The sequence below is a fragment of the Argiope bruennichi genome, chromosome 4 (genome assembly GCF_947563725.1).
Source record: "Argiope bruennichi chromosome 4, qqArgBrue1.1, whole genome shotgun sequence".
Taxonomy (NCBI): Eukaryota; Metazoa; Arthropoda; class Arachnida; order Araneae; family Araneidae; genus Argiope; species Argiope bruennichi.
The window spans coordinates 92,928,519-93,216,876 of NC_079154.1; the positions used below are offsets into that span (position 1 = coordinate 92,928,519).

The window sequence follows — 288,358 nt, forward strand, 5'->3', positions numbered from 1 at the left end:
TTATACCTTTCAGAATCCTTTTTCTTATGATTTATCGATGCATAAATTATATGCTTATCGACAATCTTGACGACTAGACTACATCCTGATGTTGTTGTCGGCTTGTGTTCTTGAGTTATAATGCTTATATGCATATGAATAGATAGATAAGCAGCCAATCTTTTGTTGAATTTCATCTAAAAACTGGACACATATCTCTGATTCTGGTGATAAAATCATATCGAATTTCAGGTAGGCATTTGAATTTCTGCATTTACATAATAGACAGGCCAAAATTCGATAGAAGTGGGCAGCTTTCAATTATTATGAGCAGAGACCGACACACTAATATTATTCTAAAAATCTGAGTCAGAAATTTCTAAAAACCATCGCCATAATCTCATCAGGGGATTCATGAGAATCTCGGGTTTAGTTTTTGAGATGATTAAAGATTGATATTCTGTTTACAAATAGGGCCACGCGACATGAATGATGAATACCAGAGGAAGAGATTCCCCGAATCTTTTCTTGAAAGATTTTTAATAAAGGTGTTATCTCCCTCTGCTCCTCATAAAATTGTAGATTTTAAGCAGTGCCATTTTTGCCAAGGATGCCCAGATATTCATTTTCAGCATATCGGATATGTGATATTTGCTCTTCGTTGTAAAGAAAGCTGCATAAAAATTTCGAACGCCTTTTTGAGCGATTGAAACCACAACTTGGAACGGAATACAATTGTAGTCACAAGACATCAAATTTCAGTTAGTTAAATTATTGCATCTTTGAATCATCGCATTTATATACATGCCGAAGTTCAGAACAAGAATGGCTCAACTCTACTTATCCATTTGATAGAAATCTACTCTTTAGTTGGTAAAACTGGGCACCAAATTTCACTCATCTAGGTCTTTACATTTTATAGTTATCACGTTTATACGCATATAAAGTACATACAAGGGAATAGTCAACCCACTGACAAATTTCGTTCAAAATTTAATAGATCTAGATTTTAAATGTTAAATCTATGTACCAAATTTCATCCATCTAGCTCTTAATATTTTATAGCATTTCACTTGTACTTGAATAAACAGTTAGACAGTAACATTTACTACGAATGAATTTCGTTCAAAATTTGTAAACTTCTGAAATTTTATGTTGTTGTGACTTATGGCACTTTACAAGCCCGCTGACAGTTATCTGTCAGCGATTTAAGCCGAGTGAGTGTCTCTTGTTTTTTTCAGTAGCGCCAAATAGGACCAAGAGTCCGACTTAGCTACTTCATGTGTCACATTCGCTTGCACAACCCCTTTTTACAAAGGGGGGCGCATTCACACACTTCAAAGACAGAACACAGAAGAACAACCATGCCCTAACTGGGACTCGAACCTGGGGCCCAGATCACGAAGAAGACGGAATTCAGTGTAAAGATCCCATATGAAATTTCATCTCTCAAGCTTGTGTTTACAGCCAGAGCGACAAGTAGACATAAGTAATTCCAAAAATGTGCTTAGATGTTCTAAACCTGGAGAAGTGTCCAACTCTCCAGTTCGAATTTTTGGACGATTGTAATGCTTTCTTTTGCTTACTTCATAAAAAAATCATTCACTCCACTCCACAGAGTAGACTATTAGACTTAAGGACACCACACTTTGTTAGTGGTTGCTTTTTGTGTAGTGATTACTTTATAAGTAAATTCCTCTCAAAATAGAAATTGCTTGTTTGTTTGTTTCTTATGGCACTTGCCACTGCCAAGCCCACTGTTACGAAGACAGCGATTTAAGCCTGAGGGGGAACGTCTCTTATTTTTTATAGCAGCGCCAACTAGGGCCAAGAGTATGACTTTGCCACTCACGCATCACTCATTCGCTTGCACAACCCCTTTTTACAGGAGGGCACATTCACACATCTCACAGATAGAACAACAACCATGCCCAAACCGGGACTCGAACCCGGGAAGCCCGGATCACGGGGAAGACGCGCTACCCCTATGCCAGGACGCCGGCAGAAATTGCAAAATAGAAATTAATTAATTATATAAGAATAATTTTTCTTATTATTTTAAAATTCAAAAGAACGCAAAAAAATTTACAAATTACAATCGTTATTTTAAAGTTTAAAAAATACGATTTTAAAAGACATAAATTTTATGTCCCTTTAATTTTTCTCTAATTTCAATACATTTTTAATTATATTTTAATCATAATTTTAAAATCTACTTTTTTAAAAATATTTTAGCTACTGATTAGCATTGTTATTAAATACATGTTTCGTGTGCGCGCTATTCTTTTATATGATACAATATTTCAAACTATTCGATTTTTTTAAATTTATTTATTTATCTGTTTTTTTATTTTTTTATTTTTGACAGGTGCATTACTTTTGCTTTGTATATTAAACTATCGGGAATGGTCATCCCAAAACTTTCTCGCATATACTGTAATAAATTTTCCATGTCATTAGCGAATAATAGTTGCGAAAGATTAATCTTTGGCGTGATTTTAGCATTTTTAATGAACCAATCGTGTTATCCTTGGCGAGTTATTTGGCGATTAATCCCTGACATGCATTAATAGTATCCAAAAATTCAATTTGTGTTTTAAATATGTTTTTCTCATCAAATTGAAAAAAAAATTTCACACAAAACTGCACAAGTAATTAAGTTATTGAGTTTTTAAATTATTAAGTTTTATATTTCTAAGAGTTTATATATTACTAAGAGTACAGAACGATGGACAGTCAACCCGTTGGATTTGGTTCAAAATTTGACATATATCTACACTACAGAAGTTTAATCTGTGTACCGAAATTTATCTATCTACTTTATCTTCAATTTGTAATTATCGTGTTGATTTATATCCGTACAGCCGGACAGATGGACTTCTTATGAACAGATTTTATTCAAAATCTGGTAGAAATCAGCAAATTTGGTGTAAATGCCGTATACGAAATTTCATCCGCCTAGATGAAAGAGTTTTTGAATAATCTTTGTCCCAGACAGATAGACAGATGGACATTTTCTAAAAATATGATTTTCGAACCCAGGTTCGTCAAAATCTCGAGTTCGAATTTTGTGACAATTACTATACTTTCTCTATACTACATATACGAGAAAGTAAAAAGTAGTTGAATATTAGAAATCATTTCTCGCAACTAAGTCTTTCTTTTGTTAAATAACTTATTGTGAAGGTTCTGTTTATTTAACCTGTATTCTCGCTGCATACGAAAGTACAGAATTATTTTCAAAGCACTTCACCTCTAAATTTCTCCGCACTATTAATCAGAATAAATTCGCATTCATTCTTGGATCATAATAAGGAAGTTTGCAAGGTCGCATGTCAGATGTTAGTAATCAAGTGAACGCAACTACCATTCATAAGATATCCAAAAAGAAATTGCATCTTGATTTTTTTTTTGGAACTTACGTTTTAATTAAGTTTATCTGCTGTGTATTTATTTGTTCTTTCTTTTAAAACATAGCCAAACGATAAATAAAATCGTGGTTGTGCATTCTTTAGAAAGTTCATATGGAAAGCAAATATAATCTCTTCGCTTGCGATTGTTGAAAAGTTTACAAATAAAGGCTTCTAAAAGTGCAAACGTTAAATAAACGCATAAGAGTTGCATAAAGAAAAATATACCGGGAAAACACTTTATTAGTTTAAAGTTTTGAGTTCAGTGGTCACATTTGTTTCGAAAGCTTTAACAAATTTTTAAATACGCTATTAATTTGGAATTTGATTGGTGAAATTGTTTGCTGTTTGAATTCTTAATTATTTTTACTATCACCTTATAAGATTTTAAATATAAGAAAATATTATGAAATCTACTAGGTGAAATCAGAATTATTTTCATGAATTCAAGAAATCATTTTTGAATTCTTGATTATACTTGCAGTTGTTTTACGAAATTTTACATACACAATGGCTCAAACAATTGAGAGTACACCTTACTTTTACTTGATAAATTCAACTTTCATTATAAATAACACATAACCACATTACAAATGCAAACATCTTTTTATTTTTGCACATAACAAATTGTTTAACTTAAAGTAAAAATAAAGAACAATCAACGAAATATTTCTAAACTGAAATGTTTCAAAAGCACTTTAAATAAACTTACGCAGATTTTTGCCTCAAAAAACTGAGAATACCCAATGAAATTTTGTAATATCTCGCATAGAAAGAAAGTGTCAATATAGAGTTGCCTGTCTTTTGACTTTTATAATGGCCTCTAAACTTCGTGGCACCGATTCGACCAATTTTCGGTGGTATCTGAGGATATTTTACCCTATTCTTCTTGCAACACTTGTTTTAAAATGGGATTTGTTTCTAATTTTGTGTTTTTGAACGACTGTTTCAAGTGTGGCCCACAGATATTCAATAGCATTGATGTCAGCGTACTGTGATGATGTGTGTAACTGCTGTTTACTATGAAAAAGACACTACGTTTTGACGTTAAGTGCATTCTGTTTGAGTCGTTGTTCTGCAGGAAAATAAAATTTCCATTTAAACCCTAATTTTTAGCACTTTCCTTTAGATTGCTACGATCATATGGTTCATTCAACTAGCTGCAGAAATTTCTCCAATCATAGACAGAAGTGTAAATGCCGAAACTGTGCGAAATGTAATTAGACAAGCTGGATTTAAAACTCGTATTGTTAGAGATAAACCGTTCATCAGCTTTCAAACTCAGAAAAAGCATTTTAAGTTTGCGAAAACTGATCAGTTGAAGACCAATAACCTTTGGAAAAAAGCTATATTTAGTAATGAAAGAAAACTCAACATTTTTGGCAGTGACAGCCACCGCATCGTATGGAGAAAGCCTAATACTGCTTTGGATCTAAATAATTTACGTCCTACAATTAAACATGGTGGTGACTCCGTCATGATTTGGGGTTGTATGACTTCATCCGATGTAGGAAATTAAGTTCTTATAGATGGCATTATAAACCATATGGCATACTTGGATATATTTCGCAGCAATCTAAAGGAAATTGCTAAAAATTTGGGTTTAAATAGAAATTTCATTTTCCTGCAGGACAACGACCCCAAACAAAATGAACGTCAAACTGTGATGTCTTTTTCATAGTAAACAGCAGTTACACACATCACCGCAGTACCACGACATCAATATCTGTGGGTCACACTCAAAATAGAGGTTCAAAAACACAAAATTAGAAGAAAAAAAAATCCCATTTAAAACAAGTGTTGCAAGAAAAATGGTGTAAAATACCTTCAGATACCACCGAAAATTGGTCGAATCGGTGCTACGACTTTTAGAGACTATTCTAAAAGACGAAGGACTTGCAATTAAATATTGAAACTTTCTTTGTATGCGTGATATTTCCAAAATTGCATTGGTGTATTTTCAATTTTTAGAGGCAAAAATATGCATATTTTTATTTAAAATGCTTCTGAAACTTTTCAGTTTAAAAATATTTCGTTGATTGATCTTTTTTTTTTTACTTTAAATTAAACCATTTGTTATGGGTAAAAATAAAAACATGTTTGCACTTTTCGGTAACGTGTTATTTATATTGGAAGTCGGATTTCTCAAGTAAAAGTAAAGTGTGCTCTCCATTGTTTGAGCCAATATATACACAAATATTTTGGAACCTGACAGGTAGAATCTTTGTTTCTTGAACTATATTTATTATTACTTTCTATTAAACTACATATAAACATTAACTGAGAATCTGGTGTTGAATCTAAAGAACATATTTAACAAAATGACAAAATTCTCGTAATTAAAAATAAATGTCAAATGAATTTAATGTTTTATTTGAAAAATTCCTTTTGAAATTGAAATTTTATTTTGTTATCAATAAATGCAGAATTTCGTATTGTTATGAGCAGTTCCATGAGAAAGAAAATAAATACTAATAAAGAATATTTTAATTGAAATCGATTTATAGCACCTTTTAATTCGATTTTATAGTAATGAAGTCTAATTCATTACGCCAAAATGAGGCGAATAATAAATACAGAATAGTAAATGAAAGAAATTTTTCAAGCATTGTTATTAATAAATTGACACAATTGTATGGAAATTAGAATATCACTGAATAGTTTTTGTTAAAATTTTTAAGTTGATTTGCAAAGTATAATCGAATCTAAGACATTGTTTCAATAAATTTTGTAGAATTCCATGGTTCTAAGAAGATAAAATTAACTAATTTTTCAAGACATTAATCCTTCGTAAGTTAAATAAACTACTGAATTATGTAAATATTTTGTAGATATAATTAAATGTTTCTTACACCAACAACTGTGCAAATGAAAAAATAACCTTTTTATTGATATCTTTAGATCCATTAAAAATTCTGTGTTTATCGAGCCAAGAACCATTAGCTTTACTAAATTTTTATTAATAAAGCTAATACAATCAAAAAATTATTAGCTTGATATAGAATTTACTTTATTTTTGATTAATAAATTTAACAAGGGTTTGTTCATTCTACTATTTAGTAATATAAAAACCATTATTCAGCAATTTATTGCTGAAAATATACATCAAAATTAATAGATATTCCACTGTCAACATAGTTTCACACAGCGTCTTGTGTTCATAAATTATCAGAAAGAACAGTTGAAATTTGTTACTTTCAAGATTAAATGTCCCTTTTAAATTTATGCATTAGTGACAAATCAAATCTAAGATACATATAAGAAAAGTTACTGATAACTCAAAATGTCAATATAGCCATAAGAAGCTCAATCATTGCTTACACAGTTTATTGCCTATTTTAAAGGTTTTTAATTATTAGAATTATTTACTTTACCTTTATTTATGTAAAAATTGATTACTAATGTTCTTTATGAATTAAACTTTTAAAAAAAAAGTTAAACTTTGAAATAATGTTCTCAAAATCACAATGAATATAAAATAGAACGATACGTCTAAGTCATATATTATGAAAAATGAGTGAGAAAAATCTTATAAAGCTATTTAATAACGTAATAAATGTTGGAATCCAATATCCAATGAATAATTCATTGCGCCGTAAAATATTTCCTATACTAATTAGAAAGTTTCAATGTTACCACTATTTTTAATTCGAATTTTGAAAAAGGGAAAAAATGAGTACTCTTTGTTAAATTTTGAAACTATTAAGTCACACTCAAATTCATAGTTATTGATAAATACTTCCTTCAGCAAACCAATAATCTTTTCATGAGATTTCCACCATTATAAACTTTAATTTTCATCATAAAATTTCTCTTTGGCTCTATATGCTCTTTTCCCTACTATGAAACAAAAAATGTATTTCCATTGATATTACAAGCGATTAATATCGTGATCCTTTCTTTCTTTTATAAAAACATTTTTACTTTTCAGATTCTTTAGAGAAAAAAGATAATCTCTGAAGAGCATATAATTTTTGCCATTCCGCCAACTACTTTTATTTAAAATTTAAATAAAAATTCTTTGGTATGGAAGGAGTAATAGGATAATACGAAACGTTTCTCATGGTATATTGTTATTACAAGAATGAAAATGTACACCAATTATATAGTATCCCAATCCGTCAGCTTATAAAAACCTATTATAAATGTAGTTCTCAAAAACCGAAATATACATAATCCTTTATCAATAACTAAGGAAACTAAAAACCAAGGTACTGAAAATATTATAATGCTTGAATAAAATATTTGTTTAACTTACACCATTGGGTTTAATGAGCATGCTAAACACTTTCATTCATCTAAATGTAATTCAAAATGCATGGCTTCTGTATGATAGAGAACGGCACTGCAGAGAATTTTCATATGGAAAATCAAAGCATTAGCAGCATGGACGTCTCTAATTTTTAAGTTTGTATATAGTTCTATAACAGCACAGTTCCTTGCTAAATAGAAAGTTTGCACATATATAATATAAAGAAAAGATGGGAAATGATCTTCAACTGCATCTTTAAATGATTATTTTATTTTGACATTACCAAATTCTCAACTATTTCCCATCACGAAAGGTTTAGTTAAAAAGACAATAGTCTGGTTGCGGCAAGATTGCAAAGGTGGAATACACGCATGGTCGGAATGCAGTATTGAATCTTATTCGCTGATTTACCATTCCAGAGAAGCTCGTGATAAATTCTGACCCTGAAGAGAGCTATGGGGTCAAGCCAAAACAAAATAATCAACGTGCGTTAAAGTGAAATCTTTTACAGCTCAACGAGGACAGGATTTATTGCATACACGTCTTGCTTTGGAAATGAACCGTGCTATTCTTATCACCGCCTGATCATTTAAATTTTCTAAAACAATTTATGATGCATATAGTAAATAAAGGAAAGATACTTTCCCAGTTTTGATAGACCTGAAAAACGGAAATACGTGATCCGTTCGAAAATCATGGGTGGGGGAGACTTATCAAATTTCATAAAATCATCAAAATAACCCAGAAATATGAAGACCAGCTCTAAAATTAAGCTTTTACATACATTACTTCAACACATTTAGGCCGAATCGCTTTGGAAAGAAGAATATAATCAGTATTTCGAGATCATCTTTATATTATGGCTAAACAAAATCTTATGGTTATTATTAAGAATGGAACCTTGAAACGTGATTTTTTTTTTACTTCCTTGTATACAAAGTATAAAGTATGTAATTGTCAAAAAATTCAAACTAGTGATTTTGACGAGTCTCCACAATTCAGACTGTCTTGAGATCGGCAATTTCTCCCTGCCTATCTCTGAATACAAAAAGTCAAAAACGCTTTAAGCTAGAAGGGTGAAATTTGGTATATAAACTAGCGTGCAAATTTGTAGATTTCTATCAAGTGCTGAGTGAAATCCATTGATAGGTAGTCTATCTGTCTAGTTGTTCGAATATGAATGACTCAAAACAACGAAACAGCTAGATAGAAAAAATCTATTATATATGCTTCGCATTTAAAATTTAGATTCGTGTCAAATTTTAAATCAAATGACTGGCAAGTCTGTACTTTTGCATATATTTAACCACAATTAAGTGGAAGCGCAATGACTTAAATCAATGAAGTCCGATAATGATCTTGTGTCTACAACTGTAGTTCCATGCCAATTTATGGTTTCAATCTGTTGAAAAAAGGGCATTCAAAATACACATTTGCATGATAGATACAGTAAAAATGCTGAATTCATGCAAAAGAACTCTTAAGAAAATAACATTTAAGCCAATCATATGTTCACTCAGTCTACGAATTTATACATGAAAAGTATATGAGATAGTTACAAGGATAACATTGCCGTTAGTTTTCCTAGTTTTTATAAACAGAATCTACGATCGTTTTTGCTGTCTTCATAGAAAAGCATTATATTTCATATATTTGGAAGAAATCTATGAATCGTTATGCTGTGATGCGTTAGAGTGGCTATCTGCAGTAGTTATATAATTATAACTATCTGCTATTATAGTTATTTCACTGAATAGAAAATGAAATGTTAATCAGTATTCCCCTTTTTATTGTTTCCGAGAGAAGCAAAATTGCTGCAATATTTCTCTTCTTCTTATTACTTCTGGTGAATAGAAAAAAAGAAGACATAACAAGTATTCGTTACAAAATATCATACTTTAAATTTTACTAATGCATGAAATAATAAAGATTATTGTCCGAATTAACCAGGTGTAGACATATTTGAACTATCCTGACAGGCCTGAAAGCATACGGTTAAGCTGAACATCATGAGGCTCCAACAGCAAGAGCTATGTTCGAATTCTAATGGTCACTACCGATCATGGTACAATTCCTCCCGTAAGAGATACGACCCCCCCCCATTTGCAGGAGGTAATTCGAGACGTCACCCTTACTTTACTCATCATGATGGCAAGGACCCGCAACCATATCGTAAGTTACTCATCCTCATATCCGAAATACAACCCAGTAAAAATTAGCCAGAAGTACACACAAAACTAATCCCACCATTATAGCTAGGTTCAGAGGTAATATGAATACCGATCCATCGCGATAACATAGTCGGGCACTGAGATGAACACAGAATGCTCCCCATTATAGTGCAGTCCATAAGCCGACTACCCAAAAAGGGGTTACATCTGACATTGGTATGGAGACACCTCCACTACATGCCAATGCTATGCTCACAAGGAAATCAAAGAATTTGCTTACTTATATGGCATTTTCTCTGTCTGTATCTCAGGTGCATCCAGTAAGATTATTTAAAATCAGGGAATAATCAAACTCATTAATTCCTGATTTTAAATAATTTTATAGATTCTAATGCTAAAAAAATAAAATTTGTTTGAGTAACCATAGATCAATAATGATAAACGTAATCTGCTTAATCAATATATAGTTATTTATTTCACTAACAGTTTTTATCTATTCATTTAATGCCTGTTATTTCACACATTCCACCTGAGCTTTGTTATTTCACACATGTTATTTACACATTGTAACAATACATGCAAGATTAAATATATTACTTTGACTTTTGGGTATTTCTAAAATAAATATATTTTAAGATTCAAAAAGACATTTAAATCCGAACTTTATTCACTTCTTCATGTGGAATGTATTCAGTTTCACACATATATGATTAATATTCATATATTCCTAGTATTATTAAATTTAAAGTTTCTTTAAATCCTGCTTATATTGCCATGGTCTGAAAAACATTTATCATCTTTTTTTTAAAAAAAAAATATTCTTTTATACTTAGCTGGAAATATACTGGAAGACATAGGAATCAAAATATTTGCTTTATCGCAATTTGTAAGCTAAGTAAGGAATACAGGAAGTACAAATAATTGTTTTTCTGTATTAAGCTCATTTAGGAAATAATTTTAATTTAGGAATGTTCGATATATTTCAATCAAATACTTTAATTAACTATTACTTTTAAGCGTTACAAACAGCATAGTTGGTCTTGAAAATGACATAGAAAATCATGAAAGTTTCATGTTGTCATGATTTGATATTATAAATACTTATATCTTGGTTTATATTAAAAATCATAAAGAATACAAAACTTATAAAGAAGGATCAAAGACGCGTAATTGTCACATGTTTTGATTCTTCATTAAATACTTCCTAGTTTGTAATTAATTTTATTTTATTTGTTTTATGATAATAAAGATGAAATTATATAAATAATCGATTTTTCATTATTATCTTGCTTTGCTAAAGATTTCATATTATTCATATTTGTGATTGTTGGTGGCAACACATTATTTTTAATTCTTCGGTGATTAAGTATCTATTAATTGATTCGTTTAATTCAATATTGGCTCTGTGTCAATGGCATTGATTAAACATGATTTTTAATGAAAACTGAGTTCAAAATTCCTAAATACTATTAAGAAGCCTATTTTGGCTATCAAACATTTTGCTGGAAATATTTACTATGTTTTATTTCAAATATATAAATTATGCATGCCTTGATGTGAATAATTCCCTAAACAAACTACTTTTAAGGATCAAATTGTAATAAATATTAAAGCCGTGTTATTTCAATACATTTTTGTTTGTTCTGTTTATTATATAAATTAACCTTCCAAATGGAATCATGTCCTATGACATCATAGCGCCTTTTAAGTTAGAACAATTGGATCTATTTTAAACATTGTCCTCCAAAGTATTATAATTGCACTTTCCTATTCCCCACATAAACTGTTCAAATCATAAATATTTATCGAAGCGTATTTCTTCGTTAACCTCTAAAGTAATATGATTACTCTTTCTTATTCCATACATAAACTGCCCCAATATAAATATTCATTGTTAACCTTTAACAATGGCTGAAAACTTTTAGCTTTTAAATAGTTGACGTAGCAATAAAAACAATTTGATTTTCTTTTATAATAATGAAATGTATTCGTGAAAATTATACAAAAATATCAAAAAAAAGTGACAAAAATTAAAACAAATGCATTATTAAGTTGATAATTAGATATTTTTTAAATTTTAATTAATTTTTGTTCAGTAATATTTTCGGTAATTATCAAGGAATAACGTTAAAATTTCTCTTAATTAAAAATTAATTAAGTTAATCATGGTGCACATTTTTCCATCCTTGAAAGAATATTTACACCAAATTTGGTAGTTACAAATCAAATAATCTGTTCTGTTGAACATCAACACACATACATACAAACTTTCTTTTTTTATTAATAGTAAATATAACCAGTTGTAGTGGTTTCCCCAAAACTTTCTCGCATACACTCTAATAAATTTTCCATGGCAGAGAACGCCTCACACAGAATTGGCGTATAATATTTACGAAATATTAACTTTTGCCGTGACTTTAGCATTTTTCTGAATCTATCGTGTCATCCTTGGCCAGTTTTTTGGCGATTAATCCCTGGCATGCGGTTAATAGTATCCAAAAATCAAATTTGTCTTTTAAACATTTTTTTCTTAACTGATTGAAACAAAATTTGATACAGTTGTATCACAAAATCCCACACCAAATTTGATATATTTTAGTCACTGTGGGTTTGAATTATATCTTTTACTTATTTCTCAAAATACAGATCGACAGACAGTCAACTTGTTATTGGATTTGGCTAAAAATTTGGATGTTGTCTATACTATAGATGTTAAATCTGTGTCTTAATTTTATCTATCTAACTCTCTTCATTTTGTAATTATCGTGTTAATTTATATTCAAACAATCGGACAGACATTCTTTGAACTGATATTGCTCCAAAATTGAAAGAAAACGACAAATTTGGTGTAAAAACCGTATACCGAATTACATCCATCTAGCTGAAAATTTTTATCATAAACAGAGACGGACATTTTCTAACTATATGATTTTCGAATTCAGGGAGATCTAAAACATGGACATTCATCAAAATCTCATGTTCGAATTTTTTGACAATTACTATACTTTCTCTACACTACGTATGCGAGAAAATAAAAAATTAAAAATTTAAGTTCGAAAACTAGAGAGTAATTAAGATAAAAGTACTTTACTCATTAGTATACTAAAAAAAATATTTTCAAAATTGTTTTTACTTATTATTACAGTATAAATTTTAAACGGTTTGTACTCATCTTTTATTTATATATTTTTTATGGAAATGTATTTTAATTCACTTTTACCAAAACTACGTTTTTCGAGAAAACCCCTGCTACGCTGTTACTCAAACCAACAGCAATCGATTTCAGGTGGGGCTTTTCATCCATAATATATTACTACTTCCTAGTAAAAACGCACAACAGACCGATATGTTTATTTTTTCCTTCACGGTAGAAATTCCGTTTGGGAATACCTTGGACAGAAGTGTTTCAAATTATTTATTTATGGCATAATAAATAAATCTTATTTTGTGTAAAAAGTGATGTAAAAGCCTTTTCATCTACATCAAGGTGACATTGAAAATTTTGCTTAAAAAAGGGAAATTTCTGTTAATATGCTTAGTAAAACCAATTGAGATTCAAAATGTTTTGAAATTCATTTAAAATACTGCTTAAAATTATACATTTGCATTAATTTAATTTTATATTCAAGTACATGTTTTATTTTGAGAAATGGAATTATTTAGTTTCAGTATTATTTTAAATAACAAATAACGATAAAAGGACGTTATTTTATTTTCCAAATAAAATACTGTCACCTTGGCTAAAATTGACTTTTTGAATAAATTTTAAAACTCATTTTTAGAGACAGTTCACAGATTTTTAATGTGTCTGCGTTTTGCAGTTTCAAGGCTAAATCTCCTTTTAAACATAATCAGTTTTATTAACTGTATAATTAACTAAAAGAAACGATTATCTGGTAACAGAGCGTTAAAAAAGCGATAAAAAGATCTGAAAACTAAAAATAAATTAGATTTGAAAACTGTGTTAATTTTATCTTATTATTTTATATGTTATTTTTATATTTTTCTTAACAAAAATGCATTGGTTGCTTATTTACAGATATTGTTATTATTGACTGGATTTTTAGATCGTTTGGATTTTTTAGTTGACGACATAGAGCAAAACACTTGCAGTTTTAAGTCAAAAGAAAATTTTAATGTCTTAAAAATTTTGAAAAAATATAAAGGTTAAAAAGAAACATTATCTAACACTTTTTTTTTTCGTTGAAGCATAGAGAGCCATTCTATTTCACACAGTAACTTTTTAAATAATACTACATTGAATCTTGAATTCGGATATTAAAGCAGTAATGTGTGAATTTGTTTTAAATCTATAAAAATTGATTTCTCTACATTTGCCTTAATATTGACAGAAAGTCAATATGTGCACATACGCATCAGTTTGGATCCTTATTATTTTAAAATAGAAACACGAGTAAATTGAAACATTCAAGAAAAATTTACAAATCAAATGTTCATGCAATATGAAAATATGGTTCTACGTTAATGGAAATGAATGCAAAACACAAATTTATTACTTCAAATATATGTTCGTGCAATATGAAAATATAATTCTACAGACGGACATTTTCAAAAAATTGTGTTTCCTAACTGTGGGAGGTCTAAACGTCAAAATCTCAAACTCGAATTTTTTGAAGATTTCTATACTTTCTCTATATTTCTTATACGAGAAAGTAAAAAATCGCCCAAGACAATGTCAGCATTAAACTTTACAATTTGGGATTAGAGGTGAATTAGGATTACGAGTGCCAAATTATTAGCAATGAGTGCAATATAACCGGATGGAAAAAAGGCACTTTGCTTTTATAGTCATAGATAAAAATATATACATTATATATTACCATAAGCTCTGTTGTATCATACATTTGGTAATGAAATAAATGCCCATCTATTAATTACATATAACGTTAGTAAACTGTTATGGGTGCAGAAATTTTATTCTAGCCAGCTGATGGCTGAAAAGTTTAATTTTAAAGCTTTAAAAACATTTGATAAAGTTTTTGTCTCCTTTTAATTTATGATAACTGAAAAAATCTGTTCTTATTTCAAAAATATTTAAATGGTCTTTTTACGAAATTTAAAAAAAAAAAAAAAAAATTAGAAATTTTAAAATTAGTTATTCAGTGTTGGACTCTGTTATTGATTTCAATAAAATGTATGAAACATTTTGATTAGCAACGCTTATATTTAGCTGTTAGATCATGCAAATACAATTTAAAGTACTTGACATTGGACTGTAGGACAATTTCGGTTTGAAAACTAAAAGACGCGGTTTGTCGTACAAGAAACGCGACGTGATGTTTATAACTAGATAAGCTGAAATTAATTACTGTTGCTTCGTGCAATGTCTTGTTGAATATTCCGGTGAAGAACCGCAAGGATGGGATTTCCCTGAATTATATTAATTTTGTGTTGCTAAAACAAGTTTAGATTCTTTTTTTAGAAGGGGGGGGCATTCCTAGTGAGAGTGCTTCAGGTTAAGTTCAACTGATAACCTATCGAACTAGTTCTTTGAAAATTACCGAAAACAAAATACGCTTTGCCTGTAAATTTTAGTTACTGCTTTATGGTCTCGGTTATTACGCATTCTTTAATGTGGTTATGTCATTGAAATAATTGTAATTAAATTAAAAATCAATAAAACGAAAGTTGATTAAATATTCTACATTTGTGTTTTAATCTATACACTTATTTTGCAATTCAACTAATTGAAATGCACAAATTTAAAATTACTGAACTTCAATAAAGTTTCTAAAATATATTGTGTTATATAAAATACATTGTGCTTAGCTATAGTAATAAAAAAGAAAAAAATTAAGAGACTAAGAAACAAAAAACTAAGTAAAAAAAATTAAATAACTTCAGCTTTTGTTTGATTATTTCCAATTCTAATAGACAGATTTTAAGGAAAATAAGTTAACATAATCTTTACAACGGCTTATCTTACCAATCTTACAGAGAAATCTTTACAACGGCTAAGTTTCATTGGAATTATTATATACACGATTTTTCGATGCAAGAAAGATAAAATTAACTTTTAAAGAAGAGGAAAAAATGCGTTAATAGAAGTTTGGTCTCCTCTAACATTTACATAGCTTCTTTAGCATAGTTCAAATTGAAAAGCGAAATATTTGCTAAGTCCCTATTGTAGTCTCTCCAATACTTCAAGCAGGGCCGCGGTGGCCTGATGGTAAGGTCTCGGCTTGTGAACCGTAGGGTTTCAATATCGAGACCCGATTCCACCGAAGAACCGTCGTGTAAGGGGGTCTATTGCACGTTAAATCCGTTATGCCAACGTCCTCTCGCTGGTGTGGTGTTGAGAGGGAGGTGCCAGCTCAGGTGTCGTCCTCGTCATCTGACCACGGTTCAAAATTGCAAGGTCCGCCCCAAAATAGCCCTAGTGTTGCTCTACAACGGGACGTTAATATAAATAAACTAACTAACTAATACTTCAAGCAAACTCTTTTCGGATCCTGGATTGTACTTGCAATGGTAACGTTAGTAGCTTTTACTCTTCCAAGAGAGCCCTAAAAAGATTGGATATAATTTAGGTCCATAGATCTGACTGATATATCATACATCAAATATCTTTACTTTCCGAAAATTCATCAGCCAAATGAATCTTAAATTAACGAAACTTATTATCCATAATTTTTTTACTTTGAGAAAATTCATCAGCCATATGAGACTTAACTGAACAAAATTTGTTGTCCATAAAAATTATTTTTAATTTCCGAAAATTCATCAACAAAATGAGACTTAAATGTACGAAATGTGTTGTCCATAAAAATAATATTTACCTTCTGAATATTCATCAACCAAATGAGTATAGCATGGACAAAATTTGCTGTCCATAAAAAAAAACCATGGCAAACTACACCCTTGAAAGATCAAACAAAGAGCTCAAAAGTTTCATCCCTATACTTGAAAACAATCGTGTAGCTTCTATCTAAAAGTGAATGCCTGAAGAACAGTCCAAGAAATGCTTGTCCATTAAACTTCCGTTGCAATACTGGTCCTTTGATCGGATGTTGGGTCCACGGTTCTTGAAATAAGAAAGTGACCCGAAAATTAATACTATGTTCAATCTGCACCCATTGGTGAATAACACGGTTTCCCATTGATACTTTTCCATTATCGAAAACCTTCTCTGCATTTTGCTTAATGAGAACTCTTATTAGATGAATTGAATGGGATGTTCCATGACTGCTTTCAGATATAAGCACGAGTTCTTGAAGCCATTCTTTCTTCTTTTATAATAATGTAGGTGGCAATGACTTCATTTTTGCGCATCCCCCAAGTCTCATCTGATTAATCAATTTTTGAAAGGTGGGGAAATGCAGTATTGGCCAACCAAATCTAGAATCTTAACTCTACAGAGCCAGTCAGAAAAACTTTTGGAATTTCAGTTCGCCTTCCCCTTTCAAGAACCATATAAGAATACGAAAACAGCGTTATTGGGCAAATGGGAGAGACTGCAATACGACTCAAAATACGAAGTTTCCATTATAGATTCAAATTCTGAAAACTGTACAACAATTGAAAAAACTATATTCTTTATAAATCTTTTTTTTTCTTTGTTTTTCCATCTTCTAACGTCTTCGTCTTTTTTATACTTTTATGCATTAATTATCTGCTCAAACGATCTTGAGTACTGACCACAACAGATATAATATTTCATTTTATATCAAGTCAGAGCTTACCACAACAGCAGTGTGACCACAACGAATATGATATTTCATTTTATATTAAGTCAGAGCTTACCACAACAACAGTGTGACCACAGGGGACCACAACAGATATGATATTTCATTTTATATTAATTCAGAGCTTACTAAATGTCGTTAAATCTGTATGTCCAGTATTTAAAGAGATATTCGACTAAAAGTGAAATCACTCTTAATATTGGTATGCATAATCCCGAGTGACTGATTTTTTTTTAATGTATTTAAGTATGAATTATAAGATTTTAATATGTAAAGAATACATGGAAGTAGATCAATATGACTCATAAAATTAAAAATAATTATAATAAAATAGAGAATAATTTATTTCTCAATATATTTCTTTTTTTTTAACCCACAAGCTGTTAGTTTGATTCTTTTATATCAGGATTTGTTATTTGCATTAGTGCAAGAATTTATTCAGTGAACAGAAAAATAAGTTAAGCAATTTCTGAAAGAGTTAAACTAGCTTTTAATGACAATGCTTTATTTACTTTAAAAATTTGAACACTTATACAGTAAAGTGTGTATTATTGCAATTAAATGAGGCATTATAAAACTTATCTTAAATTTTGTAAAATATGATTGCTTTTGTTTTTTCCCTATAGTTGAGCGTTAACAGAACTTCAAAGTTGTTAAATGATAATGCTCATAAATTAATAAACACGTTAGGCTTTCCAAAATGGCATATACCCCCGGGGGGGCACCTCGAAATGAGGATGAGAGGCATCCGGCATGGTGGTTGGATCTCGCCACCCTGGAGGAGTACACTAATAGGTGGGGGAATTGACTCCTCCCATCAATGACGGGACGTACTTCCTTCGGGGAGAGTTGTACCGTGGCTGGTGACGGCCCTTAGGACTCAACCACAGTTCCCGCCAATGTTGCTGTTGCGGCGGTCCGGTCATTCAGTTTTATGGTTTAAATCCGTGTGCCTTCGTGGAGGGTCGGAGAGTTAGATGGCTGACTTTCCAAAATGGCATTTAATTCATTTATGCTTTCCGTTTTTGTCCAAAAATAGACGCAGAAAAATAGTTATAGACCCATATAATTCATTTCTGAAAAGAAATTTAAAAAATCGGTTTCAGAATTCAGATTTTTGCAGGACTGTACTCTTTTTTTTGAAGGGGGGATAACATTGAATTACACAATAATTTCAACACAGTATCCTTCCAATTTCTTTTTCAATTTCCAATTTAGCACAAAGGTAAAATACTTATCATTTGACAATATAAGATTCGGAAAACAAAAGAAATTAAAAAAGAAAAAGAACGATGAACAATTGAAGGGCACGAAACAAAGAAAATTAAGTTAAAGTTCGTATCCGATTGCGTGCTTTCTAATGATGTCTGTGCAGAGAGATCTCGAAAAGAAATAAGATATTTTAAAAGATGCTCACTCTTTATAAGGCCAAAGTTTCAGAAGAAGCAGACAGCACTTCCGATTATTTTTGTTTAATTTATTTCGATTGCTAGACAATCATGTTAAAACGCAAGACGAAGACAGCCAATGTACATCTTCGAGGAAAATTCATTGGGCAATCAAGAGTTTTAGTCAAGGCATTTATTCTTTATTTTTCATGGTATTTCTAAGTTACACATGGTACGTACTTGTATTTTTTTATTATTTTTTTGTTATTACAAGCAATTTTATGCAATATTACTTGACGAGAATTTAAATTATTATTATTTTTTCGCTAATATATCAGTAGTGACTTTACCAACAGAGATACTATGAAATAAAAAGCACCATAAAACTGTCTTTTGGGTAGATTTTATATATTAATAAAGATTAATACTAGAATTTAAATCCTAATTTATTTTCTAAATATTAGGATTTCATGGCCGGGAGGTATTTTTAGCCTTGTCAGCCAATTACATAATAATAAATCAAGGTCTTTGTCCTGCTGTTGTTTTCAACAGTTATCTCGACGAATACAAGACAACTGGCAATTCCTTTTACTGTCCATTCTTTTAAATTAGTGAATTCCGTATTTTACTTTCTAATGAAAAAATAACACAAATTAAGTTTTTTTATTATATATGAAAGATTTACATTATTCTCCTAAAAGGAAAATGTACACTTTAGAAATCTTTTCTTAAACTTGTTCTTTCAACTAAAACATTTCAGAATATTTTATTACGTTTGCAATTATCAGCAAAATAAAAGATAAATGATATGCAGTAATTTAAGCTGAATAATAACAGCAATAACTTTATAGAATTATTTTTATAAAATGAAAGTAATACTTATTAATCAAATAATTACTATAAAACAAATTTAAAAAAAAATTCCTCTCAATAAGCTGGAAGGCAAAGGCAAATTTCTTTACATCTGAGTTACTATCTAGCAACATAAAATGTTGATGTAAGAAGCAGTCAACATTAGGGTTTGAAAATCACTTCTTAGCCTAAAATATTACAGTTATAGAAAAATCGTTGTTAAAAAAAAGGATCTCCACATAGAATCCTGTTGGTATCAAATCCTACATGTCTACATCTAATGTTTTGGTGAAGTAAAAATTAAATGAAGAGAGCAAAAATACCAAAAAACAAATGGTGACAATGAGTTAAACTTGCAGAGAAATGTTGATTTTTGCAGACGCAACCTCTTTACATCTTTGAGGTTGTTAGTTGTGGGTAAACTATATAGAGATTACTAATTAAAGATAAAAATTTGTTTAGGTTGATACATTTTTATCCCTTCATGTGGAATGTGGAATTGCCGATTTCAGCAGTTTTATAGAGCTCGTGTTGAATTAATTAAATAAATATAAAGTTGAATTGGATTAGGAACTAAGAGAACATTTTAGAATTAAGTTAATATGAGTTAAATTAAGATAAAAATTAGAAAATTAATTAAATTTAGATTAGATTTTAAAATATCATTACATATATATATATATATATATATATATATATATATATATAGAATGCAAACACATATTTTTATGCAACTTGTGGCCGAAAAGAAAAGACACTTTAAAATTTTAGAATTTCCGATTTATTCCATTCCGGGAGGCATAATTTATGTACAAGAAAGATGGGACAATGAAACTCACTTTCGTTGACATTGCCATCCAAATGCAAAAGAGAAAAAGATTAAAAAGTGACCCAAATATTTTTTCCATTGGGATTTTACTAAGAGATTCTGATAGAGATTCTTTGACACGCGTCGATTTAGTGAAAGTAAATATAGATATCTTTTTAATGAATTTGCTTGGAATGACAGATTTTTATCCCTTTATTTGGAGAGTGTAAAAGGGCTGACTAAAGCAGTTTTACAGAGCTCGCGTAGCATTAATTAAATGAAAAAGGTGGAATTGGATCAGGAAATAAGAAAACATTTCCAACATTCTAAGAATATGACCTTGTTATTTTTAAATGTATTTATTACAATAATATGAGTGTTAAGTATTTAATGTTAAAATTTGGTTAGCTTAAAAACAAAATCTTTCCTACCATACTTTTACTACCCTAATTAATTTATTGAATAGTATATACTTGTTAATCTCTGATCTTAAATTAACAATAATAACTAGTAAACAAAGTAGTTAGCAAGCGAAATTGAATAAGGGTATGTTTCTAAGTCATTCAATAAATATGGCCTTGTAAATATTTAAATACATTCTAGCATTGAAATATGACCATTTCTTAATTAACACTTCATTTATTTCCAGTTCATATCAATTACTGTCTTCATTGTTCTCGGAAGAGTAAAATCACCAACAGGTAATAGAAAAATTCGGTCAAGAGATCGGACGTTAGATATATGCTTGACTGCGCGCGCGTATCAATAAACTTGAGAGATAGATCATTTAGCTAATTATGATGTTATAACCGCGACGTACCTCGTCAGTTCACGAGACAGTGTTGCACATAACAGTAATTGGAGTTAATGAGATGTGTAAGGTTTAGCGAACGCTAAATTTGGCGCAGCAAGTGTTGCTTTTTTGCACTTCTCACGCCTTTGTGAGCACATGAAGGATATTACGCCATAGGTGATAACAGTTTCACTTTGATGAAAATACTTGCTTATTATCGAGGCAAGGGCACATATTATTTTATACTTTGCCTATCAACATGACTGAAGTTTAGGTAGAAGGTATGTAAATAACCCTGACTTTCTATGTGAAAGAGAAAATGAAATCGAAGTGTGAAAAGGGTATCCTGCATTAAGCATTCTTTTTTTTTTCTTTTTTAAGATGAAAACTTTTATTAAAATCATCTTCAAAAGAACATCCTTGAAGAATAAGTTTTCTTATCTGTACAATAAAATCTTTTTAGTTTCGGCTTCGATTTAACCGCTCGTTCTTTTGAAGATTCAATACCAACAGTCTATTTTTGTAACATATATTCCATTCTGTAAATCATTTCTTTTATACATACATAAATGTCTTGTAAAGAACATCTGCTATGTCTTTGAAAGCTTACATGAAAGTGGATGACCAGATTCTATTAAAAGAAATCTGCATTCCAAATTGAGGACATCGTTTTCTTGAAAACAGAAGGTACGAAAATATTCAGTTATGAAGCGGGTGTAATTAAATTTCTATTCTGCACAGTATAAAATTGAATAAAACTTCAAAAATGCAACACATATCAATACAAATCAAACTCATCATGTCAAAATATACCCTGTGCATAAGTAAATATTCATACTGGACATCAAGAGAATGAGGTAGAGGTGAGTCAGGTTATTCAAACAATCACGGAAGGAATCTTATTATTTCCCACAAGTTTTTTTAGAAAAGAAGCAAATTAAAATATCTCTGAATAAGATATAAATTCATGAATAAATCTGGTCTATAAATAAGCAAATCCAAGAATGTCTTCCAATATAAAGACTATCATTTAACTCGTGCCAAAGACTGGCGTCGTTAAATTCGTTTAAGTATATTTCCCAATTCATTACATTCTTCTTTGAATTAATTCTGCTCGTTTCTACTATTTTATTATCATACTTTCCTTGAATCTTAAGAATAATCTTAATCCAACAGAGATGTATAGATGAAATGATTCCGTAGATTTTTGCATTTTCCAATTGAATAAAGTCAACAACACATCTAGAGTCAATAAGAATGAGAAGAATGTTCATCAATAAAATTCCCACCCCAAAAGAAATTAGACAATTAATGGCATTCTTGACAGGTAACAAAATTCTCCACAGGATTTACTTCTCCCGATAAATGTAAATTATTAGTTATTTTCATCTCATAAAGCCACAAAATCAAAACAGAATAGGAATCTCAAATAATAGCATAATTTATAGGCATAAATTCCCTATAAAATCTTACTATAAAGCAATACACTAGAATTGATTCCGAGTTCTTCAGTGGATTATAATAGGTTTTAATCATAATAACAAGGCACAATGAAATGCTTTTGACCTTTTTTAACCATAAAATATAGAATAAATTTTTCTGTATTGGCATGCATATATTACTTTTATTTATCTTTTACATATGAATTTCTATCTTATTACCATAATTTATATCTTTTAATACCGTATATATCTAATAATTTTTGTTTAATTTCGTTTTTGACAGATTAACTATTAACTACCTACTCACGCTGATAAAAAGTAATTTCCAGTTCCAGTACCAAAGATTTCAAAAGAATGCGCAGGAATGTAAATTTTTGTATCGCCTCTTCAACAAAAGGTAGCATAATATGTTTGAATGCTTAAATGATTCTGCGAGTTTTATCAATTTTTGAAAATGCAGATTTCATACAAAAAGCAGATAGTTTTGACATTAGCAGAAGCATTTTTCTCTTCTTTCAGTTCTATCCAAATGTTTATTTTCATATTTTTATATAGTTTTTAATGCTTTTCCAAATAAGTTTAAATAGTGTTTACTAACTTTTCTCTACGAGTTTTCATACAAATTACAAAACGCAATCTAATTTTTTTTTTCAAAAAAGGGCAAAGTTGTACCCTTCACAAAACAATTTAAAATTTATAAACAATTAAAACTTAAAAAACAATTTAAAATTCAATTCAAAATAATCGAATTGTAAAAACAATTTAAAATTTAATTCAAAATAATAGAACTGTAAGAACAATTTAAAATTTACTTCAAAATAATAGAACTGTAAAAACAATTTAACAGTTCTATTAATTCAAAATAATAGAACTGTAAAAGCCAACTTAAAATTTAATTCAAAATAAAAAAACTGTAAAAAATAAAGAAATAGCAAAATTTTAAATAATATTTCTATATATGGTATTGAATAGAAATTATCTGCACTCTGCAAAAACTGTCAAGAGAAAATTAAATCATGAAAAAGTTTTTTTTTTTTTTTTCAGAATTTCTAAAATATCTGGAATATCATTATGTTTCAACTGAATTACTGAGAAAAAGAAATCTTACTATAAGAATTTCAGATTCTTTATAATCTTAATATGCAAATACAATATAAAAGCATTTATTAGCAAAGCTCATTTTATTTTAATTTTAATTTTTAAAAAGTGTTGTGGAAGTAGTGTTTTGAAAAGTATGCCTCACCTCTTTTTCTTTCACCTGTCATACTATATAATAATGTACATATTGCCTTTACATATTTATTTATTCACTTTGCATTATGTATTTCCTTTAACGCTTTATTGAATAATGATAATTCAATGACGCGTGATAAAAATTTATAATGATGCTAGATTTTAAAATATATAATATCTGACCTCGAAATATAAGACACCGAGTAAGAGGCCCAGCTGGTATCTCAGGAATTTTTTCTTGGTTTTTTTTTCCCCCTCTTGTGTCTCGTAAGAAAAACCAGTCTAGGACAAAAGATATTTTGCAATGAATTATGAGGATTGGTTGACATCAGAAGTTATTAATAATAATACTAAACCTAAATGTCTTCTTCTTCCATTACAAAGTTGTTCAGACAGTAACATCATCTATCGGCAGGGCATTTCTTTGCTCTGTGCAAGAATTATCTTGCTACATTTAGATTATCAGTACCCTTTGACACCAGGTGTAGATACCCACCCCCTACCCATCTCTGGGAAATTTCCAAACAAATTTCAGGGGCAAATTTTTGTGGTTTTATAAATAATAAAATACCACTGTAAATTGTTCAAAAAATCATAGTAATAAAAGAGGATTGGTTTTGAGAGTGAATAGCATGCTAATTGGTCTTAATGGTAATTCAGCGAGAAAATTAATAATTTCTCGTATGTGTTTCCATTGCAAAAATTAATAATTACTCGTAATAATTATGTAAATGCTTGCTGATGTAAGCAAGCATTCACATAATTGGAAATAGAAATTCTCTGGAATATTTATTAATAAATGCCAAGTATATTTTGATGTGGTATTATATAAAATATAAATTAATAAAAGAACTTTCTGTAATAAGAGAAGTTCAATTTTATTGATAGGGAACCATTTATGAATGATTTTCAAGAATGCTTAGATGAAGTAGGCGATATAATAGAAAACTGTTGTTTTCCACTAATTCGAAATTGTTACTAAAAATAATTTTTTTTAAGCAGACGATCGGTAAAAGAGGAAGCTAACTTTTATAATTATTCTTAACATTTGCAATTTTTTTTTTATATTTAAATTTATTTATGAAAAATCTCTTTTTAAATTGTTATAATTGAATGCATATATTTCTTTTAGATAGCTACTAAATAACCACAGGTTTGTTGTAGTTGATCAATGAACAGATCTGATATAAGAAAACATTAGGCTCTTGCAGACGATAATGCTTTTTAAGATCAATGAGTGTTGTAAGCAATAATCTAATTTTTGTTTTATTAGTATATCTTAAGTATGAATTTAACATATCTTATAAATGCCAATTCTTTTTATATAATTTGCATATCTTAATTTTTAAGACATTTTATCTCAAAAATTCACGGTAGCCTCTACTGAATGAGCTCAAACTTATAGCGGTAACCAACGCCGTTATAAACAAATGAAAAAGAATTTAATGCAAAACATAGTTTTTTAACAATTTAATTTTTAAACAATTATAATATGACATATTCTGTCCTAATTAGTTATTCTGAACATATTACAATGTTTACTTATAGAGAAATTCTTGTGAAACATTTTCATGAGCACATTTTATTCCAAAATCACTCTGTGAAGTTTCATTGACTCATTCATTAGGTTCTCACTATTATGTGTTTATTTCCTCTGTTGTTTTTCTCAAACAATTGCACATAAATTCTTCATATCATGGTCATTACCTAGTCATGCAAGCATTTTTGTCCTTACATAACATCTATTATTATTTATGTTACACAAGCATTCTCATCAAAGATCTTAATGAGAAAGATCATATGTCAATTTCTGCGACAGTCTATTGACAATCATAAAAGACTCTCTAAACATAATCTACCATTCACAAATATCTTTTTCTTTCAAATTAAATAAAACAATTTATTTATAAAAAGTGAGACTGATTGTTTCATGTCCGGAATTTTTTTTATGTCTATTATACTAATAAATGATTTATCTTCAACGCTGAATCAGTCCTTAGATTAGGTTTGAAACCGTAAGATATGTTGCCACCCACTGGTACAATAAAGATATCAATTTGTGCCAAGTTCGGTATAACAAAAATTTGCGATTGCGCATAATCGAAATTCGCTATAAGAAAACATAGACCATACAATAAATCATTTATACAAGAGAAGTTTATAAGTTTTATCCTCTAATTGTTCTTTTAAGCAGTGCTATTCAAACATCAGCAGACTGATGAGTGTTTTAGGATCGAATCACTCACTACGGTCGGGCAACTTGTTGAAAGTGTTCCTAGTTTTCTACCAACAGTCACTATGAACACCCTGAAAGATTTCTAAGAAGGAAATTAACCCCATATATTGAAGATAAAGTTATATAAGTTTTATCTTATACTAACTTAAACTTTTACTTAACTAACTTACACTTTTTATACTAAGTTAAACTTTTATTTAAGTACTCCGAAGTCCATTCACTAACAGAAGATGCCGTATTTCCATTCATAGGTCATCAATTCAGGGACTTCCTCAGAGATGGTAGAAAAGATGAAGTTAGGATCACCCTCAGAAGACACAAGAAAATCATGCCCAGTAAGCTTTAACAAAACCCACAAAAGTAAGAGAACTGCCAAATAAAACATTGAAGATAAGTTAAACTTTTATCTTATATAATATCTAAGTACTGTAAATTTCATTGACTAACAAAAGAGGCCATATTTCCACACCATCATGGGTCTTTAACTCATGGACTTCCTCAGAGATGTTAGACAAAGTGAAATTAGGACCACTATCAAAATACGACACACAAAGGTTATGCAGTAAACAAAAACTGCCACTAATTAAGGGTCCTCAAAGATGAAACTTGAGCTTTTAAACAAAATTTGGTCTTGCATAATATCTAAGTGCTTCAAAGGTCATTGGCTAATAGAAGAGGCCATATTTTGCCCTCAATATGAGTCTTTAACTACCGTAAATTAACATAGAAATTTTCTCACTCAATGCACTGATAAAAGGTAGCTAATATAAAAATCAAAATTTTTCCCTAAAGGTCAAAGAAGTCAAAAAAAAGTGCAAGGAAAAAGAAGATTTTTTTTTTTTTTTTTTTGCATATTAAATTTCAAAAATTGTCTTTGTTGTTGTTGTTGTTAACTGAAAAAAAATCAATTCAAAACAGTTAGGGATGGTAATATTGTGTGGAACGAATGAACTCGAAAGTTCCAAATCTTCGAAATTTTGATAAAAAAATTTATCACCGAAATGAAATTATTTTTCATCTAAATTGTTTGAAACCAAAAGTAATTTAAACCTGTGTAAAATTTGATAATATAATTATTATAAATTTATACGAGATGTTTATTCATTCGTTTTCTCATCTGGATTTCACCAGCTAAAATATATATTAAATCAGCTTCTTTTCATTAAAAAGTTTTAGTAATTGTAATTTTTATTGACCTTTTTATTCACTTGTCTGTGCGTACTAGAATCGTCTTTCCAAAGTTTCCAAACATAGTGTAAAGAAAAATTAAAGCAGAATATACTTTATCATTTTAAGGAAATAAATTCTGATTTATATAAGGTGTTTCTTATCAGTAACAGGTTGATAATTTTGAGAAACATTCGGATAAATTGGTTGTTATTAAAGGATACATAAATTTAACTGCAATTAATATATATATATATATATATATATATATATATATATATATATACCGAGATTTTTCAAGGTTGCACGATTTAATATAGATAAATTAATTGAGAATTCTATTTATTTTTAAATTCTTTTTTTTTGTTTTACTTGATTGAATTTTTGAAATTAGTAATTAAAATTTTTTTTATTATTTCGGGGGAAAAGTTTGGGAAATATACATTATCCATGATTATCCATGATAAAAAAAAATCGCTTACCATTTAAATATAAATTTTCTGAATATTAAATGTTTCTGATTGTTTTATTAGGCACTTTTATGAATTATTCATTTAGAGTTATGAAATTTTAATGCATATGTATAAAAATATAAATACTTCAAATTTCTTAAAAACTTTCTTAAATGATATATATTATCTTTTAAAAAACGGCTTTTTAAAAATATTTTTAAAACTTTATTTTTCTTTATTTCCCAATTTGAATTTATTTGGATAAAAACTGTTTATGATTTTGTAATTTCAATTAAATACTAATTTTTTGAAAATATTTTTATGCATATTAATTGAATTTCCAATAGAATTTTATGTTTTTCAGAACTAAAATTGACTTTTTATTATTTAAAAAAAATGGAAATATAAAATGTACACCCTATTTTCTTTTAATGTTTGACCGAAAACTTCGTTATTAATTCTATTCAATTTCTCAAAAATTAAGTCACCTAGAATATTTCAAAGATAATTAAATCTAATTACAATATCATTTTGAGGAAAGTTAAATGATAAACCTTTTCTTCTCTAGACTTTTCAAATTTTTATTTTATTGAAGAATGCATTCTTCTCCCTATTTTAATTGAATATAAACATAAATTGCATTTTAATCGAATATAAACATATATTTCTGTGTTGAAATGATAAAAATAAAATTCCATGTTTTCGTTCGTTTTTGCTTATTTTAAAGTCCATTGCCCTCTAAAATTGCTTGTTCATATTTTTTCTTACTTTTAAAATGTTAAAATGCAATAATATTCATGTATGCAGTAAAGTAAATAATATATTTGCATATAGAGGGTTCATCGTTAATTTAAGGTTGATATATCTCCGTGCGTAACTAAATACACTAGTATTAACGTCCCACTCATAGTCTATTTCAAATATACTCCCAGGAATTGTGCTTTTCTTTTTAAATCCTTCTCCAAAATTGGATTGCTAATATCATCCCTATCAGTGAAATATCATTCGTTTCAGATTAGTCTGAAGGTTTTCAAATTCAGAAATATATTTTAAACGCCTTTCGTTTGTAACTGATAACATCAAAGAAATAATCTCACAGGAGATTAGAAAATTATTCCTTTTATCCGTTGCATCGTTTCACAGGAATCTATAATGACTCATTGTTTTTCTTGCTGTCAATGAACATCCTTGCTTTTTTACGTTCTTTTATACTAAGTATAGAATAAATATTGTGATTGTCAAAAAATTCGAATGCGAGATTTTAACGAATTTTTATGTTTTCGAATCTTTGTGTTTTCCGTTACACAATAATTCAAAAACGCTTTGAGTAGACTGCTGAAATTTTATGTACGTATTTATAAACAATCTGTCAAATGTTGATAGAAATCCATTTACTGGAAGTCTGTCTGTCTCGCTGTTTCGAGTGCAAGCTAACTATAAAACACAAATAGAAAAGTAGATAAAATTTGGTAAACACGTTTAAAATCTAAAATGTAAAATCTATCAAATTTTGAACCCAATCCGTCAAACGGTTAACTGTCTATCGGTCTGTATTTTCGTATGCATGTACTCACAATGATTTAAATTAATAAAAACCAGTTTGTTATCTTGTGATTACAACTTTAATTTAGTGACACATTTTGATTTCAATTGCTCAGAAAAAAGGCGTCCAAAATATACATTCTCGCGATAGATTCAGTGGCTTTACTCAAAGTTCTCAATTTTAAACGAAGGAACGGGGATAAAGTTTATATTGGAGTGAATTCAAGAGTGTTTCGGGAAGACCTTTCCTGCTATTTTGGCAGTGTAATTCACAATGTTTATATAATATTTTAACAAAATAATTTACGCTATTTATATAAAATTTGGTAGAGTAATTAACACTTTTTATATAAAGAAAAGAGCATAAAGTTAGTAAAATAGAGGGAAAAGATTCTTTTATTAAGTGGCCGTCTTTTTTTTTTATTGAATAACTATATTTTCACTAAATTTTAAAGAACAAAAAATAGTTTAACTATTAAATAAATAATTATTTTATTAATTTAAAACTTATAAATGGCTTTGTCGTTCCATCCCATATTATTTTAGAATTACATTAAAAATATGACGAATTAAGTCATATTTCATTATGAAACTGTATCATGGATAAAGAGGAAGAAATTTATAATTTTATGTTAATGAAAGCCCTCGCCGAAAAATGAAATCTCATTTATTGATTTGCGTTATCAAGCTTATGTGCTGTCCAAAAGTTCTGTTTCATTTATTATAATTGAAACTTTATTCAAAAATGTTTTGATTTGACTCAGAAGGCAAAAAAATAATGTAAAACTTTTAAATGCTCTATCTACATTTAATTCTTACATTCAGTGCTTTTTTTGAATTAAAAAATACGAATCTAATTCGTAAGCATATTTAAACGAAATTATTTCAACATTTTAAAGAAAAAATTATGCAAGTATATATGCAAACTTTTTATTGCTGTGTTTTCTTAATATTTATTAAAATATTTTCTTTATTTAAATATATTTTTATTTATTTAAATATAAATTATATTTTATATTTCAGACTTCTTTTCAATTTTCTCTCTCTCCATGTGCGTATATTGTTACTCTACAGGGCCGGTCTTACATCTAGTATTGTTAAATTTGTACAAGTAAATTTTAAGGTCGAAAATGTGTATTTCTAAGCTTACAATTTTAGTTAGAATTTTATTTAATTGAAAATTGAGGGTAATTTGGAGTTTTTTTGTTTTTTGTTTTTTGTTTTTTTTGTTTAAGTAGTGATAATTTTATCGAACAAACATAAATTATACCATTTTAAAATTCAAAAAATTGTCATATCAGCGATATCAATACAATTGTTAGTAGTTAATTTTTAAAAATATTTTTTAAATTTATTTTACGACAGTATAATTCATTGCTGTAACGAAAATCAAACAGTTTTTATTGTTACGACAATATTTCATCTTGGATTTTTTTTCCATTCTTGATGATGAAAGTATAAAAATACTGCTTAATTTTCAATGATGAGTAGTTTTCATTTTAAAGAAGTTCATAATAAAAAAAAATTGATATTTTGTTGTATTTGCATTTAAAGTTTAACTTCATAAGTAAGAAATGAAAAAAAAATTTAAAAAATGTGTACATTTTTGAAAATTACTACTCGTTCCTCTAATATAATTGGATGTATGAAAATGTATTATCTTCTCTGTTTATAGCTTGAGTTTTTTCCCAAGCTCTGGCAACAAAAGAAGATAATTTTCAATTCAAAAATGTTCCAGGCAGCAAAATAAAAATTTTAATTTAGAGACAATCTGGGAGCTATCATATCCATGTTCACAGACCAATCCAATGTATTAGTTCTGATTTAAAACGAAAGACGGATGTTAGGAATTTACTTTTTTACCATTTTTTAGGCAATTTCGGAAGCTATAAACCCTTTCGTCTGAGAAAAGTATCTAAAGAATGAAAATTTTATTTGACTTTAATCATTGATTATCTTTAAACATGATGTATAGATGGCCATAAAATAAGTGTAATGATAAAAGAAACTTTTGAACTTTTCATAAAATTGTCTACGTCTGTAAATTTTTCCATTCATGTGCCGTAAATTTCAAAAAGCAAAATTCAACTAATAGCGATATTGATTATTATAATATTTATCCCTTGACAGAAAAAAACCCATAACTATGCTTAATTTTTATAACTCCCATCTCAGAAGCTTTGTTTGTTATTTTGTCTGATGCAGCAAATAAAATCCGTCCCAACACGGATGTATCGTCAGACACCAAATTTTATTTACGAACTTAAATTAAATGGTCTTAAAAATCAAAAGTGCTTATTACTAAAGGCCTTTGATCGGAAATAAATAAACTCCTCATGAGTCGTCGATCCCCAAATAATAGTTTCTAAGAGCAATGTTTTGAAATTTCCGTCTACCTCACTTACAACTGACGTCAAAAAACTGTAGCTTCAGGATATCTACTTCACATACGTCAGGAAACTAGTTTCGGACTGAAGAACGTCGGTTGCTTTTGTTTTTTGTCATAAAATGAAATAGTCCCAACTTGCGTAGGTTTCGCTTGCTGGACATGAAAATCGGCAGCAAATGATATTATTTTTTCCAGATTAGGGGAATAAAATACAGATTTAGATGGCAAGTGCGTAAGGTTTTGAAATATCACAGTTTTGTTTTATTGCACATTGAAATCCGATTAACTGTCGGTTTCCTGGGTGTTAAAATAATATATGTGCATAAAATTGTCCTTGGTATAATATTTTGTTTTCCGGTATTTACAAAAGATTTTTGGCTTTTCTTTCTTCCAAAATTAATTATAATCGGTAAAGTTGTTTATTCGAACTTGAGGCAATTTTTACAACTTAAAAAGATAAAAGGGCAGTGACCATTAAGTCAAGCATTTATTACATCTTGGTATACAAACCTTTGAAAAGCTTGATAGAGTGTATTTTCTACCCGAAAAAGTTTCGAACAAGACAAAGTATTTCTAATAGATGTTATCTAATATTAATAGAATAGTTAGCTGCAATCCAATTATGAGATTATATTATTAAACTACCTAATTTACAGAATGAAACAAATGAATACGAATGAAACGAAACGACATTTGCAATTTTTATTTTACTCGGTATGTTCATCACCAGGAACGATAGTGTAGAAAATCTCCAATATATAGATAAGGAGTTTGGGAGTGCACTTTAGATCAAGTTGCGAAAAAATAAAAATATTTGAAATTCTTCTGATTCAATGTATAGAATGCAAAAATTTCGATATCTTAACAGATGTAATATAACAAGTTCTCCTCTGTCAGACCAAAAATAATATTTGCAAGTCAAAAAAAAAATCGAACTTTTTTTTTAACCTTTACCCGACTATCAAAAATAATCATTATTCTGGCTGTTTACTTTACCAGATATTGCATTTTATATCTGAATTATTTTGTAATTATATTTTAATTTTCTTTTGGTATATTTTTAGATTAAGTATCTTAGTTCGTTTTAGTTTGCTTATTCCAGTTTTATTTCCTTTTATATTCATAATTGTTCTAGTTTATTATCTTATTACCGCACTAATTCTAATTTTATTCTCTTTTATGATCTTTTAAATACATACCTAAAATTTATGTCTTTAAAATACTGCCATGAGAAAGGCGCTCCCCTAGCCGATTGCAGAATCAAATATTTCGTGTGGAGATCGGTGGTTCTTAGCATAATGTGTTATTTTCCGTCTCGAATGTGTCTTTTCCAGTTGCCAGTTCTGTCGTGCATTGTCTGTTTGTGCTTGTCGGCTGTCCAATGTTTTATCATATGTCGTCAACCTGATTAGAATTCAAATTGTTTCTTTTAATTCCTATATTCAAACGTAATTAAAGAATCCTTAGAATAATAAACCTGAGACGATACAAAATAAATGAACATTTTATTGATATATTTAACTACCAAATATGTACATATATAAACATATGAGTTGTTAATACAAAGCATTCATTTTATGCACATTTATAAATGAGCCACCATTAGGATTTTATTAAGCTATTAAGTTATTTATAAGATATTTCAAATCATTTTGGATCATTTTAAATTGTATAAATGCATTTAAAGTTTAATTAATAATCTTTCCCTTGCAACCACAATAGTTAAAAATAAATTTTGAACTGAAATAGATAGAAATCGTTTAATGTAATATACAATGCAGATAAAATAGTTTTCGGCATAAATTCAATAATATAGTTTAAAAATAAATACAATTTTTTTAAATATTTTTTTGAATATGACGAGAAAAATATTTAGAATAAGAAGAGGCAGCGACAGAAAAATCAATGAAATTCTGTTCTAAATTTTCGGAGGACTTTTTTAGTACAGTAATCATATAGAAATCGAATATTCAAACGAATAAATGATCGTATTTTAAATACATTTTGAATTAAGGCAATAATTACAGATTTTTATCAAAAAATATTATTCAAATATTTTCAAGCATTCAAAATTATAACGGTTTATTTCTTCTTTTTTTTTTCTGTAAATTGTATTTACAACAGCTATCAATCAGTTTTTGCTCTTTAGAGCCGCTATTTTGTCTAGAAACAAGCAAGAACCTTAATTATCATTACAAATACTATAGTGTCTTTGTAAGATCACTATTAACAACACTCTTCAAAAGCTTATTTGTCTTCAAACGGCTTTAAGAGTAAGTAAAAAAATAAAGCTAGTTTTTTTATGTGCATGTGTGTTAGCAAAAAAAAAAGTATTTGAACAAGTTGTTTTTTGATTCGTATAAACCTGAAGGTCGAAACACATGAGAGCTCATTTATCAACAACATGACTAAGACGTTTTTTCCCATTCACAGTTGTAATTGTATCCTACATATACATATATTATTGCCATACAAGTATAATACCCAAATAAATAACGAATTTCTGAATTTCTCATCAACAAAGCAATTATTACAGGGAAAAAGAATCGCAAACAAAACGCAATGTTTTGTTCTTAAAAAAAGACTTTTGCCCCTTCTCGAGTCATCATATAGTTATGGGATTTTACTGTTTAAAAATTATAAGCAATGTAACAAACAAAATGAATGTAAATATTTCAAAGGATACAATAATACCATGTTAATGAACTTCCTTTTATACACAATGAAATGTTCAGGTTAATGTCCTACTTTGTTTTTAACAAACCTATCCATAATCCTTTGTTTATAGAATTTTGTTATGAATTTTTCTGAATTTTAAATAAATATGGTAATTCTGTTCGGCCTTTTTTTATTTTCTCTTATACAAAATATACAAAGAGAAAATATTTTTATTGTCAAAAAATTTGAGCTCGAGGTTTTGAAGATTCTCCACTTTTGAGACCTGTCTTGTCCGAAGTACATATTTTGGGCACCATGTCTGTCTGTCTATTTATTTGTGTATAAGGTAGCTCAAAAACGTTTTGAGCTAAATTTGATATATGAACTTTAGACAAAATTTGTAGATTTATATCAAATTTTGAATGACTTCTATTCAGAAGAAGTTTATGTATCTGGCTGTTGGAGTACAACCTCAAGATAACTACAAAACATTAAGAGATAATGCATAAAATCTGGTTTAGTTTAGTTTTATTAACGTCTCGTTTTTTCAAAGCAACGCTTGGGCTATTTTGGGATGGAACTCGTAATTTTGAACCACCATCAGAGGTCGTGGACGACACTTGAGCTGGCACACCCCTCTCCTAACTTCCGCATCACACCAGCTGGTGGACGTTTGGACCCAGCGGATTTAACGTGCACCAGCCCCGCTTACACGACGATTCTTCGGAGGAATCGGATCTCGAACCGGAAACCCTCTGGTTCCGGAGCCGGGACCTTACCACCAGGCCATCGTTGCCCGTAAAATCTTCTAATAACTACACTAAAATGTAACTTCTATCAAATTTTGAACTAAAGCTGTCGAAAGTTTGATTGTCTATCGGTCTGTTGTTCCGCATACATATAAAAGCAATAATTCATAAAATCAGTGATTTAAACCAATGAAATTCAGTATGTGATCTTGTGACTGTTCTGTAACAAATTTTGGTTTCAATTAGTTCGGAAAAAAACATCCAAAATACATGTTTCTACGATAGATTTAATGAAAAGGTTATACTTATATTTCTAGTTAAAATGCTAGATTTTTTACTTCACAATTATTATTCGCAATTGGCATGCATGTCATTCACGGCTTTACTCATGATCTATAATTTTATCCTGTGAGATTGTTATTGGAGAGCATGCGTGAAAGTTAGTATTTATGTAATCTGTTTTGATGTTATTTATGAAGTATTCAAGTATTTTTTCTTGTGACAACAATTGTGATCCAATTTTGTGTGATCCAATTTTGATTTCAATTAGCAAGGAAGAAAGCATCCAAAATACATATTCACACAATAGATTCAATAAAAATGACATATATTTATTATATTAGGAAAGGAAGATAAGATCTTTATTGGAGAGCATGCGAGAAAATTTCAGGGAGACCACCCTGATGGTTTTCTTCTATTATTTTCTTAATTACACTTCAGTAAAAAATAAACATTCCGCCGTTTATTGCTTTTTAGATTTTAATTGTGTGAGTTGATTAACAGGTTGTAAATATTCATATTTCATAAAACAATCGTATTTTTTAATTTAAGATTTCTTGTGAAACTAATGTTAGCATCAAACACAAAGTTGAATAGTTAGCTTCGAATTCTGGCAGCTTAATGTTTATCTATAACACATATTAGATTAGGTTATCATTAAATGTGTCAATGATTTTAAACCTACCTTGCACAACGATTATTTGAATCAGTAAAATTTTTCGCTCTTTCAAATTAATTTATAACAATTAAATTTTTAAAAATTATCACTTTACTGCCGTTTTTACTTAACAAGGAAAATTTCTGGTAAAATAAAACAATCAAGCAATTAAGGCTTTTAGTCATTTCATTTAATTAAAAAAATTATTTCATAAATAATTTTTAAATTACATTTCCCATACGTTTTTTTAAAATTTATTTATTGATATATTTTTGCATAATTTTTGGGGAAAAACTTTTACAGTATTAATAGAATAATCAACTTATAAAAGCAAGAACTGCTCCCCCCCCCCCCCCCGTACTTTATATCATAAAATCTGATTAGCAACCACGGATGAAATGCTAACAATGACATAAATAGAACAAATACAGAAAATCCCACATTCTTTCTATTTAAAAACTAATAATAATAAATTTCCCACAGATGCGTGTATAGTAGACGGAAAAGACATTGCAATTCAACACAACACGCTTACAAAAACAAAAACAAAAATTATCACTCCCGTAACAGTGCTTATTGCAGCTGGAAAAATTCTTTTTTTGTTTCCATCCCGAGAGCGATATACGGAAATACCCGCAACTAGCTTCACCAGAATTCTCCAAAACCGGCTCTTCGAAGTTGGTACCCTTTCAAGGACAACGTCTCTCAGGTGTTACGCTCCGATTTCATCGAAATAATTTTCCACATCCGGACCCGAGTCCCGAAATTCGGGTGTAATTGCCTCCAACCGTTGTTGATGGAAGGCCAGCGGTTCACTAAGCAAGAAGAAAAGAAACCTATTAAAAGCGCGGGCATTTTCCCCAACTCTGCGGCTTCGGGTAATGACAGATCTAGAGAAAAACAGTGACGAATGGATTTAATTTCTCAAAAATAAGTTTCTTGGACAACTGAAAGCTGCATAGAATAACAAGAGAAACGAAAACAGGTAGAACTGTGAGATTTTGTAAGGAGTATAGTTTTAAAAACAGATTAGGATTGTGTGGGTAAATTTTGGTAGAGATAAGTAGTATTGGGTTGTAAATTTTAATAATATGATCTTACAAGGATTAAAATCAGTGTTTTCCCTTGACTTTTGAATACTTTAACGACATAGAACTCTTTATGATAAGTGGATTGTTTTAAAGAATATAATCGTTTATGAAATTCGGGTCATTTCGAGGTGGCAGATTGGCTCTCAATTTGATATAAATACATAATTTGGGTATGAGGGAAACAAAAAAAATTAATTTATCAAACTTAATGACTTTCTTGGTTCTTAAATTATTTTCTTGGGTATCATGTTCACATATTCATTAATTAACAAATGAAGTAGCAATCTGTTATTTGACAATTTAGTTTAGTTTCAATTATCTTAATTCCCAATCTTGAATTAACTTTAGAGCTTTGTTAGAATGGGGCTCATAATTTCGAAATGCAAAAGACATCTGAGCTACACCCTTCTCTTCGAGCTTCCACACCCACCACACTCTATTATTTAACATATTTTGTCTAAATTAAATATTGATTTACACTTATAGTGTAACAATCATATAATAAAACAATCTAATTAGCTTGTCGCTTTTTCAAATTACTATGTTTGTATATGCGCAACAAAAGATCGAAGGAAAGTCAATTTATTCCATTTAAAGTTGAATTAGTATTCAAAATAATTCACATCTCAATAATGTGCATCGAATTCATAAGCACAGAGACAGAGAGACATATTCCCCGTTGAAGAATTTTGTCCAAAATTTGATTGAGGTGATCAACTCTGATTAAAAACTACATTCCAGATTTCAACTTTGTAGCATGTTAATCATTTTTGAGTTTTCTTGCTCATATATAAGCAGTCTAATTTAAATTTTTAAAAAATAAACAGAAAAATTCAAAATGTGTATATTCAAAAGATTTTCGAGAACGATTTTTTTTTTTTTTTTTTTTTTTTTTTTGGAGGAGGAGGATTTTAAATCTTCTGTCCGCGGTTTGCAAACTAGAAAATTACAAAATAAAATTGTTTGGAATATGAAATTTATTCTGAATAAAAGAAGAGTTTCTAAATGTTCTAATTCAAAATGCCAAGTTGAAAACATTCCATTATTTTAAGTCAGAATAGTCATCAAGTTTCTAATTTCAGAAGACAAAAATCATGACGTTTTATGCACTTCCTTTAAAAATATCAATCATCCGTTTCCCTATGGTATTCTAATGAAGAAATCAAATCCGCTCCAGAGATTTCAATTAAAAGAATACCTTTCATCCGTTTCGACCCCCAAATAGATTTTCTAAAGATAGCACTTCTTTATAATCAACACCTTCACAAGCCGCACGTGAATTGAAAAGACAATACGATCTATATGGAATAAAGAATACAAAACAAATCTCGCAATCAATTCCAAGACTATATCTTGCATGGCTGAACACTTTCTGGCACGTTTGGAGTTCTTCAAGAAAAGTCAATGATAAAAGGATTTACATAAATTTGGAGAAACTAACCTGAAAATAACTTGAGACGAATCTAAAAATCAATTAAAAATTTTTTTGCTGTAATTTAACTTATCAAAAGTTTCGGTTTTTGATTTTTCTCCGAAAAACAATATTTTTCGAACAAAAAACATTTTAATGTTGTTGTATTCTCATGTTTTGTTTCATTTTCATTTTGAGATTGCTGTTATTTAATCGGTTATATATAAATATATAATTCCAAGAATGGAGCCTTAAATTAAAGAATTTTTCTAGTCTTATCTTTATCATCTGACGGAAATAATCAAAAAAATATTTTTGTTTTTCATCATCTGACGGAAAATTGTGAAAAATATTGTTGTGTTGTTCGCGAGCATTTAAAATTTTCTCTTCTCTAAACATAAAATATTCTAAAGATATTAAGGATAATAAGTATTACATTAAGGATTATAAGTATTACTTTATTATAGTGGTTAGCTGATTTGTTTGTAAATGAAATTCATCTAAGACACTAAATAATTATGAACCATATAAGATAAAAAGTCACTATTCGAATGATTTTATCAGCAAATTTCAATTCAACGTGTCTGATACTGTGTTTCAAATGTTTTCATCACCAAATTAAAATCTACTAGCCGCCTTCAGCGACCAGCATGTTCTCCGAGAATCTTGTTTTTTAGATTGTTAAACCATAAATATAGAATACATTATTTTTTTTAATTTATCAACTTTTTAGTTGATACGACTGAAAAAAAAATGAATCTAATTGCATCAATATGAGTGCAAATTTAAAATGCATATATACTACAAAATCCTATTTTTAATATAATATTCAAAAAAAGTAATTTTTAAAATCATAATTTTAACATTGGCAAAAGCATACGAGTAAACGTTATGATGGATGAATTTCTATTTCAAAGCTACAGATTTTTTGATCGCCCTATTTAGTGTTTCATTCAAATAATGTAATTATATGCAAATAAACTGAATTCTGGATTTAATACTTTGTTAAAAAGAATCACTGTAAATCCTTGTTTTGAAAGTAGATTAAGACGGAAAATTGAACGGCATATTGTGTATCGCGTTTAAAAGTTTTATTAAAAATGGAGAAAAAAATTGTCACGTAGGTACTTTGGTATGGAACTCAATGACACACACAAGAAGTAGAGCTAAACCAATTTATTAACTCAACTCTGAACTCAGAACACCGGGACTGAGAGATCTGCTTTTATACTAGCAGGGAAAGTTCCAGAATACTTTTCTGGAGATAGTAAGAAAAGTCCAGAACACTTGCCTGGTAAACTAAAGAAAGATCCAGAATCTTCTGGAATACGAAATAAGGGAAAACATAAAATCAAGAAATTAAATATTTACACAAACTATACATCGCAATGTCGCTAGCGAGATTCGAACTCACGATCTCTGTAATATGAAACTAGTGCTATGACCATTCGGCCATGGAGAGTCGACTGGCTGTCTTTCAATGCAATATACAGAAATGAAAGTTATATCATCAAAAATGTAAGTTTTGGGGTTTTAAGATAATGTAAAAGCCATTTCTGTGAAATAATAGTTTTGAAAGATACGGTCTTCGATTTCCACCGGTAAATCGTAGCGATTACACATCCGGTGACGGTTAAGCCCATTTTCGTGTTGAATTATACTTCCGGTTTAATGTCTTCTTCTTCTTTTTTTTTTTTTTTTTTTGCATCTTTTCTATGTTTGAATGGAGTTTTTGGTGACATTGATCTCCTGAGTATTTCTAATAATATTTTGTAGCTCTATTAATTAACGAAGTGTTGAATATATGTAACTGTTATGTAAAATATATGTATGTTATGTAACTGTTATGTAAAAAAATATCTGTTTACGTTTGGCTGTTTCCATTCGACATTAAGTAATAAAAATTATTTCTGTGTTACGTACATTAGCTTTGTGTGTATGTGTGTCTTTCTCTCTCTCTCTCTGTGTGTGTGTGTGTGTTTGTATTAATTTATAATATATGTCAAATACATAAATGTTATTCAAAAATTCTTATCAACAATTTTAATCATTTTTACCAAAAATATATTTGCAATACAATTGCCTATGAGTTATTTTTCGATCAATCAATTTAGAAAAGTTTGCCACCATTTCACACAGACACAGAGATAATATTTGAATATCGTTATCAACAAATTTAAGCTCATTTAAGGCTAAAAAACATATCATATACAAATGAATTATCCGAAAAAATTTTATTAGCAAAATTAAGCTAATTTTAGAACATGAAAAATATCAGAATACATCGAATGTTTTTACCAGCAAATTTAAATTTATTTCAGGTTGTAAAATATTCAGTCACCTTTATTCGAATGTTTTTATCAGCAAATCTAAAACTTTTTTGGGTCTATGAATCATATGACACACAGAGAATGTTCAATAATATTATAGGCAATATATATAATGTTCGAAGGTTTAATAATATTATAGGCACCCTTATTAACCTTTCCTGTTCTTTACAATAAAACAAATTTTGTAATACATTTTTTTGTTTGTTAAAAAGTAAAAAATAATTCTCCTGTATATTTCTCAATCACATTTCTTCAATCAGTTTCATTTATTGCATCGAAGTTTTCCGAAACAGTTACTCAGCTAAAACATTGCAATATTCATCGAACAGAAAACGACACCAAATAAACATCTGTTTTATTTATTTTCATTTGATTACGCACAAGCAAAGAAAAAATATTATTACTATAAACGGGAACTTCTTGGAAGATACTAGTAAAAAAACGAAAGCTTAGTGATATATGAGTTTAAAAAAAAATTTCTTTATTAATTCGTCAACAAATTTCAGTATTCTTCTAAGAAAAAAAATTAAAAAATATTTATGCATTTCTTTTTTAATTGACGCAAGTCTTTCAGTGCTTTTTTGTGCAAATGATGCCGAAACATTTCATGCAAATTTAAATAAATATTTTACATTTGAATCTCCCATGGTGGATCATTATGTTTTCCTTTTTCTTCTATTACATTACATCTTAAGCATTTTAAATCCAATTCAAACAAATATTATTTTTGTTTCTTTAAAAGCTGAAGCAAATAATAAAAAGTGAACCAGTTTATTGGCGTCTCTGAAAGAGTTATGAGATTCATCTATAAATTTTTAGACCAAGTTATAAAAATATTTATATTTGGAATTATAAGAAAGGTTTGCAAATTTTTCAGACTTTTATTATTATTTCAAAATAGTAAGAATAATAACTGAATCGAAATTGGAAAATATTTATATCTATTTATGGTTTCTCATTTTTATCATAACACAATATGAGCTATAAATGCAAACAATGTTTATTTAATATTTTAAACTTCAGCTTTCAGTAATTTTGTATTGTTTTCTAAAATTGATAAAAATATTAACTCATAAATACAAAATCCCATCCACGTCTACTTTAAATTAAGATGAAAAATTAGACATAAATTACTTTGTTTTTGATTTTATCAATCTCCTGTTATTATTATCTTTAATGATTTAATTTTTTTAAATATCTTGCATTTAGATTTACTCGTCTTTTCATGACATTCACTTAACATCCCATTTTGAAGGTAACCCGAGGACTATTTTGGGACTAGTCATTGATTCTAAACCGTGGTCAAATGAAAAAAGACGGCAGTTGAATCTGCAGCTTTTCTTCAAATTTAATATCAAATCAATAAAAACAGACCTGACATTAATTATCATTTTATATAAGCGCCTTGCCTTCCTAAGAGGTTGCACTTTTATGGAACCAGGTTTCGAATTTATAAAGGCCTCGGATCATTATTCTTAGACAGGTAACTCCAGTAATGAAACAAAGGCGTCCAAATTATTAGGGCCGGCCATCTGGGAGAGGGGGGGGTGCGGTAGAGTGCAATGCACCGGGGACCAAACGATTGAGGAGCCCCCAACATGATGAAGAACTAAAATAATAATTTGAATAATAATAACGATATGGAAAGAAGAGAGGAAAAAATTTAACTAGAACAATCGACGGGTTTGGAAATATACGTTGTTTACAAATATATTACAGGCTGGTGCAAGTATACAACATATTATAAACATGAATAACTAGATTTACGGTCATTTACCTCATCTTCTAGGTTAGCTTGCATATAGTATTCTGATAATTCATACCATAAAATGCTTTATATTGATAGATTTAATCATGTCCATGTCAAGGAAATACCCCTCTGGATGTCAAAAAAAAAAAAAAAAAAAAAAAAGCAGAAAAGGAAAAAGAGTAAAAGCTAATTTTCGAGAAGTGACAAGTAGATCTGTTTTCTTGTCTATAAAGTAATTCTGGCGGTGAAATTGTTTCGACTTCAGAAATTACTATTAAAGCTCGAATTGGAAAAGAAGGTTTCACAAACTACACAATCTTGTAATGGAAACGTAGAAATTGAAACTCCTTGAAGAACTGCATGTTTATAAAAATATGATCGAATCAGAAAATAACGACTAAAGTGACAATAGCAAATATCATCAAATGAATATAAGTTATCCAGGTTTATGGCCGTGTATTATAACTAATAAGTTTAGAATGTTTTGTGTTAAATTTGACACTTGCAACGCAAAGAAATTTTTGCTAAGAATGTTGAAGGTAAATCATTTTCCTTCACCTACAACTTAAAAAAATGCCAAATGGTCAAACCCAGCATCGCAGCTGGTTAATTTATTTAAAAATGTAAGATACCTTTTTTTTTTTTTTTTGCATACTTTTTTCTAAAAAAAGAGGAGCTGAACAATCTACACGATTTATAGATCCCTATAATAGCTGGAGAAAGCTGCCAACTGTAATTCAAAATCATGAGCGCCTTATTTGTCACTTTAATTCCTTTATTGGTTGGAAAGAATTACTAAATGACTAAAGTTAGATTTGACTAGTGATAAAGCAAATCAAGTTAATATAAATAAAAAATTGGACTGGCCTAAATTACTATTTTAAAGAATTAGAGATGTGATTCTATTTTTATCATGTAATAATCTTTCATTTCGTGGATTTTTTTTAAGTTTAATCGAATTATTTATTAAATACGACTTTGTGCATATAAACAGAATTAAAAAAATTCGAAAATTAAAACTGTGCATCATTTATCACAGAGATCAGACGAATAAATTATTCATGCGTTATGAAATGAAGCCGTTAACGAAATTAAAGACGATATAAAAGTAGCCACGTACAATAGTATCCAAATAGATTCTACTTCTGATATTTATCATAAGGAATTCAACCTTTATTAGGTATAAATTGACTACTCCTACTCACCGGAAGGCATACGGAAAAAATTGAATGATCGGACCACCGCAACTGCAACAATGGCGGTACCTGTAGTTGAGTCCTGAGGGCCATCACCGGACACGGTACAACCCTTCCCTAAGGAAGTAGGTCTCGCCATCAATGGGAGGAGCCAGACCCCCACCTTTTCGTGAACCCACATGGCGAATCCTCATGCCGGAAGCTTCTCAATTACGAGGTGCCCCTCCTGCCCGTGGGATAGCTTTAATAGGTATTTAAATTTTGAAAAAAAAGTATTAAATATAAATAAGCCATTTATAATATGACTGGACCATAATTAATGTGATTGGAGAAGGACTAGCAAAAAACTTTGTTGAAAACCTTAAATGAGCTGGATTTAGATTTTATGAATTATAGAGGGCATGCATACGACAACGGTAGCAACACGATTGGAAAATATCAAGTTGTACAATCTAGAATAATTGCTCTAAACCACATGCAATTTATATGTCTTGCCTGTCATACTCTTATAATTTATTAAAGAATACGATAAGCAAGGAATAATATTATTTGTGATATGATTTCTAGCAGTATATATTGTAATAAAATGGATATTACAACTTTTCTATTGCTTACTTTTTGCATCTACAAAAAGATGGGAAATTTTACAAAAGCATTTAAATATTACTCTTAAACCATTATGCGGTTCTCTTTGAGAAGCCCAAACAAATTCAGTTAAAGCAGTGTATACACAGAATTTTTTTTAAATATCCTAGAACTTATTGATGCAAATAATGATTATACACTGGTATTCGAAGCTACAAGTCTATTGGATTCTATACAAGACGTGACATTTATTTTATATTTAATAATATGATTTGCATTATTGCCCAAAATTAACAATACAGATAAACTATTTCAAGCAAAAACAGTTGTTCTTGATTTGGCTTTTAATTGAATCAGGAAAAGTAAAACTTAAATCCAAAATTTATGAACAAAATTTAACACATTTTTAGACGAATGAAAGTGATAGGACATAATTTAAATATTTTTGAACATCCCCTCATCCCCACTCCAAAAAAACCCGAATTCGAAAAAGAAAAATATTCTATTCCGAAATAACAGAAGACGAAGTTATAGAAAACCCGATAAAGGAAGTATGTCAGTTAATCATTAATATAAGAACTTTAGAAAAACATGAATTAGAAAAATGTTGTAAAGTTTTATAACAGAAAGTAGATGAAAATTAAATCGAAGAAATTGGTTTGCTACAGGATTTAATTTTGAACGAAAGGTATGTAAATAAAGTACATGACATATTGCAATACTTACTAAATAATAATTATAATATTTATTTCTACATGTATTAACAGTGTTATAATTTTTCTAGACGTTGCCAGTTACCAGCAAATGTTAAGCACGAAATAACAGAAACTTTCAGCAAATTCAAATTAACAAAGTATTTCCTGGGTCAGCGATGTGTGCAGAACACTTAAATGAATATACTGTACTAAGTATCGAAAAGAAATTGCAGAAAATTGTAATTTTTCTGAAGTAATTAAATCAAAACCAAAATCATGTAATAAATAAACACGCAATAGTAATATATATTATGATTGTAACTTTTTTTTATTTTACAAATAATTAAGGGCCCCAATTGATTTCTTACACCCTGGCCCCTTTACAGAGAAGGCCGGCTCTGCAAATTACCATTGCAAACTCATCTTGAAAGAGAAGATTTAATATAATTATATTAACCTAATCTAACGATCTAACTTTAATGCAAATACGCAAGAAAATATACAAACCCCCCTCTTTGACTTTATCCAAATTTGAATTTTTAATGATCAGTGAAAAATTCGTAAAATAAATTATTTTGGCAAGTTTAAAAATGTAACCTTAAGACAATATAGTATATTTTTTTTCTTTTAGCTTAAAAAATTTTTAAATAATACTTGCCAAAGAAATGCCAACATAAACGAAATTTCGCCAAGGATTTTGGCTAAAATGGAGATTTGGAAATAGATATTAGGCGCTTGGAGCAGTAATTATTTTGCTCCATCACCTTTTCCTTGTTTTGAATTTATTTATGGAATGGATACAGCAAGGATTTCCCGTTCGTAAAAAAAAATATGACATCACAATTGATATGGATCTTGGAGCGTAAAACAAAAGTTTCCAAGGCTTCGAAATCCATTAGTAAATTTGGGTCACCCCATATTATTTATAAATTTGATTTCCTAACATTTTAAATTTCAAACTGAGATTTCATAGAGATGTAATCATCCATGTAAATATAATGTTCCCCTGCATTTATTTCTTAATATTTCCTTGTTTATTGCATTCTAATACATTGTGAATGAAAGGGAAGTAATATCATTCTTATCGAAAAAATTTTCCTAAATTATTTTTTGTTATTTTGTACATTTTTTTTTTCTGGCTGGAAGTGGCTGAACTGCTGAACTCGTGGCTGAACTGCTCCATGCATTTGATGTTAAAAGTTATTCTAGGGGCACAGGTAAAAAAATAATAAATTAGGAAATAATTTGAAGGTTTTTGTAGCAAGTAGATTATTTAAAAACATTTCTTCTCGGCAAATTGGAAGGTAAATTTAGATTATATTTTAAAATTCCTTTCAATTCTTAGGCAAAAAAAAAAATGAAATATTGCATATCGAAGCAATCACAATCATATTATTGATATTGTATAATTTAGCATTTATTTCAATATAACTATTTAACATGGTCGGCGGCATTTATATAAATATATAATTAAAGACAAATGTAATAAAAAAAACTAAAGCACGCGCTGCTTCTGGGCCATTTTTACGGAATGTTTCCAATAAATATTTCTTTTCCTTCAGTCTTAATTGATTAGTTTTCTTCAAGCTTTTAAACTTTAATCACCTACATTTAAACAGTTTCAACGTAAAAAAAAGGAAAAGAAGAGTACAAGTTTTTTTTTATTATTATTTATTTAAATGTGGTAATTCGGATAGTGTTAAAAATAGGCGAAATTAGAGTTTGAAAATCACTTTTCAGCCTCAGAAGAGAAAGGTTAAGCGAAAAGCGCTTGAACAAATTCATATTTAGTAATGGATGATGTCCAACCAGAGTAAGATTGTAAAATAATAAAACCACTCACCATATATTTATAATGGAAGCGTGAAAGGAATATTGCTTGAAAAACATATGCTGGAAAGGTTTGTTCACCTCTCTAAAATGTTTTGGAGAGCTCTTTTTAAGCATTCAAAGATCACCCTCACTTTTTCAGCAAATTCTAGATTCAATACATGAAAAATTCAGAATTTTAAATTAATGTTCCCATTCTATCTAAAGCAGGATAGTATACGAGTTGTTATCACACTGAACTACCAACATGTTCTTTGCATTAGAATAAAAGCATCCCATAGAAAATTTGGAAAATTCTATAAGATAAATTTTTGTTAAAAGACAAACAAATTTCTTCTAAAATTGAGATTAAAAAAAGAACATAGAAAATATTCCAAAGCGTCACACACGGTTATTCCTTTTTCTATATATATATATAAAAAATGAAGTAATTCTTACGAACAAAGGTATTTAAAATGTGGGTTTCCAAAAGGTTCGTGTTATCAAAAATGGATCACATCGCCCTCTATAGGAAATCTATTTTTGATTGTCTTCTTCAAAGGAGACTAACATTGACCATGCATTCAAGAGTCTAGCATATGCAAGTCGTCACAGCAATAGACCTATAGTAAAGATGGTCCGAAGATCTTTGCCACATTTAGCGATTGGAATCACAATAATTAAGTGCCATTGGGAAGAATACAGCTGCTGAGTCTAATTCCTATTTAATGAAAGTAACAGCTGGAGAAAGTGAAGTTATTGAAATATTAAAATAGCGATGCATAATATATATAATTCCATTTGAACTAGAACTAGTTTAATAGAAACAAGATGATTTTCGGTGTAGATATCTTGAATTCAGATTTGTACGGGAGATTTCTGTGAGCATTAATCAAAAGGGCATTTATTTCGCAAAATTCTTAAGAGTCAAAAGTCTGATTTAAAAGAATTAAGTGCCGAAAAATTTACAAATACATGCATTTCAGCACTAATGATGTACAATTGATATAAATTTTACCATTTCTAGTGCCATTCTTTTACTCGGAGAACAACCATGTTCGCGATGCAGCTGCCAAATGTCTATTTACCATATTTTATCTGAATGCTCATGTTTCAGTGTTCTGACGCTTGCGTTTTTTCCAAACGTCTAGAATTTCTTTGTCAACTTTATTTGGCAAAATCCCTCATGCTAATCTTTTTGATTTTTTTAAAATCTATAAATCTTTATTCCCTCATTTAAAATATGTTTATTTTTTTTCAAAAAATATCATTTATAACCATTCTTAGTAAAATTATATGCTCTCATATTGGTATGATTTTATTTCTTTTGTTGGCGCAGCATAGTCAACATCTTAACATTTGTGCCAAAAAACCACGCCTAATCATTTCCAGCATTCGAAATAAAAAAATAAAAAAATTTTATCAATTCTCTAAGCCGTCGTGACTTTACTCCATAAATTTTTATTGGAGGTAAAGAATGTAATAAAAGAAACAAAAATAATACAATATTCTCTCACACTACGAAGTTAAATGAGAAACATTCTTTTAATAATATAATTTTTAATCATAGGATCGATGAAATTTTCTTAAATTTAGAAATTATATTATTTATGGTATTTATAACACAGTCAATGACATATTTCACTGTTTCCGTGGCAAAATCAATTCGGCGTTGACATCAGTTGCATTAAATTAGCATAGACTGGTGCTTGAAAACATACCGCAGTAGACAATGAACTGACCCACAGCGGACAACATGAATTTATGAATAGAATATATTAAGCAAATTTATACACACCATCGATTTAAAAAGCATATGTTGTTAAAGATACTAGACTGGAATCCTTTGTCAATTAAACTGATAAAGTTCCTTAAAAGAATATTCAGAAAGCTTATAAAAGCTCCACATAATTAAGAATTTTTGATAAATTAGTACATTCCTTTCACAATCTTTATTTCCTTTACTGATATCATCTCAGCCTTTTTTCCTCGGGTAATAAAATTTTGACACCATTTTTGTTATAAATATTTTACTTGCTACTTAAGCCAGATAAACAGCAGAAATAATTTTCAATATAAATAAGATAAATTACAACAATAGTTTATCTTCTCTGGAGAAAAGACGACCGAAATATTCATCATAATACTTTTAATTCAAATTCTCAAATTTTTAAAAAAGTTTCCAAGAAGTCAAGAACCAAGCGATGTCGACCAATTAAATTGTTCACGTGTTTGTCAATTATGTATCCCTGTTGAATATTTAAAAACAAACTATGTTTTTTTTTTAAGTTCTTGTACCTTTTTTTTTTTTTTTTTTTTTTTTTGAGAAATGGAAACATATTCTAACAATAGTATTCATTCACTTAACACGAAGTTTATAAAACATACTCTAATACATTTTCAATCTTTTTCCAAATTCTCACCAAAAAATATCTGTCGTGACAGCAGAATTTGAAAAAAAAAGTAAAAGAATATTAATTAACATTGAAATGGTTATTCTTAACAGGAATTTCCAGATCATAAACTTGGAAATATTCCACAAATATATAATTTCAGAACTATTCAAATCATGAAATTTGGCAATGTCCCATACATATGTAATTTTGTATACACAATTTCAATAATGATTTATTATTTCATAGCTAATTGCTCAATTAAAGATATCCCCTAAAACCAAAATGCGCTCAAATATTTTAATTCATGTTAAATTTTTATTCACTCGTGATTTATTTCTATAAATATCTATAGGAAACTTTTATTGATTTATCGAGCAGGTATTTATCGATGCAGATAGAAAAATAATTAGATATGATTGGATATATGTTTCATGTGTATTACTAAACATCTTAATTGGAAAAGAAAAAAGTTGTATTATTTTCTTATAAATTTTATGAAGTCATAAATATAACTAGCCATTCCTTCTTGTAACTAATAGACGCATATTTTAAAATTTGGAACCAAGCTTTCAGCTTTAATATTATTAGTCTTGGATATTATGTTCCTTTTACAATAAATCAACATTTTTCCTCAAAAGAAAAATTCACAAGGACATTGTCAACAAACACCTATTAGAATTTTGTTATATAAATAAATACGAAACGAATTTTTGAATCTTGAATCATATTTCAATTTTCCTTAGCAATAATACTTTTCTGAAAAATAACAAAATATATTAATTGTTTATTTAATAAAAATCGACCAGTCTTTTGACCTTACTTTATAAGTGCAAAGTAAAGATTTTTTTTTCAAACATAAACACTTCTTAATAATCATAATAAAAAAACCACAATTCGTCATGTGTAGTTATAAAAGAGATAAATCACTAATTCCAGAACGAACGGTTTATTTATGAACTTGAAGGTAAACATGTGAAGAAAATTCTATTTCCTGATTAATATAAGCGAAATTAAGTATGTGAGTTTCAAGGTGTTCCTTCTTAATTCGCTTTCATTTTCTAAAGGACATTATAATGGCCACTAACTTTTTCCTCAAAGCAAAGTGCAAAAAAAATATTTTTTTTAAAAAAAGGTGGCATCTGTTTGGTTTTGAATTAACCCGAACATTTATCTTGCCATTTCCACTGTAGCGTGATTGTCTTACTTCTTCGAGTTGCAATTGGTGTTATTTTTACAATTAGTTAATCAGCAAGCCTACCAGAACCGAATCAAGTCGATCTTCACAAGAAGGAAACGCCCGCCAAAGCCACCTGGTGGCAGTTTTGTAACCTTGGTCAAGAAGTTAGGTAAGCGAGCATCATTAGGTGAGTTGAGAACGAAAGTTAGTTTCCTCTTAGATTTCTCCATTGTGACACGTGAGATGGGAAAGAGCGAACTGGCGCGATTTTGAAACTTGTTTGATTGCTGGAGCTACACGGCAGCATACAGGAAGATTTCTTTTGTGTAAAGAGAACTTTCATTCCGACCGCTTTTATTAGAAGAAATCGTCTGCTTTGCATTTAATCGTAAGTCCTTTTTTTTTAATTCTATTTTGAGTCGGGATTTTGAAGAATTTTATCATTATCAGCTGAATAAATAATTGCGTATGGTTTAATAGATTTTGTAATACTTTCTATATTCATACTTTCATATAATTAACATATAACCAAAATAAAAGAGACCATAACCATTATGTATGAGCAATTAGTTATTTCCGTTTCATTTTATTAATTGTCTGTTTATAAACTTTCATTTGCTTCATAAACAATAACAAAATTTAAAATGTATTCTATTGATTTGAAAATACTGGAATATTTACTTGAAATTCCAATATTATTTGACATAATATTCAAATTATTTATTCTAAAATCAAATTATTATTGATTTTAGTATAATATTCAAATTATTACATTAAAATCAAAATATTAAAATATTGTATGACGTTTTCATAATACAAAGTTATTCTCATATGCTTTTTTTTTGTTATTCATGTATTTTTGGAATCTGATTAAATAATAACATCTGCATATTTCAAATGCATTATGTCATAGATATGAAATATGTATTAGTTTATCGATAATATTTATTAAAGTTTAAATAATTTTATTTGTAATTTCAAAATTATCGCTTTACTTAATTTCTTGAGGATTTTCTATTGATTGTCATAATACTTAGGCTTAAAAAGAATAATAAATTTTATTTAGTATGTATTCATTAAAAAATAATAGCTATTTGTTTACTCGATATGCATCTAATAAAAATTATTATTTTTGATTCCAGTATTAAATTATATCAAGCATTATCATTTCACCATTTCTCTTAGAACGTGACATGCATAGATTGAGAATATAATTTGCTATTTTGAAATATTACATCAAAAACTATTTTCGTTAAAAAGGCAAAGAATAAATTCAATGCCATACTTATTTATCATTTGAAAATCATTCCTGGCAACACAAATGCATTGATCAATTATTTTCCGATATTCAAAGCATTTTAATTTGATATTTTCATAAAAAAATAAAAATAAATTTCCTTTAAAAAAATTCGGCGAATGAGCCATTGACAGTTCACTTAAGCAACCTTTCCTAACCAAGTATGCATGACAAATAAGAGCTATAATTGAGCATTAGAAAAGTATCAAGATTACTCGCTAAGTATGCCAAGGCTAGTGAACTTTCATGTAATGAGTCTATTTATCGCAAAGGATTTGTTTTTATTTTGATTCCGAATGTTGACAAACTTTTTTCTATTTTTAGTTACCGCAAATAAGAATGGAATAAATAAAAATATTTCACTTTCATTTATAACTCATTTATTTAATAATAATTCGAGATTTATTTTACTTTTTATCCTGAAATTCAATTTTTCTTCTTATCTTAAAATGAGAATAAGATTTTTTTTTTTTTTTTTTTTTTGCATACAATAAAAAATGTTATTAATAATTAATTTGTTGATATTCTTTTTTCTACCAATTTACCAAAACGAAGTTCTTGCGAACAAGTGTTACAAAAAAAAAAATTGAAAAAATAAAAGGAATGATTTCACATTGAAGATATTGTTAAGTATTCTTTAATAAATATTTAATAATCAAATGAAAATGATGTCTTAATCTTTTTTTTTCTTAACTGCATATATATTATTTTTATTGCATTCTTTAAATTTGTAAATTGTATACCGCAAGTATTTAAATTATATATGTATATTCTTGGTAACTTTATTAACTGCTAACAATAACAATAACAACTTTTACTGCATAAAAATTGAAACTTCATTAATAAGACTGTGTTTTGCATGTGAGTTTCTTTTAAATATGAATGTCTTTTAACAGAAAATTGGTTGTCTGTGTTCGTGATGTGTTAATGTTTGGAGTGCCCTAATCTCAGGAAGTTTTGTTGACAAATAAAACATATACATCAGACATTCTTCGATTTTTATCGCCAAAGAACCTCATCAAAATGAAGGGGTTTTATAATATCAAAGGTAAGCACTTCTTGTGGAGAATTCGGTGTGGTTGTAGGGCTATATAATAAATAGGTGAAGGAGCTATGTAGATAGTAGTAGTGATGCTGCATATATATGGTTGAAGCTGAAAATAATTGACGCTATTTGGATTAAGGTGCTTTAATAATTCTGAAGCTATATTGGTGATGGTTTTATGTGTGACATATATTCATGAAAGAATCATATTTTCTTCTCAATATATGAAATTTATTTGTATATTATATACAAAAGCATTTATAGAAGTTGTTATATTTTAATATTAAAAGGGTACAGCAATATATGAATAGTTATGCTTGCCAAATAGGTGCCTTCATTAATTTTGAAATGCTGATGCAACTTATAGCTCTAAGAATGGCTTTAAATATTGATGAACAATTGGATATTAGATTGTATGCGCTCATAATCTGTTCTGTGATGGTGCGTGCCCATAATGTGTATAATATCTGTTCTGCGATGGCGATTAATTCCATTGGAGACTTATTTTTCTCATTTCTAATTTTGATGACAAAGAAATCGTATGGTACATCTTATCCATTGTCAGATAATCAGATGCATTCAAATGACTTTTTTTGCAATGCTTAACAGTAACGACACTGAAAAATAAGGCACACTCTATTTTAAGCAATTTGCCGTTGTTATAAAGCTTTTATCCCTTCTTTATTTTCTCTTACATGCAGAAAGAGTCGTATATGTAGAGAAAGTAAGTCTGTCTGTGGTAAAAATCCCTCAAAAACGCTTTTAGCTTGACGGATGAAATTTGGTGTAAGGTCTTCACACAAAATCTGCAAATTTCTATCAAATTTTGTGTAAAATCTTTTCTGAGGAAGTCCATCTGCCCGGCTGTTTGAATATAATTTAATACGATAAGTTCAAAACGAAGGGATCTAGATAGATAAAATTCGGTACATAGATTTAACATCTATAGTGTAGACAGCTGTCAAATATTGAGTCAAATCCAACTACGGGTTGACTGTTTCTCGGTCTGTACTTTCAGAAACATGTAAACGCGATGATTCAATACCAAAACGACTTAAGTATATCAAATTTAATATGAGATTTTATGATGATGTCAAATTGATGAGTTTTTAGTTGTATGTCAAATTTCTGTTTCAATCGGTTCTGTTCAATCTTTTCTATACTGTTAACGCATGTCAGAATCAATCGCCAAATAACTCGCCAACGATTACACGATATATTCAATAAAAACTCTGCATTCACGCCAAAAGTGAATATTTTGCAGCCGTTGTACGCCAATGCCATATAAGGCGTTCTGTGGCATGACAGATTTATTAGATAGATGCGAGAAAATTTTGAGGAGACCACACCCCCTGGGTTATAAAATATTTATCTATTTTTTAATTTTCAAATCTATCTATTTATCTCGGCGTTATATTTTAAGCATTTCTTGCAAACTGTGTGTATAAAATAGACTTTCAAAAGATAAAATCAATAACAATTAGAAAATCTGAAAAAAAAATATTTAAATTACTGTCAATGAAATTTCATTAATATTGTTAGCAAATATTTTAAGAAAGAATCAAATTAAAACATATCTTAAATTTGAAAATTCAACTCTTTTTATATATATATTAGCTAGGAAATTTAGCATAAATGAATTAAATTTGAAACAATTGAATTTATGAAAAAGTCTCATATTGTGTTTTATCACCGGACTTATCATTACAAATTTAGATTTGCGAATATTATTACACTTCAATCTAGAAATTGTGGCAACAAAATAACCATGTCAAAGTGCAAGCACTGTTATTTTAGCATTCAAAGAATTGCTTCGCAATTAACGATATTTCCGCCATAATCAGATTATTTTAGGCAATAAATAATCCGATTAAGTCGGAAAACGTCAAACTGCGTTTTCTACTACTCTTTCAGTCAAGTCACATTGCTGATTCAAACAAAATTCTGAAAGATTTCAATCTGTGCTTGGAATAGAAATCGAGAAAAAAAATGTTTATTCATTTTGAGTTTTAAGTATTTGTGACAGAAAATTGCCTGGAGTTTTTTTTTTTTTTCGTTTAATTTTTTTTTTTTTTAATTTCATCATTTCAGATGAGCTCATTTTAATATTTTATCGGGTGTATGGATTGACACATTTCAAATAGAAACTTTTCAAAATTTGTAAAATTCGAATTTTAGACAAAAAAATGAAAAAATGAATCAATATGCTTTCAGAGCTTTCAAATCTAGCATAAGTCAACGTTTTAAAGTATTTATTCTTTATTTGGAAAAACTTTTTGTTTTATATAAAATATTTAAAAGATATCTAGATAGATAATTTATTTTCTGTAAATTTAGAAAGTCGAAGAAGAAACTTAAATTTCTTGCCTATCTAAAGTGACCAGATATACTAGATCTCAAATCTACTAAATTTGGACTCTTTGAATAACAAAAATGTCCTGAATTTTTTCTGGTTTCTGCTCACAGCCTCAGAATCGTGCACTTCGTGTCAAAATTGTTTTAAAATTTTAAAAATTTAATTTTTAAGTTTAATTTTTCTTGATTTTTAAAAATTTATTTTTTAATTTCTTTAAAATTTAATATTTTTCGTAATTAAGTTTTGGTAATTTTTTTCTTTTTTGTATACATAAACGCTTATGGCCACCGTAATTTTGTGGAAAATTCCATTTATGTACTGTTATAATTTTGAATGTTATTAAATTCTGTAAAATATAGTCTAATTTTATCATTAGTGGAAACAGTAAAGTAATATGATATGCTATGACAACAGCGACAGATCATCTCTATTTGTTACTCTTGACCTTCATCCTCTCATGTACACCTCCCCCCCCCTTCACACACATAGTTTGAATTTAAGATAACATAGATTTGTGGATTCAGTTGAAAAAGTTTTACAAAATGTATTGATTAATTAGAATTAACTTTCGCAGAGAAGCTAACATCTGCAGTGTATTAGAAAATATTTCGAATTTCATTTTCTAAAATCATCGCAAGACACATATTAGAGAATTGAATGGAAGTTCATATCAAGACATCACATGTTTATTTAAAATTTCTTTTTATTTATTTATTTTTATTTTAAACCTAGTTTTCTTCTCATCAAGTATAAAATATTAAAAGAAATAATTTAAATAAAACATATAAAATGTACTATCTTAAAACTTTAACATTCACATATAATTATAAAAAATTTTGAGCTAGATTTCAGATAATTATACCGATTGTAAAATTGTCTATGACAATGCAAAAGGTTTTCTTCATAATCTAAAAATCCATGGAACGAATGAGGGGGAATGACCCATTTGCAGATATTCTAACAACAGTTATTAAACCTGAAAACTGGCAGAACTCCTATTTAGCGTTTTCCACCTTTGTTCAACCCTTTCAAATACGTGAGCAACAAATTATTCTCTTGAGCTTCCGCAACTTTCAACTGCGTTGTAGTTTGCAAAGTTAAAAGTTGTTTTAATGAAAACATATCTAGAAAGTATAATTTATCCTCAGGTCTCTACTGTCGCTGAAATTTACTCTGGCAAAGGAAAAATGTTGCGATTAACTCTACTGAAGCATTTCCTTGTATGACACACCAATTCATTATAGTATTCTTAACAGTTTTTTTAATTCCAGTATTGCCCTGGGAGAACGTAGTGTAGATACCTTTTCCTTTTCTGTCTTTTTTGCTTTACTTTGTTTTTGATCAAGACAAGAATCGCGTCACTTTATTTCATTTAAATGTCAAGGTCAAAGATAGTTCTTGTGCATGATTTTTAGACATGAATTTAAAAAGTAAATGTTTATTTTTCAATTGAAATCGTTTTTCAACTATAATGCATGTATTTGTCTGATGAAATTTTATAATTGAGTATTTTAGATTTACTTAATTCACAATAATATTTTATATGACAAATGAAATGTAAAATTTATAAAAAAATTAACTAAAATCAGCTTTATAAGTCTCAAGAAAATAAAAATTTATTATATATGCTAATGTCTAATAACTTTCAACTCCTTCAATCTACTTTATAATTAATTTATATAACACTTTCCATCTACTTTATAATTAATTTATATAACTCCTTCAATCTACTTTATAAATCTAATAACTCCTTCAAACTATTTTATAATTAATTTATATAAAGTGTATGATTATTAATGATATTCAACTGTAAGTGACATTAAAACTTCAACAAAAACTAAATTGTATTGAAACGTTTTGCTCGAAATATCAAAATATATTCTTTATTGTATCCTAAAGATATTTCTTGGTATTCTCACATGAATTGCTTAGTGCTCCACAAACTTATCAGCATCTTATTAGAATTTCTTATCATAGCATTTCTAGAATTAATTTAGAAGATCTGAAATAATGAATACAGAATTATTATGTGATTATCATTCTTTAAAACTTAATCCGTTTATAATGATCAAATTATTTCCGAGAATCCTACATAAAATTTTATTATGGTTCTGTGCATTGCATAAAATGCTTATCAAACTAATGTAATAAATAGCCTGTTCGGTAATTCTTGCGCTCTTAATGTGTTTCTATAATCAAAGTTGCATTACTTTTCTTTATTATTATTTTTTTAATTTCAGCAAAGCATTTTTAAAACTGCGTAATGTATTACTTTTCTATTTAATCTTTTTGCAGTAAAATAAACTTATACTCACCTGATGCATTAATCTGATAAAAAAAAAATTTGGACATATCATAAAACAAAATATATCTATTTCTCAGCATTTATTATATATTATTCAAAGTATTATCTTTATACTGCTATGCATATTTGTCGACATTTTCCTAATTTTCTAAACAAGCTTTAAAGGCATTTCGTTTCACTTCTGAATTTGTAGAGAATTTTTTTAGTGCACCAATAGAATCTAGACGATGATCACCAAGAGGCAGTTACAAACGTGGAAACAAAATTAAGTTATATGGTGCCAAATCTGGTGAACAATGAACTTTCGTAATTGTATATATTGAATTGTTTGTCAAAGTTTCCTGAATAATAATAGTTCTGTTAGAAGAGGTATTATCATTCTGCAAAATTCATCTTTTTGCCAAATTTATCTTTTCTTTTTTGGGGGGGAGGAGGGGAGTTTTAGTATTCATGTCATTTTTAATTATAAAGCAAAAAACATTAAGCACCAATTATCTAATGTGGATGACATATTAATGATTAGATGAAATAGATGACTTGCTTTATTATGATTAATTTATAACAGATTCTCTGCTTTTTAAAAAAAATAATTATATTTCACAAATGCTGTTGTTTTTGATAAAGAATGGTGTTCAAATATTTTTACAAGATTTTAAGTAACTCTACAGCGGAAATTTCATTACGAGGACAAATTTTAATTTTGTTCATTGCTCAATTACGTTCATCAATTTGAAAAAATGATAAAGTTTACATTCTTATCTCATTAAAAAAAAAACATTTTTAGCCGATAATATAAAATCAGATAGTGTTGCCAGATGTTAATATAAACCTGGAAGATGTTTCATAAAAGTTTGCAAATGGTTTCTAATATATGCTGCTAGTAAATGCCTTATTTCTTGCTGTAAGTTACATTTGTCATGGGGTCTATGACACATGACAAATAACAATTTTAATCTTCACATTTCTGTTATAAGAAGCTTAACTTAGCAAGCTTTTGGAAATCACGTTTCATGCTCTAAGCATATTTTTCTCGGAAAATTAATTACCTGTTTATTAATAAAATCCCCTTGTCATTGAAAATAGCTAAATATTTTAAATGTTGTGCTTAGCAAAGTCTTTTATAATTAGTCATTTAATAATGAGAATTATGACTTTTTGAAAAGATATATTTTCAGAGCATATAATTTTAAATTCTATTTGCAATTGATTATCGGTATTTCCTTGGAAGCAGTTATTATTTGTAATTTATAATTTTAATAATTTTTAATACATTCAAAATGCCGCGTAAAATCATAGTTACAATTATTTCCCAGAGAAACAGAAAAATTAAGCGGTGATATTTCCCTACAATATGGAAAGTGGAATGTGATTTCTAACATTTTTTATTTATAATTATATATAAATGTTGAGCTCTTTTAAACATTTTATAGCATCAGAATAAAATGTTATGCAAAAATTTACAATAATATAATACAGCGATTCTCAGCATTTCATAATTTTAACACGTTGTTTCATATCAATTATGATTGCATTCCATATGCAGACTTTTTGTATCTTTTAATATCAAAATATCTTTGTATATTTAATTTTTCTTAGACTCTCTTTCTATTTCGTTATGAGTCAAAAGTAGCTTTTTTATTTCAATTTGCTCTATAGGAATAGTTAGTTCAATGCGATTTTATTTATCCATATTTCGATTAATTTATTCTATTTCCTACTAACCTAGTATAGTTTTGTCTTACAATCATACACAACAATAAATATTTTGAATCATATCTATTATATTAAAAACATTATAAAATAGATTTATCATACTAGCTTCTTTGTGATAATAGTTTTTGATTTTATTTCCAGATTTCAACCATCTTGCAAAATTTCTTACCTACTCGTAATTCTTAAAATCTAACACAATATTAAATGCCATGAATCATTTTTATCACATCAAAACCACATTTTTATTTTGTTCTAAAGAAATAGTTTAGAATGGTTTAATTTGTTCGAATTTTGGCCATTTGATCCTATTTCCTACTAACCCATAATATTTTCGCCTTACATTCAAACAAAACGGTAAATACCTGAATCATTTGTGTTATATCAAAAACTTTTAGCGCCGCGAACACCAAAAAAACCCCAGTAGCACTTGACACTTCAGCTATTATTCTTTTTTATTTTTCCTTCGAAACTGAAAGTTATTTTGTTCTTCTCCAAGAAGAGCAAAAATGAGGCTATCGATCGTAAGTGAAAGTTCTTTTTTTTCTCTCAGTCACGTCGTTCGAAATTGTTCCACCCGAAATAGGTCACCCACTCACCAAGTCTTTTTCTCTGGGCATCAAGTGGTTTTCATGCGTATGTCACCAGAGTAGGTCTTTTGGAGATGTTTAATAACATTTTCACGTTCGTCTTGGCGTGTCCATTCTGCGTCACACCCGACAAAGTCTTTTAGCTGAAAAATTAGAAATAAATCCATAAATAGCGGAAAATTAGAATTAATTGATTGCAAATCAACTGTAAGAAACCTTGGATTTGGTTGATTAGATGATACATTTCTTTTAATAGCCGAGGTAGGAGGAATTAGCGAGGATTTTTATCATTTGACCTTGCTGGAATCGAATATATTCAGTTTCTAGTGACCGGAAAAAAAAGGTTGTTTAATAGTCTTTATTCGCACATTGAGGAGGAAAATTTTAAAAGAAGTTTGATTCAAGAAGTAAAATAATAGGCGTGTTTTGACCAAAATATGATCCTAATGTTTTGGTGTGGAAATTCAATTGTTGGAGGAAAGGAAAATGCATTCTTCTTATTAGTTTGTTTATGTAGTTATAATTGATTGGACCTTGATTCTCTGATCCTTGGGGATTCTAACCATATAACAGCCTTGAATCTCAGTGCTGCAGTTTCGTTGAGTTAACATATTTTGAAATGGAAATTTACCATCAAAAGATAGAAACAATTTCATGTTTAATATACTTTCTCTTAAGCTGGTATAAACAATAAAAATTTGAAAAAAGAAAAAAAAAGTACAAATGGTAAATTACTAAATTAAATTAAATTAAATTAAAAAGTACAATTGCTAAAATTATTTTAGTGATCTTATATCTATATAAATTTCCTATTCCCTTTAAGGTAGGTTATTTTACATATTTTAACACGATTATTATAATTTGCACTAGCATGTGAGGTTATAAATATATTTGCCCAGTTAAAAATTAAATTAAAAAAAGTTTCTTATCTATTTTATTACATTTATTTAGCTATTACAATACCAGAAATACAGTATGTCTATTTAAATAATAGTAAATACAAACGTTAATTCCGCACGATCTATAACTCATAAAATTATTTAAAAAACACATGCTTATTTCACAAATAAAATAATTGGCTTGAAATAAATCATTATTAGGATGTTGTATTAAAAATGTGTTGAAATATGACACTAAATTGTCCAGTTTATTAACAGAAGGTCTTCCGATTATATTCTACATAGGACTGCAAAGTACCTAAATCTAAAAGAAAGCTAAATATACTCAATTTATTTTCATTAATCAAAAATTTTAATAAACAAATATATGACTCAACATGTCGGTGTCCTGGCATAGGGGTAGCGCGTCTTCACCGTGATCTGGGCGTCCTGGGTTCGAGTCCTGGTTGTTCTTCATCTGTTCTATCTGTGAGATGAGTGAATATGCTACTCTGTCAAAAGAGGGTGTGCAAGCGAATGTGATGCGTGAGTAGCCAAGACGTACTTTTGGTCCTAGTTGGCGCTACTAAAACGGGAGACGCTCCCTTGGCTTAAAATCGTCGACTTCCTCAGCGAGCTTGTCCATAGCAATTGCCATTATAAACAACCACAATATGACTCAAGTTAGACTCTTTTAATTTATCTTAGACTAATCATATTCAGCGATAATCAATAAATTTGTAAAAAAGGCAAATTCAAAGAATTATAAAATTTTATGATGTTATTAACCTTTTATCAAATATAAATGGTCAGGTCTTTTTCATTAAATCAGTTATTACGATATTTATAAAAGCCTAGAAATAATGTTATGATTGCACATGGATATCGCGCAGTCATGAGTCATTATAAAAATAAATAAAAATATACATTTTCACAGACTCACTAAAATACAAAAAGTAAATAAATAATTAGATATTAATTACATTAAGAATATCCAGGAATATGAAATTAACATGATTAATCTAAGTATTCATTGTTTACTATATTAAAAAATGGATTACAAAATGGGCACCGATTAGGCCGCAAAACATCTGAATCCGTCATATTAAATTATTTTGGCGAATCTAATTATTCATTGCCTTACTGAATTAAAAAAGGGATTATATTGTGGGCAATGACTGGGGACACAAGACATCTGAACTCGTCATATGAAGTTTAAATTGATGAATCTTATTATTCATTGTTTACTATATTAAACGATGAATTACATAGTGGACACTGGTTGGGGCACTAAACATCTAAATCCGTCATAGCTTATTCTGATACTTAACACATGTGATAGGCACCGAAACAAATTTGTGTAAGGCTCTACAAATGTATATTAACATATTGCTTATTGAACTTTTTGAATTAAAATAAGTTGAATAGTAGCTTGAATAAAAAAAAATCTTTAAGAATTGTCTACTGCAGTTTAAATGTAATCATAACCATGTTTTTTTTCTCTAATAATAAGCTATTACTTTTTGATGACTTCAAGCCATGATCCTCTATACAGTACACTCCCGAGTATCCGGCTTAATGTGGCGGAAGGATTGGCCGAATAACAAAAAACCCGGAGGGGCCGGAGTTCTATTAATTAATTTCTTTTCTCACCAACACCAGAAAACAAAGTTTTTATACAAAAACTCACTGTTATATTACATATTTTCTCACTTCTTATTGAGTACTAAACCCTCCATTTATCTCAATGTGAACGCATAGAAGCAATTGCAGGTAACGTGTCAAGTTAAAATAGAAGGCTCTGTACTGGTAGTTTGTTTATACATGTTTATATACTCCAAGAATTTATTAGAGAAAAGGTAAGTTAAAGAATATAAACTATTTATATTTTAACATAAATTCTGTAATGCCCACTTAAATGCAGGAAACATAAACAAAATATTAACGTAAATCGTACGCCTAATTCTTAAGAAAATTAGCTCAAACTGATTTTATTTTTCACTGATAAATGATTACTCTGATAGGAAAAGGTAACCCTAAGATAAGAGACAAAAGTTACAGTTTTTAGGTTTTGAAAAAATCCTTAATAGATGATTTAATAGATGCTTTTATCTCCCTCATTTAATTACGATAAAAGAAAACTAGGCCGGATACTACGAAAGCCGAATAACCGCGAACCGGATACTCGGGAGTGTACTATATTTATTGATGCACAAAAAAATATTCTTGTATGTCACAAAAGGTTTTTTAAAAAAACGTGTATTAACCAACAAAATCAGAGCCACTGTTTACATTTAAATCACTTTGTTTATCAATAACATTTTTTTTTAATATTAACAACAGACAGCTGAAATATCTGTTACAAAATCAAAACAAAAACATAGCGGAAAACGGCGAGTAGAAGTCCTACTAATCATCCGTTAATGCAGAAGCGCTCAAGGCTTTACACTAAAGCGGGAAGAACGTGAGCAGACTTTATATGAAAAACCCGTTGAGTAATGCCGCCCTGCCAGGGACGAAGAACAGACAGGCTTCGCAAAATTTCTTCGAAGAGGAAGGCCTAGATTACTCAGTCTATCGATTCTCGCAGTGAAGTGGAAAACACGTGTGCAGTCATTATCTAGACTCGAATCTTTAGTATTTTCTGAGGGACGATGCGAAATTCGAAATAAAAAGCCTTGGATGAGATAAAATTGGGTTGCAGGGGGTCACGGTAAGGCCTGAGAATATTCCTGGCTGTCACGCGATTTTGTTTTCCGGGAAATCTTTTCCGTTTTTGGGGAGAGTTGAGAGTTATGTTTTGGGGTGTGGTTCATAGGGCCCTCTTAAGTTGAAATGTGGGTTAATTACTAGCAATTCTTAGGATGAATTTTTGATGTTAGAAGCCGTGACCTAAAAAAGTACCTTATACTTACTTAGATCAAATTTCTCAAATGTGATAATCTGATATTTCAAAGTGATTAACAAATGCTTTCTCTGTATGCGATTGAAAATAAATTTTATCATATAAAAATTTTGGTTTTTAAAATGAACGTCTTATGTTTTCATGTCAGCGAAAAAAATTTAATGAAATACAATGAGCATTTTTGAGGTTTTATATTTTTATTTTTGATATCGAATAAAAATAATCGTGTTATCAAGGGCATCAGGAAACTGGAATCTTACTGTCTTCAACAAATAAATATTATTATATTGGAATTTCATAATAATTTAAGTTGAAAGTTGTGAAATATGCCATTTTTGAAAATTAACTATTATTTTTAATGGTTTTGATGATGACGTAAGTTAGCTTTTCAATAGTTTATTTGAGATAATATCAGAGCGAATTAAAAAATATTTTTCGACCTTTCGCGGCGCTGTTAATTGCATATTCAAGATAATACAAGATTAAACGTGATACAGGTTCCCACAATACGAATTATTTTTAATGAATATAAAAAAATCAGTTTATTTCGTCATAATATTTTATGTCATAGAAATATAGCATCAGTTTATTGAATATAATTACTATTTAAACGATGGAAAAAATATTTATAGAAGAAAGGGGTTTCTTATTATTAAATTTTTAACACGTGTATGTAAGTAATTGTTTAAATAATAGGTTCATTTTTAAATTAATGATAGTAATTTTTTATTGTTCTTGTTTCATTTTAAAAAAATCGGAAATAAATCTGTCTAGTTTAAAATTGGATGCATCCAAATAACCTGAAAACGCTTTTGTTGATATGCATTATTCGAGTTTTCATTAATGAAAGTTAAACACGTAGATTAATTTGTCTTTTTTTCCTACTTCTTAACCATGCCTTTCTGAATGAATCTCAGTTATGTTGATTTATTTAATCTACCAATAAAATCTTTTTTGTAATGAGAGTTAAAGAAAGAAGAAAAAATTCAATTTAATACTCTCAGAAGCATGACATTCGTAAAATTTTAAATATTTTTCTTTAATGGGTGTAATAAAGTGCAAATACTAGAATTACATATTTCATATTTAAGATTTACTTGAATTCTTTTTAAAAATTTGTCCACATATTATTGTTTTAAAGCCCTTATATTTATAAGTATATTAATCCCTATTAGTTTAATACTATTACTAGCAACCATAATGTTGTTCTAAACGACGAGTAATATTGTGAAGATATCGTAAAAATTGTGTTGGGCATTTTTTGAGAACAAAAAGGCTTAATACATTTTTTTTTATAAAATAGTCTATTAATTAAAAGTTATCATCACCTTCGTAACACTTTTCAATTAATAATTAGTAAAGTATTCTTCACAAATGTATTCTTTCTATACTTTTCTACCAACTTTTAATATCTAAAGCTTTAATAATCATCGCTTATTCAAAGTATTCAAAACGCTTCTTAGATTCTATTCTGTTCTGTTTCTCTTCGATTCTATTCTCTATACTGAGAATTCGTAGAAAATCAACTCGGAATAAATATCAATGATTATTTTACAAACTGATTAATGACTATTTACGAAACGTAAGCCAATTACCAATTACTTGATGAATTAGGTTAATCAGAGACATCGAAGAATGCTTCTTAATAGAAATTTCGTATGGACTAAAACTGACCTTGGTATTGTCGATTGTCTGAAATATAGGACAAGATCGAGGAGCTCTGATGTATGATTACAAAATACTTTCAAGTGTATTAAATACATCTATTTTTATTCAGAAAGTCGTCACGTGTTTAATTGAGATATTACACAGTGATTTCATAAAGGGAACTGAAAGTAAACAACAAATTGTGAAAGAGCTTTGAAGAGATGAATTGTACCACAGATGCTAGCAGATGCCTTCCATTACTTTTATATAATAGTTGATACGAATGATTTCTTAATAGCTGTATTGCAATTATCCAAAGTTTGAAAACACTTAAGTTAGACATGATATTTACGCTAACACTCTATGTCATGTTCATTTTGCACAAAGCATAATTTCATTAGAAATAAATTTAACCAATATATTTAAGGAGTGAGTTCTTTTTCTTCAAGTACTTTCATTTGCTTGTGAATATTACCTCAAGTGTATAATTTCATTAATCACTTCTTAAGGATAAAAATGCTTTTAAATGATTGTATTAATAATAATTATTATAAAAATATTTATTAAATTTCGCTAAGTAACATTAATTGTATCTAGTATCAAAATCAAATAAGAGGAAATGTTGTTTGTTGAAATAATTAATCCGTATATTTCTTTTAATTAACTTTTACTGATCAATGTATTTTCCAATAAAAAATATTCACTCTGAAGGACTTGTGTATAGATAGTGGAAACAAATTCATCAGGAATGAATAGCTTTTAATTATATAATTTTTAGGCATAATTACAATAAAATAAATACTTTACACGTATTACTGTTTTGCTGAAAACTTTGACTCACATTCTGATTAAAATATCGTCAAGCAATTTCAACCTTGTTCGCTAAACTTTACCAGAATTATTTTATTTTATATAAAACTTAAATAGATAGCTTATTTATAAATTAATTTATATGTAATTTTTAGTTTTAATTAAATTTTTCAGCTTAAATAATCCTAATAATGAAAATTTCAATATTAATTCACAATATTTTTATAAATTTCAATAAAATTAGAATTCATATATAAATATTTTATACATAGGTATAAATAAATAATCTGGTACAATTGTGCTACATAACTGAAGCGTTTATTTTAAATTACTATCGTAAACTATTTCATAATATTATACAACCCAATCTTATATAGACAAAACTAAATTATTTTTTCGAAATATTCTGGTATTCTTTATTATCGTAAAGAATATAGATTTAAAAGAAATATTAGAAAATGTTTTCGAACTTCTTTTCACATCCACGGAAAAATTGAAAAGCCAAAAATGAATTCTTTCACAAGAAAAGAATTTCTAGAATTTAAATTAAAAATTTTATTTTTATTTAACTGAATCGAACCGATATTTTTCAAAATAATATGATGAATGAAGAAAAATTCTCAGTAATGTGAGTGAGTATCAATTGAATCAAACTTGTTTCTTGGAAATAATGTCTTTATTGTTTATATTGTGAGATATGCGACCTTATACATGGGCGAGCCATTAAACAATCCTGATTTAAAAATCCATGCTTTTTTTTCGCATTTTATAACTTTACCAGTTCTGCATTTAATCCAGTTCATGGCTAAACTCTCTCCATCCGACCATATGTGCCCAATCCTCGGCAACACCCTTTCGTCTGATAAAGTGGATAAAATTACGTCGATGGACAACAGAAACCGCAGATGTCCTTAAAATAACCAACATCAACATAGGAAGTAATTAAAGTGTGTAATGGGAAGTAAAATGCGATTGATTAAAAAGGTTGCTCTTACTTGAATCGGACGCTGGATTGAGGTAACTATGCGGAAAAGCTGCAGTTGAGGATAAGGACACGACATAAGAATGGGAAATGTATAATGAAAGCCGAGGGGGAAATGAAGTCAAGGTTAATAAAATAAAGAAACTTTGTATTTGAAAATCCGTAGTGGCTCATACAAACATTGCATTCTTAGGAAATATTACAAGGCTTTTGTACAGAAAGTTGATACTCCACATTTACGAAATCGGTGTAAGGATATAATACAATTCATATTCGTCTGGACTTCGGGATTAGCAATAACTGGAGTTAAGGATTCACGCTTTTAAAAATATTCGCTTGGACTTAGTGATCAAGAACAATTAATTATTCACTGCTTTTAAAAAGATATGCAGATTTGTGTTAAGCTAGTTGATTTTTAGAATTCGTCTTAACAATATCACAGCTACATTATATGGAAATTAGCTTTGAAAATTTTTCAACCGTAGTGTGTGAATTACAAACCAAGATTTACGCAGGAGACAACTGATTTCAAGCGACGATTTTATGTAAGTGGCAAGTTATATATATATCTTTATATTGTTTCTGTTTGTTTTTAATATGTCTATAAAAAGTTTCAAAATAATGTGCTTAGGTTTAATTGTGATTAATCAATTGATAGAAGCCCATTTTTTTGATAAATAAATAAATGCTATTCATCTTTGCCAATTGCTTATACTTGATTATAACTGAATGATATCAGTTTATTTAAGAATTGTTTTATATGTAAGTGCTAATTCATGAAATTTCATAAATATCAAACTTCATAAAAATTTAAAATGTGAAAATCACCGTTTTTTTTTTTTTGTTTTTGTTCTTTTTATAAATTTAATTAATGATAAATTTTGAAATAAATTTTCTGATTTTCGATAAAGAGGGTTACAAATCCTATATGTTCACTTAAATAAGATCGAACCTTTTTTGTTGTTGTTATTTGTTGTCTAAAGCCATTTTATGAAATAATATAATATGATCATTTTATACAAATGTGATTTTTTCGTATAAATCGTTTTCTTTCTCAAAGACACGTCTATTCAAGACCAAGTAATTGATTCTTTATTATCATTTTTTATAATCTATTATGTTTATCATTATTGACCTATATTTAAACAATTTTCATCGGTATTTTTCTAAATTCAATAACTTGCTAAATAATACCTTGTGTTTTACCTTGTTTGTTGATCTACATAATGTGTTTAAAATAATGTGTTTATTCATATAATTCACTTTTAACAGAAATGCATTAAACCGATTGAAATAAATCATTGATGTATATTTGAAAGAGCAATTTATATAAATTAAATTTTTGAATTATTAAAATTATAATTATTTAAATTTAACTATTAAATTTTTAAAAATATTCATCATACGTGCAAGAATTCATCATGATTTGAGAGTATATGGAATTCATTGGATGTATATTTTAAGGAATATAGTTAATTATTGATTAGAAATTTGAGATATCTTAATACCTTAAAAGAAAGCTGTCATTTGATCAGAGGTAATTTCGTGTTTCAATTAATATATATATATATATTAGCATCTTTAATATTCCCAGACTGTTCAACTGCGATACAAAATATCTATATAAAATGTTATTAATTTCGCTTAAACTTATATATTAAAATTTTTTCGAGTGATTTTACAAATTGCATTTGTTTCCATTTCTTAATGCAAACAGCGTAAAAATTCTATTAAAAATATCACATATTCATGCGACTATAATAAATTTAATTCTTTGTTGCATAGTGTTATACATTCTTCGAAGCATGATTTCATTATATATACAATGTTAAAACAAAATAATTAGATAAAATATTAACTAACAAAAATGTAACAATTTAATTGTTTTGACTTTAACAAAATTTAAAGTTTTCATTTATTTATTTATTTTGCATCTTTTGGGTTACTTTTTATAATTCTTCTCAATGTTTGAGAAAAATTTTTAAAAACATAAAACTTCAACGACATCAATTTTAACTGATGTAAATAAATTAATTTAAATTAATAAGTTAGCATCCTTTTATGAAGATATGTTTTAGTGCTGAATATGGTACTTATCTTTAGCAAATGACGAGTCATTGTGCGAAGTGAGACATATAATATTTTACATCATATTCAACAGTTTTCCTACATTTTTACGTGTTTCTTCATGATTATTTCATATATGAATTCCTTCTTTTATGAATTTAGATATACAATGTATCTGATGACAATGTCAGATTAAAGCTTGTAAGGACCCGAAGACAGTATAAATTCCGGTAGAGTCCGTTTCCTCTCCTCAAATTCCAAAATCATATACTTTTACTGTTTTTTTTATTTAATATCGATGATTGTACAGATATTACACGGCAGTTAAAGATAATATTATGACAAACTAAAACAGCAAAAAAATATTACTGTGTTTTACTTTCAAGAGAACTTAAGTATTCAGTGTGTATAAAAAATAATTTAAATATTAAAATGATTTTTTTAAAAATGGTAACAAAATTACAAAACTTTTTTAATTAAATTAAATTTTTTTAATTTTTAAATTAAATTATTAAAATTACAAAACAGATCTAGCAAAAAAAAATTGCTAGATCTGTTATCTAACCAACTGCCAAGAAATTTGAGTTCTACTCATCTGCATGCGATGTACAAACTGGAAAATCCAAAGAATAATGTCTTGTAATTTAAAATAAACTTTATTTTTATTTGAATAAATTTGAGTATATAGCTCATGTAAATCAAAGAAATCACGAAAAATTTATGCTGAAGATATTACAAAGAACTGAGGCCTTGGAAAGAAATTGAAAGCTTTGGGCCTTCTAGGAAAAATCCAATTTTATTGCCCTTTCTGATGCAAATCAAAGCTTATTGCTTTGATCAATAATTAAATCAAAATTTAAATAAATATCAGCCAACTGTAAAACTTTCCTTTTCCATATATAAACAGCACCCAAGTAACAATTGAAAATAGTTCATTAATAAACGGACCAACACTCTAAATGCAAAAATAAAGGAAATTCAAAAAATATGTGATTCATTTCTATCAGTCTGTAACCAGTAATCATAAATCATCAAAAGTTACGACTGACAATTTTGTTTACATTCAAAGCAACACCAGTCATGTCGATCTCAATAACAAATCCAGTTTCTCAAGGTAATTATCAAACTAGTTTCTTTTTCACATGTAAATAAATCTGTCCTCAAATATCACGGGCGTTGTCAGCAAGTTATGCAGTTTTTATCTGAATCCTTGTCTATTGAAATAATCGGTGAAACTATTTTATATTTGTGAATTACCTGGGGTAGGAGTACACTCTTACGTCATGTTACGAAATCTATCTTTGTTTCATTGAGTAGTTTTCTGATTCGTAAATATTGTTGTTACTCGCTCTTGATGGGCAACTCAGAAATAGCATATTATAAGATTGATACTTAAAGGTAAATAACCATTTCAATATAATGTAAATTAAAATAGCGTTTGTAAAAAATAAATTTCATGAAAAACAATCGATGATTTTTATAATTAAAAAGAAGTTTTAACTTTCTCACATATTAATTGTAGAAAGAGAAGCACTGTAACCGCCTAGATTTTGGTGAATTTTCTCATTTTAGGCTCTCTCAGTTCAAAAGTACTTTTCTAACTTATCTTTCTGTCTGTGAAATCAATAACACAAAACAATGAAAACTCAAATGAAAATAGCAAGAGCGAATAAAATTTGATACGTTTTTGTTCGCAACAACTTCAACGTATTTCACTTCCGCCGTTGGAGAAATCTCTCTTTGCTCGTCTGGTACATGTGAACGCATTTAACACAAAAACCTGAAGAAGCACATTAATGAAATCTGATGCATGCCTTTATCATTGTCATTGTTCATCTGTTCATAGTTTTGAATCAAATCAAACATCGATTAATTGTCTGTTGCTCTCTCTGTTCTTGTGTATGTGGATGCATTCTTTAGAAGCGGAACAAGTTTGATAAAGAAAGGAGTTAAACACAGATCGAGGCATATTAAAGAAGTAAACAAATAGGTCGAGGGACGACATTTTTATTTAAAGTTTCTAAAACATATGTATACCGCAAAAAAAGGCATATCTATTATTAAAAGTTCTTATTAACAGCTTTTAAATCACAATACATTATGGTATATCAAGTACTTAAAAATAATAATGTGCTTTTAAAGATTCCTTAAAAAGTGATGCTTATAGCTAACATTTACCATTTAAGATATTAAAATAGGTACAAACTAATTTTTATTTAAACAATACAAAAGGTAGTCATTATAGTGTTTATATATCCCTTGAGTCATTTGAAGATACTTTTCCTAAATATATAATGATAAATTAAAAGTTTTCTGAAGAAATGTTTTATATAATTAGTGGCTTCCAATGTCAAAAAGTTAATTTGAATTTCTGCTGCATTCGTGTTTGTCTTAAAGCTCACGTGATTTCACAGTAATTTATTTTGAGAGGTAATTTTTCTTGTCGTCCAGAGTCAGTAAGCGTAGTCTTATGCATTGAAGAGCTTATTAAATAAATATCGTAAATTTTATTGCAGCTATTGTCATTTAAAATTATTCACCTGATATACTTCTTGTAAAGAAACTGGATTAATCTTTTTTTAAAAACCAGCCCATCATGCGTAATTCTTAGATATGAATGGATATAATATTTAAGTATGCTTTAGATTTGTTAATGACTTTACTTTTGTTGATGACTTAGATGACTAACCTTATATTGAAATCACTTCGTTAAATTTAAAAATAAATTTAAAATAAATAAATGCGCTTTTATATTATTACCAGTACGTTTTTGAAAAATATGATACATCTGATAAAGAAAATATATAAAAACATTTAAGCCAGAAATCCAGCCAAAAGGGGCTTGAAACAGGTCACTTCAAAGCGATTTTATTTTAAAGAATTTTTTTATCATCTTTATCAAAAGAAATTGGTTTTTTTGATCATCATTCTTCAGAAAGCTTATTACAAAACACTACTTAAAAAGCCTTAAAAAAGAATTGAAGATTTAGTATGTCATGAAGCCACAAAAAAATTCAAAATCCAGTTTCAGTGTAAAAAATATGTAAACAAACACATAATGAAATGGCATAGATTTATCTTCAGATTTCTATCAAATTATTCATTTTTAATGCAAAAGAAGCATTAAAATATTAATAAGCGGAAAAAGTGTTATATTTTGTTATCAAGTACTTAAAAAATGTTTGAATCACTAATAAAATTGCTTATGATAATATGACTGAAAAGATATTCATAAATTCTATGAATCTTATCTATGTTTTCGTTTGTCCTTCCAAAATATTTATTTTGAAGATTTCGTTTTCTAGTACAATTCAATCCATAGGAATAATGTTTTGAATTGGTTTTTCCGATTTCGTTTAAATATATTTCATCATTTTTTTTCGACATTCTTAAAATAAGTATTCTAACAAAAAAAGGTAAAACATATCATTTATGACTTAAAAAAATTGTATATATTCTAGAACCAAATGTCAATCTCTTTATAAATTATAAATCAATGATTTGACCTTAAACTTTTATGTCGATATTGTACTTGCTGATTTATTTGGCAGCTAACTTGTTCACCTCCTATCATAAATATAATGTACCAATATTTTCATGGTATTTGAGTAGTAACTGTAACTTTGATTGACCGATGCAATACGAAATTCTCTTAAATTCTGAGATTAATTAGTGTGTGTGAAATATTCTTAAAGAACAATCTATAACAAATTGCAATGCGCACATGATTTGACGAAGTTTTTTTAAGATAGTCAGCAAACAAAAAGTGTAACTGTTCAAGTGAAATGATTGAACTAACTATAAATTCAAGTCTCGTACTTTTTTTCAAAATCAAACTCCTGGATGTTCGTATTGTGAATCGCAGATATTTGAATTATCGCTTTACATACTTGAATAGTTATAAAAAGTTACAGTTTATTTAAAATTTATTTTTATCCTATCCTGCGTGGTAATTCATACATGAATCGCTATTATTTTTTTCTATCCTTCAACTTTCAACTCAGAATGAATTAGTAATTGGTAATGAATCATAAAAATAAATAAATCATTTGTTACAATTTAGTTTTCAAGGAGGAAAATTTTTACAAAAGAAACTTAAACTGAATAATTAATCACTTTAATTAATTATGAATCAAATTGATTCATTATGTTATTTTATTCAGTACTACATTCACTTGCATATTATTTTACTCATTACATATTAATTACGTTGAGTTACATTTATTATATATTTATTATACAGTTTTCGTCGAAAGGCAAAGAATCGTGCAGTGTAGGGTTAAAATATATAAATAAAAAAAGCAATTAGCAACAATAAAAATATTCCATTATTCTTCCAGGATAAATATTTTATTTCATTTAATTTTTTAAACCGCATTTAAGTATAAAATTTTGCAAAAATATCATCTTTTATTTTTAATTAATTTTAGAGAAATTATACGACAAACTATAAAAAAAAGCTTGATTGAAAAATTTTAATGCTGAATCCCTTTTTAATGACAAAATCCTCATTAGAAAAAAAATATGTTAGGAAATTAAAAAATAAAACTGTGTTGATTCATTCAACAAATTTAAATACATCATTATCTCATAATGTTTGCGATTTCGAGTGACAAATTATTTAACATTTTTTTGAGATTTCAAAAAATTGCGTCAATGCAATATGACTATTTAACTACTTCATCAGTTTATTGGAAACCGATTTGGATACGAATGATTAATGATAAAATATGACTATAATTATAATTATCTTGGTTAACCTTATTTTTTATTTTGCACAGAATTGCTTACTCGATTTGATCCTTTATTCCTGGATTGCTGCAATTTTTTTGTAATGTTTAGTAATAAATCTCTAAAATGATTCAGCCTAATAGTTTAATCTTAATAATAATGTAATCATAATTCTAATTATTCTGTTCATTGACTTAATTTTAACTTTTGGAATTCTAAGACTTTAAAGACGGAACCAAATTAATTTTGATTTGTCAATTACCATTAATTTTTACGTTTTAGACTTCAAAAAAATTGAGCGACATGACTCCTTAACTCATGTTTTAATACATTAAATTACAACACGGATTTTTTATCTCATGATTTTTTATCTCATTATCTCTTACTGAAAACGAATTGTACGAAAATAGGATTTTATATACTTATAAAATTCAAATTATGCCACATTATATTACAAGAATAATTGCATTGTTATTTTTTCTGCTAAAAAATTGTTTTTCTTCACCAAAGTATTGCGTGATTCTTTCTTAATAATTCTTAAAAGAGGCTTAATTGAAACAATGCAGGGACGAAGAGATAATCAAGCAACTTAAAAGCCACATGTCAGCGGACCTTGGAGCCTGCTAACAGTCTTGTTCTCTATCACTGTTCCTTGTCACATTTAGCAGATTGATACCGGTGCTTTTGTTGGACATCCAAAGAACAATGCTGCCGCGAATGTCAACCACCGGTCAGCTGAGAAAAACTGTAAACGCATCTAAAGCGAAAACAAAACTTCCTTCCTCTTAAAAACTACCTAGACGTCCTTCTAGTCCAGGAACAGCCTTTATATACCTTGTTATCACTTACACAGAATGCGCTGGAACGCTTGCCGGAGAATTTTTCTTTTGTTATGTTCTTGATAATTCCATTATCTGTCTTTTGTAATGTTGTCTTCAACTGACTGGTAACGGTAAATGAAGAGGTTGTCTGAAAGGACTTTTCCCGCTTTTAAATTTAACCTTCGATGAATATGTCGGTCAAGACATATTTCCGGTTCTCATGCGGAGTATCGGTTGTGTTTGACCGTGAAAGCCTGATATGTGTTGATACGCGAACTTAGTGAATAGATGTTTAAGTATGAAAAATTAATTTCTCGGTGAATTTTTCTTTGGTTCCATTTACGAATAATTAATTTTTTTTTCGGTGGACAAGATTTTCTGGCTTTTTACTTTTCAATAGGCGAGAAAACGAGTACTTTTGTATATAGTAAATTTATGCTTAAAGTAAACAAGTAAAAGGAAATAAAAAAAAAATGACTATTCTTTGAATGATTTCATCGTTATTAAACCTTGAGAGATATTTTTTTTATATTATTCGTTTATTTTCATGCAAATACGAATAATATAAACGTGTTGTTTAATCTTTGCAATCATATAAGTAAGCATTACGATCTATTGAAAACTTCCTTTTGTAAATTTTGTTTATGCGTAAAATACATCAACAAAGAAGGTAAATTTTCTATTCCTATCAAAAATCCCATTACTCACAGAAACATAAAAAAATATAAGCATAATAAAGTGCAAGATTTTCTACTTTCTCATGAATGGAGAAACCAGCTTCAAAAACTGCATTAAACTTTCAATTACCTGAAAGTATGATCTCTGACACAAGCTAGTTACATTCGTTGTTGTATTCACTTCTTTTTACATATTCACTTTTTTTTTACACTTCCACCTCATTTCCTCGCAGTATAATCCATTTACTCTAAAATGTTTCTGCATACTTTGATAGTATGTGAAGCAGAACTAGATTTCAGTGTGCGATAAAAATGAGAACGAAATGAAGTTTGCGCTTTCACAATTGCCATCCTGTTTTGATAAAATGTCACTAGCATAACGAAAACCATTTCTCGCCAATCCGCGAATCCATTTTTACTTTCTCGTATAAGAAGTATAGAGGAAGTATTGCAATCATCAAAACATAAAAGTGTAACTTTGTATCAAATTTTTCTTTCAATTGTGGTGAAATCTTATAAGCCAGTTAACAGCTACGCTACACGAGCAATTGCTTTTGTATCGTGGTCATGTTACTGGGCTGGCTGCGAACCACAAGGGCCCAGGTTCTATCCTTGCTCATCGCAAATTCACCACACAATAATTTTGAAAAAATGTATCTAAAACACAAATTTGATTTTCGGATACTATTAATTGCATGTCAGAGATTAATAGCGAAGGATTCAGTAAGAAGGTCAAATTCACTCCAAAAGTTCGTATTTCGTAACTATTGTGCGCCAATACCATACAAGGCATTCTCTGGGATAACACCTTTATTAGAGAGTACGCGTAAAAGTTTTGGTTATTAATCACGACTAACGCCGTTAATAGATATCTAGTGATATTTTATTTTTAAAGATGGGATTATTTCAGTTTTATCTTCCTGAGATAAATTATGGTTTAGCTAAATCATTCCTTTCACTGCAACAATCATGTTAGTAAAAATAAGCGTAAAGCTTCTTGAGAAAAAGATTGAAGATTTTTCAATTTAGAATAGGAGGTCTGTTGCACGTTAAATCCGTCATGACCAAACGTCCTTCCGCTGGTGTGGTGTGGTTTGGAAAGGGGGTGCCAGCTCAGGTGTCGTCCTCATCATCTGACAGTGGTTCAAAATTACGAGGTCCGTCCCAAAATAGCCCTAGTGTTTCTTCAAACGGTACGTTAATATAACTAAACTAAATCTAATATGAAAAGGTTTTAATGGCTTCAAACAAAGAATAAACAGTAGACTTCAAAACATTCTTGTCTTTCGACAAATCTGAAGAAAAAAAAAGATTACCGTACATCGGATTCTAAATTTTGCTTCTTTAACATCTTTATATTAAAATAGTAGCACAACTTTCTTCGTTTTTATATCTATCTCATGCTCAAGATTTTGAAAGTAAACCATTATCCCTTCTTTCATAAGACATAAAGCTGTCTACCTTTTTCTTTGTGATATTATTTGTTAGATTTGAGCGTTTAATGGATTAGTCATAGACAAGTCTCTGCTGTTTTACTGTCCGATAAGTACTCGAAGCTTTTCTAGAAAGTATAGCAAAGTGCACTAGCCGCAATTATTTGATGACGAAAATGGAATAAACCGTTTAATGTGAACTTGCTCAGATTTATTAGGTTTCACTGAATTCGAGAAAAGTAAAAAAAAAAAAAAAGTAAGAAAGAAAGAAAGGAAAAAGAAAAAGAAGAAAAAAACGATCTTTCATTTCAAAAGAAGAAGAAAAAAGAAGTAAAGAAAAAGACATTTTCATTAGTTTTGTAAATATAATATTAGGCAGGTACCATGCTCCAAAACGCTATTTTATACTTAAATCTATATATCTCGAACTCATGATTTTAGAAATAATTACTTTTTTATGAGTCATAAAAAAACCTTCAAACTTTATATAATGAAATTACTTACTTGACTTGAATATTTAAAGAATTATTCATAGCAAACCATTGCGTATGTACTGAATGATAAGCTCTTGTAATTTTTCTGAAAAATCCAAGAAACTATGGCTAACCGCAACCGTTTAATGACGAAAGTGGAATAAGCCTTTTTACGTAAGCTCGAGTTTTTTTTTTTTCTACTGCTTTTCCGAAAATCGCGAAAAGTTGAAAAAAAAATCAGTGTAACTTATTACGCAATCATTTTAGTGTGATTTCTAAAGCACTTTTCATCCTGCAGCTTGTAACAAATATAAGTATTGTACTGTGAAAATTCCAACGATTGAGAATATATCAGAAAAATGCAAATTTTGCACATTTAAATTATATTAAAATTGCATGATTCTCAAACATGATCATTTTTGAAGAATTGTTATCTGTTCTGATTTACATTAAATAGATTCTTGATTACCTATCTAGTTAAAAAAATAATTCTTAGTCATAAAATGAGGAATGATCTATTGAGTTAAAGCATTGCTAGCGGACATCTGCTTCAATCTTTCTACTTTCAAAATGTAGATTTTTCTACCTTTTCATAATCATTTTCGCCTTGGTTTATATAATTTTTATGCGAGTTAAGGCTACGTTCTACAGTAATGTTTTGCTTACTTTAAAAGTTTTACTATTCATACTAAACCTTGCATATGAATTCATATTTCCTTAACAAATTTTATAAAATTTATCTTGAAATGTAAACAAATTTTACTTCTGTGTTTTCTTCTCCAATAAAAAAAAATTAAAACCTGCATTTCGTAACAAACATTTTTAATGTGTTGACCTGTACTAAGAACTCATAAAACATCGGCAAGAGCGATTTTTGAATAATATATATATATATTTTAATATTAGAGTAAAAAGTAAGCAACTTATTCGTTTTTTGTTGTTGTTCTTGTTGTTGTTATTTGGCCTGCCTTTTCACCTTATTAGAATGGATAGTTTGCAGTTTACTGTAATTGCTTTCCATGATATAAGGTTAGCTATATTATGCATCTTATTTTAAATCTATTAGGAGAGTAATATTGATCGGCTTATAACATTACGTGTCGTAAATCCATCTTGAATGAATAGACTTTTATTAACATTTATTTATTTTGCTCTATTATTCTTGTAATAGATTTTATGTATATGTTAAAGCACAAAACAGCTTATATTTTCTTTGTAAAATATAATTTTCCAAGCAAGTGTGCAAAGCTATTTTATTCTTTAATTTATAATTATCATAAAGAGTTTATTAATCGCTTGATCTTTTCCTTTTAAATTCTTTTTAAAACTTTGTCAATGATGTTTACATTTTTTAGAAACAAAATTTCGTCATAATCATGATCTTAAATTAATAATCAATTTCATACGTGTAAAAGATTCTATTTTACGTTTGAAATACTGTTTACTGTTTAATTTTAAAATCTTTCGAAAAATATGAAATAAAAAAATCACGATCAGTTATGAATTATGGTTTTAACCTTCCAATTTTTTCAATTACTTATTTATATTAAACTTATTTTCCTAGTTTACAGAAAGGGGAAATAAGCTTTCTAAGCGAATGAATTGATTTCTTTCTGCTTTTAATCATAACTCGAAAGTGCTTCATTTATGGATGTTTAAAAAAAATATTTATACAAAAATACGAATGATCGGATTTTGAATTGAGCATAAAAAGAGATAAAAGCCAATTCTATTTCTCAGAAGTTTAATGAGAATACATTTTATTAATTCTAATGATTTGATATTTATCTTATGAAACTATCGAGTCAGGCAAAACAGTAATTCTATTTTTTTCCTCACTCTAATATATGAAAGGTTGTGGATAACATCTAAAGAAATTGATGATACTACACAATATATTGCTCTTCCAAAATCTACTTTCCTCAGTAAAAGAATCTATTACAAAGAATAAATAATTTAAATGTGTTAAGTATTTCCTTCAACTGTTCAATGATCTTCGTATTTTAAGACTACATAGTAAATGAAATGTTGCTACATTTTATCAATGGAGTCAGCGTAAAAACAAAACGTAGTGATTCATTCATAAATCAACTACTTAATAATAATTTTCTACATCATTCGTCATATGAAAGAAAAAATATTATAGATTATATCAAATTTTATTTCGATTATCATTTGTTTAAGTATGGCTGAACTATGATCTATTAAACTATAAATAAATAATTATGGCTTTGATATTTTCTACAACCTTGGCTGATTGTAAGGTTGTAAAGGCTATAATATAACATCTTACTATGATCTATCAATACGGATATACCGATAAACTGTAATTATTTTATTAGTTTTTCATTTATTTTGTTATTATAAGCAGGCTATTGATTTAAAAAATATCCATTAAATATTCATTCCGAATTTTTTCATTTAATGAATGTTTTTAAAGATAAATGTAATTAATAATCATTAGTTCAAACATCTCGAATTCTATTAGCATTAATTAAGAGTTAAAGTCTTCCCATTATAATAGATCCTCTGAGATTTATAGTGTATATTGTTATTCTTTTATAATTTTTTCCTACTTATAAAATATAATTGGTGTTGAATTTTTTTAGAAGAAAAGTGCAGACATTTAAAAAAGATATGAAATCTTTTTTTATTTTATTCTTCTTATGATATAAAATAATGAAAAATATTAAATATTTTAGTGAAAATTTAGGCGACTAAACCACATGATCATTTTGAAAATATTGCATGCTAAGTTGTGCGTATCACTGGTCAAAACATAGGAAATGAGCACCGAAGCAGTAGTTGGACTTTTTATGACTTCGAAACAGAAATATTTATAATTTAGAATATAATAGATAAGCAATTGCCAATTTTGCATTTTATATGTTCTCGAAATTTATCTGAAACATTTAATAAATGGAGTCGCTGAAATTTATAATAATTATATCAAAATAAAAGTTGACTTTAATATATAATTCAATATAAAAACATCTTATTGCATATATGTATTTGAGAAATTAAATTTGTTCGAGCTTTTAAAATTAATTCATTTTTTTCCACTTAAATTCAAAAATAAAAATGTTTTTATTTTAACATCTGAATCGCGTAGGCTTTTTATTTCTCCTACGCCTTTTAAAATCTAATTTCTGTTACTTTAGATGCCTGGTGTTGATTTGCCATATTCTGTTAACACCACATGTCTAAAAGAAATGCCGAGTCGATTGTTTTCCAAGGGCATTTCCGTTTCAAATACATAAAATACAACCGCCTCTTTGTAACAGCCTCTTTCAGTGATTTATAATCATCGAATATTTGTGCAACGTTTTCCTTAAAAATAGTCATGACTCAGATCTACTTCAAATACTTTTCAAAAGGGCGAAATTCATCTTATTTTTATTTAAAGAAATATATTTCAAGTATACAGTAAAATGTTTGTTGGATAATCAACTAATGCTAACATTTTTTATGATTCCTTTATACAACTTAAAATTGCATAGTAGATCAAATATACATGTAGACCGTCAACACTAATTGTAGCTCGAAACTACTATTAGTGACAATCTACACCAACTATCAATTTTCACTTATGGCTATCTCTAAACATGAGTGATAGACATATAATATGAGATAGACATAAATTTAATAAAAAAATAATGTTTTAAATAACGTAATGAATTATATTCTATAAGTTGCCTTCGTAAATCATCCTTTCGACACTATATCCATAGCATTAATTTACATATGTCAAATAGCTTTTATGAACTACATTATTTAGCACTAAATGTAAATATTATGTTAAATTATGCTTATACAATAAACAAGTAAAGCATTTTGATTGGTTAATTATGACCACAAAGTAGCGAAACAGACCTAGTTGTTAAGACTGGGGATTAAGAAAAACTTCTATTTTGCGATGTTTCTCAAAACTGGAGAGTGGCTGTCGAAAATAGCGGTGCTCGGGGTTTGAAAATCATAGATGGTATATCCATACTTGATTTTACCCACTGTTTTAAATATATAAATTTTGTTTAAGCCAATAAAGATATTTCTAATCAGCATTTATGCATTTCTATAATTCAAATCATCATGCTTAATAAAATACTCTTGACAAACTAACACATTTCAAATAAAAACAATTCACTCATCTGAATTTATTTACATTACTATCTTACTCCAAGCAGAAATATGAAGTTTCATGCCTCGAATACAATTGGTAGTTTATAATGCATTTGTGTTAATACGCACAGAATGTTCAACAAAATCTAAATCATCAAATCAATACAGGTAAAAAATGTTCTTCCAATCTTCCTTTACATATCTCACCATTTATAGCTGTTGACTTCATGTATGCCAAAACAGAATTCAACAAAGATTTGTACTGAATGCTTTATGTAAATTTTTATACCCCTCATTAACATTTCATTTTTCATTCTTCTGCGTTGAATGATCTTTCAAAAATCGAGCGCATCTTACCAAATTCTGCAATTCCTTCCTCTACTGCATATTGTTTTTTCGGGGCCATCTATGTTATATGACTCATTGTTTGTTTACTCTTCAGGAAGGTAAACACACTTTCCCTTTACGTAATAAAAAAAAAATTCCCCTTCCGATAGAACAAGGATGTGATTCATTTAAACAAAACAATCATATCATTTGCCCCAGAATCATTCGGAAGTTCCAACAAGTCAAACAAAATGGCGAAATTAATATCTGTTTTGAATAGCAGGTAATTGTATTTCAACGTAAAATTTTTATATTTTTAGACGAACCTTTTCTTTTCACTTTTATCGAATTTTCAAATAAGATCCAAATATTAGAAAACAGTCAAGAGTGCCTATGTCAATAATAAAATAATAGTATTTTATTCTGTCAATTTAAACTGCATCAATATTATTTTTAATTTGATTATTCTAAATTATGTATTGAATTATGTTTTTTTGTTTAACAATGTAATTGTAGTAACTAAAAATTTAAATGCATTCTAAAATTAATTATGGTGCCTTTAAGAAAATTTAAATATCCAGAATAAACATGAGAAATTCTTTCCAATGTATCTTTCAATTCTTTTTATTTAATATCTTTTGGTACTGTTTGTTCTTTATTCTTCTGTCTATTCTTCTTGGATAAATAAAATTATATTTTAATTGAAAGTATCAATGTTATATAAATCTCAAGAACTTGATTGCAAGTAACATAAATCTGCAATATTTTTGTTAATTTGTTTATAAATTATTTTGTCTTAAAATTTTTTTCTAGCTTTCATATAACAGCAAATAAATAGATTTTATTTTTGTACAGAAATTATCAATCAATGATATTTTTTTCTGTTGGTTTCAGATAATTTTTAATCTATTTTAAACTGATAATATTAAAACTTGAATCTTTCTTAAAATTTATTATACTTTGCTATTTTTAATATTTATTTTCAACCTCTTTAATTTAGATATAATATTTATGTATTTAGCGCAATTTTTTTCATTCTTTTATTTAATCATTTCATTTATTATTAAAACAATTAATAATTTTAAAAAGTGATTTTTTTAAAAAAAGAACTGCAAATTACCATTTTATGTAAGTACATTTCCTGCTAGTTGTAAAATGATGAAGAATTGGTGAAAAAATTTTCCAAAACATTTCAAAGCGGTTGTTTTTTTATTTTAATAACCATTACAATTCAGTATTATTTCTTTATACGTTAGCAATAAAATAACGAAAAATAGAAGCATATAGTAGTTGTTCATCATTATTGCGAAATTTTATTTTATATTTTCCATTTATTTATTTCAATTGCTTCTTACTTCAATTTTTTTCTTTTAATATTAATTTCGCTGATGACAGTTTTGATTTTTTTTTTTTTTTTTTTTGCAATCTAAACATGTAACATTCTGTTGCAGAAGTATTTTCTGTATTTCATAGCTTTCCAAAATTTTGATTTCACCTTTCAAATGAAATTCGTCATTTTCAAAGTCAAAATAATCAGACGTCAAAGCAATAGCCTGATGTCTTCATTGTAATTGATTTGAAGCTGCAATACTGTTATGCTTTTTTTTAATGTGACAAACAGAAGCAGATTTCACCACTTTTGTTTCCATTAATTCACTTTACCTTTGTAACATTATTCTAACACCTTGAAAACGATGTAATTCTGCAATAAAAAAAGAACGAAGCAGTTTTCGTTTCTACGATTTTAGACGGGGTGCTCTAATTATATGGCTCATTTACTCAGACAAGTTGTTGATTGAGTAATATGTCTTTGTTACGTCCTCAATGCTTAGACAGTTTTATTTTTCGCAAACATAAAATCTGTCATTGACCCTTCTGTCTTGACTTTCGGTTGTAAACAATGTAATTGAGCCAATCAATTATTTTCAGTCGTAACAAGAATTGAGAACTCAGTTTTTTTTATATCTGTATAAATGTAGTATAGTTTGGTTTATCCGAAATTAATTAATCGAAGCTTATTCTTTCCGATTTATTAACTTATGCAAATTATTGAGAGGAAAAAAAACATGATTTTCGAAAATCACAAACATTTCAAAGTTGATTAACTAAAAGCAAAACACTCGAGAGTTTTACTATTACTCATTCTTAAATTATAAAAAAATCACGTTATAAAGACAATTTTAATACCACTTGTAAAATAACAAGTAGTTACTCCAACCCATTCGAAGGCGCATAAAAAAAGGTGAATGTTTCGAATGTTTGTTTTTTCAGAATGTAGCAAGGGGGGGAGGGTATGATTCAGTCCTAAGGACTTTCAGCGGCCGCGTGACAATCCCTCCCGTAAGAGGTAAATCCTGTCATCGATAAGGAGATATTCGACTCCGCACCATTTTTGTACCCACTAGGACGGCGAGAACCACCAACTTATTGGAAGCGTCTGACTTTCATATTTGATGCACCCCCCCGCGAGGGAGGGATTCATTTGTAAAATAAATCTAATTGATATCTTATGTATGCAATAACATTCTTTTCTAAATTAAGCGGAAGAAGTTTGTCAAGAATTCACCATTCTCAGTTAATGCAATCTTTACCATTGACATTTTTTTTTTTTTTTGAAAATTCAGTTTTCATATTTTAACAGTTTTTAAAAATTTTAGATAGAAGAAAATATTATTATTCTTAATGCCTTATAATGAATGAAGAAAAAAGTTTTACTGAGAGCAAGTAAACAGTTATTTCTTTTCTAAAACGATGTAACCATTATTATCGCTTTTATTCTGTATTCTCAACAGTGTGTGATTGATATCTTTTGCAGTAATTATTTTCCGAAAGAAAAACATTTTAGCATTAAAAAGAAGCTAAAATTTTAAATTTCGTCTTTAAACAATACGAAAATCCAACTCTCAACTTTCTACTATACATTATATAATGAAGCTAAGTGTGATGGTGACTTACCAGTATATATCCAGTTTTTGCATTTGAAAGTATCCGTTTGGATTGCTTTTTGAATTTTTATTCATTTTCAGCAAGTTTTTTTTTTTTTAACTTGAACAAAGGGAAGGCATATAATATTCAGTTCAGTTATATGCCTTTCGGAAATATTACGCCGGCCTTTGTAATATCAAAAACTAAGTTCATAAAAGTCGAATGAAAACAGATGGTGACTATCTTTCAACACTACCATAAAAACCAGGTTAATTTCTTTGCTTCTGGCGTATGGTCTGGTCTCAGCAACAGCAAGATAAAAGGATGTTGTTTTTTTTTCTCATGCAGTTAAAAATTCATTGTAACCAATTCCTTTGATTTCACAATCATGCATCAATAATTAATTTGGTATTTATTAAATGGTATTATGATAAAGTGAAGTGTAAACAACCTTCTTTTAAAGAGAATGAATATATTATAATAAGCTTCTGAATGTTTTATTAGTTGCTAGTTTCCTAGAGTAATATATCATCAAGGTGTTCAAGTTTCGCTCAAAAGGCTATTTTATGTCTTATGCATTTTGATGAAAATTTGAAAATTAATCTTAAGTCAATTTAGATAGATTATTTACTTTAAGAGTTTGTTTGTGCTGCTGTTTTTTTTTTTTTTTGGGGGGGGGGTTAAGAGAAAGTTTAGCTTTTGTAAAATAAGCGAAAATAATTCATTAAAAATATTTGGTTGCTGCTCTAAATTTCATCAAAAGTTATTATGTTGTTATATAATTAATTCATCCTCGGACTAATTCCCGTATGACCCACCTGATTTTCTGTAACTGGAACTTTTGGGAGGGGGCTTAATTTTACTAAATTATCATTTTAAAAAGTAATATGACTTTTTAAAAGTCATTGATTCTTTTAAATTCTTTTATTTTTTTGTTGTCTACAAAATATAATGTTGGTATTAATTAGGTTATTGTATAATTCAGCCTTGGACTAATTCATGTATGACTCACTTGATTTTCTGCAACCGAAGCTTTTTTATTTAATTTCATTAAATTATCAGTTTGAAAAATAATGTGACTTTTTAAGTCACTGTTTCTTTTAAATTCTGTTATTTTTTGTGGCCTATAAAATATTTTTTTTTGGTATTAATTATGTTATATAATTCAACCTTGGACTAATTCATGTATGACCCATCTGATTTTCTGAAACTGAAGCAATTCTTGGCTTAATTTTACTAAATTATCATTTAAAAAATTAAATGCGACTTTTTAAAAGTCAGGGCATATTTTAAATTCCATTATTTTTTTGTCTGCATAACATAATATTGGTATTACTTATGTAAATCCTGTAAGTTAAAGCTTCTTTTTCATAATCGAGACATTACAATTTTTTCTTAATACTACAAAATATTTTGAGGTTATCAACATAACACAATCGCAGAATTATGGGCTTCTTAAATTAATCCAAAACTCACTATTTAATTACGATAAATTAATATTTAATCTCTTGAAATAAATGTAAATTCTTTCAAAAATTTCCTTTTGTTAGAAATATTCGGTAAATTCATTTTTTATTTAATCCAATATTACTATAATTTTTTTTAAAATTTTCGGAACTTCTGTATTTTTTTTTCTAAGTAAAAATTATATAACAGTTCAGAATATGACTTGAATTCATAAACGGCCAACAAATTTCCACGCTGAAACGTGATAAACATAATTTTCAAGTTGGGTTACATAAATAGTTGAAATGTTGCAAATGAATGGAATTTAAAGCTACTTTCTTAATTCATTTCTAGAATTATAAACAAACCTTTCTTACATTTTTAATCAGTTTAATCAAAATAAACTGTCCTATTAGTGAAAACTTCTTTCATAATTATTGTGTGAAATACTGTGTCGTAATAGTTTGAACAGAATAATATTTTTTATCTTATCTAGAATGACATTCCATCTCGTTGAATAACTTAGTACTTAGATAAGTAGTACTTAGATAATAAAAAGTTTATTTTAAAACTTTATTTCCCTTTATATAACAGCGAGAGCAATTCCATTGCAGATAAATCTTTTTAAAACATTTATATAACAATGTCATTTTTCAAAAATTATAATCATTGCATTTCGTAATAAGACGGTCATAATATTTAATCAGTTTTTAGAAAATAGATTTTTTTAGATCTTTTTGTTAATTTAAAATTATTTATCACTTTTATAGGCTAAATTAATAATGTAATAAAAATCTTCAATCGTTAGTCTCACCAACTTTTCTGCTTTTTGATAAATTGCAGATTGTGTAATCATCATCTGTTTTTTAATAAAGATTTCGAACATTAACATAACATGAATTACAATATTTTACAGCTGGACAATTAATTTGTATTTTTTCATGCAATATTTATGGCTTTTTAACACTTAATAATAAAATTAATTTTTAACTTCGAGTGAATTTAATTATTATACACAATTTATTTCTTATATCGCTTCTTCAAATGTATACTATCAAATTATTATGAAAAAAAAACAATGAAAAACACTCGGAGCTATCCTTGACAAATCGATTTAATTTAAAATTTAACTTATTGTAATGCAGTTTTATTTTAAATATAGTCACTTTATAATAATTACTTAAATATTTCCAAAACTGGAACTTAAAATATTTGTAATATTATGAAATAAATCAGTTAATTACGGGGATAAAATATTTGCAAATTCTTTTTATCATAACTCAATTACAAGTTTACTGTGTTTATTATATTTAAATTGCGCAAAAATACTTGCTTTTTTAAAGCGACACTTTATGTTTCAAAATAATTTAATTTTTTTATTTAAAAGATTTTACATATTTGTGATTTAAACCTTCGTTATCAAGATTTGCTGGTTATTGATATAAAACACTAATCTATTATATTTTTTACACGGAAAAATTGTATATAAAGGAATTTAATAATCAACGGTACTTGATTATTTTCTCCTTCTCTTGTTGCTTTTCGAAATAATCAACATCACAATCATTATCAACGTAATAATTACTTAGCCGTAACTATTTTGAAAATAATGTTTAATTTAAAACCTTATATTTACATTACAACAACGATTGTTTTGACTCTGACGTCTCTTTTAGAGACAATATCTATTCCTGAGGTAATGTACAGTAAATAAAACAAATTGTGTTTTATTTCAACCAAAATGAATAATAGTTTTATGTTTAATTTTAAGTTTTTAATTCGGTTAATAAAAGTAATGGAAACTTATTTTAATTTTCTTATTATTGAAATCAGAAAACTGTGCACTCCTTTCTGCTCTAGATGCCAAGTAATTATAACTGTTCTTCATCTTTTAATAGAGTGTCCTAATTTTGATCATCGTTTACGTTTTTTTTTTGTTTGTTTGTTTGTTTGTTTTTCTTCAACAGTGGACATGCAAATGCTCGTGGGGAAACGTCCCTACAAAAACTTTTAAAATTTTTTAAAAGCAATCGGTTTTTATAATTTTATTTAACATTTCAATTTTTGTCAATTTTTACAATGTTAGGAGACATGGCTTTATAATTTTATTAATCAGTTTCTAATTCTACAACACCTTACATGAAAACGTTTTTTATATATTTTAACCATACGACTGGCGCAGTATGGTCAAATATGGCTCTTGCGCCACTAAATCCCACTATCCATCCATCCAGAAAACTGTGCAGCAAGATCTTTCCAGCTCAAATAAAATGGCCATCATGTCTAGGAGTCACTTTGTGACTCACAGGCTTACAATCCGGGACATTAATTTCAGATTAGAGTATCGGCAAAAATCTAAAAAACGTATACAAAGTATGTATACGCGGTAGCGAGATTGGAAGTGTAGCTAGCATTCGCTTTAGCAACATTATGAACTTCCTGTTTGGAGGGAAGGATGACTGAGCATGTGATGGACCGTCAGCTTGAAATGCCTCAGAGTCACGAGATGCTTGTAGGATTTTTTCCCCTGCAAACTTTTTTTTTCTTTTCTTTTTATAGAGCGTTCTGAAAACGAGTGGTTGTTGTACAGGCTTAATCATGCGCCACAGAAATTTTCGAAAAGCATCAACAGGCCTATGGTGATTATGTTTTGTAAAAGAACCAGGTTTATAGGATATTTAAAACATTATCAGAAGGAAAGGAATTATAGATTGTCGATCCTTGCAACGAAAGGCTTGCAGTTGGAAGAACTGACGAAAATGTTGTCAGAATCCAGAATTTTGTACACTTTAATCTTCTCTTGAAATCCAGAAAAACTAGAGAAGAGTTAAAATTTAATCGCGGCCTATTTTATAGATTTAATATACATTTTCACATAAATTAAGAAGAAGCCAAATCTGTGAAAAAATGTTCCAAAAATGCTTTTGCATGAACAATATATATATATATTGCTCTTTTGGAGCGGTTTGAAATTGATTCTCATTTCTTCAAAATTATCATTTCTAATGATGAGAATGGAATATTCTAGTTTCGCACTGTTCCAAATTTCTCATCATCCCTGTTATTGAAATCTCTTTTGCTGCTCACTCCGCACTTAAAATCTATTCAGCCATATAAAATAATTTTACGTTATTCTGCCATAGTATTGTTAGATGTGGAGGTGAAGAACCTTTGAGTTCAAGTACTCCTTTAAGCGCCACTCAAATCGCCGAATCGAGTGCGATCCCGGAACGAAACGCCAGAACCAAGAATGGTTCCCTTCAAATTCACCAAGATAAAAGAAATAAGATTTGCTCGTTGTTTTGATGACTAGGAGATCATCTGCATAAAGTTTGCAAATCAAAGGCCAATCGCTGAACCAGCATTTTAATAAGAAGTTCTTGAAAGATTCAAAAACGAATTAAATAATCTATTAGAAACAAATTCTAAATTTGGTACTATCTCAGTTAATTTTCTACATCCATTAGTTTTATAAATTTTTAAAAATTCCTAATTAAAATTATTCTATATTTTTGAGAATCTTTTTTAATCCTTTATCCTTATCCTATATTTTTAAGAAACTTCCTATTTAAGAAATCCTAAAATTCTTTGATTTTACTTCAAGAGACGAAATTGGAAAAAAAACGTGTAAATAATTATTTGAATTATGAACAGAGTACTTTTTTAAAGAGGTAAATATCAAGGAAACCTAATATGGATTCATGGAAATTCACATAGAGAATGTTTTTCATTAATAATAATTCAAAACTAATTAATTAATAATAATTCAATGTTTCGATGGCTCTTCATTAATAGTAAGCATACTGTATTGAAAAAGTCAGTTTAATGTAGAGCATTTCTTAAAAAATTAATATAATTTCATTTCAGTTGAAATAATTCGATTCAATTTGAATTCAATATATTTTTCTTCAACAAAAATTAAAACAAAATGAAATATTCCTTTCTGCATGCACACTTGGTATTTCGAAAAAGTTTTTGCAGTAAATTAAATAAAGTAATATATATTTGAGCGGGTTGTTTTTGTATCTGAAATAGGGTTGTAATTGAAAAAAGTCTATAAAGTATGATAAATAGAAGTATAAAGAAGTAAAGTTTGTTGAATAAAAATATTCTATAAATCTAAAAATAGACGGAATTGATCCTATCGCTTATATACAATACAATAATATAACAACATTTTCTCCATTAAGGTAAGATATTTTTTAATAAGTAATTCTAATATTCAATATAGGAAATCATATTTTTCAAAATACTTTTATTCTTAAATGAGAAAAAACAGCTGCACATTGTTTTCTTCCATAAAATAAAAATCTCATTTTCTAATTCACTATATACTGTACTGAGTTCCCTTTTTTTTATTTTCACTAGACAGTATGTAAATTACGCATCTTGTCATCTTTTCTTTCTTTCTGAATTAAATAACGCGCACCTGCCTTCATAATTCCTGTTTGAAAGGGATAACTTCCTATTTCTTGAAGTCAAAAGTCAGAGGACGAAATGGAAAAAAAATGGAATGCAAAACAAAAGGCTTTTGGTCACTGACCTCAAAATTCATCTCTTTCAAAAAGCGCTGTAATCTGGAGCACCTACTTGATGGGGAATTAGTTGCAGCCACAGTGAAATAACTTGCATGTTCCGATGCGCTCTGCGTTTCGTTTTTTCCTATATCTGAATCTTATATCCTACTTGTTTAAATTGATATAAAAATTAAATTGATATAAAAATACTAAGAATAATAATAATTTTAAACAAATTTTGTTTAAATTAATTAATAGATTTATCAATAATTGCTGCGTTAAAATTTTCTTGATAAAAGAACTTTCCAAAAATGCAACATAAAATAGTTTTATCAATGAATAAATTTAAGTTTTTAATTAGTTGAAATATTGTAAATGAAAGACAAACTTCAGATGTTGAAAATGTGCATTATTAAATATTTAGGGCTAAATAAGTACATTGAATCTTTTTATAAAATTTGAAATATTTAAAAAACTATTCTACGCTTTAAAATAGGAAAATGCTTTGAATATTGTTGAAAAGTAGTTTAAATCCTCAATCTATATCCTCAAAAATGATGATAACGGAAAAAAATTAAACATAACAGTAAAGGAATAAATATAAATCAAGAATTATAAAGTAACATCAAATAAAACTTATAATTTGAAAATTTTAAATTATGTTTCTAATAAGAAAATTGCTTGTATACAGCATATTTATCAATCAATTTTTAAATTAATTATAAAATTAATTTTTAAAAATGATTGAAATAATAGTTTTAAAATCAAATAAACTTAAACGACAATTGTTAATATTATTATTTTCAATAAAATAAAATTAATACTTTTTGTTAATTTTTTGAAAATTTCTTTAAAAATTTCGTAATGCTTTATTGAGTCAATTCTAAGGAGGTGAATTTAATTTTTCTCGCTTGGGATTTCATCAGGATGCTCAGAAAATGCTTAATTTTTTTTTTTTTTTTAACTTTAGTTAACTCGGTTGAATGCATTAAGAGGTTAATCTTATTTTCATATTTAGGCTTAATTTTAAGGCTGAAATTTGCTTTCGTAAATTATTCGAACTGGTAAAAAGATTTTTAATTTTCGTTTATTAATTTCAAAACTATAATTTTAGAAATTGGAATACATGATAAGAATGTTTAATTAATATAAGAGAATTAGTTTTAAGCTATTATGCTTTTATTATTTTTTTATATAATTTTGCTTATGGATAATTATATTTTTCTTGTATATTATATTATTTTTAAATTAAAAATTGAGGTTATGAGTGCTTTGTAATACGGGGGGGGGGGTGAGAATGATTATTTTGTCAACACCGAATAGAACCAAAATTTCAAACAGAATTACGATTTTAATAATAATGTACATATCAAATTTCATTTATTTAAATCATTGTATTTTGAGTGATTATGCTTTCATGTAATAATGTAATAATGCCGATAATTAGTGAACCTTTTGACAGATTTGGTTCAAAAGTTGATACAAATCTAAACTTCAGATATTAAATCATTTTACAAATTTTAATTCCTACGCTTTGTTATAAATTTTAGCTATTAGTTCATATCTAGTTTTTTTGCATTTTGTACATATTGTAGTCTTTTGTATTCGGCAACCATACTTAGCTATATTCCTATAAATGGATTTCGCTCAAAATTTGATAGAAATTTACCAATTTGTTGTAAAAATTACCTACCAATTTTTATTCATTTAACTGAAAGATATGTTTCTGAGTTCATGTCCCCAAAATGTGTTGTTTGGACTTGCGGAAATCAGGAACGTCGAGATTCGTCAAAATCTCTATTTAGAATTGTTTGACGATTATAGTTCTTTCTCTTTGCATATTTTGCATATACGAGAAAGTAAAAGTGTTTTTTTTATCATATTAGTTATAGTAAGTTTTATTATTCTTTACATATTCACATAGAAAAATATTTAAACTTTGTATTTCTTTTTTTATAAAATAATCTGATGTACATATTTCTCCATTTCTTGTCCTATTGAATATAAATACTTTAAAACAAATCTTATGAATTGAGTCACAGACATCGAATTTTACAGAAATGTTTAATGTTTAGCAACTATCTCGTGTATCCTCCATTTCACCATTTCGCCTTGAAGAAATAGTTAATAGTTATAAAACCGGATATGAAATATTTCACTAATTTCACTAATTTGTTGTAAAAATTACCTACCAATTTTTATTCATTTAACTGAAAGATATGTTTCTGAGTTCATGTCCCCAAAATGTGTTGTTTGGACTTGCGGAAATCAGGAACGTCGAGATTCGTCAAAATCTCCATTTAGAATTGTTTGACGATTATAGTTCTTTCTCTTTGCATATTTTGCATATACGAGAAAGTAAAAGTGTTTTTTTTATCATATTAGTTATAGTAAGTTTTATTATTCTTTACATATTCACATAGAAAAATATTTAAACTTTGTATTTCTTTTTTTATAAAATAATCTGATGTACATATTTCTCCATTTCTTGTCCTATTGAATATAAATACTTTAAAACAAATCTTATGAATTGAGTCACAGACATCGAATTTTACAGAAATGTTTAATGTTTAGCAACTATCTCGTGTATCCTCCATTTCACCATTTCGCCTTGAAGAAATAGTTAATAGTTATAAAACCGGATATGAAATATTTCACTAATTTCACTAATTTGTTGTAAAAATTACCTACCAATTTTTATTCATTTAACTGAAAGATATGTTTCTGAGTTCATGTCCCCAAAATGTGTTGTTTGGACTTGCGGAAATCAGGAACGTCGAGATTCGTCAAAATCTCCATTTAGAATTGTTTGACGATTATAGTTCTTTCTCTTTGCATATTTTGCATATACGAGAAAGTAAAAGTGTTTTTTTTATCATATTAGTTATAGTAAGTTTTATTATTCTTTACATATTCACATAGAAAAATATTTAAGCTTTGTATTTCTTTTTTTATAAAATAATCTGATGTACATATTTCTCCATTTCTTGTCCTATTGAATATAAATACTTTAAAACAAATCTTATGAATTGGGCCACAGACATCGAATTTTACAGAAATGTTTAGCAACTATCTCGTGTATCCTCCATTTCACCATTTCGCCTTGAAGAAATAGTTAATAGTTATAAACCGGATATGAAATGTTTCACTAATTGCCTAATTGTGTAGAATTAAAAACTAGCAAATATTTCAAACTATTTACAAACATTTAGTTCTATTTTCATTACTTTTTTTTTAATTTACCTATTTACTTTCGGTACATGGTGTCATCCATCATTTACGAATTTCTAACTTATTTAAACATGCAAAAAAAAAAAAATGACAAAGTAAATCTTTTGAAATATCCAAATCAAACTGAATGCAAAAATGGGTTGTTCGTTTCTCCAGCTGCTATCCTTCTAAGCTATAAAAGGTTGTTTTGGATCTTGTTCCAATTTTCGTGTCTCTAAATGTAGCTATAATAGAGGATCTTTACACTTGATGGATTTTTGGGCCTGACTCTCTTAAAACCTTGACATAAGTAACGCTTGATGCAAGGTTGTATTAATTTCGACAATGCAAGCTGTTTATCGTCGACGCTGACCACTGTGATGTTTTTCTTGTGTATGTTTTCAAGGCAAAACTCATTGTTTCCCTCGGGTAGGAAGAAAGCAAACATTCCCTGCGAGGGTTGGGGAGATAATTCAAGCCTAATATTGAGTAATTTATAGAGCAAAGTTTTGAATTATTTTTGATAAAATTGAATTTATATCTACATTACAGTACTTTGACCTACTTCTCTTTCAATTTGACCCACAGAACTAAATAAGTCTAGTGATATTTACTGACGGAAAAGAATGTCTAAAGAAAGTAAAGCTCGGCCATTGTTGCAAAATTTAATTTGTCAATAACCTTAACCGCAAAAAAACCATTTTAAGATCGATTTTGAATTAAATTTGATATTTGTTTAAGAAACACAAACTATAAAAATGTGGAAATCAGTTTTAATAAAAACGAAGTTCATATTTTGCCTTGAAGCTAAAGGGAGAATTTAAACATGCGTTGAATGTTGATTTAACTAGTGTAGTATACTCACGTGTGGATGTTTTATCGTTTTTGGAGGCTGAAACTGTTAATTCTATGATTACGCTTCATTTTATTAAATAAGGTACGTATTTAAGATTGTTTTCCGAGTAAGCGATGCCGTGCGGCCAATATTAATTAGAAACTATCTAGTTAAAATACATTTATTTTTTGATTAATTATTATTCCTGTACTTCGTACTTCTTACTCATTGCATATTATAAATATAAAATGGCATTTAAGAAAATGAAATGGCGGGTGTTAATCTGAAAAATTACGTTAATATTTTTAAAATTAGAATAAATTAGAATTATGTTTATTCAATAGAAATGCAAATCTGAAAAGGAGTTTTTGTGATTCCTTTCTTCAAGGCGACATTGACCCAGGTGTATAAAAACTAATCATTCAATTATTATTGAAATATCCACTTCTATTCTAAAAAACGGATTTTATTATAGAGATTCAAACGATATTGAATGCTGGGATGCTTTTCAGTAATTTATTCTATTTATTAAATAGAATAGTTTTTAATATTAGAAATTACCCAATTCAATTAAAATTACTGGATGTGCCAAATTAATTAGGACAGACCAATCTTCAACTCTTTGTCTTTGATTAAAAAAGTTCTGCCAGATTTCTCCCAAATTTGAATAAAATTACTCCTTTTTTTATAAGTGAAAAACTCTTGTTGACAAAATATTAACTGAATCTAATTTAGTTAAAAAAAAATGTCTCTAATTCTCCTTCCAAATTATTATTAAAAATGGAACAAAAAGAAATATATAAATAATATAATTGTAATATAATAAATAAATAATATAAATACACAAATAAAAACATATAACAAATATTGTTCATTTAAGGGATTCGAAAATCCTTCACGCATGAGTCGATGCGTTTATTTATTCAAAATATGGGTGAGAAGAAAGATGAATAGAGAATATGTTTGCATTTAATAATAAAATGAACTCGAATTGTTCGCGGATTTAGAAAGTGTAAAAACTACGGTCGACTCGCAGTACTCTGGAGAAAAAAATACTAATCATACTGAAATACTTTAGAATATTTTTATTTACTTTAAGGGTCCTAAACATTAAAGTATGATGAATAAATAGAAGGTTTCTGCCTTTAAAATTTAATAATTAAAAAATAATAATTAACTTGTTTACAAAATAATAATAATTTTTTAATGTTAAAGCACATGTTTTTAAATTTCTTACTGAATTTGTTGGTAACATTTTGAAATTAACATTATATAATCTCGGTCACATTTCATTATATTATATAAAATATTCTTTGTTTCACTACTAAAAGCTTTTTTACCATTTCAACTAGCCATATAAGCAATCAATATGCAATTTTGAATTAAAATAAAATAGTACGGTCTGAAACGACACAACACTCACATACACAAGGGGGGAAAAACTGAATAAAAAAGTATCTAATACGGAGAAGGAAATCGAGGTCAAAGAATGAAGAATTCCGGAAATCCTCTCATCCTTCCCCATCTCACCCTTTAGGAAGGTAGAATCGTCGAAAAGTTGTAGTCTCGGGATACTGAAACGAACAGTACGTATGATAGAAATAAATATTCAATTGAATAATTCTACCTGAAGGAATGACAAAAAATATATCAAATTATATTTGTGCTTTTTTCTCTCACTTTCCCCACCAAAAAATAAAATGAGTTTCCCAGAGAGTGTGCCGTGTTTGTGTGCCCGCACCATTCCATATTGAAGTTCTGCAAATATAGTCCAGTTACATTTATAATATGAATAATAAGATGACATTTCATATTATAAATGAAATGTTATCATTTCATATAAAAATATATTATTACTTCGAATAGAATGAGAAAACAATTCTCTCACCTAACCTTATAATCCCTTTTTTTATTTAAAGACAAGTGAATAGATATAAAACCATTATTCTGGTAATAAATACTTTGAAATTTAAAGCATGACATTTATTTTTAGTGATAGAAATATTAGATAGAAATGCAAGAAGAAGCATAAATTCTGCTTCGGAAAAAGTCTGTTTCAACTCAGACAAAAATATATCAAGTTAAATTTTATTTATCTGAAACATTAAACATTTTTTTTTTATTTGAAGAAGTATTCTTTTATATGATTTTTTATAATTGGTGACAAAATATTTGTTTAATCATCAGAGCTACTAATTCACAAATATTAAAGAATTGTGATAGATAAGCAAGACTAGATTTAAGTAATGTGTGATGCAATTTCTTTATATTCCCTCGGGGTCAAATTTCTCGATTTTATTATCTATTTCTTGCTCTTTTTTTTTGATAAAAATAATCAGTTTAATTTTAAATATTAATAAATAAATAATATAAATTAATAAATATATAAATAATATAAATATATAAATAATATAAATATATAAATAATATAAATATATAAATAATATAAATTTAAATATTCTACATGTTCCATTGCAGAAACATGACGATCGCTTTCAGCTTGCAAACAAATTTTCTGTTAATTTGTTGTTTTAGAAGTTAAATTGGTTTCATTTCGTTGTTTTTTGAAGTGTCTAAGCCTGTTTTAATGAATATTTATTAAATATATATTAATAAAGGTATTTAAAACTATTGTTACATATGTATATATACACGCAGAACAGTGAAACTACGAAAAGTGTGATTATAAAATACACTAAAAATATTTTGAAAAACATATAAAAATATTTTTGTATTTTGAAAATACTAAAATTATAATGTCAAAAAAATTAAATTGATGTCACTGAAAAATCATTTTTCTTTAATTTTTCAGCTAGAAAAAATGAAATTTGTACAATCCTATGTTTTGAAATTTTTGAGGCAAATATTAAAATTTTGTTCTGGTTTTAATAAAGAATATTATTAAAAAAAATTTTTTTAATCCTGTCTTGATGAACATTTTTCATTCAAGAAGAAACCACCAATCGTATGTCATAACTCTAAATGTAAACATCCGCCCTGTAAAGAATTATGCACGATTTTAACTCATGTTGTATGATGCAATTTACAGATAGTATGCTAGCCTATAAATAATATCAATCATGTTAAAATTATATTCTGAATGAGACCGCTTTTCGTATTTCTGGCGAAGGTCATAGTAGGAAACATGAGCTATTTAAATTGAAAATTCTTTGCAATATTCATTCGAAGCCTAAATGGAAAAATTCATCATATTAATTTTACTCATATTTATCAGATAATTAACTGTTTATCACATGCAATCAATCAATCGTTGCGTGATCACTAAAGATATATATTTCATCAAGTACGCAATAGTAATAAATTAGCATTGAATTTCCAACATTTCATATATTTACATCCATTTTAAGTTCTTATGTAATTTATGCATTTTGCTTTGAAATGCATTTTGTAGATTTCTTTTTGTTCTATAACAAGTAACTGAATATTCGTGAACAAATTCTGACCTTCAATTTCAATGACAACTTATTGCTACTGCAAATTATGCATTACCACGCCCGAAATTCTTGTTCCAGTCCAATTCTTTATTCAAATTTTGAAGGAAGCTATTTTTTTTAACGATAGAAAAAAACTATAAATAGAATAACTTATAAATAAAGATGAAATGAAAGTAAAATTATTTTCAATTAGCAGAATTTTTGAATAATGTGCTAAATTTAGTCTGTTAGAGTGATTTGTTTTTGTTTTGTTTTTTTCGCTAGAGCACAAATTTCATCTTATTTTATTATTTATCGAAATACTAATAAATGAATAAACGAATTTTTTGATTATTTCAATGATAAATTTTTATTTGTCTATTTAAAGCAATATCAAAGTCAATGTAAATTACTGAAAACAGAGCTATATTCCTTCTTAATAACGGAATTAGACAAGAAGTATATCTTTAATAAGGATCTGTGTGTGCGTCGCTACACAAGACAGACCGTTAAACCTAGGGCTACCAAATTCGGCGCAAATATATTGAGCTTATATTACAATATATTTCATTGTTGGCTTGAACTCAAATCGATTTCATTATTTCCTACGTTATAGATATAGGTATACGTATATCTATATAAGTTGATATGATTTATTTTCCAATATTCGTTATGTTTAATATAGTAAGCGGTACTTGTTGGTCAATTTGACGATGTTATTTACCTAGCTGCCAAGTAAAGAAACTTGTCGATGTTAAAAACTCTATGAATTTTAATTAATTATTATAATAACATTATGAGTATGAAGCTGTATACTAAGAATAATATTTTTGTCACTTTGTCTTTGCTCAGAATTCAAATATAAATCAGTATAAATGATTAAGTTCCTATTTGTTTCATTGCATTCATGTACTTAAGATTATATTTATAAACATTGAACATCTGCTTATATAATATTTTATATAAACGTGGACGTCGCAGATTTATGAGTCATATCTCTGCCATTAGTAAATAATTAGTGTGTATTTATTAACGCCATATCGAAAAAACTGTTTGTCCTAAGTCTACCAACTTGGCATATATATTCTTCAAAAGGTGGGAATGTGCATCTTTGGAATTTTTAAAATTTTTAATTAATTACAAATAAAACGTGATTTCGGCTTTTCTTGCATTACAGCCTTGGAAAATAGTATTGCAAAATAACGAGAAAAAAATGGCTCAATTTTTTTTTTTTTTAATTCCTTTCAATGATACCATTTTTCTCTGTATTTTGGTAATTTTTAACTTTTTTCACAATTTTACCAATAGATATCATTATTGCTTTCAAATTCCAAACGTTTTTATTTCTTCATCAAATAATTAATCACATTTTTTTATTCTGTTATTGAAAGCTGAGAAAGAATAATTATATCTAATGTCTGTGAAGTTTGTTCGAGAAATAAAAAAACTGAAATTACAATACCGAGAAAATTATATCTTCTAGATAGTTATGTTTTTAATAATGCTGTTGTTTGCTTATTCCCCTTGAATTGAACACAAATTCAAACCAAGACAAGAGGCCAGGGAAGAATGGGTTGCAGTAGCTTCTGAGGGTAAAGACCCCCGAGCTCAACAGGTCAGAAGTCTGACTATAACTCAAATGAAGGTGACACTCACTTGTACAACCCCTTTTTACAGGAGGGAGGGGATTCTCTCTCACACCTCACAGATAGAGCACAGGGTAAAGAACAACCATGCCCGAACCAGGACTCGAACCTGGGATGCCCTGATCACGGGGAAGAAGCGCTATCTCTAGGTCAGGACGCTGGTTAATAATGATTTTTATGTTATAAGTTTGACTCTATTAGAATAGTTTATATGTACAATTAATATACAAGGAACAGGTGTAAGGTAAAGTTATTAAATTAACAAGGGTTCATGTCTATCTCAGTTAAATATATTTTTTAAAAATTTGTGGAAGAAACACTGAACATTATCTTATGTATAAGAAATTCTGTTAAGGTTAAAACACAATTAATATCCCTGGTTAACTATTTGATCATCAAGGACGGCTGGCAAATAAATAAATAAATAACTGCAAGTACATTCTTACAAAGCTACCAAAATAATTAAAATAATTCACTGACTTGTTAATTTAATTAAAAAAAGTGATGAAATACAAAACTAAATTCACCAGTTTATAAAATGCCTGTATCCAGCATTGGGAGGTGCCTCATAATTTCAGAGCCATTGATTTAAGCTACTTTTAGATTCGTTAACATAATGCTAGTAAATTTTCCTATCTTTTCAGCAAATTTTCAAAGAATACGAAAAGAGATATACCTTTTTCGTTCCAGATATACTGGGCGTTCTGTTTCCGAATTCCATCTTACAGAAATTCGATGACGCAATGAGCGTTATTAACTGCAAATTCCGTTGTCTAGTATTGTAATTATTATTTCCCGTTCGAACCATTTGTAGTTTACTCGCCTGGAGGTGGGGAAAACCTCCAAACGATGGAGATCATAAAACATACCAAAAAAACCAGTTGGCCTTCGTGTCAGCTGTTTATCAAATAAAGAATAAAAATCGGCGTTGCTCGCATTTTTTTATGACTGACTTTGTTCAATTGAGTGAAGACGATTGAAGAGAGAAATCGGAGCATTGATTTCGATTTCTTTCTGTTCATTCGTTCGTAAAAATGAAACGCATTTAACAAGATTGATATTGTATCTTGGATTGGTTGTTATTAAAATTGCCTAAGGAAAATCATCGTTTCCTTTCGCTCTCTAAATTAAAAAAGAAAAGCAATACCCCATCGGAAATACATTCAACCTGCTTTTATTCCATCTTAGAATTGAACTACAAGTTGCGATCAGCAAAACGAGACAATTAAAAACATTTCTTATATAACGTTGCCATTCTGTAAATAAAAATATTAATACATTTTCAACAGCTTTAAACTCATAAGCACGTATTTTGTATTTTAAGGTATCCGAACACGTTGAAAAAGTCAATTTTCGCTAAAAATGGCATTTTAAAAAATTATTATATTGGATAGATCAGTCTTTCAGCTATCCAAAACAGGCTTACTTTTGTCTCTACTTAATTAGAAGTGAAGATATTAATATTTTCGTAATGATCTGTAAACCGAAAGTGGACATTTAAATAACCGGAAGCACCGATTTAAAAAGCCAAAAACATGTTAAAAATTTGTATGAACACAAATTTAGTTTTAAAAACGGAAATTTTGTTGCACGGAAAAACAGAAAATGTTAATGAGAGTTTCAACGATGTTTTGTGGAAATTTTTATCTAAAGATGTGTTTGTTGAGCTCTGAGCCCTCAGATTAGGGGCATTTATGTCTGTAATGCATTTTAACGCAGGATTTATAGGATTATTGAATATCCTTAAGGTTATTGGAGTGTATTCTAGTGCAAATGCAGTTAGAGCATTTGCCGAGCTCGACAAAGACAGAATAAATGAATCTAGGTGGCATTCACTGCCAAACTACCAGAAAATAAATATAATGATTGAAAAGGGAAATTATTAAAGGCTGAGGAGGAAGAAGGTATAACCTATATATGTCATGAATTTTAAACATGTGCGTACATAATTTATTATTAAAAAACGTTACTGTATACTTTAAATGCATTTTTCTCCAAATTGATTTTTACTTATTTTTTGCTCACTTCAAATCAAATAACTCAAAATGCAATAATCATATTACTATGAAATTTAGTGGACGTTGTATTTATACTATTTCCTAGGGAATGAACTAAAAGAATTTAGATTGAGTGAATATTTTTTAATTTACAGCCGATTATTTGAATAATAACGTCATAAATTTACTAAAAATTTCACGATAATTGGCTGGTTCTAAAATTTTTATTTATTGTTATAAACACATACTTGTGGTTCATTCCCTAGAGAAAACTAAGCAGTTTATTTTGGTATAAGTTTTGTTCGGATGAGTGTAATAGTTTTTGGTGTAGACAATTTGTTCTATAAGAATTTGCTTAAATTTATGCTATTAAATCCCAATTTTCAAAAATTATTAATATTTATTTCAAATATCGACATTCTATTGCTAATTTTTAATAGTCTTAAATCCAGAAATATGGTTAAAGTATGTCTACACCATTTTTTCTAAAAAAGTGTTAGGATACTTTAAAAAAATATATGTGCGCAAAATGAAGGCAAAGGAATTTTATCTCTAAGTGCATTGAGTAGAACATAAATGTAAATAATATAACGTGCGTAAAATGAAAGCAAAGCAATTTTAGTTCTGAATGCATTGAGTGAAACATAAATGTGTATAGAGATGCGTCTTTACATGTAAACTATTGGATTTTTTTTTCTAATGTAAGAGATATTTATCAAGCGAAAATCAGTAATTTCCATACTTTTTTTTTTTCGAATTTCCTAACTGTGACTGAAACATAAGCTTACACTTACAAACATACAAAGCTAGATAACTTTCCTATATATATATATATATATATATATATATATATATATATATATATATATATATATATATATATATGTCATATTTTCGTGGTAAATTAATGCTTTGTTGAAAAACCGAAATTGCAAAAATAAATATTTCATTTCAAACCTTTTTTTTTTACTTCAGAATTTCCTTTTTGTTTAAAGGACATTCTAACTATTCGCTGTTCTGTAATTTTTTCCGTTTGTAGATTCCAGTAATAATTTTAAGTAGCATCTTAAAAAGATAAATTGAAAAGGAATTTATTTGCAGTTATTTGGGAGTTAAATTTGAAAAAAAAAAGAATGTGAGTGGACGTAAAGAAAAGAGTGTACACTTTCATAAAATTGTATGCATTTTGTGCTATGTAATGCCTAGATGAAATTTATGCATTTTTAAATTCTTGTCACTTTAAAATGTTGGACCTTGGTGGAAATCAAATCCATTAATAATCATTAATCTTATCCATTAAAAATGATAACGCGTTAATATTTATTTCATTTATTATTGCTAATAACATGCAAAAAGAATAATAAAAGATATTTGCGATTGTATAGGCTGAGAAAAAAAAAGAAAAATAAAATTGTTAAAAATGGACTAATCCAGAACAATTTCATCCCTTATTAATATTTATTTTTACATATATTAGTTGGCAATTTATAGGTTCAACATTTATGCTACGATAAAAATATAATGCAACATAGTAAAACAGATAATATAGAAAATGTAAACAGTACATAAATATTGCATATAAAAGTGTATGTTATATAATATCATACAATGCTTGCAATTTATAGAACATTAAAAATATAATACAGTATAATAAAAAATAATACAAAAAATTTAAATATAACATAAATATTGCTTATGAATTTGTACCCTGTTATATAATATCATGCAATGCTCGTTGTATTAATGTGTATTATTACACATTACCATATTATTTCGAATAATATTTTATGATACCTTTTAACATGTGGGATTTTCATATTGGACTTCTTCATGAAAAGAAGGCTTTCTTTTTGTTAACAATTTTTCTTTTGCCTAACTTATATAATCTTATAAGAAAATTATTCACAATCTAGTTTTCTTTACATTATCAAATGCCTATATGTTGAATTTGTATTTTTACTACTCTTCTGTTTTTTTATTGCATAGTGAAATAATAAAACACAGGAAAACATATAACGACAGTGCAGTTAAAGACTAGCATCTGAATTTTCTTACACCATGTTTACATCTTTGATGATAATTCAGTGATGAAAATAAGAAGCTGAGAACTTTTTAACCTTTACGACAATAAACATACGCGTAGTTTAAATTTGACATGAATCGTTGAAAAATCACGATAGAATTATTCCAAACCACTGCTTTGCAATAAAAATTAATACAGGTCTTTTAACTGAAGTTTCATGAACGATAAAGAAACATTTTATTAATGAACATGCAAAGAATGTGGTTGTCCTTACGTCTCCCAAGGGTGACTGTATTTCTAGAATTTTCAAAACTCAGTCTGGCTTTGTCGATTAAAGCTGCTTTCCACCTGCTGATACCGTACTTTGATACTTAGCACCACGCCTTTATCAAAAAAGAAGAGTTTTTCCGTATAATCTTAATTTCCAAGCAGATTCTACTTTTCAAATAATAATTATCCTCTCATTCGATTAACTGCCAGTCTCCAATTCTGTCAGTAAAATTGGTGGAATTTGAAATTATTGAATGTTTTATGGAATTCTTACAATTATTTTTTGATTAATTCAAATTCGCAATTATTTTCAGATGAAGAAGATGTGGTTCAAGAATTAATTTGATAAATTCTTCAAACTATTTATTAACATCGACACAACTGGATAATATTTTGATTCGATTTATGAAAATAAAGTTACTTTCTGAAAGGCAGTATTTTTTTTCTCGTATTTTGCTATTTTTAATAATTTTGAATAAGTTAGTTCATCACTTTTCTTTCCTTTTTTCATATCAGCTACATCTGAAGAATTTCTAGAATACCTTCTTGATTAATGCAATAACGTATTAAAATTCGGAATTGCAAGAATTCTTGATTGATTGTAGAAGTTCAACGGCACAAGAGCCATATTAAGCTCTATGAGTCTTGGCAAAAATCGGTTTTATATAGATACATGATATGAAAAACCAATTTTTCACAATCTATCCATTCTCTGTTAGTGGAATGGGACATTCCACGCTATTCCAGTTTTTAGATCGCTTTTTAGTTCGATCATTCAAGAACACTCAACGCCAGTTTCACTTCAAACCTTCGGTGAACACTTTGCAAGTGTCCACCACAAGTCTCCACACATACACAAATTTTCTCCTCTTTACCTGCGTTCATTCTCAATATCTACTCCCTGCCTAGTAAATTCTGAAGAACATGCAAGGAATGATCCACCATTGATCCAAAATTGATCCGCCATGGCGATCAATTTTGAAATGCCAAATGCCTTCGCTCTATTAACTTGGCATAGAGTGATCGTGATTGTCTGGCTTAACTCGAGAAGTACCTTTTTGCTTCAGTATAAATCAAAAATTTGTAAGATCAAATTTAAATTCTCAAGAATCTCCACCACGGCGATCAATTTTGGAATGCCAAATGCCCTCGCACAATTAATGTGGTACAGAGTGATTAAGAATGTCTGTTTAACTCAAGAAGTACCTTTTTTTCCTTCAGTATAAATTCAGTAAAAATTTGGAAATGAAATTTATCCTATATTTCTTTTTCATAAAATTATTATTATGATTCATGGGGTATAAGATAACATCTGTTCGATAGGAAGTTAGCTGTGAAAATGCCGTAAAAAGAAATTATAACTTCAAGGATTATATATAGATATTTTATTGCCTTGTGCACATTTCACTCGGTTTTAAATATAGCTATAAAGCTGTAGCAGGTGATGATTTTCTGTTTGAAATAAAATACACGAGATTGTTGTATTTTTGTTCACGAGAATATTTACTGTTGCGCATTATTGTTTCAAAATTTATGCAACAGGTGTATCTACTTCTTTTAAATGACACTGAATCTTTTTGAAATAATATATTGATCATGGTAAAATTCTCAATTTCTGTTAAAGAGACATGTTCAAAATTCTAAGAAGCATGTAATTGACATGAAATTAAACTTAATATTAATATACTGGAAGTATTAATAAAATGAAATGTTCTATTTTAACTCTTAATGTTAAAGAATTTTAATTTCTGCGTTATTACTTTTTCATTAGCAGACATATTCTCAGTCAACCAACTAATTCATGTCACATGTGCATATGGATTTAGTGATTTTTTTATAAAGTTTATTACATTTTAGAAATGTTTGCAATTTATATAAAAAAAGATTTTAAAAAGTACAAGCAAAAGTAAAAGTTCAAGAGCTCTGTAATGCTATGGTGCGATTCGTATATGTAACGCATTTATGCTCTGTAACCCAACTATTATCAAATAAATATTCTTAAACGTAATTAATTAAAAAGCTTGTTTTTTCATCAGCTGGCGAATTTCCGTGGCTGAAAGTGAACAATTGTAATATATGTTAAATTTTATGCATGCGCGTGTTCTCTTGTTGTATTTCTAATTGACTAAAGACATGGGTTTGTTTGTGAAATAATTCACAGAATATAAACAAGTCAGTACCAAAAAAATTAACTATTTATTTGTCATGTAGTTCATTTTTGTGGAAGCGTGCAATTTATCATGAGTTTTTTTTGTGTTCGTATGGTTTACAATATATCGAATTAATTATATTTATTAAACGTTTGTATATAAGTAAGAATTTTTAAAAAAAAATTTTTTTTTACATTCCTTGCAAGATTTAGAGATTACCTTGTATTTACAAATATTTATTTCTTCAAAATTTTCCGTCATTTATAATACTTGCTATAGATTCCCCTCAGATTTCTAAAATACTTTTAGCAATGCAAATGAGTCCTGCTATTTCCTATTCTCCACTTCGATCCCTGCTATTAACATTACCATCTCTTTGGTCTCGTGAAAAATTTGAAAACGGAGTAATACTATAATTCATTTTATTTATATAAAAAAGAAAAGATGGAAGGAGTGAATTAAAGACATACTTGTTTAATTTTGTAAAACAACTTTAACTTTTGTCGTCAAAGTCACGATTTCTTCAGCCTTCATCTCAGTACATTTTCATTGTTGTAAACAATATTAGATTCATTTTGCAAGAAATAAAAAAAAAATCCATAATTTTTTTAATATTAATTAATTTTATTATTATTAATTTTTAGTATTAATTTTTCTGCTAATTTCTTATAAAATCTTCACAAAATTCTTTGGAAATTCTTTTCTTACTACTATGCATTTTTAAATAATAGATACTATTTTTTTAATTTATCGATTTGTGAAAAAAAAAAGAAATTTTATTAAACTATAAAAAAAATCGATTTTACCTAGATTTTCGACACTTGAGAAAATAATGAAAAAAAGAAAAAAGATACGCTTAATGCTTACTCAAAAATTAACTCTCAGGTACTATTGTTCACGAAATTTCATGAAATATTGAAATAAAACTGCAATCATACTATTTCCTTCAATGATAAAATTTCAAAAAAATTTGAAGGTTGTTTCCATAGATTGAGATTCTTTAACCCATTGTCTAAAATGTTGCTCGCATTTCTTCCATTATTTCATTGGGAATTTCCCAACTTTAAATTCAGCTCACTTAAAAAGTGTCCGAGAAAGGTGTGAAACCATTAAAAGCTTTTTGCGTGAATCGAGTGTCATTTCGAGTTTAATGATACCTTGTCAAAGTATCGATGACAGAAAATTACATAAACAGTTGCTGATTCATTCATTTTTAAAATAGTTGTGTAAGGAAATCAGTTATGACAATTATTTGGGAAAATAATCCTGTACTCATCTTCTAAAAATGGAGCATTATCCTATCAAAATATAAACCACTTCCTAAATTCTGCTACTTACCTTTTAAAATTCCATCCACGGCGATCTTTGTCCAATGACGTGCTGTTAATAACCTTGATAGACGATTGCGTCATATAAACGTTTTTCCTTCCGATTGAGGTTCCCTGAATTTCAGCTTTTTCTATAGAGGAATAAACGGTCTTTCCGGAGATGTAACAGATCTTACTACAATGAAGCTCTCATTCCGTGCAACTACCTGTAGTCAATCGCTTCATTCTAAATTTCGCTTGGACTTAACAGATGTGTTTTCGCCTTGTTGTGGAGCAGATGTTCAAGATTTAAATATTCTTAACTTCGTGTAGTGAGAAATTTCAAGACTTCATTGTTGGAATTATCAGTATCTTGCATATCAAAAGCTTGAAACTAATAACGGCAAGTCTTCTTTCTATGTTTTTGAATACATTTATTTATTTGTTTTAAATTTTGCGTGTAAATGAATTTTGAATAAGAATACTATAGGCATCATAAATGTTTATAGCTTTCTAAGATCTTTTTCCTTTCCGTTTACAAACATTAGCGGAAAAAATAAGTCAATATCATTCATTATTTAATACAGTTATTATTGTTATTATTTTGTTGACCGATGCAAATTCTGAAAAGCATTATGTCTGTTAGCTTTATTTATTTATTTGTATAATTATTTAAATTTTTGTGTGCAAAACCAGGTCATTCCATAACCAGGTTTGGTTAATTAGCTGCAAATTAGGTTTATATTCATTATTTAATATAATAAATGCGCGTGGGTTATTTTTAAAGTTTATTTAAAATGCGCTGGTTTTTGGTTACTCAGATTGATTCAGGACATTGTGCAGTTATCGCAATTAAAATGATTCAAGAAGTTTTCTTTAAAGTATGAATTATCTATTAACAATTAAAGACATAATAAACACTGTCGTAAATGAATGGCAAGATAAGTTTGTTCTACGTGCGAGATATTTTTCTGGTATAAATAGAACCAACTATGTTTAATTTGATATTATAAATAAATTTTATATCGTATTAAATTTTGTTCTAGTCCTTTTTCAGAGTTTTGGAAACTTTTTTACACAAATTATATGCATTTTATAGTAACGTTGAATTAAATTGAGATAAATCCATTGTTATTAATTATTAACAATTTCGCATAAGAAAGTTTTATGGCGGAAATTACAAATTAATTTTTTATAACTTTTCAAGTTATAAGATAAGATTCCTAAAAGTCATTAATCATAAAGCTTGTAGCAATTCATGCTCTTTGCGGAGTTATATTAACTTAAAAAATTTTTGTTTACAAAATGTTTAGAAAAAAATAGGATCAAGTGTTAAAAATAATTAAACGTAGAGATAATTATATTATTTAAAGTGTTACTGGTTACATGTTTAAAATTTTGTTTCTGTTTGCGATATACAAATATCGCAATTCAATTAAACTTTCTTACTTGCTTGTGTATTGATTTTAATTCTTATTTAATAAACAATCTATCTACAAAAAAAAAAAAAGAATTAATTTCTATCTTTTAAATTTTTCAGTCCATATGTTCAATGAAATCATTTTTATTTTTTACCTTCAAAACAGAAAATAATAAAATCAGTTTTAAATACTAAATAAACAATAAGCAACGCTTTTATATATGATTTATTGATTATTTTAAATTCTAAAAATGTTTATTTATTTTCATAATATTCATTATATGTCTCACCATTGATATTTTTTAATGATCTAAAAAACTGTTTTAAAACTTCTAGAAAATACGTTAGCAAATCTGTGCTTACATTGCCTTTAAAATTTACTTTAAAGACAATTATGGCAAATTATCATGTATTCTTAGAAAACTTTCAAAATGTCATAGCTTATCGTATACTTGTATTCAATAAGCATTTGTGTAGAATGTTCATTTATTATTTTTTATAGAAGGAAACTTGAAATACAAGTGTCATCAATAAATACTAATATTTTTACTACAAACATATATCATGCTCATTGCCCTTGCTTATATCACATCTTCTTTTTGACCACAAATGATGTCCTTCTAGATAGATTTGTAAATTACCGTTTTTCTTTTGTCAACATCCGGCTTTTCACAAGGGCATTGTCCAAGTTCACAGAACCTTTGTTTAGATTTTTTTTTCCGACAGAACTTTGGTAATTACGGTAATTTTCTAAGAATTATAAGACAAAGTTTCTTTAATTTTTTATCCATCTTTATAAACATCTTTTTTTTTTATTAGAATGTGTCTTGCGAAATGCAATATTTCTGAAATCTTCAACACAACAAAATCTTTGCCTTCAATCATTCTCAGAATTTTTTTTTCATAGATGAAACAATATTATAAGGTTGGAAAGTTAAAAGCGCATTTTGTTACTTCAAATATGAAAACGATAAACAAGCGACTACATTGTTTTTGTATATGAAGGAAAAAGAATGTTAAGATGAAAGACTCTTCGTAATTTCTGAAGATAAAATTTTATTAGATAGTAGAAGGATTAACAGAGAAAAACAAACTATCCAGTTATGATCTTTCTAAGGTAAAATGAAAATTAATTCAAGTAATGTGAGCTAAATACATTTACTTTCTTAAAGAAATTAGAAACGAAACTTTGCATTTGATGAATATTGAAAGCTTGCGATATTATTTTATTATTGTAATGAAACAATTTTTCTGACTTCTTTCAATTTCTAATACTTTCGAATCTTTCGCATATCAAATTTTCAGTATTTATACTTCGAATTTTAAATGTAAATAATTTTGCCTTCTCTTCTAAATGAAAGCAATTTTTTTACATCACTTTTCTAATCTTCAGGTATTATTGTTTAAAAATTATAACCTATTGGCACAAGAACAAATAATTAAGATGAATTAAGATGGAGAAATCAGCAAAGCTTGCGTGATGAATTTAAGACACGATCGTCACTTCACACTCATAGCATCTACTTTCCAAAATAACTATAGGATAAATCAAATGATATATTAACCCCTTAAATGTGTGATTTTTTTCTATTATCTAATTAGATAATATCTGTTTTGGGAAGGTACTACCATATTGATTCAACTGATAGTTAATGGGACACTTGAGATGTTTATAAATTCATTTTTGTACCAAATTACAACACCGTGATTGATTTATAGCTTAATATTTAGATGTACGTATTATTCGATTATTATTCGTTATTAGTATTATCTTTATTAGTTATCTTATATTAGTATTATTCTATGTACAAGCTACGCTTGGACCAATTTCTACAGCTTTTATAATTATATAATCTAAATGGAGTGCTACAATTATCTGATCTATATTAAGATACTTAGATCGAAATTGTTTTAAATTCAGATGTTACCAATAGATTATAACAAATATTTAAGATAGATTATAACAATTATTTAATCTATTATCAAATAGATTATAACAAATATTCATTAGCTCACATTTTAGTTATAGTTAAAATTCATCATGAATCATAATTTCAATTTTTCAAATTTATATCAATGAAAAGTAAAATGTTATCTTTTTTTCTTGTAATTGTGCTTTTGATTTTTTGATAAACTTGCCGAAATAAACAATCCAACATTTCGAATGATTGATTGACGATTTCATGATCAAGCGCTGTTCAGTATTAAAAAAGAAAATCAACTAATTGATTCCGGAAAGTAACTACATAAAATTTATGAAAATGATTTTAAAATGTCTTTATGCAAATTTTCTAAAAACAGAATTCTTAAAATAAAGAATTAAATGTTTCTACAAACTTTTCTCCTTCTAATAAGAAGAAAAATTCATAGCAATCTAATTTTGCTTAAATTAGATATGTTTAAATTTTTAATACGAATTAATGCTTTTCTTTATGCATTTAACAATATGTAAAATTAGGCAACGGTGGCTTGACGATAAAGTTACTTCAACATCGAAGAATCTCATCTTCTTAACTCGATTTCACCGGAGATCCGTCGTATATCTGGGCCTGCTGTATATCAAATCTAAGTTCGAAGGTCAAAGGCCCTTTCGCTGGCATGATACGGAAGTTGCAGATGAAGTTTGTTTTTCAGATACTGACCTCGTCATCTCCGGCTCAAAGTTATAGAGTCAACTCCAAATAGCTTCATGGTGCATCGAATTAGTATTATTGAAGCAGCGTTTTAATAATCCCGTGGTGATTGTTAAAACGTATGATAATATCTACTATCTACATATTATTCAAATTAATTTTTTTTATTACATCTGCTAGATAGTGATTGCAAATTCGGAAAGCTTGTAACAATAATAATAAACGTAACGCACGTTTGTTTTAAAAAAAATAACTGAATTAAAATGTTAAGATACTTTTGTTGTAATAAAAATGCAAAAATTCATCAATGTTTATAAAGATTTACGAGGTAACTGACTACGTTCGAAGGAATATTTTTGAAAAATTGGATGTTTTAAAAACTATTTATGGTTTTTAGATATATTGTCAATTATAAACACTATAAATACAAAAAAATTATTTGGAAATAAAATATATTTTGAGAAATAGGAAAATTTGCAGTAAATTTTAATGAAATTTAACCAAAACGGTTAACACTCTGCACAAAATTGTAATGCAGCAATCCTATGTTTCTTTGTACACAAGTTATAGAATATAATAATGAATGAAATGAACCAAAATCTAAGAAACATTTTCAGATGCAAAGAAGTTAGGGTAAAAATATACGTATATATACATTTTTTCCATAAATTTACAACTTAATTTTTCTAAAAACACCTATAAATGAAAAAGTATTCACCAACAATAAAACTTTTGGTTGCCCACAGTATTTAAAACACACGCTGAAATTTTTATGTGAATACCTCTATTAGTTTTTGAGATATCATGTTAATTATAATAATAATTTAATAATAAGTAATTAATAATAATAAATTAATTAATAATGTTATTTAATAATAATAATATTAAGTAATAATAATTTAATAATAAGTAATTAATTAATTAATAATGTTATTTAATTAATAATAATGATATTAAGTAATAATAATTTAATATTAATTAATTAATTAATAATGTTATTTAATTGATTATTAATAATAATAATTAATAATAATTCAATAATAATACTAATTTTATAATAATAATTTAATAATTGGTGGATAATTTTTATAAAAATAAAAATTTGAGAAAATTGATGTTAAAGAAAAATTTTAGATAAAAAAATTTTTAAAATTCTCCTGGATGGATAGGTTAGGCCTTCCTTTTCCTAGAAAAAAATATTTTGGAAAGAGGAAAGCCCGAACTACAAGAAATAATAATAAAAAAAGAATTCGCCAATGTGGTCGATAACCAGTGTTTTTAACGCAGTCGGATACCTTAAATCATTCTTCAGATCCATTTTAGCTTTTATTTTATTTATTCGTTTCCACATTTATATATAATAAATATTTAAAGTGTATGCATAAATACAATGTACAAATATGTAGATGTGTATGTTCAGTTTTAGGTGAATTTTATGAATACAGTTGCAGTGCTTCGGATTCGTTTAATAATGGCTTTCAGAACAATTTTTAAAACTTTAAGAATCCTCCAAAATTCCTACCGGTTTCCTGTCAGCTGCACCTGTTTCTGTTTAAATAAGTTGTTGCTTAATTAAGCATTTTCCAAAAATGCAATAATAAAATTTAAAACTATCCTTTTTATTACATATGTGTAATACTGATAAATACCAGTTCCCTTATTTACTATGAAATATTATTACACAATGATTCTGATTGATTTTTGTTATATTTGTTTATGCATTTTTTTTTCTCTATATGAAGAAAAATATAATCATTAGATAATTCGTATTTTTATATATTTTGATGAAGTTCGAAAAAACATATTTATAGTCAGCCTGCTTTTCTGTAATAACATGATAATTCAAAAATACTGCAAATTAGAAATGAAAGATATGGTACATGGTCTTAACACCAAGTTTATAGATTTATATTCAGCTTTTGAATGAAATACGTTTCGCGGAAATCTGTCTGTTCACAAGTTTTGCAACTACACTTGAAAACGACAACTACTATAAACATGAAAAATGTATAAATAAAATTTGTACACAGGTTTAGAATTTAAAGTGCAGATCCATATCAAATTTGGAACAAAATCGGGGAATCGAAGGGTTGATCGTCTGTCAGTTTGTATTTCGCATATGTATAAACTGATAATTCGATTTGATATGTGATCGTTTGATTACTACTGTAGTTCTTGTTAAATTTTATTTTCTGTCTGTCGGAAAAAAAGACACCCAAATGCATATTAGTTTTTTGTACTACACTACACTAGTACTCTATAAAATGCTTATTTCCTGGACTCTAAAAATAAAAATTTACAGCATTTCTCCCAATCCAAAATCTTATGTCGGGAGAGGAAAAGATAAACACTTGTGCTAGAGAGAATACGAGAAAGTTTCGAGAAGACCACTGCCGCTAGTTAATTTTCTCTTAACTCGTTATATCAGGGTGCACTTGTAAAAGTTTCTTCCCCACAAATTAGTACTCGCACTTTTGTGACCTGCAGGTCTTATAATTATTTTTTTTAATTCTACTGCTTCTTTTATATATATAGAATACTTATTTTTTAATTTTTCTATTATTTGAATTCAAACAACAAAGCATACGATTTCTTAATCGCTTTGAATCTTCAATTTAATGTGCTAGTATTAATTATCAAGTGCAGGATTTTGTTGCATAACCGTAACCTACCGCTGATGCAGCCCTATAATTGGCAATTACAGAAAATTCCTTTTCATAAAATTAAATATTTTATATTTGAACTACCTCACTTAGCAGAGCAATAATTTCATGACAAAAATTATTTAAATTTTTTTTTTTTTTCAATTTTTTAATTTTGTCACACTAGCCTAAAAGAATCTAAGTTTTGTCACTGGTTTAAATGAATATAACATCTCGCGAATTTCAATGCATTTGCCAAACATTGCTCAAACATCTTGCCTACCTTCGATTTCTTAGAATTATGAGAACTTTTTTTATACAATATATAGTTGAAAAATTACAAATTGCATTCCCTTAAAAATCTGAAATTTTTGCTTCTTATAAATATCTAAGTCAAGGAAGAAATTTTATTATGTCAGCAAAATATAATTTATAAAAAGTTTTTACTTAGCACGTTATTCGGAATCGACAAAATTTCTTTTAAATAAGAAAGAAAAGTGTATTTAATTATAAAATAAGGCATTTTAATACAATATATTGTGCTTTATGTAGCTCTTTATAAGGATCATAAAACATAGAAAAATATTCAATTAACTCCAATAATACAGAGAGAAATAAATTGTCATGTGTCAAATATAAGTTGCTGTCTATTTGAATAAAATATTTCCGATTGAGGAATAATAATTAATTCTGAATTATGAAACGATCCTAAGTTTATAAAATTTAGAATACATTTCACATTTCTTCATTTTGCGCTATATAATTGCAAGATTAACACATTTAGATTAATTAGCAAAATTAACACATTAATTTATCTTGGTATATGAATGCAAATGCTCAAAAAATAAAGAAATATTTAGTTTTTCGCGGAAAGAGTATTTTTAATAGTAAATTCAAAGAACAGGGATATTTACATGAGATCAAAATAAAATTATCAATGCTAACAATTATCTCAAAAGATATAATTATTATTTTTTTTAAAAAAAAAGAATATGTCTTTCCAAATATTTAAAAATTTTAACAGCAGAACCTTGCAAATTTAACGAAAGCAGTATAAATGATTGAAAAATATTATAACCATTAAATCTAAAAAGCTTAATGAAATTGACAGTCTCAGAAAGCTGTCATTAATATTAATGAATATTATAAGTAAACGGGCCTTCAATTGGTCTTATGCACATACAAAATAGTATACACCATCAAGCAAAAAAAAAAAAAAAAACCGAAGATAAAAGTGACAATTTTGCAAGAAAACTTGTTAAATACTTTGCTACCAATACGCAAGGTGGCGAGCTCCCATTCTAGGGTTGCTCCTTTTTGTAACTGCGTGGGTCATGATCCGATAGAACTAGATTTGAACTTCAAACGTGTTGCTATACAGTTGAATGCGGGATGATTCCATGCTCCTTCTCATAGTCCAATAAACCACATGTTATAGCCATACCGCAATTCTTAGCATCATTTTCATTAGCTACACCGCAATTTATTAGTTATTCTTCATTATTATTTGTACAGCCATCAACGGCCTCTACAGAACTTTATCCCCCTCCCATCTGTTGCTGTATATTTATTTAAATAATTAAAAAACGCTTCCATAAAGAGGCTTCTTAAAAATAAAGTTGAAGTTCTATCAAATATCAAAAATGTATCCGTTTTCCATAAAATAAAAAAAATTATGTTATAATAAATGTAATAATTTATTTATATGTGTTTATAAAACTGTAATCTCGGTAGAGATTACAGTTTTATACCACTACAGGAGAATTTGCTCTACCACTACAGGAGAATTTGCAAATGCAAACTTTCTTGGGGGGGGGGGAGGTATAATAAATTGAAACTGAATAAACCAACCTTCTTTTCTTTTCATAGTAAAGTTTTCAATTACGATATTTTTTTCCATGCCTCTCCTTTAAATATCGTCATGTAGTGATTTTTTCAAAGAAAATTTAAAGCAGATCCAAACTTCTTATCGCATCTTGACTTTGTCTTAGGCTTTATTCGTCTTCTCTAAATTATTTTAATATAAAAATGTGTAAATGCTACAAAAAAAAAAGAAGAGTACTATAAATTATATTAGAAAACGTTTAAAAAATCATTAAATCATTAAAAAGAAAAAGGCACGAGATTAATATTGATATCAGAATTTATTTTACTTCTATATGGTCTAAAAACACTTTTATGTTGAAATACTGTCAATATTAATATTCCAACTAATTTTGAATTTATTTAAAATTTTAAAAGCCTTTTTCTTAGACACCACCTATTAACCAAGAAATCAACGCATGCAAATTTAGTGTCTCTGGACTGCTCAACTGTCTGTTCTGTATATCATTTTGACCGATTTTTATACTATGCAAGTCGCTCCAATGATGAAATTTGCAGATGATATCCAATCTTTAAATATTTACATATTTAAGTGCTTTAAACATAATTTTGTGAATATTAAATCACAACTCTAAAGCTCATTTTCTTTGAACTAAGGAAATTCACGATCTTGTATATAAATTCAAGACCCTATTTGGTTTGATTTTGTTCTGCTCACTTGGTTTTAATGTTAATTTCTTTTCTCTTCTCACCAGAAGCCGCACCGCTTTCACAGTGGAGTGCGGTGAGGTTACTCACAGTGGTGCCATTAAAAGCTAATCGGTTTTTTGTGTATTTTTAAAAGATTGGCTCTTGAGAACCACAAAGAAAATTGGCCACATTTCATTTCATATAAATTTTTGATATAATAATAATTTTTTTCAAAAAATAATATGAAGGAAGAATATTTAAATGTATCTTGATAAAATTCGTGAACAATGGGTTAAATTTAATTTTATTTTGAGGAATGCTTGATGAAAGATGGCATCATCATTGTTTTGATACATTTGTTTCATTTTTTGAATGTGTTTAGAAGGTCGTCTGGGCAAAAATGTTGTTTTCCTTCATATTTTTATGATTTTAAATTGCAATTTGGGGCATAATGGCTCTTACCTTATTTTTAAAACCAATTAAAGAAATAGAGGCGAAGTCCGATTTTAAATTCACCATGAATATACCTAGCTTTATTCAAGTAAGTTCTCATAGTTTGTTATTTTATGTATTGTTAATGAAAATTATATGGTTTTCTGTTAATGATAGATAATATTTGTATCATTATTGAATATTTTTAATACATAAATATTATGCAAAAATAATGCACGGAACCAATAAAAAAATTTGTGTGTTCATAATCTGTGAAAAATAAATCAAACAAATAGTCCAAGGAATTAATTATACAACGGGAATATCATACATTTTTTAAAGGTCGCCTGTTAATAACATTAATTTTTTGATGATTTTTGCATGTTAATCTTACTGATAAATTTTTTGCAGAGCGGAAGATGGCTGATGAAAGTACTCAGCTTAATCCAGTATCTAGTCTTCTTGGGTACAAATCACTAGACGAAAACAGTCAATATGGAACAAAAGAACAGCATGTTAATGAAGCATATGAAGATGGTGAAATACCATATGTTCCTAGAATAAATGAGTCATCTGTTTCAAACCGCCTAGAAGTACCAAATATTAGGTGAGATATTTTATGAAATATAATGTCTATTTTTTAAACAAAAGAAATATGTTTAAAATAATTGCCATTATTAATTTCTAATTATTAAATGGTTCTTTAAAATATACAAGATTTATAGTTTAATTGCACAGTTTTATATTCAAGAACTTCTCCTTAATATTTAATATTATTTTATTATTAATCATACTAGCATTATAATGTTTTTATTTTTTGTTTTTAGAATCTCTCATGTGTAAAGATTAATTATTATGCCTTCATAAAATTTTGATATTTAGCAATTTATAATTTTGCTTTTACTTTTTGAGGATTCTGATGATGACTTAATATTTTCTCTCAAAAATGATAAAAATTTCATTTGATTTCTTACTGTCTTATTTTTTTTAAAAAAATATGAATTAAAAAAAGTGCCCCCTTCTTCTATTGATATAAGGATCAGTAACAACAACAGCAACAAAAAAGAAGCTGACATGTTTATTATTAAATAATAAACACGTCTTTAAAATCAGTTTTCTACATTTTTTTTATCAATTGACTCTGATTATGTTATTTATTTATTTTTATTAGGATTAATGATCAACATGACAGAAGTGCATATATTGAAAGTTATTTGTCACCTCCAGCTACTCCTTACATTGAAATAAATCTGAAAGAATCTGGTTTGCCATTTATGGATAACAAATTTAATAACAGTAAGAGCTTAAAGAATGGAAATTCAAATGGGTTGCCACCTGACAAAAAGGGTTCTGAAAAGTAATTTTTAAATTATTTTCCTTATTTTTGATGTAATACTGCATTTTAATATTTTTGCTTCTTTTATAATATATATGAAGAAGGTTTTAAGTTACGTACAGATTTTTTTTTAAAATCAAGAGTTTTGATAAGATATCTTCCATAATTAATTTTAGGTATTTTTGGTTGTAAATATGACTGAATGTGTCATTCATATCCTATATGCTTGTCAATAACTTTAATACTAATTAAACTTATTTTTGAAATAAATATGCTGCATTCTTTTTACATAATGTTTTAATAGTTTAGTTCTTTTAAATATAATAGCAAATGTTTAATTAAAGTTTAAACTTGCTTTTCTAGGAAGAAAGAAAAAGATGAAGATGATCCCTTTAAAGATACAATTCCATCAGTCTCATTTATTTCACTTGTAAGTTTTAATCATTTGAATTATTGTTATCTTCATAAAATTCAATTAATATATATATATATTTGTTATATCAATCAATGAAATATATATATATATATATATATATATATATATATATATATATATATATATATTTGTTATATCAATCAATGAAATATATATATATATATATATATCAATGAAAGAAAAATTGAAGTTAACTTAATTGGCTAAGAAATGTTTCACAAAGAAATGAATTTTAAAGAATCTAAAAAAAATATTTTCCTTCTTATTGATGCACGTTATTATCTAGTTTATGCATTCAACCTTTTGCTGAAGTGTGGAGAATTTTGTTTCTGTTCATTATAGTTTAATTCTATTCTTGTTATCTTGATACGTATTTTTAGAGATAAATACTGCTTGGAAGAATTTTGATATTACATGATAGAAATTGATTTTTGAGTTTGCTTTTTTAATCAGATACTTTCATTTAAACTTTTTTTTTTAAAAATAAGATTTAATATATATATTTAAATATCTTTTTTATTTTGTATTGAATTGAAAGGAGCCAACCGTGGATTGTTAATGTTATTGGTTTTATAGAAATATTTTAAAATATGTGTTATTTACAAAACAATTAGTTGTATTTCTTCTGTTAAGATAAAATTATGATTTTTCAAAAACTTTTATGAATTTTTCAATTTTTTTCCCAAGTATTTTGTAATCACTGGTTGATTTTCAATTTTTAATAATACAAAACTTATTTTATAAATATTCTAAGGACTGTACATAGCACACTGATCAACTATTGGCTTGATATTTATTTATTCACATACATATATTTTTTTATTCATATAACATTTTAAAAAAGTTTTATTGTTGATTTCATAAATTATTTTGAACTGTTAAAAATCCCATCTCCTTTATTAAATGGAGAATTTTAAATTAAAAAGATATCTTATACTTGGTTAGAATTTATAAATGAAAAAAAGTTATATATTGTAAGAAAAAAAAATTATCAAATATTGCTTTCATTAGCTATTTATTATTTCTGTGTTAGACTTATTTATTGTAAGAATTCAAATTATTTTTCAGAAGAAATCACATACATTACTAAAATTAAAATTTTTTGTCATGAAAAAGGAAATTTTTTTTTTGTAATATATGAAAATTTTAGTAAAACTTTTTATTTTTCATTCTATTTCAGTTTAGGTATTCAAGTAATGTTGATAAAGTTCTCATGATTATTGCATGCATTATTGCCATCACTTCTGGTGCTGCAATGCCAACTATCATGGTCCTCTTTGGAGGTATTCTTGATAATTTTGTTGATCATCATAGGATACATCATAATCTCTCAGCTCTTAGCCTCCCACAATCTGATGGAAATGATACATCAAGGTAACAAGAACCTTTTTATAATGATATCTTGCATGTTTACTGTATGTTCTTTCTTTGAAATGAATGTTAAGACTGTATTTTACATTAATATATTTGTTTTTAGTTTTTCCAATGAAGCCTTTCTGCAGGATGTTGCAAATCTATGCTTATACATATGCATTATAGGATGCATAGTTTTTTGCTTCAACTATATAATGGTAAGTTTCTTCAGTATGGCTGCTGCCAATCAAGCCTTCAAAATAAGATGCATGTTCATGAAATCCGTCCTGAGACAAGATATTGGTTGGTTTGATACAAATCAGACTGGTGACTTTGCAAGTCGTTTAACTGGGTAAGAATTTTTTTCATTCTTGTTCTCTCATGTGCTGTAGAGTATTGGTTTTTCTTAATTTTTTTTTTATTTATAATATTCTGGAGTCTTTATTTTACTAAGCTTTTCAATAGTTCAATGTCATTCTTTTTGTGCTTCTTTTAATAGAAATACCTCATTTAAATTTTAGTTTGTAGTATTATATTTCATAAGAGCTGTAAGACGCTAACAATACTTATTAATATCTATATTATATCTTGTATAAATATCTAAGAACTGATAAAAAAATATCATTTTGGATATTTAAAGTGAATTATATTAAGTTCCTTGTTGTGATAGTTACATTCTGAAACTACAATGTTAAACTTGGCATTTTGACCTCCTCTTGTCAACTCTTTTATTTTTAAAATACAATGTTTAAACTTATTTCACTTTTTATCTTGCAAGTATAACGTATATCTATTGCATCATAAATATTCAACAAGCTATAAAGTAGTGTTTTAACCTCAAGTTATTACCAGAAACATAGAACAGTTTAAGAGAAGATGGGATGGTCAATTTGAACTATAAAAATCATTTATGATTTTATGATATATGAAAATTTTATTGTGGTCTTTCAGTGTTTATTAATGTATACGTTAAAAACAAGATTGATTATGAATTGTCTTTTTTTTAAATCATATATGATAATTTTTTTTAAGAACGCTTCAAATTATATTATTCTTTTTGATATTTCTTTGTTGTAAAACAACAGATTTACTATTCAGTGTTTTAGAATGCTATAAAATTATGGTAAAAACTTAGTGTTAGAGATAATATTTTACTCCTATATTTTTTCAAATTTGTCAAACATTTCCTACCTTGAACTGTATAAAATCTTAACAGAAAAAGAAAGTTACTTATAAAATTATATATTGAATATTTTAAGAAAAGCACAAAAAAAAGAGAAAAAAACCTGTTAGTTCGATAATTTTAAAGGTATATAATAAGTTCTCAAGTATACGTTTAGAAAAATTTTCTTTCAAAATTTGTTTCAATTTTTTTTCTCTGAATTTCTGTTTATTTCAAAAATCTATCATTTTAATCATATGGCTTACATAAGTAATTTTCCATAGATTTTCATTACAAACTTTAACTAAGTTCCTTTAGTTCTAGAGTTCAGATTTTAAAACATCCTATATAAATGTAATTTGTTTTATTTCAGAGATTTATCTAGAATTCAAGATGGAATTGGAGAAAAAGTTGCCATGTGCATCAGTTTCATTTCAGCAACTGTGCTCTGCATATGTACTGCTCTATTTTATGGTTGGAAATTGACACTGGTGTGCTTGTGTATTATGCCAATACTATCAATTGCTATGGGTGTTATATCAAAGGTTTGTAATTATTTTTTCATTGAAATTTTGTTAAATAGTTTTAAAAGTTGCTAATTTTCATTTATTAATTTCAGATCAAGTCTGGGTTATTAGTATGAAATTATAAAAATATATTATTAGCCTTTATTATTTATGATGCTGCTCATTACATTTAGATTCAAGCCGCTGTATCTGGTGAAGAACTTCAGGCCTATGGTGCTGCTGGTGCAGTTGCAGAAGAAGTTTTATCATCTATTCGTACTGTAGTCTCTTTTGGAGGAGAAGAAAAAGAAATTGAAAGGTCTGTTAAAAATTAGAAAATTTTGAATTCCCATTTGTATTCACATATGCTTGTTTCATTAAATGTTTTTTATAATTTTCCTTTTCTATAAACTAAAAAAAATAGCTTTTTTTAAATTTAAACCGTAACTAAATTTAACTATTTACTTTCAAGCTATTAGAAATTTCCTTTAATAGATATATCAATGCAGTGTAGATTTTTATTATATTTTTAAAATTAAGTAGGAAGAATTAATATTGGTTTATTATTTAGCTCTTCTGTTTAGTTTAACTTCTTGTAGCTGCTTTTTTTTTTTTTCAAATGTCAACTGAAATTTTTTTTTCTTCTAAAACAGACATTTTTAAGATTTTTAATTCTTTGCATAGGTATAACCAGCGCTTAATTCCTGCCAGTAAGAAAGGTGTTCGAAGAGGTTTGTTGACAAGCATTGGTGCAGCACTGATATGGTTTTGTATTTATGCTGGATATGCTTTAGCTTTCTGGTATGGTGTAAAATTGATTGTAGAAGGAAGAGATCAAGAAGTGCCAGAATATAAACCAAGTACCCTTATTATTGTAAGCATTATTTTCACTTTTCTCTTGTTGTCTCTTAGTTGAAAAAGTTTATAAGAATTTAAATTTCAATATGTATCTTTACTATAAAGTTGTGTCTAAACATTCTTCTGAATTTATATATATATATATCAATTTCATTATTAGATTTGGTACAATAACCCACTTATATTTGTCTTTTCCTAAAATATTTAGGTATTTTTCAATGTTATGCTGGGAGCTATGGGTATTGGTCAAACAGCCCCATATTTTGAAGCATTTGCACTTGCTCGAGGTGCGGCTGGAAAGGTTTTCTCCATAATTGAAAGAGTATGTGCTTTTACTGATACTATATTTAAATTCGTATTATAAATGGCTATTTATTGAATGAAACACACAACTATCTCAAATTAAGCTTTATAAGTTCTATCTGTAAAAATTTCATTTAGACAATATAGTTTTTTTAACACATATGTTTTATTGTACTGTAAAAAAGCATAGAATCTTGGATTTATTAAAATTTTTAATACTTAGTTTAGAAGTGATCTATAACCTTTTTATCAAACAACAGCTTACTGGTAAATGGATTAAGCATGCTTGGATTTTTTCCTTTGTCTGACATAATATAAAATCACAAATAACTAAAAAAAAAAAAAAAAAAAGATTCTATTTTAATATTTTCTTTTCCAGAAATTTTGCATCTTATTAATTTACCCTTCAAATTTTCATTACTTTGTAGATTGCACTTTTTTTTTTTTTTAGATATTTATGTCAATTTTACATAATATTTGATAAAATATTACCAAACAATCATATTTAATAATTTTTTAATAAAGGTTGCCAATAAAATAATTATTGATTGATAGGTACCACCAATTGACAGCAGTTCAAAAAGTGGAAAAATGCCTGAATCATTTACAGGAACTATTGCTCTCAGAGATGTTCATTTCAGTTATCCTGCCCGTCCAGATGTTCCTGTAAGCTTGCTGTAGTATTGAAATTTGAAATTTAGTTAATTAATTTTAAATTATTTAAGTATTTATGGCTTTTATATATTACAGATTTTAAGAGGTGTGACTTTAGATATAACTCCAGGTGAAACTGTTGCATTTGTCGGCCCTAGTGGTTGTGGGAAAAGTACTATTATTCAACTGATCCAAAGATTTTATGATGCAGATAAAGGCCGTGTAAGTATCATCATGCTGTTTATTATATTAAAAATTCATATCAAAATAATTATTATTAATTTGTGGGCACACAAAATCACTTTGATGTCTTTTGGGGGGGGGCATTTTTTTTTCCTCATTTTTTAAATGCTTTAATTAATTTTTAACACTTTTTATGATACCAACTTTTTTCTATAAAATGTATTTTGTAGTTAATAGATACAGTTATATTTTTAGAGAGTTACTACATTTTTGTCATGTACCTAAAGAATAATTGTGATGTATATAATTAATTCAAGATTACAAAAGTATTTTTGTAAAATTAATTAAATAATTATTATGTTGTTGAAACTTATTTAGAAATTGTTCTACTTTATAGAGTTGTTAAGATTGTTACTTGTGCAAAACCTTTAAATTTCCTATACTTTGATTTGTCAATGGAAAGTAACATTTTTTTATGAAATTAAAGAATTCATTCCGATTCTTTTTGATTGGATACATTTTAAACTGAAACTTCTATACTTTCTGTTTAATTTGTACACTTTTTTGTTTCTTGCCAATGAAAATTTTGCCATACTGTGTATCTAGTAAAAATGTTACACTTTTTTTCCTATGATATATTGTAATTTAATAAAACTCAAAATCACTATAAAAGCAAGGTTAAAATTTCCATGGTTTCAACTACTTATGATATTTTTTTATCCTCCTCTTTTACAAACTTCTATTAAATTTCTGTGTAGATAAATCTTCAGAACTGTATCTGTGTTATGGCATTTGGTTAATTTGTTATCATTTGTTTATTTTCTTTAGAATGTAGTATTCAAAATGAAAATGCAGTTTTATGCTTTTTATTAGGTAGTGTTTTAAAATATTTTGCCTTTAATCCTTTGCAGTCCACTATCCTATATCACTGGACATTTTTCATTGACATAAACAATTAAATGAAATCATGGTAGTTGTATTCATACTGCTCCCCCCCCATTTTTTCCTTGAAAAAAAATATTCATCTTCATAAAGCACAACCACTTGTTAAATAATCCCATTGCCATGTTAATATCCATATCACCTGTCTAGAGACTAAGAGCCTTGAATTCAAGAATTCAATGACACATTCCTCGAATCGGCAAATTCCCCCATTTATTCTAATTGACTTCTTTCATTATATAAATGAACTTGGGTTTGGCTATTGCCTCTCTAATAAAATCAAAGAACCTTAAAGGATTAAAGCATTTCACTCTTATCTAGCTGTCTAGAACAAGAAATATGCCTATGAAATGTAAAGTGCTCTGTATTGTGTTATTTGTTTAAATATTTTGTTTGCAATTATTATCCTGGTAATTTAATATTACCTAATAGTAGTTTTTTTTCTCTATTTTAATCATATATTTGCAGAATTTTACTTGCACTATGCTTATCTTCCCTTATTGTGTCTGTATTAAATTTTGTCTTTTTTCTCTTCTTTTTGCAAATTCGACACGTAGGTCGAGCTTGATGGGCATAATATAAAAGATTTAAATGTTGGATGGTTACGAGATCACATTGGTCTTGTTGGTCAAGAACCTGTATTGTTCTCCACCACAATTGCAGAAAATATTTGCTTAGGGAAACCTGGTGCAACTCAAGAGGAAGTAGAAACTGCTGCAAAGCTTGCAAATGTTCATAGTTTTATTGAAGCACTGCCATTAGTAAGCAAAGTTTTTGCATTTTTCTTTTCTTTTTTTTATCTGGTTTGTGTTGTTAAAAAATAATTCCGTTGAAATATTATTTAAATGTATAATTTAATTTATACTAATATTGAAAGTACACAAAAATTTTAATGTTTGCTGATTTTATTTGGTTATTTAGCCTTCTTTAAATGTTATTTATGATTCTGTAGATAATTTATTTTCTACTGTTTCAAATGTATCTTTTTTTGGTTTAAATTTAATTTTTTTTTAATAAAAAAATATTTTCTTTTATAAAAGATTATTTTAAATACATTACATTGACTTTTTTTTACATACCTTTTTTATGCACTGATAATTCCAAAGACATTATTTTTTATGTGTATCTGTATGGTGTATAAGTTTTTTTCCTCCCTTTAGAAATATAATACTCTTGTTGGTGAAAGAGGTACTCAACTGAGTGGTGGTCAAAAGCAAAGAATTGCTATTGCCAGAGCTTTGATTAAAAATCCCAAAATATTACTTTTGGATGAAGCTACATCTGCTTTAGACAATGAAAGTGAATCAATTGTGCAGTCAGCTTTAGATCAAGTGAGTCGATATCTTTATATTCCATTGAATTTAAGTTGACAGATTATTTTTTGTTCATATTTTGTCTTAAAATTGTGCATGACATGTAAATTTGCTGAAAAAGTTAATAATTATTTTTAAAATTCAAATCACAAATTTTCATAGATATAATGATTGTATAGCTTTAGAGATTTGTTTTATTTCTTTAATTATTTATTTTGTATATATTTTATAAGAGTGTACAGTTAAAAGGAGATACATTCTGTTTGCAAATTATTTATGATAAATTCTTCTGTAATCCTTGATTTCTCATTTTTAAAATAATTCTTCCTTTTCCCACAATTTCTAAATTATATATTTAATTATTGAGAAAAAAGAATATGATCCATTTTATATTGTTGAAAACCTTGACAGAATTCTTCAGCCATAACCACTCTTGAAATTTTTCCTATTTTTTTTAAATTTTATTTGAAAGCTCATGATTCCCATTTACATCATCAATGGTTATTTCTCCACTCTATTTTCAATAGAAATTGAAAAAGTCCTTTTTGAATCTAACATTCTATAAAGGTAGTGGATGGGGGCTGCAACATAATTTTTAGACACAACCACTGCATTAGTTTTTTTTCCCTGTGTGACCATGATGTTTTTGTCATTAATGTTCAATTGTCTCACACCACTATCCATGTTTGAGAAGTATTACAAAATGAGACCTTGGTGAACTAGATTGATATGCTAAATAATTTCATCACTTGTTTGCATAAATAACTATCTAATCAAAATGTTTTCTGTGTATTGTGTTAATATAATTTAAAATAGTACTTTTATTTGGTGTGATGTGATACAGGAATGTTGGTTGACATTACTAAATCAATATCATCAATATGATGGACATGCTACTGGTCACTGAAGGTGTTAGTAAATGATTTAATTTAAACTTTGTAGCAGAATTTTTTAATAGATTAAAAATGAATTTACTGTTTATATATTAATCTAGCTGAATTCCAAGCTATCATCATTTGAAAGAATTTGATGAGTAAAAATTCAAGCAGAAGAGACAATTTGTAATATGATCAAAACTTTTGCCAACTGAAATGAGATTTTCAAAAGTGCAATTTAAATTAAAAAATTATTTACTCAAAAGTTTAAAACAATTACAGCTATAAAATTTTGATAAACATGGGAAAAGCTCATGGTCTGGGCAATTCAGAAATTTAAAGTCTTTCTATATTTAAAATTTAGTGATTAGGAAAAAATATTAATTTTAAAGCGTGAATAAATTGAATTCATTGCATGCATGTGTATATGAAATAAAGCAAGCAAATTTTGAAATATAGAAACATTTTGATTGAAATGCAATTTCAACAGTGTACAAAATTCTTCTTGTAGAAGACTCTCTGTATTATTTGTGCAAAATAAATTTGGATTCTTAGATAGATAGGCTGGGATAGCCGATAGGTAAGGCATTGTACTGGCATCCTTTGGTTAGTGAGTTTGAACCCCCCTAGCTGAAGACTGTCTGTGTATAAGGTGGCTGGTGCATACATAAATCTGTCATGGTCACAAAATCCTTAAAGTCGAGACAATACTACTGGGGGTACTGGTTCAGAGGTGATCATTCTCTGTTTCAGGTCTAAATTACAATCTGTAACTGAAATGTATGAATGAAGTCCACTACATAAAAAGGGTTGTGACGTCTGAGTAGCTAAGTCTTACTCTTGGCTCTAGATGGCGCGATTGAAACAAGAGACGCTAAAAATCTCGGCTTAAAATCGCTGACTGTGACAAGTGCCATAAGAAACAACAGATTCTTAGATAAGTTACCCAATTCATGCCTGATTTTAATGAGACGTAATCTAATTTAAGTGATGAATGGAGAAGTTAGAAAGACAGGACCGTGAATATGCCCACAAATTTTATCAGATCAGTAAGGAATCCTCTCATTTATAGAATGAAACTAAATAATTACTACATTGACAATTGATTGAATAGAAGTGAAAAAAATCTAAGTCAGCCATAAATATTCAATTCTGAAAAATGTGGATAGAAAAAAGCACAAATAAATTTTATATATTATATAATATCTAATCACATTTTTTGATAAAATACTTATAATTTTTAATTTGTTTGTGTATTAGGCTAGTCAAGGTAGGACAACTATTATAGTAGCACACCGACTATCAACTATTCGAACTGCTGATAAAATTATAGCTTTATCTGATGGTATGGTGCATGAAACCGGAACTCATGAAGAGTTAATGGCTAAACAAGGAATATATTACCAATTAGTTATGACTCAGGTAAATTGACAATTTTTTATGTTTCACTGCTATTATTTGAAATGCAATGTTCGGTTTTGATGTTAATTTATTTTCTGCTGTTTCAGAAAAAGTGTAACTTATAATAAATTTTACTTTTTTAATATAACTTTTATTTTGAAATCTGGAGATTTAGGTTTAAAAAAAGATGTTTATAAATGTTTCTAAGTTCATCTTAGTTAATAAAATTCTTATCAGGTTCAACATATGTGTTATCAAGTTCACATTTTAATAAATTTGTTTATTAATGATTTAAAAAATTAATTTTTCTTTTTTATAGACTAAAGAAACTGAAGAAGACGATAATGAATCTGATGATGATGTGTTCGATGAAAGTGGACCTGCACTTGAGCGTCAACTAAGTATTTTAAGTTCAGGATCCTACAATTCTGTGTCTTCTCTACCTAGACCTAGAACCATGTCAGCTAAAAGTACTAGAACTAGAGCAAATGCTGAAGCTCAGCCCATAGTAAGTAATTTTTTTTAATATCTAATCTAACCATTTAGTGATATTCCTACTGCTGGTTATAGAATATTTCCAATAAGTTTAATGTCCAGATATCTTTCATCTTCTTTCTTAAATATTGACTTATATGCAAAAAAAAAAAAAAAAAAAAAAAAAAAAAAAAAATGTATTTTATTAGCTGTGAGGTATTACAAGATATTTTTATAAGTATACTAGTATATAAGTATATTTTTAAGTATTAAATGTCCTCTAATGTTTTATAGCATTCATAAATAAATATTTATATAAATAAATATTAATATAAATATTTATATAAATATAATGAATAATACATAGAATACTGTGCATAATTAAACATTGGCTGAACCTTTCTTGTGGATCCAAATAATGTACAATGTGTTGTATTTTACTTTTTAAAAACCATTTTCAGCCTATTAAATTCAACTTATTTTTTAATTAGCAGATCAAGAATTTTTTAGTAATTAAAATGTTTTTACTTTTTAGGATGAAGAAGATGAATCAGAAATTGAACCATCTAAAGTTCGGTTATTGAAAATGTGTGCTCCAGAATGGCCATATTTGTTAGTTGGTGGCATTGCTTCCATTATTATGGGTCTTTTCACTCCCATTTATGGCATTGTGTTTGGTGATATTCTTGGTGTAAGTAGATGAAATTTATATGTCAATTTAATTAAATGAATTTTAGAAAAAAATCATTGATAGATTGTTATCATTCAATTAATGCATGATTTAACTAAGCCAGTAAGCACAAATATTTACAGGAGACCATCTTTGTTAAATCATATAAGAATTAAGAAACTTTAAGAATAGAATGTGAATGTCTTCCTGAAAGAAAATGGTACTAATTTATGTTTCATTATATGTAAGAGAAAGTAAGAAAATTTCTAGAAGTCGTATCTAACTGATAAATTGATCCTAGTTATGATTTCTGGTTGTAAAATACATTATATTGCTTCTCTGAAATGGCCTTAGTTTAAATAGCATATTATATTCTTTTGTGCAGTGAATTTTTCTATTAAATTCAAATGAATTATATTCTTTTTATTAAAAGAGGAATAAAAGGATTGTTTAAAATAATAAAGGTAAAGATTTATTTACTACTAGCAGATTGTAGTGACCAGTTGGTTCAGCAGAATTAATGGTTGCTAATAACTTCAGTTAAATTTTTCGTATAAATTGCTTTTAATGGTTATGTCGGAAAATATTTTTAAACCACATTTCATTAGACATATCATACTATTAGTATTCTATCATGTAATTTTGGGAATCTTACACCATTCTATTCATTGTGCTATTCATTTTAACAATATTTTTTTTATTTATAACTTGATGCATATAGTTATATCACTGGAATGAGCAGCAGTGTTTAAAATTGAACTTTAGTGTCAAATCAATAGAGGCATGCCTCATATTAAAACAAATTTACCATATTAGTTATAGAGATATAACTATACAAATGTTAAACAGAAATCTTCCATAGTTTTCAAGAATAGAAAAAAATTACACTATTAAATATTCAATGAAAATCGTACAAGTTTCATTCACAACAATGAAAATATTGTAAAATATATTTTTTAAATTTAATTTTTAAAAAAAACGTTTAGACCTGGATAACAGAATTTTATAGCAATTGAATTGGTACCATTAAGAAGTTAATTTTTTGAACTTTAGACTTCATTTTTCACCTGGAATATTTTTGACAGTTATCATGAGAAAACACACAAAAAAAATCTCTCTTAATTTTTAATTTATTAAAATTTAAAAAAATGTTCTGAGATGCACATTTTTATCATCCAAAGTATATGTGTACCAAATTTGATTTCTCTAGATCAAACTGTGTGGCCTGTAGAGTACCAAAAACAGACATATACTTTTATTTTTGTTATTAGAAGAAGTTAAACAGTATTGTAAATTTTAAATAATAATAATAATTGTATTACATAAAATTATATATAATAAATTATTAATATACATTTAAGTAATATTAACTCATACTATATTTCACTTTACCATATATATATATATATATATATATATATATATATATATATATAATATAAAGTATATTCATGTTGATCTGTTTATTCACTTTTTATATAAATTTATTCATTTTATTAATCAATCAATCATACTTATTTTACTTTTGGGTATTTATGTTTCGTACAACTCATTATTTTTAGAATTTCAGCTTTTTTATTTTTTGTTCCAAATCTGTTCATGTTTATTTATATTTTAAATATTTTTTTCACATCAACATTGAAATGAATTTGTATCTGTAAATATATGGAATGGTATTTGGTAACATTCATTTATACCATTCTTTAATGGCCATGTTTTGATGTATTATTGAAAAAAAAAATGTAACGTTTAATTGATTTTTATTAAAAACTGCTGTGACTTTTTTTTTAGATCCTTGCAGAACAGAATGAAAGAATTATATCTGACATATCATATTATTCTCTTGCATTTGTTGGAATGGCAATTTCAGCTTTTATAGCTTGCTTTTTACAGGTAAATAGAAAGTCTCATGCAATTTTATCCTTTTCAAAATCTTTTACTATCATAAAATTTTTGTACATTTCTTCTTTCTTTTTAATTTTTGTGTTTTTAATTTTAGACATTTATGTTTTCTCTTGCTGGTGAAAAATTGACTTCAAGGTTAAGAAAGATGGTTTTCACTACAATAATTAGTCAGGTATGATTTTTATTTTGCAAACTTATAACATTGTTTTCACTGTGTCTGAATAAAGATGTATATTATTTAAAAAGGTTAAGATATATTTTGTGTATAAAATATTAATATAAAAGTGTTATAAATTCTATATATATATAACATTTATATTCTATACATTTATATACATTTTATCTATTTATTTATATACATTTTTATCTCATTTGTTTTCTCTGCAATAATTGTTTTTATAATTCATACTTTTCTTAAATTTTATATATATAAATTATTTTGTCTTTTTGCAACATAGATATTACTATTATTACCAGTTATGTTAGAAATTAAATATCCAACTAACTTGAATTGATTTTTAAATTTTTTTTAAATTCTTAAATAAATTTAATTCATAAAATTTTAGAAAGTTTCATTATGTTTTTCATAGTTTAAATTAACTTAATGTAATTTCTAAATTGTATCTGTAGTAATTTAGAATAGACTTAGAATAATTATGAGAAATTGGGAAATGGCTATTATTTTATAAATTTTGATATACTACAACTTGTTTTTATGCACTTTATTGTAGGAAATTGAACCAATTTTAATTTATTATACAGCTGATTATTTATACTTATTTTCAAAAATATTGTAGTATTAGAATTTTGTATGCAGCAATTTTGTATAAAGCACTAATTTCTTAAACTATGTGTTTTAAAGATGATCGGATTAAAAGTTGATATTAAATTTACAGTACTTAAGGAAGGAATGATTATTGCATTGAATTTAATGCATATTAAGTCGCTTAGAATTTCTTTTACAGGACATGTCTTGGTTTGATGACCCTAAAAATAGTGTTGGATCATTATGTACCAGGCTTACATCAGATGCATCTAGTGTCCAAGGGGTAAATATTCTTATTAGACAGTTAATAATTTCATTTATATGTTTTCTAAGAGGAATATTTGATTACTAAGAAAATGAAATATCTGTAGTTGAATTTTAATTAGAATTTCCTTTTTAAATAGAAAAAATAAGATCTGAAGGCGATAGTGATAGAATTGATAATTATGTTTTACCAAAAAAAAATTTAAATATTGAAGTCAAAAATTACTTTATTTATATACTTTATTTATTTATATTATTTTTCTTTTTTATAAATTGATACTCACTATTTTTTTTTTTTTTTTTTTTTACTGTTCTTCTGTGAAGTTTGGATTGTAAGATTGATAGTGTACATGATTATTATCTTTGATATTTTGATGTTAAATTGTGAATAATTTGCTTATAACATGTAGATATATGGCACTTTAAGCTATTTTCGATTTTAGAGAAAATTGATAAGCATTATTTGTGCCATAAATTCTATTGAGAGTTATTTTGTGATTTAAAGTAAAAAAGTATATTAATTAGAAGTGTAAATAAGCTGTTAGTATCATTGTACAATATGGTATTTTCATTGAAAGATTAATTACACTGACTCAAATCTGAAATATTCTGATTCCAAAGCTCAAAACAGAACATCAATTAACAAATTTATTTTTACTAATTGTAGGCTACTGGATCTCGTATATCTACTGCTTTACAAGCTCTATCTACTCTTGTTGCTGCTATAGTGATTGGATTGTGGTATAACTACAAAATAGGAATAGTTGTGTTATGTTTTATTCCATTGGTTTTACTGGCTACTTATTTTGAAAGTAGAGTTATAAGTGGGCATATGTTGAATGAAAAGTCAGGAACTGAAACTGCTTCAAAGGTGAGAATTTTTATTTCCCAAAAGTCTTCTATTTAAAAATAAAAAGTATTATGTTAAAAATATATGTTATCATTTCTTAATAAAATTTTTGAATGTGTTATGTTACTGTAACTGTTGTGCTTGTATTATGGTGTTCTTAGGTGTAATGAATTTGTCTTTATAAAGTATGGACACTGAATATATTATATAATTTATTTTTGGAATCAACATTATGTATTAGAAATAACATGGTTTTATTTTTCATATTTATATAATTTATTTTTGGAATCAACATTATGTATTAGAAATAACATGGTTTTATTTTTCATATTTTAATGGAAGTTACTATTGAATTTTATCCTTGCAGATTGCAATTGAAGCTATTGAAAGTATCAGGACTGTTGCATCATTGCATCAAGAAGAATCATTTTATACACAGTTCCGTAGTGCTTTATATGAACCTCATAAGTAAGCAAGATTTCATTTATTTGGCAACAACTTATATTATTATTATAGATCTGCTGTCTTTTCAAATCTACCTCTTTAGATTAAAACAAGCATTTTATTTTTATTTTACTAAGTATAATTCAATTGATTGATTTCAAGTTTATTTATTTATTTTATTTACTGCAATGGTACTGTTTAAATCTATAAACAGATAACATTTTATACTTACATTTATTGTACAATACATTAGTACTGTATCTTATTTTAGGAAATCCAGGAAAAATTCTCAGATCAGAGGTGCTACATTTGGTTTTGCTCAAAGTATCCCTTCTTTTGCTTATTCAACATCAATGTACTATGGTAGTATTTTAGTTGCATCTGGAGCTTTAACATATCCTGATCTTTTCAAGTAAGAATTGGATATTATCTATGTACTATTATGTTTAATTTTAATGCATGTGTCATCTTCGATATAATACTTAATTTATTAAAATTATCTTGATATACAATATACATTTAATGTATTTTTGATAATCTTTATTTTTAATTTGCAAGTAATTTATGTTGATCTGAAATCTAAATAATACCAAATTTTCCCTGCAGAGTCATTGAAGCAGTCATATTGGGAACAGCCATGGTTGGACAAGCTGTAGCTTTTGCTCCAGATTATCAAAAAGCAAAAGTGGCTGCTGTTCGAATTTTTAAACTTCTTGATATCAAACCTAAAATTGATGCCTTTTCAAAAGCAGGTCGTATGCTGGTAAGATATATATAGATGCTAATGTTAAATGCTTCTAAAAATAAGCAAAATACTTAATTTTAATTTAATAACTGCCTCAAAACTAAGTTGAAATTTTGGAAATATTTCTCTTATTATAGAAAGTTATTGAAATTTATTCCATGTGTATCATTATTTTAATATTTGGTCAATCTAAACTTTCAAGAAAGTATCTTAAACTGAATTAGCCTTTAAAGCAATAGGAAATTTTTGCAATTATTTTTTCATCCGTCAGTGCCTTGATTATTTGTAACATCACTTGTTCAGCAAGGTTTACAATTCTATCTCTGAGCTCATTTTAATTGCATAAAAAGCTTTGAACTTAAATATGCAAAACACTCGGAAATCCTTCCACCATTTATGGTTCAGTTTCTGCTGTTCAAAATACCTCTATATAGAAGTGGAACTTTCAAACTGTAATTATCATTCTGAATCAGTCTTGGCCAGTTATACTTCTAATAAACTAACAAAAGCAAAGTCTTTCATATTATATTTTAATAGATTATAGTCATTTGTTAAAATTTGGTATTTTACTAATTATAAAAAATATTGAGAGTAGGAACTTACTCTTTTATATTTCAAAACTAATAAAGTATAACAAGTCTGAAATTTAGCCCATGAATGCACTTAGCAACTTAAAACATTATTTTTTAACTTTTTTCATGTCCAAAATTTTTTATAAAGACTCTAAATATCTACAGATACTGTTGGTGCATGATAAAATGAAAATTACTCTTTATTTTCTTTATTTAATGCAATAAATAAATAATAATTTCTGTTATTCTTCAGAAGTTTGAAAAGAAAAGCATATTTGGCTTTTTGCAGAATAATAAATTATGAAGATTAAGTTTATAAATTGTTATTCAGAATAATTTCTATATAATATTACATAATAATTTCTGTTAAAAAATTTCTTAATCACTGGTAGTTTTAGTGCAGGTGTTTGACTGTCAAGTTCACAGTCAATTTTGCTTCAAATTGTGTCTGAAAACTTACAGCACAAAATGAGATGAAAAAAAATGAAAAGAAACAACAATGCCCTTGATAAGTTTCCAAACTGCTCATGCTCGATGAATAATTCTAAAAAGAAATGAATGGTAAATACTTTAACAGTTTTTTACGGTTACAAGGAGAGGAAGGTAAAGATTTTTGCAATCGTATCATCACAGAGATGAGATATCTGTGCCCAATATGCTTTCTAAGTCAAAACAACAATCAATGGAGTGCCAACACACATGCTTGCAATTCAAAGAGAAAGCAGATTAGACACTTTCAAAGTGCAAAACTATAGCAGATAGGTTTCCGGATGGATAGAATGTTTTATTATTAAACTTCCTGCAAATTATGGGATTTTTCCCTGACACAGTTATAATGTTAGAAAAATACTAATTGTTTGTACTGTATCAATTGTTCTTGAAGACAAATACCATAAGATCTGAATAATTTGTTCAATTGCCTCATAAATTTTTACTATAGAAGTTAATTTTTTTTATTGCTCATACCAGTTAAATAATAAAATTGGTCTTATTTTCTTATTATTCTTGAAAAAAAATATTAAAATTTCATGAAATGAAATAAATTACAAACATATTCTTTCACTAAAATATATAAAATATCAATTTTTAAATCTAAAAAAATTACATTATTTTCTGAAATGTTTCTCAATTTGATTTATATATGTAACATACATTTAATTGAAATTTAAAATCATTTTTCTTATTCTGCTGCAAACAATATATTGATTTAAAGAAATTAATATAAATTTATGTATCTTGCATTTTGAATCTTTTTGCTGCTTCCTATTTTTTTTAAATTCTTTTCTTTTTTGTTTTGTTTTGTCTAGGATGATGTCAAAGGCTATATTCGTTTTAAAAATGTACGATTTAATTATCCAAGCAGACCAAAAGTAAAGATCTTAAGAGGACTTAATTTAGAAGTTCAGCCTGGACAAACTGTTGCTCTGGTTGGAAGCAGTGGTTGTGGAAAAAGTACTTGCATACAATTAATAGAAAGATTTTATGATGCTCAGCAAGGAGATGTAGTAAGTAAATTCTTTCATTTATTTTCAGATTTTTTTTTAAAGTTTATTCACATTTTTTGTTTCTTTTTTTAATGATTATAAATTAATTTTGTTTTTAAAATATTATGAACAAATAATTCATTTTATTTTTATTGTGTTAAAACTTATGAGTTATGAAATACTAATTTTATGTTAAAAGCTATATATTAAAGGGAAATTATATTTTGAAGATATACATATATATTGTATTGCCTGTCAAGTATCATGAGAATTTTTATTTCAGATAAAAATTCTCATGATACTTGAGCTCAATTTTGTTGAATAGTCATCAAATATACTAGTATCATTTTCTTAAAGTTATATGCAGATATTGGTGTATTTTCTAATAAAATTGTTACTTACTTGCAGATGTTGGATGATGCCTGTGTGAAAGACATGAATGTTGCAAATCTGCGATCTCATATTGGTCTTGTATCTCAAGAGCCAGTGTTGTTCAGTTACAGTATTGCTGAAAATATTGCATATGGAGATAACTCAAGACAGGTTGAAATGGATGAAATCATTGAAGCTGCCAGACAAGCTAACATTCATAACTTTATCAAAAATTTGCCTCAGGTATTACATATGCTCTATATTTGATTAGGGTTAAATAATTTGCTTCATAATAATTAATAAAATAAATTTATTTTATTAATATCTTTAACTAAATGGATTAACTATATCTTATATGCATCGCTTAAAAAAATATTAATTCTTTTTAATCCTAATGAACTATTATAATCAAAAACAGATAATTATAAATGATCACTATGTAGACACTATGATATAAAACTGTAGTAAATACCTAAGATTAATTAAATGATGGAAACATATAAAAAAAATTCTGTGTATGCTGGTCAAATTGATGCAGTAAGAGAAAATATGAAATAGAAGTATTTTGTGTCAAGGAGAATCAAGTGACACTGTGCCAAAATATCTGACTACTTTAATTCTGTCTTTTAAAATTAGTGGATTAAGAATTTTTGTCAATAAATTTGTGAAACTATCAAAATTTTTTTATATAAAAATAAAAATTTTAATAATACATTAAATATTTCTAGGGTTATGACACTCCCGTGGGTGATAAAGGTGCACAGTTGAGTGGAGGACAGAAGCAACGAATCGCAATTGCACGTGCTTTGTTAAGAAACCCAAAGATACTTTTGCTGGATGAAGCCACCTCAGCACTGGATGCTGAAAGTGAAAAAGTAAAACTCTTTCTCATAATTTTATTTCTTTCTCAATGTGAAATTTGTGTAAATCTATTCTATCAATTTATACTTAATTCTACATAAATTTTAACTACATTAAAAAACTGTAAACTTTCATTTTTTGTGATGGAATTTTAAAACATGAGTTTGTCTTTGTTATTTTTGTACATAGTGGAATATATATATATATATATATGTGGAAAAAAATAGGCAGAACTCTTTCTCTTGTGTGATTCAATTACAGTGATTACTAATATGAAATTATTTTTAAAAATTCATTTTTTTTATTTTACTGTGTTAATTTATTATGTTATCAATGTTATATTTAATATGTTTAATTATAATTATGTAGTTTAAATTCGTATTATTTCCCCCATATTTATTTTATAATGGGCATAGGGGAAGATTACATGTTTTGGTATTAAAATTGTTCTCTATTATATCAAATAATCTCTTGAAATATAAATTTTAAATACTTATAACAAATTATGATAATATTTTATAGGGTTGATTTATGATTATCTGATTTAAAAAAACATAAAAAGCAAATAAAATAATTAAAATTAGATCATCTTAAATAACTTTTTTTGGAAACAATTCATACCTACATTTCTCTTGCACACTTCTTAATGATCTAACTTATCTTATTCCTATCTTTTAATTAAAGAATTTTTTTTTCTACAATAATCTATTTTTTTACATAGTTGCTATGTTATGGAAAAAGAAATTTCAGATATTTCAATATTTATTGGCATATTTAAAATATGTTCAAAGATTTCTTTTATGTGCATGGAATTAACTAGATATATTGACATCTGATTTCATAGTAAACAGATTTATGTTATTTATTTTAATGGATTTTTGATATATGCTGTTTTGTAAATAGATTGTATAATTACGCATTACATTCTTCATTAATTTGTTAGTTACCAAATAATTTTCAAAAATCATTCTAGTATCGTTAGTAATATAAAAGTTAAATGCAACCTTGTAAATTAAACAATTTATTTTATGTATTTTAATGTATCTTTATTTTGCATTTGAAGGTGGTTCAAGAAGCCTTGGATCAGGCAAGCAGTGGCAGAACATGTTTGGTTATAGCTCATAGATTAACAACAATTCAAAAGGCTGACATGATTGTTGTAATTCACCGTGGACAAGTTGTGGAAAAAGGAACTCACCAAGAACTTCTGAACAAGAAAGGACATTATTTCAATTTGCATAATGTGCTTGCAAGTTAAGGTTTTGTTTTTGGTAGCTGAAATTCGATTTGTATTATAATGTACAAAAATTTCATTGAATATTTTAAATCATGTTTCATAAATTTTTTTTTATTTTGTATTTGTAAATATTTTTCTTATTTATGACTTTTAAGTTTTTTTGTGTTATTTAATGAAGAAGCCAAAAAAATGAAAAATTTAATGCAGCTTTTATAATGAGTGAAGCTGGTCTTTTGAATGACACACAATTTATTTTAAGACCAATATTTTTTCCACTCGACCTTAAAAAAATTTTAAGAAAACAAATGTCAATTTCCAGAAGTATATTCCCTGATTTCAGCTATGGATATGAAAAATTCTTATCTTCTATTTTTATAACAGAGCAAATTCCTTAGAGGGCTGTTTTCTTTGAGGGAAAAAAGTTATGAAAATGTTGAAGATTTATTCAACATGTACTGTTTAGAATTTCTTGTTTATTATGATAATTCTTTAAATCCTTAGAAAATATGACAGTTTTAGCTTAGCTTATCTTTTTCTTTCAGATTAATCATGGTTTGGAAACAAATATCTGAAAAGTAAACGAAAGCTTTTGTAAAATATTGACTATTGATATAAGAAAAGATGAAATCATTTAAAAATATTCTTTTGTTATTGATTACAAAACCACATCTTCATTAGAAATATTATTTATAATCTTTTGTGTTATATATTTCTTCTAAATCGACCTACATTCATTCAATATTCATTTGCAATGAAAATTTAAGCTATGTTAGTATAATTTTCATGTATAGAGATCTTATCTGAAAGAATTATTAAATATAAATATTGTTCTACTCCTTGATTAGAATAGTAATCTTATAATGAGTTGGGAAATGTTAAAATTATACTAAGTGTAATTAAATAGTATGAATATCAATTAGCTGCATAATTATTCATATATGATTATGAAAGTTTTGATTTATTACTTAATTGACTGAGAATGTTTCCAAAATATAAATGTTATGTGTATCATATCTTGCACCGGCTGAAACTAAATTTAAAATATTTGTGCTAAAAATATTCTATATCTCTTTGTGAAAACTACTATATTGTGAATGTAATGATAATGTTTGTTGATATTTTATGTCTCTTATCAATTACAGTATTTAATAATTTTTAGTGACACAGCTTCTCTCATTTTGTTTTAATTTAATTTTTGTTTGTCTTGTAACTAATGTGTCAAATTTCATCAAAACTTAAATAAAAATATTAATATTTTTTTATGTGTTTTAAGTTGATTTGATTTTTGTTCATTAGTTTTTTTTTTATGTAGATATCTCATCTAACCAATTTCCATACAAGCAAATATTTATTGCAGGTTTTTCTGATAATTTGAATTTGTGGTAATGAAAACTTTTCTTTATTGCCTAGTGCCTTCAGATTTAGTGGCTTTCATAAAATTATATATTTTAAATAAAATATACTTAATAGAATATTTACAAAAATATTAAATATTTTAAATTGTTAATAAATATAATGTGTATTCACTGTTTTTAGAATTAAGACTTTTATAAATAGTTATCTTCACACTTAACTATAATAATAATTTTCAGTTTTTTTTTTTTTTTTTCTTATATTTAATTTTAATAGAAATTTCATAAAATGTGCATGTTTAATCCTGAAACCTTTGAAATTTTGTGAGATAATTCATGCAACTTCTTTTAATTTATATTTTTTTTCTTATGCATGTTGATAAGCAATTTCAAATTATTTAGTATGCCCTATATAAAACATCTAGTCGTTGATGTCTTCTGTCATAGCAAATTTTCTATATCATCTATGAAGTTTGCTTTTTCCCAGACAGAATTTCCTAGTTATTAATTTATTAGCTGACAAACTGAAACAATTTCTGAAATTTTACAAATATTTTATTTCAGCCAGATATTCTTGTAAAATGTGTAACATTGAGTACAAAAATTCCTTTCTTTAATTTTTGCTTAACAATCGATGCATTTGTATTTTGACAGCAATAAAATGCTTTGGTAAAATATTGGTATAAATGATAAATAGATGAAATAATTGATTTATTAAAACTGTGTCTTTAATTTTTTTTACTAAAACTAAAGAGTTATTATAATAAAGAAATTTATAAAGATGTAAATTATATTTTTAAAATATTTATATCATTTATTATTCTTGCTTGTGAATTTTGAAACTTTTACTGCATATTTCATGTACAAATGTACTGTAATGTAATTTCTGAATGCTCTAATGTACTTGTAGGATGTTCAAACCTGCACTATTTTTTTAATAATATTTCAAGTGATTTAAGTGCCTGGTATGACTTTTGTTGCCTTTCATTGGAGCTTTATGTGTCAAACAATCATGAATAAAATGCTTCATTTCTATTTTCTTCCTGTTTAATAATTTTAAAAACTTTTCAATCTAACTTGAATTTTTTACATTTCATTCGTTATAAGTCATTTTTGAACATAATGTTTGAAATAAATTTATTATAAATATTCTTGGAACAAAGAATTTCGATTGTAAAAAGATTGAAGAGTTAATGTATGATACAGAGTTACTCATCTTTTAGATTTTTGAAGGGACCTGAGAAATAGTAATACAAGTTGCAGGATATTATTTCCATAGCTAAAAAAAAAATACCTTGAAAAAAGAAGTGAATAGTTGACAAATGCACATTGTTAATATTATAAAGCATTTCATTCTAATTTCAAATGTTTATCTAAAATAAATAATCAGCAAATTTATTATTGATTTTACTCTGCCTTTATAATTTTGCTTGTCCATTGAAATGGAGAGAAATGTAGAAAAAAATGTATTTATAAATCTTTTTAAATTTGATTATTTTTCATACTATAATATTAAATTCTATAAGATAATACAATGATTATTATTTCTTGGCATAACTTTTAATAATAAGTCTTTATTTTATGATATTAAGAAACATTTAATCTAGATTTGAAATCTAAAATGGATTTTTATCTCTATTTCTTTGTCTATCAAGTTCAAAAAAATTATCGGAGAAATTGAGATTTTGACGAATCTGCACTTTTCAAACCTCCGCGAGCCCGAAAAATACATGTTTGAAATTCAGTTTGTTGTTGAACACAATAACTCGGATACGCTTGGATGAATTTTAGTGTATGGCGACTACTGGAAATTTGCTGACATTTATCGAATTTGAAATGAAATTTTTCACAGGAACTCTAAATTTTTTTTTTAAAAAATGTAGTATCAAACTTTGGTCTCAACCGGTTGAGGAAGAAAAAAAAAAAAGAGGGTCTAAAAAGCATTTTAAATTATTATAGTTTGAGGCACTATATACGTGATTAAAAATATGGATATGAGCAATTGTGACATTCGAGGCATTACGAGGTTCTCAATTTTATCCGTTGTTGCGGGGGAGGAGGTAACATCCTTATCAGAAAGTCTTTGAGAGGAGCACTCTCTGGTTATTATTACAGATTGCATTGAGGTCATCTTTGATAATTCAAACTGAAACTGTTAAAATACAATTTAACTATAAACAAATAATCATTCTCATCTATCCTGAAATAGAACAATCCTCCCTTCCTAAAAGATGTGGGCACACGTGCACATATATTTCTCACTATTTCAGTTTATTCAAAAGAGTGCGAGTAGCATGTAAATTGACAAATTCTGGCTAATTTTGTAGATCAATTTATTTAATTTACTACCAAAAATATTTAAATGTTGGATAAAGCAACAGTTAGTTCGTCGGATTAAATTCTATAATAATTTAAATTGTAATTTGTTTATACCTGATAATAAGATTAATATTTATCAAAATGTGACAGATAATCATGAAATCAAATCCCAGCAAAATATTAAAATTAAAATAACTAATATAGATACTTGCCTCCATTCTTCTAAAATGTCTTAAAAATATTTGAGAAAAATAAAAGCAAAGGAAGACAAATGCATAAAATAATGCCAATTAAGTATTTAATTCAATTAATTGTAGAGCCACAAAAAACTTTAATTGATAATTGCAAATGTGCTATCATTGTAAGTGGTTTTGCAAGATTATTTGAAATCCAATTTCAGAGAGAAAGTACAAATTTCGCAAATGGAAACATTTTTATTGTTTACAAATGAAAAGATATTTTTAGATTGAAATTTAGAAAATACGCGAAGATATACAATATTTTTAGAATACATTTTCTTATAATTCTTACATAACGCACAGTAAAATTGATTAAATGCGTTGAATTATTTTATGTTTTATTTTTAATTTCATTAGACATTAATCCGAAATAACATAGATTAATAACACCCGAAAAAGAGAAGTATCGACTTTCGCAATTTTTTTCTGCTAAGCATTTTGGCTTATGTAACTTGCTCTGCTTAAAATATTTTATTGGTAACACCTCTCTAATGTGCGTTTTCATATTAATTCAATTACAATTTGCAAGCTAATCTGAAAAGCATACAATTAATTTTTAATATCTCCCTCCTCTATGTGTAAAGTTCGTAAGCAATTTTAAGTGTTATAAAAACTAAGTACGTGATAGACTAGTTTAATATGTGCTCTTATCGGCAACAGAAACATATTCGAGACAAAATGTCGGACATTAATAACTTAAAAAACCAGACAATATCTTAAATCTATGCGGTGGTGCTGTAGTGTTCATGGAACAAGTAAATAAGTTCTTTAAGGTTCGTATCTTAGAGACTCCTTCTAACATTTTCCCACAAAGTGATGGTTACAACGGCAGATATCAGGACATAGAATGGATAGTTCAGAGCTTCAGCGCTGGATTGTTGTTTTGGTTTCTCCATAGTGTGGTACTGCAGTTTAATTTTGTCGACCGAAACTTCCTTCTTAGACGTCAGGTATTTCGCAGGCAAAATTGGGAAGTTTGCTGGAAAGAAAAACATTAATTAAGTTTTCAATGAATAGGTAATTAATTCATACATTATATTTTATAGCTAGTGTTTATGATTTAGTTATGTTTCATTAATAATACTTTTAAATGAAGAATCAAGTATTTAATCCTTTATTACCGAATTATTCTTACGTTATTTTTGCTTGTATGCCGACGTCCTGGCATAGGGGTAGTGCGTCTTCCCCATAATGAGGGCGTCCTGGGTTCGAGTCCCGGTTCGGGCATTGTTGTTCTTCATCTGTTCTATCTGTGAGATGTGTGAATGTGCCTCCCCCCCCCCGTAAAAAGAAGTTGTGCAAGCGAATGTGATGCGTGAGTAGCTAAGACGTATTCTTGGCCCTAGTTGGCGCTACTAAAACAAGAGACGCTCCCTTGGCTTAAAATCGCTGATTTCGTCGGAGAGCTTGTCCATGAGTTAGCGAGTTAGAAACAGCAACTTTCTTGTATACGTAGTATAGAGAAAGCATAGTAATCGTCAAAATATTCTGTCTGAGTTGTATGTCTGACAAAGATAATTCAAAAACGCTTTGAGCTAGGCAGTTGAAATTTGGTATACGATCTTTGCACCACATTTGTTGCTTTAGATCAAATTTTGAGTAAAATCTGCTCAGAGGAAGCCCGTCTGTCCGCCTGTTTGAATATAAGTTAACACGATAATTACAAAACGAAGAGATCTGTATAGATAAAATTTGATACACAGATTTAACATATTATTGGAGACACCTGTCAAATTTTGAACCAAATCCAACTATGGGTTGACTGTCTATCAGTCTGCACTTTCAGAAATATGTAAACGTGATAATTGAAAAAACGCGGTGATTTAAATTTATCAAATTTGGTATGGGATTGCAAATACAAGTGCAATTCTGTGTCAAAATTTTGTTTCAATCGTTTAAGACAAAACTGTCTAAAATACAAATTCGATTATTTGATACTATTTACGCATGCAAAGGATTAATCGTCAAATTATTCTTCAAAAATCCCATGATAGATTCAGTAAAAATTCTCAATTCACGCCAAAAGTTAATATTTCGTAACTATTGTACGCCAAGGCCACGTAAGGCGTTCTCTGGAAGAAATAACATTTTTTTTTTCTGCCAGAAAATTAGAATTTATAGATTTTACAGTTTACAATTAATATTAGATGGTTCTGTAGTTGTCGGAACTATCATTTACTTAGGGCAATAATTAGATTAACGGTTCATTAAGATTCTATGTGTCATCTTCCATTCGGAAGTTTAGCTGTTAGATAGAAATCTCATTTTCATAGTAACTTTAAACTTTATGAAGTTTCATACGCGTATTATGACATCGATGCTTAATGTTACAAAAAATGTGGTTTCTGTTTGACAACTTCACTCGTGATTGCAAGTTTATTAATATTAAATGAAATATTAATAAACTGTTGTTGCCACTATTATCTTATTCAATATTGAGCATAGCTTCGAAAATAGCAAACTGTCTTAGGGTTTAATTGGTAAACTTTGCTAATAATAAATTCTGGTTTTATGACAAAAAAGTTCTTATCTCCATACATCCTCTGTAAACGATATCATTTTGTCTTCATTCTTTGGCAAATTATTCTTTGAGAATGGCCTTGGATATTTGAATCACCCTGTGCTCAGAAATTTTTGTTTGAAATTAAACGTTTCTGAAATTGAACTGGAGACTAATGAGCAATTAAAATCATTTTTTTCAAAATGTATGGCTTGTAATATAGCTGTTTCCACAAAAATTAACAAACAATTCTCGAATCTACCAAAATTATTATATCATTATAAGTAGTCTATCGTACAATCATTTGCAAATTATTTCATTCTGGGAGTCGAATTATTTATAATTTCAATGGCGAATTCGAAATCCACAAAATGTGATTGGTTTGGGATTGCATAGTGGTGTCTAATTCATAACATTACGAAATTCCTCCACAATCAATAAAACAATCATATCGAACAATTTAAGAACCAACTTCTCATGAAATATATTTTTTCTGTTCTTCTCATACACACACAAGATAAAATAGATGCAGATAATCTATATTCTATGTACATTTCAAAATTTATGTTCTTAGCTAAAATTGCAAAACGCTAGATATTTGAATTGAACTAAAACAGGTTCTATCATTCCATGTACAAAAATGTAACTAAATTTATTGTTATGCATATTTAAAAGCAACAATTAACTATTATAACATAATGATTGCACATCTTATGTAAGAATTTTTTAAAAAAAAAATTAGATAATTTAGACATTAGATAAAAGATTCTTTGGAGGAACATTCGAAAAAATTGGAGGAACCGGCCATTTATCATTAAAACCATTTATTTATTACCATTTGGAGTAACAGGCTATTTATTATCAAAATATGTCTCATATTAAAAAAAAATGTAATTAAAAAAAATCAATTTTACAGAAACACATTTTTTTTCTTCATTTCGGAGAGAATTTAATAACTGAAAATAAAAATATTTTTTCTGACTAATGGAGTTAGTAATGGAAAAGAATAATGGAGTGAGTAATATTAGATAAAAACCAAAGAAATGTAATTTCAAAACATTCGAAACAAGGTTAAAATAAATTGAAAACAACGGAAACTGAATTTCAAAAAGTTAATCTGCTAACTTGAATTATTTATTTGTAAGTATACACAGAAGTTAATTTAGGTCATTTTATTGTAAGCACAAAGAGGTAATTTAGTATTAATTATTTATAAGTATTCAGTATATTTATTTATTTATTATATTTATTATAGGTATACAATATATTTATTTATTATTTTTGTTATAAATATACAGTATATTTATTTAATATTTTTATTATAAGTATACAGTATATTTATTATTTTTATTATAAATATATATTATATTAGTATAATTATTTATAAACACAAAGAGGTCATTTAGTATTAATATTTATAAATATTCAGTATATTTATTTATTTATTATTTTTATTATAAGTATACAGTGTATAAGTCAATTCATGTCATTTTATTTGATTTCCAGGTAAAAATTTCTAACAGGGACTGATTTCCAAATTCGAACTAATCTTTGAATGTCTAGTTCACTCTAAAAAGAATTGTGAACTATGCTCGACATTTCATTTAAATTCTCGGAAAACTGCAATTCAAAGGGGGAAAAAATATTTACAGGGAAAAAAAAATGACGAAACATCTGACATAGAGAATTAAATGACTACATTCTGTTCTACGTTATCTATGGTCCCTGTTTCATTCTAATCAATCTAATTGTCAGCAATAGACATTGTATCATAAAAATAACGGAGCTATGTATATGAAATACGCGTCTAAAAAAACGTATGGCGCTGTTCAAGAAGAGCCATTATTTCAGACAGCCAGTGGAAGGGGGTTATGGCCAAGACAAATACATCCCATCGATGTCAATGAAACCCTGGAGACTTGTTTGCATCAGTCATATAAAAAGCACTCTTGGGTCCCCTTTTTATGCGACCTCCGGGAGCGATACTTTGTAAAATATTCTGATCACCACATGGATTATAGCGATCACAAACTTGAGTAAGAGGCTGTGAAATATAGAGTTGTGAGATGAAAATAAAAATAAGAAGGCTATTTTATGCTGTGAAAAGTAACGACGCCGATAATATGATACCGTAAGAAGATAAATAAAATCTTAAAGGTAAAAGCTAGTGCATGAATCAGTAGATAAAATTTTTATGATTTAGCATATTATATGGTTGGAATAAGTATGTCTATCAGGACATTGAAAACCTGATGATCATAAGAACTTCAAGTTTAAGTGGTATATAATTCAGAACATGGCGAAACAAGTGACTGAAAAGTATTCTGAAAATAAAAGACTAAGAAAGGCAATCAAAAAAATTGTTAGAGTATTCAATCATCATTATAAAATAATACAATTGTAGTAATGATATATAGAAAATGGTCTGATTGTAAACCCGCGGAAACGGCGAGATAAGCATCTGGAGGGTTATGAAATGTGGTAAATATCTAATAGCAATTTATTAAATAATATCAACGTATTCTATAAAGAAATGAAAGTGTTTACCCAATGTTTTCTTTTTTTTTTACATTTGTGCTTTTTTTTAACCTTTGTCCTTTCATGCTTTAATATTCATTTCTATAATTATTGATATTTTCTCTGCAAAGCCTTAAATAGAGCTATTTAAATTCAAACTACTTGATTCCCAATATACTGAAATATATTATTCATTAAAGATCCGTCGTATAAGCGGGTCTGATGCACATTAGTTCGTCGAGGTTAGATGTCTTCCAGCTGGTGCGGCGTTGAAGTTTGGAAGAGTAGTACCAGCTCAGGTGTTGTCCTCGTCATTTGACCACAATAAAAATTACGGGGTCCGTTCCCAAATAGTCCTAGTGCTGCTTTAAAACGGGACGTTTATATAACTGAACTTAAATGCATATGTTTACTAACTTGTTTCCACCCTCCCTTCAAATATTCTGAACAAGGATATTTATATTCCATATAAATTAATATCGTTAGTCTCCAAAATTATATATTTTTAAAATCTCCAGGGGAAAAAAATCTGTATTAAGAATACAAGATTCTGGTATTCTAATTTGCAGCGTAGTTTTCAGTCAAGTATTATATTAATAAAGCTTCTTATTTTGTTTGAAAATGTTTTTGAAATTCAATTTGAATAGACATCAGAATCTTCCATTTACGTTTTGAGTTTAGGCAAAAAATGATTATGATATATATATGTATGTTTTTTATGTGTATTCAACGTAAAAGAAATATTATCTTGCAGATATATTTCAGTATTATAAAACATTTTTAATACATAATTTTGTCTGTTAACTTCCAAACTATTGTCAAAAAAGGTTGTTTTGAAAGCAAACACTAATAAAATATGAATACAAATTTTTGATCAAGAAATATTGGGTATGATTCGGTGAAATGAGAAAATTTCACATGCTTTAAATCCGTCGTATTTTTGTATTGTCAAACTCTTGAAATAATATTATATATATATTTCGATTTATAAAAAGTCATATCTTGCATTCATGAATGGATGTAAGATTTTTTTCCTGCTAAACAATTTCAGGGAATAAATTTTGAAAACTTTTAGTTGTGATTTGATTTATTTTTCTAAATAAATAAGAAAAAGCGAAATTATAAATAACGTTTCCCTTACAACTCAAAATACTCTGCCATATAGTTACGATACTTTCATGATATTGTACAACAATTAAAATATCTAACAGGATGGTAAAGTATCTTATGATGAAAAGATTAATAAAAACGCTAGTAAGTAAATATAAAACGACGCTAATAAAATAATTTCTGTAAAATTCTTTTACGGGGAATATTCAAGCATTAGAGTAATTATTTGTTGAAATATTTTGGAAGTATTAAAGGTAAATACTTTAATTTCTCTTAAGTTCAAATTATTTAATTATTTGGATAAAGGGATATTACTTGAAATTTATTTGTTTTACTTGTGTAATGAACGATATTCTAATAAGTATGAAGTACTACCCTGCTTAGTAACCAGTAAGTGCACCAGGGCTAATTATTACTAAAAGTTTCAATCAAATATTTTGGGCAATCTTTGATCTTAATGAGTTCTCAATAAAATATTTTTTCACAACGGTTTTTTTTTTTTTTTTTTACCGTTGTGCTACACATTGCCCTTATTTTTTACCTATATCTTTACATTTTACACACACACACACACACACAAGATGTTCAAGTGAAAAGGTACGAAACGTCGTAACAACGTAACCGATAACATATTTGCCTATGTCGCTATGGGAAAATGTAGCGAGACATCTAAAGATGCGATTGGAGTCTCTGGCCTAGATCGGAGCATACGCGGGTGCTCGCATGCGCAGGAGAGAGCGGGGATTCTTATAAAGAGTGCCGTCCAATTGACGTGTTGAATTCCTGTGAATACTGTGAGACACACAGAAGACTACGCAGGTCCATCAAGAACAAAAGACCGGAGCTACTCACAAAGGGTGTAGTTCTACTCAATGCTAATGCGCGTTCACACGTCTCCAGGGTCACACACGTGAAACTGGCCAAGTTCAAGTGGGAGCAGTTCGACCGTCCACCGTACAGCCCGGACATGTAGCCCTGAGATTTTTATGTACTTGGTCCCCTGAAAAAAATATGTGAAAGGGAAGTGCTTCAATTCGGACGGCGAACTCAAGGACGCTGTGAAGGACTAGGTCTCGACACAGCCACAGGAATTCTGGAAACATAAAATCCTTCGACTCATTAATCAATGGGATCGTTGTGCTCAGGCCTTTGATGTATACTTTGAAGAAAGTCTTCATTTATACCCACAGTGTTGTTTCGTACCTTTTCATTTGAACACCCCTTGTGCGTGTGTGTGTGTATATATATATTAAATTTTAAAATGTAAAAATCATTTTGTGCTGAAATATTTTCGAAAGCAATCGTATAAATAATAAAATTTCATTTAATTTTAAATAAATTAAAATTTCAAACAAATAGCTTTAAAGTGTACAATCTGACCCCTAAAAATACACACCAACCCACCCACCCATCCCTGAATGTGCAGCAAGGAGCCCTAGGTAGTCGCGACTTTCTCATAAAAGTGCCATGAGTTTTCTTTATATCTTTAATTCGATTTCGCGCATGGTTATTTTTTTTCAGATGATTTATCACTAATTTATCCCTAAATCACAAAATATAATTTCAGATATGATAAGATGAATAACAATTTTGCATCTTAATAGATCTATTTAATATTCTTGTTTTCTACTTAATTACATCAGAAGCTGACAACTTGATTGTGTTATCTTGTCGAAATTCATTAAAAGAAATTTAGCAGCGTAGATTAGCTGAATCTCGGTTGTCAATAGAAAATTATCATTTGTTCCCTAAATATAGAGAAAACGCTTGAGAAATTTGATAGATCAGAGAAATACAGGTATTAGCGAAAGTTCCAGATCAATAGAAGTTTTTTAAAGAACATTTTAATGACAAAACCAATGTTTATTGCACAAAAGATAACAAAATGTGCCAAATTATATAGAAAATTATAATAAAAATTACAAAATCTGATTTAAAATCCTATAGCTTACATTCACCAAGTTAATGAAATCCGTGACTTTTTTTTCTTCATCATTTCCCCTCGCTCATCTGAATATGTCAAAAAATAAGAGCAATCAGACCAGTACAGTACTAGATTATTAAGACTAAAGAAAAGTGAATTATAATCTTATTTGCTACTTTGAAGCTAATTTTTTGACAAATGATGGCAAAGTTAAGTTGGTTGAAGCAGACAACCAACATAAGCCATTGACCCACGAAGATTCACAACCTATATCTCCTTAAAACAGCGACGCTTGAATGTGCAAAGAATGACTTTCTACGTTCCAGCCGTTATTAACGAAACTCGTTGGGACGACTTTTTACGTTCGAGCCAGTTAAAGGGTTAACAGTATCATTTGAGAAAATAAATAATGAACAATAGGCTGACACTCCTCATAGATTATTATATTTATAGAAATACTATATTCAATAAGTTTTTATACAACTTAAGATTTTTTTAAATACATTTTCATCCCTAGAATACAAAACTATTGATTATTTTGTAAGTAACTACTTAGAGTTTCTAATAAAGGGCTTTGAACAAACATTGATTCATAATTTCATTTATACTATTTTAAGTATGGAGCCACAAGCATAGAGATTGTCATAATCTTTTTCATGTATTCATTTTTAATAGTACTTACAGCCTCTTGTGTAGTTAGTCTGCCCTCTCAAATAGATTTGAAACAGTGGAACGCTTAGATCTAATCCATTGCCCTCCTCTCCTTGAGTCACCATGGGAGCAACAAAGCTGCACCACATTCTGTCACCATCTAAATCCATCTTTTTGTTCTCTAATCTCTGAAAAAATTAAGAAAAAAAAAATGCATTTTAATTTAACATTACTGTTTAAACTTAATATTATTGCTTTCCTTTGAATTATAAACTAAACTTTATACTCATATTAAACAAAAATTTCTGTTAAGCTTTGAGTAAATTTTGCAAGACGATCGTAAACAAGAAATGTATAAATGGAATATTTATATATGCATTTAGATTTGAAAAATTATAATAATTATATAAGCTGCGTTAGAGAACTGTTAACAATGTATTATTTTCTGATATCAATATTCTCCATAAGAGTTATTCAATGTCTTATTCAGACAAATCTTCTATAAATTAAAAAAATCTAATAAAAATTATTCATAAACAGAATAATAAAATAACTAAGATGAACTAAAGTCATTATACTGAAAATATGCATTAGGAATTATGCCTGTTAGTTTTTATTTAAATAATTTTAATTATATCGTCTGCTTTTCTAGACTTATGAAAAAGCCCTTTATAATATCGTCTTTATATAAACGATGTACATAATACTTACTAAATAATTATTACTTTAAACAGATATTTATTTAAAAATAATAAATCAGTGAAGAATTTATTCTTGGTAATTTTCACAAAACCTTAGAGAATATGAGCCATTTATTTTGAAAGTGGGGCAAGTCCATTTCTGAAAAAAATGGAGATAATGGCAGTTATAGATAAAACTTGTTATGATCTTTTTATGAGTAAAAAATTTATAGTAAAAAAATGTTTAGATTCTAGTATTTTGGAGATGGAAGTTTTAGCTCTTAACAGTATTGAAAATCTGTTTATTTTGAAAGTGGTGCAAGTCCATCTTAGATTGAAATTATATTTGACCGAATATGTTACGGCAAAATTTAGTTACGGTTGCTCTATGGTGAAGGAAATGTGGACGTTTCACATCATGTCTGAAATCTAGTGTGTTTCTATTTATCTATTTTTGATGTTGAAAATCGGTGGTTGTACAGTATTTTATAGATAATAAAAAGTATATCTTAATTTTGTCTGTCGATAATAATGTTTACTTCCATTACCGATTGTCCAGTCCAGTGACAACGAAAAAAATATCATTGATCAAAAATTTTTATTGTCAGGACATTCCTTTCTACCGAACGATCGTGATTTTGGAGTGGAACTATCCAGTAACTATTCAATCCAGAAACCAGTTCCTTGCATATTACCCAGGATTACTATAAAGTAATACAAAATTGTCGAAAACATAATAAATTTTTAGTACATGAAATGAAACATGGAAATTTATTTTCAACCCAACTTCTGGAAAAAGCGGTTTTAAAAAGAAAGAAAAATACCGATGGAGAAACCGTGAATTGATTAACTATATGCTGGATCAGATTTACAAGGGATGCACCATACAAAATGTTCAACAAAACTTCGATAGAACGAGATTTTTGAATTTAAAGTTATCAATTTGTCAACACAACGAGGAAGGTAAATAATTCCAAGTAATTTCAGAAATATAAAATCTCTTATGTAAGAAAAAAAGAAGATTTATTGCATCTGAAAAATACAAGGATATGATGGATTTATTACCATATATACCTCCCGTTCATCATGAATGTTTTAAAATTTTAAATCTTGAATAAAATTCAAATTGATTATACCTACGTATAAACTGAAATATATAATTTCACTGAAATTCTTAATGAAACTGAATTGTTTGTTATTATGTTATATTTTCTACTAGAATATTCTTGGTTTTGTATCCCTTTTTATTAAATGAATAAATATTTATAAAAATTTAAATAGTATTTTGTTTTTATTCTTAAAAAAAGCTGATGCAACTGAAATATTATTTCCCAAATAAATGAATGATTGCAATAATTCTTTAACTTTGAAAGTGAGGCAAGTTCATTTACTTATAATGGAACTCTAATTTTTTTTAGTAAGCACTGTAAACACTATTGGAATATAAACCTTCATTATCTGGTGCCACAAATTACAAAAAATATATCTATTAATACTTACCAATATTTTTAAATTTATTGAAACGCAAACCTTTAAATGTCTCGCAATAACAAAAAATGGACTTGCCCCATTTTCAAAATAAACGGCTCAATTTTGAAAGTGAGGCAACTCAATTTAGTTATAATGGAACTCTAATTTTTTATTCAGCACTGTAAACACTATTGGATTATAAACTTACATTATCTGGTTCCACAAAATACAAAAAAAATATCTATTAATACTTACCAATATTTTTAAATTTATTTAAACGCAAACCTTTAAATATCTCGGCATAACAAAAAATGGACTTGCCCCATTTTCAAAATAAACGGCTCATATATAGTTGCTACATTCTTTACAACTAATCTTAACCGTTGAATTCAGCAAATAAATTCCATTGTCTAGCAAAGGAATTATATTGTATGAAAGATGTCATAAACGGTTAGAAAAATATTGTTATTTCTAATAAAACCTTCATGTTTAGTTTTGTTATAAAAGATAGTTTTATAAGAGTCAAGGACCTTTAATTGTTTATAACTTCTTTACAGATTATTACTTGTTACAAGTTATTTAGCTTTTATAAAAGTTGAGAAAAATATTGATCTTTAAATTGTTATAGCAATACTTTCTGTTAAGTAATGAAAAATTTAAATCCATATTTTGTTTTCTAAGTTTTGATTTGGAGCTTCAAGTTTATGGAATATTTATTAATATATTGATCACGAAACTCAATAGAAAATATTTTTCGGTGGTTATTTTTAAAATAAATAATTGAAATACATGTCGTATTTTTTGGTTTAGTTTTAATCCTAATTTTTGACATTGAATAATGGAAAAAAGAATTAGAAAAAGGATTGTAGTTATAATTATCAAAATAGTTTTTATATATGAAAAACGAATCACTTAGTAATCATTTACTATTAAGAATTCGATATACATTTAATTTATATTTAATTAAATCATTAAATGTAAAATTTGTCTAGCACTCAATTTATTACTTTATTTTTCATTGAAATCTTTTATTATTTTGGTATTGACGAAATAATTTTAAAACTTAATTTAAGTTTATAACTATTAAACTTTTCGTGCAATTTCTTAGTAACAATTAAACAAATATTACCATAGGGTATTCCATGAGCCCTTCATCCATTGAATTTAAAGTAAAGTACTTAATTTCAGCAACTGTCTTTGCTTTCATGCAGGCAATCATTTTCAGGGTTTCAGCCTAAAGTGAGTACAAAAATAAAATATAATTATTTTTAAGAAATCCCACTTGGTATTAAAAAATTGAGAATAAAAAATTTATTCTACACACAAAAGATCAACAATACTTCTTGATACTTTAAAATATGTCAAAGTATATAAAATAGTGTCAAAGTAAAAAGTATATAAAATAGTTTTAAATGAAAAATATGATACAATAAGTTCATCTATTATTTAACTAAAGAATATCTTTTTTTTTTTTTACGGTAACTTGATTTTGAAATGAATATTTACTTTTCAAATTATGTTCAGATAATCATCATGCATGACCACATGCACGAAATTTTTTTACGGTAACTTAATTTTGAAATGAATATTTACTTTTCAAATTATGTCCAGATAATCATCATGCATGACCACATGCACGAAATTTATTTAAGGTAACTTAATTTTGATATGAATATTTACTTTTCAAATTATGTTCAGATAATCATCATGCATGACCACATGCACGAAATTTTTTTACGGTAACTTGATTTTGAAATGAATATTTACTTTTCAAATTATGTTCAGATAATCATCATGCATGATCGCATGCACATAATTTATTATTATAACATTTTTTTTGTTCTATAATACGGGAGACACAATTAATATAAAAAATGATACTTCAGATGCTGCATTTAGTTTGAAAAAATAGTTGTATCTAAAAACTAATTTTTAGAATTTCACTTTTATATGTTTAAAAAAAATTCTATATTTACGTTTCTCTGAAAGAAATTTATGTTTAAAGAAACGTTGAAAAATCTGAATGAAGATTAATTAAACTGCTTAAACATTGTTATGTATAACTCCACATAAGGTCCTTACTCATTATTTAAGAAATTTAAATTATTCATCTCCAATTTCCTGAATCCCTACTAAATAAATACTACACGACTAATCTTAATTTTTAAAAAGTTTTATATATCGTAATATACTTATTATTATTTTTTTTTTACAAACACGTTACTAAAGTAAACTCCACACTGAAAGATTATATATTCACTATCGAACAACTATGAGGATCTATGAACAAAAAAACTTTGAAGAAAAACGTTCTAAAGTTTCATTTGCTTGGCATGAAGTGCTACTAGATTATTATCTATACATGAATGAATGAACGAAAATTTGCCGCACCTATAGACCAGATGCAATGAAAATATGTGGACTGTTACTCATCATTGGCCTCCAAGTATTCCTGATCTAATCTCTTTCGATTTCTTTCCGTTGGCTAGATTTTGGAATAATTTTTTTCCATAACTTTCAGACAATAATGAAAAGCATGGAATTGGAATAATTGCAATCCTTCAGATCGTAGCACTGAGCGTAGCTGCATAATTTGGGAGATTTGGTGCCTTTAAAACAATCTTACCTCTGGTGTCGTAGAAAAGCCAACTGCTAGATAGTTTTGTTCTGCTTTCGCTGAGCCTCCAAGAACGAACTCAACGTTGGTGTTATTCACTACACTGTAGGTGAGAATGTAATCGCAGTCATCCTGGTGGCAAGACGCCTTGTTTTCTGAATACAAAATGCAAGATTTTGCTTTCCCACAGTTTTTGAGGTTTACAGCTATATTGGAAAAGAACAAAAAAAAAAAAATCACTCAAATAAATTTTCGTAAATAAGTATTCATGAATCAACAAAATAAAATGGAATAAACTTAAATAAATTTTATAAATTTTTAAATAGAATATTTTTGTAATTTTTAAAATTTAATAAAATATGTTGTAACATTCCCCGTTTCCCAGTACTGATAAGACATTGTGTTGTACTGATTCATTGTGTCGTCGCTGTTACTTACTAAACTCCTCGAAATAGCCAGATGGTGGATCTTTTCACCTGGGTGGTCTCGCATCTGTTCATTAGCGACTACAATGAAAGACCACATATGGAATTCCTCTTCCCCGAGGTATTGATAGTACCTTCAAAGAGAAAGGGGTGTCCAAACATCTGGATGCTAGATGTTTCTCTTTGTGAAAGGACCTTCCAACGACCCACTGGCGCCGCTGAGAGAGCATATGGTTGAACCCCGATTGGCCGGAGGAGAGCTCAAATGACCAATGTAAATTTAGAAGTGGAGATTGTCGCCGAATTAAAGCGCGGAGGTTGTTGTTTTTTTTAGAAAGGAGAGAAGAAACGAATTGCAGGAACTGTTGGACTACGCCCACGAGTTCGGAGTCTGAGAACTACCCCTGTAGTGGCCGTGTTGACGTGATGGAGAACTGAGTTTCAAGAAAAACCTTCGACTTTGACTGTTGTATCTCCTACTACAGGTCTAAATAACTATTTATTTAACCAAGATTAGAACAAGTTGTTCTTTGTATATATAGGGCCGTAAAATAAAGAATTGTCTGGAAATTCTGCTTCGTTATTTGATCAGTCTAGATCTGGACATTACAATGTATATAACATAATAATAAATCATGATTGAAATAAGCGCAGATGCTGTTATATGAACATTTTTCTTATATTGCTACATTTTCAGGTATTAAATTTTTTTGTTACTTTTTACAATAAAATTTTTTTCTTCTTCTTCTTCTTTGTGTTGACAAAACGGGTGAAACATATTAAACATTTTAATGAAACAGATGATTACATACATTTAATGGACATTACAAAATTTTTAATGAAATACATACAAGTTGTAATTATTTGTAATAAACAAATCACCAGTGAGAATGCTCTCTTCTCAACTTTCTTTGCGTACGATCATAACATATTCTGTTTATTGTTTCATAATATAGTGAAGAATATCGAATATATATCTCAAATTGATAGATAAGGTTCAAAATTTGATACCAATATACGAGTTTACGACCCAACCACTTACTAAATTTCATCTATCTAGAGCGGTTCTTGTTTGAGTTATCGTGCACATATATACATTGACAGTAGATAGTCCATACTTTAATTTTTTTCCCCAAAATATGACACTGATATTTTGTTTTATTGTAAGAGTTTTTGACGCATTCTGAATGCAAGCTGTTATGCTAACGCACGTAAATGCAGGCTGTTATGGAGAAGGAGCAACGTAAAGGAGAGAAGGGGGGGGGGGGTATTATTCTTTTTTTAAAACTCGAATAGTGTGAAAAAAGTAATTTAGTGTCTTAGAAACAGTAACTTGAATTCTTTTGAAAAGAAGTATCGATCTTTGTCAATGGTGGGTTTCCTACTAAGCCTCTACCTGGAAATGCTATTGGCTGTAGACACTAGATTAAAAAAATGTTATTAATAAAGTTGTAAAACGTAAAAAAAATAGAAATTTTATGAATTTTAAAATGTTAGAATAATATTAAGACTGTATCAAGTATAATTGGCAAGATTCTGATATATCTTTCTTTCTTTCTCTTGGTGGTTGTAATATTTGCAATTATTAAGTACACGGTTAAATGTAATTTTGTACAGATATAGAAGTTGCACAATATTGAGTCAATGAATAATGTAAACCATACACGTTGTACAAAATTATTAAGATAAGAAAAATAATCTAAAATAATCATTAACATTTAAAAGTTAATAATGCATTGTATTAGGAAATTCAATGCATGGGATTATTAAAAGATAGATCTTGTAATTTGCTCTAATTCTATTATATATTGACATACAGGGTGTTTATAAAGTCCCGGACCCATTTTGATGTTTAATAACTCATAAAATAATAAAGATATAAACACACTTATGACATTTATTGATGGAATAACTCATATATTTTCCTTTTCAGGTTTGAATATTTTTACTTTTGTAAATATCGTCTGCGCGTGTGGTTAATTTCAGATAATTTCATTTTCCAGTCTAAATATCTGTACTTTCCTAAATATTGTCTGCTTATTAATTGCATTTTTCTCTCTTTTGTTTTTGGCAACTATTGCAATGTTATGTTTACTTTTGATGTGTTTGTTCTATGTAGTACTTTTGTATGTGATGTTTTATTCGAGCGGATATTAAGGAGAATGCATACACCACAAGAGAAAGCACAGATTTTATGGTGGTTTTATGGTACCAAAAAGATCCTCCATCCAAAAACAGCACCTTGCGGTGGAAAAAGAATTTTCTAGAAATTGGAAGTATCGAAAATAAGAAACGTTCCAGACGTCCTTGTACAAGTGATTTTGATGTTGAGCGTGTCGGAGAGACATTTTTACACAATCCTAGAATATCTGTGAGATCAGCGGCAACAGAATTGGATATGCCAATTTCGACGGTGTACAAGGTTATTAAGAAAAAATTAAGACTGCATGCATACAAAGTTCAAATTGTTCAAGTTTTGGAATCGAACGATAGACCTAGGAGGATGGCCTTTGCAACAGATATGCTAAGGAGGATAGAAGATGCTGCTGATTTTCTGAAGAGCATAATGTTCTCCGATGAAGCATCCTTTCATGTTTCTGGCATTGTTAATCGCCATAAAGTGCGCAAATGGCTCTGTGGATGCCGACATGCTTGTCGCTACCTGGCGTGAAATTGACTATCGACTTGATATTCTCCTTGCGACGAAGGGGGCGCACGTGGAAGTTCATTGACAAGGGTCATGAAACTTTTTGAGTCTATTTAACCATTTATGTTATTAATTTAAATCTATCTTTATTATTTTATGAGTTATTAAACATCAAAATGGGTCCGGGACTTTATAAACACCCTGTATATCTAAATCCGCCACTGATCATTGTGACAGCATCCTGTGAGAGAAGCCTGACATAAACGGTTTATATATTACGTGTCAGTATATAAAATGATTTGTAAAGAGACCAAATTAATATCTGAGTTATCGACTACAAGGACCACATGCTAACATTTATTCATCTTTTTTTTTTTTTTTTTTTTTTTTTTTTTTTTTGTAATTTTGAGTTATTGTGATCACAAATTCCATAAAACATGTACCGATAGCTCTTTAAGCAAATTATAGGAATGATACTGAATTCTATCTAGTTCTTTGCATTTCTGAGTTATTGCATTCGTGCGTGTATAGGCTATAAGACCGACAGACTTCTCGTTAAAGAATTTAGTAAGAACTTTGCAAGAAATCTATAGTTTTGGAGCAAAGACCGTCTACCAAGTACTATCAGTTTTGTTCCTTGAAGCCTTGAGTTATAGTATCTATAAACGTACAAATAAAATTCTAAAAGATTTCAGAGGTCCAAGTCGCAAATTACGAGTTAATTTATAAAAATCCGGATATCGAATTTTTTTGATGGCCAAAATATTATCTTCTCAAATATTGGTGGGATAAAAAGTGATAAGCATGTATAAACTATTTACTTTTACTTCCTAAAATATTGCTTTTCTTTCTCATTTTAAATAAAATTTCTCTTCTTATACTACGACATAAATATGATCGATGGCGGAAGTTTTAAAATTAGGTGAAAGTATTCATAAGTCTTTACGTGATAGCGATAATAACTTGCTGTCTTCGTGAACTGAATATATTCTTTGGTGCATATAGGAAAATTACATTAACTGCAAATATTTGAGATATGAGCGATCGAAATATCATTATGATGTTAATTTAAGCTTTCTTTTAAAGATAATTTCTCTATTAATATGCTTTTATATATTAATCTATAAGAACAACAACATAATAGAAAGAAATTTATATGTTCATTTATTTCATAATATTTAAAAAAACTATAAATTGCATGAGATAAGTCTGAGTGAACGGTGTGAAATGCAATAATTGCAAATTTTGTTATTGGCTCTACTAATATTATACATAAGATATCTTAAAAATCTACTGAAGTTTCCAAATGTTAATGGTGTAAAATTATGCCCTCATATTATAAAATTAATTGCTATATTAAGAGTTATAAAGAGAGAAATAACATACTATTTCGGAATCTTTAAAACCTACCGAATAATAAAAGTGGCCCTTTTTCATAAGCTTTCTGGAATAATGAAGATAACTTTAATATTCCCACCCACTTTACTATCATGGTGACAGATAATCCTTTATAATGCAAATATATATATATTAGTTCGTAATTTGAAGACGATATAATGAAGAGGCGAGTGTTTTGTTACAGATTTTTGTCTGAAACCTATATCAAGGCATGCAAATAAGGTTTAGCGATGATATATATTTCTAAAGCCGCGGTTCCAAACCTTTATTTCTTCTTGTACCCTTTGACTTGTGTTTTTATTTTTAATAAACCCTACTATGATATCTCCCTGATCGAATCCTTCGCGCCATGAAGTCTTTAATGTTATGGAGTAAACTTAAAAGTCAAATGATATGAATTGATATTTCTAAAATATGGTTACAAACAAGCAATACTGCTTCCAAGCACGGTTAGTTCTATCACCGGAAAGACCGATTTACAATCATCTGTATTGGATGCTGCTCGGTGCCGAACCAGTAATCCCAGAACTTAGCGACAAACTGGATAATGGATAATGCTGGAAACTTCGAGAATTTTAACGATCCATCCAATCGGAACTGAGATACGCCTGATTGGCCCAGAAGGTTCTAGACCAGCCTCCCTGGAACTATAAAAGGCCGACAGTCTCAAGCTGCAATGAATCGAGTTGGAGCCATAGACGAGTCTTCGAGAGGATAGCGAAGCAACGGCGGAGTGCCAGCGTTGTGTGGAGCCCAAGCTAGTGCTGAACTGAGCTGTGTGCCGAGTTATGTTGTCTGTTGTGCAAGCAGCATCAAGTTGAGTGTGAAGTAGCCAGTCGTATGGTAGTGAGTCGGCAGTTGGATACAGCTAAAGCGAGAAGACAGTGGGGAATTTCAGCCGTTTGAGGAGACCGTAAGACGAAGCTCCGAGGATCCCCTTTCCTGCTGAATTCTGTCTGGCCGCTTTGTGTGTTGTGGTCGATTACTACTTTCGGCTACTGTTTGCTGTCTTGTGTGTACGTCTCGGCTGTATACAACTGTCGTCTTTTTATTCGTCGTCTGTGTCTTTGTGTTTAATAAACGTCATTGTTGCTTTCTATTGAGGCCTGTTGATTGTTTTTAAACCATACACCCACTACACACGAACCCGGTGATCCGTAACAATATATTTTTGATTCAGCATTTTATTTCATTTCTAATAATAACAATAATTACATCCTGGCAAACAAAATATCATTGAAACAATTTTGCATTAACTTATTATAAAAACTAATAATTGTTCATCACGATAATTAGCTATTCAAATGGAAGGTAATTCCAATTCGATCCTCAAGTTTGTTTTGTAGAATTAATATCATAAAATCAGATAAAAAACTATATTTTTTAACGTTTTGTGTTTTCCACATGACAAGTATATACTTTCGTCTAATGCTGATTAATCTGCTATGCGCCATCAGAAGCACACATATTAAAGGCCGGAAACCTTTGATTTAAAATAATGCAATTATAGCTAAATGCTAAAGAAATTAATTAGAATCATGAGGTTACAATCCCTGCTCGCTCTGCTTACCAAGCCATAAAAATCACAATGGATTGCGACTTTCCTCATGATCCCAACTCATTTATCTCGCTCATCGTAAAGTTATGCATTTCTTCTAATAATAAGAAATTACATTACTAAAAGTAAATTTAATTTATTTCAAACCGCATGAAATGCTAACATTAAACTTTCATCAATTTCTAAAATCTGAAACATCATTTTCTAAAATTAAAATTTTCTGTAGCAGATATATATATATATATATATATATATATATATATATATATATATATATATATATATATATATATATATATATATATATATATATATATATATATATATATGTTTGAAAGTAAAAATATGTAATTCTAAGATTTTAAAAATCAAAATTGAATTATCTTCTTTTTTCGCACAAGAATCTTGTCATAATCCCGCAACTAGGTAGCTGTAATTCTGAAACTTTATTCAGTTCACAAAAATTGCTTTGCACTTCTTTGTTTCGTCCATTCCAGCTGGATATTTATACAAATGATTCTTCAGTAGTGTCTTCTGCCCTAACATTTCATTTTTGAAGATTTCGATTCACAATCGAAATTGATGTACTTGAACTCTCAATTTTTCATGCTCTCCAACTCTGAAAAAGCACCTTTGTTTCAGATTTTCTGCAAAGACAAAAATATAAACCATCCTAACTTGTGAACTGCTGCAAAATGACAATTAACAAATTCATCCTGATTTTGCGTTCGCAATAATAGTTTTATATTTATAGATAATTTTACTGGAGACATCCAAAAGAAACTGTTAATAAAAGTAATGAAAAAAAGATCGTTCCAATTATTATTATTAGTTTTTACTAAGTCTGAAGATAAACTCTCAGACAACTTTTGATACATCAACATTCTATTCAGATATCACAATTTTAAGCTATTTATTCTATTGTGCCATTATTTGTTTAGATTAATGCAAATAGCTTTTTGGAACGAATTAGGATTTCTATTAGCCAATCATTTACTAATAATATAAGCTCTTTAATTCTAAAATGGGGCAATATTTCTGTATAATCTTCGCAATAAAAGTTTTGATCCCATTCCTGCAAATTTAAATTTCAAAATACTTATATTGGTTCTTTTTGTTTGTCGATTTTTTGTATTTAATGTTATATTCCCATTAATTTTATTCTTTGCCTTCAAGTTCTTTGTTAAGTAACAGTTATTCTATTTAATACTGGAAAATTGTTACTCCATGTTACATATATTTCAGTAGTTCTTAAAAGCTTGCAGAAAACCAATGGTTAAGATAAATTAATTACTCTCTACAATTTGAAGAAAATCGGCACCAATTTCTTAATAAAGATAGCATTATATTTCAAAAGTAGTACAGTTGTGGTGTCTTAATTAAATCTATAGCTTGACCATTAACCTATTTTGAATTGGGATGGGTTTAACTATTTCGGAGATTCCTGTGATATTCAATTCATGAAGAAGATTATTGTGAAGTTTATCACATTTCTTCTCTTTTCTGTTGTTCCTAATCCACTTGTTACGTGTTTTTATTTAATTTTACACGTTTCATTTATGCAAAATGAAATATTACAATCGATATGTTTTCATCGAATCATATACTAGATAGATCTATCGATCGATTTACGTGATAGAGATCTGAAATTCTGAATTACTGAAAGTTCCAGATGGCAATATAAAATTTTTATATTTTCCAAACATAAATTATATGTTTATTATTTAATTTTATTTACTTTTGGTTAAATACTGAATGCAGTGAAATTGAGAAAAGGAATAATCACAAGAATTCATAATAATAATGAAAATGATGAATTTTTAATTACATTAAGGAAAAAATTAAAAAGTATTAAAAAAATCATGCTTTTGGTGGATCCTAGGAAGATGAAAATATTTTTTTGATTAAAATTTTGTTGGTGGAAACAAAAAGAACAAAAGGTAGAATAGCTGAAAAATATGTTATGAGGAGAAAAAACCATAATGAATAACAAAAGAAAGGAAATTCCGAAATATTTGGTAAAAATATAATATATTATGAGTATTATTAAAATTAAAATTTAATTGGATTATTTAGTTAGCTCTTCACTCTTTAAACATTTTTGCTTTAGAGTGATTTTTGAAAGTTTTAAACTTTTTTTTCGAATATTTCAATAGTTTTTTTCTTCTTTTTTTGCATGTGAGAAATGTTACCTTTTCTAAAAAATGCAAACTCTGTAAAAGAATCCCTGAACACCCTGAAATATTTTCTTCACCAAATCGATAATTTTTACTAAGTAAGCCTGTTTAAAACAATTTCCTTTCGCAAAAAATATATAAAAACTACTTAATCAATTACATATTAAATATACATTAATAAAAAAAGTGGAACTCTTTATCTAGTAAAATACATTAATGTAGCCAACAATTAAAGAGAAAAATCGATGCTGTTTCGATCTTGAAAACTATGCACTTGAAAGGAAGAGAAGAAAGCATTGATTGGCTGCAATTTCTACCTAAATCTTCTCAGCAAAACAAATCACTCTTAATTAAGAAGGATAAATTTACATTCGCTGTACTTAATACGATCCTTTTCTCAATTAGTTGTTGAATTCCTTTCCTTTAAGAAAAAGAATACCACTCAACTAAGAAACAAAGCACTTTTTCTTAAAGAAAAATGCTCTTATGGTGGAGATTAATTTGATTTACGGTTTTGGAATGTATAATTATGCAAACTTAGCGTGGTATGCAAAGTATTAGCGAAACAAAGATAATAGGATAATTAAACGTTAAAACAACAAAGAACCAGATTTTACTTTTCTTATATAATGCATCCTCATAGAAAATTCTGGAACAGTCTGAAATTCTTTCTTGCTGTTTTAATGAAAACCGATAGTTTAATTTTATTAAAAAAATAAAATGCCGCGTGTATCTAAATGCGATAACACGAAAGTGGATCAAATTTTAGACGAATAAAACATGGCATGCGGGACACTTACACATAATATACATATTTATAAATACGTTATAAGTATTGTATAAAGATATACACATTATAAAAGCATGTAATATATTATATATATTTTAAGACTCGTTACAATGTATAGAAAGAAAATGCATAGTATTCGTTGAAACATTCAGCCAAGAGATTTTGATGAATTTCAACGTTTTAAAATTGAATTGCATTTTAAATTTTTTTAAAAAAATAATTTTATTTTTAATTAATTTAAATTTACGTTTAACATTTTAAATTTTTTCTGATTCCTAAAAAAACTACTTTATAATTAAGTTTACTCTCTGTATAAATGGCAATTTTAAGACAAACAAGTTAATTAAATGGAATTTAATTTTATCTCCAGAATTATATATCTATCTCTAATATTAGATTACAGCAGTCAGATGGTGAATAGTCAGTCGATGTATCTGTTTATAACAGGATAATGGGGGGAAAAGTAACAGCTTATTACCAGAATTTCCGATATGAATAAAAATTTGCACTCAATCAACAATAAGATCATAGTGGATTTAAACATTTTGCAGCTTTTGTCAATGCACATTATATTTATATATTTTTAATTTTACAAATACTTTTAAACTTAATCAACAAATTACTGATTTATTTTAGGTTTGTTTTTATAAATTATGAATGAATATGTCTCATTAGTTTATATCTGTATCTATAATATATTTGCATGCGCTTTATCTCAGAATACGTCTTTTTTATTATCTTCTGATAATATGTATGATTTTATTGATATATTTACTATGTGTATTGATAGCATGAATCCTGAAAATAATATCAATTAAGCAAATTTTAATTATTTATAAATAAATAATAATTCTGATGCTATAATAAATAAGCAATGAATGCAATAAAACAAACAGAAACCTGATCATTTATGTTTTGACAAAGAGTTAAAATTATCCTAATATTTTAAAGTTCACGGAATTTATACCTTTAAAAATATATTTATTTGATATTATGGTTAATAACAACCTTTTTTAATCAACCTGGTTATGGCTTCATTTTATCATCTCAACGTCTCTGTGCAATTGCCTAAGACCACTGCAAATCCGCCACAAGGAAGATATTCAAAATGCAAAGGTTATCACTATACCAGGCTTTTCATAAGATATACAATATTGCAGAAAATTGCGGAAATGTCAAAGGGGAAACAATTACTTCCTCTCTACTATTTATGCAATTAAATATTATTTCAGCAATATTTGCGGTTATAAAAGACCATACTATGTAAATAGCATTTTAGGTTGTAGTATACAAAAAAGTCAAGGCTATAAAAGGTTTCTTCCATTGTTACTTTCTGGTATAATAAATAATCAAAGTAGACAGATGAAATTTGTATGTGATCTCTACAACAAATTTATGAATTTCTATCCAATTTTGAATGATATCGTGGTGAATAGCATATAAGCCAAATAACATTATGGATTAATCAATCCTCCTCATTGGTGACCTCAGACGATGAACTTTCAACCTTCGTACAGCTGTTGTGGCGCCATCTAACCACAAAAAATCAAAGTCGTCAGACTCACTTGACGCAGCAAAACCAAAGTCGTCAGACTCATTTGACGCAGCAAACCAAAATTGTCAGATTTACTTGACGCAGCATCAGCAACCACTCACCCACACACGCTCGCCATAACGCTTGGCGTTACTCAAATGGGTACAGGCGCAATAGACTCAACAGCTAATACATCATCACGTCCGGGTCACCAATTTGGGGAATTTGAATTGAGCGAGGATAGAACCTGGAACCTTGTGGTTCGCAGTCCAGTAACCAAACCATTTTGCAAAAGCAATTCCCCAAAAAATCCATTCATAGAAAGTTTATCTGTGTTAATGAATGCAAGTAAATATGATAATTATAAAACTCAAAGCGTCAAATAGATAAAAAAAATTTTGCACGTAGTTTTAAAATCTGAAGTGTTAATTCGCATCAGATTTTGTACAAAATCCGTGAATGCGTACATTCCATGAAGGAAGTACATCCTGTCGGTATGCATATAAATGTGATAACCCAAAAACTCAACGACTTAGATAAATGAAATTTGGTAAATGGTCTTGTTTTTAAAATCAAAGCCCTTTGTTAAATTTTGGTTTCACTCGGTCTACAAAAATGAAGTCCAAATTTGTTTTCTTTTTTATACAACGCAGCAAAAAATGCTCAAACGAGACTGAAAATAAAAATCTGAGCACTCGTTGCGTTCACGGCCTTGTTCTTTATCTCAATTTCTATGCAGGAAGAAGGACGTATAAAGCTTTTCTTAGGCAGTACGCGAGAAAGTTTTTGGAAAACTACCATCACTGTTTTTTAAATATAAAACATATTAAAAACAGAAAAAGGAACTGTACTTACGGAATTCATTCATAGGAATTTCTCTGCTTTCTGTTATCTGCCAATATTCGTCTCCGGAAATGAATCTCGCACTGGAAAAGAATTTAAAATTTCAAATCATATGCTTCCACATTCTGCAAACTTTGAAGCACTTTAAAAGGAAATCGATCAAAGAAAGAGGAAAAACAACCTAGACACAGTAGACGGGAAAATATTTCCCGGAAATGGTTTTCTATAAAAAAATCTACACCGTGTGTTTTTAAAATTCAAAGCTATCTGCTTTTTCTACTTGATATTGGTAAAATGCATTTCTTTTTTAGATTTAGACATTGTGAAAAGCGACTTTACGAAACGCTGATGATATAATTTAAGAAGTAATTATGCTTTTGTTTTATTCTTTTAAATTAAATGTACAATAATTTCATATTTGACACTTTATATGCAAACTTTGGCAGTTTGAGTGATAAGAGGAATAATCAAATTAACTAAAAAAATCTTTATAATTGATACTGAAATGATTATCACAGAATATATGTAAATTGGAGATGAACTATTTCATTTTGTCCTGGTTTCCTCATAATGAATAATTTACACCTTTTTTAGTGCTAATATTTCTAGACATTACATTTTTTTTTTTACTGAAGAATACATTTCCTTTTTCTAGAAATGTAACTATTTTTTTTAAATATTTCTTTTACGATGATTTAATTCAATCCCACTCTCAATGGGGGAGAGGATAGATGTGGAGATGAGAAGTTTCCAGTAAGCTGATTGATTCTCGCTTCCCGGAAGAGTACGTTCCACGGGGTTGCACCCCGTAATTGAAAATGAGAAGCTTCCAATATGGTGGTTGGTTCCTACCTCCCTTGTGGGTATACGGAAAGGTGGGGGTTTGGTTCCTCCAATTGGTGAAGGGTCGTCCTTCCTTAAGAATGGGTTGTACCATGACCGGTAATGGCACTCAGAACTCAACCATAGTCAGTTCGTGATTTCCGGAAGAGTACATTAAGGGTTAGGGTCGAGTTACCTTCATTTCAAGGACAGAATATACCTCCTACAGCAGAAGTTGTACTAAGGGTAGTGAAGGCCCTTTAAACTCAATTTTAATTCCTGTCTCCGCATTGTCGCTTAGTTGTTAGATTATTCAGCTACCTTTGATGTTTGGGCAGAGTGGTTTTATCTTCGACGTGGTTCAGTTTAATTTCGAAAATGAAGAGCATTATTTTAGATTTTTCCAATTTATTAAGATGGGCAATATCTGAAGTATGATTATTGCAAATTTGTGTTATGCTATTGAAATTTGTAAGAGAAGTTTGTTATTTAGTTATTTATCCAATACAAGACCGTTCTTATAAAATATCGCATAGTATTAGAAATCTTACATATACAATGCGTCCCACCTAACTGTATTCCAATAGATAATTTATAAACCGTAGTAATATTATAAGTAAGCACGTTTTGAGAGCTAATGCCAGTATACTTCCAATTCAGAAAATAACAAATAAAAATGTAATTTTTATGTTAGTGAATCAATAAACGTACTGCTGAAAAATTGCAATAAAATAAAGTATATAATACGAAAAACTCCTTAATTACAAATATTTAAGCTTAAATTCGTAAGCAACTATATATAAGCGAGTATGGTATGTAAGCGATATATAAGCGATATATTCTTGTTTCAAGCTTAATAAATATCTTATGAATATTAATTAAAATTAAAGCTTTTGTTAGTATTATCTTTACATCGGTTCAGAGTAACTAAAGATTTGTAACAAATAAAATGTAGCACGAATTTGAATAACATTTTTATTATATTACAAAATTTATATGCTATCATTTTTATACATTTCAACCTTTAACTATTGAAGGATCACTTATCCATAAGAACTTTAATCGAGTCTTTTCAAAAACATTTTCTTATTAATTTTTGTGCCAGCATTGTGCATAAGCATTAAAATATTAGGGTATCCCAAAAGTTTCTTTCTCATCACTCTGTGAATGACTTTATTTTGATCTGCTTGCGCAAACTTATCTATTAGCCGTCTGTGTCATCGGTTTCAGTTATACCAGAGTTCTATTACACCCCCAAAATGCTCTTTTGTCCATTTGGTGGGATTGGAAAGGCTTAATTTTCTGCGAGCTCTTTCCTCAAGATGAAATAATAAATTCTACGAAATACTGTCATCAACTGGATCAATTGAAAGCTGCCATAGCAAAACAAACGGACAGAATTAATGAACTGACGAGGCGCAGTTTTTTATCATGACAACCCGAGACCACATATTGCATTAGTCGTAAGAGAGAAGCTCTTACAGTTTGATTGACATGTTTTACCGCATCCTGCATACTCTCCGGATCGCGCTCCATCTCATTATTACTTCTTTCTGTCCTTAAAAAATTATCTTCGCGATAAGCGTTTTAAATCCGTCAGCGAAATAAAAGTGTGCCTCAAGGATTATTTCTTGTCCAAAACACAACAATTTTGGAAAGAAGGCATAATGAGGCTTCCTAAGAGATGGAAAAAGGTAATAGAGCAAAAGGGTTCTTATATAACGAAATAAATAATATCTTAAACAGTAAATATTGTGTATTCATTTCATATTAGAAATAGGAAATAAACTTATGGGACATCCTAATATTTTTAATGTTACTTCTATGCATCTATTTTTTATTTGAAGTTTCATTTATTTTTATGTGGTTTTTTTATTTATTTGTTAAATTCTTTTCTCTCATTTCCGTGCTTTCTTTGCAATTTCAGAACTCCTGATTTAAGAGTATCAAAATTTCCTCCATTAAAATTAAATTTAATTAAAAAAATTATTATTTGTTTAGAAGTAAAATAAGCAAAGAATTCGAAATGGCAGTTTAAAAATATGTCTATTCTTCACATTTTTAGTCCCTCTTTTATCATCAAACTTCCGAGTTTCTCGACATCCACAGAAGTTCAAAGTCGGCTAAGTGATTTATCAAACATTTGACAGTTACTAATCGGACTGGGTTTTATTGAGGAGTTTAGAGAATTCAGTGAATGCGGCGAAGCGGTTTTCTGTTAGCTGTCCTAATTCTTAGAAAATATGTTTGTCATTTTTTGGGGAAAAAAAATCGATAGATGATTTATGTAGCTGAAGTAATATTTTGGAAAAAAAGAGGATCTTCCATGCATGTAAGTTTAAAACTGGTGGAAAAAATCTTAACAATGTATGCTAAAAATGCAATTTAAAGTAGTTTTTAAATATTGTATTCAGCGAGAGATCTGCAGCAACGAAAATTATTTAATCAGAAATCCGACATTAATATACTAAAAATAATTTAAAATACAATAAATAATTCTCCGGAAATTTTATAATATGTATGTATATATGTATAAAGTATGGTGTGTATACAAAACTATGATACATATTTATCACTAATAGTACATTCCATTATAACATTATTTTTGATGGTCTAATTTTTGCCAAGAAATTTAAAACATATATAAAATGGAGAATGAAAAATGAAAAGGAATGCAATATATTTTAAATTTTTTGTTAGTTATATATGTAATGATATTTTAAACTCCATAGTAAAATATTCTCTTATTTCGTGATCCAATTCCACTTTCGGTTTAATTAATTCCTTTGTAAAAGTAATGCGCCATAGATCTACGTCTTAAATGAAAGTGAGCCCTTCTATTGCCCTTGAAAAGGTGTCAAAGGTCACCACGTGTATTGAATTGACGCCTAGCCAGAAATCCTATGTCATATAAGACTAGTGATCATTTGTTCGTCCTTTTTTGCCTTCTGCTTACTTCTACTTTTGAGCCGCGCTGCGCCTTCTTGTAAAAAATCATGCCTGCCACTCGGAATAGAATAAAACGGAATTAAAAATACAAAGTCTCTTCACTGCTTGCCAAACCTGCCTTCTGCTGCAAACAAAATAATGTTACATATTATTTAGCCGACAGGATTCGAATTCTTTACATATTATATATTCTATAATTTACTTCAATTTCCTCACCTCTAATAGCTAAATTCATACACATCAACTTGGGTGTGAATTCAATGATTTAAACTAGTGATAAATTTATGGCTTTCATTACTTCTCGTAAACCAAGATTTACGAGATTACGGGTAAACTTCATTTCAAGTTTTACCCAGCAATTAAACTATTGTTTAAGATTTTTCATTTCGTGCCGAACGTTCTAAGGTCAGATTCGCGAACTTGCTTTATAATGAAAAGGAACTATAGGATTCTTATTGAGGTAATTCAATAGATAAAAAAAGTAAAACAAAGATTTAATCCATTTCGATACTTTTTTCACCAAAAGTCGATAGATGCGAATGAACTAAACAATAGCAGACTTATAAACTCATGGTCATGAAAAAGACATTCGGTTGAAGTATTAATGCATATAAAATATGAGATAACAACAACAGCAAAAAAGAAAGTTAATATTAACAATTCTATTTTTCCAGGTTTAATAAATTAAATTTTAAATTTTAAAATAAACGAGGAAAGAAACTTACACAATTTGAATATCCCCCACATCCTCATTAGGCGCCTTCCATTTGAAAGTTAAGCCCGATTTAGATGCGTAATTTTTATTCGTGAGGGCATTTTTCTCATTCTTGTCGCACATTACCGGTTTCACACTGTTAGGCCATTCGACGAACTCACCCACTCGAACAGCCTGATCGAATCCACGTCGTTCATCTGTTCCAAATTTCCGAACTTGAAGCATGAAAGCGTTGAAATCTGGACCGCGGATAGTAACTGCAAAAAGAAAAAAAAAGTTAAATTCAATTTTTTTAGATTCATTGTTATATCTAAAAATGAGGCGAAACTACTTCCGACATTTCGATACACGATAAAAATACTTTCGTTAAAATCTGTAAAATCACAGGTTCTTTAACAAAAAAGAAAGAAACATTTCTTCATTATTATATGTTGGTATTGTTAATATATATATATATGCTGAATTGTATTTGAAATTAAGAGAAAAACTCAAACATATATTCGAGGCAACAACTGATTTATCATGATATAATTTTGCACGAATGCCATATACGATGACACAGCCAACAGTAAAAATGACAATATAATGCGAAGATTGATATATAAAGATCAAAAATGACTAAAGCCTGGGCCTTCCTTGTATTTCCATAATCTTCTAGTTAGTAAGAAGTATGATTACATTGTGCAATTTCGCAAACCTTAAGGAATCATTTGGGTTATAAACGAGCTTGTTGGCCTTTGTAAAACCTTAGTCCATTTCATTTAAAACAATAATTCGTTTTTAAACACTAGAAAAAATAGTTTATGCCGAGTGATGTCTTTTGTTAAGTCGCATAAAACATATCCAATTGAATTAATTCATTGAATGCCAAGGTATGGTAGGTAAAATATTCCTTGCTTATATCAAATATATTTAATTATATTGCATCAAAAATTGTTAATGTCATTAATATTTAAATGGAGTTACATTCATTGTGTTACTTGTGGAAAAGTTAGTTCCATTCATAAATGAATGATATAACATTCAGAGTATTAAAGTTAGTGAACTTCATTTGTCACCTTAATCGGTGAATTCTCTCTAGGACCAACTAGGTTGCCCCGCTCGTAGAGAGGATTCATTAATACGATAAGTTAGTTTCGAGGTTAGTAGTACCTAATGCTGTCATACATAAAAAGATTTCTCATAAGACTAACATTTTAATAATACACAACAATGCCGGTTTTAAAGTTAGTTTGATTTCTGTCCGATTTTGTACAACTGCAAGTATGAGGTATATTGTTCCTGACGCAGAGACTCCATCCAATCATTTTCTCTCAATGGTGCAGTGCGTTTAGCACAGCTTAGCAATTCTTTGGCGATTTCTTGATGGTGATAGTTGCGTTTTAAAACTGACCAAATAATTTGGGTATCACCATTCGAAATGCTCCCACTGTTGTTGACATCTGCTTTATTCTGCCAGTCTAAAACTCGTTGATACAATGGATTGAGATGGAGATCCACGATATCAAGAACTCAATTTAATAGCAATGGATAAATCTTGTAATCTTTCTAGAAAAAAAAGTTGGACTATTTTAGAAGTATCTTGCCCAGTTTCCGCAATTTTCCCACAGCTTTTAAATTTAGAATCTGTTTATTTTGTTACATTTCTTTAGGAAATATCTGCACAAAATTTCTTTAGAATAAGCCAATTATTATTCTATATTTTTCAAACTTCATCTGTTTGTAAGATGTACTTAATCTGAAATAATAAGTAATGCGCTGCCTTTTCAGAAAACAAAGGAAAAAGAAAATGAATAAATAAGGCATCGTACACTTTGCATTTATTTCTAACAAATATTTTAAATCTATCTAGATTTTCCGCACAACAATATAATAAGTAGTTAATCAGATATAAAAGAGTGCTATTGTTATTTATTCAATACGATCCATAAAATTTCACATTAAAATTTTACGATTCCTAAATAAGTTGGGTACCATAATTTTACAAACTTAAACACTTGTGTTAAACTTAGCAAGAGTATACTTATACTAGAGTTAACACTTAGCGTATACAAACTAACTTTATAGTATACATAGACAATATGGCATATTTTATATTCATCTACATAGCAGGATGAAGAGAATTAAATATTTAGTTTGTACGCCTTTCTAACGAATCTAAATATTTTTAACACGGTTCTAATTGTTCTTTGAATTCTAATTTTGAAATTTTTTTCTACAATTAGTATAATAAAAAAATGTATTTTTGTTCTTAAGAAAACATCAAAAGGAGGAATAAAATAAAATTAGGTATACAGGGTGTCCACTTTAACGTGGCACAGCAGCTAATTTCAGTAGTTAGAGATGCACCTATAATTTCATTTGGAAATTTTTTTTAAATTACCGGGAAGCATCACATTTGATGTTATTTGAGTTAATAAATACATTTCTCAAAGAAGTTATGAATCTGACTTTTCATACAGCCCTTCCTCCAATCTTATCAATCATATTTTATAAAGTAGCCTTGAAAACTATAATATTTTAAACAAAAAAAAAATCAGTTCTTTTGCAATTAAAATTGATCGAATTATGACACATTCAGCATCATTATTTTAGATGAATTTTAGAAGTAAATTCGGAGTATTGAGGAAAATCTTAGGAGATCTTTTGCAAACTGAAATTATGCATTGATTTATTCTTTTTAAAATAAAACTCTATATGATCTTTATTTAAGTCAAGCCGTATTTCTATTAACTTCAGACTTAATAAAATGGTTTTTTTTTTCATCATGTGTATTCGAGTGCGACTAGTTCTTTTACTCAATATGTCTGACAGGATCGAAGGACCATATAAAGAGGTAGAATTCATAATTTCCTTTAGATCATAGAGAATTTAGATCATTTAGAATTCATAGAGATCTTTATTGACTCAAACGACATAAAATATAATTCTCCATTTTTTAAGGCATTTTTCCATTTAAATTATATATGTCTCTAGTGATTTAGAAATTAACTACTGGGCTACATTGAAAGAAAATATACTGTATAATCAAAAGGTTGTAATTACATTTGATTTTCTTTTTGTATTTTCTTTATCAATTTGCCGTTGTTTTAGATTCAAATTTTATATATTTATTAAATTATAACTATTTCTGATTATTTAAACGAAAACCACAATATTTGAAATATAATAAATAGTAACAATAAATTTTTAATACTTTTTTAATACACTGTACAATTATCTATTTCAAATCAGGTCTTGCATTAAACATATTAATAATTCAAGTATTCTAACACTATAAAGGAGTAAATTGCATTTAAAAAAATAAGCACAGTCAAATTTATACGCCGACTCATATTTTATACAATAAATTCTTATAGGTCTGTAAAATAAATAATTTATTTCCTTGGAAAATATTGAATTTACACCATAAAGGGTGACTTGCTGATGAACATTTTTTTCTTGAAAGTTAAATTGAAAAGACCTTTTTAAAACTTATTATGCAATTTCAAAATTAATTGGCACGCAAACAAGCATTAAAATGTATCAACATATATTTACATATAAGACAATAAAATATTTTTTCATTGATTTACAATATTGTTATGAACAATGATGCTTTTATCACATATTACTATTCAAATAAAAGATACTAATTCTTAGAAATTTTAATAAAAAATTAAATAAATAATTATTTTCTAATATTTCATTAATTCTTTTAAGATTACCTGTAGAAAGCTCTAAGCAATATTTCGCCATTAAATTGTTTTTGTTGTTTTGAAGCTTAAATCGTAAAAAAATATTTGACCTTAAAATATAGCTCCAAAAATAATTGCTTATGAAATAATGAGAAATCGAATTAAAAAAAGTTTTATTAAAGGAAAAAAAATTGCAAAAAAAAACAGATTGGACATGTAATTAAATAATAGCATGAAACTATAAATATATCCGTTATTATCTTTATTAAACAGACTACTTGGCAGAAAAAAAATTTTTCACTTAATTTTTTACAAAAATTCCTAATTTAATATGAGGCTAAACTGAATTTACTTGTTAATGTTGTTATGCTGAAAGTTTCATGGCAATTAAGCTCATAAATATTATTTGAAACAAGATTCAAACCATATAGTTGCGTTCATTTTGTAACAAAGAACTTCAACCGAACTCGTCTAATATTTCATCTTGAAAATTGGAATTCCATTGTACTTTAGACACACTCATAATGCAACCAGACACTCAAAACGATTTTCAAAATAATCGAAGCTAAAATAGCCTGGTAAATATGGTCCACTGAGTATCTTAATCGAAACTAACGCTGAGAGCTTTCGTGGCTTTTCCAGGAATTAATAAATAACCGTGCCTTCAACTCCCTGAAGAGTAGTTATAAATAACGAATAACCCATACAACTAATTTTTCAATTGTTTCAGCTCCAGAGACTCCCTTCGTATGTTAATGCCCTCTTTCCAACTAACATTACGTGTCTGGGAAAGTTAAGATGGTTTTACAGCATGAATAATACTTATTTCCCCCGAGTATATTCTAATTGCAGGTGTCTGCTTTAAACTGTCATTTTAATAAACTAACGCACAGACCTTGTTGCTATGGTTAGCTTGTGTGAGCTTTCAAAAGGCCACTTTCAGCATAGTTTTTCCATAATTAATGATGTGACTTAGTTGAAAGGGTTAATGGTAAATATAATGAAGAAAAGTGTCTTGAAAGACACAGGTCTCTGCCCAAGGAAGGAGTAAGTGAAGATAATGACATCGCCAATTCAGTCAATTAACTGCACTCAGCAAGAAAAACAACCATTAATTTAAATTTTCCTCTTAGTAGGAGTGTGTTAAAAACATGCTTATCTAAGAAAAAAGGCATAGTGAAAGAATGAATAGATACAACCGTTCACTTAGTAGATAAGTTAGACGCAATAGCAGTAAGTGCCAGCAGCGGGTTCTGATGAAGTAAAGATAAGTAAAATTGTTTGACGATTCATTTAAAGCTTTCTACCAATGTAATTAACTGCAACAGCAAGAAAGTTTTGAAAGGATTACGAATTCCACATATGACGTACAATTAATTATAATGTCGACAATAGCATTTATTTCTTGACTGTAAAAAATGATTTGATATTTCTACCAGTCTATGTCGTTTCTACCGTTCTGATTTGAAACACGCAACTATTGTATAAGATTCAGAGCTTCAATGTTTTATGAAATAATAAGAACTATTATCTCCGTTTCATAATGTTTGTTCTGTATACCATTGTTTTAAAGTTCTTATCATTTTGAAGATCACATTTCGTCTACGTGAGGCGTGAACGCGAGTGACAGGTTATGTTAACAACATGTAATTTAGATAAATCCATTAATTATCTCTTGGTGGATTCCAAGTCCGCAGATATGATTTAATCATGTTTCGACATTTTGATTTGAATAGTCAGTGATAATTATAAAATTTAATTTTGTTTCGTTTAATATTCATATTTTTGAGACCTAAACTTAAGTACTTTTATAATTTAAAGAACTACTGTTGTAGTATAGAGTTATGTACAGAGTTGTTTATATATTGTACTATTGTAATAAAGAGTTATGTACAGAGTTGTTGCTATATCTTACTGTTGTAGTAAAGAGTTATGTACAGAGTTGTTGCTATATCGTATTATTGTAGTAAAGAGTTATGTACAGAGTTGTTTTTATACTGCCCTGTTGTAGTAAAGAGTGCATTAAATTAAAAAACTATTCTATCCAAATATGTTGGTATTCGTAATTGCAGTTCATAATAAAAAAATCAATGTTTAACGAGATTAGTATAATTATAAATGGAACGCAAAACAAAAATGTCCTTAATTTAGATTAATACAGGAAAATATTGCATTTAAAAAATGGGGAAATGAAAATAGGATACAGAAAAATTAATAAATAATGCATTTTTCTAAAATACACATTTTTTTAAAGAATTTTTCCTAATTCAGGAGATTATAGGCGTTTCTTGTAAAAAGTAAAATGATATGTAACCATCCTAAAACCTGAAGTGAAGGGGAACTTTTGTGATTAAAAAAATAATATAAGTAAGTATATATAAGAAATATTACATACATTGTATTTTAATTTTACCTCAGTCGTTTGTCTCCAAACATTGCTTTCGTACAGTAGTTCCCAGGAATATAAGAAAAATAATATTTATCATCTCGATGCTATATTGAAATATAGCGAAAATTCCTTTCTTGAATTATATTCACGTTAATATAATAATATTACACAATTCCTTTTATTTATAGGTATAAAATCAAATTCATTACTCACTTCATTACTTTAAAATATCGTCAAATTTTTTTTATGAATTATTCTTTCACGTCATTCATTATCTTCAGGTAGAAAAGATAAATCTCATATTTCTCGCTTCAATACTTTATTAAAAAGACGCAACAATTTATTTACTTGCATTATCTTGATGTCGATACGGCGCTGCTGAAGAATAACAGCCTCCTTTCATAAAGCAGACAATACGTGTAACAAATAGCCCCAAAGTGCAGTTTATGAAAGACTGAAGATATTTTATCCAAAAAAATACGAGAAAATATAAGGAAAAATCCCAAATTTTATCACTTTTTCTTACAAAAAAAGGAGCAATAAATAAACAAAAGTTTCAAAAAGTTTTTTAAACTATATTTTTAGTTGTCATATAAATTTTATGTTCCTTTATGAGATGAGGTAAGAAGCTTCCTTAAGTTAAGAGTACTTGAATTCGTAACAATAAATAAAATTTTAAAGTATTTTTGCTTGTCATAATGATTTAGTATCCATATTATAAAAGTATATGTGAAATATTTTAAACTCTCTCTCTCTGCTTATATAACTATACTATACTATACTATACTACTATTACTACTACAATATAATAAAATATAATATATAAAACCGAAAATGAATTTGTCTGTTTGTCTGTCAATATTAATAGACTTTCGAAACCGTGAAAATTAAATTTAGAAAGAAATAGCTAATTTGAGTTTGCATATGACACTCTAGGAGTTTGTTATGCCAAACGATTTCTTTCCACTTTCAAAATTAATTAATTCTTAAAATAAAATAAAAAATTAAACTGATCTCCAATGGTTTTGCTCAATTTTTGTCCAGTAAATTTTGAAATAATTATTGTAGGAATATAAACCACCGAAAGCAGTGAACAAGTATTTTGTAACGATATCAATTAAATTAATGTGGATTTCATTACTTAATTTTCATAAATTTTTCAAAATTACTTTTAAACACAACTTGAAACATTGCTTGTTCACTTTTGTTGCAATTAAATTCAAACTAATTTCATTGTTTTCTCAAATCTTCGACTCACGCGTTTTTGAAATGGTAAGGTTGCGATGAAAATTTGCTTTTTTTTTGTTTCTTTAGTTTGGTTTTTGCTCCGATTTAAAGTAAAAATTAAACTACTGAAAGATTAAAAACAAGCATACAAATCTTTTAATCTTTCAATCGTTTAATTACTTTCAACAATCCAATAATGATAATTTAATTATTCTCTTTATGCGATGTTTCGTTTTATTTTCACAAATATGCCATTAAATATTTGATGGAACAATGAAAACGGTTTGAAATATATTGAAATAATGGAAAATATTGGTGAAAGTTACGAAAAAAATATGTTTAAAAATTATAAAAATTTTGGAAACAATTTCGTGACAACTTAATATCAACAACTAAATTAAAATGATACTCTTTTAAATTTTAGAATGAAGAAAAAAAATCCTTTTTTCCCATAATATTTTTGGAAGAAATCGTGAAAAAAACACCAACATCTTATGTAATTTTTAATTAAAATTTTTAAATATCTATCAGTAGTACACAGTCCCATCCAACAAAATATATTAATGCCAGGATTTATAATTCTAGATTCAGCAGTTTGTCTTGCAGTATATCAGCATACATAAACATATGCTTTTTTTTATTAATAGTAGAGATAAAGCTTTCACTTTGGAATTTTATAGTTATGTACAACGAAGGCAGTTTTAATTCTCCCAAAGTAATCTAAAAGATTTAAAATCAAAACCAAACAGAAACTTTATCACTAAAAATTTAATGTACAATAAAATATTTTGACATACATATGTATTAGCATAACTTAATAGGCAACTAATCAATTTCTAGAATCAAGAGCATAAAATAATCATGATCCTAAAAAGTAATGAAATAAAGTAATACTTTTATTAACTGAGTTGCTGTTCAATAATCTATTTTTGATGCTAAATAGTGAGTGTTAAATGACTGTCTGCTCCTTGAAAATCGATAAAAAGGGGTTTAAATCGAGAACGAGAAGGAACGGCAATTAGCATATCTCCAAGAAAGAGCGAGAATATTGAAAATAATGATGTTTCGAATATCTTCTGACATCTAAATGGATTTTTTGACCTTCGTACTTTAGTGTAACCGAAGGGCGATGGCGAAATAAATTTTGAAGTTTATTTTCAATCGCAGCTCCTGAGGTTTCCAGGCTTGCTGCTGATAAAAGCCAAGCCAGACGCATAAAAATAACCTTCGAAACGAAGCAAACTATAAAGTTGCAGCAAGTTGCCTGCTTTTAATCGCATTTATTGCAAAAGGAAAGTAATTTGGAGGGAAATATGTGTAATTTTCGCGCGATGCATTCCATCGCCAATCATGGGAAACACGCGAAACAGATGTCGCTGAAAATAGACCCGACAGACCACCCAACAATAATCGTTTTCCAAAAAACAAAGAAACGAATCAGTATCTGTTGTAAATCGTTAAATCTCCCAATGTGAGGCATTTTCAAATTAATAAAGGAGAGTGGTGGCCTGTTGGTAATCTTTCATTTTTATGCACAGACAAAATTCAAAAATGCATGTACCTGCTTTTTATTAATTAGTTTATACACATATATTTACAGGCAACTGCATACATGCAAAATTTTAAAACAAGGCAATCATTCATAAATTTGAATATGATAATTAAGTGAATTATAACTGAACCAGTTAATATCGGATTATATATGATTTCATACTTAAGATGAATTATATAAAAACCATCCGCACCATTTTTTGGATATTCAGGTTCTGTCCTATCAGCACAAGATATTATTTCTTCAGAATGTTATTCGATATTTTGAATGATCTCATAACAATATTATTGGATATTTTGTGCTAATAATTCGGGTACAAATATGAACTGAACTACCCATCAAATAGAAATAATAAACAAATAAATCTTTAATTTTTAATACAAGAAAGGAATACATACTGCATATATCGTTTATAACCAGTAATGCCTAATTATAAAATAATGCATTAATGCAATCAGCGATGTTTTACTCTTGCTTTGTCTAAGCATTCGGGGTTAAATTTAATGACAGTCATTGCGAAAATAACATAAAATTGAGAATGAAGTCTTAACAGTTATTCCCGACTAGAGTCACACCCATATCACAGGTCCAAAAATTATTTCTTTACCCCCCCCCCCAAGAGAAGTGAAACTGTTTAATTATCCTGGTGTTAAGGCAACCAGGCCACGTGGCGAGTCCCTAGAAAGAGCGTAATATTAGTATTAAAGAAAACAAGAATGAAAATAACTTGATTTTTTAGTTAAATTTCAACAAATTTATCAATTATCTTATTTAAATTTCAACTTTTACATTATTTATTTTCTACAGAAAACAATATAAGTTTGGAGAGTCATTATGGAATTTTCAATAGGTTTTAGCATTTTAAACTTTGAAAAATTCGTTCGAACTTAGAAGAGATTATTGGAGTTGTTAATAAAATATTTAAAATCCTTTTAAAGTGGTAAAGGTATTTCCTTTTTTAATGGAGGCCAATCATACTAGCATAGTATGTGATGGCGGATTTATCGCCTAGGTGACCAGGTTTGGGATTCCTGGATTGCAGCAGGAGACAAACAAGGCAAAAAATGCTATTAATCTATTTGCAAAAGAAATACATTTTTGAAAAATACAAGTTCTATAAGTCAAAAATAGTAGGATAATATTAATATTTTACCAAGTTTATTTCTTTAGCCTCCTTCATTTGGTAATCATAATATTTTTAAACACTGAGAAACTATTTCAGTAATAATTTGCACAAGTATTGTTGCCGAATAATCATGAGCTACAATAAATAATAAAAACATTTACATCTTTTCAAAAATCTAAGATAAAAAAAAATCATTAACCTAAAATAAGTCATTAAACCGTTGATAAAGTTTTAAAAAAAACGCGTTGAAATGTGAAGCTAAAATGACGTGTTTATTAAACGAGGGGTCTCATCATGCACATCGATTAAAATTACAAAATAATTAAATTCACCATTACATTTTATCTAATGCTCAAATATTGGCATCATATTTTAATTCTAGAGAGAAATCTTTTCAATGCATAACTTTTCACGTTGATGGCTGTCGTTATTTTAATTTGGTATTTATTTACAAAGCAATCAAATACAATTCAGAAAAAAATACTTCATAAGTATTTTTTTCAACAATTTTTGTTGCAATTATTATTGTTTCTTTTTTCAGTTTTGTTTCATAGACTTGTAACTGTAATAAATAAATTGGGCTAAATTTTTTAAACTTGTAATCATTTAGGATCTACTCCTGAAGTAAGTTGATTTGGGATCTTTTAACTCCCCGGTACACGCCTAGATTACACACCTTGAAAATGCCACTTATAACCAGAATGATTTTTATATAAATTGATAATTCCAACTGATAAACGTCGATAAACGGAAGCAAATTCCAAGTTATCAGCATAAATTTAAGTAAGGACTTCGTGAAGTTGATTAGCATAATATGTATAGTAATTTAATTTAAAAAAATCCGAAATAATCTGATATATAGATTTAATGGCAACTACAGAACTGAATCAGTCATCTATGGAACAATATAAAAATTTTCAAGAATAATCCTTTTTCCAATTTTGAAATTTCTGTTTAAATAACATATGTGAATATCAGAGAACAAATCAAGTGAAAAGAGATTTCCAATTCTAAAACGTTGTTTAGTTCCAAGTTTGATATTCTGTTTTCTTTTTAGAAATATTGTTCTGTTGTTTTTATGCTTAATATAATAGAACAAATCAAGTTAAGAAATATTTTCAATTCTAAAACTTTGTTTAGTTCCAAACTTGATGCTCTCTTTTCTTGCTCGAAATATTTTTCTGTTGCTTTTATGGATTAACACAAAGTATCAGACTTAAAAATGCCAAATTAAATCAATTATATGTTAACCAAAAAAGGTTTCATCGTTCCACTACATATCGATTTTAAAAGAGTTCTGGTTTGGTGCAATGACATGACTTGAAAACAACGAAAAATTTCATTGCATAGCTATAATTCGAGTAATTTTTTAACCAAAAAAAAATCGTAAAAATATCATTTATTTCTGATAAATATTTCTATGAGTTAAGATTGTCTTAACAAACTTTTTTATAACTTCAATATTTTGACAATCTTATCACTTTTTCAATTTTAATTTAAAAAAATGTAATTCACTAAATTAAGTTTCGTTGTATTCTAAAAATTTCATTCTAAAAAATAATCGAATTAAGTATATTTCTGAATTTAATCAAGAGATGATAAATAACAAGGAATAAGTTTCTTACATTGTTGAAGCAAAATATCAAGAGAAAAAGCTTTTATGCCCATTAGTAAAATTGTCTAATGCCATTAGGTAAAAATGAAATATTTTTTGAAACAATGGAGCTATTTTATTAAGAAGGAATTAAGAAAATTTAAAATAGAATAAAGTATAAAATAAAAGTAACAGAGTTTCTGGAAACCATTACATTTATCAAATTACATACTATTTCAAGAATTTTTTACATGTTGAAGATATGTTTCAATTTTCGAGCATTGTTGTTTGATCTTCATTTATTTTGTGTTTGTAAAAATGAATTTTGTAATGGTGAATTTTTCAGTTGGTTTCTGATATGTAAAACATACGACGAGTCGGACACTTATTTAATCCTAATAACAATATAGTTTAATTTTTTTAAAAATTTAATTATCAATCATCGATTAGATTAGTTAAATTTTGGTTCTGCATGAGTTCCACTTAGTAATTAGGAATTCATTTCCTGGTTCCAAAATACTTATGATAATGGATAATAAATTAAGCATGAAATTATTAAAATAAATAACATTTTATCTTTCAGCACAAAAATAAAAGCACATTAAAACAATTTTTATTAAATTTATTTTCTTTTGTTGCTTTTTTTGTTATTTTTAAATTAAAATTTATAAAACATATTTCTATTCATCAGCAGTCTCAAATCCATAATTATTTAATTCCATTGATTCAATTGCTTAAATATTTATCTTATGGTCAAAACAAAGGATTCGAAATACTCCGATATTTATTACTGAATTCATTTTAAAAGTTCTAAAAACAGAAAAAAAAAATGAATTTCATGTTCGTGAAATGAAATTTTGTGATCGATTTTTCACTTGCATCCTGATATGCCAAAATTTTGAAATTTGCACTCTTAGGTGTTTCCAATGAGTATATAATATTTTAATATTTTCTGAATTTAATCATTAATTAATAGACAGAGCTTTAAATAAATTTCTATTTCATATGAAAAAGTGGTTTTGTAAAAAAAATTGTATGATTCTATAATGCTCAAAATTGGAAATTATGAAACATATGAAAAAAAAATAAAATAATGATAAAAAATATTATAATTTTTAGTGCATTATAAAGTCCAAAATAATCTTTTATTCGATAAAAAAAATATGGTCTTTAAGACTAAACTGTAGAAGCATGAAGTATTTAAAAGAATACTAACAAGGAATTAAACACAATTGTATATCATAATGCACTATTTTATAATATTGTCAATATTCTTTAAACATAAAAATTTGTTATATTAAAATTATAATCTTCTAAAGTTTCTCAGTCTTTTATGATTTTGTTTAGGCATTCATATTTTTGTATTTTTCGTATGTGAAGTGTAGAAAGAGAAAGTATTTTAATCCTCAAGAAATTCTAAATCAGGATTTAATGAACCTCCATCTTTCAAACTTCGCTGAGACCGAAAAACCCATTTTTATAATTATGATATCTGTTTATCTATGAATAGAATAATTCAAAAACATTTTTACATATATGGAATTTATAACAAATAGCATGTGGCAACAGACAATAGGTACATATTACAGAGCAGCAACAGACTGCGTGAGTACAAGCAAGCTCGATATTAAAACCGCAACAGACAATAGGTACATATTACAGAGCAGTAACAGACTGCTTGAGTACAAGCGAGCACGATATTAAAACAGCAACAGACAACAGGCACAGATTACAGAGCAGCAACAGACTGCTTGAGTACAAGCGAGCACGATATTAAAACAGCAACAGACAACAGGCACAGATTACAGAGCAGCAACAGACTGCGTGAGTACAAGCTAGCTCGATATTAAAACAGCAACAGACAATAGGCACAGATTACAGAGCAGCAACAGACTGCGTGAGTACAAGCGAGCACGATTTTAAAAACGAAATGAACTAATATGATAAAATCTGATGAACAGAACCAATAGTGTAAATCTATATGAAATTTTGAACCAAATCTATTAAGCAATTGCCGTAATTAAATAATTAATTAAGCAACTTACCAATCTATCAAGCATGATTTAAAATATATGTAAACTAATGACTAAAAACTTCAGACTTGATTAAACAAAATTTAGTTCGCTCTTTTAGTATCCATAGTGTAAAACTTTATCAAATTTTGAAACCAAGCCTGTTAAATGATTGTACGTCAGTCGGTCTATGCTTTCCCATGAATGTAAGGATGGAAATTCAAGAGCACAACTCAGATAAATAAAATTTGTGATATGTTAACAAAAATTATAACTCTAGGGTCAAATTTTTAATTGTTCTACTTAAAGATTCCAAAGAATTAGAATTCCGATAACTAAGTATTTTTTATTGCACTAAGAAGTACAAAATGTCATGTGTGGTGATCTGAAAATAAGAATCTGAGCAATCGTGACGACCACGGAATTCCCCAAGGTTAACAATTTTGGCAATAAAAAAAATTATTAGAGAGAAGGTTTTGGGTCATAACGTCCTCTGGTCGATAAAATTTTTTTTTCTCTATATTTTAACATAGAAAAAGGAGCTTGTTTTTAGAACTTTTATCCTTTCATTACTTAAATACTAAATCACAAGATTAATGGAGCCCAAAATGAAGGTATGGGATGTCTAAAATTATACACACCATATGTGACTATATTACAAGATTCAAAAACCAGTCAATCAGAAGAGTCATTCGAGTGATAAATTGAAAAAAAAGTACTAAATGTTCTTGGAGAACAGATTTTGACGTAGACCGTGAAATTTGTTTGATGACTAGATAAATTTTTGAGACTGGATTTATATAAAAGTGATAGCGCTGACACATAAATAACCGTCTGAAAGATAGAGTAATAGTTACCTTTCAGAAGTAATTGGTGTTTTAAGTGGCTCAACAAAAAATGACTGCAATTTTTAAAACACTGCACAATTTATCTATGTTATGAAACAGGGGGAGTGGTTTATAACCTTCTAAAAGTTATAAACCACTCACAAAGTCTCTAATAAAGATTTTATTCTCTTCATAATAAAAGAAAATTTTTATTTTTAATTTATTGCTAGGAATGAAATTTTCGACTATAGGTAAAAAAAATGTGCATACAATTTTTTACTATATGCAATGTCACAAATACTTCGCATGATATTGTAAGACATGAAATATTGATCTTAGACATGAATTTAGCATTTTTACCGAATCTATCATGATATTCTTTTGGCAATTAATCCCTGGCATGGAGTTAATAAAACTCAAAAATCGAACTTCTATTTTAGACGCATTTTTCCAACTAGTTGTAACTAAAATTTAAAACAGAACTACAATTGTAATCACAAACACACATGCCAAATGGATATATTGAATTTAGGTCATTGTGCTTTTGAGTTATAGGTTTACATGCTTGTGAAAATTCAGACTGAAAGAAAGTCAACCCTTTTACGGATTTTCTTTCAAATTTGATAGATATTTACACTTTAGATGTTAAATCTGTGCACTAAATTTTATTCATTGAGTAAGTACCGCTTTGTAATTATCGTGTTAACGTATATTAAGATAGCAGGGCAGACATATTTCCTCTAAACGGATTTTGCTCAAAATTTGATAGAAACCACCTACAAATCTGGTTTAAAGAATATATATAATATTTCATTTGACTAGATCAAAGCAATTTTTAATTATTTTTATCACAGATAAAGTGACATAATAACAAAAAAATTGCTAATGAATTTGGGAGGTCTGTTAAGTACAGGTTCATCAAGATCTTGAGTTTGAATATTAGAGAGATTATAGTATTTTCTTTATTCTTTGCATACAAGAAAGTAAAAATCAGTTTGAAAATCAGAAAGATACTGAAAGTGGAAGAAATCATGCTTACTTCTAGTAATTATAAAATATCGAAGCATATTTCTCATAAATCTACGAAGCATTAAATTAAAGATGGAATAAAAATGAAAAAATATATGAAAACATGCGGCTAAGAATGCGTTTTTCCATCTTTATACATATTTTTTTTTTCAATTTATATGCGTTTATATTTGTAAAGATAGAATTCCATTGTCGATTTCTACTCACTTCCTGACATACGAACTTGAAAAATTTGTACCGTCATGCTTTCCAAATGGCAATGCAATTTTCTGATTTATTCAAAATTTAATAACCGATTGATTTTTTTTATTAAAATTTAATTCAATTTGAAAGGAATTTGATAGTCAATATGAGAATAAAATAAGAATTTTATTATAATTCAAAATTGTAATAAAACAGTAATTTTATTTCAATTTATATTAAAAATTTAATTAAATAATTAATATAATAATAAAACATGATGGAAAAACATGTTTTATTAAGAAAGTTGGAATTTTAATTTTCAAATTTCTTGGAGAGCTTTCCCATCATATTTTATTATTTTTAATATACTAATAAAAATGTACGTAAAACTGTTTGCATTTATTATAAAATTATTAGATTTGAAACTGAAACTAAAACTGAAATGTAATAATTTAATCAGCTTCCAGATCCCGTAAGACTTTAAACTTTGCAGGATTAATTAAAGCACCAGATATAAGGCCTAACTTTAAAAACATTTTAATAGCACAAGTTAATTTTACAACCATAATAAGCTCACGTTTAATCTCATGGACAAATATAAACATTTATAAAACAAACCATATTATAAGTAACAATATAATACAATATCTATTAGTTTATTGTTTACCTTGTCTCTAGATTATTAATAAGCAGTGAACTGTTTTGCTTTTCACATTTCTCACTCTCTTTGTTGAAAACTAGAACTGAATTAGTGAATATTAGAGGGACCATCGTGTTTATTCTTGGTTTTCATTACTATAGACATATCATCGCACCGTATGTCACGCACGTAAGCTATATTAGTCATCGCATAGACGGTGAAGCGATAGAAGAATAAATCTAATTACAAGATAAGAATTTTACGTGAATTAGCTCCCGGAATAAGCGGGAAGTCCTGAATTATTACTGTAATTTTCTCTGGCATAGGATATAACATGACGTGTCAGTTGATGAAAGACTAAAGTAAAAGGTATTTGTGAAATTGACTAATCTATTTGTATCTCTATTTCAAATTTTTGATTTAAGTATATAAATTTTTTTAAATGATATTTGTCATATTTTGATAATTGATAAATGTTCCAGCGCCTAGCAAATTCATCCGAATGTAATAAAATTTAACAAGCAAACATTTTTATTTTTCATCAAAAACTGATACGTTTCTTTTTTATCTTATGGTGGAATGCAGATTATTATGATCCGTGCAGTGGAAGCAAGACGACCCATGTTTCCGAAAACATTTCTTTAATGATCACATTTCACACAAAACAAACACGAAGACAAGACAATACATTTACGCCCGCACCTTAACACCATATCTCTCATTATAATTACAATCGCAATGCACTATGGGATGCGTACCTAGCCATTCATCGCCATCTATTATCCAAAAGAGCAGATAGAGTAATGCAATTGCTACAATCTGTATTTAAGCTCAACATTCGTCATTATGTATTACATTTTTAATGCCATTAAACATAGGGCAAAACATTATTCTCTTAGAAAATCACATTAATTATAATTCTTGGCTTATGTTAGTTTAAATGCAAAAGCATGCAACTTCGTCCGATGAATAAATTAAGTAGATAATTAGTTTCTGCTTTGTATACTAAATAGATTCTCTTTCAAATTATTTATTTTATGAAAGATCCTTTATTATCAAATTTTAAGGAGTTTTATTCCTATTTCATTGATATTTTTTCCCCATTTCTTTTCAGTTAATGATATTTTTATGTCAGTGTAATTCATTGAATATTTTGTAAAAAGCATATTTTGAAGATCAAATGCTTTAATAGACAGATTAGTTTCATTCCAAAACCACTGTGTTTTTTTTTTATAGAAATGAAAACGGGGGGGGGGGGAGGAGTTACCACAGTTGCCAAATTTTATCGAAAGTAAATGAATAAATAAATATTTTGGAAGTAACTTCGTCGATGTATTGTAGTATCGTATCTGCAAAAATAAGCTGTATTACAAATGCAATGAAAACCATTAATTACCTTTTGAAATTATTATCAAGTATATTTTAAAATACAACCAGCGAATAGATAGTATTCTTTTATTTTCATACAAATGAACAATGATTTCTATTGAATAAATATAAAAATCTTTGAATTTTTTGATAAATGCAATGTGCACTCTGAAAAAACGAATAGAGATAAAAATGGATGTCATATAAAGTTGAAACATTACTTTAACTCAAATAATGAGTTTTTATGCTGAAAAAAGAATTAGTCTAACCCATTGCGTTTTGAGTTATCTTATTGGCAGACAGCGATAATTCTACAAATATATTTTTTAAATTCAGATTGGTCTGAAATGTGATTTGTCTAAATCTTTAGTTCCAATTATTTTTTTTTTAAATATTTTTTCCTTTGTATACTTCTGATACAAGAAAGTAAAAAAGAAATTGCTTTATAAATTATTTTGGGAAAACATAGCATATTAAATTATTATGAGAAAATAGAAAATAATTTATAATATTGATAAAAAAATTTAAAGAAATCGACAAAAAAGAATTTTTTAAAAAAGTAACAACCACCGTGTAACCTTTTGAAATTATTATAAAGTATATTTTAAAATACAACCAGTGAATAGATAGTATTCTTTTATTTTCATACAAATGAACAATGATTTCTATTGAATAAATATAAAAATCTTTGAATTTTTTGATAAATGCAATGTGCACTCTGAAAAAACGAATAGAGATAAAAATGGATGTCATATAAAGTTGAAACATTTAACTCAAATAATGAGTTTTTATGCTGAAAAAAGAATTAGTCTAACCCATTGCGTTTTGAGTTATCTTATTGGCAGACAGCGATAATTCTACAAATATATTTTTTAAATTCAGATTGGTCTGAAATGTGATTTGTCTAAATCTTTAGTTCCAATTATTTTTTTTTAAATATTTTTTTCCTTTGTATACTTCTGATACAAGAAAGTAAAAAAGAAATTGCTTTACAAATTATTTTGGGAAAACATAGCATATTAAATTATTCTGAGAAAATAGAAAATAATTTATAATATTGATAAGAAAATTTAAAGAAATCGACAAAAAAGAATTTTTTAAAAAAAGTAACAACCACCGTGTACTTAAGAAACACCTTTTGCAATTGACAACTGATTTGCAGAGTGGATTAAGACTTGAGAAATTAGAAATAAACAAATTAGAAAAAGAAATGGCAAAATGTATCACAGGCCCGATAAAAGATTGAGAATCTGGAATGATGGATTATGGAGGAATTAATCGAGGAAAAATTCTGCACAGACAAAGAATGGTTCATTTGAATAATGAACTGATATCTAGATAAGTCTATTTCTTATCAATATTAAAAAAGGGGTTCTTAATTGCAAAAGGAGGAAAGATTCTTATCTTTATGTGCCCACTTCCTTTCTGACATGTGTAAGCACTTTTTAGTTTTTCCGAATTATAATTATTATTTTATTATTTAACACTTTACTGACCGGCCGTCGATTAATCGACGTTTTGTTCTCAGCGCTTACCAACCGGCCGTCGATTAATCGACGTTTTGTTCTCAGCGCTTACCAACCGGTCGTCGATTATTCGACGTTTGCTCCCCAGCGCTTACCGACCGGTCGTCGATTAATCGACTTTTGACCGATCTGTGGTGACTACGTTTTCCACCAATTCAGCATGCCCTGAAAAAAATTCAGCTGTCGTTTTCAAAAATTCAGCTGAGCGGACGGTGAAATGGCATAGTATGTTCGAACCGCTACCGGTCGGTAAAGTGTTAATCGCGTCTCGGTATTTTTTTATTATATTATTATTGCATCCTTATTTTGCATTTTGAGCTATCAGTTTTCTTTGCCTTTAAAAATTTTTTTTCCATATCATCCTGCTTTGTTCTTTACGCCTTCAAATTAATGTACTAAAGATTTTCGTACAATCAAAAACAATTACAAAATTTTAGAACGTACGATTTACGAAATTCCTCGATAACATTAAAAACAAAAAAACAAAAAGTTGCATTTCAACAGGAAGTGATTGCATCACCTTTCTTTCTTCATGTATATTTTTTTGTTCAGATATGTTCTTTAAGATGAAAAGACTATTTAGAAAATGGGTGCTTTTCGAACGCTTGGATTCTCTAGACCCTCCCGGCATCCGTTTACGGTAGAAAAACTACTTCATGGGTTTCAAATTACACTACCGGGTTCATGATCTCTAGCTTTTCAGGTCTATAAAAGTTTCTTTATCAGAGTATCTTCAACCGATCTTAAAAGTTTGCAAGATCCTGTAACCGGTTATAAGCTCAGAAAATTCATCCAAAAAAAGTTTGGTAAAATTTTAAATGTGAACAAATAAATTAATGAATAAATTCTTAGCCTTTTTTTTTTCCTTCTTAGATAGAAATTGCCAGAATCCGAATTTTAATTATAGCCTTTAAAAATAACGAAAGGTTCTTTAAAAAAAATTGATAAAGAACTGTAGCTCTAAAAAAAAGCTCGATAATTTAGTCCGAAATGTTTGATATAAATTTAAAAGTCAATAATATTTCGGAGGTCAGTCTTCACGATTAACAATGATCTATCTATATGAGTGATTGAATTGAAAAAATGATTAAACGATAGGTGATTAGAACAAAGACATATCAGCTCATTGAGGTACGAACCTCGATGCTATTTTTTATGAAAAGTCTAATTCGTTTAGATTATTCATTAATAATAATTGCCATTCGAAATATGAAAATAAGCCATTAGATCAACTGTACCCAATTAGATCTTGTATTTTAAAAATGGTACGAAAACAATCTTATAAATATTTTCCAATCTGTTATCAATATTTTTAAAGGCAAATTATTCTTAATTTTTAATTAATAAACATTAAATAATTTCGAAATAGGGCCAGTGAAAACCAAATTCGAAAACTAAAAACTGAAATCTAATGTATCTTTTACTATAAAAATTAACTTATTTATTACTAATAAGATAAACATATTTTCATCTATATTATAGTTAAATTTTTTTTTTTAATGTTCTTTTAAAGTAATATAGCATTTCGTTCCTTTATTCTGTAGAAAAATTCTACGAAATATATATGTATAATATATATTAAATCAATATAATAAATGTTATTATATAATAAATGTCACAATATATGTTAAATCAATATAATAATTATTAAAGTTAAATATTGAACTATATTATAGTTCAAAAACATGTTTTATATTTCTGATAATTTCTTAAGGTAGTATTGCACTCTTTTCTTTATTTCGTAGGAAAATTCTTAAGTATCATAAATTAATAGAATAATATTTAAAGTTAAAAAGTTGGTATGTTTTTTGATCAAAAAGTTTTTTTTTTATCTTCCAGTTTTCTTTTCAAGATAACATTGCATTTTGTTCATTTATTATGTAGAAAAATTCTTATTTATAAGTTAATGAAATAGTCTTTTCTGCTAAATATGAAACTCTATTATGTTTTAAAAAAAAGCATTTTCTATCGTTCCATTAGTTTCCTTTCGTGTCGCATTTCATGCTATTTATGAGTAGAAACTCCTCACTCATAAATAACCTTCAGTGTTTATATTTATGCACAAATATTACCGTCTGCACAACAACTTCCTCTGTAATGCCATGAAAACATATTTAATTAAGGTCACCTCTTTTCTTTATGTCTTATGATCGGACATTTACGCAAGGAAAAAACACATCCTGCACTTTTTCGTCCGGACCTCCGACCGCTAGGACAGAATAAAAAATTCATCGCACCAATGTCCCCCACCCTTTCGTGCCCTGATTCTGTAAATGAGTTTGCGGCTTCAAACGCGTAACCATCCATTTGTGAAAATGGACTGGATCCCTTTTTCCTGTTTGATACCGATGGGTGGGTATTGCTATGGTGATCTTATGAATGCTTTATAGACGGGTAGGGGGCCCCGTCCGATGACCAATGGTCACTGCTGAGAGAGCTCGAGGTTCTTGACGTCCGTTGAAAGTTCCGGCTTTTTACTTTCTTTAGGTAGTTAGCTGTAGGTTTGGTGGGCGAAATTAAGCCAAAACATAACGGAAGCTTGACGGGTAATCAAAGAAATAACAGATGATTATCGCTTCATTTGCAGCTGATGAAGGGGCTTTATTTTCCGCAGCAACGATGTAATCAATTTCACATTAGATATGCCGGAACTGCTTTCTTCTGCATATTGCATTGGCCTATATTTCTAAAAAGGTTTTTATTCCTCGCAATCAATCAATATTTAAGACTCCGAAGAATTTAATATGTTACTGCAGGCTGGTTAAAATTTTGATTTGTTAATTAAGAATGATAGTTTTGTGGTCTCAGAATAGAGCAAACTTGTCATTTCAAGTATATATATGATGTATAAATATTTGAATTCAGATAAACTTAATATAATGAGTAAAGCAAGTAAAATTATAGTTTTTAAACTACGATTAATAGCATAAAAATAATAACAATTTTAAGTAATTTTAATAAGTAAAATTATAATGATTGTCATTTAGATTTTTTTTATATTCTTAAAAATAACTATTTTAACAAAAAAAATAAGCAATTTTATTAAATAAACAACATTCTAATTAAATGAATTGTACAATGAAAACTTCAATAGCTGACTGACGAACATAAAGTAAAGCAAATAAAGTGAACACAAGAGTCAGACACATCTGTACATCTAGAATAATTCAGAGAGAAAAAACAACTTTTTAAAGCTTTGATTTCCAAATTCCAATCAAAAATTTAAAAAAAATATTGAAAAATTGAATTTGAAATTTTTCTTAGTTTTGATTCATAATTTTTTTTATTACATTCTAAGATGTTTCACCGTAATTACTTGAATTCTTCTTTCAAATACACATTTCATTGTGAAACATCTAAAATAAGTTAAATAGAGATTTCAAAAAAATCTTTAACTTCGAATTTTGTTGTAATATTTCCTGTTGTACTAATGGGAAATTACTTTAACTCTTTAAAGGGCCATTTTTTTCTAGTCATATTATGTTAAAATATTTTTAGGCTTGGAATTAGAATAAGAAAAGGGATTCAGTTAGCTTATTAGATAAATTAAATAAGATTAATTAATTTGGTTAAATAATAATTAAGTAACAAATCAAGGGACATCATTTTGATTGAGGTAAAGAACTGAAGTATGTAAATTTCTGTCTTTCTAAAAAAATTTGTCAGAACTTACGCCAACCTACAAAATTTCATAGAAAGATTGTGCCGTGGGAAGCATACTTCCCACGGCCCTAGAAAGGGTTAAAAAAAAGAAACCAATTGAATAAGACTTATATTGCACACATTAGTAGGATTACAGTGACGTAGCGCTTCTAAAAAGTAAAAGATAATTGTATATTTATACACATAGTTTTTTTTTTTTAAATTTGACTTTCTTCATATTTGTAAAAAAAAAAAAATTAGAATGTTTTTTTTTCTTATTTCTTGATATACTAGTTTTGAAATTTCGTAAATTTCGTATTTTCGGTAGCAATGTGTCATTTTAATATTTAATAATCAATTATAATTTAATATACATGCGAAGTATCAACTAGTAGCAAATTTGAGAGAAGAAAACTGATTTAAAGATACTTTATTTTTAACGGTGAATTGCAAATTAAGAAGTAAACAGTGGAAAAAAATTAAAACATAAATTTCTATTTTTAGTACATTAATAAAAATGTTTTTTTTTAAATTTCGTATTTTTTTTATTGTTAAATAAAAACTAAAGAGCTTAGTAAGATTCTTGTTTTTATTTTCTTAAATTATATTATGCAAAAGCCTCCCTTCATCTAATAAATATTTACTTTAAAAAGAGATTTTAATGTTAAAAACATATGTAATGACATTTTACATCCATTTGCTATTTAACTATTCTTGCTTGTTGAATTTCAATACGGGTTTCAGTTTTACATTCCAATTTATGAGAAAAAACAAGGAGAATGAAAGCCCACGTCCATACCTCGTAATGATGATTATAGCGTTTTTCCCATTTTAATAGAATATTGTATATTGCAATATCATCGTTTATGACTTTTCTTCTCGCATCTTCTTTGAAGAGCTTTTCTGAGAGCATATTTCCATTCAATTACGTTTTTACATTTTTAAAATTCATGGAATTGAACAAGTTTATTCGATTTCGTATATATTATTTTTATAAATTTATGTCTGATATTTATTTTTGTTGTTTAATATTTATAAAATAAATATTTTGCTTGATATTTATTTTACATTAACTGGCATATGATTTTTATATTGCAAATATTAAGTATACCTAAACATGGAACTAAAACAAGTCGACGAGGAAACTAATTTCCTTAAATCAAACAGTTGGGCATATTCTATATCTCGCATATCCAATACCTTTTTACGCTTAAATATTTTAATGCTTGTTCACCAGGTGTTTTTGGAAATAATTTCTTCAAGCATTAGTTTATGGCTTATGATTTTTACATTGTAAATATTAAGTATACCTAAACATGGAACTAAAACCAAATAAGTTGACGGGGAAACTTATTTCCTTAAATCAAACAGTTGGCCATATCCTATATCTTGCATATCCAATACCTTTTTACGCTTAAATACTTTAATGTTGTTCACCAGGTGTTTTTGGAAATAATTTCTTCAAGCATTAGTTTATGGCTTATGATTTTTACATTGTAAATATTAAGTATACCTAAACATGGAACTAAAACCAAATAAGTCGACGGGGAAACTTATTTCCTTAAATCAAACAGTTGGCCATATCCTATATCTTGCATATCCAATACCTTTTTACGCTTAAATACTTTAATGTTGTTCACCAGGTGTTTTTGGAAATAATTTCTTCAAGCATTAGTTTATGGCTTATGATTTTTACATTGTAAATATTAAGTATACCTAAACATGGAACTAAAACCAAATAAGTCGACGGGGAAACTTATTTCCTTAAATCAAACAGTTGGCCATATCCTATATCTTGCATATCCAATACCTATTTCGCTAAAATACTTTAATGTTTGTTCACCAGGTGTTTTTGGAAATAATTTCTTCAAGCATTAGATACCAAAAAATTGCTAAATAAAAAATATATAGCATATGTGAGAAAATTTTTAAATAATTCTACTTTCACTTGTTATTATATTGGAAGCCTTGGAAATATGGAGCATTTACGATTTGGTCGAGACAATATATATATATATTCCATATTTCATTACAAATACATTTATATATACATTCTAAAATTATTAAGAATAGAATGTTTGATTTTTCACTTTATATTACACTTTAATGTAAATTTTTGTGAAAATATCATTAATAATTATTTTATAACTAAGAATTACTATTTTATAACTAATTAATTGAAAATAATATCTATGTTCCATACATAAAACCATCGAATTCTGCTCCAAAACTTATAAAAAAATGGCAACGAAGATGCAAATATTATTAATATGATAAATTCCGGGATGGTAATTTGATCATTGAGCAAATTTATGAATGCATTTTTATTTCATACTTCATAATTTCATAAAAAGCAAAATTCAGATTTATTAAGACTATGTTTTTCTTTCTTAATAAAGGTGTCCAAAAAAAGTTTCTGTATAGGACACAAATTAAGAATAATTGAATTCAAAAACACCGTTTATACACTACACCTCGATTGTGAAAAAGAATTATCTCGATTTCTATTTTAACTTTGTTACTTGAAATAGATAATAAATTATTGTTACTCTTAAAATTTTCCACGCTTAGTTTGAAACAGAAGCTTCCGTATTTAAATTAGTTGGAGGTGAAATTCCTTTAAATGCATGAGAAACTCTGCCAATCGATTTTTCGCTCTCTGTCCAGTTTAATTAAATTTTCCAACGATTTTCATTTATCATCCAAATTACAACCATGTCTCGCCCTAAATTTTGTTCTCCTGCGGGGAAGAGAGCATAAAACGGCATTTCCATTTTCGAAACTTCATAACTACCTCTTATCCATCACACCGTGAAGAAACTATAAAAATTCCATAGGAAACAGATGCTGCGCCTTCATGCCGACTTAATCAATCCCCATCCATTTTCCATCGTAAAAACTTAATGCGACTTTGGCGACATTGTTTGGCGTCAAAGTTGGAAATATAAAAAAAAAATCATTTGGCATATATTCCTCCGCCAAACATTTCCAGTTACGACTTTTCTTGCTTTTAAATGTCATGAAAGATGATTCTAGTGATTTTGCCCTGTAAAATTGTTTCCTTTATATTTAACTACCACAACTATTGGAATTCTTTTTTTTTTTTTTTTTCGTATTTTCCTGATTTTGTTTCTCTTGCCGATGGCTTCGAAAGATTCATTTCCTACGCCATTTGAGTTTTCGGAATGTTAATTGTTTATCGATTTGGCGCGAAATTCTCTCCCTAGCATATGCATTAATGCGAAACCTTCGATTGTCTTGTAGCATCAAATTTTGTTCACTTAATCTTCTATGCATTAAGATTACCGCTTTCGAATACTAATTTATTTTCTTTGAGATAAATAATTTAGTTTGAAACAGCAAATCGAGATATTGATTTTCGGTAAAATGAGGCACCAAGATTGGGTGTGCATCGAATAAGAAAATGAAGCTGTCTTAGTCATATATCTTATGTTTAGCTTCGTTCTAGGCTTTTGATTTCAACAAATAATTAATATATTTTTTTCATTGAGAAATTATCGATGCTCTTTATTGCTGTATTATGTTTTGGCTCATAAAAAAAAGTTCATTCTACAGAAAATCTAAGTATTTCTTATATTACTTAAAACTAATTCCTTAGAAGTATGATAAAAACTGTCTCTGGAAAAAATGCAAAATGAAATACTAAAAACGGTATTCTATATTTTTAGCTTGAAAAAGTATTGTTCATATTACAATCCCTTTTTCTATAATCTTTCATCAAATATAAAAATAAAAATATTCACTCAATTCATGGTCTGGTTTTTAATATTTAAACTGTAGTTTTAAGAAATCATTTCCAATTGGAAAAATTCTTTAATGATATACAGAATTATATATTATGTCGGTTGCGGGTTATTAAAAAAAACCCTAAAAAACTAATATTTCATACAGTTTTTCAGTCTTATTTATCATATTTATTAAAACAGTTTTGAACCGCTAATATTTTAAACAAAAAGAATTTATTTTCTGCGACAGACATTTTTAGACAATATTTTGTACAGTTTTAATGGATAACATGAGAAAAATCAGCCAATTAGTGAAGAGTGTGAGTGTTTCCGCTCAAGATGGTCATAGATTACCTTCAAATAATGAAATTCAATGTTTCCTAACTTGGCCAGTTTTAGTCTTAGAAGTGTGAAATTCTTTTTTTGTTATTTGTCAAGAATATTTTAATAACTTTCAGGAATATTTCTCTAAATATGATAAAATGTACCGGGGGATTGTATAAAAATTTATATTTCGTAATTTTTTCAGAAAAATATTGATTGATTCGAACAACAAATTTTTTACTTCATTTAAAATATTTTTCTAACTGGAACTCCTATCTCTAAGGGTGGATAAATAAGTAGTTGGACCACATTTAGAGATGGGCCCCCTATACAAATGCAAGGAATGCTGTGTAAAAGCAAGTCAAATCTTTAACAATCCTGATGGGAATGGTGTAAATCCGTTTTGATCAAAGCTATCTTTCTAAATATATGAATAAAAGAAGCATAATAAAAGAATTGTGATATCTACCATTTATAAAAGTGACCTTGGAATATTTAGGTTTACATGATATAGAAGCCAGATTGATCTACTATACATACGGGAAAACTTATACTCAGACATTTATATAATTATATTGTGAGCTGGAGTTAAATATTAAAAATTCCGCTGACACAAATTCATTGAAAAATTTTATAACAGAATAATTAGCGGAATATTTATTGAAAAGCAATACTTCAGTGGTATACTATTTCTATTGTGTTCATCGTTTACGGATAGATAATCTCAGTTGTTTAATGTCCATTTCTGATTTAGATAAAGGGCCGAGGTGGCCTATTGGCAAGATCTTAGCTTCGGAACCGTAGGGTTTCAGGTTCGTGGCCCGATTTCACTGAAGAACCGTCGTGTAAGCGGATCTGGTGGTCTAAGGCCAGCTCAGGTGCCGCCGTCGTCATTTGACCACGGTTCAAATTTACGATGCCCATCCTTAAATAGCCCTAGTGTTGCTTTAAAACGGGACGTTAATATAACTAAACTAAACTAACTGTTGAGATGTTATCCATCATTCCTTCTGTTCTCTCATATTGATGAAAATGTATAACAGGTTGGAAAATAAAAAGCTGTCGGTAGTTTCATGAAAGTCATTCGAACACTACCGAAATTTCTCGAAGGAACGAAACTTTGTATTACTGCTGGTTTAATCCATATGAACTTTCTTATAAGCAAGTGACATTTACTGATAGAGCACTTTTAGAGATAGGAAAAGGAAACACATTAAAAATTAAAAAAAAAAAAAGTATACTGCGCATTTTACTCATGAATGGATTTTTAACTAAACATAATTTTTTTTTTTTTTTTTGCTCAAAAAATTTGTACCCATTTGTTATAAAAGCTGCTACTCATTTCTCTTCTCAACACTTTATGTCAACCAATTTCTTGTAAAAGTTTTAAGTTATAGAACCAAATTGTTATTGAAAAGTCATAATTTCAATGTATTGTAAAATGAAAGGAAATATAAATGCAAAGTTTACTTAAAATTCCTAAATGAAAGACTTTATTATGAAATTGTCGTTGATTTTTAAATTCCTTTAAAAAATAATATGCTGTTAGAAAAGAAAATGTAACATGCAAAGACAAATTGTTACCACACAGTTGCCGGATTCTCGTCTGTTATAATGACAGCCTTCATACTTTTTTTAAAAATAGAGTTCATCAAGTCTTTGGCGAAGAAATATTCCTGAAGCTAACTTAATGAAACAAATAAAATATTTTATGATATCAAAATTATATATATGATAAAGGAAATGGGGAATGGGTTTCAATATCTAATAATCTTATTAAATAAAGTGCAGTTTGCGATTATTAATATTTTAAGTTCATTTTTTGTAGAAATCAATTTTAATGTGTCCCTTGAGCTTGTTACTAATACGGTAACCCAAAAACTCGTGAAATTCTGCTAATAACTCTTAAGGTGTGTTTACACTCTGCCAGTTATAAGACAACGCATGCGCAGAAAGGGACTTATTTATGTATGCCACAATTTCATTGGATATTCAGTCATTCCATGCGGCTATAAAATGCCGTTTTAGCGTTCCTGAATTTTTCTTTTTCACTGCGTATTGTATTAAAAGGAGAGATATTTAGACAAAGAAACATGGTAAAATAAAAAAAGGTCAACATACCTAAAGTTGAAAAACTATAGGAAAAAAAAAAAAAAAAAAACCTCGCACCAGAAAGAACAAAGAGCAAAAAAAAATGTCGAAATTAATCTATGATAAATGATAAATTTTTTTACGCCCCCCCCCAAAAAAAAGGCGCCAAATTCTACAAATACATACGCAAAAAGAAAAAAAAATACAAAACAGTGGTATGTTGTTAGTTCCTTCGGGACAGGTACTTGAAATGAACCGAATAGCATATGTCAGCTTTTCTATGCATGCACTGACTACAGGCCGTCTTATAACTGGCCGAATTTAAACCTACCTTTCGACTAATTATTATTATTATTGCTATTGCTGAGTTGTACACCTTCCAGACGAATTTAAAAATAACTGAAAATAAAAAATAATTAACATTTTATTAACGATTTAAAAATTAAAGTAAAACAGGAATCTTCTTTTAAGTAAAATTATCTTTACTTATAATAAAGATATCTGTGTGTGAGTATGCGTGTACTCTTGTGTGTTGGCGCTCTACAGGCCAGACCGTTTGGCCTAGAGCTACCAAATTTGGTACATACATACTTTGAAGGATGGAAATGTTCACCTAGAGGCGAACTTTTGAAATTTTAATTAGAATTGTCTTTGATTAAAATTAAATGAAATTTTGGCACTTTTTCACGATAATTCTCGAAACTATTACAGCAGAAAAATAGTAAAATAATCTTAAAGTTCAAAAAAAAAATTGTTTCAGAGATACCAATGTTTAAGTTATAAACTTTCCATTTTTAAAGAATTAAAAAAATATTTTAATCATACTTCCCAACAAGTTAATTCGCACAAAATAAAAATAAAATTTAACCTACACGAGCAAGTTATCTTATATGAGAAAAATTAGTTTTTATCGTCGTGTTGCCATTAAATTGAAAAAAACTTTAAATTAAAATATAAATAAAGTTTAACTGCAAAGTGTAATTTTCAGCAAGTGTCTGTATGAAATGAAATAAATTTGTAATGTGATATTTTCTAAAAAAAAAATAAATACAAGAAAAAGTTTCTTTTCTATGATTTTTTACAATATCTATATTATTAATTAAATAAATCAATTTCATATAATACAAGCATGGTTTAATGCAAACAAGATATCCATTCTAACCAGGACCCAACAAAACTAATCTGCAAATCTTTAGTAATCGACATATATCTGCTAACAAAATGGTGTAAATGAAGTAAATAATTATATTTTATATAACTTTACATGCTTTTTACATAAATCCTATTTAACAAAATATTCTTGAAACAATGTTTTAAATAAAAAGACTTGCCAATCAACTAAATAAGTCACTAAAACTGATTGATTTATGAAATTCAATATCACTATTCTATAAAAATGGATAATTTTAGACCACTGCATTGACCGTCTCAAACAAGATAGGCCAGTAAGTGCCTGGGGTTTCTTGACACTAATTGGTCTAAGATTATGAAAATGTTTATTGTTCTAAAATTGTAATACTCAGAACTTCCTAAATAAGGTCAGATATAATCGCAAAAGATAGAAACGTGTATTTATTTATTTAAAAACTGGAGTGTCAAGGATATTTCTCAGAGTATGATTCCTTTGGACCAAAGGATTATATAAAAGGACTATAAAATTTAGACTTCATAATTTTTTGAATTATATTTATAGACCGAAACTAAATAAATTATTATTGATGTCATTTAAATCCCTTTGAAAATAAAATTAAAAACTGAATTTTGTGATAGATCAGTAAAACTGTTATTGAATAATTCGTTGAGATATTAGATAATTTATGAAAATAATTCTACTGTGCACATAAGACTTCAAAGCTGAATGACTCCGTTTCCGGCACGCGTATTTAAAAAAAAAGCATGCTTGGTTTTAGTAAAAAATGCTTTCATATTAATTGCAATTTAATCAGTTCCACTTCAATTTAAAGTTGAAATTTTACGGGAGCTGAGAAAAAATTCGAGAGAGATACAAAGTACAATGAACAAAATGGCTTAAAGTCTACATAATAGTATGGATAAACTATATGACTATCAAAATTTGAAAATTAAAAATATTTTGCTGAAGAAGCTATTAAGCGACCAAGTTACGTAAAATATTTCATTGAAAATATTAGCGTATATTAATACTGGCGAACCAGCTGGTACTAAAAGCGATTAGTTTTAAATAATAAAAAGAACATTTTATCAACATTTTTAATATATATATATATATATATATATATATATATATATATATATATATATATATTATATATATATATATAATCTTTTCTGATAACATTTTGAAATTGTCATTATTTCACAGGTCTTTATTTCAACAAATTTTTTCCCTTATTTTTGCATGGATTCTTTGATACTTCAAATATGACATTAATTTCTGAGGAACAGAAGAATGTTAAGTGTAATATATAAAAAAAAAATTGAAAGGTCGGGGTGTGTGTGAAAAAAAACCATTAATAGCGAAATCATAAGTGGTTGGCTGTTCTTTTAGTTTTTATTTTTTACTTTTCCTCCCTATTTCCTTCTAATTTCTTTAAAATTTTTAGTTTCGGTTGTCTGGCGATGCTATGAGATTCTGTCTCGCACTTTTAGTGAAGCCATAGGATATTTTTCTTTTTAGTTAGAAAATTTTGCTTAGTGTCCTTTTGAGAAAACGAAGCAAATGCCAATCTAAGAAATACGCATTTTCGGAATTAAAGGTGAGTTTCCACTCGGCCATCTATAAGACGACCAGTAAGACAACGCATGCACAGAAAGGGACTAATTTAAGTTTGTCACAATTTCATAAGATAGATTTAGGCATTCCATACTTAGCTATAAATTGCCGTTTTGGCGTACCTGATTTTTTTTTCACTGGGTATCGTATTAAAATGATGGATATTTACACAAAGAAACATGGTAAAATAAAAAAAAAGGTCAACATACCTAAATTTGGAAAATTATAGGAAAAAAATGTCAAATAAATTTTTAAAAAAACACCCTCGTATCAAAAAGAACAAACAGCAAAAACTGTCGGAATTCATAATAAGTTATCACTTTTTCTCGTAAAAAAAATAATAAATAAAAAAATAAAATGAAATAAACGCATGAACATTAAGAAGAAAAAAATAAAATACAGCGGTATGTTGTCCCGTCGGGACAAGTACTTGCCATGCACCAAACAGCATCTTTCAGTCTTTCTACGCATGCGCTGCCTTCTGGTCGTCTTTTAATTGGCCGGGTTAAACCTACCTTACCGGGAACCGGAAATTGCTGACAGTAAAGCTTAAAAAAGTTTATGATGATAGATTGACACCCATTAATAAGGGATAAAAATATGAATTTAAATTCTCTAGTAATAGTGGAGATAAATTAATCTTTAACTGTGATGGCTTCACTGTAATTTTTACCTCTGCAACCATGTTGCTTTTTAGATTTACATTTTGGCATCCTTTGGCATAAGAAGGAGCACGCTATGATCAATTTGAATCCAATTTTATTTATCCACAGTGTAAATCTTCTACAATTTATTCAATAGAATTTTTACACTTATAAGGAATTAAAGACTACCGAAACTTTTCAATATTTTATTAAATTTAATTTAATAAGTCTTTTACAATTTAAAATTTTATACTCTTTATTTACTCGATTTTTCATGGGGGAGCAAGTTGTATTTTTCTCTTCAAATTCTCAATAATTTCAGCTTTTCTTTCCGACTTCTTTTTCGCTCTGCCTACATATAACCTGCGTCCATTGAGGTAAGTACCATTTAAATCCTTGACCGCTCGCTTTGCACTGCCCGCATCCTGAAAACAGACAAACCCAAAACCTCTCGATTCTCCATTTTCATCAGTCATAACTTTTGAACTTAGAATTGTGCCAAATTTTTGACACAATTCTCTTAAATCTTCATCCGTCAACGTAAGCTCAAAGTTTTTAATATATACATTCTTAAAACTATCACACTTTTTCTCTTTCGGTATGAATTTGCTCACATATATCGATCTTCCTCGTATGATTTTTCCGTTAAGATTGCATATAGCTTCATTGGCGTCGTCTTCATCTTCAAATTGCACAAATCCATATCCTTTGGACTGACCAGAATCATCCGTGGCGACTTTCAGCGATAAAATTGGCCCGTAGTTGGCAAATATGTCATACAGTGTCTTCTCATCAATATTTGGATCAATGTTTTTAATGAATAAATTGGCGCACATATTTCCCTTGTTGATATTTTTTGAAGCCCACATTAAGCGGATGACCCGACCCTTCACCAAGTCATAGTTTAATAATAACAATGCCTTTTCGGCGTCTTCTTTACTTTCGAAATTCACATATCCGTATCCCAATGACTGGCCAGTGTCCTCATCTCTACAAATGTGGATATTTAGCAACTTGCCTATCGGAGCAAATTTCTGATACAAAGTAGCTTCTGTACATTCTGGATGAAGATTACCAGCATAAAGAGATCCCATAGTGATAAAATTCTTTTAGATAGCTTGAGTGTGAATAATAGTTGTCTGAATGTAAACATTTCAAAATTGAGTCCTTTTTAATCATCTGCCATCAGGAGGAATTTGAAATAATTTGCTTGTCTCGAGACAAGCAAATTTTCACCGAGGGAAAATGTAATTTAATCACGTGTAATCGTGGAATTTTGATTCACTCACAAACCACTCTTCTTTTACTTTCTCATATCGTAGTATAGAGGAAGTATAGAAATTATCAAAAAAATTCAAACTCTAGATTTTGATTGCTCAAGTATTTATAAATTTTTCATACTCCTTTTCCCAAGCGTTCATTTTAATCTGTTTTCTTTCTGACAGCGACAATATCACTTCTATCCATATTTTGGTCACTACATTTTTTTACGGAATTCATATACCATGCATTACACAAACTGCATTAAAAAAATTTGATTTCCTTTCACTAATTAGTTTTAACCGAAAATAACTCTAAAACAGAGAAGTTTATATTACGGCCATCCTTGAATATTACGAATTCTCAATCGAATCATTTCTCTGACTTGCTTTTCGAATAGCAAAGGCGAAAGTATCATTACAGCGTATTCCAAAAATGTATTTTTCAAAATAATATTAAATATTAATAACACGCATTAAAGTCTGACAGCTCATTAATAAATCAATGTAAAAGATGAAACTTAGTAAAATTCTATTAAATAAATGATTAGAGTGAAAGGAAAATTTGAGTTATTCCACTGTCAATAGATCTACAGAGTACAGCAGAAAACCCGGACAAACAAATTTTAATATAACTTGATTAAAAATAAATAAATTAATAAAATATAACAAATAATAATAAAATTAGACATTTACTGATAAATAAATTTAATTGGTTTCAAAGTGACCGGATTTTGCAGTGATGCAGAGGCGCAAAAGCTTATTGAAATTTTCAGCATTGGGCCGCAAGTCTTCTACCTTTAATCTATCCCATTCCCACCGAAGCCATTGCTTTAGAGAATCCAAACTTTTATGCCGTTTAGCGCAAGCCTTAGACTCAAAAATGGACCATACATTTTAATCATGGGATTGATATTCGGCGAGTATTGTGAACATTCTCCAGATGATATCACGTCCAGAAAATTTTCCTTCCGCCACTCTTCTGTCTTTTTAGCCTTGTGAACTGATGCAGTGTCTTGTTGAAACTCCCACTTTACATTGCCGAAGTGCGTTTTGCCCCACGTAAATATAAAAACTTCTAAAATGTCCCACTGGTACACTTTTTGAATGTTTTATCTCCTTCATCCACAAAAACCAGAAATGTTTTGCAGCTTTCGCAAATTTTGCCCCAAACACTGACCGTTTTTGGTTTTTTGCAATGTTCAACAATTGCTGAAGTGCTTAGTGCGTCTACAGACCAGAACTTATATTTCTAGGAGTTACGAGCTTTTGGACGGTAAAGAGCTTCTCATTAGTGAAAAGGAATCGCTCTCAATGTTGACATGTGGCCCATTTTCAAAAGTTTTCGGCGTCTTTGGAGCCGTATGAATTTGTTTTCTTCAGTGAGAAGCTGAAATTTCTGGATCCTGTAAGGTTTCAATCGAACTCTGATTCTCCCATTCGTTGCACTGATCTCTCTTCTTATTTCCAGTTCACCAGCGATCTTTCTCAGTGAAACCTTCGAATTTCATTGAAATCGCCTTTTGAAAACCTTACGTCTACTGAAAGAGTTCACCATACCTTTTAGTTCACTTCCTGAATTTCCATCATTGCCAAGCTCTTTGAAATGATAGATTACTTCAGACACTATTTGCCGAGGCATATGAAGCAAACAAACGACTTCATACTGTTCGTTTTCCAACTTTAAAATAGCATATCCTTTGATTGGCATTGTAAAAAGGCCAAAAATCAGTACATAAACTAAAAGATGCATTATAAAATAGGTTATAATTGAAGTAGCAGACAAAAAGAAATGAACAAAAATTAAAAAGAAATAAATTAACTTTTATTCTATGATGTAATAACTCTGTCCAAGTTTTTGTATCTCACCCTATAAATTTCAAATAGATTTATATTTTATGAAGAGCTGAAGGCTAGATACATCTGTTTAGATTGAAAGCAATCATTGAGCGAATAGGAAAATAATAGCCAAAAAGACAAACCCATGATAAACAAATTCAGTTCAGTTAAAATCAAAGTCCCGTTTTAAAGCAACACTAGAGTTATTTTGTAACGGACCTCGTAATTTTGAACAGCGGTCAGATGATGATGATACCTAAGCTGGCACCTTCCACTCAATTTCCGCACCACACCAGCGGTAAGACGTTTGGCCCCGACAGATTTAACGTGCACCAGACCCGCCAACACGACGGTTCTTCGGTGGAATCGGGTCTCGAACCTAAAGCCGTCCGGTTCCGAAGCTGACACCTTACCACCATGCCATTGCGGTCCTCCGATGACAAACAAGAGGTCACATTCGTATTAATCAATTTAATTACGTGGGTTATAAAATGTGCATACAACATTTACTTAAAAAGTGTACATTTTCGGCACACTTCGGTTGTCATTTCGAATGTTCCCACCTTTCTATTTTTCGGTTCCAAACTTTCAAGATCCAAATTTCCATTTGGATTTTTTTTTTGCGACCTTAAATATACATTTAATTAAGAAAGAAAAATATTTAATCAAACAGTCATAAGTAAGAAGAATCATATAACGTAGTTGTTTGAACGGGTTAAATTTGCAGTAATGTAAATCTAATAAAAGCAAAGTTTATAACTGGTTACCAATGCAGAAATTCAATTCTATTCGACACCTTTGTTAAAATTAAATCCAAGAGACCCCTAAAAAATAATGTGATAATGAAAAATGTATTTTTCCCTAACAATACATTTTGTTATATAACATTAATATCTATTTATAACTACAATATATTATACAATATTAATATTAATACTTATATAACATTAATATCTATTTATTACTATAATATATTATATAATATCAATATTAATACTTATATAACAATAATATCTATTTGATAAATGAACTGTTTCAGCCAACATAATTTTCTTAACTATTTCTAAATCATAATATTTAACATTGAAAAATTTATTTTATCTAAAGTTTTCACGATACTTTAATTATAATACGTTCTTTGACCTGAAATAGAGAGCCAAAATTTAAGATATCCTTACATTTATGATCATATTAAGGTGCCGTTAACAAAAATGAATATTAATCATAAATTCTTTCTGGTAATACATATTTTCTTTATAACAGAAAAATGGATGAGTTTTACTCATATCGTTTGGGTGTTCATTATAACAGAATTCACTTCAATCAACTTTCCGCTCATTTGCTGGAACAAACAAAATATCCTTTAAGGGAACAAACTCCTGCAATATTGGCCGCGACACTGCCATAATAACTCAAGTGATTTACCGCTGCAGACATTTCAGTAGATTTACGACCTACGTAGTCATGCATTCTAAATTACGTAAAGGAGAACCAATTACTGTATGAACGTTAATAACAGGTACCTACTCCTGGCATTCAACACCCGCTTAGTAATTAAATCCCATACTGAATGAAAAGAATAAACTAAATGGATACGTTGCATTTAAGAGAAAAATTAATATGATTATGATAGGTTGAATCGTAACATCAGCTTAGCCATCAGTAAAGATGTCTGGGTTGGGTTTTTTTTTATTGAAAAGGATAATATTTTTGCACTGCTATGTTTATTTTGGAAAGAATAAAAAGGATAAATTAAAAACTTAAGACCCAGAAAATAAATCTCATTATAATCAAAGGAACAAAAAAATTGTTCTTTGATTAAATTCTTTAACAAAACTTTATACAAAAAAAATCAATTAATTTTTTTAACGAAAAGTAGCTAATAAATCCTGACAGATAGCTTTTTATTGATATACTTATGATATTAAATAATTAACATATTAATTAAAAAGGCATATTTAAATTATTTTAATATTATCACTTACATTAATTTAATGTAGCTAAAATTGAAAATTATACGAAAATGGTAACATGGGAAGTTGAAGTCTGAAAAAGTCCTTATTAGACAAGGTTTCTGGGGGAAAAAATTGAAAAACTGTTTCTTTTATTTTTATTTAACTGTTTCTAGCAGCAGGAAAACGATTGCGGGACGTATCTCGCTAAGTTCAACGATGTTCAAATGATGATATTTGACTCTACAGCATCTACCAACTTCACTGGCACACGATGGCAAATTTGAATTATATCGTGGCAATCTATTTGGCGAATTTTTGATAGTATTGGGTTTCGAGCATGGGTTTCTCTCAACCTGAAATTTTATCACAACGCTATTGTGGCCCGGGAAAAATATTTCCTACATTATAAACAACAAATGTAATTCTTCTGTAACATCTGATGGGTTATTTGTTATTTTTCTTTTCTTTTTTCATTAACATGTGTTTAATTATAAAACTATCCCTACGCATTGGGTGATAAATGGGCAAAAGGAATAAAACTGTTTAGGGGGTGATTATAATACATGAAAGCATAATTCTGTCTGTAGATATTGAAATATCAATTGTTTAAAGGCATATTTATATCAGATTGTAGATGGGGAAAAAACTAACTAGAACATCTGAATTGATCGTAAGGAAAAAGTTGCACTTTTACAGATATGCAAATTTAAAGTTATTTTAATCAATGAAAATCGTCAGAAAAAAATTTGAAAAATAAGTCTTTGATAAAAACATAAGTAAAAATGCAGATCTTTATATAAAAAATACAATTTTTAAAAGCTGGATGTACGTAATTAATAAATATTTTAATGCGAATTATTTAAAATTATTTTATTAGCAAAGGAAGGAAAAAATTATCTGAAAAAGAATTGAACTATAGAAACAATGTTATATAACTGTTATAGAAAGTTCAAATGTTGAGATAAGAACAATCACTATTGTAAATGTAGTCAATAAAATGAATAGTAAAGAACATATATATATATTCCTATTTTTAAAGAATAAAATTTCGAAATGCTATAACAGATAGTCGTAGTCTAGTTTAATATTTTAATGCGAAATAAATTTTCTAAAATGAAAAGAAAAATTTTACTTTCGAAATTGAAAAAAAAGTTTTGAAAACAGTTAAAGAAATATTAAATAACGCATAAATATCAAGCGGCGATCTATATTTTTGTCAAAATAATGTGGAAAAATTTCACTTTAAGCATAGTATACTATAATATATTAGCTTTAGACTTTATAATGTATATCAACAGAAAAGGGAGTAATAGATTAACAATATTCAACTGCATATTTAGTTTCGTATGCAATGCTAAAATGGAAAAAAAGAATGGTTGCAGTTTCTTTGTCCCAGTTAAAGAAATAATAAAATGAGAGAAAAGTATCCTTGGAGTTAAAGTAAAAATATCTCAAATAAAATTAAAGTAGTTCAAAGCATTTTATACATAGATTTGAATCTTTGTGGGTTGAATATATTTTCTATAAATTTGTTTAGATAAACAGCAATTTTTATGTGCGTTTCGTTTAAAATTGCTAACGAAGCTTTATATATGCAGTAAAAAGTGATATACGAGTAAAAAAATTTTTTTTTCATTCTTTTAGAATACGATCGAATGTTTAATTTAACTTATCTTTTCCGTTCTGTTTAACTTTCTTATATGCAAAGAGAAAGTATAGTAATCGTCAAAAAATTCGAACTCGAGATTTTGACGAATCTCCCACTTCAGACCTCCCCGTGTTCGAAAAATACACTTTTGGAATAATTAAAACGATAACAAAAAATCGCTTTGAGCTAAAAGATGAAATTTACTATATAATCTTTATTTAAATTTCCTCTCAATAATTTTTTATCAATATTTGAATGAAATCAATTCAATCTCTCTTTCCAGATGTTCAAATATAAGTTAACACAATAATTACAAAAAGAAGACAGCTAAGTAGATAAAGTTTGGTACACAAATTTAAAGTGTTGTTGCTTATCAAATTTGGAAGCAAACCCATCAAGAGGTTAAATGTCTGTCAGTCTGTACTTTCACAAGAGTGTCAACGCGATAACTCAAAAACGCAAAAACTTAAAAATACGCCATTTATTAATTTTGAAAATTACCGAAAATCAGATGATGATGGTAATTTTAAAACTTTGTGATTGTAGATCTTTGTCCATTTTTAATATCATCCGATTGGAAGAAAGACTTCCTGTATACACATTCAATGTTCTAGTTATTGCATATTAACTGCATCCAAGGGAATAATCGAAAGAGAAAACAACCCTTTAAAGATTGGGTGCTAATGGGTTCTTTTATAAAGACAGTTCGCCTTTGACATGCGGTTAGTAAAGCACAATTACATTTATTAGAGATTATGAAAACGTTTTGGGGAGACAAGTGCTACTGGTTGAAATCTATACTTATAATAAAGCTCAATGTGTGTGTGTGTGTGTGTGTGTGTGTGTGTGTGTGTGTGTGTGTGTGTGTGTGTGTTGGCGCTCTACAGGCCAGGTCATTTGACATACAGCTATCAAATTTGGTACATGTATACCTTAGAGGTAGGGAATGTGCATCTGGGGTCCCTTTTTTTGAAATTTTAATTAGAATTTTAATTATTAATTAAAAACTAACTTTCCCGCCAAAAAAATCTTCCATTTTCCCCACCGCCAAATTTTCCGCCAAAATAATCTTCCATTTTCCCCACCGCCAAATGAGTAAGGCTTCAGTTTTTTTTTCTCCCAACAGTAATGAGGCTAGGGTTAATATTTTTCGGCGGATTATTTCAAACGATTCTGTTTATTTTCTTAATGTTTTATGCATTTAAAATTAAACATTGTTAATTAATCCATGTTTCAGATTCATTCTGAAGTACTTTTGAATTAAAATAACACAGAATAAAGGGAATTAAAAATGTATAATCTGCATAGCGTTACCCCAACTGGCGTAGAAAAATTCACGCATTTGCGTTACGTAACTGGCGAAGAAAGTTCACGCATGCGCATTGTTTTGATTGTTGTCATGACAATCACTATAAACGGATGATTTAAATTATTTTTAGGTTAGTTGCATGCTTTTGTAAGTAAATTGTATTTATGTTAGTTATATATTTTTTGTAAATGCTTATAGTTTTAAGTAGAACGTTTTTTAAGTAGTTTTTTTTCACCTGTTTTCAATGATTTAAATTATTTTTAGGTTAGTTGCATGCTTTTGTAATTAAATTGTATTTATGTTAGTTATATATTTTTTTGAATATGCTTATAGTTTTAAGTACATCGTTTTTTAAGTAGTTTTTTTAAACCGGTTTTCGACCGATTATTTAAAACTATTCATTTTATTTTCTTAGTGTTTGATGCATTTAAAATTAAACATTGTTAATTAATCGATCTGTTCATGATGAATCTGAGAAATTTTGTTGACAAATTCTTGAGATATTACATAAATTAAGAAAGATATTCTTTAGTGCCCATAAAGTTTAAACGCTCAGTGACTCTATTATCAGTAATTATATTAAAAAAATGCTTTGTTTCAGTAAAAAATATTATTATATTAATTGAAGATTAATCATTTACACTTTAATTTAAAGCATAAATTCTACGAGGGGTAACAGAAAATTAGAGAGATACATATCACGTTATGACTGAAGGCCTTTATAATATTATGAGTGAATTATATGACTATCAAAATTTGAAGTTTTAAAATATTTTGCTGAAGAATCTATTAAAGTTGGAATTGCATAAAATATTTAATTATTAAAATTTTAACGAACATTAAGATTGGCGAACCGGCTGGTCGCCAAAGGCGGCTAGTAGGTAATAAAACTGATAGCTGTAAACATGGGAGAATATGATATTACCTTTGTTTTTAAAGCTGCGATCCATTTGTGCATTGCGTATCCTACTGCAATTAATTCAAAATTTTATCCGGGTTTTTTTGGAATATTTACCGACGATTTATTTAGAGACTGCATTCTAATTAGAATCTTAAGTCTTAATATCGAGTACCTTTCTACCTTATTTCAATACAAGTTTAGTTATATTACCGTCCCGTTGTAAAGCAACATTACGGCTATTTTGGGATGGACCTCGTAATTTTGAACTGCGGTCAGATGACGAGGACGACACCTGAGCTGGCACGCCCCTCTTCACACCACACCGCACCAGAGCAAGGACGTTTGGCCCTGACAGATTTAGCGTGCAACAGACCTCCTTACACGACGGTTCTTCGGTGGAATCGGGTCTCGAACCTGAAACCCTACGGCTCGCGAGCCGAGACCTTACCACCAGACCACCGCGGCCCTTATTTCATTACAAATCTAAGGCGAAAAGCAGAAGAAAATTGCTTGAGTTTGCTTTTCTGGCACTTTTTGGCATACGCAGACAATATACCCCTTCTTTTCGCTTCTTTTTATAAGAAACTTAACACATCGCGGAAGACAATAATGAAGTAAGCCACCTAAAGACAATAATGCTTTCCTTCTATTAAAAAAAACTCTTATGAAAAATAAACAATTTAAAATACTTTATTTTAATTTTAAAAAGTTTATATTTGTACAGTATTTTGAATTAACATTGAGATTATCACTTGGATATTTAATAAAGAATTGAAAGCCGTTGGAAACGGCAGAAAAGTTTAATAATTTAGGGTAAACATTTTGAGAATGAGATTGCCATGCTTTCCTTGATTTTAAAAAAGACTCTTTTGTGGAAAATAAATAATTTAAAATACTTTAATTTAAAAAGTTTATCTTTCTTTGTGTAATATTTTTCATTATATTGAGATTATTAATCACTCGGTAGCCATTGAAAACTCCATGAAAATGTAATAATTCAGTGAAAGCAATTTTTTTTAATAGCAATATATTTCACTACTATTTCTTCGAACCCGTATATAAATGGATGTTTTACATTGCTGTTTTACGAGGAGTGAAGAGAAAAGTAACAATACGAAATATTCATTTTCTTTGGAGTCAGTTTGAAACATTTTGAGTTTTTAAATCAACTGACTAGTAAAAAAATCTATAAATTTTATTCTGTCGTATCGTCCACCCTCAATAAAACTATCAAATCTGTAAACGAGTCCGGGCGTTGTAGCAGGCGTAACCCTTCTATTCAAATATAAAGATTTATCCGTTTACGAGGAATGAAATATTACCAAGTTTCGAAAGAAAAAGAAAAAAGAAAGGCAATTCCATTTCATTCTGCTAGAAATGCTACAGTTAGTGTGCGTGCGTCGCTCTGTTTCAAGGGAAAAAATGTTTCTTTATTTTCTGACGTGATTTTGTTGATGGTGAGTAAAATGTTTTGAGATATAGAATTCGAAGTTAGTTTTGCTTCCCTTTCATGTTTTGGAATTCGTTCAATAAGTCAACTGAAGATTAATAGTTCTTTTTACTTACCATTAATCAAACCTGGTGTAGTTGATGTCTTATTTTCAGAATTCTGGCATGTGTTGTAAGTTTTATTTAAATAAAAATCGGTATTACATGTGTGAAAAAAGTTAGAGCAGAAAGAATGTTTGTATTGCAAAAACAGACTAAAAAAATAGTTGCATTAATTATCCCTTTCTTCACATAATTACTTTTATTAATGATGGTGAAATTGTCTTCTACTACTTCTATTTTGAGTACATGTTAAATAAAAGCGGTCTTGGGTACAGTGAAAGATTATAATAACTGCTTAGGTCCGCTTGACTGAGGGCACAAAATGTAAGTTGATTAAAAATATTTTAACTTAGTTTCCAAATAAATTTGAAAAAAAAAATATGCAAATTATATGAATTATAAACTATTAGAACAATGACGTAAATTTATACTGAATTATTAAGATTAATATTAAAGATATTTAAATATAATTATTAATTACCTATTTGTAATATTGTGGGATATTAATTATTTATTCTGCTCATTACGTTGTATTCCATTTGACATTTTTATAACCTTAAAAAATTTTCATAAAATAATTTTAAGCCTATATATTTATTTGAAGTCAATTATTTCCCTATAATTGATCATATTAATGAAATTTTGTTTGCTTGCATGTAAGGAAATAATAATTAAAATTATAGTTAATTTTTCAATAATTTTATTTTTATAATGATTTTTTAATAATATGCATACTATAAGAATAAATAAACATTGTTACGAATCTGTGATGCGGCTTCCCATCATAGTTGGTTCCATAGGATGTCCCAGAGCTTGGCGACAAACTTGGCGACATGGCGACGAATTTGGCAACTTTGGCACCAAAATAGATTATACCCGAAACATTGAGAATTTTCCCGATCCGTTCTGTAGGAACTGAGATATGCCTCGAACGTTCCTGATTGGTTGAGAGGCTTGTAGCCCCGCCTCCTGAGACCTATAAAACGAGCTGCAGCTGCCAGGGAATCGTCGTGAATTGAGAAGTCGTAGTCGGAAGCGACAGAGAAGAGTGGTCGGAATCGACGCTAAAGAACTGGCCTTCCAGAAATAAGCGGAGCAGCGACGGAGTGAAGCTAGTGCTGAACTAAGCTGTGCGCTACTGTCTGCAGTAGAGTCCGGTTATATCCTGCACGTCTCGGCTGAAGATAATCGATTTCTGTGCTGTATATAGCTGTCGTCTTTGTACTGTCCTGTGTGTCTTCTTGTAAATAAACGTCGTTTTTTTTTCTACTGCCGCCTGCTGATTGAGCGTTCTCCACATTATATAACTCCCAATATCCAAACGAACCCCGGAAATTTCGTAACAATATGTATATTTTTACAATAATATTAAAATAAAAATGAAATAAATTTTTATACTAAGGAGCTTAAAAGGGATATGAAATTAATTGATCAGTCGTTTTTTAAGACAGGCCTCATAATGTACACCGTCTGAGAACTCAAAATGCCACCACCACTAAACAGCAAATTAGTTTACAATTAAAAATGATTTTGTTTCGATCCAGTTCGAATTATTCAGAATGATTTATTGAAAATGCATCTTATGAATTCTTTGAAATATATTTTGATATGGTAATATTTAAGAACTGGGCACTATCACTGAATTATGATATGTCAAATGCAAAGATATTTCAAAACAGGATAGATAGTCGGACTTAATTCAGAAAGTATTTATTTCTTGGATAGCAAGCACTCATCAAGAAAAGAATTTTTCGAAATTTTAGTTTGGTTTTTCAATTAAAAATTAATCAAATTATTTTTTTCCAAATATTTCAGAAAATGACATTGCAAAAAATGACATAATTCTGAAATAAAAAAAAATAATAAATAAGCATTTCAATGGCATATTTATTTCCTACAATTTTTTCACTGATTTTAATAAATTAAATTCCTAAAATACTTGATATTATATTATAAAAAAAAACATTGTGTCAATATTTTTTTGCAATTATTATGAATAAAAGTTTAGAATAATATAAAAACTGAAGAATTAAGCTTAAATATTATCATGCTTCGATATTTTGAACTAAACATTAAGGAAAAATATCTTAATAATTAATTAAATAATATTGTCTCAATTGGCATATTGTCATTAAATAATAACTGAGTTTCAGCAAATAGATATTTTTTTAGACTTTTGTATGATTGAAATAGAAATGCATATTAGAGTGTTCTGTTTATTATAATTTCATTTTCTCTTATTTTATTAATGGTAACATTTATTTCATTTAATTTTTAAATTTTGCTTAAAAGCATTGGCATCGATATTTTTTCTCGGAAACATCTCGGAGAAATAAATCTCGCTTCTTCACAACAGACTTTGGAATATTTAAAATTTGATTAATCGATTGTTGTTAAGAAAATATTTATGCCGATTTAATAGAAGAAAATAGCTTTAAATGTTTTAATGAGAAAATCTACCAATAATTACATCAACATTGGACCTAATTGTTATTTTTAAAAGACTGAAAAATTTATTGAACCTACTTATTTATTTAGTATCTCGAATTTGTTTAACCCTTTAAAAGGCCATTTTTTTCTAGTCATGGTATATTAAAATATTATTAGGCTCGAGATAGGGTAAAAGAAAGGGATTCATTTAGCTCTTTAGATAAATTTAATTTGATTAATTAATTAATTTTTTAATTAATAAATAACATATCAAGGCACACCATATTTTGTGAGATAAGGAACTGAAGCATCTATGTTTCTATCTTATTGAAAAAATTTGCCAGAACTTAAGCCAGTCTATATAACTTCATTCAAAGATTCATGATTTTGGTGGGAAGCATACTTCACACCAAAGGGTTAATTCGCATTTAATGGAGATTTCTTTATATAATTTTTGTGAAATTTTTTCATATTATGTAATTTTTAGGTCTGGGTTTAAGCGAATATGTATCTGAGGCAATATCATTTGCAATTTTTTATGATTAACTCAACTTCAAACACCAGTTTTAATGCCAATACTTTCTTTTATAGCTGCATTTTTCATATATAATTATTGCCAGCAGAAGTTGTTTAAACATACCTTAAAATGATTAATCTCATCTGAACAAAATCTTGGGAATAAAAACCCTATTATTTGCGAAATGCAGCACTTGTTCAAAAACCATTTGCATTTGTTGAACTTTTATATCATTTTATGAGCATTGTATTTGCCATCCACAGTCATTTTATTAATTTAAGCATTAATTTTTATTTAAAAAGAAATAATTGCTTTTCTAGAGAGCGATATTTCTCCGTTAAATAGATGAACCAATTCTTAACTTTCAAAAAGGTGGTGGTAAAGTTAAAAAGAATTTATGAGTAATAATCAAAATCTATCGTTATACATTTTGGGAAAAGTTATGGTTTCGTAATTCAGTTTCTTAGTACATGAATAATATTTCATCGCAAATTCCTTCTTATAAGAAGACTTAATGGCTTGAAAAATGTGTATATTTCGTTGTAAACCTAAAGCAAAATAAATAGCCGAAAATGTGATTTCTTCATTCACAAGATTGGGAAATAACGTGTAAAACTTCATAGAAGCGCCATCAACAATTTATGTGATTTCTTCATTCACAAGATTGGGAAATAACGTGTAAAACTTTATAGAAGCATCATCAACAATTTGTGTAGACAAGTATAAATATAATGAAAAAAAAATACTTTCCAGGAAAAAATAAAGCGAATACATTTTGAAGGATCAATAAAAGCTAAGAATATAGTAAGAATTTTCTTCTCTCGAAACATGTACAATACTACATATTTTCTGTCATGTTTATAGTTCAATGAAGAGATAGTGAGCCTATACAGAACCCATCTTAATATAATCATTAGGGTGAAACAAAAAAATTAATTTTTGATTTTTAATTTGTAATAGCGTGGAAAAGTTGCCTTTTGCTGTAGATAAAATAAATTATAAATATGAAAAATATTGGAGGTCTTGAGATGCCACAAGGACGTTAAGGTTTCCTAAAATTGAAATTTTTGTTACATTTTAGTTTTTTTTTTTTTTACGAAATAATCAACTTTAGATTTTTTTTATTTGTAACAGCGTGGAAAATTTGCATTTTGGTATAGATAAGATAAATAAAAATTATTAAAAAAATCAGAGTATATCCTGAGGTGCCGCAAAAATGTTAAAGTTTCACAAAAACACACTTTTTGCAACTTTTTAAGGATTTTTGCTTGCCTCGATTATGAAGTAAAAAGCTTTAAATAGGCATTGTAATATGAATAAAAGTATAAAAATAGTTTTACTATTGCACTGGCATGGTCTGTGTCATCGCCGAAGCGGCTGTTATGAAGGTAAGGAGGAAATGTGTCTGCATCCGGTGACAAGGACAGTGCTGGTTTCAAATCAGTAGCTGTGCCGAGTTCAGTTGAGTCGGCGTCTCCGCTCTATCTATTGTGTTACTGATTTGTTAGTTTGTGCACTTGTGTGCCTTGCTGTGAGTAAAAATGGCTTGGTCTAAATTAGGGAAAAGAAGATAAATATCGGAGTGTTCTATTTTTGGGAAATTTAGTGATTTGCTTGTGGTGCTTTACTTTTAGTGATTTTGGGAAATTTAGTGAAGCTGAACTCACTACTTACGAATCTGTTAGGAAGTACTACTGTTATATTAGACATAACCTCAAATTTCTTCTGAGTAAGATACTCCTGTAAGCGAAATAATGTGACACATTAGTTCCCATAATAGAACAAATATGTTCAAGAGCTTCTATTCCCGTTGCTTCTAACAAGAGAATTTCACAAACGATAAAAACTTATGTTATATGCAGGAATTCATTAAAGTCTAAAATCAAAAAATGTTCAAATAAGTTTGATTTCAACCTCACAGAAGAAGCTAGACGTTTATTTGGTATTGTTGACTTGTATAAAAGAAAAGAAGTGCCATTATGGAATAAAAGGTTCTAAACGATCAACGCTCTAACAGGAAAATGGTGGTAGCAATATCAATATTACTGATATAGATAATATTCTATTGCTACCACAAGCACTTTGAGATAGAAAGAAGCAAGAAAGAGTAAAGAAAATAGTTAAGTTTAATCAAGAACGGACAAAAATATTAGTGCATCAGAAACGATTGCTGCTGACAATGTCAACGCTGAAGAACAACAGTGTTCTTTACAAAAAGAGGCAAACCAACCAGATCTATCAAACAGACAAGAAGAGATACAAGGTGCCTGTGTGGTTTGATATTAAGATAAAACTTTAATGTATTTATGGTTCCAAACGTCTTTTTAACCTTATCTCATATTCAGGCTATCTCTCTGACAATCTCAAGAACATTATAGACCAGATTATTCAAAGAAATGGATACTTTACTGCTTCTAAGTGATGAACAAAATTCAAGGAGAATTTGGTTTACGACGTGTTTTAAGAGCAAGAACAGAAAGTAACGACAGAATCAGGAAGTTTAAAGTTCCAAAGATAAACTTCGATGCGACTTTATATCGACATGATCTCATGGCTAGAAAATAAAGTAACTGAACTCCCCTTGCTAAAGACATGTTTCCAGTTACTCTCTCAAAGACTTTACACAAAAGTCATCTAGAGCTGAACCAAATAGTATAGGGAACTAGGTTATCAACTTTCCCCGGCTTCCTTGTCACATGCAAGGAGTGGAAAGAGTTGTGAAACTGGTGTCCGAATGTCTGTGGTTCAGTCGCAAGAAAAGAATACACAAGAGCAAAAAATTGACTTGCGTATGAATATGCCAAAATTTAATTTAAAAAAAAACAGTTTAAAATGGCAGTGAAGTAGAAACAAACGTTTTGCATCTGTAACATTTGTAATCATTAAGGATACAGAAGTAATTAGCGCAAAATTTGACATTAAAAATACTTTTTATTATTATTATTGTAATTAATAATTTCCAATTGTAATGCCTATATCTGTATTTAAAATCTTTTGCAACGTTATAAGAACGAAAAATTCATACAAATATTTTATCAAAGTTTATAATTTTCATTTTTTAAAACAAATTTTAAGCTTTTTGCGGTACCTTGAGATGTTGTATTGCAACCAGAATTTTTAAAAATTCTTTTTGAACCTAAAAGCTAATTTTTCTCCATAATTACCAAACAAAAATCTAAGAAAACAAATTTTAAAGACCCTTTTTAAAAATATCCATTTTTCCCTTTTTTCTTTTTCTTCTTTTCAAATTTCAACCTTTTTGCGGCACCTCAATATAATGCAATATTGCAACCAAATTTTTTAAAATTGTTTTTGAAACTAAAAGGCAGCTTTTCCGCTCTATTCTCAAACCAAAATCTAAAAAGGGCCATTTTCGTTCGACCCTAATGATCATGGTTAATCTTATCATTCGCTTTATATTATCAAAATCTTATAAATATGAACCAACGTATACAAAAATGTATCCTATGCGTATCCAAAAATGCACAAAAATGTCCGCATAGGATGATCCCTATATCATTTAATATTATCAGGTTTGAAATAGAGAGCTGAATCTCGACGAACAACTTCATTTTAACAATTAACATTCGTGGAATTTTTTTCTCCACTTGCAAGAAAACGTCTGGGGGTCATTTTTCTCATGGGTGGGTGCTTACATATTTTGTCTGTCAGGATTGGTTTAAATAAATAATAGGTCTCACTTGACACTTATTGAATAACCATACATTACTGTTGCCTCAGATTGAATAACGAAAGCAAAACGGATAAAAAACAAAGAACTAAACTGGATGTTAAAGAAAAAACTGAAATTCTTAACAGGTAAGAAAATTTATTTCAAAGAGTCAACACAAAGTGCAACTGAAAATTTCACAGGCTTCTTTGTAAATTCAGAAAATCCCAGTGTGTGCGAGCAAGGCCAAGCAATAATCGTCGATTATTATGACGCAGACGAATGCTTTGAAGAAAGTCCATCATCAAATGCGAAAATGAGTCAAGAACTTCATATTTTAAATTTCGACATGCAACATTGCTAATAACTTTCGCAGCCAGCGGGTGTGGTCTCCCAAAAACTTTCTCACATACTCTCTAATTAAGATATCTCAGTGACCACTTCACATGACATTGACGTACAACAGTTACGAAATATTAACCTTTGGCGAGAATTTAACATTTTTATTGAATCTAACGTGTAATCAATGGCGAGTGTTTTTGGCCATTAATCCTGGCATGCTGTCAAAAATATCCAAAAATCGATTTTGGGTTTGAGATTGAATAGAATTTGATCGTTCTAACCAGCCAATTGAAACAAAAATTTGATATAAAACTATGCTTTGTGTCTCAAAATCACGCACCAAACTTGATAAATTTAAGTTATTGCGTTTTTGAGTTATCGCATTTACATGTTTATGAAAATACAGGCCGACAGACAGACAACCCCTTGTTGGAATTTCGCTCAAAAGATGGTAGGCGTCTATACTAGAGACATTAAATCTGTATACCGAATTTTATCTATCTAGCTCTTTTCGTTTTGTAGATATCGTGTTAGTACAGCCGTACAGACAGACTTCATCTGAAAGGAGTTTACTCAAAATTTGACAACAATCTACAAATTTGGTTTTAAGCTTGCATACCAAATTTAATCAGTCTAGCTTAAAGCGTTTCTGAGTTATGGATGACAGATGGACATTTTCCAAAAATGTTTTTTTCGAACTTAGTAAGGTCTAAAACGTGGAGATTCGTCAAAATCTCGAATTCGAATTTTTTTACGATTACTAAATTTTCTTTAAACTTCGTATACGAGACAGTAAAAATAGTACAAATAGAAACATTATATAATTGGACTGTTTAGGAATAATTACCATAAAAACAATAAATAAAGTTTTTTAATTGCTATTTATAAGATAAATTATTTTATCCAGTTCAGTTATTGCTAGCAATCTGTTAATGTTATCGAAATTCCTAAGTCCCAAAATGCTCACATTAAGTGGAGTTACTGTTTTATCATTAATTACTTAATCCAATAATTACTAGTTAGATTATCATTAATTATCAGTCGTTCCTCCCAGTATTTATGGATCAAATTGCGACAGATAACGAAGTCATGCCATTTTAACTGCCTCGCATCTGCTATGTTTATTGAGCTTCCTTTACAGAGTCGAATCACTTAGTGTCGTACGGGCTATTAAAAATTTCAGTGTATCAGCAATCAATATACTTCAAACTGTAAGTTGTCTTTTGCGTATATACAATTTCATTTTCTTATTTCTTTATATAAATGAAACGGATAATAAGTAGAATCTTTCTTCTTAAGCTTTTAACTACAGAAAATTCGCACTATTAACTATCTGATGAAATGGTTTGAATTTCATTACAACAATGAAAACCTTTGTAGAAAACATGCAAATTTAAAAAAAAATGCTAACATTTAGGGGGAAAATTCCATGACAACTACATTGATCTCACTGAATAAATTTTTTTTTAAATTTAAAATTCTGGAAAAATTAATTTGGAGCAATGTTTTCGATAGATATCGTAAGAAAACGTCAAATTCTAGCTTAATTTTTAATTAACTAAAAGTTTATTTAAAATTTCAAAATAATTTCTCCGAGATGCGTACTTCCACTCTCCAAAGGATATATGTGCCAACTTTGGTAGCTATAATTCAGATAGTTTTGTCTGTAAAGCGCCAACACATTCGTGTATTTTTCTTTATTATTAGTAGAGATTAAACGATTACATTATATACGGATTTAAACACAGAAGAATGACGCTTATAAGTCTTTCAAAGGATTGATGTAAAATGAAAATAAAAATCGCATCTGACAAACTGTAAGGTACATTTTCCCCACCTTCTAAGTTATATTTGTGCCAAATTTAGAAATTCTACATAAAACAACATGGCCTGTAGAGCGTTATTTTTTGTGAAATTCGTTATCAAAACTGTATAATATCTTTCTGTATCGTTATCATGTATATTTTTTGCTTTCTTTAAGATCATAAACTGCAACACATGTCTGCTATATTAATATCATTTCAACTCAAATAATTTTGGAGATTAAGCATTTTCCTCATCATCAAAAAGATTCCAACTTATATCTATCTGAAAGTTTCTGGAGATAAATACGACTATTCAAATAATGGCATGACGAAATAAGGTAATTTGACTGACTGCTAAACCTAAAATACTGTACAGAGTGATATTCTTTATTGTAATCTCTTCATTAATTCAATTCTAATTTATGCTCGTTGTTTTTTTTTTCTAATATTTAATCACCGGTAACGGCTGCCAATAAAATTCAAAAGCATCACGATTATTCAAATTTAGAAACGTGTCTTGATCTCTATTAGAAATTTATAGGCTTAAACATTGCAATAAAATAGATGCATCTTAAGAAAAGTATGGATAATTATCCTTCTTTGTAATAGAAAAAAAATTATCAAACTGGTATATGATTTTTAAATGAATATCAGAGAATGTTTTCAGTCAGCTCCAAAATGCAAAAAGCACAAAGCATGTATGTAGAGATAAATACTGAACTATTCTAGTTATAGTTAAGCAGATTCGCAAACTGCAAATGTGATTTATTGGAGTATCGTTCGGTTTTGAATCTACACCATAGGCTATTGACACTGACTTAGTAATTTTAAACTATAGTTAGAGACATCATTTTCGCTAAATACACACATTTTGCCTAAGCAATGATGCATGAGCTTCTAAAGTTAATTCGAAAGTGCCTTATGAGTTCATGATTCTGCAGAATTGATTGAAATCGTCAACCCCTACTAATCATATGGTGAGACAGCAGTTCATCAGCCATAAAGTGACATTTATAGGTTAAAGTAAGACAAATAGTTAATAAAATTAATAGATTTTTATCAAGAGTGTAATTTTACTAAAAAAAGATGAGTAAATCAAATTTAGTTTCAAGAATTACCAATATATCAATATGTTAGTACTAGCCATCTTCGACGATCAGTTGGCTCGTTTGTTATATTATCAGTAATAACTTAGTTATGTCTATCAATGTCAAAATCTGGAAATTATTTAATTTTTATAAGCTAATATATTAAACATTAAAGAAGACTTGTAACGTAATGAGTAAGATAAAATATTTAATTGATATCAAGGAAAAGAAAATATTTTGAATTTTTAAAGAGTGTAAAAATTCTTCCTATACAACATTATTTCAAGCTATTCTTGCTAAATACCGTAATTTATCTTAATTTTTAAATACCCGCTTATGAAGACTTCGAAAAGAGTTCCCTTTGCACATATTCATAGGAATTCTCTTTCTAATGTATATTTGTGCCTAATTCGGTGAATTTAAACTCAACAAAGTACAGCGCCAATGGGCACACATATGCATACTTTCGTTTTTATTATTAGTAGAGATAATGTCTTTATACATAAAGTGTCCATTATAATAGTGATCCGATAGCTAATTTCTAAGCAATTAGAAACAAATATACACCTCCAGTTGGAAAACTATTCTATATGGCGTAACTAGTTTCCTTTTATGTTATTTAAATCTATGAATGAATTTTTGAAAAATTAGGAAATTGAAAGCGTAGGTCCCTAGTCTGATTAGTCATATTTTGTAAAAAAATTATGAGCGAAATAATATTTTAACCCTTTGCATTCGCATGTCTCCTCTCAGGTACCATTCAAGATGGCGCATCATTTTTATGTTTTATTTATTTACTTTTAATTTTGATTACTAGAAATACCAACAAAAGGTAAGAAGGTAGATGGAATTTTCGGGAAAATTCAACCTAAGCCAATAATATATATTTATTTTTCAGAGCAATAAACAAGTCCTCGAATTAGGTGAATAATTAATCACCTAATTCAAATTACTTTTCCAAGGGCAAATGGTTAAAAAAAATAGTATTCTTTCGTACTAAAACTGTACGAAATATGAAACCCCGGATTTCGTTATTCAAGCCAATGAGCTGAAAACCTAGAGCAGTTGATAGGTGTAATTTTATAAAATATATATATTTCAGTTTTAATGGCATCTTGGCATACAAAAATATACGAAATTATTACTCAGCTCATAAGTTAAAAAGAAAGGGGAAAAATGGCATAATATTTTTAATTTCATAAAATTTTTCGAAAAGAGAATTTAAAAAATTGAATGTCAAATTAGTTTGAGATTATTTCCCCATTTGAAAATAATCTCAAATCTTGCCCGGACGCTGCAATTATAAACCTAGAACAGAAACCATGGACGGCACGAGAGCTAAAAAAAACCATTCTTCCAGCTTCTAAGTTACATCAGCTTTGATGTAGATTCAAAACGTATTTGGCTTACATCCACTTGGCTAAGAATCGTTGGCGAAGTTATATTAATATTACTATCTACTTTTGGCGACTTATTAATAGTTACTAAAATTTCCGATTAACTGTTTTATGTAATTTGCTCTTAATAGCATGCACAACAAAAATACTTTTAAAAGTTTTGCTCGGCAATTTTCATTATGTTACGCATCTTTCTGATTTCCTGCTATTTCACTTACAATTTTAATTTGAAACCGAAGCGATTGTACTTCAATTAACGCAATAATTTTTCCGGCTAAAACTAAACATCTTCTATAATTATAAAAACAAAGTAGAAATACTCAGGATTAATTTTTTTATGTATTACAAAATGTGATTCATAATAATGTTATTTCTTAAAGGAATATTCAATAAAAATATATCTGATTGCAGAAACAGTACAATGAACTGCAATAAAAAAGCAATTTTTAAGTGATAAAAACAATAATACATTTTATATGTCTCATTATATTGAAAGAAAGAACAGCTATTTTTAAAAACGAAAGCACTTTAAACAACTTTTTATCATCGCTTATTTGTGACGTTAAATATAAATATGTCAAAATTTTAATAAAAGTGTTAAAGCATTTTTTTTAAAACAGAAACCTATTGTACATGGAAAAATAAACCGTATCTTCATATCTTCAATGCAAGATAAATCCAAAATGAAGTATTTCTAGCAACAACCAAAACAACTTCAATTTCATTAGCATAATGAATTATATTACAGTAAAATAAGAATTTTTTTTTAAATTTCATTTAAAATAGTATGAATATTGTGTGACAACGAAATTGGTGCAACTGAAATAATAGTTTTTAGAATTTTAAGATGGTGTTATATTTATTTTGTGATAAAGTATTTTCTGCGGTTATGGTGGAAGAAAAGTCAAATTTTTGATAATTTTTAAATTTATTAAAATATTAAAAAATTCCCGGAATGCACATTTCTACTTTCCAAAGTACATTTGCATCAATGTTTTTTTTTAACGGTGTGACTTGAAGAGTATCAACGCCTGCACAGATATATTATCTTTTATTATTAGTCGAGATTTTACTTATTTACCCCTTTAAAACTATACAAGAGCTGTTTTGTAAGAGACCTCATAATTTAAATTGATCAAATAGCAAGGATGGCACCTCAGTCAGCATATTTCTTTCCTAGCAACTACTCCATATCAACGCAAGATAACCTGCCACCACATGCTTAACATGCACCCGCCAACACCCGGGTCAAACTCAGGCCGCAAATCCACAATATGCCAATCAAAAATCCATCACCAAGTAATAGCCAGCATCCACAATAATAAATTTTAAAACCCGTTTTCAATATTTTTTTCTTTGCTTCCAATGCTAATTTTATTTAGTTTTTATTTAATATTTGAATTATTCATATAGTTTCACTTTTGGTTTATTTTTTCGATATTAATATAATATCTTAAAAAAAAGTTTTTGGCTTTCATTTTCATCTAAAGAAAACTATTTTCAATTCAAAGGAAAAAAATATTGTTTTTCTTTACAAAAAGATTTAGCACAGTTTTAGAAACAACAGCCTCAGGCAGAACGTCGTGGTACTATAGAAAACATCCCATATCGATTTACAGTAAGAATAAAACAACTGCTTTTTCTTGGTCTACACTAAAAAAAGCGAATAAAGAAAGTAAAACAAGTGAAATGGTCTAAAGAACAGACATTTCTTCCTTTTTTTTCAGTTTATCGCCCGAAGTCAGTATTTTATGGATCACTTCTGTTTCTCAAAAGAAACCAATAAAGATTTATAACGTTCATATTTACTTGCACTTTTAGAAACCGCTCCATAAAAATCTACATAACCCTAGATTTACGTTATTAGGAGTAGAAGTTTCACTGCCCTTATAGCTTATTCCTGATAATCTACATTGTAGGCCCAGAAAAATTGGCTCCGAAAAAAAATTATAGAGCTCTTAATCTCATTAGAAGAGAATTTCCTTTTCCCCTTATGTTATATTTATTGAGAAGTTGCTGAATGAAATGTATTATAATGTTTAACCATAAATCAAATATTATACTATGATGAGATAATGTTGTAACATCTAACAAACTTGTTTTCTTTCAACAATATTTTATTAAAGTATCACAATGTTCTGGTTTTGAAATGGAAATTATGTGAATTTTTATATCAAAATGAAGTAGTTATGTAACTTTGTGAATGGCATGCATGCGCATATGTTTGATATCTATCCTAATCGTAGACCACTAGTTAATTTCGAAACCAGTAAAGATAAGCAAATGCTTCCAAGTGAAGATATTTCAACTCTTTTATGTGGAAAGTTGGTCTCACTGGAGGGCATCTCAAAAATGTGAATGAGAATCAATCACCGGTATGATGCTTGATTTTTGCCATCCTGATGGGTATAGAAAAAGGTGGGTGTTGGCTACCTCCCATCGGTGACGGGACGTACATCCTACGGGAAGGGTTGTACCATGGCCGGTGATGGACTTTAGAACTCAACCACAGTTCCTGCCAGTGTTGCTATCGCGGTGGTGAGGGTCATTCAGATTTTTCCGTGTGTCTTCGAGTGGCTTGGAGTAGCCAATTATAAATAATGTCCAAAGTTGGCATCACTGTGGGGGAGGCACTTCAAAAATGTGGTTGGGAAGCTTCCGGTATGGCGGTTGAATCTCGAAACCCTAGTAGGTATAGAAAACGGTGGAGGTTGCCTACCTTTTATCGATGACGGGACGTACTTCCCACGGGAAGGGTTGTATCGTGGCCGATGATGGACCTTAGGATTCAATCACAGTTCCCACCAATGTTTGTGTCACAGTGGTCAGGTCATTCAATTTTATCCGTCGGAGTAGTAAATTTGTGATCGTGATTATGTCAAATTTGACTGAGTTATGGAGCTTTGAATTTCTTTATGTTAGGTTAGAGTCAACGGTCGTTTCAAGAATACGCCAATAGTCGACTGGTTTTATTTTTATAGATGTGATAATTAAAATGCCCCAAAATCGTTTCACACAAGGATATTCGATGTTTCGAACCTAGATCAATTTTAGTCGTAAAAGAGTTAAGCTTTTGGTGTTTAAAATCTTAATATTTCAAGAATATTTTCTTAAATATAATTAATAAGGTCTGAGATCTGCATAATAATTTAAATTTAGTATTTTAATCATTACATTTAGTGATTCAAATAACCTAAAAAATATAATTCTTAATATCATTTAAATCCTTTTATTTTTCAATAGGCAGTATATGTTTATCTCTAACGATTTAAAAATTATTTATTCGATCATGATTAGTCTGGACTCTAGCTACAAGGAAGATAAATATGTTTTTAGGGCTTTATGGCTTTGATGGTAAGATTCAGAACAATCTATTTAATGGATGCATATTCCATTAACTGGTGGCGAGGCACGAGGCTGAAAGACTGATATTATCAGGTGGTTCATCAGGACTGCAGCTTTCTGGATTCAAATCTCGATTCCATATAGATCAGACGTGTATGTGATGTACATGCAAATTCAATCTGATGCTAATAGCGATATGTCTTGACTTTAGCATTGCTTTAAAATTTGAAGAATGAGATAAAAGTTAAGTTGTCAGTTTATCATCTTAATTGTTCTTGCTCACAATTACGAGGAAAGTCTCAAAATTGTTCTGAAAAATTCTCCCTTATAAGTCTGATATAATCATAATACTACACCTTCCGAAAATACACATTTTTTAATTTTAGTCAACATGGCGGCATTGATAAAAATAGTTTGAAAAAGATTTTTGTGTGTATTTCATTAACTAGTGTGTTCCATTTGTGCGTATCTGTCTTAAACAGACAGCAATAAATGAAAACGATTCAAATATGTGTTGAAATCGTTAATTTCAACATTCATTTGAATCGTAACGAAAAACTTTAATCAAGTTTTGTTTAAAATAAGCAGATAATTAGCAAAATATTTCTTGCTTTACCTTTCAATAACTAAGGAAATTCTCACTATTAAATGCTTAGCGAAGGAATAAAAACGGTTTGAAATTTTAACATAGTAATTTTCATAAAATTATAGCAAAAAATCAAGCAAAAAATTTTTTTTTAACTGCCAAAACTTAAGAAAAATTTTCCCTCATAATGTTGTCATTAAAAAAGATAAATTTTAAACTTAAATCAATGTAAAAATTGGATTTGTGCTGTAATATTTTCGGAAATTATCTTAAAAATATCAGAGCCATTTGATTTTTTTAATTAAAAATTCAAAAATTATTTCATTATTTCTCTCTAGAGTGAATAGCGCCACAGACACAAATATTTTCCTTTATTGCAAATAAAGATAATCTACGATAAATTAATGACAATGTAAAGCCGATTTAGTAAATATTTATGACTTACGTACTCATAAGTCACCATCATTTACGTAAAGTTATACGAGCATAATTCCCAGCTATGTGATTGTACAACATCAAGGTATAAGACGACTGGCGTAAAGTGTTGGATCATTTATAAACGCTTAACTGTTACTTTAAACATTTCGCTGAATGTTACTTTAAACATTCAGCGAAAATATTTTTATTATTGTGATTAGATTACTAGCGATTTATTTATTTCCTTATAGATTTTTAAAGTTCAAATACTTTTTATATATTCTCAGTTTTTTTTAAAATTTAATTTTACATATTTATAATCATATAACGTAAAATGTTTTATTATTAATTGCATGTGATATTTCCTTACTATTAATTTCACCCCACCAGATAGTAAATCTAAAATGGAATGAAAAGCTTTGGGTATGGTGGGTGGCTCTTGCTTCACTGCAAGGCAAAGTAATTGTGTGGAATTGCATATCACCATACCGATGATGGAATATTCTTTTTATGGGAGACGTTGTACTGTGGCCGGTGATAACTGTTGCGATTCAACTTTAATTCCTACCAAAGTGTTACCGAGACGATACAAGTGTTCAAATTAATCCTAACTCTACAGCAGAGCTGGGATAGCTCTTTTGTGCTATCCTCTAACACTCAGATAACTTTTTAACCTGTATAAAACAATGTAACACAAATAGGAAGAAGGTTAAAAATCCTTAAATACAAAATAAATACAACTGTGATAGTAAGCCACGATCCTCCATGGGCTAAAATCCAAATATATATATAAATGAAAGAAATATCATAAAATATCAGCTGTAAAGCAATAATATCTATAAACCAAAATATTTCATAAAATCACATATTAAAAGATTTAATGAAATAAAATTTTTTACTATCAGATCTAATAAGCGATATATGTGAAAAAGGAATATCTTCTTCAGAGTGTTATTTTTTTTCTTCTTATTTCTGTCTGGAGCGAAACAATTCGAAAATAATTTAGACCGTCATTAGAAGGTAATTCATTTCGTTTTGTCTGAAACAGAAAGTCGGTAGCTCATTAAAGCTAAACTATTTTGATTCTTTAAAATTAAGGGAGCAGATTTATGAAGTGAATCGTGACAAGGATGTATGTTATACTTGGAATACTTAGATAGTATATGGATTATGTTTCACATTTATTAATCGTGATTGCATTTAGGAACAAGACTTGACAGCCTTTGTTGAAATAAATTCCCAACTCTTTGTTTCAAATTCAAGAATGCATAAAAGATGAAAATTTCGAAATAAATGTGAATAGGTAATATTTCACAGTCTAAGGATCAGATTCATTATAACCAAATACAAATTATATGAAAATAGGTAGAAAATGAACTTCATATTATATTAAGCTATTTTTCTGCTGTACATGCACCTTGCTTTGAGTGTGGTAAGCTGTACATTTCTCTTAATATTACTTATATGCAACAATGAAAGAATTAAATATGATATGGGAATTTTAAATATATATGCCTTTAATTGCAAATAAAAAAAGGTGATTCTATTAACCTAACAACTGAATTAAGGTGGAAATCACCGTCCGAAAAACATCCACTTTAAAAAAATCTAAATAGGAAACTATATTATTTCCTTAAAATATCTATAAGTTTTAGCAATTAATCGATAAAAATATAGTTGTGGACATTTAACCTTTGCTAAGCATGTCATATCTCTGGGTATTCACTATTTTTAACCCTTTAAAGGGCCATTTTTTTCTAGTTATATTATGTTTAAATATTTTAGGCTTGAAATTAGAATAAGAAAAGGGATTCATTTAGCTTATTAGATAAATTTAATTTGATTAACTAATTAATTTGGTTAATTAATAATTAAGTAACAAATCAAGACACATCATTTTGTGTGAGATAAAGAACTGAAGCATTTAAGTTTCTGTCTTTCTAAAATAATTTACCTACATAACTAATTAACCTACATAATTTCATACAAAGATTGATAAATTTGGTGGGAAGCATACTTCCCACGGCCTTAGAAAAGGTTAATGCAATTTTATTTCGAGTCAATACATAATTTTAATATGTATTCAAAAAATTAATTTCGAATTAATTTCATAAAGGAGTTTCTAATGATTCTATTCTTTTTCTTTATTTATTTCTCCAAACGAATATTTTTGTCAGGAGAGTTCTGCAGCTGTTATTTAACCTGGATCTTCTACCCGCAGACGACTACTGTCATCAGTGTTTTCAGGCACAAGTATTATATTATTAATGCAAGAAGACATAGCAATCAAAATATTTTAAGAACAGTCGAATTGAAATTCGATTTCATTGATCGAAAGTTTCACCTTTCAGACAGACAAAAATTCTAAACTTACAAACTTATATAACTGCTATTATTATATTAAGAATGCTATTATTATATTAAGAACAAATAAGATATTATATCTTTTCAATAAGTTCGTATATTTTTTTTTCAAAACTTCGCTAATTAATCCTACTTTCAGTTGTCATAATTTCAAATTACAGAATTTTTTCTTTAAAATTGCATTCTTAAATGTACATTGATTGCTATTTAGAATTTAGGTAATTAACAAAGATAAACCGATTGTTAAATTTATAAAAAAATATATTGCTTAATTCATGTGTTTAAAGAAATATTTCATTTTTAAAATGAATTTTAAAGATTCTATTACATTTTAAATAAAAAATTAATTATATATTAAAAGCTATATTATTTCTTGGATGAAAGAATTACCTTAAGAACATTTAGAAATAAAAGTATAAAAGTCACAAACATAGGCAAATAGCAGTGAAAATTCCTTGGAATTTCAATTCAACATTTAATGGATTTTTTTTTCACCTTTTCATTGTGTGGCTTCTGTTTTCACTCTTAACAACAAAACATGTCATTTGTTACATTACTTTTATTTAAATAAGAAAAAACAAATCGTAAAGAAGCATTAAGTTTAAAACATTTAATCAACTATTTAATTAATTCCTATTTCGAGCATAATATTAAAACGCTATGTTTTCCATGTATAACCAACCTCAAGCTTAAAGAAGGTATTTATACATTTTATAACGATTTCGAGGGAGCTATTCATTTCAATTCCTGTACTATTATTTTTCCGAGTCTATCAATCATGTTGGGTTTGCGCTTAGAAAGAGCTTTTATATATTATATAACACATATTTTTAAGCAGTTTCATGACCGAATAGAAGACACTTTCGCATTTTTAAACTCGCTTTATTTCATCCCGGGAGGCATAATTTATGTTCAAGAAAGAAGCGACGAGATATGTCAGTCTGTATCACGATACAAGAGGAAAAGAGACGGAAAATTTTCCCACAGTGATTTTATAACGAAATTTTGATAGGAATTTCTTTGACACGTGTCGATTTAGGAAAGGGAAATCTAGGTATATTTAAATGAATTTGCTAAGCATTAAGGATTTTTATTCTTTCACTCGGAGCGTGGGATTCCACTGATTTCAGCAATTTTACAGAGCTCGAGTACGATTAATTAAATAAAAAAGAATACTGAATCAGGAAAAAAGAAACCATTTTAGAATGAAGTTAATATGGATTAAATTAAGATAAAAACTAACAAATTAAGATTTGAATTAGATTTTAAAATATCATTACATATTTTATATAATGATTTCTTGATGAAGTTTCACTTTATGAAAGTCATCGGGAGGAAGAAAAGGAATTGTTTCTGCAGTTATCAAACATAATGCTTTCTCCTGATAGTACATTGAGTTGATTTTAATATTTTTTCTCAATAATTATTTTTAAAGTTCCACTGTAGAGCATTGCTATTATTATAAATCCCTTACTGAACATTTCTTTACACATTAAAGGAACCATGTGTCCATTTTTGATGATAAATAGACCTATTTTTGTAGCAATCATTTAAGTAAGCCTATGCTTCATCAAGGGACACAATTTCCATTTATCTACTGTAAATAATTCTAATACTAGGTTTTTAAACTGATATACGTTAAATCACATCCCTTGGCTAAAAATAGCGAACATTACGTATCCTAGTTTTTTTTTTAAGTTATAGTTCTTGGTTTATTATTTTATTCATTGTTAGAATAAAAACAGTTAAAAACTTTCAAATCAGTTTCAGTGCCGGCTGATTTTTTCCTTATTGCTAGCGATTTCAATTTAGAAATATTTGAAACAGTTCATACCTTTTTTGAGAATTCGTTTAGTCTTCTTTCAATGTAGTCATAATAATTCATAATCCTTCTTCGATTAATAATGTTATTTATTATTTATTTAGAAATTTTAATAATACAACAAATTTTAAAATGTTTTAAAATTATAAAATAGGAATATTTTTCCTCAGAAAGCTTAAAATCATATTCAATCCATAGCTAATTTGCATGCGAAATTTTGAAATAAGATTAAATTTAAAGGTATCAAATGATATTTCTTATTTCAAATAATCATCTATTGCCAGAAGCTTTTATTTCAAAACATTTTCTTTAAGAAAAAATTTTTCATTGGAATCGCTGTAAAAATATGCGAAATCTTTCTCTCTGTATTATATAAAGTAAAGAACCTCTGTATTATCTAAAGAAAATGATTTTTAACATCTAAAAAAACCAAACTTTTCAACGATTATTTGTTTTGTTATTATGCTTTTTTTAAGGCAAATTAATTTAATCATACTCATATTGGACTTACATACAAATAAATACAATTTATAGTTTCTTGGTTCAAAATGTAAATAAAAGTAGCAACTAAAACTAACTTATTTCTATTTGGAGCAATTTTTTTTCATTTATGTTAATACAAAACTTATAGCGATGATTAATGTATCAAAGAATATATTTTTTTAACCTTTTAACAAACTATTCTTCGTTTTCATTAAAAACATTTTTTGATGAACATTTAAAGTAAAAGAAAAACTATAATATCATAGACATTACAGCATCATAGATGTGAACTTTCATCACATCTTTTTCGCTATTTTATAATGATAGTCTATATAATTACTTTCATTTCAATAAATTTTCTTCATTCTAATGGAATTATAACATTTTCTGCAAATGCTAAAATTCCTTTTGCGGTATACGTAAATTCAATTCCCTGGTGTGCACTTAATATCTCTGTCGCCTTCCTTTACATTCTGTTTTATCTTATATTTCTACCTTTACAGTATTATATATACAGTATTATATTATATATATTCCTAAATATTTTATTTTATCAACCAAACTAAAGATGAAATTATTTTATTTGGGGCATATTTTTTTTCATACTTTTCTTGCCTTCAATAATAGCATGTTATTGAATGCTAATATAAATGAAATAATTTTAAATGTATTAATGCTATGACCGATTAATTAGTTATTATTCGTAATAACCACGATTATAATTAAAAAAAGTAATTATTAATATTATTCGAACTGTAAAATTGGTCATTATTAATAATAATTATGGTTAGTTTTAATAATAACGGATTAATTTCAATGCCCGTAACATATGTTGGAAAAATGCATTCAGTTGAAAAAATATTGTTAATGCGGTACATAATTTTATATGTTTGAGACAATAACTGCTCTTTATAAAATCACGGAGTTTACATTTTTATAGTCACCTTTCATATATTTTCATACTTAATAAAAATAACTTTGACTAGCACTTTAAAAAAATGTTCCATTCTTTTGAGATCAAAACTAACCGAGTTATGAAGTTTTGAACTTCTCTATTTTAAGAAAAACAAAATTTTCTTTGAGGAAATTTTATCCGATGATAGAGGAATCTTTCTTTGGCTCTTGGGATATTCAACATTTCATAATATGATTAAATATTGGTTACATAAAAGCAGGACTTTATTTTTGTTTAAAATGTTGGGTGTTTTAATTAAATTTGACTAACAGGACTTGAAGACCACATAATCTAGATTTAGAAATTTTTTACCTTTATTAATTGAGACAACATAGAATATAATTCCTTAGTATTTAGATAACTTTTCCGATTGAAAAGTATACGCTAACAGTTCAGAAATCGGCTGTTGGGGTATAATTAGAATGGAATCTGAAGAAAGCAGAACTACCTAGGTAGCACAGAATATTGTATTTTAATAATAATAATTTAATTATGTTATATTATTAAATATTCAATATTATACAATATTGCGAATATTGTTCAATATCGTACAATATACATGTGCTACTGAGGGCAACAATGTGGTAAATACACTAGAAAAGATGCGAATTTATATTACATCAGGATTTTATCCCTCCGGGGGGGCACCTCGAAATGAGGATGAGATGCTTCCGGCATGGTGGTTGGATCTCGTCACCCGGGAGGGTACACTAATAGCTGGGGGATCTGGCTCCTCCCATCGATGACGGGACGTACTTCCTTCAGGGAGGGTTGTACCGAGGCCGGTGGCGGCCCTTAGGACTCAACCACAGTTCCCGCCAATGTTGCTGCTACGGCGGTCCGGTCATTCAGTTTTATGGTTTAAATCCGTGTGCCTTCGGGCGGGTCGGAGAGTTAGATGGTTGACTTACATCAGGATTTTGGTATTCGGACACAAGAATTAAAATTAAAATAACTTAAAAAATATTAATCTTGCTCTGACTTATGAAATAACATAACGGCACTTTTCATTGAGACATGCATCCCACCTGGCTTTTAATATTACAAAAGGAGAAATATTTGCAGCTCTCAAGGAACCACTCATGGTGAGAAGATAAATACCGCCAGTAGATGAAGAATACTACTACAAAGAGGTAGAAAATATTTCGCGTAACTTGTCCACATTCATGTTGGACATGAATAAAAATTAAAACTTCGAGTAGCACTGCTGCAAAGTATGATCTACGACCAGTTTTTAAATTATGCTTCGACAGGTGCGAAATAACCACAAAAGACTACTCCGTCCAGCCTGAAAGCATTCGGATAAATCGAAATACCGCGACAGCAATGGCAGAAAATATGGTTAAGTCCTAAAGGTCATCATCAAGATACAATCCCACTCAAGATGGCACGTCCCGTCATCGATAATTGGGTAACCAAACCCATATCATTTTTGTATTCCTCCAGGGTAGCGCGAACCAACGACTACGACGGAAGCTTCTCATCCCCATTTTTGAAGTTCGCACAAATAATTAGAAAATGGAGTAAGAGGTCACAATCTTATCCAGATTCGCAAGTACAAAATTACATCATTTACAAAATATGGCTCTTAAAGAATTATCTAAATCAAATTTATTGATTGCATCCAGAAGAGAAATTCCTACATAAAATAAAATTTTCAGATATTTAATAATGTCTAACAAATATGAAAACTCAGCTTTACCATTATAATTTTATTCTCATAGAATGAATTCAATTTTTAAACATCATGAATCTGAAGACACTGCTAAAATTATTCTCAAAACGAATTTGTTCTTATCTATTCTTACTTCGGACATTTTTTTAAAATTTAGTTCTCGGAAAATTGAAATTAAGCTGATAAAATTAAATAAAAATATTTCTTTATTTAAAAATCTAAATTAGAAATATTGTCAAATGTATGTTATAAAAGTATTATGCATATACATTTGTGTAATTTATGAAATAAAATGAAATTCAGAGACTTTCTTTTAAAAGACATACAGAAGATAATTCGCACAAATAATGATCTATAAACTTGATACCATTCTTCGTCCTTTATATTTGTTATAAAATATTTAATTATATTGGTGATAAAATATTTGTTATATAACGTCATAGCTATTAATATAGCGTCTATTTTCTATATGTCTTCAGAAACATTATAACGCTGTATATAACTAGTATCTGCAATTAATTAACATATGTATTCTGAAACTAGTTAACAGTAAAGTTATTACTTTCATTTTAAACATGAATAAATTAGGTTGCTTAAACGATGATTAAAATATTTTAATCGTCGTTTTTCACTACCCTTTATTCTTACTAGAAAAAAAATTAGCATTACAATCCTTTTTGTGGATTTTTTCAAAGAATTTAAGTATATACATACATATAACGAATTCATGTAGGAAGATATTAAAATTATTTAATATTAAATTTTGAAATCTAATAGAAAGTTTTATTTAATTTTTTACTAGATAGTATAGATTTTCTGAATTAACACGGAAGTTTCTGAAGTAATGTTTGATGAAATATTAATTTTCGACATCACAATTTTTATCGCCATATAAATTCAAATGAGCAATATCATTAAGTCAAAGATATAGAAAATTCACCAGCTTGTTTATGCTGATTTTTAAATTAAATCTGTTTTTTTTTGTATAAAACTATTAAAATTCCTTATGTATGAACTTTTAGGAGATACAGATTTGGAGCAACAATAGCCATTTACATTCATAATAAATGTTGAATAACTGTTTTTAACGTCTAAAACGCATTCATATAGATATTTTACATAGAATTCCTGAAAAGCAAAAGCAAAAATATTTCTATAGATCTGATTAACATGAAGAATAAGAAAATGTTTCTTTTAATGCTTTAAATAGTTTGATAATACTATTATAATTATTAAAGCTGTTATAAAACATTTAAAAGACATTCGAATCTTTAGCCCAAAACAATATAACATCTCAGTCTTAAATCGAATATATTTTATTTTTGCAATTTACTTTTAATTATATCAAAAATAACGTGCACATTAAAAAAAAATTTAATATTGCCGCAAAGCGTGTGAATTTAACTCTTGTATCTAAAATAAATCAGATTAAATAAATTAATTAAAAATTTATTCATTATTAAATACAATAGAAATAAAACTGGCATCAGTGAAAAGCTTTTTCTTTTAATTTTAAAGTAATATAAAAATTGTTTTTGCTTAGACATTATTAGAAGAAACGTTAAAAATTCGATTAATTTTTTTATTAAAAGTTTGGAAGTTTCTTCGTCTTTTCTTTAGTAATTTCCTATTACTTAAGAAATAACTCCATTCCAAATTTGATAGTTCTGGATCCAACAGTTTACCTCGTAGAATGGTTTGAACGATTTTTGTATTATTTAAGGGGAATTTTCGCTAACCGCTATACGAATAATGCCTCTCTTAAAAACCTTATCATTTAAATATTCAATTTATTTTCACTCTTAGCTTCACTGCTTTAGTAACAATTTTGAAGTAGTTCTAAATTAATTTTTTTTACACATCTAAATTCACTTTCACTTAACTTTTTTTTTCAATTAGAATTTTTAGAGCTCTTTCAACTAGAAAGCGAATGCGCTCCGTAATATTCTTTATTTTTAAAAAATTATATCTATTAAAATAATGAGACAATCGGTATGTCTATCTTGTTTTTAAATATTTGATAGAAAATATTTGCAAACTCTTCAATATAACTATACTTTCACATTATTTAACATACATTTCGACCAATATTTTAGCGAAATATGAAACATTTCATTTATTCATACCAAATCCATTCCACTCTCTAGAAATGCTTTAACTACATTTCGTAAATTAATTTATTAATCATGAAAGTACTTACTGTCTAATGTCCGTCCTCGTCTGTACATTGGAGAAGACGTAACGATTCTGTATAAATTAAGGGAATCTGACAATCGAATAGATGTGGGGGGCGCATCTTCTGGGTTACTTTCAGTTTCATTAAATTCAGCGTCGGGTGCCCCTTTTGCCCCTTCTAGTTTGACTTTTGTCGGATCCATTTCATCGCATTGTTCTTTGGGGAAACCATTGATGAAAGCAAGTGATTGTTTGCAAAAAGCAAAGCAGAGGAAACTGATTATGAGTAGGGTGTTCATTGCGAAGGCGATGTATTTTTTTAACGTCCGCGCGAGGGAAAAGCAGTTTCGAGAGTGGAAGAGGGAATTTTTGTCTCGCTCCGTTTGGCAGCACTGTGAGCGGCCAGCCCACGTGACCGCTTTGTTGTGATTCAGAACGGTTACGCGCACCGGAACTTTTGAATGGAAGGTCCCGGGTCCAGAAAAAAATTGTTCGAGATTGAAGATGGTTTTTTTTTTTCAAAGTATCGCACTTTGTTTAAAAGCTCTAGTAAATTAAAATTTAGCATTTTTTGAATCAGTCAACGCTTTCATATTATTGAATTTCAAATACATGTTCTTTAAAAATTAACTAAAGTTTAAACGAAAGAAAATTCTGTACAGTAAAAAAAAAAAAAAAAACTAGTATAATTAGGTAATTTATAATAAATTATAAAAAAAAGCAGTTTTTCACAAATTTCAAGAATCTCAAAAACGCGATTTTACGATATGCTTTTTCTTTTTTTGTGTGTATATGAAAAATATATGTATATTTTATTTTCTTTTTAATCGCCCAAAATAATTTTAAATGTTTTCTATGAAAAAAAAATCATAAGAAGCAATTATTTCATTTTAAAATGGGAATTATTCAAATAGAAAGGAGTTCGCAAGAATTACAAGAGCTCCTTTTAAAATAGAATATACTCAATATAGAATCAATTTCAAAAATTAAAACAATTCTATATAAATTTAAAATGGCTAAGTATCTTTAATAATTTTAAATGATTAAATATCATTAATGACTAAATGTTTTTAATTTTTTTTATCCTTTTCAAATATTTTTAGTCCATGAAGTATGCACAGAAATTTTTTTTTCTGATATTTATCGCTGATCTATCTAATTTTGTATTATATATCGTAAAAATAACTAATCTTAAGCATAATTTAATTTTTTAAACATTTTTTCAGAATTAAATGGCGATTTTTGTTGATGCATTTTTGAAATTAATCTTTTTTTTTCAGTTTAAAATACAATATGATTTCATATAAACGATGTTAGAAAGTTTAAAAAAAAATGTACTTTTCCAGATATTTTGGAAATCGTGATTTTTTTTTAAACTTTAACTATTAAAGAAAGTGGAAGTGAAATAAAAATAAATCTCAGCAAAAAATAATAGCGTTGATGAAGAACCTCATTTATTTTAGAGATCTTTAGAGTGTTCCTATATTTCCAAGAATCATTATTTTAGCTGCTAAGATTTTAAGAATTATTTATTATAATTCTTAAAATATTTACTGAAAAAACTTTACGTACACTTTTATTTTGTAAAGAATGAAAAAGAATAAAAAGGGTTTCCTTCGAAAAAATTTTACTTCTAAGTCACCAGCATTAGTTGAATAGTCATTAGTTGAACTAATCATTAATTAAGTCATTAGTTGAACGTGTTAATTTTTTAAATAATAGTGGTGATAAATTCTACAATTTATTCAAACAAGAGAAAGTTTTATTTGATTAACAGCTATTTAATTTTAAAAATTTCTTTTGCTTCCTCGTTGAAAATAAAATTATTATTGTGAAATTACATAATACTTGGAAAGGAGCACACAATCAAAGGCGGCAATTAAAATTCACCGCACGTACTTGTGGACACTGAAAAATGTGCCTGCGTGTCAAAATCCGTTTTTTCACTAATCTCCTGGGAAGACTTGTTACGTTTGCGTACAAAGAGAACTAATTAAAATGAAATCTAGAACTATTACAAGCATAAGTGTGTAATTCGAAGTTAGGACAGTGAAGGCTTCTCCCTTGGGCTTAACTGACGGAAAACTCATAAATTACTCGAATTGTGTTAAACAGATTGAGTTACGTGTCTTCTGTTTAGAAGCTTGTAAAAATTTGGTTTTAATTAAAAAGACTAGGTTAACGAAATTCTAAAATATTTTTATAAATAAAAAAATTCAGTGCAAAAAAAAGTAAAAGCTATAATTTTTACATGAATTTTTACTGTAAATCTATAAACATTTTTAGGATTGGCATCAATGAATAAGACTTTGAATTTATGATAGTAATTAATGGAATGGATTTGGTGAACCTTTTTGACTTTTATTACAACACTTTAAAAAATTGTCGAAAATAATTAAAAATATTTTTTAATGTGTTCAATTTAGGAGGATAACGCCAGATAGTATAATCTAAAAGATAATTGTTTAAATGTTATGATATTGTAAATTTTTTTTTGTTCTATCTTATTTTTTAGAAAATATCTCAGAAAGTTTTGCTTCGATCAAAATTCTAATTAACATTTGAATTAAACGACTCCTAAATGAACGTTTGTAATTGCAATTCAGTTTCAGTTTATTTATATTAACGTAGCGTTTTAAAGCAACACTAGGACTATTTTGGGACTAACCACTTTCAAATGACGAGGACAACACCTGAGTTGGCACTCCCCTCTCCTAACTTTCGCACTACACCAGCGGGAGGACATTTGGCCCTAACGGATTTAACGCACACCAGAAACACCAATTGTAATTCGAAGATCTGCTGCCTGCCCCAAAGAGCGCATACAAATAGCCACACACAAGTACATATACTTGATTTTATCATCTGCAGGTGTATATCAACAATATTATTGAAATTCTTCTGTTAAATGGACATTTACTGCGAAATTCGTACATAATTATTAAATTATTATGTAATTAATTAAATTATCAAAAAGATTTCAATAAGATCATTCAGTGGAAATCGACAACACATTGTAATTTTGACATTTGCTGCGAAATTCGTACATAATTATTAAATTATTATGTCATTAATTAAATTATCAAACAGATTTCAATTAGATCATTCAGTGGAATTCAATAGTACATTGTAATTTTTAGAGAATATTGTTATTCAAATTAGCATTATTACCGAATTGAAATTTTATTTATAGTTTCTTCTAACCATAAATTCACAATACTCTTGAATAAATGGTTTAATAATTAAGAAAAAGTTGCTGTGAATATTTATGTTTCAGAATGAGTCTCTTTTTGAAACTTTGAGTTCAATAAAATTAAGGTTAATTTTCTGCAAAGAAGAACGTCACCTGCTTCAGCGCTCTATTCTCCACGTTTTCAAACCAAAATGAGTACATTTAAATATTAATTAGAATATAAAGTGAATTTGCATTATTTATCAGGATTCTGAATAGAAAGACTTGGAATTAAAATCTGATTACCGAGACTTTGCTTTTCCAATTAAAAGACTTGAACAGAAAATCTGATAGAAAATACATTGCCAAAACTGCTAGTTAATTTTATATAAAAAATGAAAAGGGTATCATGAAAGTAATAATAATCTGATTATTTAAGCTTAAGAAACAGGAAAAGAAAAGTTCCATTACTTTTTATATATGCATAAACTGTGATATAGGTAGAAAAAGGAAAATCTTCAATAATGTAAGCGAAGATTCAATATTGGCATTGTCAAAGAAAATCCAAGAATATGCTGAAAATTGTAACCTTGGATACTTATTTATAATATAATGCAATTCCTTTTAAAAGCAAGTAAAGAAAGCAATTTTATTAGTCTAAATCATTTACCTCATCTTTTGGAAGTAGTTTTTTTTTATTTGAAGTAACATTATTGAAGGATTAAGATATTATTAAAGGATATTTATAATACTAAGTCACATATTATTTTATATCATTTATTTTGCAATCAATACTTTTCAAAAAAATATTTCAAGGGATAATTTTCTTATTTGCTTGTCAATATTTAAAATTCACAGTTTTACATTCTTTATTTCCCCCTAAGATAGATAAGATGTCCTTTATTCATTGCAATTAATTTTATTAAGCCTCTTATTACAAATTCATTTCAAAGCTATTTGTTAAATTTGCCGTTAAGCTTAAAAACGAGAGCAAAGGAGATAGAACATTTGCCTTATTACATTTTTGTTTATCTGAACATGTTACAGAATGCAGTTAGGATTCAAAATATATTAAATTCCCTCCTGCAAAATGAAACTACCCACTTATTATTAACACATTATATTGTAACGTCAAAATCATATGAAACTATATTCTGTCTAATAAAATAATTTGGAATGATTTTTGCGTAATACAGTTTTTTTGAAACTTATTTCGAAACAAAATTATCAGTATCATCAGAGAGATAAAATGTTCCTAATTATTACTAATAAGTATAATTAATGCATTATTAGTTACCCCTAATTATTAATAATACACTGAATTCATATATAAAAAAGGACCTAATTATTTTTTAATTAAGAAAAACATTTTTTAAACTTTTTGCCGTTGTCAAAGATAAATATTCTTTTCATGATACAAAGCTATACGTACAGTTTTTTAGCCTCTAAATGAGTTAGAACAATAATAATATATAATTTGCATTTCCAAAAATAAAAAACATCACAGGTAAGGCAAATGAATCAACATATAAATGAGATTAAATATAAATTACTATGTTATAATACAAACTATAAGAGAAATCGAGCCTAATTACATGGATATTTTTCAATTACAAATCTATTTACAATCAATAAATCATTATCTTGAAGTGTTTTTACCTAAGAATTACATTGTCAGTTTCGAAAATAAACAAATCGTTTCTTAGATTACCTGCCGTTCAGAGAAATGAATTGCTTGTTTACAAAAAAAAATCTTAATTGTCCAATTGAAGGAGTCAAATACTAGATTTGATTAATTTCTTGTATTTTATTTTGTGAATGAGTCATATGAATTATTCCAAGTTTATGCGTTGTCTAATGTTAATGCATTTTTATCTCTTTAAAAATTAATATCACATGTTAATTAAAAATGAATAAGTTCCTCTCTGAATTCGTAATCCATGAAATCGAATACAAAATCGCAATCGATTATATATATATATATATATATATATATATATATATATATATATATATATATATATATATATATATATATATATATATATATATATATACAGCATCGGCTGTTTTTCATTATCTGTACAAAAATACGACGAAGAAATATTCGCAGTATGGGAAAAACATTCATGATTTCATTTTGTAATTTTTTTTTCCAATCCAGTTCTTGAAATAATTTTGCAATAATGAATTAAATTAGCGTAACACATGTCAAATAAGTGGCGACATTTAAATTTGTTTAGTATATTACGCTTCTCCTAAGATGGAAAGAAAACACTAAGTAAACTTACTGTGTATGACAATATACAATCTAATTCTAAAAAATATATATCTAAATTCTAAAAATTATATATGTGTTAGAGATTTTAAAACATATAACACACTATTATAATCATCTAATTTGAGGGCAGTTTTAAATCATATAAACTATTATAATTCAAAACTAACATCGTGTATTTAAAATGAAAGAAAATAACTTTTGTATTTGAATCCGATTAAGAAAAACGAGTGAAAGTTCGAGTTCATTAAAAAATATATATTGACGACCAACTGATTCCCCAAGATTGTAACAGTCAAATAATTTCGATAAAATTTATTATGCGTAACACGATTTTTTTTTTCAGAGAGAGACGAAATAAATTATCGAAATTGGTCCATTTGTTGATGATGCGAACTTCGGGAATCTTTCATCTTGCCGTATTTCTCAAAAATGAAGGACATCAGGGTGCAGGAGACCATTGATAACGAACCTAGGGGTTAAGAGCTTACATACAAAATAAAAATTGTTGAAATAAGGTTAGTGATTGGGACTGGAGGAGCTAGTTTTATGGTCTTTGCCAATTAATTTTAATATAAAAATGCACTTCAATAATGATTTTTACATCCACTTTCTTTTGAAGTTATAGATTAAAATTGAAATTAATTGCTTATTTAAAAAATTCTGATTTTTGTATGTCTAGAATTTGAAATTTTCTGTTCCGCTATTTTTTTAATTCTGTCATACAATTAAACATAAATATATGCATATAAGAACTTCTTGGTTGCTTAAAATTAAAATCATTCTTTTTGCAATAATTAGTCGCCCATTAAAAAAATTTAAATAATTTAAATAAGAATATTTATAGATATTTCTCAAATCATGTGATATGAAATATTTAATGCAGTAGTAACTATCAAAATTTCGAATTTTTAGAAGAATTTCCATTTATTGATCATGTCTAAATATTACCGAAAAGCCTCATTACTACATACTTTCCATTTTAAATATATTTTTGAATATTCGAGTTCCTTTTCTAAAACTTAAATTATTAAGTATATTTGGAACATTATTACTCAAATACTTAAAATTTGCTCGCTACTCAACATTTCATGAATATTTCACAAATTTTTCCCTTCCATTATTTCACAAAACTTACATATAATATACAATCTGTAATATCAAATGGATATTTAACGAACCTTGTTATTAATATTTAATGGATATTTCCATTTTCAGCAATATCTCCAGACTATGTGGTTATAATTGCTTCTATTTCTTAATATACTTGTACCAGGCAGCATGCATCTTTATTCTGAAAATTATCATCTATATATCTATCTGTATTAATAATGCAAATAAATCTCAGTGTGTGTGTGATTTTTTAAAAAATTTTAATTCAAATCCTAACTAAAAAATTAAGGGGAATTTTGTTATTTTCAAGTGAAAGCTTTTGAAAATATTAGTGCATAAAATTATTTTTACAACGACTTGAAATTCAGAAAACAATCTTTTCAATTACATAATATTTTCGCCAAATAATTTTTTTTTAATTTATTAAAATTGAATCGCATTTAAAAAAATATATTTCGTTTTTGAAATGAAATTCAAATCTTTTTCATTGTTGCTAGTAATATTTTATCTTGACTTTCTTCCATTAATGAGGATCAACTTCTAAAAATCTGACTTTATTTTTCATTGTTGAGTAAGTTTCTATATAAGGCACGTTTTTAATAAATGTTTCAGTACTTTCAGTTAATGCTTAACCTCAGAGCTAAGCAATGATGAAAACTTTTTTAAATGAAGTTATTTTTAAACACTGCTGCATTTTCCTACGATGCAATTGGATATATAAAAGTATAGAAAGAAGATAGGGGAGATTAAGAAAGCAACGAACATAAACGAGTAAAGTTCCTAAAATAGTATCTTTCTTATCAACATTTAAAATTCTAAAATATCTTGCTAAGGAAGACATTAAGACAATATTATACAAAGCATTTAATTGAAATTTTTACCAACTACTAATCCTATGAATCACGACGGGTCGGCTGAACAGGTAACTTTATATATAAAGACAAAATTTTGTATGTCATTAACACTAACCTACAGTCTTTGACGATTTTTGATAAAAATTAGCTCACATGCTCTTTAATGTCACAGAAAGAACACTGGTAACTTCCAAAAATTAAACAAAATATAATTTAATATAAAATAATCACGTTTTTGATGCTTTTCAGATATACCTTTACGAAAATATTATTTCATAAATGATAATTATACTTTCTTGCAACTTAAAAAAATATCTTTTTAATGGAAGTAATGTCATTTCCTTAAATTTTTTTCCTCTAATTTTAATAGATTTTCATAAATGTATATTTTTAAATTTAAATTCAAATCAATTTCATTGTTTTGTTAACGCATTTACCAGTATTATTTTGGCAATTTTAAAACTAATATTTAAATAAAGTGCTTTATTTGAACATTAATTCCGAAGATGGATTTTTCTTTTTTATTTTATTTCTTCAAACTTTTTAGACTGACAGCATTCTTGAAAGTATATGATCATCTGGCGGAACCCGATACTCGTCACTTATACGAATAAGTCAGATTATAAGTACTGATAATACTTAAAGTATGAATAAGTCAGATTATATAAGTGCTGATAATAATAAAAATAAAGAAAAAATTCAAAATTGCATAATATTATTTATCTAAATATATAATAGCAAAGTTCGTGCTACTGGTAATCTTTTTCTTTGTTGCGATTATGCGATGACATAAATGTCAATTTTTATGTCATCGCATCTAGAGCTTGCATTTTTTACACAATCAAGATCAAGCTCTATCTGCAGGCGATTCATTTTCAGCTGAAAGTGGTATTCAAAATTAAGCTTTTGCTTTAGGTTAGTATTTCTGATTTGAGATCATATTCCAGTCTTCCTTTCTTTCTATTTCTTTTTTCACTAGTGATACTCCTACAGACATTTCGCGGCTTTGTAAGGTGCCGTGGAATCTAGTTTGAAGATCATAATTTGCACACGCAGTAATTGGTAATAGACTGATTTAATTAAATTTTTATTAATTTAATTAAATTGATATTTTTAATTTATTCATAATTCATTTCGCTGTTTTTCAATAAGTGATGATAAGATAAAGATAGTTACTAAAAAAAAGATGAGTGTGTTTGGGCACATGTGTGTGTGTATGTGCTCTACAGGCCAAACTATTAGAACTGTCACAACGAAATTTGGCATATATGACTTTGAAAAGTGGGAATGTGCACCTGTCTAAACTGCTTTTTGGAATTTTAATTAAATTAAAACTTAAGCTGGATTTTGAGAGTCTTCAGAGATAACTTCTGAAAATATTATTGCACAAAAATGAATTTTGTATCATTTCAAAATTTAAGAAGTTGCCTTTTTAATAATAGAAAATTTATATTCCTGTAAAGCTCTGCTAAAATTTAGATATTTTTTTTAAAATAACATTTTACTTAATTTCCATCAATAGGTTATATTGTTGTCCTGAAGTCCAGACCGTTTTAAATGTTCCGTCAACTATCTGATCGAGTGATTTTCTTTCATTATGCAAAATTAAAAGAAAGATTTTGTTTAATATTTTGATAGTTTACGAAACGGATAAAAAAAGTCAATTTATAATACCACGGAATTTATAAAATAGTTGAACTGCATGTTTATATTTTTAGTAGAGCCATGTCATTGTTCTCCATTAGAAAATTGGATATATACTGTAAAAACTTAAAATAAGACAGCGTTAATGTCAGGAAATTTGGCCCGAATCATGGGCATGGATTTATCTAAATGATTTATTTGAAATCAAATGTAACCAATATTCCCGACGGACCATCTTGTCATACGCGACTAGTTTTGTAATAAATTTCAATGTGAAACTTTAAATAAATGGGCTTTATATTAGTTGTTGAATAACTAGGAACAAACTGGAAGGGCAGTCAGTTTAATATAAATTTTTCTGTGACATCAAGTTCATCCAACTGTTTTCATACTTGTGAAATTATACGAAGCACATTTAACATTCAACTGCACATGCTATACTCTGAGATTTATAAGAAAAATTTATCTTTGGAATTCAATGCAAACTTCGTGCTCTCAAGTATGCAAAACTAATCCACCTCTTCACATTATAATTAGGAAAATTATAATTACAAAAATATTTTTAATAAAAAATTCTTATATATTTCAAAAAGAAATTCATACAGAATAGTTCAAGTCAAGGAGGAGAAATTAAAATGCCATGATTTTTGGAGAAGCATATAAGAAGTATTCCATTTTAATTAGTTTCTAATTAACGAAAGAACATTGATATTTTGTAAAGGATAATTTATCTACTGTGATAAAAAACGGATATAATTGTGACTATTTATGTTACGTTCAACAGACAAATTTTTTTCATCGTTTCTCACATACTCCTTGTAGAAGTCAGTAAATGAATAAAAAAATAGTTTAAAGCTTTTTTTAATCTTTTACTTCTTTCTTACAATAAATTTAATTTATAACTATTTATAGGTTAAAATAAATTTATTTAAATAAAATGTATATTGTATGACTAAATTAATTTAGGCAACTAATTTTCCCAAACGCGTCATTTTTATTTAAAATAATAACACTTTTAAAACCATATGATGAATTTCTTTTGGAATGCAAACTAATATTTCTGGGTATATTTATTCATATCGGGACTTTTATTAAATTACTTTAGTTTTTATTAAACTTATTCATTTATCCGATAGAAAACCAATGGGTTTAGTTTCTACCAAACTTTCTCGCATATGCGCCAATGAAAATATTATATCTCTCAAAACCCGCATAAAAATTGTGGACCTTGGACAAGACCCTACAGGCAGATTTACTCAAATTTTTATTTTCAGACTCACCGCATGAGCACTTTGTGCCTTGTACAATAGTGAAAAAAAAGGGTTCCTGGGTTTGATATTAGAAAAGATTTTCTTTTTAATTTTTTTAATTATTTTAAATTAAACTAATTTATAAAATGTTTCAATTAATATTTTACTAATTTCTTTATACAAAAATAAATGTTATTCACTTAATACTTGAATTATAATTGATCTTTTAAATGTTAAAATAATTATGAATGTAACTTTAATAAATAATTTAGACAACTATTATCTTAAAATCATCGAAAGTTTTTAAATTTTTGAATTTCAATAGTGATAAATTATTTGTTCTAACACTATGAAACCGTATGTGTCTTGGAAATCATAGAGGTGATAATTTATTTAAAACAGAAACAGTAAAAAAGCAGGTGTTATCGAGAAGAGATCGAACGCATAGGCAGATGGTCTAAAATTTTCAAAACAAAAGGCAATACGAATAAAAATACAAACGAAGGACTTTTACCAAAACATACGATTTAGAAGAGCAATAAAAAAAAGTTTGAGAAATAAAGAAAAAGGCCGAAAGGGGAAAATGTTTTACAAATTACATTTTACTTTGAAGTTTTTCTGTAGGAAGAATTTCTATAGAATTATATAAATTCTTCCGACAGTTTGTTATTTTAAAATTTGAGAAAATGTGGTAATTCTCAGCTTTCACTGCAATTGGAGGTTTCTTTAATTCGTTATCTTCCTTAATTAAATCGTTTAGTAAAATTATCTTTAATTAAAATTAGAAATAGTTTAATTTTTTAAATTAAAAGTTTGTCCAGTATGGAGGATGCTAGTGTATCGGAGGCTGAATATGAATCGTGATAGAATCACTATATAGTGAAATATTAACATTGAAATTAAAATGTGCCTTTAATTTAAATTAAGATTTTGCTAACTTGAAAAAAAAAGGGGGGGGGGATTTCCATTAGAATTTTCAGCCTATCTCAAGAAGCAATGCTATTGGGTGGGGAAATTTATAAATTTAGAATTACTGAATAAATTTTTATGTGAGTAAATATAAACAATATTCATCACAATTAAACTTATATTTATAATTATTTTTTTAAAAAATATAAATGACATTTTTAAATTTAAAGTAATAATTTTAATAATTGTTATAACTTAAAAATAATCAATAAACTTTAATTATAATCCAAAAATTAGGTGAGTGAATATTTTCACATAAAAATGAATAAGATTTGAAAAAATAACCATGAAATAAAAATAATGAAAATGAAAAAATTACTAATTGTTAATTTAATTTAAAAATCGAAGTTCAAGAAAGTTTCTTCAAATAGCTATTATGGTCGTCAAATAAATTGGTGTCGCAAATGCGAAGCAAATACCTTACAGAGTGCTCATTTGGATGCGCTGCGAAGATGGCAAATTATTAGTATATAAGCAATGCTGAAGATTTGAGCCTTTTTCTCGGAATTAGCTGGCTATTACGCTTTAATATTTTATTGCATGACCACCCTGAAGATGTACTACCATAACAATAAATCTCAACCAGAACTTAGTTTTCAAATTCGTGCCCTCCTTTTCGTTTTTGAAGTATGGCATTTACATGAGAAAAAAAAAGGCACAGACCGACAGACGGTCAGCCTATTGATGGATCTGGTTTAAAATTTGTCACGAATTTACAATTAAAATGCTAAAACAATAAACCAAATTTTATCCATCTAGCTTTCATTTTGTAAACATCGTGTATTTTATAATTTATAACCTTACATTCGAACAGACAACAATGGATTTTGCTCAGAATTTGATAGAAATTACAAATTTGGGGTAAAGGCCAAATCCCAAATTTTTTCTTTATAGCTCAAAGTATTTTTCTATTATCGTATTCATGAATAGGCATGATTTTTAAATGCATTTTTCGGGATAAGTGAGGTCTCGAACACGAGAATTCGTCAGATCCGGATTCTGAATTTTTTGACGATTTCAATATTTTCTTTTTGTATTTCATATACGCGGAAGCAAGAATAAAACTAAATATTGATTAATAAATAATTAAAACAACTTTTGAAGCTAATTAATCAAACAATGTTTAAGATTAATTAATGAAAATAACTACCATTGCAAAAAACGAGAAATTCTTTCCAGGAATATTAGATTACGATTCTACTTTCTACTTTCTTTATTAAATTTGATCTATACATTTTGAAAGGAATATAAATCAACATTACGAGAAATTCATCGCTCCAGTGATCAGGTAACGCTTAAAATAATAGGAGAGATTCGTGCATTAATCAATTATTCACTATGTTCCTCTCTCATTTTGCGTCGTTACTGTGTCTATGGAGCTAGTCACAGAAATACAAGAGAATAGCTCGTGTTTCAACATTATAATATTGATGCATATCACTTCAGGTTAACAAGTTTGAAATTTCGATTGAATTAGTCAGTTTCTCAGTACTGAGAAAGAAAGGTGAAATTACATGAGGACATGATTTGGTAATTCAGGAATGAAATATGAAGAGTTCGCAGAGATTTATCTTCTATATATAGTTAACAAGCTCAAAATTTGAGTGAATGGTTCTTTTAATCCTGGAAAAGAAAATAACATTACCGGAGATTATACTTTGCTAATTCAGTAGTCAAAACATTAGGAGTTTATAATTATAATATTTTCATGATTATTATAATTTTGTTTTGAATATATTATACTGTTCGGAATAATATTTATAAATTTTTATTGCTCCGAAATAAAAAATAAACCCTTTTCTTTGATTCTGTTGTTTAATAATCAATATGTTAAAAATATTTTTAGAAGCAATATGAATGCTGCGATTATAGCAGCAATAGAATAAGCCAGAATGTACTAAAAAATATTTTTAAGAATATAATTTCAAATTATTGTATATTTTTTATTGATTATTAAAGCATCGGATATATTATCACTAAAACTAAATTTACATTTCAAAACGTAAACAAAATCAAAAACAAATGTTTGAAAAACGCAGATCTAGTTTTTCAAAACGAAAAACTAGATCTGCGACTGAAAATAGTATTTAAAAGGAAACATTTTCAGTTATTAATCCAAGAGAGAACATAAATTATACACTTATAGGGATCATTTCCAATTACTTACCAAGTAAAATTATCAATTAATGCAAGTATCAGGCATTCTTTTTTAAAAGATAAATGCCCCATTTTTAAAAATTTAGTTTCATATAAGAAATTTAAATCACAAAAAATGTAATTTTTTAGAAAGATTCCATATTCTAAATCGTATTATTAAGCCTAAATCGTATTGTTAAAAGTATATTCACACTTAAAAAAAATTTTATATTACAGAAATATTTAATTTATCACTTAATATATTGTACAAGATTATGATGCCATTACATTTTATCTCTTCCAAAGAACTGAAAAAAAGTTTGTTTTTATGTTTATATTTTTAAATTTAAAACTTTATGAGCTACGGTAAAATATTTATAACTTATAAAAATTTAAGAGCTATTATGTCACTGCAAATTAGTGCATTATCTGTTTTCACATTATACAAATAATTATAAGCAATTTATAAGTTGTATTGCAATCGCCCGTTGTTTCGGTTTATAAATAAGCATTAAAACAAAAGCAGCAAATTGAATAATTATAGAATAACAGCATTAATAAAAGCTTAAGAAATGCAATTCATTTTTTTTTTGCTGATTTTTGTATTAACGTTTATTGAATTCTCAAATGATGTCCATAATAATTTTATTTGTTACTAGTAGTTTCAAACAAGCTGCTTGGCCGAGAATATTTGATTGAAGATAAATTGTTTTTTTTTAGAACTTCATGATTCCGCCAAATTGTCTGTCCTTAGAGCCATGTTATTTTAATTACTTAAATAAGTTCTGTTTATTCTGTATATGAATGTTTCATATCAGTACATATTCACATCTGATATTATTGCGTTTTAAAAACATAAATATCCAATTCATTTATTTTTTATACTTTGCGAACTTCACTTATTTGTCTTTTAACCTACGCTGCTAATAAGCAGAATTCTTTCTCCTTCGCTTTCAACAATGGAATAAATTCAAGCGATTAAATATTTAATGAAATAATGAAAATGGTTTGAATTCCAAAAACAAACAATATAATCTGTTGTTGGAAATCGGATAAAAAATATTTTTAAAAGATTGCCAAGATACTGCAATATTTTGAATGAATTCAGTAAAAATTAGCAAACCGTTATTAAAAAGACAATTTTTTTTTTCTAATTTTGAAATGGTGTAAAATTAATTTTTGTTCAATAATATTTTCATAAGTTATCCCAGAAAAACACATACATCCAAATTAACTTTTATTAAATAAAATTCTAATAGAAATTTTAAAAAACTCTCCGAGGTGCACATTCCTACCCTTAAAAGGTATATATGTGCCAAATTTGATAGCTGTAGATAAAACTGTCCGACTTGCAGAATGCCAATATACATACAAACATTCATCTTTATTATTAGTTGAAATAAAGATTGAAATAAATTATTTTTAAAGGTTTTTAATTATAAATCACTTCATGTATATTAGAAAGGTAATTTGGTTAACTGTCATCCGTTTCTAGAAAGTCTTCTGCAATTACCTATAGCTTTATCAACTTTAGGAGAGAGGTATTCATTTAGTTGATTACTTACTGTCAGAACATAGTTTTATGTTCAATGCCAGCCTCCTGCGAGGGTTGGGCATTACCCTAACTATTTTATATTATAGTCATTCGCTGTCTTTTATTCAGGTTATGAGCAATACGATGGTTTCTCATTGATTACATTATCAAACTAATCCAGCCCATATTATTTCCTGGCAATATATCCCATATCGAAAAAAAGAACAATTAAGAAATATTTCATGATTAAAATAATTTCATTCAAATCAATTGATTTCTTCTTTATTAAACAAGTAACAGATTCATCCTTTATTTACTTATATCAAAATTCTATTTCCAGAAGAGAATGTAAAGGTAATAAGAATGAAAATGATAGTATATTGATAAATAAAAGAAGATACACGAAGAAGTGATGCCAAATTGCATCATCGATGGGAAAAAGTTGAATATATTTTGATCATTTGTTTCATAGGTGTTTGAAAGCTTCCATCAGTTTAATTTAGCTTTAATTAAATGATATTTTTATTTTTTAATCTCTCATAAATTTAAGGAAAACAAAAACAATAAGATATATCTCAGGTCATATTATGAGAAAATATTTGAATTCTATTCGATTCCAAAGATGAATAACATTAAATACATCAGATTTTTTTTTTATCAGAACAATAATCTAAAGTGCAAATTTCGAAAACTCTTTACTGTCATCCTCTGTATTTAATTCGTATTTCTTTAGTTAAATACTCAAACTTTTTATATTCTTTTTTTTTCCTGTCTAAACGTCTTCTAATTATTCATTAAGAAAGAGTTCATGTTATAATCTTTACCAAATATTTAGTTATATTAACTCTCCGTTTTAAAGCAGCACTAAGCTATTTAGGGATAACTTTGAACCACGGTCAGATGACGAAGATGACACCAGAGCTCTCACCACCCCCTTCTCCAAAATTACGCACCACACCAGCAAGAAGGTTTTAGGACCCGAGGAATTTAACTTGCACCAGACCCGCTTACACGACGATTTTTTTGTGGAATCGGATGTCGAGAACTTGGAACTCTCTGGTTCGGAAGCCAAGACCTTACCACCAGGCTCCTTTTTATCAAAAAAAAAAACAAAAAGAGAGAGAGAGAGAGAGATAAAGTTCTTGAATTTTTTTTTCTATTTTGCAAGATCAGATATTTTAATAATTCAATGCAATTACTTTAAATACCTTTCTTCTGAAAAATATTTTATCAGATAAATTGAGGAAAAAAAATTGAGAAATTAGGAAGCCCAGAAGAAAATTAAAAAAATTATCGACTTCATGAAAATACGTATCTGCTAAAATCTTAAGACATTCACTAGTCGTAAAATATAGTAGCTAATAAACATGCATTTTTACATCCTAATATATCATCCATATTTTTATCTCTTAAAAAAGCAAATTGTATTTGAATGCCCCTCCCCCCCCCCTTAATTGCTTTTACTTATATTTGACTCAGCAATTATCTTTAAATAAGCTAATAATCGGAAACATATGCATTATATGAATAGAATAGCCGATACTTCTTTATTCTCTCGTATGTAAAGAATTATTAGCTATACTGTATGTAAATAATTCATGTAAAAATGTAAAAAGTAATGAAAACAATTTAACTATGTATAAAAGATTTGAAATCTTGATTTTTGTGAATCTTCATGTTTAGGAGTTAGCTTTCTGGGTAAAAAAAAGAGTAATTGTATTTCTCTGTATGTTTTTGAACTTAATAACTAAAAATATAAGCAGCTAGAATTAAATTTTGTATGTGTTATAATTATGCCCAAAAGTTTTGATAATTTCCTTTTTCATTTGCTGCCCATTCTCGTATATACATATCGACATACAATATGAAATATATACGATACGATTATCGATATACAAGTAATGATATGAATTGGAATTGGAACATGATTTCATTACGAAATGCATCAAATTTTGGATCAAATTCATCATCGGATTGACAGTCTCTGCATAAATTTTATATCTTTTCATATGTATGTATTGCAATAACTAGAAAACACAAGTTGGTCTATGAATTTTGATACGTGTTCTTCATATAAAATTGCAGTCAGTTCAGTATTGAATTCTGGGAAAATTGCAATCAATATAAAGAGGTAACATTCCAAACTGCATTCTTGGTTCTCTGTATTAAACGAAGATTAATATGAAATACATTAAAGCATAACAATAAAGAACATTTTGAAGAAAAGTTTAAAATAACAATTCTCTATAATTCTTTGAAATAAAATATTCATTAAAATGTGAAGATTATAATTTAAGTATTCATTTTTAAATTGTATCTTTATTTATATTTATATATGTGTGTTTTTCTTACAATATGCTAAAAAAACTTTTGCCTCAGGATCAAGTATAACTCAGCCTCAATTTATGTGGTTAGCACTTATTATAAACTTTTTAACGATACAATTTTGAATTAAAAAGCAAATGAATTTAGCCAATATTCATAAGACTAAAATTCATAATATCTGAAGCATTTTAGTCATATTTAAACCTTTCATATTTCTGAAACCATTTACATCTGCATAATAATCACGTATTTACATACCAATTAGTATCTTCTTTGATAAGCAATTGAATTTTTCCCTTCCGAAATTTAAATTTCTTTGACAATTTAATGCTCCTCAATTAATGACTTTTTGGGGGAAAGAACTTTTGAGAGAAGATTACATTTTTAATCCGTATGCTTAACTAAAAAGAATTAGAACTTGGTACTTAGAGAGTAATAAATTTTTCTGAAACATGGAAAAGAAAAAAAAATTACTCAAGTTTTTTTCTTCGTCGTTTCGGCTGAAGGAATATGGAAAGAAAATTAGACACGCGATATATTTAGATATTATATGCAAAAATTGAATAAATGAGTTATAAATAGATAACTATAACGAATAAATTTAATGATTTTTCAAAAATGCGAGTTGCATATTTTATATTTGAAATGCGAGTAAAAAGTTATTTTTTCGAATCCTATTTAAATTGCAATTTTTGCGGGTTTTTTCTTCTGTGCTAACAATTCTAATTAATTTGCATTTAGATTTGCTTTCAATGTCTTTTAATAACAAAAATAGAAATGTATTTCTATGAAAACATTGAAATTTTGTCTTGTACCCTTGTTTTCGTTTTTCAAAATGCCATTATGTAATTAAATTTTATGATGTTAAACAATAAATTAAAATCATTACTAATTTCTGACAAAAAAAATGTTTTGAACGAAATAATTTTAAAAGAAACACTTATATGAAGTTACTGACTTATATAACTTTTATTGCTGCATTTTTCCAGTCCATTGCTTTTCTAAAACTAATGGGACAAAAACACAGACACAAAAAAAATAAAACGTCTTTTTGGCTATATTTCTAAGCACCAATGAAACGTGAGCTTAAACACAGCCTTTTCGAGATTCTATATATAACCAGAACTATATTTTATAAACTGATTTTTACCGTAAAAACTCGATCCATACAATGATTGAATCTTTATAAATGAGTAAAATACCAAGAATTCCTATTTCATCCCAGGCCGATAGCTCTAACATGAATAATATATTTACAAAGACAGCGATATGTTATAAATGGGACAGTAATAAAAAATAATACAAGGGGCTTACGGAACCTGGCTTAACGCTTCGTTCGTTTTCTAATGGTACCCGCATTAATTGGAGTTGGTAGCGATAGCAAAGATTTGCTTGGTTAATCTACTGAAGTGATTATTACTTAGCAAAACAAGATGTGAAAGTTTAATTAAACGATGGGCTTTTCATATACTGTAAAGTTTGTAAAGGTAATCCTATAAATCTTTGCAGGTATGTGCAAAACCTTTTAAGTTACACAAAAATAGGTCACGGACTTGGTTAGGCAATGGCTAAATCATCCTCACCTTGGCTAAAGAAAGTGCAGACGGCGGTTTTATTTATCGAAATACGTATGTACAAACTCTTTGTTTTCATAAAACAATTGGTGGAGATTTTGACAGATTCATAAATATGGAGTTTAACCTCTGGTTGAAGAGAATAAGAAATAACACAATTGATTAAAATGAAACATTCTTTACTGTTACTAAAATAGAAAAGTTTCTGAATCTGATACGTCCGTTCATCGGGTAAATTGCATAAAGAAAAACTTACAATCGCTTAAAGTTCTGTTATATTTTTTATAATATTTAATCATTTAATTATTTTTTATCATTATGTATAAGGTGAACGATAAATGTACGTTTGTGTGTATATATGTCTAGGCGCTCTATAGGCTAAATTGTTTGACCTAGAGTTATCAAACTTGACACATACATATTTCTCATTGTAAGAATGTGTACCTCGGAGCAATTTTTTATATTTTATTAGCATTTTAATTAATGAAAAATTCAACAAATTTTAGCAAAGTTTTTAATTTTAATTCAGCAATTAAAAATTCAGCAAATTTTCGCGATAATATCTGAAAATATTAGAGTATGAAAACGATTTTTATGTGTCTTAAAATTAAAGAAAAGAAAAAAAATTCAGTGACACTAATTTTATAAAACATAAATTAATTTTTAAACCAATTAAAAAATATTTTATGCATATTTTTCATCAATTCATTTAGCACAAATTAAAAATATAATGTAGCCTGCAAGAGCGATACTCGCACATGGAGAAAATTAGCTTTTATCAACATGTTACCATCACGTTGTCAAAACTCAAATCTTATTGCAAACTGAGCCTAAAAAAGTGTAATTTTCTGCACGTCTTCGTAAAAAATGAAATAAACATGAAACATTTTTACAACGATAAGTGCATGAGAAATGTTCTTATGAACTTTTAAAATATCTGTATTACTTATTCGATAATTCTATGGCATTTAAGGCAAATATGGTTTATATATACAAAATTTCTACTTAAATCGCCTTTTAATACTTAGTTTCTAATTCAGTACTAGGCATACACATTAATATGAAAAATGTTCTAAATAAAGTACAGAATACTTTATGCAGATCGAGTCAATAAATGTTCTGATGGATGAGGTATTTCGTATTTGTATACAGCCTCTTGGACCTGTAAGTGATAATTAATAAAAACATCATTGAGACACTAATAATTTAAGTAAAAAGGAAGTTCCATTGTATTGCGACTAAAACTAACTGACTTATAAAAATTTGAATATTATGAAAACGCGATTTTAGATCAGTCCATCGATCGTCTCAAAGAAAATACACCATCCAACGGCTGGAGTTACCCTAAGATGGATTAGCTTAAAATTACAAAATTGTTGATAGTCCTAAAATATAGATGACCAAAAAATTAATAAACCTGTCATATTTAATAGCAGAAGATCAAAACGCTTTTCTTTATTTAGAAATTGGATTCAAATTTATGTAGAATTGGAATGGATTCAAAATTCATTTGAAAAATCAATAAACGTTAATGTGCAATTCAATAGAAAGTACAATTTCATTTTTTAAACTTTTATTGATGCTATTGCCGCATTGAAAAGAGACAGTCTAATCTCCATGACCGAATGGTCATAGCACTGGTCTCATAATCGAGAGACCGTGGGTTCGGATCCCGCTGCAGACAATGTCATTCACATTCTGTGTAAATATTTCCTTCTTTGATTTTATGTTTTCCTTTATTTCATGTTCCAAAAGATTCTGGACATTTCTTTAGTTTACCAGACAAGTGTTCTGGACTTTTCTTACTGTCTCCAGAAAAGTATTCTGGAACTTTCCCTGCTAGTATATCTGTCAGTCACTGTGCTCTGAGTTCAGAGTTGAGTTAATAAATTGGTTTAGCTCTACTTCTTGTGAGTGCCATTGCATTTCACACTAAAGAATCTACGTGACACTATTATTTTGCAAATTACTCAATTTTCTATTTCCGTTTCAATGTTTATTTAAAAGTTGGAACAGCAAGGCATCAAAGGCGACTAATATGAAATAAAAATTGGCGAAATTGTTATAGTGGTTGAGTCGGAAGTTATTTATTTTGGCAATTATTTTAAATGCTTATGTTAAATATCTGAAAGAAATAATTAAATTTGAATATTTAAAATAGTATAATTAATCTAAAAATGGACCCTAGAATTTCATATCTCAAATGTCCCCCATTTAGAATTTTTTGCAACAGAAATAAAATTAGATGTATATATCATTGCTTAATAATATGCATTTTATTTTTATATGCAAAATTTATATGCATTTTCTGCTTTGAAACATGCATAGCATAAATTTATAAAATGGAATTTTTATATGCACAATTTGCCCATATATGTTTACCTAAGTCATAAGAATTATTTTTCCACGTGCAGCCGCAATCTTTTCCAAAATTCTTCTTATCAAAGCTAAAACTTTTAGAACTAGTGTTCTGTTCTCCCGAAGACAAACAAGGGTCAAAGAAATAAAAATCTTGGCGACTGAAACAGAAAACTGAGAAAATATTCTTTTTGGTTTCAGCAAAACTAGACTTCCGTATCGGTATTTGTTTCGGTATATAAAGAGAGAAAAGTAATGTTTTCTTTTATATTGCATTACAGTGCTTCAGGATTCTGTATTTATTTCGACTGTAAGAAAAATATGCAAAGTAGGGGAAGCAGGTGTTGTTGCGTTGAAGGAAAATCCATTTTGATTTTATGCAGACATTTTTATTAAGAAACATTCGCTCTCTGGAATAACGCAATCCAAATGCAAATTCTACTTTATACTTTCAATTTGCATATGTTTCTAAATCGTGTCTGCACAATAAATATTTGCTGGATTAAGTTTTCTTTGAAAGAATCAATGTATCTTCATTGAGTTTCTAAATATAAAAAAATTACTTTGTGACAAAAGTTGAATTTTATTTTTTTTTTAATTTCTAAATGTCAAAGGACAAATTGTTTTTATCATATTTTAAGATAAGTTGAAAGTGATATTTTCTTCAAAGTAAAAAAAAAATTGAATCTTTTAAATTGTTCATGCATATCTTTGTAAGCTTTGTATTTATTATGATTTGTTCTTTTAGATTTAAAAAAAAAAAGACTTCATTCGAGTTTTTACATATATTCTTAGCCTGACAAACTTATTTAACTTTATAATTCTGAACACATTCATTTTCAATGTAATCAGCTTAAAATTTGTTGAATGAGAAAATGATTTCTTCTACTATAGTGTATACGATCTAAAAATTAGTTAACCTGCGTTACATGCACATGGTAAACTCTTTACCATCTATTGTAATAAACGTTTTAATAACATATTTTAAATGAAATTAAGCTTTTAAATTTATAAAATGTAGTGTTTGTATATGTAAACCGGCATTCTATAGGAATGACCAAAAGGTATGAAATTCGGCATAGATGTTCTTTAGATTAAGGAATTGTGAGCCTTGAATTCTTCAAAAAAAAATAATAATAATAATAAGTACGTTAAAAAGGAAGAGACTTTTTGCAGCTGTAATTGACAAAAATATTAGAATAGGGATTTGACTTTTAAGCCATGCTAAAATTCAATAAAAATTTCATTATAAATAAACTCATTTAATTACTGTACAAATTTTTTTTCAGAATTTTGCTATTTTTTTTTTAATTTTTAATAACAGATTTCATTATTATTGCAATGAAATTCCAACCGAAATTTAACGGGATTTTCTTGTATTACTGAAAGCTAAGGAAAAAAAATTCTAATAATTAACCACGCATTTTACATTACAAATAATTAGTAATTAGAAAGTTAAATTATATTACCAAAAAAACGTGCAAACGTGCAAAAAACGTGCAATTACTCAAACACTTAACTTTTTTTTATGTCGCTATGATACTGCGAAACTTGGTTTCATTAAACAATTCCTCCATTTTTGAGCATCAAAGTGTGAATAAAGATATTTAATTGAAATAAGCACAAACAATCAATTACACACAACCAATATTCCCAGCAGATCAGCTAGCAGTTATATGTGGCTAGCGATTAGTCACACAAAAATATCACACTTTTGATTGATTGATTTCTATTTTTATAAGATCTGGTCTAGTGAATAGAAATAAACAAAATATGATCATATTTGAAAATTCAGATATAAAAATATTTTTATACACGGAAATAATGCATTAGAGGGATTCGTTTTAATTGTGATAGGAAACATGTCGTTCTGAAAATCTAGATGTAAAAAATAAATTGTTTTAAAATTTTCTATTTTAAATAATTATTTGTCATTTTTTTCAAAAAAATAGTAAATAAATAAGACAGAATATTTAAACGCAAAACACTTACAATTTTTTTAATTGCTATAAAAGAAAAAATGAGCTGTCTCTCTCCCATCCTGTATTTTAGGATATTTGAAAAAACTTCGAAAATAATAATTCGAAATTAATCGAATTTTAGAATATTTTTGAAGATAGGTTCATAGCAGCGATAGTTTAGTAAAAATTTTATAATAATTAAGGAGGAAAGAATGCAGGAAAGAATTCAGTTTAAACAGAATATATATTAAAAGCTAAGCACAATTTCAAAATTTAGGTAAGTTCGATTATTTTTATTTGAAGCGTTGGAATGTACTTAAATTTTAGACCATGATCAGATGAAGAAAACGTTATCTGAGATAGCTTTCTTTCTCTAGCATTTGGTAACACAGTGATAGAACATCCAATCTTCAAAAAAATTAATTTTCACGGGTGCATTAGAAATACTAGGTAAATTCTAAATTGAGTTTCAAGTCCGTTCGTACACTCATGTCCAAAATTAAGGTCACAAAAATGTTTTTCAAAGTAATTCTAAATAACTACCAGTAAAATTTAAACAAATTATATTTTGTATATTGTGAAGGACCGGTAACATGATATTAACCTTTGTTGTGGGAAAAAAAATGTTGTTTAGCATTAGTTTTTGAGGAACTACTGAAATTAGACCGTTTAGGCATCTGGGATTTTTGCCTGCAATTTTGTGAATATTGCATTAAAACATAAAATTTAACCTGTTTACAGTGAGAATGAGTTCTCATAATCGTTTAGACGATTCCTTGAGATGGAGAGCCGTTGGCAGGCTTGACGCAGGGCAGTCTCAGGTGTAGGTGGCTCGATGGTTACAAGTGGCACCGAAAGTGGTATTCAGGTAGTGGAATCAATTCCAAACAAGTGGTACTGTAAACAGGAAGGCCAGCCAAGGCTGTCACAGAGCAGCGACGCCTGCACAGGATCGCTATATGGCATTAAGCGCACGACGGCATAGGCTGACAACGGCTCCTCAACTTGCTCGTGACCTTGCTGCTGCGTTTGGAATAAGGATTTCCAGACAAACAGTATACAGACGTCTAGCAGAGAGGTCTCTTTATGCCCGGCGACCAGTTGAGTACATCCCTTTGACTGCATCCAACAGAAAAGCCCGGTTGTTCTGGTGCCGAAAACATCAGTCTTGGGCGCAGCAAGAATGGGGGTGTATTGTTTTCAGTGATGAGACGAGATTTACCACACAGAGTGACACTCGTCGAATCTTCATCTGGAAAGAGCGAGGAGCTCGCAATCATCCCTCCTACGTAAAAGAAATCGACATATTTGGTGGCAGAGGAATCCTTGTCTGGGGTGACATAATGTTGGGCAGTTGTACACCACTATACGTCTTCGATGCGGGTACTGTCAATGTACATCGCTATAGGGATGAGATCTTTGAAGCCTATGCGAGGTTGTTCAGGAGTGCTTTTGGCCCAGACTTCATGTTTATGGACGATAACGCTCGTCCACAGAGAGCCCAGATCGTTGATGATTTTCTTGAGGAAGAGGATATTCGACGTATGGACTGGCAATTCGAGGTCTCCGGATCCCAATCTTATTGAACATGTTTGGGATGGTCTCGGAAGAGCCATTGCACAGCGTAACCCCCCTACCAATACCCTCCAAGAGTTAAAAGCCGCGCTTTTGGAAGAATGGGCTTTGTTGCTCCAAGCATTTATTGACACCCTCATAAACAGTATGAAAGCTCGTTGTGAAGCCTGTATAGCAGTGCACGGTGATCACAATCCATATTAGACAGGCTTTTCCCGAGATAAATGCTTTATCTCTGAATCATAATGTAACACTTTTTGATATAACCTGTTTCTTAATTCTTAATTAAAATATTTTCGATGTTGTTACGTGTCTATGTTCTTTCTTCCATTGTAGTGTACCTCTGTGCCAAATTTCGTGGCAACACATTGTATAGTTTTTCATTTTTCGCAGACTTTATGTTTGTGACCTTAATTTTCGACATGAGTGTATCTGTCCTCGACCTAAGTTCTGTAAAACAATTTTACTATTTACTGTATGGTTTCATTGGAAAATATTTCCAGCAATTGTTTTAAGTTTAAGGTATGTGCATTAGAAATTGGGTGCAAAAATATCCTACTGAGTTTTTATTTCCTTTGAAATAGGAAAAACCCATAATCGATCATTTTAAATCGAGTCAGTTCATAATCACATAATAAGCACTAAGAGCCCTACAATAATTTAAATCTAAAATCTTCTATCTAATGCACAGTTGCCACAGGAAATATTCAGAACTAACTTTTAAATTTTTGGAATAATTGACTTTTTTAATTCACATATTCTTTGATAAATAATTGTGGCTCTTATATTAGGAATTTAATTCAGTTTCTGAGTTCTCATTAGTTCATAAATTTTTTCTTATTTATTTAAAGTGTTTCTCATTTATATTAGTCACTTTTTGACTTTATTTAAACAAAAAATATTTTTAATATTTCTCAGTTCACCGCCAAATCTCAACTACATCTGAACAAACCATTTCGTTCCGCTCTGCTTCGTTTTCAGCCGACTAACCATATTTTCAACATTCAACATGAAAATGGGATTAAAACTATGGAAATAATGCCGAAAAATCCTTCGAGATATTTTGAGGTTATGTTATAAATCTTCACAGTTTATTTTTATACGCTTGTAGCAATTTTCCATACTTTTTCATATATTTTATATGTTAAATTTCAGAGAAATAATTTGTATGGGATAAAAAAATAATTCTTACATAAAATAAAACGCAATTTTTGTTTCCAAAAACATGAACATTATATTTTATTCATGATTAAAATATTTTTAATTTATTCATTAGTTTAAGAATGAAGCGTTCTAGTTGATTAAAAAAAGAGTAAAAATGATAAATGAGTTATATGAGTTATTATCACTATTATAGTTAGTTCAAACGAAAAAAATCCCAAAATACAATTGAAGTTTTTTTTTTTTTTCTAAAGGTTAACAGTTACTGAAACTTTTTTTTCTAATCATTTACGAATAACATAAGAAAGTTTTTATTCTTTATATCTCTCGGAGCGTAATATAGTAGAAAGCTACAAGAAAAAAAAATCTTCATCTTTTTCAAAACAATGGGAATAATGGCAAGTATTATAGTTGTTTCGAATACTTCTGAAAATAGCTTTCTAGAATTATTTTTTTTATTAAAAGAATTAAATAGAACATCCGCGACTGGCGAAGGATTTTTTCCTGTTCATTTTACTTTTGTTATAAAGAATAAAAAAATGTGTTGGATATGTTGGTGACTTTTCAATTTGATGAATGTTCTGGTTATATTATATTAATATTTCTTTATATTATTTCTATCAATAATAAGGAATTCTACAGGACAGCCAATTTAACCTAAAGCTGCTAAATTCGGAATAGATATAATCTGGAAAGTAGAAATATATACATTAGAGAGACTTTAAAATTTAAATTAATTAAAAATTAGAAATTGACATTTTCTGAAAACAGCACAAAAAATTGACTTTTGCATCATTTTAAAATTAAAAAAACATTCTATTTAATAATATCGAATTATTAAACCATATAAAATTTTCATGAATCTTGACACTTCTTTAAAAAATATTCTTTATGTTTAATTTTCAATAATAATTTTCATTGTAACATTGAAACTGAAACTGTTTTTATTGTTTCGTTAAATATTTAATGACCAGGTTTTCTTCCATTGCTGAAAGCTAAGGAAGAAAAATTCTCTTTGTTATTATCTCTACAGTATCACGAGGAATACGAAAATAGAATTACAGTCACGTGAAAAAGTGCAATTTCAACATACTGATTTATAAGATCGTTTAAACTGTTAATATACTAGATATCTTGAGACTTAATTCTGTATGGAACATAACCTAACAAATGTATTTCATTCACCAGTTTACTTTTAACTGTTATACATATGTCTGTCGGTTTTCACATAACAGAATTTTTTCCGAATTAAAGATATGAATACAAATAGAACCACGTTGCAAAAGTCCATATGGACTGGGCTGTTTTTAAAGGTGGAATTATTATCGTACCAGTGACTTTCAACTGCCCTTTCGCCCTACAATACAGAAATTCTCAAACTGAAAATTTTGTATCACATAAACAAAATTCTATATGAATATTATTATAAAAATGCTTTCGGATTAAGTAACATTTCTTATTAAAATATACTCAATTCGTAAAAAAATTAAATTTTAATTAACATGTAATCTATCTATACTTATTATAAAGCTCCATGTGTGGATGTTGGCACTCTACAGGGCAGACCTTTCGACCTACAGCCCCCAAATTTGGCACAGGTATAATATGAAGGTCGGGAATGTGTTCCTCGGAGCGATTTTTTCGAATTTTTTATTAGAATTTTAATTAAGTAAAAATTAAACGAAATTTTTGCGTTTATCCGCTATAACTTCCGAAAATATTACAGTATCAAATTGATTTTTACATCATATTGAAGATAAAAAAAAAAATCGTTTCAATGATACTAATGTTTTAACTTACAAATTGAATTTCTATTTTTAATGATTTTTTAAAAATAATTTAATCATATTCTTCAATATATTTCGCATAAAATAAAAATAAGATTAAAGCTGCACGAGCACGTTACGCTTACATGGGGAAAAATTAGCTTTTCTCAACGACATCACATTGACAAAAGCTCAAATTAATAAAATAAATTAAATATTATTGCAAACCTAGAAAAGTATAATTTTCAGAAAGTGTTTGTATTAAATGAAATAAATAAGATATAATATTGAAAAAAAATAAATGCGAGAGCAAACTTTCTATAATCTTTTACATCTACATTATTAATTCAATAAATCAGCTTTATTTAAGGCAATTATGGTTTAATATATTTTCTTTCAATTCAGGGCCCAACGGCTAATTTGTAAACCTTTAATAATAGAAATACTTATATTAAAATGGTCTAAATGGAATAAATAATTATATTTTATGTAACTTGAGCCAATAAATTCTCTAATAAATTACGAATGTTTAGCTTTTATCTAGAACCTCTGCTCTGTGGATCATATTTAATAAAATATTCTTGAGATACTAATATTTTAAATAAAAATGAGTCGCACTCCAATTAACTAAATCAATCACTAAAACTGATTAATTTATGAAAATTTGAATTTAATTATAAAACGGTTAATAAATAAAAACTAACGGTAAAAAATAAAATTATAATACACTAAAAAATATAATTATATAATGTTATTCAATATAAACGGGGAATTTCAGACCAGTTCATCGACACGTCTCGAAGATCATACCCCAATCATGTTTCTCAAGACTTATTGTCTTAAGATTATGAAAATGTCGATTTCCTAAGCGAAACTTCGTAAATCAATCAGATTTGATTGCAGAAGATAGAAACGTTTATTTATTTATTTAAAAGATGAAGTGTCAAGAATATTTCGCAGAATATGATTCCTTAAGACCAAAGGACTGTATAAAATTTTGACTTCATAATTTTTTGAAGTATATTTATAGAACCGAAACAAAATAAAATATTGCTATTAGTCATTTAAATCCTTTTGAAAGGAAAACTAAAAAATGAATTTTATGATGAATCTGAGAAATTTTTGTTGAATAATTCTTGAGATATTACATAAATTATAAAAATTATTCTGTAGTTCACATAAAACTTAAATGCTGAACAAATCTGTTTTCAGTACTCATTTTTTTTAAAAATGCTTGATTTCAGTAAAACATGTTATTATATGAATTATAGTTTAATCATTTTCACTCTAATTTGAAGTTGAAATTTTATGGGAGCTGACAGAAAATTTGAGAGACATAGTACATAATGGCTTCAGGCCTGTATAATAGTATGATTGAATTATATAACTATCAAAATTTGAAGCTTAGAAATTAAAGCTATTAAATTAAAGCTATTAGAAAAAGCTATTAAAAGACAAATTTAAATGAGAATTGAAAATTTTAATGAACGAATTGAATTGTTTGAAAATTTTAACGAGCAGTAAGATTGGCGTACCAACTTGTCGTCAAAGACGGCTAATAATAAATATAAATTTACTAGTAAATAAGTAACTATTAAGTATTAAATATAAATTTACTTATTATTTTTGTACATATAGGATAATTATACATTCTAAAATATTTAGATTTATTATTGATTGGCCGTTTTGACGACAAACAAAAAAGTTTCTTTTAAGCATTTATTATGAAAAAGTCAAAACTTGAAGTTGAAAAATTATATGATTTAATATATATGTATCAAATGTTTTCAATTGATACACGTATAAATCACGATGATAACTTATTTCATTCATTGCCATTTATTAATGTAATGATTATTGAAATTTTAAATAAATTAAGGTACTTTCGAAGGAAACGATATACAATGCTTATAAAATCATTTAAGTAAATAAACGCAGCTGTAGGCAAAAAACAAAACAATCCTTTGTATAAAAACTATTCAAAATATATCGCAGAGCACTTGGGCTTTTGTTTTTCAATATACGCTTATGAACTCAGACAAGGGCAACCGTCTTTTACTTCGGTGATAGAGATTTAAATTATTTCTCGGTTTTCTTGGCAAACCTTGCATCCTATTCATTTACATGCGACCAAAAATATTCGGTTTTTTAAGGTTTCTGTTGTCACCAAGGAAAGAAAAAGCTTACGAACGAGAAGGATAAAAACTTGCGAATAAAATTATCATTGCGATGAAAACTATCATTACTTACTAGATTTATCACATTTATATTCAAATGCAAGAAAAATAAAAACGATAAAACTATTTTAATTAACATATTAGCTGTTTCTCTAGAAATCTGTGTTTTAATCTTTCTAATAAAGCGATTTTTATATTTTACTACATATAGTAAATAAGGAAAGGAATACATGTTTAAGTTTCTGAGAAATTTATGTTCTTATTAACCAGAAGAAAAAATACTCTTTTTTTCGAATGTAGCTTATCTAATATAAACATATGCATTGTTCTTATATTATACCCAATCGAAAGTTAAAGCATAATAATAAAATGAACAATCATAAAATCATAAATTGCTGGGCATACAATTTTTAAAAAAGCGGAGAAAATTGTATGTAGATCCAAACTTTATTTTAAAATTTTTTAAATGATTTTTTTATATTATAACTGACTGAAAGCCTAAATTTATAAAAACAGATTTCAGACTCATCTACAATGCCCAGACAAATCTACAACATTTACAGACAAGAAAATTGGTATACAGTTAATCGTAATTGTGACTCATCTCACCTTCAAATAATAATTTTAAAACTGGATATAAAAAAAGTCTTATTCAATGTTTTGTCCTGCTTAATTTGATTTTTTTCAAGTAGTTGCTGATAGCATCGTTTCTGATTATTGTAGAAAAATATTCATCACATCATCGAAATGAAAAGACAATAGACTTTTTTTTAAAAAAAAAACTTCTTTTTTTTTTGCACTTATGCCACAATTTACCAAATTCTAAGAAATTTTTAATAATCAAACACTTTTCGAAAAAAATTTTACAAATTAAAATTCTTGCGTTTGACATTCTAACAGCTTTTCCGTTGCCAAATTTTGTGAAGAAATAACTCTTACATTTATTTTTCTTCAATTCAAAAAAAGAAAACGGTTGAAATCCTCTTATTCATGGATTTTTAATTAATAATTTTCTGACGTATTCAAAGATTTTCTTCTCTCGAATTCGCACGGAAAATATTTACTTCTTCACTGATTTGACATGAAGCCAAACAGCAAGAAAAATATTTGTCCATAAATTAAATTCTAATAGCATCGCTTGTAACAACTAATTTTATTATTTCTATTTTTCAGTGCGTCTTATTTTCACGAGTTTATCTTTTGTAGTTTAGCAGACGACATCTTTATCAAGAAGAAAAATAAACGTGCAACATCAATACTCATTTAATTTTATGTTATTATAATTTTAAATTCGCTGACATTCTTTATGTAACGGAAAATAATGTACTTATATTCGGTTAACTTGGAAAATAACAATAAAATGAGTCATTGTAAAATAGAATACTATTACAAAAACAGTTCAAAGAAAAAAACTAATAGATTAACGAACTGAAACCGACGATTCAAACTATTTAATTAAAATAAATCATGTGTGTTTATATTTTTTTAAGAATTTTATATTTGCATTCCTCTAATCATGAAAATAATTAATGCGCCATCACACCGAATACTTTATTAACAATTATGTGCTAATGAATCGTAAAACACTACTTCAGACAGAGCATTTTCTCCCTTAAACTGCCTTTTTTCACGCACATTCAATTCCATTAATCAACAATACATCTTATCAGAATTTGGAAGGAATTCTGTCTGATATAAAGAATAAGATCGAGATGTTCTTTGAAATTGCAAAGAATGTATAACAAACTGAAACAACTCTTTCATCGACATTTTTCCATCCATTACTCGGAGGGGAAACAGCTGCCAATAGGACCGACTATCATTAATAGGGTTGCCAGACACGAATGCTCTTTCTTTTTCACACAGTGTTTATGCAGTCCATATCACGTTACCTAAATATTAAATGGCTGGCGTAAAACATTTCCGCAACTTCTTTTTTTATGAAGAAAATGCTTTGCAAAAAAAGAAAGATAATACGGCATCGTGGTATGTTGAGTTATTAAGGATAATCCTCAAGGATTCTTAATGTGCTGGGTTAATTTTTGGATATTCAGCTAACTACATTACTTTTGACATGGTGTATTTATTTAGCATTTGAGGAAGGATAAGAAAAAAAAAGTGTAACATGAATAAAAATGTTTTCCTAAAATCATCTTTACATAACTAGTAATTATATCTTTGGATTGTACATAGCGACTTCAATTTAATTGTGGTCCAGTTTCTAATTTCAAAAGCCTTAAAGATAAGATTTATACCATCGGTTAATAAAAGTTGCAAATGATGTGAAGAATTATATTTTATATTTAGAAATAGATTTATACAATATGCCTCAAGCAATGTGCATTATAAAGTTTCGATTTTTAACCAATTTGGTTTTACATTTCAACACATTTTTAAAATTAATTATCATATTTATTATGTATTTTTGTTTAAATTTTTTGCACCAATAACTTTGTAAAATTTCATGCTTTTACTTATTGATAATGTCTCTTAATACTATTTTATAATTCTCTCATATGGCATTTATATTTGCACACTGTATTAAATCACTAGTCGTCTATGGTTCGCCGGGAATATTGGTTATAATTAATTTCTGTTAAATTGTTTAGATATGACTTCATATCCATGATACAGTAAAATTGCTTGACATTAAAGATACATTGTTTAATTGTGTTACAAATGCGCCGCTCATTGTGCACATGAAACTTTCTAATGGAGATCAGTCCCATTGCATCATGGGCAGCTAGCTATTAGAGATGTAAATGTGTGGTTTATCTATTTTATAAACTTCACGGTATTGTGTCTTCACATTTTTATCTGTATCAAACTATGCGAATATTAAATAAAATCTTTCTTCTTTAACTTTCAACAATGGAAGAAAATCATGCGGTCATATAGTTGATGAAACAGTGAAAACGGTTCTAACTTCAGAGCAGCTATGAAATCTATTGTTATAAATCAGGTTTAAAAAAATTCATTATATATTTGAAAAATTGCCAACATTCAACAAGTATTTGCATGTTTGTTAAAGTGACGTCATTAAAAGCGGAACTTTTTAAATTTTGAAAAAGTATTTTTGTGTAATAATTTTTTTGGAAATTCGGGCGGAAAATGCCAAAATTCAAATGAATTTTTAACTAAGTTAAAAAACAGCAACAACTCTCTTGGGTATTTATGTACATTTCCTATCCCTAAAGTGATGTATATATACCAAACGGCTTGGCTTGTAGAGCGCCAACACAAGCACACACATTCATTTTTTATTAGTAGTATAGTACTTTATGTTAAATATTGTATTAAGTGTACAGAATGAACCACAACCTGATTAATTATACTTGACAAATTAAAATTAACAGTATTTTTCTATTTTATAACTCATAGAATTCGTACTTTAAAGTTTTGCATTTGTATTTTTTTAATGAAATTGCTTATTTGGCAACTAAGCTAAAAACATTTTTTTTTCAGTCGATTTACTAATCACCCCTATAAACCAAAGAGACATTGATAGTTGCTTAGACTTGGTTATTGAAAATCACACATTATTTATGTTTATTTATGTTGTAGTTGAAAATCACCCATTATTTATGTTTATTTATGTTGTCTGACTCAATAAACTTCTGAAAAATATTCAAAATCTTATATGTTCTCCCTTATTAGTAATATTTTATAAAATATTATTTATGCAATCATAAATATTTTAAACAAAAAATATCCAAACTTCTGTGACCAAAGCTGGATAAGGTATGTATGAAGCTTTGAATTTCATTTTAGACCATTCAATGGTCATCATTAAATTATTGAGATAGTGATATCGAAAGCTTCATAACTCTGTCAATTTCGGTTGCAAAATAGTGGGGTTTTTTTAAATATTCATGTGGCAAAAATATTTGACTCAGTAATATTTCCAAATAATATATCATACATAGGATCGGAAAATTGAATAAAAATGCAATCAATGTAATTTTTTCCAAAAATTGCAATTATTAATTGAAACATTATGAAATATAATACTTCACATTTAGAGATTTTTCCAGCATGAATTATATGCTTAATGGTTTAGAAATCAATTATTGAATCACGATTACAATAGACAAAACGTATAGAAATTGAAAGGGTCTTGTATATAATTATGTAGCTTATTTATAAAAATTATCAGATGGAATTTTGCGTGCAATAAGCAATATTAAATTGCAAAATAAGAACGAAAAATTAGTTTAAAAATATATATAAATAATATATTATATATCGCGGTGATTAAAATAACTTCCTTTTTAACTTTTTAAACTTCTATTTATTGATTTATTTAAATTCTCTCTGTAATATGTAACACAGAATTGCTCATGACAGAAACGCAGTTTATAAGCAGGTGCTGGCTGTTTCAAGGAATATCTATCAGCTTTATTAGTCATTAAAACACATTGTTTCTGAAACAGCCTGAATTTTCAGATGTAATATTTATATTTGCTTTTACTGGTAAAGAAAGAAAGCACGTTTGCAAGTTTATGCTTTTGCCTTCCAAACACCACAGGGATATAAGAACGAATAAAAGAATTATTGGTTCAATGCTGTACTAAACTTCAAAACAAGTCCACAGTCATTATCCACAAAAATAAAATATTTATCATAGCATCATATGCTTAATTCCACACACACAAAGAGTAGTAATAGTTAAGAATAGGAAATGGAGAGTTTATAGAGGTGTTGTAATTGCTTAAATCTTCGATCTTAAAATTTTGAGTAATCTTTCTTTTTTAGAGCTACCCTCCCCTTTTGAAAACATTTTTAGAAAATATATCTGAATACATGATATTGATAATTCTAAGACGGAATCAGCTTAAGAAGGGTATTATTCTAGGGCAAGATCCTTTTATAGGATAAACTGCGCCTAAGCTTAAGATTCAGAACATAATTGTATTTTTTTTTCTTTTGCGGAAATAAATTAAAAACCACATAGATGGATTAAAGCCAGAAAAGGGAGTAGCTAAAAAAAATGTAAGTCAATAAAATCAAATTTCATGTAAAACATCCTCTTTTAAGAATGCAAATATATTGAAAATTTTTTGACCAATTAGGTATGGCAGATCACAAATATCTGCGCTAAAAGGCTTAAACCGTAACGAAGTCAGACCTGAACAATCTATTAAAACGTCGTATAATTAAAATGTCCCCACAACGACTGCAAGTTGGTGGAGGCTCTGAAGAAAGTAAATATTTGTGGGTTAGCTTTAAATAACCAATCCTTTACCGGGTTAGGATGACATCACATCTGCCTTAATACATCACATCTGTTTAGAGAAGAAGTCCATGGTGTTATCATAGGTTTCAAATTGTACAATTTATTTCCAGTATTTATATTCCATTGATTTTACCAATTTTGAAAAAAAAATATTTTCAAACATGCGCTCGCGCATCAGCATAATGAAGAGGCTGCATATGAAATTCATTTGCAAACTTTGCAGCAACATCAGCTATCTCATTTTCCATGATACCAACATGGGCAGGAATCCAAGAAAATAAAATATTAAAATCGTTCTGTAATAGAGTATGGTATAGGTGTTGAATTTTAAGTATGAATGGATGATCTGGAATTGAACTAGTGATAGCTTGCAGAGAACTCCAAGATTCAGAGTAAATAATGATCTTTTTGACAACCTTATTTCTCACATATTGAAGTGCAAGATAAATGGGAGTTATTTTGCAGGTGAATACAGAGGAAAACGTATGAAAAATGTAAAATTTCATCCCCGTAAGTAAAAGACCAACCCACATGACTATCAGACTTTGACCCATCTTTAAAAATCGGCATGTGGTCACAGAACATTTGTTGGTGAGAGTTAAAAATGGACCTAAAAACCAAATCTGAAATGTCTGCTTTTGTGAAATTTTGGAATGCATGTAGTAAAGTGATTTTATATTCAAACAACGGCGTAATATGAAGAAAATTTTCAGCTACATCGAATACTGTAGAAACTGTCTGGAAGCAATTGGCGAATACGCATTCCCAATGGGGAGGGGGGATACAGGAAAAACGAGCATTGAATAAACTAGTATAATTATGATTTGAGATGACTTTCAATAGAAAGACCAGTTTAAGAAAAGAAATTCAGTATGAGGTCTTAACAATATCTTTTTATCTATATTAAAGTGTAAACAAAACAATCAAAGGTAATTCTGTATACCTATATGTATCATATGCATTTTCGCATGATTTAGTCATTACACAAACATCTATCGATATTTTCGATCGAAAAAAATAGTTTTAAAACACCAAACAATAAGATTATGTTTATAAATGCAATTATTTCAAAGTCATATTTCATGATTTTGTTAATATTCAACGCAATTATCTAAATACTTTTAAACTAGTGAAAAGAAGGGATAATAAAACACTTGATATTTTATGTTCAATTCTAAATTTAAATTAATTAAAGCACAGAAAATTTTAAAAACTTTTCATTGATATCAACATGCATCAAATCTACATAATTATTACTATTACATTCATAAATTGTAAGTAATTAGCAAAATCTGATATTATTCCTCAACTCCAAGATTATATAACCACAGACACGAAATGGATGGAATGATTTTTGTTAGTATTGATATATTTTATTTGGTTTTCTCTAATTTAATTAAAAAAAAGTTCTTGAAATTAAATTTTGTAATGTAAAATGTAACATTTTTTACTTACAAGAGGTTGCTCTGTGACATATCATAACTTTGAATTGCGGCTAGATAATAAAAAAGGCAGCTGACATTTCCTTCCATATTTCAACGTTTGTTTTAGCTGAATAACTTTTAAAAATTTTGAATTCCTCCATGAAGGATCTTTCCAGAATTGGGTATCGAACACAAGATACTTCAGACGAGGAGCCGAAACTGTAAGACGAAATATAAAAAAAAAATCATATATTAGACACAGGAAACTAAGATATCCTCTTCATACAGTTTCATTTAATGCTACACATAATTTAATTTTTTGCCACAACGTATAAAAAGTCCTGCTACGATTTTACACTGAAAGAACTTTCAGACAAATAATGATTCAACTATTTTTTTTATTCCGTGCTTATTTTATTTTTTTAAAGAAAGATCAGTATACCATAATTTATCGTCTGCAAAGTCAACAGAGTCAGAAGAAATGATTGTTGTCCTAAACTAGTTTTGTGACATGTATGTACAAAGAAAGGCAAGTCAAGATCCTTCTCTAACAACTTTGGCTTTATGGTTTCATTTTTCAGCTAAACACATACATAAACAGAAGTCTCGTCATATAACTTTTATCTTCCCACGGACGTCAGAGTGTTGAAAGAAAATTCGCAGAGTTTCGCGAAAGAGTTCGTCAAACATTTTAGTCCAGCTGCAAAATTTTCTGCAGTTTTTCTGATGTAATCGATCTCTGTTAAAGATGGTAGATTATAAACTTTCGAAATGTGGTATAAGAGTGAGCTTAATACATATATGAATAAAAATATTTCCTACTTTGAGTAGAATAACATGTATTTGCAGCTAAATAACAAATAACATATTTTACATTTTTATATATTTTAATAGGAAAAGCTGACATATTATCTTTATCCCAGTATCTATAAATCTTTAAATTAACTCATACATGATTAAAAATCATACGGAATCTTCCACAAATTTGTTCATTGGATATAGAATAACTCAATTTCATTAAAAATTAAGCGACATTTTAATGTATTGCTCAATTTTAGAGGACATCATTACACAAAAACAATTTTTTACTCAGCTTTAAAATATCAAAAATAAGTTTCTTTGTTACTAGTTTAATTTGCATAAAATTGTTTATCTAATTTTAATGAAATCTAGAAAGTATCTTTCATATATTTCACAACAATAATTTTCATTGTTTTAGTGACGCGTTTATACAATATATAATATATTTTTTGCCTGCATATTATCATTGCTACAACTAAGAGTAAAATTTTAAAAGTAGTCTAAGTCAAATCCTAAGCATTATTTTGCTATGACATTCCGGATTAGAAGTTCAAATTTTCCTTCTTTTCCATGCTTCTTTTTTATGCTTCTTTCATTTCTTTTCTAATTCTTTTTCTTATATAAAAAGATAAAACATTATGATCGTCAAAAAAGTCGACTTCAATAATTTGATAATAAATTCTAGTCGAAAAAATAAATAATAAATTCGGTAAATTTCTAACCTATAGTGAGTGTGTTGCGATTTTCTACTGAACTGCCCGGTATTAAATATAATGTTTTTAATCTACACAAACACGGCTACACTACAAAATTTACAAACATTCATAGACAAGTAAGTTAAAGTAAACAATATGGTGAAGGGATTCCACCGTTTCCAACAGAAAGCATTCGGCGTTAGCGCAAGGGTTGCGCATAGGAGAAAGTCGACCTCAGGATGCAGGTATCCCGTTCCACTGCTAGTCTGTAAACGCCACAAGGGGCTTCTGTAAAACGCCACAAGGGGAAGCTCTCTTCTCAAAGGGAAAAAGAGGTGCTATAAACCTCTAAATTGTCAAAGTTTTTATTATATCTGTCGATCTGTGAATACAATAGCTGAAAAAGTATAAGTTAGAACGACTAAATATATTATGAGGTTTTCCATCTTCAAATCAGACTTATGAGTATGCGAATTCTCTTATTTAAATCCATTTAACAATGGAAGAAACTCATGCAATTCAGTTTAGAATATTAATGATCCGATTTAAAGCAGCGCAATGACTATTTTGGGAGGAACCTCGTAATTTTGAACTGCAGTCAAATGAATAAGGAGGATATCTGAGTTGGAGACACCTGTATACAAACACCTGCGCTACACCAGCGAAAGGGCATTTGGTCCAAACGGATTTTGAGTGCATCATGTCTCCTTACACGGGGCATTAGTGGAATAGGGTCTCGAATCTCGAATCCTATAGTGCCGAAACCAAGCCCTTACCACCAGCTCACCGTGATCCCTAAATTTTTGATGAAACATTGGAAACGATTTGGATTTTAAAGCAAAACTTCAATCTGTTTTTTAAAATTAAACAAAGAATATTTTTTTTTAAAAAATTGCGAGAATTTAAGAAAAATGTTTACGAATATTAAAGTGGCGTTATTATAAGATTTTTTAATAATGTAAAAGCCAATTTCTGTTCTGTATTATTTTGGGGAGATATCACGCGAAATCTCCAAAATTTCCTTTAATTTTATTCATTATGCTAGTCTTTAAGTCTTATGATTTATCTTGTAAAACACCAAAACACAAAAATTCATATTATTCTTTCTTATTAGTAGAAATATATTTTTTTTTCTAACCAGCATCCTGAATAACTCGCTCATTAGCTTGCTTGCTTTCCAAAATATCCAAGATCAAAACTCGGAAATTTTGATCACTTTAGCAATCGTTGGCAGCGTGAGAATTTTTGTAAGACTATTTCTCGCTAACTTTTCTCTCTAAGCTCGAAGCTTTTCTCTTAATTACTGTTCTAATAAAAATTATTCATAAAAATTAGTTCCTCAAATTTTTAATTGAAACGTATTCTCTTTCGTATATAATTAATCTAAAAATAATGTTAAGAAAAACTTTTTCATATCTTTATTTTTTATATCAGATTCTAAAAAAAAATTTTAAAGTGTTCTAAGATTTTTACAAGCTTAGGTGATGTGTTTAGTATTTTTTTTTCTATTTTAGACTATTCTTTTCGATCCCAAATTTGCCGATCATTGCATTATCTCAATTTTGCCCATGAATTAAAATTATATAAAATTTTCATTAATTTGTTTTTTACAATTATTTATTGTAAAAAATTCTCTTTTACAATTATTATTACAATAATTATCTTTTACAATGACTCTTATTACAATTATTTATTGTAATAAGAGTAACTTTACTCTCATCTGTGCACCGATTCTTACTGTTTCACCTTTTTTTTTCTTTTTTGCAATGAATAAGCTAGTACTATTCTTGAGAAAATGTAGCTTCTGTTTTTAACTTCAGAAGAAGATATCTACCCACATATTTGCCTCACTAGTTAGCTTGATGAACAAGCAAAAGAAGTTTAATTACTTTTCTATATGGGGCAGAATCTTGAAGATCAGTCATTCTTTCTGGTAAACAACTGATGCTTAGTGGTCTCCAAAAGATCAACCGGCTATTCAGAAAGATTTCGATCAACCGTTCTAATTATCAACTGTCTCGGTAATCTCCAGAAGAATCTCGTTGGGGAAGAAATGGGAAGAGATAATCCTCGGAAACTAAGCCCTCGGATGCACCATTGCTGTCACAGACAATTACTTGGTGGGCTTTTTGGTGGGTGATGCTCTTTAGAAAACGAATTTTGTTCTTGTTGTTTACAGATATCTCTAAAGCAGCAAAAAATATCGGATAATCTCAAGTCAAAAACAGGTTAACTTGATATAGAAAGGAAAACTAGAAAAAAAAATGCCATGCATGGAAGCATTTTCTTACACTTTTTTACAATTATTTTTCGTTCACCTGTAGCTAAATAAAGTTTTATAGATTTCAGATCAGTCACTGTACTAATTTAAATGACATTCTGAAAACGGAAAAGAATATTCATAAATTAATTGAACTGTTTTCCATTTTAAATTTAAGCGGAATTAAAAAGCTTTTGTTTCATTAAAATTTTCTTCTTGAATATAAATTTCAGAAGAATCATCATTCCATTCATAATTTCTTATCATATTATTAAACAAAACTGTCTAAAGATAAAGTTTTAGAGTAAAATTATTTCATTCTTTCCTACATTTTTTTTTCTTAAAGAAGAAATTTTCTTCCGCTATTATTTAAGCTATTTACTTCAGTTCAAGGGGGCATATCATTTTTAGATAAAGAATGAGACGCGAATCTTTGTAAACATTTAAAAGTTCAAAGTTAATCTTTTTGGATTTTTTAATTGGATTTTTGAGCGCTTTCTCATGTTTTTGTTAGTTTTATAGTAAAGATTCCCCATACTGTCTTTTTTTCATTTGTTAGTTTTATACAGTCATTTTAAGTCTACCTGAAATATTGGGTCTATTTTCAAATGATATTGCAATAATGGCTTATGGAGCAAATTCTGTCATAATTTTTGAAGCAAATAATGTTCAAAATGTCAAATTTTAATATATGTATACCAACAGCCATACTTTCTTCAACTTATTATTAATATGTAGGTCAGATAGAAAGTCAAAAAAAGAATCCTCTTATATTCAGCATCTCAGAATGATTTTGCTATCTACACTGGTTTCATACAAAAGATCTAAAGACTAAATACCGATTAAATTATCTTAAGATAATACAGAGACGCCTCTTAATAAAGTCATTTAACCCTTTAAAGGGCCATTTTTTTTTCTAGTATAGCGTATTGCTCGTGTTGCCTAGCTGTTAACTGGTTTATAAACTATTTATCACAGACTCTCCCTTCAGTGAATCGGAGGTGAGACAAACGATATGGCTGTTGAGTGGCGATGTATTAGCTGTTGATTCTAATGCGCCTGTACCCATTTGAGTAGCGCCAAGCATTATGGCGAGTGTGTATGGGTGAGTGGTTGCTGTTGCACCAAGTGAGTCTGCAACTTTGGTTGCTGGTAGATAGCGCCTCAACAGCTGTACGAAGGTTGAAGGTTTATCGTCCGAGGTCACCAATGTGGAAGTTTGTTATGAGCGAGGATGGAACCTGGGACCTTGTGGCTCGCAATCCAGTAACATGACCATGATACTAAAGCAATTGCTCGTGTAGCGTAGCTGTTAACTGGTTTATAAGCTATTCAGCACACTAGTCATATTATGTTAAAATATTTGTAGGCTTAAAATTAGAATAAGAAAAGGGATTCATTTAGCTTATTACATAAATTTAATTTGATTAATTAATTATTAATAATTAAGTAACAAATCAAAACACATCATTTTGTGTGAGATAAAGAACTGAAGCATCTACGTTTCTGTCTTTCTAAAAAAAATTGTCAGAACTTATGCCAACCTACATAAATTCATACAAAGATTGATAAATTTGGTGGGAAGCATACTTCCCACGGCCTTAGAAAGGGTTAAATGTTTATGGGTCAGTATAAACTTTTACCAATAAAGGGAACCTGTTATCTAGATAGAGAATCTAAGAAAATACTGCACTAGTAAATCGAACTGAATTAATCCGAGAAATTTTCTTGGAAGGAAACTATAGTTGCTTGCTTTTCAGAGTTCTCCAATTTCCTTTTTTTTCTTGTAATTATTAAAGTGAAGAATTGTAATATGCTATCGAGCATGGATGAAATTTTAATGCACTTCAAAAACTTGTGATGAATTTTCTCAAAATATTTAATGCTCTTGCACGAATGACAAGACTTTGCTTTTCTTAACATTTTTTTTAATAAAATTTTCTGGTTTCTGAATATTTTTTATTTACTAGCCGCTTTTGGCGACCAGTTGATTTGTCCGAAATTTCATTTAATTTTAATTAAATCTTTCTTTTATTATCATTTCAACTTGGTTGACAGATTCAGTAATTCATTTATATATCATATGCATTCATAGTTTAACCAACAAAGGATTTCTTGTATATCAAATTGAAAGAGATTAAAATTGCAGAGCCATGAATTTTCTCTAAACCTATTATTGAAAACATAATTCTCCATGTTATCTTCTAATTGCAAGTTAACTATTTCGGTACTATAACTTGAGTTTCATATTCCTTATGTAAATTGTCCAACTAATAAATAGAATCTCTCTTCTTTGGCTTTCAAATATGGAGGAAAATCATGTCGTTAAACTCTTGAAGAAACAATAAAAATGGTTTCAATTTCATTGCAAAAATGAAAAGTAGTATTGTATATTATACAAAAGAATATTTTAAAAAAACTATTTAGATCGTAAAAAAAAGTTATATAGTACTTAAATAGATGATATCAAAAAAGCTATTTTTTAATTTTAAAATAATGTAAAAATTATTTTTTGTGCAATAATATTTTCGGCAGTTTCACGGGGTTCAGTTAAAATTGCGTTTAATATTTAATTACTTAAAAATAATAATTTTTTTAAAAAAAGTCGTTCTGAGGTTCACTTTTCCATTTTCCAAATTACATTTTGGTCAAATTTAATAACTCTAAATCAAACGATCTGGTCTATAAATTACTGTGAACGACAGATATACAAACCCCTTTATTATTAATAAAAACAATTGCATCATTAGTAACTTTATTTTTACTAATAAAAAACAGTAACAAATTTTTATTAATTTATTATAAGTAAAATTAATTTTTTTTCTCACTCGTAAAAAGTCTATCAATTAAGGAAAATAATTTAAATTCAAGAATATGCGATGTATTTTATACCCAAAACAAAAAGGCATAAAGCTCGACTATTCTGGTTAATAAAGAAAAGCTCATTTCTTGATTTAATTTAAAATGACCAATTGGTCTCATTGGTCACTTTAATTATAAAAAAAAGCTGGATACCCATTTTTTTTTCCTTTCATATTTCAGATACACACACAGATTCTACTTTATTTTTAATAGGGACTTATTTACATTTTTTTTTTATTTTACTGTTGCTTTCCTCTTTTATTCCCAGACCCGTGGTGGCCTGGTGGTAAGGTCATGGCTTCGGAATCGGAGGGATTCAGGTTCGAGACCCGATTTCAACGAAGAAACGTCGTGTAAGTGGATCTGGTACACGTTAAATCCATCGGGCCAAACATACTTCCACTGGAGTGTTGTGGAAGCTTGGAGAGGGGGTGCCAGTTCGGGTATCGTCGTCGTCATCTAACCGCGGTTCAGAAAGACGAGGTCTGTCCCAAAATAGCCCTAGTGTTGCTTTCGGTTTCGGAACCGGAAGGATCCAATTCCACTGAAGAACTGTCGTGTAAGCGGGACTGGTGCACGTTAAATCCGTCAGGGCCAAACGTCCTCCCACTGGTGGGGTGTGGAAGTTAAAAGAGGGAGTGCCAGTTCATGTGTCGTCTTCGTCATCTGACCAAGGTTGAAAATTGTAGGTCCATCCTAAAATAGTTTTAGTGTTCCTTTAAAACGGGATGTTAATATAACTAAACTAAAACTAAAAAACTTTATTTCCAGAGAACATTCTTGACTTCGCTTCCAAATTCTGGAGCATCTCGCATTGAACCTTAAAAAAAGAGGGTCGCTTTATATAAATGTGATAGTTTTTCTTGCTTCAGCATAGAATAAAATCAGAAAACAAACAAAATTAGATTTCTGCTCATGTATTTCCAAAAACTTCTGACAAAATCATTCCACATTCTGTTGTTACAGGCAATTTCTCGCCAAATATTGTTCATGTTGATCTAATATATATGTCAATGGAGCGGAAAGCTTTTCAATAGAGTTATCGAAGTTGGCAGGGTATCCAAGATTGAAACTTCCAAGGTAGGCTGAAGAGAAAAATCTAAGTAAGAAAAAAAGTTATCTGAAAGGAGCACAACGTATTCCACAAATTATTTCTGTCACGACACTGTCACTTTGATGCCAACTGTACATCACTGATCTATTTTTCTGGATCACTTCATGAATTAGTAATGCAAGGCCGCCACGCTACTAATAAATATACTTCCTCAGCAAGAAATAATGATGTTAAATAAGAAAAAAAAAGGAGTCTTAGAAATCCGATAACATGCTGATAACTGAATTTAGATTTATATCTGCTGAAAAGAATTGCTTAGCTACAAAAATTTCCAAGCCAGAACTTCTTTTCAAAATTGTGGTTTAAAGAGTATCTTCATGTCTTGTGATATTTGTATGATTTTTTTTTCTATTGTATTCAGTTATGCAGTTTAATAGAGATTTTTGAAAGTTTCCAACTTATAAAATATTTCATGCATACAAATTATTTTTATTGTTAGTAACATTTTTCTTATTTTTATTATAAATTATTGACGAACTAATGCTTTTAACAAATTATTTTTTTAAAAAAAACTGTAAGATTGTCAAAATATAGAAGAGCGAAAATTGATACAAAAGATATTTTTACTTACTACTATTAATTTAATTTAGGACATTTTATTGCATCTGCATGTGAATTGAAAACATAACAGCAATTCATTTTAATGTTAAAAAAATTACTGCTAGATAAAGAAAAATAATATTAATTTGTAGCAGGAATATTAAAGATACAAATTAAAACAAATATTTATAATTATTTAAGGACACTTTACTTATAATGCTTTCAGATTTAAAAGCACATATAATAATTTGATTTAATCTACTTGCATCAAGCAGCGGGAAACGAAACAATCCGCAAAAATAGATAGTAACTCATTTCTGTCAAAGGATGAAAATGTTTTAATTCGCTGTGATGCAGAAAAATTAAGGTAAATGTAATGGAAATATTGTATAAGTAAATAATTGAAAGCATCCATATTAAAAAAAAAATCAGATTGATCTGAAAGTTATATGTGACATTATGGTTAAATTTATATAGAATTAAAGTTATATGGAGTATTAATTCCTTAATTTTCATTCTTATGTTATTTGTCTATCGTTCAATCACTGCTTTGAAGAAATTTTTGGCTAATACGAAAATATTCGTATGTTTCAATCTTAAGAAATGTTCGCCTTCAAAAAAGTGCTGCAGTGATCTAAATAAGTAAAAATCTTAATGAGGATTTCTGGACTGCAATCATGAACGATTGTTCCATTCAGTAACACTAAGTCTATTTAACTCAAGATGTTGTCATTTAAATCAAGTTGTTAAATCAACTACACTATATGTTATTGAGCATTATGTTGAAGAATTACATCCACCCCTTTCATATTGAGGATTCCATTTACCTGATGTAAAGCGAGTAATTTGACCACTTAAATTTCTTTCAAATTATCCAACTGAAGACAGGATAATGATATTTGAAATAATAGTTGAATAAAATTGAAACAATTTATAATAGTTATAGATTCCATCCTCGACCATACTTGGAATTTTTTAAATCTTTTTTTATACAATCTTGGTTTTGTTATGATAATCATCTTCTCTTTTCCTGATTATGATCTTTCTTGTATAGAAATACCACTTGTAATCGCCAGTCATAATTAACCCTTAAAATATTCTTTTGATACATTCAAAAGGACCTGCAAAAATGTAATCAGTTTTGAGGATTTTAAGTTATTCCATGGAAGATTCATAGGTGAAACCGAATCGATATAGAATTACCTAACACCCAAGATTCATTCTTCTTCTTCAATGCATCTAATTAATTAATATTCAGTTATATGTATATGTAATGATATCGCTTAATCTAATCTAAATCTTAATTTCCTTATTTTAATCTAATTTAGCTCATATTAATTGCATTATAAAATGTTCTCTTATTTCCTGATCCAATTCCCACTTTTTAATTCTATACACATTCTAGAAAACTGTTCACTTCAGCATTTTCTGACGCTCCAAGTGAAGGGATAAAAATCCCTAATGCTTACCCCTTTCTTTTAAGGATTCCCTTGCCTAAGACTACACGTGTCAAAGAAATCCCTATAAAAAATCTCGCAGTAAATCCACTGAAGGGAAATCTCTTCTGCTCTTCTGTCGCGTTGTAAACGTACGTCAGTCTTATCATCGCTTCTTATACATAAATGCAAAATAGTGAAATAGATTGAAGTTAAAATCCCAAAAGTTTCTTCTTTCATTCGACCACACAACTATTAAAATATGTGCCGCGCGCACACACACACACACACAATTATTATTGTAAAAAATTACAAACAAGACTTTCTTTTCAATTTTATTAATAGCTGCAAAACATTTAAAGCCAATTCATATATATTTATTTCAGTTACAAGTTTCATAGTCGAACCCTAATATCGAAAACTAACGCTGTGATGGTCCTCTTTTTGCATAAAAACTAGATTCGTTTTACCTTGACTTTTTCATGGGCCAGTGATTAATTCGATCATTTTTCTCTTTGGTTTATTTTGTACTTTTCCTGTTGAACCGAGTCAAGTACAATAGCTTGACATTTGTCATCAAATTGTATGCACTTTGTAGCAACCGGTTTACTTTAGTGTCAGTACTAGCAAGAGAGGAATAAATTGTAAAGAGTAGATTTAAGCTGTTTTCAATCAAAATTTAGCTATGTAATATCATTAAAAATATCTTGCTTTTTAATTCATTGTTCTCTAACATAATTAGACTTTATTAAATATAATTATACATTCTGTATGCAAAATGATGTATTTAGGAATATACAGTAAATAATATTCAGCAAAGCTTTCAAGAGACTGGCGTAAAGCAAGGTATAAATGAAAGACAATTAAATTTTAATAAATAACTGTATCGTTAAATATTTAATGTTATTAATATAAATTTCAAAATAATATTCAAATTTTATAAATTAGCTCTAGTAAATACTACAGAGTATTGTATCATTTAATTGCATTTTAAAAATCAAGCATTTATTATAAAATTGGAAAAAATCATAGCTTTATTTTATATCTTCATTATAAATTATATATATAATTTTTAAAATTTAAACGTTTTATGTTTTTGTAGTTAGGTGTTTAATTAAAATGTTTCATCGTCGTTTGATGCATCAGAAATGAAAGATGGATATTGTTATCAATAAATATGCTTCTGTATCTATAAATATTGATAAATAATATCAATATTTCTAATCTTATAAATATTATCAATAAAAACATGGTTATCAATAAGAATTAAATACAGCTTTACGAATCGTACTAAGTTCACTAACCCTTTCTAGGGCCGTGGGAAGTATGCTTCCCACCAAATTTATCAATCTTTGTATGAAATTATGTAGGTTGGCATAAGTTCTGACAATTTTTTTTAGAAACACAGAAACTTAGATGCTTCAGTTCTTTATCTTACACAAAATGACGTGTCTTGATTTGTTACTTAATTATTAATTAACCAAATTAATTAATCAAATTAAATTTATCTAATTAGGTAAATGAATCCTTTTTCTTATTATAATTTCAAGCCTAAAAATATTTTAACATAATATGACTAGAAATAAATGGCCCTTTACAGGGTTAAATAAATTTTAGATGCAAAATTTCGAAATTTTTTAATCGTCTTTAAAAGAAGATAGAATGATTTCTTGACATTCTTCTTCTTCATCATCGTTTAAATTAATTTCAGACAATTTTTATTTTTTTAATTCATCAATTGTGAACAATTCCGAAATCAAGATATCGTTATCATATTTTATATATTCCTCCAAAATGATTTCAGTTTATAGTAGGTTTCAGTCTTCAATTCTTTTTTTACCACAAAAAAAGACACATATTCAATGAAGCTTTGTATCGCA

The 288,358-nt window shown here is 28.2% G+C and overlaps 2 protein-coding genes across 5 annotated transcripts; one reads left to right on the forward strand and one right to left on the reverse strand.

Annotated features, from left to right (window-relative positions):
- Nucleotides 1–50,766: 50,766 nt before the first annotated feature.
- Nucleotides 50,767–141,536, forward strand: LOC129966693 (ATP-dependent translocase ABCB1-like). Of its 4 annotated transcripts, XM_056081210.1 has the most exons (29): nucleotides 50,767–50,992; nucleotides 52,798–52,949; nucleotides 117,590–117,785; nucleotides 118,350–118,535; nucleotides 118,878–118,944; nucleotides 120,131–120,324; nucleotides 120,428–120,655; nucleotides 121,839–122,010; nucleotides 122,166–122,290; nucleotides 122,656–122,845; nucleotides 123,038–123,151; nucleotides 123,688–123,798; nucleotides 123,883–124,008; nucleotides 125,469–125,672; nucleotides 126,072–126,242; nucleotides 128,360–128,521; nucleotides 128,820–129,008; nucleotides 129,510–129,665; nucleotides 131,436–131,537; nucleotides 131,644–131,721; nucleotides 132,515–132,598; nucleotides 133,247–133,450; nucleotides 133,797–133,897; nucleotides 134,145–134,285; nucleotides 134,480–134,636; nucleotides 136,498–136,695; nucleotides 137,083–137,289; nucleotides 137,775–137,921; nucleotides 138,971–141,536. In XM_056081210.1, the coding sequence occupies exons 2-29, from the start codon at nucleotides 52,925–52,927 to the stop codon at nucleotides 139,163–139,165; spliced, it is 4,230 nt and encodes a 1,409-aa protein (XP_055937185.1). In that variant the 5' UTR covers nucleotides 50,767–50,992; nucleotides 52,798–52,924; the 3' UTR covers nucleotides 139,166–141,536. The 4 variants fall into 4 exon arrangements, with proteins under 4 accessions (XP_055937185.1, XP_055937186.1, XP_055937188.1 ...); XM_056081211.1 differs by lacking the exon at nucleotides 52,798–52,949; XM_056081213.1 differs by lacking the exons at nucleotides 50,767–50,992; nucleotides 52,798–52,949 and adding an exon at nucleotides 107,748–107,940.
- A 1,652-nt stretch (nucleotides 141,537–143,188) lies between these two features.
- LOC129966695 (uncharacterized) lies at nucleotides 143,189–240,604 on the reverse strand. The gene is made up of 7 exons (XM_056081214.1): nucleotides 240,289–240,604; nucleotides 172,392–172,638; nucleotides 167,908–167,978; nucleotides 156,533–156,729; nucleotides 155,036–155,140; nucleotides 151,788–151,944; nucleotides 143,189–144,033 (listed from the first exon to the last, which is right to left on the reverse strand). The coding sequence occupies exons 1-7, from the start codon at nucleotides 240,560–240,562 to the stop codon at nucleotides 143,837–143,839; spliced, it is 1,248 nt and encodes a 415-aa protein (XP_055937189.1). The 5' UTR covers nucleotides 240,563–240,604; the 3' UTR covers nucleotides 143,189–143,836.
- Between the last annotated feature and the right edge of the window lie 47,754 nt (nucleotides 240,605–288,358).

Coding starts and splice junctions, on each gene's coding strand:
- LOC129966693 (XM_056081210.1), top strand. CDS start 52,925: ATGAAGGGGTTTTATAATATCAAAG. Junction 132,599..133,246: donor ATGCATCTAGTGTCCAAGGG/GTAAATATTCTT, acceptor TACTAATTGTAG/GCTACTGGATCTCGTATATC. Junction 134,286..134,479: donor ACATATCCTGATCTTTTCAA/GTAAGAATTGGA, acceptor TTTTCCCTGCAG/AGTCATTGAAGCAGTCATAT.
- LOC129966695 (XM_056081214.1), bottom strand. CDS start 240,562: ATGAACACCCTACTCATAATCAGTTTCCTCTGCTTTGCTTTTTGCAAA. Junction 172,639..240,288: donor ACGAGGACGGACATTAGACA/GTAAGTACTTTC, acceptor TTCTTTTTGCAG/TTACTATCCGCGGTCCAGAT. Junction 155,141..156,532: donor GCTTTTCTACGACACCAGAG/GTAAGATTGTTT, acceptor TACTCACTTTAG/GCTGAAACCCTGAAAATGAT.